The 288358-nt window shown below is 38.0% G+C and overlaps 4 protein-coding genes and 1 long non-coding RNA gene across 5 annotated transcripts; 2 read left to right on the forward strand and 3 right to left on the reverse strand.

Moving 5' to 3' along the window:
• Positions 1–530: 530 nt before the first annotated feature.
• LOC150086390 (uncharacterized) lies at positions 531–13167 on the reverse strand. Its single transcript, XM_090371348.1, has 6 exons — positions 13069–13167; positions 8113–8174; positions 5236–5346; positions 5056–5151; positions 4105–4133; positions 531–570 (listed from the first exon to the last, which is right to left on the reverse strand). The coding sequence occupies exons 1-6, from the start codon at positions 13160–13162 to the stop codon at positions 567–569; spliced, it is 396 nt and encodes a 131-aa protein (XP_090227474.1). The 5' UTR covers positions 13163–13167; the 3' UTR covers positions 531–566.
• A 9333-nt stretch (positions 13168–22500) lies between these two features.
• Positions 22501–68462, forward strand: LOC150086391 (uncharacterized). The gene is made up of 3 exons (XR_016546851.1): positions 22501–22589; positions 47632–47752; positions 68349–68462. It is a non-coding gene; the product is annotated as an uncharacterized LOC150086391 (long non-coding RNA).
• Positions 47325–84171, reverse strand: LOC150086392 (uncharacterized). Its single transcript, XM_090371349.1, has 7 exons — positions 83952–84171; positions 75561–75671; positions 72640–72800; positions 68308–68461; positions 61277–61430; positions 50861–50979; positions 47325–47737 (listed from the first exon to the last, which is right to left on the reverse strand). The coding sequence occupies exons 1-7, from the start codon at positions 84045–84047 to the stop codon at positions 47489–47491; spliced, it is 1044 nt and encodes a 347-aa protein (XP_090227475.1). The 5' UTR covers positions 84048–84171; the 3' UTR covers positions 47325–47488.
• Positions 84172–92767: 8596 nt separating this feature from the next.
• Positions 92768–150968, forward strand: Rab40 (RAS oncogene family member Rab40). The gene is made up of 7 exons (XM_090371350.1): positions 92768–92998; positions 112369–112704; positions 116335–116395; positions 125036–125096; positions 129832–129909; positions 136919–137141; positions 150511–150968. Exons 2-7 carry the CDS (start codon positions 112521–112523, stop codon positions 150750–150752), a joined length of 849 nt encoding a protein of 282 aa, XP_090227476.1. The 5' UTR covers positions 92768–92998; positions 112369–112520; the 3' UTR covers positions 150753–150968.
• A 7539-nt stretch (positions 150969–158507) lies between these two features.
• hdm (meiosis specific with OB domains hold'em) lies at positions 158508–221056 on the reverse strand. Its single transcript, XM_090371298.1, has 11 exons — positions 220897–221056; positions 217610–217741; positions 215922–215997; positions 209566–209755; positions 204426–204526; positions 204059–204111; positions 185886–185981; positions 178602–178694; positions 173994–174144; positions 172976–173168; positions 158508–158603 (listed from the first exon to the last, which is right to left on the reverse strand). Exons 1-11 carry the CDS (start codon positions 221054–221056, stop codon positions 158508–158510), a joined length of 1341 nt encoding a protein of 446 aa, XP_090227424.1.
• Between the last annotated feature and the right edge of the window lie 67302 nt (positions 221057–288358).

The raw sequence follows: 288358 nt of genomic DNA on the forward strand, positions 1-288358 counted from the left end.
ACACGCATTACCATATGCTTTATTCACCTCTTTAACTGTTTTCGACGTATTTAAGCCTTTCTGACACAATACTGAATCACATATAGCTGTTCACTCTGTATGTCCGACATGATGCTTGCTTCAAAACAGTGGTCAGTGACACGCAGCTAAAAACAACTCTATTCCCGCAATGATAGCTCGACAAGTACTGACATGCGCATGCACAGTCTACTCAGTAGTGATCAGGGAAAGCGCTCCAGTGGCAGTTATCGAAAGTTAGCACGATAAACATCTTTGGAAACTAAAATAATGCCCGTAAAAATTTCAGCAGATTATTTGCATAAAGAACTTTTTAAATTGATAGAAGTGTGAGTTGTTGGTGAAAGGACTTTGATTTTTCAGTGCATTTCATTGGCTTCGTGATCAAAATAAATTAATTAATATCGTGTACGTAGAAAATTTAACAAACAAATTTTATTCTCATGATAAGATTACAAAAATATTAGAATCACGTGCTTTAAGCAGAAACACGAGACAGCAAAATTTTTTATTGGATATCCACGTCATTTGACGACTTCTGAAGGCGGTTACCTGTAAAATGTAAAAAGAAAAACGTTCAAAAATATAATATATTAATCTTGGACAAAAGGCCTTAATTTTTTATTTAACAAAGTGCAATTATATTAGGAAATGAATGCAAAACAACGATCAGATCATAAGTTCATTGTCCACCAAACAAAACAGGAACACCTCGGCTGAGAGCCGAGGTGTTCTTGTTTGGGTTGAAGACTCTCCTCTTTGTTGTGACTTGTGAAGCTAAACTGGTCTCCCTTGCTCCAAAGATGGATGAGTCGAAGAAACGTAAGTGTGCAGTAGGATAAAGTCACTTGCGTTCAGGCCTTAGGCAAGAAGGGTCAATTCGAAAAGGTGGAGACAGTCTCCTCTCCCAAGAAAGACAGTGGAGCAAGAGGCACTGTCCTTGGTATGGTACCACAATGGAAATCAAGACCATTCAGCCCAACCAACTGGAAGTGCTTCCTGGCAACTGCACTAGTGATCAACAAGGAAGGAAGGAGGTAAAAAGCTAACGCACGTGAAGCATCGAAAAGAATATGAATACGTTCACCATGCGAACATACTACGAAATAACCAAGCTAGAGACCGGTTTGACAAGGCTGAGACTACATACCAAGTGGATGGAACGATTCCCGGATGTTCAGGTCACAGAACAGCGAATAGCAGTCTAGAGAAGGACCGCCATCACGAAGAACCCGATAATGCCTGCAATCTTGGAAAAAATGAAGTAGGGTTGGAGCGACCAACTACAAAGAACAAAGAATACGGAGAGCATGGAACGAAATGAGGAAGAGAAAGAAGGAATACAACCCAGAGCAGCTGAAGTGGAAACAGATGGAAGAAAGCCCTAACAGAATTCCAAGCAATCGATCCCACAAAGACCTACCCGATACCGAAGCAGTGATCTAATAGAATCCTCTGGACAGTCGCAGACCACCGTAATCGGCAACCACATTAGCTTGGCAACAAAACTGGAGGTCATCCACACAGCAGTATACTTCCAAGTTTACTTCCCATCTTGTCCGACAGTCTTCTAAACCAAGGACATGTAGGAGATGGGAGAGTGAGAGATTCGGGAGGAAGTACAACAGTCGATCAAGAAGTCCCACAACTTGAGTTCCCAGGAACAGATAACATCTACAACGAACGTTACAAGAAGCTCACTTGCACACACAGAAGCATCTAGCAGAGCAGTTCACCCAGATCATAAGTCACCCAAAGACATTACCCGTTCTCACTCAAGGAATCACATACCTGAAGGCTAAATAAAAAGATACAAGAGACCCCAAGAAATACAGGCCGATAACCTGTCTCCCAACGATGTACAAGATCCTAACCAGCAGCAAAACCAAGAAGATATCAGACCATTTGGAGATCCAGGATATAAGCTGATGAGATGAGGATGCAAAAAGCAATTAACCATTGATGCCACAGTTATAGAGCTAGCCTTCAAGAAGAGAAGCAACCTGTACAGGGGCAACATCGATTACCTCAAGGTCTTCGACTCAGTGCATCATAGCTGCTAACATAGATGCTGAAAATCTACAAACTCAATCCAACAGTAACAAACGTCTTAGAAACAACCATGGCGAAAAGCAGTAGCACTATCAATGTCGAGAACATCACAATCAGACCGACCCCATCGAGAGAGGAATCTTTCAGGGAGATGCCATGAGACCGCTGTGGTTCTGTCTAGCACTCAACCAGCTGTCTACCATGCCCAACATCAGCAAGTATGGATATAACCTCAAAGAAGGAAGAAAAACGTTTAACCTTCCCCCCACCTGATGAACATGGATAACAACAAACTGTACGCGGAAACCGAAAAACCACTCCAGCAGTTACTCCGGATCACAGAAGAATTAAGCAATGATATCAAAATGAAATTTGGTCTAGACGACTGCAAGATCCACCGAGTGCATCAAGGGAAATCAGTAGGCCAACACTACCAGTTGTAGGCTGGTAAACAGATCGAAGCCATGGCAGAGGGAGAGGCCTACAAATACTTGGGGATGATGCAGATTCAGCAGTTACAGCACAAGGAAATTAAGGCCTGCCTGACCGAAAAATACCATCAGAGACCTAGAAGCCTGCTGAAAGCAAAGCTGAACTGAGGGATCACAATTAAAGCCATAAACACCTATGCAGTCCCAATGCTAACATACTTCTTCGGGGTCATAGATTGGACTAACACCGAGCTGGAGGATATCACGAGAAAGACAAGGATAATGATGACCAAGAGCCGCCAACACCACTCAATGTCGGTCGTGGGGAGACTGAACATAGTGCGGAAAGAATAAGGAAGGGGCTTGATAGACCTCATCGGGCGACAGAAGAAATCAATAACTAGCTTGAACGATTACTTCCATTAAACCACAATGCCACTCCACAAGGCCATAAGAAAGATAGACAAGTGGCATTCCTCACTGAATTTAAGCGAGGAGTTCCCTTCCACCCAGAGAAGACACTCCATGGATAAACACAAGAACGGTATACACAATGACCTCCTTCAGGACCACATAGATAAAATGGCTTCCAATACTTGGCTTATAAGCGTAACGCTCTTCCTGCAGACAGAACGATTCATGCTCGAATCAAGGTAATCAACATCAGGAACTATAGAAATACATCTCCAAGGACCCAAAATTGTTAGATCTCAGATGTCAAAGACTCTGAAACGATCCAACACATCACTGCAGGATGCAAGGTGATCATCCAAGCGCAGTACACTAGTAAACACCACCAGGTAGCCAGGATAACCATCAGAAGCTAGCGAGGAAATACCAGTTGATCAAAGAAAGTGTACGAAAAGTACATTGCCAAGCCCATTAGAGGCCCCAGCGTCTAGTGTACTGGGACCGGGCTAAAATAACGGACAAGAGAATTCCGCACAACAGACCGAACGTAACACTACTGGATAAGAAGGCGATTGCCATAGTGATGCCCCTTCACAAAACCGCAAGGAAAAGATTAGGAAGTACACAGACCTATAACAGGAGATCAAAGAGATGCAGCAATAACGCCCATTTCGATCATCGTGTCAGCCACGGAATGGTGCCAAGCCTACTTAAGAACCTAGTAGCAATAGGCCTCACTGATCACATTTACGTGGAATTTCAGCACGTCGCAATCCTGGACACCTGTAGGATGGTCACAAAGTTCTTCGACCACCAATATGAATAATAAAGGCCAGACATAACCACCTAATGCGCCTAGTACCACTGCTAGTCGCTGGCATGTGGAGAAAACTCCATGAAGAGAAGAAAAGTTAATAATAATACGAAGGTTGAATTTTCTATTTAACAGGATGGTAATGTCGTTTTTGGAAAGCAGTTAGCTCCCCAAAAATAATATTACTTATTATTTTTGCACTTCTGAAACTTCAGTATGGTCCAAAAACTAAGTGGTCTTAAAAATAATTCAAATTATCACTGAATATGCAAATGGTTTAATTAATTTTACAAGGAATGGTTTAATAAATTAAACCGTTCCTCCAAAGCTCATTTTGGCTTCGAAATATTTAAGATCAAATAAATCTGAATTACTCACCCCTCTTCTCCTAAGCAGATGCCACAACTCTGAAAGAAAAAAATAAGAAACTTATTCAGCATTATATCTCTGATTTGATAATCGAATATTCACACAAATGACATAAATTGTTTTCTTCAATGTGAGGAATCCATTGGTTAATCTCATCAATTTTGTTTTTCGTTCTATCCAAAGTATTGATGTGTACAGCTTATACAAAATTGAGCTCATTGTAATCACTAGAATGGACATCGACATAACAGTTAAACTTAATCGTGGATGTGATTTGGAAAATACGTTTAGTAAATTTGATATCAAATGTCTTCTACCTTTTTTTTAAGAAAGGGTAGGACATATATGACTAAACGAAAGGATGCTAAACTTTTGTACCCTCTTTTCAATCATTGGCCGAGTTAGTCGGTTTCAGGCATTGGCAGCAGTTTTTTGTCTCTGAAAGTCCATTTTTTCGACTAGAAAACACAGAATCGACTTAATAAAACATGCAATTTATAGACAATATGCATAAAGCAACATGATTAGTTGCCGATGCTCCTAAAACCCAACAACAACACAGCAACCTCAATTAAATCACCTGGCAGGTGCCTAGTCTCCAAACACTGTAATTTGCACAACTTAAACCTTTCTTCGTAAGAAACACCCTTTGTCCCTAAAATGAAGCATCCAGACCTGCATGCAGCACTCAAGGTATGGCTGGACCATTGCCTTATAGAAGCGAATAATCACCTCCTTATCCCTGCTCGAGTTAGTCGGTGTCAGGCGTGGGTAGCAGTTTTTCCTCCAGATCTCTCGATAAAATTAAAAATAAACTGACGAGCGCAACTAGAACTATAAAGCAACTTATAAAGTACGATTTAATACTATAATTAGGTCAATAAAATGCTAATATTTAATTTCTCTTTGACTATGATGATTGACATGGTGAATGTCTATTAATTCAAAAAGTAAACTTACTTGATACGAAGGCATTATCATCGAATTGAAGAAATAGTCAAAATCATAAAGAGGAGAAGCCAAATTTGTTACACAATCCTTGGCAAATTGCAGCTCCTAATTAAAAAAAGTACTTATATAAGTATTTTATATAATACTTCGAACTTCATTTGAACCATGAGAGAAAGAAAAGTATTTTACCTTAGAGGTTTCACCTGGGTAATCTCTGCATCTGTAATCTTCAATGTTTTCAGAAGTTATTAAAATTATTTTGGAGATCAAAAGGGCGCATTTTTTCCAGCTCTCCTTGAACTATAAGAAGGAAATTGTTTGTTAATTCCCCACGTTTTAACTACAAATTATGTTTGAATTATTATTCACAAAGAGTAATTAAAGTGTACTTTGGTATTTCATCCCAACGCATGCAATAATTTTTTTAAAAGTAATATTCTGAATACACCACCTCTTAGTCCATTGGACTTTCCTAGAAAAACAAGTCACTCAAGGCTGGTAGAAGACCTATCACAAAAATTATTTGTCCTGTTTGCTGCCTACCACCACTGTCCAGCAACCGATAAGGAAGCCCACGGAAATTCACTCCACCTGACCAGAGGGTATTCGAAAGGGTAATATGACAATTTTGTCATTCATCCGTCCAAAACATCAACAGGGAATTAAGGCATCAACGGAAACCGGATATTGTACCAAGTGGATTTGAATCCCTACCATACCGTCAGTGCTGTTCAATAATAGTTCATGGACATACAAAATTTGGAAAGACCAGAACAGAGTGTTTATTTGAGTCCTATGAGATAAACTGGAATTTTTGGTTTATGGCTGGACTAACACGTGCCACATCTGTACCTTACCTACTCAATGTTCTGCAGAAGGAATGGTGGACTATACACACTGCACTATTGTTTGTTGGTGGAATGGTCAATGCGTGATCAATACGCCAGTGGAATGTAGTGACGGTCATGTGAAATCTAGGTCTACAACGGTGCTTTTTGATGGTTAGGCTATTAATAGCGAAATTGGTGACTACCATCCGAACGTCTGCAAGCGTTCAGGTGACATCAAATACAGCATCAGTCATCATAGCAACGGTGAATCTGTAATCAAGGATAGACTTCTCAGGAAATGGAAACCAATCCACATACAGTCCATGCAGTAATGGAATGAACAGGTGATATGCAGCTCAGTAGCAGACAAGTCCGAACCAGCATTTTCTAGAAGAAACGTAACGATTTGCTATTCAACCATTGCCATCACAAGCCACATGCTCGCCGTGGTGGTCTAATCCACCGCAGAAGCCCCAGTTTCTACGACACGAAGCCAGGAGAAGACAGGCGTACTTGAAGGGTGATGGATCACAGGTCCTAAATGCTGCTCCTACCTCAACACTGAAATCAATTTCATAGTGGGCTGATCAGTTCATATAGGTCACATATCACTCGACAAGATGTTATCCAGTCTCAAACTTCAGGTCTTCTATCTAAAGTGCCACAAGACAGCTTCCACTCACTTGTACATCTGACTACAAGTGTCCGCTCACTTGTATACTAACCATAGCAGGATTCATAGCCTGCTATGGTTAGTATACTTGGGTTACTTGATGGGTTACCAATGGGTTACTTGAATAATTGGGTTACCAATGGGTTACTTGAATATTCATTCAAGTAACCCATTGGGGTGGGAAACCAGGAGCCAGACCTTTTCACCATCAAACTAACCATTCAAATACTCATGCCCATTTCCAAAGAGCAATTTTTTTTTTCATCAGGTCAGCCCACAAACATCCTCACAAAGGCGTCATTCATCTCACAAAGTAACCGCCGTGGTTTCAACAGGTTAAGCGCCCACCATTATTCTAAAAGGTTATACCCTGTCTCAAGTTATTTCTGTTTTGAAGGCTGCCAACCAGCCGGTAGAATCGATTCAATGTCAACAGAGTAGTGATGCTTATCATATCTGTCTCTGAGCACAAAACACACCTTAATTACTGCACCCGAGAGACACATCCTAAAGAAGACATTCTTTTGGCTGCTGTGAATGGTGCGAAATCATTTACTTTCACCATCATTTTTAACTTTAGAAAAAGAAAAAAGTCAGCAGCAGCGAAATTTGGTTGATAGGGCAGTTATGCTCAATAATTCCTTTTTGGGATGAAAATTTTCGAAGAGTTAAATCAGGAATTCGCAGATGCATTGTTGTTCAGCCAAATCCAGTTCTTATCTTCTTGAAAGTATGGTCTGACCCTTCGTCGGATAATCAAGTTCTCTGATTACCCTTCAGATAATCAAGTTCTCTGAGAAATGCAGACAGGCAGCCAGGACAGCTCATGGGTTTTATCAATTACATACAGAAATTTTACTAGAAGTGATAAGGAGGTAATTATTCCATTGTATAAGGCTATGGTTAGGCCGCATCTTGAGTACAGGTCTGGAAGCCTCACTTTAGGAAGATGTAGATCTGTTGGAACGGATGGAGAGAAGGGCAGCGAGATTGATGAAGGGAATAAAATATGCTCTTATCAAGAAAGGGTTTCAGTTTAAGACTTTGAATGAATTGAGTAACCTCAATGTTGATGGTATTCTTCCTCTTGCTGAGACTACACGCATGAGGCGACAAGAATTCAAATTGAGGCAGGATGGTCGCAGGATACATGTGCGGAAGTTTATCTTCAACCAGCAGGTGGTTGATTGTTGGAACAAACTTCCATCGGTTTTTTCTGGAAGTTGCTTAAATAAATTCAAGAACTAAACAAACTATTGGAATGGATGCAAAGGTGATGTGGGAAGGATTTTTCAGTAAATTCAGGAAAAATTAAAGCAGATGATCAGAATTCATTTCTGAACAGTTGCTTTAATTTTTTCTGAATTTTTGTCTCTTTGCTTTCCAGACAAACTCTGAATAGTGGATTTGCAATTCTCACTTGTTTGGATAAGGCCAGATGCTTAAATACCATGATCATATTATTCACTTCCCCAAATGCCCTTCTTCCACCAAAAAACTTTAAATTGAATGTAATTGACTTACGTGTTTCTATTTATTATTTATAAAATAAATTCTACTTACTATTGCGCCCATATTTCCTGGTTTACAAAGACAGTCAAAGAAAGCTGAACGATTCTTCAAAGCTATTAAAAGAAAGAGATCCCATTTTGTAATTTCAGTCTGAGAACGCCACCAAGATATTACAGCTAAAACAAAGAACTCATTTTGCTAAGCCTCAAATATAGTCAGTGTAATTACAAGTATAGGGCAGTGATGAGAAAATGTCGCAATTTAAGGTCAAATTTACGTCTGTAATTCTGCTCAAATAAAATAGGAGGTATAACTAAGATATGACTAGCACAGTTGGTTGGATCGTGGTCCTCCCCAATTGGTTGGAAAAGACCTCCGTTTGAAACCCGTCGATGATGTGAGGAATGTTTTATGGGTATTTTTCACAACGTGGCTGAGTTAGTCGGTCTCAGGCGAGGGCAGCTTGTTTTTTTTTTTTTTTTTTCGCTCGGAAACTGTAGAGAGAAAGAGAGCGGGTGAGTAAATCAGAATGTCCTAAAATGGGGATTTTAACTTTGTAGATATCGACTAGAACTTGTGGATTGGTAACTCAAACGATAACAAGGATTCTGCATATTTATTGGACAACTGTTTTGTACAACAGCAGGTTAGATAAGAAAAAATGAAAGCAGTACTCTTGATGTGGTTATCAAAAGGAATAAATCATTTCATTCATCAAGAATTTGCAGATAAAAGAATGAATGGGTAGCAGTGATCATAGCGTATTGATCTGAGGTTTCCTCAAGGATGTACCAACCATCAAGGATAAAGGGACAGGGTTTTGTTTTTGTAAAGGTGACTGCAGTGGTCTCGGACAGTTTTTAAATTCTATACAGTGGGACTAAAGGATAGTGTTAGCATCAGCAAATTTAAAATGGGAAGTATTCAAGAAAATAATTATAGAACCACTGGAATTTCCATATCAACTACGAAATATTGATCAAGACTTGGAAATTAATGTACGTCAAAGAAACTAATGAGACTTGTGCCGGAAGAATAAAATGCAAGGAATGATACAAATTATCAAGTGTCACAGTTGTAGATATAAACTAGTCTGTAATCAAATCAGAATCAAGCCCCAAGTCACATGTTCATGGCACCACTGTCGAAGAGCTCCGACGTGGTTTGGATTTAATGGGACCAAACTACTGGTTTCTTTGCGTAGAATCCACTTGGATTGATCCTTCTTAATACAATCCAGTTGGACAAGTTTTCATTTGTGGCCGCAGCAACATCAAGAGACAGTTGATGACTGGATATCATAAAGTTCCGTCTTGCTGCTGGAGCCAGATAACGGTCTGTTCTAGTTGATGTAGCCCTCGGGCGACCTTGCAAGCTCTCCTTGTAATTGGTCCTGTCTCCTGAAGCTCTCATACACTTGGATTTCAGGAAAGCCTTTGATACTATTGCACATAAAAGACTGCTTGTACGAATTGGAGCAGTGTGGCATTAAGGGCAAGTTACAATATCCATACATTTTTAAATCTCTGGCCTTTCCTGTGAACTGGCACACCTACAATAAAAGCAACGCAGAGATGGTGGAAACCCCTAAACCACTGGTGTCGCTTGCCACTAAACACACTCTACACTGGTTCGCGAGACTGGTTCGCGGACCAAGAGGAAGACTTCTAGGTATTGCCCTGGCCTCCAAATTCCCCAAACATCAATCCCATCAAGCATCTGTGGTTTGTGTTGGAAGAGCAACTCCGATCCGCGGTATCTCAACCACAGACCTTACAGGAGTTAAAGGATCTGCTGGTTACGTGTTGTTACCAGATACCACAAGACACATTTAGAAATCTTGTAGTGTCCATGCCTCGCCGGGTACCAGCTGTTTTGGCTGCACGTGGAGAACCAATGTCTTATTAGGTAGATGGTCATAATGTTTTGGCTCATCGGTGTATATATAAAAAATAAAGCATATATTTTTAGAATATATACCGCTTTTTAAACATATAGTTAACATTTTGACCCTGTAACCTCCTTTAAAGTTACCAGAATCTATTTTAACTCGTCTTCGCGCATAACAGTCATTGCTGCTAATGCGCCAATAAAACCTTATACAAAACCAAACCTATGCCTCACATGCCTATGTGGAAATAGAAAAGAAAATACACTTATAAAAGAAGTCACAGCACCTTCGGTTGATCACCCTATTCCACCCTGAACCATTTTTCTTACCTTAGCATATACATTTCTCATTTTCTCTCGTATAGGAGCAAAAAGGCGAGTTTTCATCTACGATCATCCCCCCTGGTAGTTGACCTTATGGGCAAACTAAACAGGGCTCGTAAAGATCTTAACTGTGAAGTGTCTACCGACACTCAGCTTCCTTTTCAGCATTACCGTCTTAGTTTTCTCACGAGAGATCTGCATCTAATGTTTTTCAACCAATGGTGCTTTCTTCTAGCTACTACCCAGAGTTGCCCAGCACAAGCAGAACCAAATCATCTGCGAATGCTATGGGCACTTTTCCATCCCATGCTTTTACAGAAATACGTCCGGTCAAATGATCTAACGATCGGTATGTCCTCTTCTTCTGCCAGTACCACCTGCGTATTTTATTTTATTTGTATTTTATTACACCCCACGTTGGATTCAATGTGGTCTGATGCAAGGACGTAAATATTGCAAATATTTTATAGCTCTGTTTGTAATGAGGACTGTTTCCTGATGATGATTTTATGGTAATACGCACGTGTGCTTGGAGGTTCTCCATCTACGACAGGATGTACTTCCACTATGAACAAAGTAACAGTTTTGCATAAACGATATTTCGTAATCTGTATTATTCCCATCTCTGATATCTAACTTCTGATGAACATCATATCTCTGAAATTGAGCTCAGAGCTTATTATCAGGTGAAATGTCATTTGTTTGACATTTTATAATAAACCAGAAATATCAGATGAGATTAGTTGTGGTTGTAGTTGGGTTTTAGGAGCATCAGCGACTAAGCTCCATGAAATTGTCTGTAAATTGCTTGTGTTGAGGTCGATTTTCTGTTTTTCTGGACAAAAAACGCGAGTTATCGGGAGAAAAAACCATACTTCCCTCGTCTGAGACAGACTAACTCAACCACCTTGTGAAAAAGACCCCACGTAATCAATGAGACTCGAACTCAGATCTTTTCCACCCGATGAGGGGAGGACAGCGATCTTAACCCACGAAGGCTGAACTGGTGGCAGAGAAGAAAAATGAAAAGGTTGATTATAAATCATCAGGGTATACAGACACCTACAGTAAATACAACGTAGCCTACAATCAAATCATTATAAGGATTAAGCAAGCTAAAGCAAATTGCGAGAAATCTTTGGCTACAAATCTACATTCAGGCCTGAAAAATTTCTTAGGGATGAGAACGCAAGAAGGACTCACACTGGCCTTGGTTTAATATCCATCCACCCTACAACGGGTGTAAAAGACCTGAATCTAAAATCCGTCGATGACGTGAGGAATTTTTATGGATCTTTTTCAAAATGTGGCTGAATTAGTTAGTATCAGGCCTGGGTAGCTTGGTTTTTCCTCCCGGAAACTCGGGCTTTTTGTCTAGCAAACATAAAATCGACCACAAAGCACACGCAGTTTGCAGATATAATAGACATATGGCGCAATATGGTCTAAGTTACTGATGCCCTACAACAATTATCAATCACCAGAACTACTCGTATAAAAGAAAATCCCGTTTAAACAAAATCACTACATCGAAAATATTTCTATGAATATAATATGCGGGAGATCTGATTGAGGTGTTTAAAGCTTTGAATGGACTGAGTAAGCTGAATATTAATGGCATTCATCCACTTGCTGAGACTACACACGTCAGGCGACTTTCTGGAAAATTCGAGAATATTCCAGAAAGGTGTAGAAACTCCTGAATGTGGTAGATTTTGTATAAAAAACCTGAACGTGGTAGAACTTTATATAAGAATCTTCAATGTGGAAGAATATTGTAGAAGAATCCTGAATACGGTAGAACGTTGTATATGATTCTAGAATATTCTAGAAAGTGGAGTGTTGTTTCAGTATTACAGAAGATGTAGATGATTCTAGAGTGATAATAATATAAATTGAGAAGGGCAGTAACTTGTAAATTCGAGCACACGTCATTCAGAATGAAAGTTTGGTGTAAGTTTTGTGTATTTTGTGATAACCATGGCAAGAAATAAGGAATTGAGTGTTGAAAAAAAGAACTACCACTCGACTCGACATTTCAAGGAGACTGACAATTTAAAGGTTAACCCATGATCAGGACTACCGCGAGTAACAACTGAAGCACAACATAAGACCATAACACTGATTTTTAAACGCCATTTACAACTTACTGTACTGAAATCCGAGCTGAATTCAATAGGAACTGAGATACTAAGGTGCCTACACCTACTGTAAAACTTCGTCACAGGAGGACTTTGTGGTAATGTTCGAAACCCCTTATTAAAACTGGAAAATCGAAAGAAACGGTTGGCTTGGTCTAAGAGCCATCAACACGGACAGTTGAAGAGTTGTTTAGTGCCTACAGTTAAGCACACAGTAGTGATTGCACCATGAAGGTTGTTTCTTGTTTTCTGGAGTAGGAGAGTGTCAGAATTGAAGAAATGTTAAGAAACATTAAGAAATAAAAACATTCTTGAATATAATGAAATATCCTCTGGGCTTCGACTTTGTGATAGAGATTTTTTATTACAACAAGACCCGAAGCACAGCTCTAAACTGTGCAGGGACATTCTAGTAACCAAAGAACAGGAGAGAATATTTTTGTATATTGTGTGGCCACCCCAATCGCTTGAGCTAAACCCAATATAGGTTTCACCGAACCATCTAGTCCGTCAAGTTTGTGAAGTCTGCCCATCTTCAAAAATGGGAAACTTTGCAGATCGCTTGGAATGATCTTAAATTTTCCAAGCCATCTGCTATTATAAAATTAATCGCCATGTTTGTATTAAAGAGAAATAATAACATCAAACTCACCACATTCCTTCATCAAAGAGCTGTTGAATTCAACATCTTGTATACAGCAGAGAACAGTTGCAGGAAATATCGCAATTAGAACGGATAACTTCATTGTGAAGGAAGGAATCACGAACTGAATGCGTAATGGTTTCGGGCATAAATATATTTACCATAGCCACATGACAGATGATGTCTGCAGACGTCACAAGTGCATGCACCACACTCTTTTACATCATACAGCTACACTGCCCTTTGCTGGAGAGAAGTTTCTAGATGAAACTTCTCTAGTTGCTAGATGAAAAACCACAAACAACAGACTAAAACGTAACTCACACTCGTCACGCTCGTCCGCACTGACTATGCTGCCCTACCAAGGTTCATTGGACCCTTATATCTATGAATATAAAGTGTACTTAATTGAGTTTAGAGCAAAAGCCTTCAAGCAATAAAAAGACTTTATACTGTGGAAACTGTACATTGCGACAACAATTGAAAGATAATATTAAGTCTGTAAGTGTATTCTGTGGTCGATTTGCTGTTTATTGGAACAAAAACCCGAGTTTCCGGGAGAAAAAACATCCTACCCTCGCCTGAGACCTTTTAAATCAGCCGCATTGTGAAAAGTCCCAAAAAAAAGTACCTCGGGATTCAAACTGAGGTTTTTTCCACCAGGTGTCGGGAGGCAGTGGTTTTACCAACTGTGCTTCCCTCAAGGGCGTTAAGTGCTGATTATCCTTATGGGTTAAATTGGCTAAAAAATTACCATGTATGGTAGTCATACACAATTTTCAACAAACAGATTGCTGTTCCATTGACTTTGAGTATGTTTTTTGAATGATTAACACTTTCAGGTTTACCAAGGCCGTGAACTGGACGCTCTTTGTTGAAGACACTCCATTTATTTCAACAGATTTTCTAATTTATGCAATGTATTTGTAAACTCGAACTCAATAACCATTCTCCAGTTTCCCCTTTATTATTATTATTATTATTATTATTATTATTATTAAATCAGTTTATTGACCCAATAAATGTGGTCTGACCCCCTTACAGGGCCATTCAGCCACGAGGGCGATCCGTAATTCAATTAATTATTCACATTCTATATAAACAAATAAATATAAATCAGTTTATACAATCAGTGGATGTGACAAGGTCATCTTACATAAATAACAGCCACAAATATTTACAAATTTCAGTAGACGATTTAACAGTAAACAAATTTACAAATTTTGGTACACCATTTCCGGTGGGAGTAAATGTTATTGATCCATCCACTTGAAAGTTTCCTGTACTTTTTCTGATCTGTGTACTTTTGAGTCACAGAACTTGTCTACATCAATCGTTAGTCTGTTGATAAGCTGGACAGTGTTTCCGGTTGTCCAGCCCTGCTTGAAGATGAAGCCGAGGGTCCGCCTGGTAGCGTCTTGCTATTCTGGGACTCCTAACGATGTCGTCCATTCTGGGGGAATTTATGCGTCTGGTTATGAGTTTAGCGAGTGTTAGAATATTTTGGGAAGCAATCTGATGTTTCCAAGGTCACTTCTAAATTAGAGTAGAGCACCAATCTACAGTGGCGGGCAAAAAAACTGTATCAGCTTAAAAAAAGTGTAGCCGTTGCTTTGTCCCAAGAAGGGCTTTCTACGCGTGTTATTGCTGATAAAATAGGCTGCTACCAGTCAGCAGTATCCCGGGTGCTGAAATTAAAGCGTGAAACTGGTGATGTGAAGAGGAGACCTAGATCAGGCCATAAGAGAGTGGCTATGCTTTCCCAAGATCGATATCGTTTGTCTGGTAGGGAATTTCACTGTAGACACCATACAGTCTGGATGATATTCTTCACCACGTCTACGGCCAATCGTTTGTCTCCCATCAGAGCAATGCAGGTTGAATTTCTTCTCATCCAAGAAAATAACTGACTTCCACTGCTCGGGGGTCCATTTGACATGCTCCTTACACCAAATTAATCGGGCCTTTTACATGTTTTGTGTGAGGAGGGGCTTCTTCTTAGGACGACGGGCTACAAGTCCATTTTTGGACTTGTAGTCTGACTGTTACTTCCCTTGCTACCACTCCTGTATGTTCTTCTCATTCTCTTCTCATCTTAGACGAAGAAGATTTACAATTTTTAAGACATATGCGCTTCAAAACGCGGTACTCTTTTGGCGTAGAGACCCGTTTACGTCCGGTTCCTTTTTAACTATCAACAGAGCCAGTATTCTTGAGTTGGAAAGAAATCTACTCACAGTCGACTGATTACAAAACACTCTATAAGCAATATGACGGGAAGAACATCCTTCCTCACTTAAAGCAACTCTTTCTTCGTGGCGTCAACTGCACGTAACTCTCCATCCTGACACAAACAAGGAATGACTGCAACTCTTGCAGAGTGTGCGTATACAGCTGAAAGTAACGGCTGATGCAATATTACGTCATCACCTATGCGTGTCAATCTTATCTGATGCAATCTGCAAGAAATATTGCCATATACTTACGTTATTCGGACGACAATTACAATTCTAAAGGGTGATGCACTTTCTTTGAACACCAGTGTACACAAACATAACACTACTCCAAGGCTGGGCTAGTTTACAGAGTCTGTCAAAACCTACAGTAATACGAGGCGGATTTGAACTAACGTTCTAGGAGCCGTCCAAACAATAACACATGTCCACATGTTACCTTTTCAAAGCATCAGCATAGTCGAAGTCCAGAGGATATTACATTATGTTCAAGAATGTTTTTTTAGCCTTATTTTTTTAAAATTCTTCAGTTCTGGTGATGTCACCCACTCCAGAAAAACAGAAGCTACCCCAGATTATGATGGAACCACCACCACCATGCTTTACTGTTACCACTAATCAATGTGGTACCATTTTAAATTCAGTTGATCGCCTGACATAAACTGGGCGCGCGGATCCAAAATTTTAAATTTGGATTCAGATGTCCACAATACAGTTTTTCACTCTTCAATTGTCTAATGTTGATGGTTCGTAAACCATAACCCCAGCCAACCACTTATTTCGATTTTTCCAAGCCAAACACTCTTTCTGAATGGCAGGTGTTCGATTTTTTCTTTTTCTTCAATTCATATTATTGTAAAACACACTAGAATCATATATAATGTCCTATAATAAAACAATACTCCCACTTTCTAGAAATATCTTTAATCATATATAACTTTCCAGAATTTTCTACAACATTCCAAAGTCTTATACACCTTTCTGGAATATTCCAGAATATTTTAGAAATTTCTTAAATATTTCTAAAACATCATTTAAGTGTTTTGATTTTTATACATAATAGAAAACATTTTAATAAAAAATGGTAAACAAGTCGATCCTATTTTAATAGAAACTTTGAAAATTAAGAAAAATTAAACTTGATTCTAAACTTTTTGGGGGGGAATGTAGTTTGTTCCAGCGACCAATCACTCTCTGACTGAAAACAAATTTGTTGGTATCCAGTATGTCGTAAGTTCAAATTTGTATTCTTCGCATGTAATGGTTGGGTCATAGAATTGCAGTCGTTGGTCATATTGAGAAACGCTGTCAAATGACATTATAAACAGTACTGGTATTCCCAATAACAGGAAATTTCAGTACACATCCTGCCCTCTTTTGCCAATGCTGCTCTATTGTATCACAAACATATTTAACGATATATTTCGAAACCTTCCTGTACACCAGCAAATAGTCCAATTAACTTAAAATCGCGAGAGACCTTGGACATCCTTTCGTATAGTACGAAATAGAGGACTCCTCGCGGTTGTTTTTGTTGTAGTAGGTTTTAGGGGCATCAGCGACTAAGTCTTTTCCACCCGGTGTGGGGGAGGATGACGTTCTCCACAGCAGGTAGAAGACGCACGGATTCGAGTCCTATCAATGAAACGAAGAATTTGTATATGTTTTTTTACAATGTGGTTGAAGCAGTCAGTTTCTGGAGAGTGTTGCATGGTTTTAGCTCCAGGAAACCTGAGATTTTCATCCAGCAAACAGCATATCGATCACAGAACGCAATTTGGGTCTAAGTTGATGATGCCCCTAAAATCATACTACAGCAAATAAAGTGAAGAAGAGGGACTGAAAGAATGCATTTCCATTGGCAGCAAAACTATTTTTAAACTTTCAAATTTTGAGATCTCAATAAATTACACCATTCAATGAATGGGATTGGGTTCAATGCCCAGTTCGTTCATAAAACCACTAATATCTTTACAGAAACGCATTGTGTTCCATAAACAGTATGTGACCTTTTTGATATACCATAATTTTAGTTCTTGCTTCAAGTAACTTCCACTGTTGTAACCTGGAATCAAGGAGTTCTGCTTGCTTCTCAGCTAAGTTAAAATGACTATCTAGGTCACTCAACTCTTCTTGCTTAATTAAGGCAACACATTTTAATTTTCTGGTTGACAGTCCAAATCTGCTGAAGTGGATGATGGTCAAGTCTGAAAAACAAGAATCCTTGCGATATTCATATCTGCTTTCTTTATCCCTTGGTTTTCGGGATCTGGTATCTACAGTTCTTTATCATGTAGAACATACCTTATTTTAAACGATATGTTAGGATGTATGTAGACATGTATAGTATCTTCTGTACAGCGGCACCAGGAACATTAATTCAACTCTGCCATGGTACTCTGCAACGATACAAGAATCCGTAGAACGGCCAGAAAAATGTTTGTGTACATTATGTGTTGTTATATTGTTTCTGGCCTCTTTGCCACCGGTCAGGGATCTCCTGGAAAGCATGCCAGGTGCCCGTCTATACCTCGAGGAGGCGGGACACAACTGGATATGTTCTTAGCCAAGTGGAGATAGACCATTACAATCTTTGTCTGCCCAGAAGAGGGCGAAGTCCCTCATCCACCGGAGGTAGTGCTATACCAGTGGGTGCCAGGAAATCCTGTACCAACAGCTACCCAAACTTAGGGTACCAGCATAGATAAAAAATAAATAAATAAATAAAAGCATAATTTAAAAAAAAGAAAAAATTAATAATTTAATTTTTAAAAAATAAAATAAATAAGTTAATTAAAAAAAACAAAAAAGTAAAATAAAATAAAATAAAAAAAAACCCCACAGTTTCCCAGACTTTCTTCTAGTTTCTTTAGAAGAAAGTCTGGAAAATAGAAGAAAAAAATTACAAAAAAATAAATAGATAAAATAAAATAAATTTTAAAAAACAATAAAAAATTATTTGAAAAAAATATATATATAAATAAATAAATTGAAAAAAATAATAATAAATAAATAAATAAAAGTGAATTGTCTAAGATTGGACCAATCCCGCACCCACTGGAGGCAGTGCAATACCAGGGGGTGCCAGCAATCCACAGGTTGCCCAGTCCTGACGGGATAAAAGTAAAAAAAAAAAAAAAAAACTGGATCTTCAAAAAGATGATCTTCTATGAGCTATTCAAGATGACAATATTTTATCTTTTCAAGACACCACTCACTGTTGAGGCTGACGACATTGAAACTATTTTAGAATCATTTACAACGTTCTACCAATTCAGGATTCTTCTACAATGTTCTTCCACATTGAGGATTCTTATATAAAGTGCTACCACATTGAAGATTCTTCTTAGTTCTACCACGTTCAGGATTTTTATACAAAGTTCTACCACATTCAGGAGTTTCTACACCTTTCTGGAATATTCTTGAATATTTGAGAACGCCACTTCATGCGTGTAGTCTCAGCAAGTGGAAGAATGCCATTAATATTCAGCTTACTCAGTCCATTCAAGGCTTTAAACACCTCAATCAGATCTCCCGCGTATCATATTCATTAGAAATACCAGATATTCCGAAATACAGTATAGCAGATAAAAGTTGTTTTTAATACTCCAATGTTTTCTTTTAATTCTTATATTTTTTATCCCCTCATTAGTATGGAATTTCACTTTACAGCAATTGAAAATATGTCGGTTCAATTTGCACTAGGTTCAGTTCGATTACTAATTCTGATTCCGGGAGGGAGAACACAAAAGCCTTCGGCTTGTTTGTTCTCACTCCCGCAGTCCCCCAAATACCAGGTGGAAAAGACCTGAATTCCAAACCGTCACGGGTTTTGAATTCAGGTCTCTTCACCCGGTATTTGGGGGACTACGATTATACCAAGGAGAAGGTGAGTACTTCTATCGTTCTCATCCCTAAAAACTTCTCACGCCTGAATGTAGATGGAAAATATGTCAGTAATCTGAACAGGGTCATCAATAGTTATTGCATTCATATTCAGAGGACCTGTGTGGCTCCTTCCTCTCCTTTTACTGTTAACATGAGCAGAGAACTCTTTGCTACTTTCATTGGCATTAGTAACCAAAGATTTATCGTAATTTGCCTTAGCTTAAATCCTTTTTAGTGATTTGATTGGAGGTTACGTTGTATTTACTGTAGGTTTCGGTGTCTCCTGATGATTCAACCTCTACATTTTCCTTCTCTCCCACCAGTTTCATCAGCCCTCGTGGGTAGTTTATAAGATCGCCGATCTCCCCACACCGGGTGGAAAAGATCTGAGTTCGAGTCCCGTTGATGACGTCAGGACGTTTTATAGGCTTTTTTCACACGGTAGCTGAGTTAGTCTGTTTCGGGCGATAGTAGCATGGTTTTTCTCCTAAAAACTTGGGTTTTTCGTCCAGAAAAACAGAAAATCGACCTCAAGACAAGCAACTTACAGACAATTTCATGGAGCTCAGTCGCTCATGCTCCTAAAACCCAACCACAACCATTCTCATCTGATATTTCGGGTTTATTATAAAAATATCAAAATCCCTGTTGACATTTCACCTGATAATAAGCTATGGACCCAGTTTCAGAGATATGATGTTTATCCGAAGTTAGATATCAGAGATGAGAATAATACAGATTAAGAAATATGGTTTATGCAAATAGAATAATAATGGAAGTACATCCTGTCGTAGATGGAGAAACCCCAAGCACACGTGCGTATTACCATAAAATCATCATTAAGAAGCAGTCCTCTTTACAAACAGAACTGAAAAATATTTGCAATATTTACGTCCTTGCATCAGACCAAACTGAGGGATGTAACAAGATACATAAACCGTTGGCTACTGTAAAGGTAGATTATATTTATTTATTTTATATATTTTTTTATTAACATTATATTTATTTGAATGAATTACTTATATTCATAAATAAATATATTTAAAGCAATTGTGTGCTATTGTCCAAATCTCCACTGTGGTCAATTTGCTGCTCGAAAAACCGTACTTTTCGGGAGAAAAAATCCACGCTGCCCTCGCCTGAGACCGACTAACTCAGCCACGTTGTGAAAAAGATCAACAACAGTTCCACGCGCCATTAATGGGATTCGAACTCAGGTCTTTCCATTTGGTATATTTTTTATTTTTAATTTTTTATTTTATTAATAACAAGATACACAACAGGTAACCATTAACAGTGTATCTGAGATCAGATCAATAAACATAATAACAATAATATGAAATCCAACAGGACGATAAACATTGATATAGATTCAAACAATAAAAGCATATGTACAAAAGAGGATTGTATTAAGTTAAGTTACCGGTAAAACAAGTAATAATTAATCCGTTAGAGAATAGAAAAATAATATAACAAATAAAAAGCTACAATAATTAGATGTGAGCTAGTCACTTTGCAGTTTAAGAGAAGAGGCAAACTTGTGGATGGAGTTCATCAGTGATTGGGAGTTGTCAAAGAAGTCAATGCGAGAGTCATTTGCTGATTTGCTGATTCTGTTCAGTGGACTGAACTTCATTAAGTCCGTGTTGGCAGAGTCAAGGCGAAACGGTGTAAGGTTCCTGACTTGTCTACAAGGAGCATTGAAGTTTATTTTACTCAGGATATCAGATGCTTCGTAAATTCCAGTGATTACTTTGGCTAGAAGGGCGATGTCAGCAGTAACTCTTCTAGTGCACAGAGGCCTCAGATGAAAGTAATCACACAGCGATTCATAATACACTGAGTGATAGAATAGAGGATTGCGGTACGTAAGGTAACGGACAAAGTTTTTTTGGACTGCTTCAATTTTGTTAGTTAAAGTCTTTGTGTGAGGATTCCAGATGGGTGAACTGAATTTAAGGATTGGCAGAACAATAGTTTTATAGAGGATAACCGCATATCTGTAGCTTTTGAACTTGTATGTGTTCCGTTTGATGAATCCCAGTGTTTTGAATGCTTTGCTGGTGATTTTAAGGACATGGGCATCGAATTTAGCACTGCTGGAAAAGAGGATCCCTAAGTCGTTAACTTGGTCACACCTTTCGATGATCACAGAGTTAATACTATACTCCGTATTCATTAGTTGTGGAGATCTGCAAGATGAGAAAGAGATTACTTTGCACTTCGAGGGGTTAGCAGACAAGCCATTCAGAGATAGCCACAGAGAGAATTTATTGAGGGCACATTGAAGCTGTTGAGAATCGGTAGTCTCCTTCACTGCTGAGTAGATCTTAAGATCATCTGCATAGAGAGCAACTTGAACATTGGAGGTGTACATGAAAGAAGGAAGCTCATTTACGAAAACAATGAAGAGAAGAGGACCTAAGGGAGAGCCTTGTGGTACTCCGCTTAGTGGTATAAAAGAGTCTGAGTTCACTTGATCTATGATAACGCTCAAGGAACGATGCGTAATATAGCTGCGTAGCCATGAGAGCAAAGGGTCACGGATACCATATAGCTTAAGTTTTTCCAGAAGTTGTTCGTGCGGGACTTTATCAAATGCCTTGGATATGTCTGTGTAGACTGCATCAACTTGTAGGTGGTTATCAAGAGCTTCCGAGGTGTATTGCCAGAAAGGAAGTAAATTTGTGACTACTGACTTGCCACTGCAGAAACCATGTTGATTCTGATCAATAAAAGGCTTGAAGAATTCGAAGAGATGTTTGTGCACTGCTGTGTCGAAGAGTTTAGCCAGGCTGTTTTGAAAGGTTATGGGTCTGTAATCGCATACGTCATTTTTATCACCTTTTTTTTGAAAATAGGAACTATATTGACCTGCTTAAAGTGCTTAGGATACTTAGGATATTGAAGGCCTTGTACTAAAACATAAAAGAGTACACTTTTTAATCGTAGTTACAAAGGTCCAATGAATTTTGGTGGGACAGTATAGTTGGGAGATGTAAGAGAGTGTGTTATTGTTATTGTTATTTGGTTTTTTTAAGGAGCATTAGCAACTAAGGCCATATTGCTCCGGGATATGCGGTGGTCATTCCCTGACCTTTCCGCATCCTCCGTATTTGGTGGTGACGGGCTCGAACCCCGGTCTAATCAAGAAGCGTGTGCTACGCACTGCTGCTCCTTCCCACCTGGCTACGGAGGCGCCTAAGAGAGTGTGGTGCATGTACCTGTGACGTCACCAGAAATCATTTGTCACTCAGCTATAACAGATATATTTATACGTGAAGCCATTGCGTATTCATTTAGTGATTCCTTCCTTCATAATGACGTTGTCCGTTGTAATAGCAACATTCTCTGTTCTCTGCTGTATTCAAGATGTAGAATTTAACAACTCTTTGAGTAAGGAATGTGGTGAGTTTGATTTTATTATTTCTTTTTTAGTTACAGTGCAACCTCGATATAACGCTGGTGCCATGCTCTTATGGACTTACATTTCACGCATCAAATCATCCATATTATCTTCTGAGTCACCCGCTTAAGTTCCTGGCTTTCTGTTAGTCCATTGTCTTCACACTCTTCACAGAGGCTGCGATTTTCTCCTCGCTCAGGTAATGGGCAACTGGAGCTTCCGCATCCACCTCAAGCCAGCTCCTTTGATACAAGATTGCAACCGAGTACACTGCTCAACAAAATTAACAGAACAAAATGTTTTTCGTAAATATTTCACTATGAACAGTGTCGCCAAAGGCGAATATTTGATATCATACGCATCCTGGCATACAAATTCCTTGTATCCAAGGCAAATCGATCTAGCACCTTACAGAGACGCACATTGCAAATTATTCATGTCTATAAAAAACGGATTGCGACCATATCATTTCATTCCAGTGTTTTGGCTTGCTCAAGTGGGATAGATGCATCTCTAGTACTCAGGATGGCAAGTCATCGTCGTTTAGACGATTCCTTGAGATGGCGGGCCTTTGGACGACATGAAACCGGGCAGTCGCAGGCGGAGGTGGCATTGGCTTAATGTACCACGCAGTGTCGTCTCGGCACTATGGAATTAGTTTCAGGAGACAGGTACCATTAGAAGAAGAGCTGGGCTATGTGAACCAGAACAGAAAAGTCTGCGCGGTAGCATAGTGGTATCATCACCGTCCTCCCCACACCGGGTGGAAAAGGCCAGGGTTCGAATCCCGTAGATGACGCGAGGAACTTTAATGGGCTTTTTTTCACTACGTGGCTGAGTACGGTCTCAGGCGTAGACAGCAAGGTTCTTCCCCCCAGAAATTGGAGTTTTTTCGTCCAGCAAACAGGAAAATCGACCAGAAAACACACGCAATTTACAGACAAATAAATATATGGGTAGATGTAAGAAATTACGGGTGGCCCTAATATAATAATTTATGGAAACAGTTTCAAGAGACAGGAACCATTAGAAGAAGAGCTGGCCAAGGTCACCCGAAGGCTATGTCAACCAGAACAGACTGCTCTAACAGCAAGAGGAAACCCTACAATTCCTGTCATCAACTGTCTTTTGAGTTTGCTGGGCCATAGGTGGAAACATTTCTAACCAGACTGTGTTAGGAAGGCTCATTCAAGTGAACTCTGCGCAAGGAAGCCAGTGGTTTCTATTCCATTAACCCCAAAGCACTGCAGAGCTCTTCCAAAGTAGTGCCATGAACGAGTGACTTGGAGTCCTGACAAATTGGGTACAGTTCTGTTCTGTTCTTTGATGAGTATCAATTTAGCCCTTGGGAGTCGCTTTAGACGGGGACAGCCAACTTCTCGGTCACTTGGTCAGTTAAGATGTGCGCTGGTGGAAGAATGGGATTTATTGCCACAGAAGCTTATAGACACCCTAATATCGAGGATGGGTCACCGCCTCAAGCATTTTTAGTCTTTGGAAGGGATCACGCTGTACTGGTTTCATATAAGCACAGTTTCCAGCATCTTATATCGACTTCTGTAACCAGACCTTTTTGGTAATTCTTATAGAACCCCTATAGAACCCCGACAGCGAGAAACTTGTCTGAAGTTTCTCGCTGTCTCCTCGTTTCATCGTTATTATATGGTATTCCACCACACCAAGTTTGTCCCGTTTCATCGCAAGCTAGACGAATGACGCCGAGTTTTTTAAATGTTCTGTTAATTTTGTCTAGCAATTTAAACTGATAACAAAACTTTATCCAGTAGTGTAGTTAAAATTTAGCTTCTGAAGTTACCGGAAAGAATTTACTTAGTAGAAATTAATTTACAAAATATTTTAAAAATACATTTAGGCCTGAATCTTGAACAGTATTTTTTTGTTGGGACAAAAAGCCTAGTAGCTTCCAAGAGTAATTCTTTGAATTCCCATTTAGAATTTGGTGTTGGTAACATCATCAATCGATCCCACTGTATAGAATTTAAAATCACTCTCAGATCCCTGTATTCACCTTTACGTAAACAAAAACCCTTCCCTTTACCCCTGATGGTAGTTACATCTTTAAGTAAATCCCACATCAGCACACTGTGATCGATGCTACCTTGTGATTCCTTTATCTGCAGATTCTTAATTAATAAATTAGCTAAGAAGTACATTAAATCTAAAGCAGTGTCAACTGAATGTTGACTCATCACCAAGTCAACATCCAGTTGACTTAATGATGAGTGCAATGTTCAGTCAGTTTGGTGTGATATAAATATTGGAAAAACGAAATTGAGAGTAGGAGTGTATTATCGGCCGAATTACTGTGATCATTACATCAAACGTCTACTGAGAGAAATCACTTTTCTTATCGATACTACATTTCCGGTTACATCTCCAGTGAATCACTTTCACCTCTCCTTGCGACTCTAGTTAAACTATTAAGTCTGTCCATTCCCCCGAGCTAGTGGTGAGTTATACAAGGGGTGATCATTTAATTCGAGGACTGGTGCAAGATCCTATCTTAATTGTCATCATTTGAATCTTCTGTGATTTCTCCTCGAAATACTCTTCCTTGAACTTTACACCCTTTTGGGGCCTGGCATTGTCTTAATGTAGAAACCTCTTCACACCAGAATATGGCCATCTTACCAAGACATTCATTACCATACTCTTCATTCATCTCTTCAACTGTTTCCGATGCATTTACGGCCCATCTGACACGATAACGAATCACATATCCCTGTTCAATCTGAATGCCCTCCTCTCCTAATGTGAAAATTCATTTCGTTAATTGGAAAGCTTCTGCTTTAAATGTTCAATGAATTGTTTCAAGAAATTTATTGCTAGAAAAATGAGTTGAAAACAAATAAACAATAATATCTTTTTACGTTTTAAATTATTTACGTTAAAGACAATTTTTGTTGGAGATTTGAACGTTTACTTGCTGTCAGAATAATGATAAAATAATAATAATAGGGCACGATGACCCAGTGGTGTTCAACACTGGACTACCAGTCTGATAGACCCGGTTCGAGTCCGGCTTTGGCAGAAGCAAACGCATCTCCATCACGTTGGGAGACCGACATAATAATGATAATAAAAAAAATCGCGAAAGTCGCTTCAGCAGAACTACTTCCCAAATGCGTAAGTAACGGCTGAGGCAAAATAATGGCGCCATTTGCTGTCGATCCCAAGAACTACCACTGGACGTAAGCCGAAGCTAAACAGGTCCCCTCCCCTCTATAGATGGATGACGATGCCGAAGAAAAGTAAGTGGGCAGCAGGATAAAGTATCCAGTATCCCAGTATCCTGCTGGGATACTGGGACAACGCCATAAGAAGGTTATTAAACGATCCCGCACAAGACACTAGACGCAACCCTCATAAACAAGAAAGAAATGCCTACCTACTTGATCGACATGTCAGTGCCCAACACCAGCAACCTCCAGAAACCCTGCGAGGAAAAGATCAAAAAGTACAAGACCTTCGACAAGAAGTTAAAGAGATCTGACATATGGAACAATTAACGAATATCTCGATCACTGTGTCAACCATGTCATGGTGACATGGTTGACACGACACGGACAACCATGCCGCGATCCGGAACACCTGTAGGAAAGTCTCAAAGTTCTTTGACCATCAATAAAAGCCAGACATAACGATCACCTAATGTACCTAGTACCAGTACAAGTAACATTTGCTGGGATGGGCAAGAAACCCATAAAGAGAAGAAAAGTTAATAATAATAAGAGGTGGAATTTTACTATTTAAGGACAGTTAACTCTCCAAAATTATTATTACTTAAGCAAAAACCTAATTATATTCTTAAATTACACCATTTCTTATTTCATTTCTTAGTCCATTGGACTTTCCTAGAAAAGCAAGTCGTGCAATATCCGTGCATTACCTACTAGAGCCTGTTGAAACCTGTGGTAATTCGAGACGAATTTGAACTGACGTTCCAGGAGCCCCCTTAACAATAACACGTGTTCACATGTGCCTCACCTACTCACTGTTCTGCAGGAGGAATGGAGGATTATACAACAAACTGCACTCTATCCTTTGTTAGATGAATGGTCAATATGTATTGAATATGCTAGTGGAACGTAGTGACTTCAGGCTGAAGTCTAGGTCTGCTCCGATACTTTTCGGTGGTTAGTGTATTCACTAACCACAGAATGTAGAAACCAGTAAATGTAGAATCCTTGCATATAAACTCTAGTATATTCCAAAAGACTGGAAAACTATTGGTCAGGTGGGACTGATGAAAGTCTCAGTCTGCCGTTCTTTCCCACCTGTCCAAATTAACACAAAATTTTAGAATTTTGTCCTCTAGTTCTGGTCTTACTCACTGATAATTCGCCCTCGTTCATTTTCTAATCCCCTCTGAGAGGATTAGTAAAACGAACTTTGAATTTGACTGACATGTATACTAATCCTCTCTGAGGGGATTAGTATACATATACCAGTACGAGGAAATCAGGCGCCAACTCGGCATTGTTATGGGCTTATATGAGAGCTTGAAGGACAGGGTGGATGCCCTCGAGGGATTTAAATTGAGGGGCCCATCAGCTCTCAGCTGCCCACATCAATGCCAGAGCTTGCACTTGAACATCGAGGAACACAGCGGCAACCCCCAAGGCAGAATGCGCTGGTCCCACAGGAACTAGTAGTTGTTGGTGACTCTATTGTCAGGGAAACGGGAAACATGCTTTGTAAAAAGGATAGGTGGAACAGGACCAGAGTATGCCTGCCAGGGGCAAAGGTTGATGACGTTGTAGAGCGGATATCATCTTTTAAGGGCACAAAAGGTGATATAGTTGTACACGTTGGCACTAATGATATTAAAAGTAGGAGACCGGCGGAATTAGGTCACTCCTGAAAAAAAGCCGTGAATTAGGGTTGAATTTGAAAGTGTCTGCAATTCTGCCCAGACACAATAGGAGGGAGTATATGATGAGAGCCCTGTCGATCAATTCGGCCCTGGAGCGAATGTACAAACCTCGTGGGGTAGAATTTTTCACAGCGTAGTCTGTGCTTGTTAACAGGAGAGACTACTTCTACAGGGATGGGATGTTTAAATAGAAACGGTTCAAGAATATTTGCTGATGCTATCGAGGCAGTGTTAGGTAGGTCGGAAAACTGCTAGCTTGGGGGGATGCACAGATTAATAGATTAACAGTGGCCGCTGGCAGAGGTGAAAGTGATTCTTGCACTCCTTCTATTGAAATGCAATTGAGCAGCAGTTTGGAAAACAAGGCAATGGGGATTTCCAGAACTGCTGAGAGTCACAGTAGAACAAGTAAATACATGGGCTGAGTTAGGGTGACTAAGAGTAGGAACAGGTATATGTATACTTGCATGTACACCAATGCAAGGAGTATAGTTAATAAATTCGTTGAGTTTGAAGTGCTAGTAAAGACATCAAAGGCAGATATTGTAGGGATATCAGAGACGTGGTGTCACACAGACATAAGCAGTGCAGAACTGGAATTTGGGGAGTACAATGTGTGCAAAAGGATAGACAGGACAGAAAGGGTTATGCTGTTAGTTAAGAAACACATAAAATCTAAGGAAGTGCATCCAATTGATGTTGGTGGACAATACAATGTTGAGCCTGTTAGGTGTGACATAAGCACTGCGAAAGGAAAAATGAGAGTATCAGGTGTGTGTTATAGGCCTGATGAGTCTGATGATTATAATAAGCAATTGTGCAGAGAAATAGAGTGGGCCAGTAAATCAGAGTGTCTTGTAACGAGGGATTGTAATTTCCCAGATATTAACTGGAATTTGGGGGCTGGTCACTCACACACTAGCAAGGCTTTTGTGGATTTATTGGATGATTGTTTTCTAAATCAGCATGTTCGGGAGGCAACTAGAGGGAGCAATACTCTTGATTTGATTATCAGTAGTGATTTTTCGTGCATTAAGAATCTGCAGAAACAGGAACCACTAGGTGGCAGTGATCACAGTGTGCTGAAATGGGATTTACTCAAAGAGATAACTACCATTAGGGGTAAAGGGAAGGGTTATTGTTTTCGTAAAGGCGACTACGATGGACTGAGACAGTATTTAAATTCTATAGAGTGGGACCAACTGAAGGTGTTACCAACAGCAAATTCAAAATAGGAAGCATTCAAAGAATTTATCTTGGAAGCTACTAGGCTTTACATACCAAAAAGAAATATTGTTCAAGATTTAGGCCTAAATTTACGTCAGATGACCTAACTAGACATGTCACCGAGAAGAAAAATGCATGGGATACATATAAATTAACACGTGACACAGACGCCTATGAGAGATATAAGCTGGTCTGTAACCAAGTTACAATGGAGGGAAGGCAGGCGAAGGCAGATTGTGAGAAATCCTTAGCAAAGAATGCAAAGAAAAACAGAAAAGAGTTCTTTACTTATGTAAACTCTACAAGGAAGGGAATGAACCAGATTGGTCCACTTGATATCGATGGGTCAACTGTTGATGATCCTGCTCAGGTAGCTAACAAACTAAATGAATATTTTGCATCGACATTCACACATGAGGAGTTATTCATGGAGGGGGAATGCCAGAGGTGTATTCAACCCTGGCAGTAAGCTAGATAATCTTGTAATAAATGAGAGTAAAGTGGAGGAGAAACTGTTGAAGATAGACATAAGAAAGGCACCTTGGGTGGATGTAAACTATCCAGTTATATTAACGGAGGCAGCAAAGGAAGTAAGCAAACCCTTAGCCATAATTATGAGAACTTCCTTGGACTCAGAGGATTTACCCATGGACTGGAGATGTGCAAATGTGACCCCAATTCACAAAGGCAGATCGAAGGGAGACACAGGTAATTACAGACCTGTTATTTTAACTTCGGTTCCAGGGAAATTAATGGAGCCACTGGTTAAAGAAGCATTGCAGGATCATCTAGACAGGACTTCAGTTATAGCTCGGATACACAGCATGCGTTTGTTAAGGGAAAGTCTTGTTTGAATAATTTGATTGGATAATATGATGCAGTCACAAAAGAACTGGATGTAATGAATAACTTTGATATCATATATTTGGATCTTAGAAAAGCCTTTGATACTGTTGCACATGGAAGACTGCTGTACAAATTGTGGAATTGGAGGCAAATTGCTGCTATGGAGAAAGGGATGGTTGAGTGGGAAAAATACAGAGAGTAGTAATCAATGGACACAGCTGTACGCGGAATAATGTTATTAGTAGAGTGGAAAATGAAGTTTAACATTGACAAATGTAAGTACTACATATGGGAAGCAGTAATCCCAGAGTAACGTCTCAACTGTGTGGTACTACACTGACAGTGGTAGAGAATGAAAAGGACCTGTGGTAATTGTGCAAGCAGATATGAAGTTTTCTGAGCAGTGCAGACTGGCTACAAGAGTAGCTCATGGTGTCTTGTCAATGATATACAGGAATTTTTCTAGAGATCCCAACGTGTGCCAGTTGAACTCGCCCCAGTCCGTTACCGACCATCCACCTGCCTGAACAATTCCTTGTTGACATGACGGGTGCATAACATCGTGCGGTTTCTGCCAGATACGCACCGTCTTGTGCACTCGAAATAACTGGAAACGGGACTCATCGGACCAGGAGACCTGTCTCCAATCATCCAAGGTTCAGTGGCGATGTTCTTTCGCCCAATTGAAGCTTAGAGTCCCGTGTCGTGGTGTTAGAAATGGGACTCTGTGGTTCGGCGGCTCCCATAACCTATTCACTGTCCACGATGAGATGTTATTCCGGAAATGGCGTATTCCAGATACTCTCTTGATACTGCCGAACGCGTATAGTACAATTTCTATACCACCTTCGAGACAGAGTGTGAGACGCATCAGACGCCTTCCTGCCATCATTCACGAGGGAAGAATCGTTTTTACCGTCAAAATGATGGTTGCATTATTATTTGTGAACCACACTGCTGGGCTAACTTGCGGATGGAAGATCTCAGTCCCAAGCCTTAGGGCCAATCCACTCTTTCGGGCCATTTCTTCAGCCTGTTGAATTATAAATTCTTTTCCATCGAAATTTTTTATTAAATACGGTGGAGAATGACGAAGGAAATAGCATGATGCAATAAGTTGGGGTTTCGATTGGGTTATGTGTCGCTCGTGTGAAACTTCCTGTTTCTTGTTTATACTCCAGCACGACCAGCAGGTCAGTGGAAGTTACAATAAATCACTCAATACAAATGTTAATCGTGTTTAGCAGTCACGAGCTTGAACCCCGGTCCACTCAAAGAGCATGTGCTACTGCACTCGCTGTCATGAGCACTTGGCTACCTCAATCCTGGTAATCATTTCGTGTCGCATTTTTTTGTTGCGTTTTTTGTGAATCCACGAACGCAAGTTACTCCCATCTAAAAAAATGCATAGAGCGCGCCTAAAGAAGTTTCACTTCAAAATTGTGCCACATTGTTTAGTACCAACAGACAAGCACACGGTAGTGGTTCCTTCATGAAGGTTGCTTCTGTTTTTCTGGAGTGGAAAACATCGTCAGAATTGAAGGAATTTTAAGAAACATTAAGAAATAAAAACATTCTTGAACATAATGAAATATCCTCTGGACTTCGACTTTGTGGTAGAAATTTTCTATCACAACAAGACCCGAAGCACAGCTCTAAGCCGTGCAGAGTTGTATAAGAATGGTTCGAGTTGTATAAGAATGGTTCGAAGATCATGTCCATGCTTAAGACACATGGATATGATCCTCGAACCATTCTTATACAACGCGAGCCTTGTAACATGGGCGTTATCTTGTTGAAAAAGACCAGTGCCATCTGGATAGAAGACCACCACGTAGAGCAAAACCTGGTCCGAAACAATATCGAGGTAGGATCTTGCGGTGAGAGTGTGTTGAGTGGAAAAGGGAGTACCCAGCGATGGCCATGAAAATAACCAGAAAATTACCAGCTCATTACTCTAACTTCAGTAGTAGGGAAAATCGTGGAGACTATGATCAAGGGTGGAATTCAGGATCATTTAGAATACTCAGCATGGTTTTGTAAAGGAAATATTATGTTTAACTAATCTCGTTAGCTATTTTGACAGGGTCACTCAAGAGCTGGACTTACGGAATAATTTCGAAGTTGTTTATTTGGATTTCAGCAAAGCAATTGACTCAGTCCCACATGAGCGGTTACTTTGTAAGCTGAAACAGGTTGGAATCAGAGAAAAAATCCTTAGATGGAGAGCTGGATGGCTTCAGGGCAGGAGTTTGAGGGTTATGATAAAAGGCTATTCCTCAGATTGGGTTGATGTAAGAAGTGAAGTTCCCCAGGGATCAATATTAGGACCACTGTTGTGTTTAATTTTCATAAATGACATGGATGAAGCAATATAAGGCGGGATGTCTAAATTTGTAGATGATGTAAAGATTGGTAGAGTACTTAATGATTGCTGCTAATCATCACCTAGATAGACTTCAGGGCTGGTCAGAAAAATGGCAACTTTGCTTTAATCCAACAAAGTGTAAAGTACGGCACCCCAAAATGACTTATACACTTGGTGGAGTTGAACCAAAGCCGGTAGTGGTCAAAAGGGACTTGGGTATTTCGATACGGTCAGGAATGAACTTTTCCGAGCATTGTAGACCGGTGATTCCTGGATGTCAGAAGACACTCATATCTCTCAATTATTTCCAGGCCCTTCAAACCTTCTGCAATGTTGCTTTTAATTACAGGAAGTCTTTTAATGTTAATGCAAGCAATCAAACTGAAAACACTTCGAAAATACAACCTGTTGCCACATTTGTCGTCCTGATGATGTAATGTCCAAACTTTTTCTGGTTTTCAAGAACACACGAAGGTTTTAACAGATGCTGCATTTTCTGGTTCATTCTTTATCAAGACCCTCCACAACTAAATCCTTCCTCTTCTCATTGATACCTTCATCAACCAGTGACTTCTGATACCACTCCAGATTAACAAAATAGATTCATATCTATAATTTTGTTCCTGCTGATCTGTTTTTGGATGACATTGCTACTTTTGTTTGACAGTACACCTTTTCTCTTTGTGGTCTACATTGAGCAGCATGAAGACATGGGCAAAGACACGGAGAAAACTTTTTTTTCCTTTTTTTTTACTTTAGGATATTCTCTTCTTTATTTTTCCTTCTTCTGCTGTCCTGTCTCCTGGAAATGCATGTGTGTGTGTGTGTGTGTGTGTGTGTGTGTGTGTGTGTGTGTGTGTGTGTGTGTGTGTGTGTGTGTGTGTGTGTGTGTGTGTGTGTGCACGCGCGAAATTATCCATAATTTCAAGTTACAGGGAGAGTTGTTTAGACTGGATTGCAGGAAGTTTTATTTTAGCCAGTGCAGTTGCTGGCACGGTGTAGTAGTAGTAGTAGCATGTGATGCAAGAAATCAGCCATCAGCCAAATATTCATCAGCCAGATATGCAGCATCAGCCAAAAGAAATCACACCATTCCCTCCAAATGCCTGTCCAGTTCCTCCTTAAATTTATTTAACCTATCAACTTCCACAACGACAGGTGGAAGTTTGTTCCAGCAATTAACCACCCGCTGGCTAAAGGCAAATTTCCGCACATCTATTCTACATCTGTCTTTTCTTAATTGGAATTTATGCCCCCTTAGGTTCGTAATCTGAACAAGTGGAAGGATCCCATCAGAATTCAGCGAGCTGAACGCATTCAAGGCCTTATACACCTCAATCAGATCACCGCGCAGGTGCCTAGTCTCCAGCCACTGCAATTTGCAGGCGCCTCCGTAGTCAGGTGGGCAGGAGCAGCAGTGCGTAGCACACGCTTCTTGATTAGACCGGGGTTCGAGCCCGTGACCACCAAATACGGAGGATGCGGAAAGGTAAAGGAATGACCACCGCATATCCCCGGAGCAATATTTTTTTTTTTTTTTTATGAAAACCCCCAAACGTGAAAGGTATCAAAACCTATAGTACTTAGTACCATGCATGGGTTGAAGGAGAAGTATGGGGGGAGGGGGATGCCGGAAACTTTGCTGTAGAGACTAAACATGGGTTTCACCACTTCAAGCCTCCAATAAGCAAAGTGGTGGTATTTCACCGGTTGATGAAAGTCATCTACCACCTAACATATGGCCTTAGTTGCTAATGCTCCTAAAAACCAAATAATAACAATATAACTGCAATTTGCAGAACTTAAGCCTCTCTCTCGGTAAGAGGATCCCTTCATTCCCCTCACCAATCTTGTTGCCCTTCTCTGTACACGCTCAAGCAAATCTACATCCTTCCTAAAATGAGGCCTCCAGACCTGTACGCAGTACTCAAGGCGTGGCCTGACCATTGCCTTATACAGAGGGATAATCACCTCCTTTTCCCTGCTAGCAAAATGCCTATATAACATTGACAAAACCCCATGACCTGCCCTGGCAGCCTGTCTGCATTGCTCAGAAAACTTCATATCTGGCTGCACAATTACTCCCAGGTCTTTTTCATTTTCTACCACCTTAAGTGTAGTACCACACAGTTGGTACGTTTCTCTGGGGTTACTTCTACCCATATGCAGTACTTTGCATTTGTCAAGGTTAAACTTCAGTTGCCACTTCTTAGCCCATCTGCCCAAATTATCTAGATCCTGTTGCAGTAGCACACTGCCATTACTGTCATTAACAACCCTGCCAACCTTCGTATCATCTGCAAACTTCGACACTAAGCCTGATATACCTTCATCAATATCACTGATAAATATACAAAATAACAGAGGACCCAAAACCGAACCCTGTGGGACAACACTAATAACATTAGTCCACGAAGAGCAGCACCCATTGATTACTACCCTCTGTCTTCTCCCACTTAACCATCCTTTTATCCATTGTAGCAACTAACCCTAAATGGCATTCTGCTCTAATATGTACAATAGTCTTCCATGGCCAACAGTGTCAAAAGCTTTCCTGAAATCCAAATATATGATATCAAAATTATTTTTTGCATCCAGTTCCTTTGTAACCACATCATAATATCCTATCAAATTTGTCAGACAAGACTTTCCCTTAACAAACCCATGCTGTGTCTGAATTATTGCTGCAGTCTTGTCTAGATGATCCTGCAATGCATCTTTATCTAGTGACTCCATTATTTTACCCGGAATAGAAGTTAAACTAACTGGTCTGTAATTACTCGTGTCACCCTTCGATCCCCTTTTGTGAATTGGGGATACATTTGCACATCTCCAGTCCATGGGAACCTCCCCTGAGTCCAAGGAAGCTCTCATAATTATGGCTAAGGGTTTGCTTAGTTGCTTTGCCGACTCCTTCATTATAACTGGATAGATCCCATCCACCCCAGGTGCCTTTCTTATGTTTAACTTCAACAATTTCTCCTCCACTTTGCTCTCAATTATTACAAAATCATTGATAACCTTCTGCCATTTTCAAACCTTAATAATTCCTCATGTGTGAATGTAGATGCAAAATACTCATTCAGTTTGTTTCCTATCTGAGCAGGATCATCAACAGTCGAACCATCCATATCAAGTGGACCAATCAGATTCATCCCCTTCCTTTTAGAGTTTACATAAGTAAAGAAATCCTTTCTGTTTTTCTTAGCATCTCTTGCCAAAGATTTCATGTAATCTGCCTTTGCCTGCCATAACCTCCTTTGTGATCTGATTACAGACTAGCTTATATCTGTTATAGGCTTCTGAGTCGCTTGATAATTTATATGCATTTTTCTTCTCTGTCACGAGTCTCATTAGTTCATTTGATAACCATTTAGGCCTAAACCTTGAACAATATTTCTTAATAGGTGTGAAACTTTTAGTAGCATCCACGATTAATTCCTTGAATGCTTCCCTCTTAGAATTTACTGTTGGTGTTCTTTTGAATGGCTCCAAACTCGCTTTAGACATTCAGTGCGTGACTGTTGAGGTTGGGCTTGGTTCATGCGTAGCTGTGGTGACAAAACTGTCAGAAACAACTAAACAACCCAACAACATACACATGGCACAAACATAAAATTACACATATTTCTGGTCTTTTGAAGTGCTCTCTGTAATCATCACAGTGTACAAAGGCGGAGTTTAACTTTCGTTCAGGTGCCATCCTACATAAGATACTATACATGTCTTAATGGTTGCAAGGAGGTCTCATGGTGTCCTATCGATGATTTATCAAACAATTGCTAGTAGAGACAAGGACATCATAATCCCATTATATAAGGCTATTGTTAGCCTACACTTGGAATACTGTGTTCAAGTATGCAGACCGCACCTACAGAAAGACATTGAGCTTCTTGAAATGGTCCAAAGACTGGTAATTCGCCTGGTGAGATCGGCAAAAGGGCATCCATATGAGGCAAGACTTCGAATATTGGGTTGCGAAGCTTGGAAACTAGGCACCTTAGTGGAGACTTGATTGAGGTGTTTAAGGCTCTGAGAGGCATAAGCAAAATGAATAAGGACAAAATTTTTAGGGGGTTATAAATGATTCTAGAACTAGAGACCATAATTTCAAGTTACAGGGGAAGTTGTTTAGACTGGATTGCAGGAAGTTTTATTTAAGCCAGCGAGTTATAAATTATTGGAATAAGTTACCTATATGGGTGGTAGAGGCAGAAAGTTTGGGGAAATTCAAAGGTCAGCTGGATAATTACCTAAGGGAAGAGGGAAATGCATAGGTTGCCTATTTCCTTTTCCTTTATTGACTGGTCTACAGGAAGGTTTCGAAATATATCGTTTTGTATGTTTTTGATACAACAGAGCAGCAGTGGAGAAAAATAGGGCAGGATGTTTACCAGGAAGAAAGAATAAAAAATACTTTCCTCTGGTTAAGGGACGTGCATACCCAGTACTGTTTATAATGTCATTTGTCAGTGTTTCTCAATATGATCAACAACTGTATTTCTGTGACCCAACCATCATTACACGCGTAGAATACAAATTTCACTACGCTCCCCCAAAAAGTTGGAATCATGTTTCATTTTTTCTTAATTTTCAAAGTTTCTATTAAAATAGGACCGACTTGTTTACCAACTTTTATTAAAATATTTTCTTTTATAAAAATCAAAACAATTAAATAATGTTTCAGTAATATTCAGGAATATTCCAGAAATATATAGATGACTCACGAATATGGTTGAATATCGTATTATAATCCTGAACATTGTATATGATTCAAGAATATTCTAGGAAGTGGGAGTATTGTTTCAATATTATTAAAGATTGTAGATGATTCTAAAATCTTTTTCAATAATATAATTTGTACAGTAGGAGATGTAACATAAAATCGAACATCTGCCATTCAAAAAGAGTGTTTGGCTTGGAAAAATCGGTTGGTTTGGCCAAGAACCATCAACATTGGACAACTGAAGGGTGAAAAACCGTATTGTAGACGGATCAATCTAAATTTAAAATTTTGGATCCAAACTCAGAGTTTATGTGAGACGATCAACTGAAATTAAAATGGTACCAAATTGTTTATTGCCCACGGTGGTGGTTCCATCATAATCTGGGGTAGCTTCCGTTTTTCTGGAGGAGTGACATCGTTAGACCTGAAGGAACTTTAAGAAAAGAATGGTATAAAAGCATTCTTGAACATAATGCAATTTTCTCTCGACTTCGACTACACCGATGAGCCAAAACATTATGATCAGCGAGTCGTTATCCAAATCAAAGCACTGCAGATGAACTACGGCGCGTGCGCGGGTCGGGACACGGTATAAAAAACACCTGATACGGAGCTCCGTTAATCAGTGTTACTCTTGTTCTTCAGATGGGAAAGGCAACGGACTTAAGCGAGTTTGACAAAGGCAAAATTGTAATGGCCATACGACTGGGTCAGAGCATATCCAAAACGGCATGGCTGGTGGATGCTTTCGGTCAACCGAGGTTAGTATCTATCGAAAGTGGTCCGAGGAGGAGAAACCCACAAACCGCCAGCAAGGTGCTGGACGACCACGGCTCATTGATGCTCGAGGTGAGCGAGGCTCTCCCGGATGGTACGTGGCAACAAGAAGGGACTGTGTCGCAACTCGCCGATAATTGGAATGCTGGTGAGGGAAGTAATGTGTTACAACACATAGTACATCGAACCCTGCTGAAAATGGGGCTGCATAGCCACAGGCCACTCTGAGTGCCCATGCTTGTAGCGTCCATGCCTCGCCGGGTACGAGCTGTTTTGGCTGCACATGGAGGACCAACATCATATTAGGTAGGTGTCATAATGTTTTGGCTCATCGGTATACTCCTAGCATTATTCTACATGCACCTGTTTCTACTCTTAGTTACCCTAACACAGCCCATGTATTTCCTTGTTCCACTACGACTCCCAACAGTCCTGGAAATCTCAATTGCCTTGCTTTCCAGGCTGCTGCTCATTCTAATTGAAGTAGGGCAAGAATGGCTTTTGTCTCTGCCTGCGGCCATCGTAACCTTTTAGTCTGTGTATCCCCTCAAACTAGCAGTTTTCCAACCAACCTAACTGTCTCAATAGCATCAGAAAACACTCTTTTACCCTTTCTATTTAAGTATATCCCATCCCTGTAGAAGCAGTCTCTCCTGTCAATAAGCACAGACCAAACTGAAAAAAATTCTACCTCTTGAGTCTTGCACAATCTCTCCACTGCAAAATTGATCGACAAGGCTCTCATCATATACTCCTTCCTATCGTGTTTGGGTAGAATTGCAGACACTTTGACATTCAACCATAACTCGCGACTTTTTTCAACATTGACCTGTACTTGTTGAGTAAACTGCAGATCTCTTGCTCTTAATGTCCGGAATTTCGAAGACTTTCGCAAATTCTTTACTTCTTAAAGTAGAATAGGGAATTTCTGTGACATACAGCCTTATCTTTATTATTAACTTGTTTAGATGCTTTATCAAGAAATTGTAACTTTATAATGATCATCTATATACAATGAATATTGTGTACTGAGGGCCGGTGCGTTTGTCGGAAGTGAGTCGTGGCTGTGGCTTCTACACAGTTTATAAGTGACTTAAGAATATTAAGACCAGCGGATATTGGACACATCTCAGATAATATAAATTATCAGGTAATATAAAAACCTATGGCGGATATAAATTAGTCTTTAATCAAGATTCAAAGGTGGTTAAGCATGCTAAGGCAGATTACGAGAAGTCTCTGGCAAAGAATGCCAAAAACGACTTCTGTACTTATGTAAAAGATAGAAAGAACGGGATGTTTTTTATCACAATGGCCCACTTTATATCGATGGTTCAAGTGCTGATGATCCTGCAGAAGTTGCTGACAACCTGAATGAGTATTTTGCATCAATATTCACACATGAGCAGTTCTTTTGGGAAGTGCATGCCAGAAGTTTATCAATATTTACCCCGGAGCTAAATGCTTTTATAATGACTGAGAGGAAAGTGGAAGAGAAATTGCTGAAGTTAAATATAAGAACCTAGAGTGGACGAGATCTATCTAATATTAACAGAGGCAGCAAAGGAGGAAAACAAACCCTGAGCCATAATTATAACAGCATCCTTGAATTTAGGGGAAGTTCTGCGTATAGGCATATCGCCACACCACAAAGTGGAATAGCGTCACCGTAGCCAGGTGGGCAGGAGCAGAAGTGCGTAGCACACGCTTCTTGATTAGACAGGGGTTCGAGCCCGAGACCACCAAATATGGAGGATTAGGAAAGATCAGGGAATGACCACCGCATATCCGGAGCAAAATGGCTTAGTTGCTAATGCTCCTAAAAAACCAAATAACAAATAACAAACAAAGTGGAATCAAAGAATGACAAGAGTAAAAGACCTGTTATCTTAACTTCAGGGAAAATTTCACTGGTAAAGTAATGCAGGTCCATCTAGATAGGAATGCAATTATACGGCAGTCCCAGCATGGATCTGTTAAGGAGGTACTTGTCTGATCTATTTGATTGAATACTATAATGCAGTGATAAAGGAACTGCATGCAAAAAATAATTTTTATATACTTGGATTTCACGAAAGCTTTTGATACTATTGCATATAAAAGACTGTGGTACAAATTAGAATAGTGTGGCATTAAGGGAAAAGTTATTGCTATGGATAAAGGGATGGTTGAGTGGGGGAAAACAGTTGTTATTAATCGACACCGCTCATCAAGGACTAATGTAATCAGTGGAATCCCCGAAGGGTTCATTGTTGTTTTCTATATTTATTAATGAAGGGTATGTAAGACTTAATGTCCAAGATTGCAGATGATACGAAGATTGGTAGGGTGGTTAATGATAGTAATAACGGTTACTGTCATTAACCACCATTTATATATACAAATGCAAAGCACTACATATGGGCAGCAGGAATTCCAGATTAACGTACCAACTCTGTAGAACTATACTCAGTGTAGTGGAAAATTAAAAAGATCTGGGAGTAACTGTGCAGTCAGTTGTGAAGTTCTGGCTTAAAGGAGTGATGCCCACATAGCAAGAACAGGGGGTTACTGGAAAGGGGTTAGATAATTTATCGTAATTCAGTTTTGATTCCAACGTATCAGTAATGATTCACTTAGAATGCCATTTTTCCAGAGAAAGGTATTTATGCCTTTAGTGTGATTTCTCTCATTCCAACTAGGACAAATCACTGTAATGTAATAAACTGCAGTAAAACGAGTGAATCAGACACTTTTGAATTGATATTTTAGAAAAATAAATTTGGCATATTATTTTTAGTAACATTTTGTATTGTGTTTGTTTTTTCATAAGTTATGACATACACTGCCAAAAGCCTTAGCTGTGTGATCTGAAATCTCTTATCTACACTATTCGACAAAATTAACATAATATGTAAAATAAAAAATAAATAAATTTTCTGTTTACACTCCGGGACCACCAAACGGTCAGAGGAGTTTTACAAGATAGACAGAATACAAGAAACAGCACACTTCTAACTCGTGCAGTTTGCGGTGAAGCAGGACAAAATTTGGTATGATGGTTTCCAAATGAATAATGACGAAATTAGTAGACAGCGAGAAACTTCGGATAGGTATAAGAGACATTTATATAGGTTTCATAATTACCAAAAAAGGTCACATTACAGAAGATACAAGATGATCGAAAATAAGGTCACATTAAATCAGTATGTCATAGTCCCTTCCAACTGCTAAACAGGGCTGACAGCAGTGAACCATATTATTATTATTAGCCATATGGTGCAAGGAAGCCTGAGGCTTTTCCTGCACTAGCCAAAAAAAAAATTCTGAGTTACCCTGAGAGAGAGAGAAAACAAGAGTCAGAAGTAGAAGGGAATCACCAAGAGAGAGAGAGAGAGAGAGAGAGAAGAATGATAATATCTAGCTAATAACCCCCCTAGGCGTGTTAAGCCCATACACACCAGATGTGAACCCCTGACCATGCTCGATCCAATTCTGCCACCATCACAAAGTGGCCAAGGATTGGCTGTCGGTGTGTAATGCGACATCCAAGGGCATCCCACACGTGTGATCAGATTTTAAGCCTGGATTTGTTAGATATCTTCAGTTTCAAGATATTCCTCCACCACTTAAGTTCTACATGCAGTGGTGCTGTCATGCATGAAAAGAAAACATGGGCCAGCCGTACTCCTAAAAAGTCGCATATAGGTGTGGAGGACTATTCTCGGTATCTTTGCAGTTATGGTACTCCTATCAAAAGCAGGAAGAAGGGTGCTGCAGTTGATCATTATTCTGCCTCACAGACCAGCGCCTTCACCATATGTCCCTTTCTCTGGTATTGGAGAGATGGTACTGCATTCCTGGTTGTTTCCAGATGAAATAACGTCCAGAATCTATTTGTAGGTTAAAACGGGATTCATCAGAGAACAGAATTGTACCCCAGTTTCAGGGCTCCAAGGCGCATGTTCATGGAACCAGTTTCGATGAGCTCTGGTGGTTTGGAGTTAATGGGATACAAACCACTGGCTTCCTCTTGCATAGAATCCACATTCCAGTCGAAAATGTCTTCACCTGTGGCCACACGAACCTCAAGCAACAGTTGATAACAGGACGTTATACAGTTCTGTCTTGAGGCAGAGGCAGATTGTGGCCTGCTCTGGTTGATGTAGCCCTTGTGCAACTCTGGCTAGCTCTTTTTGTAATGGTTCATCTTCCAAAACTGCTTCCATAGTATTGAGACACAGTTAACATATTAAGCCAATGTGCCACTTTCATCTGCCTGGCTTTAAATCGTCCAATGGCCTGCCATCTCAAAGAATCATCAAAATGACAATGACTTGCCACCCTAAGTAATGGAGATGTCGCTATCTGACATAACAAGCCAAAAACGGAATGAAGTGATGTGGCCGCAACCTGCTTTTATAGGCATGAATAATTTACATAATCTGCAGCTCTGTAAGGTGGTAGCTCGATTTCTATTGGATACTCGTTATTTGCATGCCAGGATGCCTATTACATCAAATAGTCACCTTCGGTGAGACTTCATAAAATATTCATAAAAAACATTTTGTTCTGTTAACTTTGTCCAGCAGACGACAAAAGGAGATGTAGATGACAAAAAGGCTATGAGGAAAATCAGCTGTTGGATATCTGAGATTAATGACCTTTCATCCAATGAAAAACAGCTTTTGTTTGTTTTCTGGCTGTCACATAAAATGTCAAACGAAACAGAAAATACTGCTCCTCTTTGAAGTATTTTCTCAATCGGGGTAAGACAGAATTGTTCAGAATTTTGCAGCAGTCATCACCTTCGTGTTTTCAACGTTGACAACCAATAAACCACCTCACCAAAGTACATTTGGTACAATACAATTTTTGATGAAACAATCCTTTGGACATAAGCTGTAGCTAGGTGCTTTCACCTGATGTGAAAGTGACTGCATCTGCACCAGTCTTCAGCATATCAGTGGCTCTTCTTTTCTTAGTAAATATTCAATGTGTATGCCCAATACGTCTTGTAACGTTCAATACATATAATCTTGTAAGAATGACTTCTTCATATGCCTTTCCGGAAGCATAATTCCTAGGGTTGAGGTGCTTCCTTTTTTTTAAATAATTTATTCCCAACTTGACATTTCCAGACATGTTGACATTTTCATTAGACTTTTTGAAAGACAGAACTTTAATCGTAATATGGAACCTGATATTGTGATGCTGAAATTTTTGCCTCTCAATATGCTTTGTTTAAAATCCTTGCATGTCCGGGATATCCCAACATAGTTCCACTGTTAGTTTCGCTCTTCTGAGGTACACTAACCAGGCATGGATTTCATTATCTGTGGATCTTAACAGTATTGAAGCGCTGCCATGCATAGATTATGCACTCACGGAGTCGCAAAAGATAATGGTTTTCAGGAAGAAGCACTATACAATATATTCTAACAATATTTGCATTGCAGTCACCTCTGCAGTACACACTACAGCTCTTGGGAAATAAGTGTCCAAATGAGTTACTGCAACGTCTAGAAACAGGTCTGATTTTGATCAGTAAGTATAGATGTGCTGATAATCTGCAGAATTTTTCACATTAGTAGCACGTAGTCATTGGATGTTCCGATTTCAGATGGTATTTTTTTAAAAATTTGTAAAAATATTTCTAATTTTGGAGCAAGAGGTCCCATTGGAGAAATTTTGGTGCTTGGCTATCTATTGTAATAATATCCAAATTAATCTACCACTCAAGGAGCAGATTTCACAAATGTATACCTGCTGGTTTACAATTATACAATTTCCCATTTTGGTTTGTGAAAATATTCCCATTCTGGATGACTGAGACAATGAATTTTTATGGCATAATTCAATAAAAGCCACTGTCTACGTAAATGGTTCACAGGCCTTTATATACAAACTTTTTACCAGTGACGCGTGAAAGGCTCCTGTAGTTACTCTCAAGCGTTTTGTTTTATGGCACACTGGCATCTAAAGCCATAATACACCCAGCGGAACTCTCAAGGAACTCTGGTGTCCCTTGAGATCCAGTCACATTTTGGCACTATTATATGTAGAGCCATAAACTGGTCCTCCATAATCAAGTCTGGATTGTATCATAACCCAATTTAAATTTAGCACGTGCAACAGCCTTCTCCTCACATTAATGCAGATATTGCTCAGGGTTTTAAGTGAGTGGTACATAAGCTTTTAATATGTTCTATAAAGTTTCACTTTGTATTAGTAGACCAAGAAATCTAATACTAGGGGCAAATGATATATTTTGATCCTATTTTTAGTTTTGTGCATATTTTTCATTTCTGAAAAAAATAATTGCAACTGTTTTTTTTTTATTATTATTGCACACGGTATCTCTTTACACACTGGTGTTTCTCATGTTATAGTTTATTCCGATCACAAATAAGATGAGATTAAGTAACTTTTTAGTTAGTAGAGTAAACAGTAATACTTCACTAAGCTGCTGGATCATTTGATAGTAAATCTAGTCTCAACCTGCTGCACTTGGTTTTTCCTTTGTAGTGCTGTTATTGAGGGTGGTTATATAAAATTTTCTGAGTAGTGTAGTTTTTGTTTTGAGCATGCTGTTTATAAACCAAGGATAAGGAAGCATGAAACTGTAGCAGATCTTTTAAAAGTACACACAGAATATTTGCACTCTGTTCTGACTCTGTGATGTCTTGTCCGTTCCATTTTATTATCGGGATTGTTTTTTCCAGTGGTCTGGTTTTCTTCCGTATGATGCAAATGTCAATATCTATTAAAGAAGCAAATTGCATCCGACTCTACCCTTTTCACCTGATATTGCAAGCCTTGCTTGTTTACATTTGATGTTTCAGGTATAAGAAACTTTCAAAAGAAATTCCATGCCTTATTCATGCCTTGTATGAATTGTGTTGCACGAATTTTAACTTGGGAATAGCTTCTTTTGCCGCACTGGTAATTTTGTGTTATGTATGCAGCTGCTTCATCTATATCCAAGGATGTGAATTTAGTTTCTACTAAAATGACAGGCACAACCCTAATATTTTTCCCAGTTTTAGTTTGCTGCTTTAAATTTCCAATTTTCCTTTTGTATGGATATCAGGGCACTCCCTGTAATCAACTTACATGCAATTGGATAGTGACCACATGGCTGACCATTCTGTGGCAGGGTATAATGCTGGGGTGCAGATAGTGGGATCGATTACTGAACTTACTCCTGTGGGCAGGTAAACATACACGCCTGTATTCAAGGTTAGTTTTAAGCTTTTCAATCATTTGTCCTTTTATCCAGCTGTTCAGATCCCCATAAAGGATGATGTTCAGCCCATAATTCAAAATGGAGGAAGTTGAATTGAGATTTATATCTTGACATTAAGCAGTTTGGTGATAGACACAGCAGGACCTTAGTAAGGGTGATTCCCATCACAATTCTCACTTCAACAGCCTCCAAGTAGATTTATATTCCAATATTCCATTGGATGGAATATTGGATTGCACTAAAATTGCTTCCCCTACCATGAGCAGCTGCTGAAGTTGTCCAATCCTGTCGGTAGAAATATGTTTCAGTTTTACTTCAGAAGTGAGATAAGTATCTTGCAGACAGGTGCTTGCTGGGTTATACATGGCCAAAAGATCTTTAAAATCTTTGAGGTTACCTCAGCCTCTCCAGTTCACTGCAACTAGTTCAGATTATTTGGCTTTTTGTTTCTGCGGGTTTGCTTATGCTGATCAATTTTGTTTTTTTGGAAAATACGTCTGCCAGTGACATCATTTGAATGCAATTCAAGAATTGGAACATCTGTGTAGACGAACAGTCCAAGTCCATATACTTGTTGCTCTTTTGGAGACCAGTGTTATGGAAGCATACTTGAGCTTTCCAGGATATTGGTGTATTGTTTGCTTCTTTTGTCTGTTCTTTGCTGCTTTGGTTGTGAGAGATCTTGCCCAATCAGTCTGCCATAGTTGGCAATACTGAGACTTACATTTGTGATGTTGCAGCAACATATTTTTGAATCACAGCTGCACACGAACATTAAGTTTGTAAAACAGGAGTGTGCTTTTTGGTATCTTGACAGGATCTGCTTCTCCCTTTTTCATATTTCAGTCTTTGGAGAAGGCTGAATGATTCTGCCTCCAGTTTGGGCATTGTTAGGGTTGTTGACTGCACTCACTCTGTTAATGAACCTTTGATCCACAAAGTGCACATACAGCTATTCCTCTGCACTCTGTTTCTGAATGACTGAATTTCTGGTATTTGTAATGCCAAATCAGGTTCGGAATGTATGGTTTTAAACTAGAAATCAAATGACCTGCTTTCACTGTGCTTGGGAGAGTTGAACTGAATATAAGGATGTTCCTAGTTGGAACAAATGCACCATCTCTTTTAACCAAAATTATTTTGGTCTATTTTACTTTCTTGTCTTTTAATTCTTGCACTATTTCTTCCTCTGTGCTGTTTATTAAGTCCCATTGTTATTACCCCTTTTGAATAGTTGAAAGCTAAATGTGGAGTAACTTTGACTGGGATTCCAACAGATACTGTGGGCAACACTGAGAAACAGTTCTGAGTGCCTGTAATGGGAAGTTTCAACTAGATCTACTGATTTATGTTCATATATTCAATATATTCAGAATTTCTACTCATAGTCAGGGTGATGTCAACACAATTTTCACTGAAACAGAGAATGCAAGATAATGCAAGTAGGAGTTGGTGTGTATCAATCATTTGTCTTTTTGTGCAATCATTATCTTGTTTTCTGTCTGTCAAGTCCAAATCAGAAAGACCAGCTTGAGCTGGGTCTGGGCATTCTGTGATTACCTCTTTTTTGTCCTGGAAGTGTACTCTCTTCTTACATTACTGGACCTGCCACAGATAAGCAGGAGCAATGTTATGTAGTGACAAAGCAAAGGAAATTAATGGGTTAGTGATAAGTCTTGTTAATGAACAAAAAGAAATTAACAGGTGATTTTCCTTCTTTGATTACTTTCCCTTAGACTTTAGTCCTTATTAAAGAGATTTGGTTTTAATATCTCTGAAATTATAGTACTGTATTCTTTGTGGAGTTTGCTATAAATTGCAGCAGAAATTGCTTAATCACTAAATTGCTTGGCACTCATGGCAATAACACCAGTGTTGATGCTTGCTAACACACATGGGAGTGGGGGACTGTGCTGAAATGGCTAATTGTTGTTAAACATTCTTAGAAGCTTAATGTTCTCCTTCAATACGTTCAGAATTTCTACTCAAGAACTCAAGTTTAGTCAATGAAATTCAAGAATTTTAATCATATCTTTTGTCAGTTTCCTTAACATGACGTAAAGTTCATAACAATGTATAATATAAAAATTTCAATTTGAAGGAGATAAAAGAGGTATTTCATCCACTAACTAAAATAAAGTATACATATAAAAATATACAGGATACAGTTATACACAGCTCGTTAGTGTAAGCCATAATTAGTTTTCAATACATAAAGGAATGAAATTAGGTAACTATAGCTGATAGAGCTTGCTGATGCTAACCATCTTGTAATATACAAACCAGTTGAAAAGTAACAATCTCTAACATCTTACTATAAATTCCTCTAAAATTTAACAAATTTTTTTAATAAGTTCTTTTAACCTATCAGTAAGCATATCGGGGTCTAGCAGATCTCCGTTATTCTTAAAATTATGCACAGCCAAAAATATGGAAAATTATCAAGTAATGAGTGCTTAGGATGCTATCAGATTATAAGGCACTTGGATTATAAATTTATTTACATCCTGTCAGCAACCTGTTAGACGCTGCAACCCATTTTTAACATCACTGCAGCAGGACAGAGAACAAAACAATATGAGAAATGTTCATAAGCAGACAGGCTATAAGTATTTAAATGCACTGGAATATGCCAGATTCTCAAATACCTACTCGCATTTGCCTCCTGAAAGATTAAAAACAATTACACAAACTGGTGTGGCATCATTTCTTTAACTATTTCAGAAAAAGCAATTATAAAAATATAGCACTAGAAACCAGCAGGATGTGGAAAATTCATTGTGTAATTAGTTCTTTGTGCTTGGTATGACTCTAAATATCACTTTATAAAAGTTAAAAAGTAATTGGCGATTCCCTCAGTGTTTTTTCGTACTGCCTCAATAATTCATTCTTGAATTTAAAATGTTGAACTATGCTGGAAAATCGATTAGTAATATCAGTTTCTGTCTCATATATTGTTATATCTTGTTTTTCAGAAGAATCGGACTGAACACTGCAATCTTCTACATCTTCAATTTCAACACCAGAATCACTTTCTGCAATTTCCTGAGCATCTTTAGAAGAATTGGCATTCGATTCAAGCTTGGGAGAGAAAAAGTAAATAAGAATTTTTTAACCAATTATCTAAAGGTTATTTAATCTGCATATAACATGAAAACATTTTCAATAGAAATGTTTGAATTAGATTGTGTGTGTAGTATTTTTAAAGTTGATTTTGAATCTGCAAAACAATATCTTGTTTATAAGATATTCCATATGTTTTTGCATGATTAGATTGTGATCTCCTGTTCATGTTAGTTCGACTACTAATTGAGAAGTTCTGGAGTCACCAGTTTTTCTAGACCTTACTGCAAGGATTAGTTGTCAACAGGTTGCATACTGCACTACCTATGCCTGCATGCCTTTATACAAAACAAACCTCCCAGACAGATCAGTAAGTTATAAGTGTGAGTTAATGATACAGATTGGTAAACTGATGCTTTTTTTATAGTAAAAGCTATAAAATGAGCATGGTGACAATTGCAGTTGTATGTAGTTTTAAAATACTATGTTATTAAATGGTAATTTAATTAATCGACTGGACAGCTTTCATTTTGTGTGCAGCTAATTACAAAACTAAATCTCAGTCTATGATGCCCCTATTAAAGAAAGTATATGAACTTTATATCAGCCGTAAATTAGGTGATCATGACAAGAAGTTGTCTTGGACCTGTTGCAACTAAGTGTGTTCACATTTCCGAAGATGGTTAAAAAATAAAAGCATCACTGCCATTCACTTTTCCCATGGTGTGGACGGAAGCCAACAAACCATGTAATTAACTGATATATTTGCATAACTCAAACATGGAAGGAGAAAAGTGGGGGGGGGACTGAAGTATCCAAATATCCCATCTGCCATTAGACTAGTTGGTTGCAGTCTTTTTTACCAGGTTCTGTTTTGGAGGAATTCCTCCAAAAACGAACCTGGTCATTAGACGAAGAAATCAAATCGATGACCTAATGGAAACAGTTCATACAAGCTCTGAATAAGAATATAAATGCTTGAACCCAAACAAGCCTCATCTTAAAAGTCAAAGTGAATCAAGCAATCTTGTGCATGATTTAAATCACACAGCAAATCTTTTAGGATCTAGGCTGAAAGGAATGGAACTTTCTGCGAAAAAAAAAAAAGAAAAACACAACTACATCATAAATGACAAAAAGAGCTTTCTTATTATTTTGCTGTGAAAGATTCACTTTGCTACCTTAATGTTGTTGGACTGCTTGATGTCCTTGGAATGGAACATAAACCAAGAATGGAAGCTTTTCATCAATTCTTCCATAATGGAAACATACACCCATCTATGCCAGCTTGCCATGCTATCCACATGAAGAAATCCAATGAGAATGCAGAACTTCTCTTAAGAAAAGTACAGTACAATAAATACAACTGGCATATCTGCAAAGATTTCAACGTCCTTGGAATCCTTTTGGGTCTAATACAAAATATTGGGTTTTTTTTTTTTTTTTGTGTGTGCAAGTGGGAAATTTGATTTGGTCTATAAGCCACTACTTGGCCAAATACATTTTTGTTGTTGTTGGTATGTTGTGTAATGGCACAAGGGCTACTAAGGCCATAGTGTGCCTAATACATTTTTAACACTGCTTCGTGTTAAATTAGGTCTAATGAAGAATTTTGTAAAATCTACAGAGAGGAATGGAGACTGCTTCCAATATTAAAAAAAAAACGTTTCTGTGCATTTTCTTCACATAGGACCTTGCCACTGAAATCTTTGGAAACTAGGTGGCAGGGCCTGCCAGAGTACAAAAAATCTACTGGGTACTGACCTGCCTCCCCAGGGCCAAGTGCGGTAATGATGCGTCCCAACAGCTAAATGGTCAGAAGAACAACGGTACACAACACTACACAACCGTCCACTCCCCACACACTTTTTAAATCTCTGGCCTTCACAGAGTTCTGGGCTACACGAACAGAGTACACAACGCGGAGATGGGGGAAACCCCTGGTGCCATCAGACAACTAACACACTTTGCACTTTATTCTTTTCTGTATTTATCAATAATATTGATGAAGGTATATCAGGCTTAATGTCCAAGTCTGCAGACAATTATGTAGGTTGGCAGAGTTGTTAATGACAGTAATGAATGTATGCTACTGCAACAGGATCTATAAAAGTTGAGCAGATGGACTGAGAGGTGGCAAATGAAGTTTAACATTGTTAAATGCAAAGTACTGCATATGGGTAGCAGTAACTCCAGAGTAACATACCAACTCTGCAGTACTACACTCAGGGTAGTGGAGAATGAAAAAGACCTGAGGGTAATTGTGCAGTCAGATATGAAGTTATCTCAGCAGTACAGGAGGTGATTATCCCTTTGTAAAGGCAATGGTCAGGCTGGCCACACCTTGAGTACTTTATACAGGTCTGGAGGCCTCATTTTAGGAAGGATGTAGAGCTGCTAGAACGAGTACAGAGAAGGGCAATGAGATTGGTGAATGGAACAAAGGAATGGGAAGGCTCAATTCTAATGGGATTCTTCCTCTTGCTCAGATTACGCAACTGAGGGGGCATAAATTCAAACTGAGGAAAAACAGTTGTAGAAGAGATGTGCAGAAATTTTCCTTTAGTCAGTGGGTGGTTGATTGCTGGAACAAACTTCCATCTGTCGTAGAAATTGACAGCTTAAATAAATTCAAGGCAGAACTAGACAAACATTTGGAGGGAATGGATGGGTGAAATGGGAAGGGGTTTTTTTTTTTTTTTTTTTTTTTGGCTGATGCTGTATAAGCTTGCTTTCTTGCATCATATGTTCCTACTAATGCTAAGGTGAATGTGAAGAAAGCATTCCAGATGCCCAGAGAGAAAATATTTACAATTTTTAAACAAAAATTTATGTACTCAATACATAATTTTTAAATAAATTTGTTTGTGGCAAAAGTGTTTTCCTAGTCTCTATCTTCAAATTACTATGGAAAATGAAAAATTTTCATTCAGAAATGCACCCCTCTTGTTAAGCAAGGACTTATCATACAAGGTTACCCAACTGCATACTAACACAAGATTTCTGAAGTTTCAGTATGCTGACCAAAATAGTAGAAATTTTTAACTATTTAACATATGTTGATAACGAGTCGTGGTACATTTCTTAATTTACACTAACAAACATAGTAAACACAGCAAACTATTAACAGCACTTATTTACCTCTTTGCTAACTAGCCATGGAGCTGGAGCTTGATTTTCACACCTCTGAAGAGCAAATTTATATACTTGGAACCCTGAAGAACCAGTAGCTTTCCAGTATTTCTGAACATAGTATAAACCTAATAACAAAATTATCTTATTAACATGACAAAAACAAAAACCTTAAAAAATGAATAGCTAGACAAATAATCAATTTCAGTTTCAACAGATATCACCATGTTTTATTGTACAACAAAGTTTCATCCCTACCACCATTTCAACAGTTCTCATTTCAGTCTGATTTAATTGGGTGGTGCCTGTTTCATCAGTGATTTTCTGAATATTCCCTTAGTGACTCTGCAAAAATAAAACCATTATAAGACCGATTAAATTGAAAGCTACAAAGATGGCACAACAGAAGGGCATGTGTTAGTAGCCCAACTACTAACCATGGAGCTCAAGAAAAAAAACAGGTTTCAACTTCTAGATCAAATCCACCACCACCACCACGGAGGGAGGCAGAGTGGCTGTTGCCCATTCAGATCTCATTCTGTTCAAATGATCACAATTAATTTTAGCACTCTTTGAACCACTGATGCACCCTGAGAGGGACAGTTTTTTTTTTTTGTTTGTTTTTAATGGTGCATTGGCAGCTAAGGCCATAATGTGCCAAGTCAAATTTAATGGAATACTAAACATTTTGGTAGCCTATACCTAGGCTACCACAAGTGGAACAGTACTAGATGGAACTACAGACGGAATATTAGTAGGTACTGGACAGTGACTGCATGAAGCATGCAACAAATTTAGCTTTAGTTCTACATGTTGAATCTGTTTGTTGCAAGGTGAAGAGCAATATTAAAAATAAGGCAGATAATTATTCTCGTTACAATTTATCACATAGCTAACAATATACTTTATGATTCAGATATAAAATGTGCAATTCATGTATATAAAGAATGACTCTAGTTAATTACACCCAAAACTTTTTGTCTGAAAAGTTTTACCTATGTTTAACTGTCATGACTGAATCTGCTCTCCTCTGAAATGGATTGTCGTATTGGATCACTTCTAAACAGAGGGATCAAGTTTTCAACAATATTAATCTTACTGCAAATTTGCATTAAAATGAATCACTTTGAGAATAGAAGTATGGCATAAAAGTAAAAATGGCATAATTAATAATAGTAGTAGTAGTAGTAGTATGTGATGCAAGAAAGCAAATGTATGAGCTTATGCAGCATCAGCCAAAAAAAAAAAAAAATCACACCATTCCCTCCAAATGCCTGTCCAGTTCCTCCTTAAATTTATTCAACCTATCAACTTCCACAACGACAGATGGAAGTTTGTTCCAGCAATTAACCACCCGCTGGCTAAAGGAAAATTTCCGCACATCTATTCTACATCTGTCTTTTCTTAATTTGAATTTATGCCCCCTTAGATTCGTAATCTGAACAAGTGGGAAGATCCCATCAGAATTCAGCGTGCTCAACCCATTCAAGGCCTAATATACCTCAATCAGATCACCACGCAGGTGCCTAGTCTCCAGCCACTGCAATTTGCAGAACTTAAGCCTCTCTTGGTAAGAGGATCCCTTCATTCCCCTCACCAATCTTGTTGCCCTTCTCTGTATACGCTCAAGTAAATCTACATCCTTCTCTAAAATGAGGCGTCCAGACTTGTATGCAGTACTCAAGGCGTGGCCTGACCATTGCCTTATACAAAGGGACAATCACCTCCTTCTCCCTGCTAGCAAAATTCCTATATATAATTGACAAAACCCCATGACCTGCCCTGGCAGCCTGTCTGCATTGCTCAGAAAACTTCATATCTGCCTGCACAATTACTCCCAGGTCTTTTTCATTTTCTACCACCTTAAGTGTAGTACCACACAGTTGGTACATTTCTCTGGGGTTACTTCTACCCATATGTAGTACTTTGCATTTGTCAAGGTTAAACTTCAGTTGCCACTTCTTAGCCCATCTGCCCAAATTATCTAGATCCTGTTGCAGTAGCACACTGCCATTACTGTCATTAACAACCCTGCCAACCTTTGTATCATCTGCAAACTTCGACATTAAGCCTGATATACCTTCATCAATATCATTGATAAATATACAAAACAACAGTCGACCTAACACTGAACCCTGTGGGACTCCACTAATAACATTAGTTCAAGAAGAGCAGCACCCATTGATTACCACCCTCTGTCTTCTAGCACTTAACCATCCTTTTATCCATGGTAGCAACTTACCCTTAATACCATTCTGCTCCAATTTGTACAATAATCTTCCATGCGCAACAGTGTCAAACGCTTTCCTGAAATCCAAATATATGATATCAAAATTATTTTTCGCATCCAGTTCCTTTGTAACCACATCATAATATCCTATCAAATTTGTCAGACAAGACTTTCTCTTAACAAACCCATGCTGTGTCTGAATTATTGCTGCAGTCTTGTTTAGATGATCCTGCAATGCATCTTTAACCAGTGACTCCATTATTTTACCCGGAACAGAAGTTAAACTAACTGGTCTGTAATTACTCGTGTCACCCTTCGATCCCCCTTTGTGAATTGGGGATACATTTGCACATCTCCAGTCCGTGGGAACCTCCCAAGTCCAAGGATGCTCTCATAATTATGGCTAAGGGTTTTCTTAGTTGCTTTGCCGTCCCCTTTAATATAACTGGATAGATCCCATCCACTCCAGGTGCTTTTCTTACGTTTAACTTCAACAATTTCTCTTCTACTTTGCTCTCGGTTATTACAAAATCATTAAGTATCTTGCTACAATTTGATAACCTTCTACCATTTTCAAACCTTAATAATTCTTCACGTGTGAATGTAGATGCAAAATACTCATTCAGTTTGTTTGCTATCTGAGCAGGATCATCAACAGTCAAACCATCGATGTCAAGTGGACCGATCAGATTCATCCCCTTCCTTTTAGAGTTTATATAAGTAAAGAAATCCTTGCTGTTTTTCTTAGCATCTTTTGCCAAGGATTTCTCGTAATCTGCCTTCGCCTGCCGAACCTCCTTTGTGACCTGATTACAGATTAACTTATATCTGCCGTATGCTTCTGAGTCACTTGATAATTTATATGCATCCCATGCATTTTTCTTCTCTATTACGAGTCTCATTAGTTCATTTGACAACCATTTAGGCCTAAACCTTGAACAATATTTCTTAATAGGTATGAACCTTTTAGTAGCATCCACGATTAATTCCTTGAATGCTTCCCACTTAGAATTTACTGTTGGTAACATCGTCAGTTGATCCCACTGTACAGAATTTAAAAACTGTCGGAGACCACTGTACTCGCCTTTACGGAAGCAAAAACCCTTTCCTTTACCCCTGATAGTAGTTAAATCTTTAAGTAAATCCCACGTCAGTACACTGATCACTGCCACCTAGTGGTTCTTTTATCTGCAAATTCCTAATACATGAATGATCACTGCTGATAACCAGATCAAGAGTATTACTTTCTCTGGTTGCCTCTCAAACATGCTGCTGCAGAAAACAATCATCCAATAAATCCACAAAAGTCTGACTAGTGTGTGAGTGCCCAACCCACAAGTTCCAGTCAATATCTGGGAAGTTAAAATCCCCCATTATAAGTCATTCCGATTTACTAGCCCACTCTATTTCTCTGTACAATTGTTCACTGTACTCATTCAAGTCATTAGGCCTATAACACACTCCTACTCTTTATTTTTGCTTTCGCAGTGCTTATGTCACACCAAACTGACTCAACAGTGCACTGTTCATCTATATCAACTGGATGCACTTCTTTTGATTTTATGTTTTTCTTTATTAACAGCATAACACCTCCTCCCTTCCTATCCTGTCTATCCTTTCTGTACACATTGTACTCCCCAAATTCCAGTTCGGCATTCCTTATATCTGTGTGACACCACGTCTCATCCCAACAATATCCGCCTTTGATGTCCTGACCAACACTTCAAATTCATCAAATTTATTTACTATACTTCTAGCATTGGTATACATGCAAGTATACATGCACCTATTCTTATTCTTAATTACTCTAACACATCCCATATACCCACCTGTTTCACGATGACTGCCATCCGTCCCTGAAACCCCTAACACCCCTCGCTCCAGGTCGCTACTTATTCTAATAGAAGTTGTGCAAGAATCACCTTCACCTCTGCCTATGGCTACTGTTAAACTATTAGTCCTTGTATCCCCCCCCAAGCTATCAGTTTTCCGACCCAAATATTCTTGTACCCTTTCTATTTAAGTGTATCCCATCCCTGTAGAAGCAGTCTCTCCTGTTAACAAGTACAGTCCAGGCTGAAAAAAATTCTATCCCTTGAGCCTTGCACAATCTTTCCAGGGCCGAATTGATCGACAAGGCTCTCATCATATACTCCCTCCTATCGTGTCTGGGTAGAATTGCAGACACTTTCCAATTCAACCCTATTTCACGGCTTTTTTCAACAGTGACCTGTACTTGTTAAGTAATTCTGCCGGTCTCCTACTCTTAATATCATTAGTGTCAACGTGTACAACTATGTCACCTTTTGTGCCCCTAAAAGATGATATCTGCTCTACGTCATCAACCTTTGCCCCTGGCAGACATACCCTGGTCCTGTTCCACCTATCCTTTTTACAAAGGATGTTCCCCGTTTCCCTGACAATAGAGTCACCAACAACTACTAGTTCCTTTGGGACCAGCGCAATCTGCCTTGGGGGTTGCCGCTGTGTTGCATGATGACCAAGTGCAAGCTCTGGCGTTGATGTGGGCAGCTGAGAGCCTGATGGGCCCCTCAATTTAGATCATTCGAGGGCATCCACCCTGTCCTTCAAACTCTCATATAGGCCCATAACAACGCTGAGTTGTCGCCTGATTTCCTTACACTCCTTACATAGCGCACACACAAAGACATCCCCCATGGCATTATCATGTTCCATTCCAGATAGTTCAGCAAACATTTCACAAGCTGCACATTTTTTTAGGCTGTGATGCGTTGGAGAATCGCCCCCCTCAGTTCTCCCACGAGTCACAGCACTCCTGCCACTTTGTGCCCGTTGCTTTGCTGCTCTAGTTTGGGGCATGATATTTTAAATTAATAAGATCAATAAATTAAATTAAATTAAATGTCAATACTATCCACCTATCCTTTTTACTAATAGAAACAGTGAAGCGTATTACTGTTTCTATAATTATACGTTAGAGCTACCTAGCTACCTCAATTAAAAATTTGAATTCCCTGTCACTATAAAGAAAAAACAATGCCTGCAAGATTCGAACGGTTTTATAAAGTATTACGTATATCTACAAAAACTGTTTATATAAATTAAAATAAAAATAACCAGCGTAATTAGAACTATAAGACTACGTATTAAGTACAATATAAAATAACAATTATGTAAATAAAAAGCAAACAATTATCGTTTTTTTCAGAGCCTGTAACTTGCAGCTGTATTTTCTAATGGTGAAACAACAAACAAAACACGCAATATAACAATGTTATTGTTGTAGTAAAATGTTTGTTGTGTCATATTTCATTTACTTATACAGATATGCATTTAGTTTTAGGTGCATCTACTGGATGAAATTGTTTTTCTACAAGTTTTTATATCCTTACTGTATTACACCCACACACTAGACTGAAGAAAGAAACTGTTTCTAAATGCTCCCAGTAAGGCTGCTATCAATTTTATTTGTCTATATTTTCCTAACATAACTATTCTCATTGAATATTTTTATTAATTTTTAATATTTCTCCAGTATTCTTTTACTTTTTAACCTTGTGACTTACTAAGTTCCTTCAGCTACTATGGACTTGCTAGGACCCAACATAGGCTTGACGTAGCCAAGTGGTCAGGAGCGAGAGTGCATAGCACGGGTTCCTTGAGTGAACCGGCGTTCGAGTTCGTGACTACTAAATACGATAAATATTTGTATTGACGATTTATTGTAAACTCTACTGACTTGGTTGTTGTGCCGGAGTATAAACAGAAAATTATTATTGCTCTTTCAAGGGAATCCTCATTTCCCTGTCTCTCATGTTTACAGGTTGCTGCAATTGCTCAAGGACTGCTAGAGATGATATAGCTGTTCTGTAAACAAAGTCTGCTTTCACTTTACAAAGCAGTTCCTAGTTCTTCTGAGAAAACTAAAATACATTCGATTTTGAGAATTCTGCATACCCTTTTAATATGCAGCAATATATTAGGTAGTATCCAATAAATGAACATGAAATGGGTTCCTGTGCATCTGCAATCTAGTCGTTTTGATTTACTTAATGAATTGTGCAGTTTATAGTGCTGACTTAAAAATTATTTAGTGAGATTTTTGACTTCCTTTTCCAGACTTAGTGCTGCAGCAGTGAGAAAATATCTATCTTGAAATCTTATCACTGGCATTAGCAAACGTTAAAAGAAAGCAAGCTTATACAGTATCAGACAAAAAAAAAAACAAGAAAGAAAGACCTCCTATTTCACCTATTTATTCTGTCCAATAGTTTGTCTAGTTCTTCTATTTATTTAAGCTATCAACTATTTTGTCTTATAATGGGGGATTTTAATTTCCCAGAGATTGACTGGAATTTGTGGGTTGGTCACTCACACACTAGCAAGACTTTTGTGGATTTATTGGATGACTATTTTCTACAGCAGCATGTTCGGGAGGCAACTAGAGGGAGTAATACTCTTGATCTGATTATCAGCAGTGATTCTTCGTGCATCAAGAATCTGCAGATAAAGTAACCACTAGGTGGCGGTGATCACAGTGTGCTGAAGTGGGATTTACTCAAAGAGGTAACTACCATCAAGGGTAAAGGGAAGGGTTTTTGCTTTTGTAAAGGTAACTACGGTGGTCTGAGACAGTATTTAAATTCTATACGGTGGGACCAACTGATGATGTTACCAACAGCAAATACATAATGGTAAGCATTCAAAGAATTAATCTTGGAAGCTACTAGGCTTTTCATACCAACAAAGAAATATTGTTCAAGATTTAGGCCTAAATGGATATCAGATGAACTAAATAGACACGTGACAGAGAAGAAAAATGCATGGGATACATATAAATTAACATGTGACACATAAGCCTATGATATATATAAGCTGGTCTTTACCAAAGTTACATAGGAGGTTAGGCAGGCAAAGACAGATTACAAGAAATCTTTGGCAAAGAATGCAAAGAAAAACAGCAAAGAGTTCTTTACTTTTGTAAACTCTAGAAGGAAAATGGATGAATCAGATTGGTCCACTTGATATCAATGGTTCAACTGTTTATGATCCTATTCAGGTAGCTAACAAACTAAATCAATATTTTGCATCTACATACACACATGAGGAGTTATTCTGGGAGGGGAATGCCAGAGGTGTATTCAACTCTGGCAGTAAGCTAGATAATCTTGTAATAACTGAGAGTAAAGTGGAGGAGGAGAAATTGTTGAAGATAAACATAAGAAAGGCACCTGGGGTGGATGGAATCTATCCAGTTATATTAAAGGAGGCGGCAAAGGAAGTAAGCAAACCCTTAACCATAATTATGAGAGCTTCCCTGGACTCAGGGGAGGTACCCGTGGACTGGAGATGTGCAAATGTGACCCCAATCCACAAAGGATCAAAGGGAGACACAGGTAATTACAGACCTGTTAGTTTAACTTCTGTTCCAGGGAAATTAATGGAGGCACTGGTTAAAGAAGCATTGCAGGATCATCTAGACAAGACTTTGGTTATAGCTCGGACACAGCATGGGTTTGTTAAGGGGAAGTCTTGTCTGACTAATTTGATTGGATACTATGATGTAGTCACAAAGGAACTGGAAGCAAAAAATAACTTTGATATCATATATTTGGATCTTAGAAAGGCCTTTAATACTGTTGCACATGGAAGACTGTTGCACAAATTGGAGCAGTGTGGCTCTGGAGGAAAATTGCTGCTATGGATAAAGCAATGGTTGAGTGGGTGAAGACAGAGTGTGGTAATGAATGGACACTGCTCTTCGTGGACTAATGTCATTAGTGGAGTCCCTCGGGATTAAGTGTTGGGTCCATTGTTGTTTTCTGTATTTATAAATGATATTGATGATGGTATATCAGGCTTAATATCGAAGTTTGCAGACGATATGAAGGTTGGCAGGGTTGTTAATGACAGTACACTGCTGCAACAGGATCTAGAAATGACAGTACACTGCTGCAACAGGATCTAGAAATGACAGTACACTGCTGCAACAGGATCTAGAAAAGTTGAACAGATGGGCTGAGAGGTGGCAAATGAAGTTTAACATTGACAAATGTAAAGTACTACACATGGGAAGCAGTAATCCCAGAGTAACGTATCAACTCTGTGGTACCACACTGACAGTGGTAGAGAATGAAAAGGACCTGGGGGTAATTGTGCAGGCAGATATGAAGTTTTCTGAGCAGTGCAGACAGTCTGCAAGAGTAGGTCATGGTGTCTTGTCAATGATATACTGGAATTTTTCCAGCAGGGCATAAGGAGATGATTATCCCCTTGTATAAGGCAATGGTCAGACCACACCTTGAGTACTGTATACAGGTCTGGAGGCCTCATTTTAAGAAGGATGTAGAGCTGTTGGAACTAGTACGGAGAATGGCAACAAGATTAGTGAACAGAACAAAGTGTTGCTCTTACGAAGAAAGGCTGAATTTTGCAAATTACAGTGTCTGGAGACTAGGCACCTGCGAGGTGATTGAGGTGTATAAAGTCTTCAATGATGGTTTGAGCATGCTCAATGCTGATGGGATTTTTCCTCTTGCTCAGAATAATCGCCTGAGAGGGCATAAATTCAAATTGGGGAAAGATGGTTGTAGGATATATGTGCAGAAGTTTGCCTTTAGCCAACGAGTGGTTGATTGCTGAAACGAACTTCCATCTGTCATTGCAGAAGTTGATAGCTTAGACAGATTCAAGGCAGAACTTGACAAACATTTGGAGCGAGGAGATGGGTGAAATAAGGGTTTTTTTTATTTTTATTTTTTGTCTGATGCTATATAAGCTTGCTTTCTTGCATCATGTGCCCTTGTTAATTCTAATGCTAAAAACTTCACACGCATCTACTTTGCAACCATCCTTCCTCAATTTGAATTTGTTCCCCCTCATGCGTAGACTGAGCAAGAAGAATCCCAGTGTCTGGAGACTAGACAACTGCGAGGTGATCTGATTGAGGTGGATAAGGCCTTGAATGGTTTGAGCATGAATACTCAAACTATTCAAACTCAATGGTGATGGGATTCTTCCTCTTTCTCAGATTACACACCTGAGGGGGCTTAAATTCAAATTGAAGAAAGACAGTTGTAGAATAGATGTGCAGAAACTTGTCTTTAGCCAGCGGGTGGTTGATGACTGGAAAAAACTTCCATCTGTTGTTATGGAAATTTATAGTTTAAATAAATTCAAGGAAAAACTGTGAATCCTTAACTGTGAAAAAATTCAAGGAAAAACTTTGGAGCGAATGGATGGGTGAAATAGGAAGGTTTTTTTTTTTTTTTTTTTTGCTGATGCTGTATGGTGATGCTTACTTTCTTTCACGTGCCTCTACTAATGTACTGGCAATCCCTGTTAACAGGGTGCACATCCTCAGATTTAGATTTTGTGCACTTCTTAACTAAGCTCACATGCTGAACTATGTCTATTCTAGACACTAAGTCATATATAAACAAGATAACAATCCCTGTCTTAAAACAGCCATGCTCCAGTCATTTCAGGTCTGTCTCAACTGGAATTTAAAACTGAAAGGGAGAACTCCCATAACTTGGAGACTATAAGTGACTCACTGTACTCCACATGAAAGTGCTTTGTCTGTAAATTGCATGCATTTTCAGTGATTATTTCTGCTGAAAAAAATTCTGGGAGAAAAACTGCACGACTCTCATCCGACTAAGTCATGTTTTAAAAACAGCAAAAAAAAAGTTCCTCTTATCTTGACAGGTAAATTTGATCAGCACATGCTCAAGCACGCACGCACGCGCACACACACCATTCTCGCTTCTGTTTACTGCCATGTAGAAGCATGAATAATGTAACAAGAAAAATAGACTTCCATGGAAACCCAAGATTGTAAAATCATAACATTTTAAAGTTTCAAACATAGCTAACTGCATAAATATTAATTATCCAGTTAACTATGTATATAAGAACTGTGCCTTCATACACCATTTTACGAGAAAAATATTTTAACAGAATCGCTTCAAAATATGCAGCAAAAAAAATTAATAAATAAAAAACTAAAAATTACAATATGGTAATTCCTTATAGCCACACAATGGAAAGCAGATCTGAAAAGAAAACTATCTGCTGTAGGGCAGGTCCACCTAGAAATGAGGAATGGCTGAATTATCAGATAATGAAACACTACACAAAACTACTTGCAGTGTGTCCATAAAGGATTAGACAAAAAATTAAAATAATTTCAATATACTAATCAGACCTACCATCATACCTGTACCCGTCTTCTGGAGCATATGGACTTTTAAGTTTATAGCCCCGTATTACTCGTACAGGTCGCCTATTTCCTACATTTCGACTGAGTGCAAGGTTGCCCCGAGTCAAGGTTTGGTCACTAGTCTGAGGTGCTGTCCTTAGATTCTGCAATAAAACAGAATGAATTTATATTTTCTCTTTAACATCCATGAATAATTAGCACTGTTGAGAGAAAGGTATTACAAAGGGAATATTATTATATAAGCATAAGCATTGGGAGATCAAAATTGAGAGTAGGAGTGTAGGAGTAAGAAACTGTTCGGAGAAATAGAGTGGGCCAGTAAATCAGAGAGTCTTATAATGGGGGATTTTAATTTCCCAGATATTGACTGGAATTTGGGGGCTGGTCACTCACACAGTAGCAAGGCTTTTGTGGATTTATTGGATGATTGTTTTCTACATCAGCATGTTCGGGAGGCAACTAGAGGGAGTAATACTCTTGATTTGATTATCAGTAGTGATTCTTCATGCATTAAGAATCTGCAGATAAATGAACCACTTGGTGGCAGTGATCACAGTGTGCTGAAGTGGGAGTTACTCAAAGAGGTAACTACCATTAGGGGTAAAGGGAAGGGGTATTGCTTTCGTAAAGGCGACTACAATGGACTGAGACAGTATTTAAATTCTATACAGTGGGATCAACTGATGATATTGCCAACAGCAAATTCAAAATGGGAAGCATTCAAAGAACTTATCGTGGAAGCTACTAGGCTTTACATACCAACTAAGAAATATTGTTCAAGGTTTAGGCCTAAATGGTTGTCAGATGAACTAATGAGGCATATGGCAGAGAAGAAAAATGCATGGGATACATACAAATTAACACGTGACACGGACGCCTATGATAGATACAAGTTGAACTGTAACCAAGTTACAAAGGAGGTTAGGCAGGCGAAGGCAGATTACGAGAGATCCTTGGCAAGGGATGCGAAGAAAAACAGCAAAGAGTTCTTTACTTATGTAAACTCTAGAAGGAAGGGGATGAATCAGATTGGTCCACTTGAGATCGATGGGTCAACTGTTGATGACCCTGCTCGGGTAGCTAACAAACTAAATGAATATTTTGCATCGACATTCACACATGAGGAGTTATTCAGCGAGGGGAATGCCAGAGGTGTATTCAACTCTAGCAGTAAGCTAGAGAATCTTGTAATAACTGAGAGCAAAGTGGAGGAGAAATTGTTGAAGATAAACACAAGAAAGGCACCTGGGGTGGATGGGATCTATCCAGTTATATTAAAGGAGGCAGCAAAGGAGGTAAGCAAACCCTTAGCCATAATTATGAGAGCTTCCTTGGACTCAGGGGAGGTACCCATTGACTGGAGATGTGCAAATGTGACCCCAATTCACAAAGGGGGATCAAAGGCTGACACAAGTAATTATAGACCTGTGAGTTTAACTTCTGTTCCCGGAAAATTAATGGAGGCACTGGTGAAAGAAGCACTGCAGGATCATCTAGACAAGACTTCAGTTATAGCTAGGACACAGCATGGTTTTGTTAAGGGGAAGTCTTGCCTGACCAATTTGATTGGATACTATGATGCAGTCACAAAAGAACTGGATGCAGGGAATAACTTTGATATTATATACTTGGATCTTAGAAAGGCTTTTGATACTGTTGCACATGGAAGACTGCTGCACAAATTGGAGCAGTGTGGCATTGGAGGCAAGTTGCTGCTATGGATAAAGGGGTGGTTGAGGGGGAGAAGACAGAGAGTGGTAATCAATGGACACTGCTCATCGTGGACTAATGTTATTAGTGGAGTCCCTCAGGGTTCAGTATTGGGGCCTTTATTGTTTTCTGTATTTATAAATGATATTGATGATGGTATATCAGGCTTAATGTCCAAGTTTGCTGACGATACGAAGGTTGGCAGGGTTGTCAAGGACACTACTGACACTATGCTGCTGCAACAGGATTTGGAAAGGTTGAGCAGATGGGCTTCGAGGTGGCAAATGAAGTTTAACATTGACAAATGTAAAGTACTACATATGGGAAACAGCAACCCCAGAGCAACGTATCAACTCTGTGGTACTACACTGACAGTGGTAGAGAATGAAAGGGACCTGGGGGTGGTGGTGCAGGCAGATATGAAGTACTCTGAGCAGTGCAGACGAGCTGCAAGAGTAGCTCATGGTGTATTGTCAATGATATATAGGAATTTTTCTAGCAGGGATAAGGAGGTGATTATTCCCTTGTATAAGGCAATGGTCAGGCCACACCTAGAGTACTGTATACAGGCCTGGAGGCCTCATTTCAGGAAGGATGTAGAGCTGCTGGAACGAGTACAGAGAAGGGCAACTAGATTGGTGAATGGGACAAAGGGGTTCTCTTACGAAGAAAGGCTTAAGTTTTGCAAATTACAGTGTCTGGAAACTAGGCACCAGCGGGGTGATCTGATAGAGGTGTACAAAGCCTTGAATGGTTTGAGCATGCTCAATGCTGATGGGATTCTTCCTCTAGCTCAGAAAAATCACCTGAGAGGGCATAAATTCAAATTGAGGAAAGACAGATGTAGGATAGATGTGCGGAAGTTTGCCTTTAGCCAGCGGGTGGTTGGTGGGTGGAACAGACTTCCATCCCTTGTCGTGGAAGTTGATAGCCTAAATAAGTTTAAGGCTCAGCTGGACAGGTATTTCGAACGAACAGAGGGGTGAAGTGGAAGTGGTTATTTTTATTTATTTATGTTACTTTTTTTTTTTTTTTTTCGCTGATGCTGCATAAGCTTGCTTTCTTGCATCAAATGCCTCTACTAATGCTAATGCTAATGCTAATATACAATAAGTTAGTAAAGCACATTTTGTTTATTGAATTTCTAAATCTAGGGAAGGTTTGTGTTCTACAACCAAGTTCTTCTGGTTTATGTTATCCAAACCAGCTGAACAACACCAATAAATGGGAAAGAGTAGTACAATATGAACTGTTAAAAGATTGCATGACTAGGTTGCAAATGACAGATTTCATGCCAATCAATAACAGGTAATGGAACTGTTGACACAACAGCATGTGACTCTTAACAGGGGCTTAAATTAGAAACTATCAGCAATCAGATTGCTAATATTTAGCAAGCAAATATACGAGGGGGTATCAAAAAGTTTATACCCTGACCTAGAGAAAACATCAGTAGGAAGATGCTGTTTTTAATATAAGTTGTCTACATATTCAAATAACTAAAATGTGAAATTTCATTCCCGTAGGTGATCGTACACCAGAAGCGGAGCCCAGAATCTGAGGAAAGATACTATGGTTGACAAGTGGAGTATCGAGTGGTGATCAAGTTCCTGCATTTGCAGGGCAAGAAAGTTCAGGAAAATGATGAAGAAATGAAAGCTGTGTATGGGCAGAATTGTCCATTCTGTGACACTACAAAAAAGAGGAAACGGGAGGTCATATAAGTGTCTTTGACGAGCCAAGAGAGGAAGGCCACCAACATCCACAGACAGTGAGACAGTTACAAAGGTTGAGCAGCTGGTGCTGAGTGACAGATGCATGACAAATCATTTCATCACAAATGCAGTGGGAATTAGTTATGGATCTGCCTACGGCATTTTACATGACCATCTGCACATGTCTAAGGTCTCTGCATGATAGGTTCCAAGATTGCTGACACCTTTGCAGAAACAATGTCAAATGCAATGTTCTCACGAACTGCTGGATTTGTGTAATGCGGATGTTGAGACTTTTCTGATCGGTTAGTGACAAATAACGATCATACTGGTTCACCCAAATGCTGGGTGAACCAGTATAATCCACTGAGAAGAAATAATTGCATTGACGGCACTTTGATTCGTCTCAGGAAGTCATCAATGAAGTGGAATCGTGTTTTCAGGCATAAAGTGCGGATTCTATGATCAAGGCATTAAACAACTGATCATAGATGGGAGAAATGTGTTACTATACATGGAGAATACATAGAAAAAGATTAAAGTTCCTGTGAAGGAACTAACTTTACTAGGGCTATTATTTCTAGGTAAGGGTACGAACTTTTTGATACCCCCTCGTAAGATTAAATATTATCAAGATAAAATTTAACACGTGCAATTATCATACGCTGGTTCTGACATTGATTAATGATTAATTATGTACATGCTTGAACTTGTAATAATTAATGAACTTCTTTAACATTGTTGTAAAGCAAAACACAATGCTTCAAACTTTAATTTAAAATAAACTTAAACCAGATATCAACTAGTTCATTCAGAAGTTTAAGTTTTTAAACAGTTTATTAAATATTGCAAGAAAGGGTAAATTTACAAATACTTGTTTTCTGTTAACTAGAAATGGGGGATTGTCCACCTAAAATTTCTTCGGTGCTTACAACAACCTTAAAAATTAATAGGACAAACTATAGTTCTATTGCAATTTATCCTGTACTATGTACTACTTTTGTCCTATGGCAGAAAAAAATAGTATGCAAAATACAAAGATATAGGAAAATACAGAACAAAAAAAAATTATAAGAAATACAGGACATAATTCACACAAGCCAAATGAACATTAAAAAAAGTGTCACTCAACATACAAAACAATTCTAATTAAAATTAGAATCAAACGTTGTTGAAAATTATAAGAAATTTAAGAAAAAATAAGGCAACAGAAGCACTGCTTCTTAGCCAAGAAAGAATACTTAGTTTAGCACATGAATGCAACTTGTACCTCTGCCATTTGTTTTTCAGTGGTGTTATAAACCAACTCTTTCCAATTCAACATCATTACCCATAACAGGGCCAGCCTTCAGATATTTAGCACTACAACCACAAACCCACGAAATCATAGCCTACTATACACAACTTCACTATCCATCTCCTTTTTATGAAGAAAATTCATTTAGCTGTACCATACGATAGAAGGCAACAAAATATAGCCAAAATGTATGAGTGTGATACCCATTACAAAATAAATCTACTCAAAGCCTAAGTTTCACATAGTTATTGTTTTTGTAATTAACCAGTTTAACTTTTAAGCAATTTATTTTAACACATCCACAGCTTCTAATACAGTTCTGCAGGTTGCAGCATCTGGAGACTAGGCACCTGTGAGGTGATCTCATTGAGGTGTATAAGGCCTTGTATGGTTTGAGCAGGCTCAATGCTAACGGGATATTTCCACTTGCTCAGAAATTAAGAACCCGAGGGGGTATAGATTCAAATTGAGGAAAGACAGTTGTAGAATAGATGTGCAGAAATTTGCCTTTAGCTAGTGGGTAGTTGATTGCTGGAACAAGCTTCCATCTGTTGTTGTGGAAGTTGATAGCTTAAATAAATTTAAGGCTGAACTAGACAAACATTTGCAGTGGCCGGATGGGAAGGTTATTATTATTATTTTTTTTTTGGCTGATGCTGTATAAGCTTTCTTTTTTGCATCATATGCCTCATCATCATCACAAGCCATTTTCAATCTACTGCAGGATGAAGGCCTCTCCAGCAACTTTCCAGTTCCTTCTGTTTTGAGCACTGGCCATCCATTTACTACCCACAAACTCACGAATTTCATCTATCCATCTCCGCCTTTGTCTTCCAGGTTTTCTTCTAGCTCCTCTTGGGTACCATTCTATTATTTTCTTAGTCCATCTGTCATCATGTGTTTGAGCTATGTGTCCTGCCCAAGACCATTTTAGTTCTTTAGTTTTGATAAGAATGTCCTTTACTTGAGTTTGCTGCCTAATCCATGTGTTTCTCTTCTTATCTAACAGTCTGATTACCAATATAATTCGTTCCATTCTTCGCTGTGTAGTTCTCAGCTTCTCTTCCATTCTTTTGGTGAGTGCTCAAGTTTCACTTCCATAAGTTATGGTGGAGAGTATACATTGGTTCATTATTTTACGTTTCAGACAAATTGGGATATTGCTCCTCAGTATGTGACTATTTCCTGAATGCTATCCATCCAAAATTTATTCTTCTCTTGACTTCCAGCCATTTATCATTATTACAGCTAATGACTTGTCCCAGATAAGTATATGACTCCACCTTTTCAGTTACTGCTCCTTCAATCATTATATCCCTTTCTGTGGTATACTTATTCATCATTACTTTTGTTTTAGCCATATTCATCTTTAGTCCAAAATCCTTACTAACTCTGCATAACTGATAACTCATATGCCTCAACTAATGCTAATGCTAATATCATCAAACAGCACAACATGTGATGTGCCATTGTGTATATAAGCATTCAAAGAAAATCCAAGTACCATGCTGTAACGCACATGGGCAATCATTCTTCAGTGGTTATTAAACAAGTGCTGTAAAGATAAAGGCACATGAAATTAACAACTGCTTGATTCTGCTGGAACACTGATTGAACTCTTGGCTATTAGCAGCAATATGTGGTTTTTGTTTATAGCTTGGTACACGATTTTGTGTGTTTTTGCTTGTGTTGATGTTGGGTTATGTACACAGAAATAACTGTTGATCGAATTTTGAGGTATGTTCTGATTTATACCTGAGCAAGCACAAAAGTAAGTGTTTGCTTTTAACTATGAATTCCAGACTTACTTTTCAATCATTATTTAAGAATTTTTGGAATGTCGAGGATTTCAATATATTTTGTTTCATAACATTTCAAAAATTATGGCAAATTAAATGCACTCTCTCAGATATAGGCAGAAGTTATCATGTTAAGCAATTTTATTGCAAGGTACAGCAGAAAAGTACACAAGATGACAGTGATCAAAGAAGTTCAAATGACACAGGTAATTCAAATTGCAATGCCTAGTTCAATAAAATTATATTTAAGACAGCATTTTCTTAACACAAGAGAGTGCAAGTTATTGCCTTTGGCATATTATAACTGAGGCATATATATATATATATATATATGCCTCAGTTGCTTAATTCTTGATGGCATTCCTTTCAGGAAATAGTAGTCTTCAAAAATTCAAACTATGCAAAATCCATTTGAGTATCAAATATGCTTACATCTAACTGCAGCATAACATTTATTGACAGCAAGTATATTTATATATATAAATGTCATCAAGTGTACCTTAGGATTTGCTTTTGTTCCCTTTAAATCTCGCCCACCAGATCCAGTATAAGTGAAAGAATGGCCCAAGTCAACATCATCTTCATAGCCACCAGACAATGCTAGTGAGTAACATCCTTCCAAAATGTTACCATGTATTCCGGAGACAGTTGGCCTGCAATTCAATCATAATACCATAAGTGAGATATATTTTATATATATTAATTTAATGAAATTAGCTTAAAGTAACTAAACTTAATTAAATCACATAAAAATGATGTAATTTCTGTAAACTATATATTAATATTTAATATATTAAATATTAAATATTAATATATACATTATTAATATATTGATAAAAGAAAATAAGAATCCTTCATTCTTATTATTTTTTCAATCCTATTTTTGTGTATTTTGCTATTAGTTTAATATATCATCTCAGTTATAGTTTAATTTTACAGTTTAACATCACTGAAGACAATTCTAAGACTTGAACCAGAATGTGAAATCCTTTTGTAATTTAATTTAATAACACTTATTTGCTTATTAAAATTAGTTCCAAGAATGCATTGCAATGCCTTATTTCACATTTATTACCATAATCTGCATTATCAAGCCTTTAATGACACAATTTTGCTGAATTTTGTAATTTTTGTTTTAAAGCTGGCTCAAAGTTCAGAGCAAGTTTAATCATAAGGCAGGAGAAGTAGCTGTTTCAGTCCCCCCCCCTTTTTGGAGGTCTAAAACATTGTTTTAATCTGTTTTTATATTTTTTAAATTTCATTCCTTTTTATACTTAGACATTTTGCATTAATTTTTTTAAAGCAAAGCACAGCTCAAAGAGGAAAATTAAAATTGAAGATTTTAATCAAGTGAAAATCAGAGTTTGTCAACATTAGAGAAAAGGGAAAAAATAATGAAACTCTTTGTAGCATCTTCTAATGTAGTCTTAATGAAAGGTTGTTGCATGTATGGTAAAAGCCTACAGTCTTTCATCATATATTGAGCCATCAAGAATATCAGCAGGAAGAGGAGATAGCGAAAATTATCCCCCTGCCACAAAACAAATTTTTTTATAACTCCTTTTGCTGTTCCAAGGTCCACCTGGAGTTTCCCATCATTCCTTCTAACCAGATAGTTTTCTATTTGCTCCTTCTAACCATCAATATATCACAGGCTACTCCCGAAGTAGGAGACAATCAAATATCTGCATTTCTCAATACACACAATCTCCCACCAATAACAATTCTACATCTGACAAGGACTCCCAAAATATCACCAATGTCACCAGACCCAGGAGATCTGACAAGATCACTGAAAAATAGAAATCTTCCAACCAACCAGCAGTTTATAAGCACCCAACCAATAAGAGCAGTGCCCACAAAACAACTCTTGAGAAAACAGCTTGCTATATATTACACCTTCACTAAATGTCTTAAACAATCTCATTTCCTATTAGTTGCAACAAGGGTGTGAGAAAGTTAAGTTTTTTTAAATTTCTTTTGTTTCCTCTATTCATAATACTACAGAAGGGCAATGGAGCCTAACTGAATAAGTTTTAAAAACTTTAATCATTTCTTATTTTAATCTACAGTTAATCAACAAAGAAATCTTCTAAAATCAACTTTGTGGGATGTTATTTACTTAATGTCTGCTTGCAATAGTGAGTGAATGCTCTAATTCATCTGCAGACGGAGCCACACTCTTATAAGGTGGTAGCTCACTAGTCATGCATGAAAATTGAAATGCAATCTATAATTTACTCAGTGCAGAAGGGAATTTACTGAGGCTGATTGTTACAGTACAAAGAAGAGAAGAGCAAATGACCAAGTAAGTTTTGACAAATTAACACATTATCCAGGTGAATGGTTGCAGCATGATAAATAAATAAATTTTCTGTTTATACTCCGGGATGACCACATGGTCAGAGGAGTTAACAAGAAACAGCACCGTATTTAACACTTAGTTGGTTTAGTGGATATGATACAGAAGATTTGGTCCGAAGTGTTATATTACCATCAATATTACACCTAGAAAATGGTGATGGCATGAATGACTGAGACCATCCAAAGGGATTTCTCTCTCTTGAGGAATACATGGTATGCAGGCATATTACCCACAGTAGGTAAACATAAATTAATTTGGTTTGGTTTTGTCATTTTCGGCAAAATGCCATGTCAGGTGTATGTATGCTATGGGGGGGGGGGGGTGTTCAATAAATTATCTACCTACCTACAAAGGAAATAAGATAGGGCCAAAAATTTTTTTATTTTTTTTTATTTTTCAATGTAGAGCCCCTGCACTTCAATACATTTGTTTCATTTTGTGGGCAATGAGAAAATACCAGACAAATAAAATTTTTTGTCCTGTCCATCAAAGAATGCAGAAACAGCAGATTTAAATTCATTTTCATCAGCAAAGCAACGTTCACGTACATTTTTCTTGAGGTGTCAAAACAGGAAAACTATTTCCTGTTTTGACACCTTACGGGGTCAGATCCGAATTTTAAGGTGGATGGGTAAGTTCTGTAAAGTCACAGTCTCTCAAAGCGTTAGCAAAAGCATGTGACTTGTGAACAGGTGCATTGTCGTGAAGAAGCAGCGCACCTCTGGAAAGTTTTCCATGGCTTTTTTTCCTTTATGACATCCCTTAGGTTGTACAGTAGAGACGCATATGAATTCCCAGTGATTGCTTGTGTTCCAAATAGTGAACGTACAAAATTCCCTCAGCATCCTAAAAAATGGCAACCATAATCTTGCCAGCTAAAGGTTGTGTTCCTTGTGCTTCCATTGCACTGATTCTTGCTTGGTCTCAAGATCCCAGTGATGAACCCATATTTCATCACCTGTAACAATTCTGTAGATGAAAGTTTCAGGATCCCTTCCATAAAGCTCTAAATTCTCCTCATAACACCGTACTCTGAATTGCTTCTGCACAGGGATCAGAAATCTGGGGGATCTACCTTGCACTGGGCTTAGTTATCCCTAAATATTCACGAAGGATGGTTATAACTGTTTCCTCAGATATGTCACATTCCGTAGAGATTTAGGACACCTTTAAATGTCTGTCATTCAGCACAAGGATTTCCACAGCTTGGCACATTCAGGAAGCCCAGTGGTCACTGGGCTTCCTGAACGTGGATTATCTTCGATGGACTCTCTACCCCACTTTAACTGTTTTGACTAGAATTTCTCCTGGTACTGTGAAAGTGCACCGTTGCCATACACAGCCAACATCCTTTCATGAATGGCCTCTGGCCCATTTGCTTCTCTGGTGAGAAATTTGATGACTGAATGACACTCCAATTTCAGCAAATCTATACTTTGATACAGGACTCTTCCTTCTTTCTGTTACAGCAGCACAACCTAAAAACATAGTGGGATCAAAATTAGTATGAAATATAACTATGGGAAGTACCGTAGGTAGATAATTTATTGAATGTCCCTTGTATAAAAAAAAAAAAAAGGTTTTTAAAGATGTGGAAAAATAATTCGGTATTAAACCCTGTATGTTTTCACACATTTCTGAAGGGGGGGGGGGAATAATATGTAAAGACACTGTTAGATGAAAATTTCCTGTACCAGTAAATTTTTTTCATAAAAAAAAAATTATTCTTCAAATCAAAGAAAACAACAGTTTGGTAAAAAGCATTAGAAATTAATTATCTTATTCAACTTTAATGCAATCTGCATTCACACATTTTAGATAGCACTGAACTTGCATTTTTTTTTTATTAATCACAAAAAATAGAGTTAAACATTAAAAAACAAAAATTAATATATTGATATGCAAAAATTAATGATAAATTAAATATACAGTACCGTACTTTTCAATGTGAAGTTTATTACTATTTTATATAGTACTATATTTCCTGTAAATAATACATGCTTTCAAAATAATCATCTCTATAAAAATATATTTATTCTATATTACATATTATAACCATTTTATTGAGTTATTATTGATTTTTGAAGTTATCATTTAAGTTAAATAAAGCAGAAATTGACACTTCTATATATTAGACAAATGCAATAGAATTTATTTAAATAAGTAACGGTTTTAAAATAATTTTGATTGATATTCATAAGAACAAAATTTCCATACAACGAAATGATCACGCATATACTCCTGAGAAATTTGTTGTAATGGGATTTTAATGTATCTGTTTAGCTTATTTGCTGATTAAATGCTTTTACATAACTTTTGTAGTTTTTATTTAAATTAGCCTTATTACTTACTGTAATGTCTATCATGGCATTATTTCTTTAAACTTTGTGTTCTATATGGGCAGCTGTTATTTTTGTAAATGTGCATAATTTTGCTTCAAATAAAATCCAGTAAAGTTTATTGTACCTATGAACGCCAACATGGCAGCATTCCATACGGGTTTCATACACAGCACCTACTTCTACTCCTGGTATAGCTCCAAATACATTTTCTCTGTCTCTGGGAATAAAAAGACGCCTTTGTTCTTTCTCTACTTCCTCTATATCTCTGTATACGTATGAAACTGCCTGAATTAAAATAAACTGTTATTACTATGGTTAGTTATTACTCAATAATTATTTGCCTAATTAAAATTTTAATTGCCATTTAAATCAAAAAATGCCATAGTGATGGCAAAAAAGGCCACATTCAACAGTTATAACCTCATTTATTTCTTTTTAAAATATTAATCACAATTACACAGTAACTAGAATATACTGAGAAATAGTTCCAATATTTAAAATCTTTTATCAAGTAAGATTTACTCTTTACATTTTTATAAACTCTTCACACAGATAAGTTCAAGTCTCTAAGAACTGATTCAAAAAAACTGATTATCTGAAATTAATCCTTTATACTCAATTTTTATTCTGTACCTTGATAAATTTATGGGAGCTAAAAACTATACATATATTGGGATTTTATGGATAGTTTCTCACTGCAATTCATTTTGAGTATGGAATTTGTATTTATATTTAATCATTTTAAGATAGAGAAATTTCATTTCAAGAAGGATGTAGAGCTGCTGGAACGGGTACAGAGAAGGGTAACAAGATTAGTGAATGGAACAAAGGATTGCTCTTACGAAGAAAGGCTTAAGTTTTGCAAACTACAGAGTCTGGAGACTAGGCACCGGCGAGGTGATCTGATAGAGGTGTATAAGGCTTTGAATGGTTTGAGCATGCTCAATGCCAATGGGATTCTTCATCTTGCTCAGAATAATCACCTCAGAGGGCATAAATTCAAATCGAGGAAGGACGGATGTCGGATAGACGTGCAGAAATTTGCCTTTGGCCAGCGGGTGGTTGGTTGGTGGAACCGACTTCCATCACTTGTTGTTGAAGTTGATAGCCTAAACAAATTTAAGGCTCAACTGGACAGGTATTTCGAACGAACGGAGGGGTGAAATGGGAGTGGTGTGTTTTTTTTTTTTTTTTTTTTGGCTGATGCTGAATAAGCTTGCTTTCTTGCATCATATGCCTCTACTAATGCTAATGCTAATGCAATCACATGGACTGGAAAAACAAGATAGGTTTTTCATTCAACTCACTAGTAAAGGTAATGAACAGAATAGAATGCACAAAGTTTCTGTTATTTGGCATTTCGAAAAGAGTCATATCTATGAACAAAAAAATATAAAAACTTCCAAGTTATGGCCAACTTTCCTGGTGATTGAAAGCAATTGACTGCAGACCTTTCACTACTTACTACCAACCTTGGCTTTCCAGATTGATAGCAAGATTGTCCTATGTATGGTATGCAATGCTACAGACAGTTTTCAAAAACTACCAAAAAAGGTTTGTTATGTGTTACATAAGCTTTGTTGCATGTGAATTTTCCCAGTGTAAAATGATCATTTCCTTAGTGTAATGTTGCAGATTTTGACCAGTGGCCCAAGGGTTCCTTCTTTCCTTGCAGGAAGAGAAGATAATCATGTAAAGAAATTTTAAAACTGCAACCTTTTTACCAATATGCAGTGTATTCCCATGGACCAGTGATAAAAATGATTGGTATCAAGTGAGTGTTGTTCCCCACTGCAAAACAAATGCAGTTTATGATACTACTGGAATACCTGTGGCAAATATTTCACCAAAACTGTTTTAGAGAAGAAGTAAGGATTAATATCGTAGTAATTACAAAAACCTTTGCTTCGGTTCCCTTCACCAAAGGAAACCTAAGTTGCCAGTGGGACAGACTCAGGTAAAAATGCAATATGATAATTTTTTACATGTATGACTATATTGTCCTTTAAAAAAATTACAATTATTGCACAAAAATTATCTGGACATGGAAACTACTACGTAAAGTTGTCCATGAGCAAAAACGGCAACTTTGTTGAGTCTGACCCTGAGATTTGTTGATTATGATGACAAAAGCTGAGAAACTTCTCTTCAAAGTAAATTGCAAGTTAGTTGTTTCACTGGGAGTTAAATCAATTCTTGAAATTTGAAAATCAGTCAAAAATTTTTTTGTATTTTCTTTTTCTCCATTTCTTTATAACAGAGCAACTTGATTACATCTTCACTGGTCAGTTGCTCCAATTTTGTGGCTAGCAGCTCTTCTGCATCTTCCACCTGTAGATCTTTGAATCCTCATTCCCTGTACCTCTCCAATATTGGGAAATCCTTGAAACTCCATGGCATATTCTGGCCAGTTTCTTCCAGTAAAAATTCATCATCAATCACCAGTTTCATCCTAGGTTGCTTTAATACCTTGTTAAGGGTATCAAAATTCTAAACCCTTCAAACTGTTTACAGTGATAACAAACAGCTACAGAAGGCTCAATCAACTAATTTCAAGATATGGCTGGAGAACCAGTTTCAATGAAAATTTTAATTATAAAAACGAAATTTGAAATCACTGATGGATGATTATCATGGTAGCCAAAGAATTCAGTCTTTCTGAAAAAATAAAGCAAGAACATAAGCAAGTGAATTCATAAAACAATCTACTGTTCACACAGTAGCATATTTCATGACTTCAAGCAACTTTGTAGGACAGTTGCATATCATCTGCAGTTTACCAAAAGAGTACATTAATTATAGTATTTAAGAATAAAAACTTCGAAATAAAAGTCATATTTTAAGTTTTTAATTATATGCTTTATTTCAAAAAATTTCAAAGGCAGATTTCTCTTGCCACTTTCCTGCGCTTGAATTTTTGCAATCAATAATTGCAAAAATTCAATCTACAAAAAGAACAAGATTTCTGAAATTTTTTCCGAACTTTTATAACACATTTTGTAAACTATACAATTTAAGTTAATGTTTAAAGTGTATACAACTTACCTTTCCCTGTAGCCTATCTGAACGTCTTGCACTATCAACTTCTAATTGCTGCAATTTTTTACGTGGTTTGGTTGGTGTTCTTTCTTTAGTGTGCTTAACGACATTTTGCTTCTAGAAGAAAAGAAAAAATGTACACTAAAATTTTGCCTAAACTGGTCATTATTAAAATACATTACATAATTATTAAAAACTGTTGAAGCTCCTGGATGTTAACATAGGTTAACATAGCTTGATCAGGAGAAATTACACTTCAGCAAAAGTATGAACTTTAGTTCTGGAAAAATACCAATCATGACAAACTAGAAGCACTGATAACTTTAAAAACAAATAATGAAAAGTAGAAGAAATTTTGCTTGTGTTTTCATGAATTTTTTATTCCAGCCCTCAATTTTGTCACTACCTCAGTCATCAAATCCTTCATATACTACATCATTGGCACCAGTCAAGGTAAAGCATTCTGAAAGCAGTAAGAATTTTGGAGGTCAGCCATTTGAAGTGATACCAGCCTTGCTCCCTTTCTTGATTCCCAATTATCATACATCATAGATTTCTATAACCTAAGTTAAGATAGATAATGAAGCAACACTTGGTTATGTATGAAATGTAGCTCCAATCATAGAGCTTAGATCTCAGCTTATGGAGCTGAGATCTAGGCTGTAGATTTCCCACTATTGTAAAACCTCTGTTTGCAATTGAATGTTGGCAGTTGTGCCAGGCTATGTATAAATAACATAACAAATGCAACCTTCTTGTAGTTCACAGCACAACTGCTCTAGAAACTACTCTAAGCCTTTGCAGGCTTTCTTCTACAATTAGTGACATCAGGGCAATTGCAACCATCAGGATGTTATCTGGCATCATCCTTTCTCCTAATATATGGGAAAATTGCATCTAGAATCTCTGAACAAACACCGAGATCACCACCTTCACATTGCCCAGTTTGTTCAAGGCTACATATCATGGATAGATTTACTTCCTACTAACAACTTATACTGTGACAACAACTTCAACTGATGATATGTACTAGTAAACAGTCCTCAAAAAACTGAATGCAGAAATACAACAGTAAAGTGCCTTCTGATAAACATTTGTTTTATACACAAAGGGCTCAACAAAACACAAACTGGTTTGTTTTGTATATGTTGTAATCTGTAAATAATGTGATTTCTCAGTGTAATTTTAGTGCACAATGTCAATGATCTGTTAATATATTTCAATTTGTGCCTTTGCTAAATATTTAGACTGTAAATAGCCTGTGTGTGAATGCCCACACATTCACAGCACAACAATCAGTGTGTAAATCTGGGTCTTTTCTGGAAACAATGCATGACAAGAATTGGCAGCAAAGTCTTCTCGAACAGTTTTAATAAATTGCAGCTTATAGACGAGCTGAAAGACCGCCTTGTTTTTTGGACGTTTGACATTAGGCATGGGTTTTATTTTATTAGCATTAGTTGAGGCATATGATGCAAGAAAGCAAGCTTATACAGCATCAGCCAAAAAAAAATCTTCTCATTTCACCTATCTGGTCACTCCAAATGTTTGTCCAGTTCAGCCTTAAATTTATTTAAGCTATCAACCTCCACAACCAACAGATGGTCTGCTCCAGCAATCAACTACCTGCTGGCTAAAGGCAAACTTCCACATCTGTCTTTCTTCAATTTTAATCTATGCCCCCTCAGGGGTCATATATTCTAATTATTGAATTATGTTTCCATAGTTCAGGGATAACTCCAGTGTGAAGGATTTCTCTAAATATGTGTAGCGAAGACTTCAATAATAAATGGACTGCTTACTTTCATGATGAAGAGGAGGACCGTATCATGGCCAGTGAATTTATTTAGGAGACTATTTAATGCCCGAATTACATTTTCTTCAGTTATGGTGATTTCTGTTAGGAGAGATCTAATATCAAGACTGGATCCAGATGGAATCACGTTGTTTGTGTAATTTACCAGCCAACTGGTATTGTCTGCTGCGGGAGAATTAAACTTTAATTTAGGATCTGTATAGTTTCCAAAGGTACTGTTCGTCCATTCCCTAAATAAGGTTCCATGGTGAAGCTAATATTTTTGTTGCTATTGATTCTTTTAGACTGTTAAAGCTTTTTAGAAATAGCAAAATTGTACTCTTGGTGTTTGTGCTTTAAAAAACATGCCCTTTCTTTTTTTTTTTTGTAAGTGATGTAATTTTCGGGGGTTCTGATTTTCTGCCAATTTCTGAAAGCATTTGGTTTTCTTACAAACACTACTCTGATGTTTTTGTTAAACTACCAGTTACACTGATGTGTGATCTGAGTCTCCTTAGACAGACCAACACGGGTTATTTGATATAATTCTTCAGCCAGGACGGCAGCAGTTTCAGGTCCTGACTTTTCTAACAGACAATTCCATTTATATGTAGTGAGGTGTAGAGGATTATTTCCTGGTTTATAAACTTGATTGAAAAGACTTTTTTTATATGCAGAAGGCCATATCCTTCAACCAAGGGACTAGAGAAGGCATAAAATTCATAGTGCAATGGTTGATGATCTGATTTGAAGGAGAAGGTTGGCATGATAAGTTCTTCGTGACAGATGTTATGAAAAATGAGGTTGAGTTGCTGATTTCCCCAAGTTGGGTGGGGGGGGTTGAAGGGAATGCAGGCTGAGCTTGTATAGTACGTTTTCTAGAGAACACTGAGCCATTGAGTAACTTGGCAGGAGCATGTTGAAGCCCCCTACAAGAATAGCAGGAAGATTGGGTCGAGGGTTGGTAGTAATCCAGGCTCCCGGTTCTATTCTAACCTTTAGGGTGTGTTCTGGAGGGAGATAGTGCAGACCTGTATTCTAATTTCATCAAGGTCAAGGATTACAGAGATGGCTTCAACATTTTCAGAACTCCTTGAGTTGGTACTATGTTGAGAAAGGAATTTTTATAAATGATTGCCACTCCACCACTGTGACGAATGGCCCATCCATTAGTATAGTATTAATCACATGGTGCAAGGAAGTCTAAGGTTTATGCTGCACCAGCCAGAAAAAAAAAGAAGAGTAAAATAATAATAATAAAATAATTAATAAAAGAAAAGGAAATAGACAACCTATGCATTTCCTTCCTCCTATAGGTAACTATCCAGCTGACCTTTGAATTTCCCCAAGCCGTGAGCCTCAACACCCACTTAGGTAACTTATAACTTGCTGGCTAAATTAAAACTTCCTGCAATCCAATCTAAACATTCCTCCCCCGTAACTTGAATTTAGAAACAGGCCCTTAATTCTAGAAACATTAATATCTGTGAAAATTTCATCCTCATTCATTTTACTTTTGCCTCTCAGAGCCTTAAACACCTCAATCAAATCATCTTTAAGGTGCCTAGTTTCCAAGCTATGAAGCCCACATATTCGAAGTCTTTCCTCATATGAATGCCCTTTTGTCGATCTCACTGAGCAAGTTACCAGTCTTTGGCCCCTTTCAAGAAGCTTGATATCTTTTTTTTTAGGTTAGATTATTCATTGCTCCAAATTTCAAAGATCCATGGGTAAGAGTCTCTTACTGAAGTTTAACTATTAACATTTTATGTGTAATAATAATTAAATTAGCAGCAGATATTCACTATTTATAAATATAAAAATTGCCCCCTGAACATGATTCATTATACCTTTGGCCATTTTTCCCATTAAATGTTTTGTTGACTTAATTTAACGCCAGTGGACACATAATACTATTTTCTCTATTGAAATGTAATGAATTATTCTTTAAATTCATTAGATTTCAGTGTGATAGTAAGAACCAGAGCTATAATGCTCAATATGTTCTACGTTGATACCAATATTTGTAAAAGAATAAGAGAAGTTTACCTCAATATAAGTAGAACACTTCATATATTCTCCAGAAATTAAAACGAAAACAATTAAAAAATCGAAAATATTACATTACAGTAAGAATATGTATATAAAGTGCTTAGCATCATAATACACAGCCATTTCTGAATAAACAGAAAATTTTTAAGGTGGCATCGTTTTAGGTTATATCTCATATTGTGAATACCTTCACAACGAGTTGCCATGATATTGCACTACTTCGAATAAATAAATAAATAAATCTTTATTGTGAAGTAGATTTACAGCACAATATCCCATCACGGCGACGAGCGCCAGGGGTTCACATATAGATAACATAAGTACAAATTCAAATGGCTACAAAATATAGCGAACACATACAAAAGGCTACAAAATACAGATTACAAATGCAAAAAGAAATACAAATACATCATAAAAACAAGGAGCTGAACACAAATAAAGAAAAACAAATACAAGTTGGCAGTGATTCAGGTTTCAAGAGCTTTGATAAACTTGTGTCTGTCCTTTTTACTTATTATGGTGTCGATGTCGGCGTCCACACGGTTGAGGGCAGCGAGCATCTGATTGGGCAGAAATCTTTCGGTGAGTACAAGCCTGTTGTGGTGAGCCACAAGTGCTGGTACCGACCTTAACTCCACAAGTTATACTTCATAACTCCACAAGTTATACTTCATAACTGTTTTTGCCATCATTGCATCACTTGGGTACCTACCCACTCACTGACGAAGGGCCAAATAGCCCTGAAACAGTGCTGTCTGGGTGGTGGTACCTATCTGAGAATAAGTAACACTAGTCTTCTCCTTAGGTGAAGCGTTACTTATTCGAAGTAGTGCAATATCATGGCAACTCGTTGTGAAAGTATTCACAATATGAGATATAACCTAAAACGATGCCACCTTAAAAATTTTCTGTTTATTCAGAAATGGCTGTGTATTATGATGCTAAGCACTTTATATACATAGTCTAAATTTGTTCGCAGCTTGAGGCTCTAGCCCTAAATGCGCCTTAGTCTAATTACAGTAAGAAATAATTAACAATAATTAAAAATCAATTTAACGCCATTAAAAATTAAGTAAACAATTGCAAAACGATTTTCCTTCCTGAAGCTGACAGCTTCAGGAAGGAAATCTTACTGTAATGTAAGATTTTAGATTTTTTAATTGTTTGCATTTTAATTTCTGGAGAGTATCATATGGAAGTGTTCTATGTATCATATTGAAGTAAACTTCTCTTATTCTTTTATAAATATTAGATTTCAGTATATTTATTGCATCTTAATTTTGTTCAGTGTTATTATTTTCTGTTTGTTACTGTAAAGGTATAGAAGATTGTGGGTTGGAAAATAGTTATAGTAGTATTTACAAGTTGCTGATGCACCTAAACCCCTACAATAATAATAATACAGGCAAATCTTGTTAATACAAAGTTCAAGGGAGCTAAATCTTCACGTTTTGTAATAATGAGGTTTGTAGTAACGAGGCCTGCCAAAAGTGTCAAAATTTCACTGTTTTTTTTTTGGTATATACTAGATATCTATGGAATAATAATATCAAAAATAAATGAAAACATAAATTAATTTAAATTAATAAAATAAAACAATAAAAATAATAAAAACAAAAGCCTTGTCTAACAATACAGTAATAGGAATAACCCATTTTTTTAAAGATTTTATTTTATTTTATTTGTAAAATAAACTAAAAGAAAAGCATTAACGGAAATGAAAATATTGTACAGTATATATTTTGATATATACAATATTTTAGTATCACAGTAAAAAGAATTATAATCTTAATATAAAAGGAGACATACAAACCATTAACTTTTTAATAAATTAATCTAACTTAAAGAAAGAATCTAATGTGCATTTTTAACTACAGAATAGACATTAAAACGCAATAGTTGTTTCTTTATCAACATTAATGCAGGCCAACACATTATTATGCTGAATGCATTTTGACTTTTTTAGATGGCAGGGTATGTGCTTCTTCACTTTCACTGTTGCTGCTAACAAAAACATCAACATTTTGCTTGGTGCTCAGCAGCTCTTTTGGTGTTGCTGTTGCTGTGGTAGCAACTTCATCATCCATGTTCACAAACTCTTCAAATTTGCCAACAAAATCCATATGTTCCTTCAAATTCTCTCATTCCTCAATGTTGCTATTACAGAAAAATATGGACAATGGTTTTCGATGATATTCTCTCCAAAGCCACTCTTTCTGAAGCAGTTGATTACACTTGATGCAATACCATTGGAAGCAATAACAAGGTTACGGATAGCACAAAGACATTCCAATTTGGTTGCAAATTGTTCCCTCCTATGTTGTGGATCAAGTACCTTATCAGGTGTGTTCTATATGGTCTTTTTAAGTTATAAATAATGCTTAGATCCAGTGGCTGCAGAAAACTGGTGGTATTTGGAAGTAAAAAGAACAGCTGATATTTGTCAACTCAGCAGAATGTGCTGTACAATGATCTAGAATCATCAAAATGTTCCTTTTTTTCTGAAGCCATTCTTCTGTCCTCTTTTGATAAGAAAGACTGAAAAATTATGACCATAAGCCAAGAACTTCTATTGACACAATAATCACAGGGAAGTTATTTAAATTCTTTAAAACATCTTGGCTAAGAAAATATACCAATCACAAGTGGGTCTAGTTTTGTACTGCCATCTGAATTGCAGCATAACAGATGCTCCTTCAAATTATCCACTTCAATTACTTTTTTCTTAATTTAATTTTCTTACTTAGTTTACTTAATTTTCCACCATGAAAAGACTCAATATTAAAAATATCCTTGCCTCATATTTTTCAAGAATGGATCCATACTGAACACAACCAGTCTATAGACTTTTTATTTTTTTTGCTGCTCCATATATTCAAAATGAATCCAGACTCTCCGCAAACATTTCGCAAAACCAAGTTATTCCTGTCTCTAAATCTTTGGAGCTGCCAACTGCTGCATTTGAAGTTGCTAATTCCATGTTCCTGAGCTAGATAATTTGCCTTTTTTTGCAAAATCAAACATGATATTGACAAATCTGTTGACATATTGACAAATTTGTTGGTACCAGTTTTGTTTCAAGTTGTGTTTTGCACTACAAATTCATTTCCTGTTTTTTATTGCTGCTCCAGTTTTTTTCAGTATTGTAGATAAAGTAGGATTTAAAGGGATGTTGTATTCCTTTACAATATCCATTTTACTTCATTCCATCCTATCAGCTCTTGTATAATTTTTAGTTTAATTTCAGGGCTTAATTCCAGCCGTTTATGTTTTGTCGCCATAACACTGCTAGATGAGATTTTATATAAACAAACAAACTTTAAATAAATTTAAAGACAAGTTCCAAAAAAGACATCAAATCAGATAAAATGGCACAAAAAATAGATTACTGTATACAATAGCAAAAGACTTGGGTGAAATTTAGTTTACGGTACCCCTCCTGTTACGCTTTGTGACGAACAGAAGGTTGCTTGGAGGGCTTGAACTGAGAAAAATGGTTGTAATTAGAAGGGGGGGGGAACCGGTCGTTGGCCAAGGGGTACAATAAACTAGTTTACTAAAAGGCTCTTTGAACTGCCGTAACAATTGCAACTGACCTTAATCTCGTGGATTTTTTTTTTTTTTTTTTTTTTTGATTTGGTAGTTGTTGGCGCATCGGCTTCTGTGGCCATATTGCACCTCCCAAGGTTTTTGCAGTACTTTGATCCAAGCCCGAGGCGGGAATCGAACCCGCGACCTTTGGATTGCCGGGCAGGTACTTTACCCACTCGGCTAGCCCGGTCGGCAATCTCGTGGAGAGCGAGGGAGTGGTATGTAAACAACTTGGGTGAAAAAAAAAAACTGTTTTTATTCATTTGTTAAATTAACAGCTCGTCCTTCACAATGATGTTTTTCAGGGTGCATTTACATTGTAGCTACCATTCACTGATTTTGTTTATACACAAGAAAATTCTAACAAGTCAGTGCCATGCTTCGGGAAGCAGGGAACTGGGTTGACCAGAACCAGTAATCGGACAACTGTGCCAAGAATGTGGCATACCAAATAACAATATTTGGCTGAACTCCAGATTATGGGTACACCTTGTAATCGCGTTGCATGGCCAAATTCGGGACGGATTCAAGCAAGTGTTTTGTTTTTTTTTAAAAAAAACACTTTCGTTATCTGGCTGATGAAAAAAATAGGTTATGTTAGTTTACGCCAGTAATTCGAGGCGCACTCAAGAAAAATAAGCCACTTCCGGTGGTGGAAGTGGCTTCTTTTGCTTATCAGATTATGGGTAAAGTACCTTACCCGTATTACCCATAATCTAATAAGGAAAGCCTATATCCTTTTGCAGGGGAATGGTATATGCTTAACAAGATTTTATAATAATTATAATAGTATTCGCCATATGTGCATAGAAGCCACAGGCTTCTGCTGAACTGCCAAAAAAAAAAAAATCCGCAATTTGCCTAGGGTGCTCTATTAATTCAATTAGTAAACATTAGAATTCCATGGAAAAAAATTAATGTGTACGTTATTACTGCGAAAGTAAGAACAGCACACTTACAGCACTTAATACGCCAAGCTGGATGAGAATTCTGGTATTCTCTTCAATATTTTGCAACCTACGCTTCTCATATTGACTCACATTACTGAACTGCATTTTGGAAAACACAACAGCTAGGCTACTTCAAAGAAATCACTCTTAATTCCAGAGAGCGAGAAATCCAATAACACTACACTTCGAACAAGCCACGTTCAAAGGCAGAGATATCAGATACTTCGAAAAATCCGCCAGAACACAAACACAAACCGCGCCAACTTACGCTACGCAGCACTTTAACTACCTAGTGCTAAAAGTACGAATCATAAGGGGAAAAAATAAATCGAAAATAATAATTATTATTATTATACTAGCAATAAAAAAATATAAGTTGAATTAGTAGTAATAAGTAGAAATTAGTATTTAAGAAATAAGCAGTGCAAAGAGGAATTTAGAAGTTTATTATTATAGCAGATGGCAGCGATAAAGCAGAGCTCGATTAACTAAGAAAAATCGTATCAGGAAACTGATACGAAGAATCAGCAGCATAGCTACCCTTTTCGGGCCCGGAGGCAAAGAACATCTTCGGGCCCCTACTTAATTAATGAAAATTGCAAAAACAGGAGACAGCCAAAGACGCTCGGCCCCTAAATGGTCCGGGCCCGGTGGCAATTGCTTTGCCTGCCTACATGAACGGGTTGAGCACGCTGAATTCTGATGGGATCCTTCCACTTGTTCAGATTACGAACCTAAGGGGGCATAAATTCAAATTAAGAAAAGACAGATGTAGAATAGATGTGCGGAAATTTGCCTTTAGCCAGCGGGTGGTTAATTGCTGGAACAAACTTCCATCTGTCATTGTGGAAGTTGATAGGTTAAATAAATTTAAGGAGGAACTGGACAGGAGGGAATGGTGTGATTTTTTTTTTTTTTTTTTTTTTTTTGGCTACCACTACTACTACTACTAGTACTACTACTACTACTACTACTACTACTACATGGTAGCTACGCCACTGCGAAGAATCCAGATTTACATGGAATATGGAGAGCGACTGCATCAAGCACCACTTTTAGAAAATGGAACTTCTGATATTTTGGGGGTCATCTTCTCTATGGACCCCTTACAACCGGAGTCCGAATCATTTCTAAATTGCTTGAGCCCTACACCCAAAAACTTAATAACAACATCAAATCGCATAACCAATACTTACTCCTTTTGGCTGATCCCTATCTATAGCGGTTTTTTTTTTTTTTTTTTTAGGTCTTAGCCACTGAAATCTCAGGAAATTAGGTGGCAGGACTGCCAGAGTAAATAACTATAATACTGGTGTACCTAGTCTGCCTCCACGGGGTAGAATGTGATTATTCCATTGTATTACACCTCCAAGGAGGATTATTCCACCTCCAAGGAGGTGATTATTCCATTGTATAAGGCAATGGTCAGGCCACACCTAGAGTACTGTATACAGGTCTGAAGGCCTCATTTCAAGAAGGATGTAGAGCTGCTGGAACGAGTACAGAGAAGGGCAACAAGATTAGTGAATGGAACAAAGGGGTGCTCTTACGAAGAAAGGCTTAAGTTTTGCAAATTACAGTGTCTGGAGACTAGGCACCAGCGAGGTGATCTGATAGAGGTGTATAAAGCCTTGAATGGTTTAAGCATGCTCAATGCTGATGGGATTCTTCCTCTAGCTCAGAAAAATCACCTGAGAGGGCATAAATTCAAATTGAGGAAAGACAGATGTAGGATAGACGTGAGGAAATTTGCCTTTAGCCAGCGGGTGGTTGGTTGGTGGAACAGACTTCCATCCCCTGTGGTGGAGGTTGATAGCCTAAATAAGTTTAAGGCTCAGCTGGACAGGTATTTGGAACGAACAGAGGGGTGAAGTGGAAGTGGGTTTTTTTTTTTTTTTTTTTGCTGATGCTGCATAAGCTTGCTTTCTTGCATCAAATGCCTCTACTAATGCTAATGTAGGCAACGTTGGAACCCATTAGGGCCCAGGGGCTAAATGACCAGAGGAACAATGGTACATGACACCACACATATACAAAATCCATATACCTTTAAACCTCTGGCATTGACAGTGTTTTGTTTCACACCCACAATGTATACTAGGCGGAGATGGATGGGAGAAACCCCTGGTGCCGTTTCCCACTAAACACACTACTCCAAAAGCTACTTGTCCACTGGCCCTGCTGTATTCTCTTCTTCATCCGATTGATCTTTTGTGCTGGTGCAACTGATGGTAACACCAGGGACGTATTCGTAGGAGATGGGGAATATTCCCCCTAATCAAAAATTCGAAATTAAAGCAAAAGCTCCGCATGTTGTATTGCCAAATGTTTGGAAATTATATAGTATTGTTATTTTTTATGATTAATACGTATTATTGAAAGTAATTGTTTATGCATAGGTATGGCACTTCCATCATTTCTGCTACCCAGGTGTTATTATTATTATTAGCATGCTTTTATTCAAATAAACTAAAAAAATACACTCAAAAACCGAGTCACCATGTCCCCTCCCTTACAATGATACCTGATTACGATGCTGAGTAACACTGAGTATATCCTGAATGCTTAAAGTCTAAACATGCCATTCAGAGTATTCTGGGGATGCCTTGCTATATATGAACCAATTCAAGCAGGAGCTCAGGTATGGAACCCAAAATACAAGGAGAAACGGCTACCTCTCAGGTCCAAGCATTATTTAGATTATTTTTAGTCCTGAATATTTAGATTATTTTTATCATTTGGTGTAACTTTGCTTAATGGGGGTTTGAAGTGAGAATTGCCACATTGAACATAGACCAAAGTCCATACCACATCTCATTAATCATTCTGTACAAGGCATGTCTTTTACGGTTATAATGGTCATAGTGGTGAAATAGAATATTTCTTACACTTTGAGGATAAAGCTTTAAAATATTTTTCATAGGTTACCACTAGATGGGCCACTAGACTATTGATTCGATCAGCAATTGATCATAGCTGATCTGCAATATCTAATCTATATCATAGAAAAAAACAGCAACTAATAATAGCTCATCTACCCTATCTGATTTATATCATTGAAAGGAATCATAGTATCCTACGAATCGTACTAATCCTAGTGCTGTAATAGTAGTAGTGGCATGCGTGCAAGAAAGCAAGTGTAGGAGCTTATTCAGCATCAGCCAAAAAAAAAAAAAAAAAAATCACACCATTCCCTCCAAATGCCTGTCCAGTTCCTCCTTAAATTTATTTAACCTGTCAACTTCCACAACGACAGATGGAAGTTTGTTCCAGCAATTAACCATCCGCTGGCTAAAGGCAAATTTCCGCACATCTGTTCTACATCTGTCTTTTCTTAATTTCAATTTATGCCCCCTTAGGTTCGTAATCTGAACAAGTGGAAGGATCCCATCAGAATTCAGCGTGCTCAACCCATTCAAGGCCTTATACAAATTTGTACGCCTCAGTCAGATCACCGCGCAGGTGCCAAGTCTCCAGCCACTGCAATTTGCAGAACTTAAACCTCTCTTGGTAAGTGCATCCCTTCATTCCCCTCACCAATCTTGTTGCCCTTCTCTGTACTCGCTCAAGTAAATCTACATCCTTCTCTAAAATGAGGCGTCCAGACTTGTATGCAGTACTCAAGGCGTGGCCTGACCATTGCTTTATACAGAGGGACAATCACCTCCTTCTCCCTGCTAGCAAAATTCCTATATATCATTGACAAAACCCCATGACCTGCCCTGGCAGCCTGTCTGCATTGCTCAGAAAACTTCATATCTGACTGCACAATTACTCCCAGGTCTTTTTCATTTTCTACCACCTTAAGTGTAATACCACACAGTTGGTACGTTTCTCTGGGGTTACTTCTACCCATATGCAGTACTTTGCATTTGTCAAGGTTAAACTTCAGTTGCCACTTCTTAGCCCATCTGCCCAAATTATCTAGATCCTGTTGCAGTAGCACACTGCCATTACTGTCATTAACAACCCTGCCAACCTTTGTATCATCTGCAAACTTCGACATTAAGCCTGATATACCTTCATCAATATCATTGATAAATATAAAAAACAACAGTGGACCTAACACCGAACCCTTTGGGATTCCACTAATAACATTAGTCCACGAAGAGCAGCACCCGGTGTGTGAGTGTGTAGTGTCACATTACTACGGAAGGAATCCAAATACAATATAAATGAATATTAACGTATTTATCCAGTAAATCATATATTTATTTAACGATAAATACATAAGAGCTTTCGAGACCTTCATGTCTCTTTATCAACTAAATTTGAACATAACGTATACAGTTATGCGTGCAATGAGCCGAGTGAAGGCGCATTATTCATTAAACTGGTTTCTATTGTTGCCGCACGGACTTGCGCTGTTTTACTCTAGCGTTTGCCGAGCATAAAATGGTTGTCTCTAAGATGGGGTGCAATCTCATGCCTTTGCAGCAGTTTATGGCTTTCGAACTGTTCAATATATTGAGTGACTCTAACCATAGACGGTAGCGAAAGTGTCGTGAGTGGTCTAATATTTCGTAGTCACGATTTCGATTGAGTTCGTGGTGGGTACTCCAAAAGTGCTCCGCGACTGCAGACTGGTCGGTCTCAGCAAGGCGGATTGCTCTGTTATGTTCGGTAAGGCGGTCTTGAAGACATCTCGATGTCTCGCCTATGTAGCAGCTGTCACAGTCTCTGCAGGTTATGCGGTATATTACATTGCTGCGTAAGTGAGGTGTGACAGGAGTCTTTACACTGGATACAAGAGAACGTAGACTTCTGCACGGCAACTGCACACATGTTATGCGGTATTCTTTGAGGATTTTTGAGATCCGTCCTGACACACCTGGATAGTAGGGAACGTAGGCGGTCGGTGTATTGTCCTGGTTCGGGGGTCTTGGGTGGATGTCAGCTCCTGTGCTTGCAAAAGGCACCTCCAGCTCATGTGGCTATCACTGGCGATCCAACTCACGTGCTAGACAGGTGCCTTTTTCACGCACAGGAGCTCACATTCCACCCAAGAACCACGAACCAGGACAATACACCGACTGCCTACGTTCCCTACTATTCAGGTATGTCAGGACGGATCTCAAAAGTCCTCAAAGAATACCGCATAAAATGCGTGCAGTTGCCGTGCAGAAGTCTACGTGCTCTTGTCTCCAGTGTAAAGATTCCTGTCACACCTCTCTTACGCAGCAATGTAATATACCGCATAACCTGCAGAGACTGTGACAGCTGCTACATAGGCGAGACATCGCCTATGTAGCAGCTGTCACAGTCTCTGCATGTTATGTTCTGTAAGGCGGTCTCTTCAAGACCGCCTTACCGAATATAACCGAGCAATCTGCCTTGCTGAGACCGACCAGTCTGCAGTCGCGGAGCACTTTTGGACTACCCACCACGATCTCAAACCAAAACGTGACTACGAATTATTAGACCACTCACGACACTTTCGCCACCGTCTATGATTAGAGTCACTCAATATATTGAACAGTTCGAAAGCCATAAACCGCTGCAAAGGCATGAGATTGCACCCCATCTTAGAGACCACCATTTTATGCCTCAACAAACGCTGGAGTAAAACAGCGCAACTCCGTGCGGCCACAGTAGAAACCAGTTTAATGAATAACGTGCCTTCATGTTCAAATTTAGTTGATAAAGAGATACGAATGTCTCGAAAGCTCCTATGTATTTATAGTTAAATAAATATATGATTTACTGGATAAATACGTTAATATTGATTTAACCATGGACACCAGTACTCCAGGCCCATTTGTCATAACAAATACAATATGTTAAGAAACTGCGTAAATCTGGCTGTATGCTATATCAAACCATTTCATCAATTCATACGACATATATACCCTTCCCTCCCCAAAAGTGTAACACATCTGTATCAATGCATTTTAACGCACCCGATTCAATTTCCCTCCGTCATGATCTTTTTTTATACTCCGACACGACCATCAAGTCAGAGAAGTTTACAATATATCATGAATACAATGTTTAATCGTATACAGCAATTACCGGCTTGGATTATGGTCCACTCAAAGAGCGTGTCCTACTGCACTCGCACACACACACACTCTCTCTTTCTCTCTCTCTCTCTCTCTCTCTCTCTCTCTCTCTCTCTCTCTCTCTCTCTCTCTCTCTCTCTCTGACAACTTAGCTACATCAGGCCCGTCTTAAAGCCAGGTGTTACTTGTTTTGTTATATACTTCTACCCACAGATTAGTAAAGTATTAATCTGTGCTTCTACCCAACTTCTAGCACTGTTACTTATGCGGCTCTGTGTGTCATTGTACTTGTACTCAGAATTATGGAAAAAAATTGATTGATATTTGCATTATTCATAAAGACACAATTTTCTGCAATCAAAAAGAGGCGTCCATGACTTTTGGTAGGCTGGTGTAATTATACATGTTTATGATGTGTTTTTGAATGTGTACATGACATCTAAAACTCAGAAGACTTGGTTGAAAATTCTACTCCTTGGTGCAGTGTGGCATTGTGTTATGCTGCAACTGAACTGCAGCTGAACTGAAGCTATGTACTCAAGGGAAACCTAAAAAAAATACAGTAAAATAACATTGCTGGTCAACAAAGAAACGTTGCAGTGATGCCTAACTTACTGACTCGTTTAGCGAGGTTATGTGGCACCTGGGACAATGGGGTATATTTGCGTTCCCTCTTTATGTATATTATTTAAATACAGAAATAAACTAATAATTATTATTACTGCTGTTTTATTTATGAAGTTTATATATTTGCATTTGTTAATTGTTTTATAAAAGAACACTTTACAAATATAAATTGAGGAAAGACAGATGTAGGATAGACGTGAGGAAATTTGCCTTTAGCCAGCGGGTGGTTGGTTGCCGGAATAGACTTCCATCCCTTGTCGTGGAAGTTGATAGCCTAAATAAGTTTAAGGCTCAGCTGGACAGGGATTTTGAACGAACAGAGGGGTGAAGTGGAAGTGGTTATTTTTTATTTATTTATTTATTATTTTTTTTTTTTTTTTTGGCTGATGCTGCATAAGCTTGCTTTCTTGCATCAAATGCCTCTACTAATGCTAATACCTTCATCAATATCAGTGGCGCATTATACCTCCATGGGGGCCCAAGGTAAAATCGAATTTGGAGGCCCCATTTAAAAAAAATAATAATAAAGAACATTTTCAATTTCATTATATTGCAACAACAAAACAAACAAATTATGACCTAAGAACTAAATCTAACATTTCATCAAAATCGGTAAAACCATTTTTGAAAAAAAAAGCATTTTTCAAATTAATCTTCAAGTAAAGTTCAATTTCCGATAAAAATCGCTTAAAAATATTAGTAAAAAACAGTGGCATAGTGTTTTGTGGAAGGCGCCACCAATGGTTTCCCACATCTGTGCCTTAGTACTTTGTAAAGAAGTACAGAATCTCTATAAAAGCTAGAAAAAGTGTAATGTCTAGTTTGTGTCAGACTAGTGTTATGTACTGTTGCTTTTGTGTCTCTGGCTTCTTGGCCCAGGGCCCCCTAGTGGAAGCCTTCGTTGCCGCCGCCACCACCACTGGAAGGTGAGTCAGGGTGCCCATCATTCCCTGGCTGGCCTTCGCCAAGGTCAACTGAGTTTTCTGACAGAGATTAATTAGCAAAAAACAGCAATAAGTTTTAGTTTTTGAAACTGTGATTTTTGGGGCCCCCTCTGATCGGAGCTCTAGGCAGATGTCTTTTTTTTTACCTATAGGATAATGCGCCACTGATCAATATCATTAATAAATATGGAAAACAACAATGTTATACCACTTATAAAATGGAAGGTTAATTTTAGATAGAAAGAACTTTCAACGACTTTTTAGACAACGTGGCCGAGTGAGTCGGTCTGGAAAGATGTGTACATTTAATGTACTAAAAATTCGGGTTGATCATTCAACGAACTGGTAAACCTGCTGAAGAACAGACACTATTCAAAACACTGATACACTGATGTCTCATAGCCCTAATTGCATAATATACACACACACATCCGAGTATTGGCTCCTCAAGTGGGCGTGCCACAAATATAGCCTGCCTCCTCAGCTCCGGACCACCGCTATGGCCAATGCACTTAACATCCCAAGGCTCATGTCACTCATTAATGAAAGGAGGCTCATCACAACAGTCAAACTCATGACCGGTCTCATTTCCTCCTCCTCCTTCTGGGACAACTGCACATGGAGGATCCCAGTCGCACGTCTACGAGCAATTCCCCAGCTATGCCCTCTGCAAAGACGCTTCATCTGTCGGACCAGTTTCTTCCTCAGCAGATGTTATCTCGAGTCCAGGACTTAAATGTCGACTTCAACAAGTTCTGTCGAGATCGACAATGTAGGAAAAGAATACTCAGTGGGCGGCCAAGGCTACTACTATTATAATATGAGCCTTGAACAATGTATATTCTTAATCCAACCATGTAGATATTTATGCACTTAAATGTACTGTATCTCCTTATAGTATGTATTTTGTATTTTGAAACAGATGGTTGTACACTCACTTCATGTTCTATATAGGTAGTATACTGTACTCAAGTCATTTCTCCATTTTCTGTACTTTAGTTCACTTATTTATTATTCTATTATTTATTTATGTATTTTGGCTTTTTGAGGTAATAATGTCCCTGTAGTACATTGTTAACCCCTGGCCACTGTGCCGTGACGGGCTGTTGCAATTACTATTATGTAAATTATCATTCCAAGCGTTACAATAAAGATTCTTCTGCTACATATTACTACCATATTTCTCTAATTTCTTCTTATTCTTCTTCTTTTCTCTCCAGAAGAGGGCGATCGCGTCATAGACAAACAAGCTTCAACTAGGTCATGACATCAAAGGGGAATGTTATTCTTAAGAATTTGAGAATGTCATGATCTTTAGTAGTGCGTGATCTTTGTATTTTAAATGTTTGTCGTTTCTTAATCTGTGAGCTGTAGTGAATTTCAAACAAATGAATTCGCAACAAATTAAGCAGTTTCTGCTGAATGTCACATGCCGCACAGTTTAAGTTGAGTAACGTATTTGGAATATTTGATGCCTCTAAAGGTACGTCGTCATTATTAATTGGAATACCTTTCAAGTAGTAGGCTTAGTGTTATTCTTTTTAAGACGATGATATAATATTCTTATGTACCTAATGTTTTGTAATATATTTTATTTTGGATAACCAGGGATGCATTTGGTGTTCAAGTCTTGCTAATTGCTTGTGAAATTTGCGCGTTCCCAGATTTGGATTTGTTCTGATATTGTGTATTGAATTTTTTTTTTTTTTTTTTTTTTTTTTCATTCTGTTCTCAGATATCATGTGCCTCAAATGTCACTTAAAAATGTAATTTCAGAAATAGTTTTAAAAACAAATATAACCTTCCATAAGCCGGCACTATTGCTGCTATGCTGGTTGAATTATTGTGTCAAATTAGTTATGGTAAATTGGAGCTTGATTGTCATCGATTTCGATAAACTATATAGTACAGAGGATTGTAATTATACTGTTAGGAGAATAAGTGAAGCAATTATAACCATTTAAAAATAAATTTTAAAAAATACATTAAAAGACTAGATCAACTCTGGATGTTTGAAATGTAATACTAATTTTTTCATTTGATAAAAAAAAAACTTGACATGTCAAGTTTTTTTAATAAATAATTAATAAATAATAATTTATTATTATTAATTTATTTTGATATCATATACTTGGATTTCAGGAAACATTTTGACACTGTTGTGCATGGAAGAAATTTGGGCAGATGGGTTGAGGGGACATAAAATCAAATTGAGGAAAGACAGTTGTAGAATAGATGTGCGGAAATTTGACTTTGGCCAGTGGTGGTTAATTGCTGTAACAAACTTCCATCTGTCATTATGAAAGTTGATAGCAGTGTAGTTTAGGGCTAAAGCCTCAGGTTACGTAAATAGTTAATTAGTTAAACTATTTACGTAACCTGAGGCTTTAGCCCTTAACTATACCGTAATATAAATTACTCCACACCATCAGGTATCTCTCATATTGTGAATTTATACTTCAACTAGATTATCATCATTGCAACTCCAGGGTACCTGCCCACCCACTGATGAAGAGCCAATAAGCTCCGTATGGGTGAATAAGTAACAATAGTCTTCTCCTATGGTAAAGCGTTACTTATTCAAGGTAGTGCAATATCATGGCAACTCGTTGTGATTAAGTATATCTCACAATATGAGATATACTTAATGATGCCAATTTATAACTATTTATGTAGTTGGCTATGTACAGAAATGATGCAAATGCACTAACTTGTACATTAGAAAGTTGATAGTTTAAATAAGTTCAAGGAGGAACTGGACAAGCATTTAGAGGGAATGGTTGTGTGAATTTTTTTTTTTTTTTTTTGGCGAATGCTACATAAGCTCAAACGCTTTATTTCTTGCATCACATGCCTCTATTACTATGTATTGGAAAATTATGTTAATATTTAACATGAAAATTTCATTTTAAATGATGCAGCAGAATTTTTAATGTATTACAATTTATAGGGAATTTTTCTGAAAATGTCTTTAATGGAAAAGAAGGCTCTCAGTTGACATTACAAAATGTGCCTATTTTGTTTCCAACATTACAGAACCCTCTCTTATATCGTTCCATGTGAAATTCACAAGAAGAAAATATTTACAATTTGCAAAATAGAAACTGGTATTTGAATAGGGATTTTCAAGTTGTGTAAGAATTAGTCATTTCATCTCCATTTAAATTTAAATACTTCAGAAATTCTAATTAGTAAAGTGAAGATTTTCCTGATGTCTTATTTGAAGAAAACCATGAAATAATGCTGCCAAAATGATTCTTACTATCCTACATTTCAGAGGCCTATGCAGGTGCACAATAGTTTCAACTGTTGCCCATCCACACTGTGTAAAAGGTCTGGATTTAAATACCTTCAAGATGAAAGGAATTTTTATGGACCTTTCTTTTTTTACACCCTGGTTGTGTTAGTCAGTCTTGGCCAAGGGGTTGAATGTCTACCCCCCCCCCACCATACTCCGTGGTTGATCTGCTTTTCAGATGCAGATCAACCACGGAGTATGACTAGTTTACAAACATAGCACAGTGATGCTTCATGGTCTTTGTTGCTTTGATGAAAAATAAACAAGCATTTCACAAAGTGTATAAAAGGCACTTTTTATGAAATGTGTGGCATGAAAAATAATGCTTTTTATTGCATAACTTTTGAAGGAATACAGAAGTTTTTTTTAAAAAAAATGTACTTCAAAAAGTTATCTTCACTCTTATATATCATTATTTTCATATATACCCCACCAAACTCAGTACATTTTGTCCAGTTCCAAATAAGTCTTTGTATGCTGTTCAAGTAGTAGTAGTAGTAGTAGTAGTGGCATGTGATGCAAGAAAGCAAATGTATGAGCTTATGCAGCATCAGCCAAAAAAAAAAAAAATCACACCATTCCCTCCAAATGCCTGTCCAGTTCCTCCTTAAATTTATTCAACCTATCAACTTCCACAACGACAGATGGAAGTTTGTTCCAGCAATTAACCACCCGCTGGCTAAAGGAAAATTTCCGCACATCTATTCTACATCTGTCTTTTCTTAATTTGAATTTATGCCCCCTTAGATTCGTAATATGAACAAGTGGAAGGATCCCATCAGAATTCACCGTGCTCAACCCATTCAAGGCCTTATATACCTCAATCAGATCACCGCGCAGGTGCCTAGTCTCCAGCCACTGCAATTTGCAGAACTTAAGCCTCTCTTGGTAAGAGGATCCCTTCATTCCCCTCACCAATCTTGTTGCCCTTCTCTGTACACACTCAAGTAAATCTACATCCTTCCTAAAATGAGGCCTCCAGACCTGTACGCAGTACTCAAGCCATGGCCTGACCATTGCCTTATACAGAGGGATAATCACCTCCTTTTCCCTGCTAGCAAAATTCCTATATATCATTGACAAAACCCCATGACCTGCCCTGGCAGCCTGTCTGCATTGCTCAGAAAACTTCATATTTGCCTGCACAATTACTCCCAGGTCTTTTTCATTTTCTACCACCTTAAGTGTAGTACCACATAGTTGGTACGTTTCTCTGGGGTTACTTCTACCCATATGTAGTACTTTGCATTTGTCAAGGTTAAACTTCAGTTGCCACTTCTTAGCCCATCTGCCCAAATCTAGATCCTGTTGCAGTAGCACACTGCCATTACTATCATTAACAACCCTGCCAACCTTTGTATCATCTGCAAACTTCGACATTAAGCCTGATATACCTTCATCAATATCATTGATAAATATACAAAACAACAGTGGACCCAACACCGAACCCTGTGGGACTCCACTAATAACATTAGTCCAAGAAGAGCAGCACCCATTGATTACCACCCTCTGTCTTCTAGCACTTAACCATCCTTTTATCCATTGTAGCAACTTACCCTTAATACCATTCTGCTCCAATTTGTACAATAGTCTTCCATGCGCAACAGTGTCAAAAGCTTTCCTGAAATCCAAATATATGATATCAAAATTATTTTTCGCATCCAGTTCCTTTGTAACCACATCATAATATCCTATCAAATTTGTCAGACAAGACTTTCCCTTAACAAACCCATGCTGTGTCTGAATTATTGCTGCAGTCTTGTCTAGATGATCCTGCAATGCATCCTTAACCAGCGACTCCATTATTTTACCCGGAACAGAAGTTAAACTAACTGGTCTGTAGTTACTCGTGTCACCCTTCGATCCCCCTTTGTGAATTGGGGATAAGTAAAGTTTATTCAGCTCAGGGGTAAAACCCTCCCCTCCAGCTACTAAAAGTTTCTTCATCAAAGTCATCTGTTGCCTCTGAGGTGTTCTTTAAGTTTTGTTAACAACAAAAAAAAAAAAAAACTGCTTGGTACCAAATGTGAGTTATCAGGAAGATGCAGAAGAACTTTTTGGAATTATGAGCAAGATCCTGATTTGGATTTTAGGATGGTTGAATGTGAAAGATATGAGCCAAAGTTATAAATGATCATTCTTCAGAGTGGGCTTTTTTTTTTTTTTATGAAAATCCTAAACATGAAAGGTATTAGAACCTATAATACTTAGTGCCATGCATAGATTGAAGGTTGTGAAGGCAAAAGATGTTACTTGTTGACATTAGAATTGAATTTCTGTAGATTGTAATTTTCAGGAAATACATGTGAAGTGTGGTTGTTGAAGGAATAAATGAGAAAGAAGTAAAGTTGGTTCTGTGAGTGTGAAGTTAAACAATAAATGGATGTAATGGGCTTGATTTAGTATTTGTAGTGCCAAGTGATGCAAGAAAGCAGGCTAAAGAGCATGAGCAAAAAAAACCAAAATTCTTCAGTGTCAAACCATTATTAATTATTTTTTAATTGCAAGAGTTAAGTGTGGAAAATATGGTAAAGAATCTTTGTTAATGTGAAAAATGTGATGTATGCTCATGTCTCAAATTTTTTTTTTTTTTTTTTTTTTTAATTTAAGAGTTTTGGTCTTGTTCTATGATGTAATTTGGAGGTGAGGTAGTCAGGTATTTTATATATAGATAATAATAATAAGATTTACTGCATTACTAAAGATATTAATTCTTATTATCAAATATATTGGGTCAGAATAAATAATAGAAGTATAAAGTGCACCATTTTAAACTACTACTTGCCATTTTTTCCAAAATGGTTATTGCACATTGAGCAACAGTGTGCCTGCTTATGACTCTTTGATGCACCTGCTAGAGTGTTAAAATTTGTTAAGAATCTTGATATCCTCCTTTGTCTGAATAAACTCTGTCATTTCTCACTTTAATAATTTGTCATCATAATTTTATTGTTCATTGCTATATACAATAGTGCAGTCTTCTTTGCCATTCACTGACTGGCTTATTTGTGGTTAAGGTTTTGAAATCTGTTTTCTGGATTGTAGAAAGTGCTTTGACTTCACAGTTTGTACTTTGCTGCAATCAAGGTTGCTATGATGAGTCAAGGTCAGATTCACCAAGCAAGTTTGGATTCACCAAATCTAACCTTGCTTAGTAATTGTCAGTTATATAGATGCTTCTTTGGCTATGCATTCATCTTGGAACCATCTGTCAATCATTCTCATTAATTTTATTGCCTGGTACTTTCCACCATAGTGTATATGCCTCCTGCATATACACTACTCGCACTCCCTCCAGTCACTATCTGGTAGAGTAGAGGTAGCAAGATTATACACTAGCTGATCCGGAAGCCTCCTAAAGAGTTACCAATAGATTTGGTCCGGTGTGCTAACTAGCGGCCGGCCTGCGAACACTGTTTTAGAGCTGTACCCTCGAAATGTAAGGAAGATTGCATCTTGCCATGATGTTCATCATAACCTCAAAAGTCATCAGTCATACTGCATGGTGGAAGAGGTGGGGAAGGGTTAACCGGAACTTAGCTCTGGAGACTAAACATGGGTTCCACCACTTCAAATGGTGCCTCCGTAGCCAGGTGGGCAGGAGCAGCAGTGCGTAGCACACGCTTCTTGATTAGACCGGGGTTCGAGCCCGTGACCACCAAATACGGAGGATGCGGAAAGGTCAGGGAATGACCACCGCATATCTCCTGAGCAATATGGCCTTAGTTGCTAATGCTCCTAAAAACCAAACAAACCAACAACAACCACCACCACTTTAAGCCTCCAATAAGCAAAGTGGTAGTATTGCACCGGTTGATGAGTCATCTACCACCTAGTATTGCCTGGTAACATAGAGGGGCTGCATTCCTCCATTTGGTGTGGGTGGTCACCCACAGTGTGCTTGTGCACGGAGGTTATACCCTGGATTACTAACAGTCCCACCATCGTTAAGGTGGAAGTAAGAGGATTTGGCTGTCACAGACCGTCCGGACTCACCGAAATTGGGTCCACTTGACTTGAATGTCACCCGAATATCAGTTCCATCAGCGTTTGACTCCCAGGTGCAAGTACAGCTTGTCCGGCATATCTGAGAGTGTCTGTGACAACCTCAAGGACCAACCCAAGCTAAAAAGTGTTAGTATGAACAAAGATATTATTTTCTAACTGATCCTTATCCTAGAAATATGTTATTTAGCTTGTGCAGTTTGTGACATAAAATTTACTACCGACTTATCTTTAATTACTATGAATAGTTGCATTTCTCTTAAAGTTATCTGTATATCTGAAACTTGGTATAGCATTTTCTTTTTAATTTTAGTTATTCATCACTGAAATTGATTCATTGTTGATGTCAGAATATATTATATTTTTATTTTTTCTACTTTAGTTTTATAATTTATTACCACATTCTGCAATTATTGGCTGGAAAGCAATTTTTTTTTTTTTTCTTTTACTCCTTTCCACAGTTATCAGCTGCTTCACTCCCCATATTAGGTGACTACTCTTGATGTGGGCATCTTTTTTTTTTTTTTCCCCTGTACAGATGTGTGTTCATGGACTGATTTGTATGTTGTGCAGATGGAGAAATAAATACTTTACTCTCTCCACCTCGATTATCCAGCTGTAGCCCCAGTTGAAGATGCCTTAAAAGAATTTTTATTATTATTAGCTATATGGTGCAAGGAAGCCTGAAACTTATGCTGCACCAGCCAAAAAAAAAAAAAAATTCCGAGAGAGGGGGGGGGGAGTCAAAAGGGAATCACCAAGAAAGAAGAATAATGATATCCAGCTCAGGACCCTGGGTGTGCCAAGCCCATACTCACCAGATGTGATCCCCTAGGTCACTAATGGGATTTGAACCTAGACCTCTCCAAACTAGTGACTGAGAATGCTATGTTGGGGCACAATTTAATTTTTGTAAGACTTGCCTAGGGAACCGTCTGTTATGTTGCCATAAGCATACAGAGTTATCAAGAAATGATGCAACAGTTCTGAATTTTTTTTTTTTTTTTTTTTTTCAGTTAATTTTGCTATTGTGCTGTATTAAAATCTTGTAAAACCTGTTTCTATCCAACTAATAATGTAACTTCAGCAGTCTCATCTTTCTTTCTTCCTTTCCATTTTTCCTGCCCCCCCCCCACAATTTTTTGCTCCTTTAGTCTTTAAGGTGCCTTACACTGCTAAAGGGCTTCCGTAGCCGAGTGGTCAGGAGTGGGAGTGCAGTAGCACACGGTCTTTGAGTAGACCGGGGTTCAAGCCCCTGACTGCTAAATACGGTCGCTCTGCCAGCCCACACTGGACCAGCGTGGCAGATTATGGTCCATTTCCCTCAGCATGAATTGTTGAGGAGGCTTCCATCCTGCAGTGAGTTGATAATGGCTGCAGTTTACACTGCTAAAAATTGACATTTTATAAAAAAAAAAAAAAAAAGTGTTTACTTTTGAAAGCTACTCTTTTTTTTTTTTTTTTTCTCCATTTCAATTTATACACTTTAATTTTTGCATTTTGCTGTTTGATCAGTTGGAACAAAATTTTAGTATTAAATTTGTAAGTGGAACATAATCCTCTAAATTCATTCAAACTACTCAGTTCAAAAACACCCAATTGAAGTTTGTTTCACCAATCAATTATTCTAAGAATATATAGCATGGGGAAGATGCGAAGATGAATGAATAATAAGCTATATGTAACGTGACTTACAGAGCAATGAAAATCACTGAAGCCTAAAACAGATAAAGTTAAATTTATTTAACAAAAGTGTATTTGTTTGGCTGAAACAAGAAGAAATGAATCACTTATAAGTTTATCAAGTGGAAATCTGTTGTACACGAATGGAAACAGTGAAAGGAGTGAAGGTGGAGTTGGCTTTCTGGTCCATAAAGATATAAAAAAACATTTGGAATTCAAAAGCACATCAAGGGTGTCAAGACTACTACTCAGGATTTCTAAGAGGTATAAGCTAAAGGTTATAATGATTTATGCACCAACATTGAGCCATGATGAAGAGGTTGAAGAAATGTACACTGAAATTGAGTCTTCTAGATAACAGAAAACTCACTATACTATCATTATTGGGGACTTCAATGCTAAGGTTGGAAAGAGACAAAACAGTGCAGAAAGGAGAACTATAGGAAATTTTGGAATTGGTGAAAGAAATGAAAGAGGTGAAAGACTTGTGGAATTTGCAGAATCTCAAGGAATGTCAGTAATGAACACTTTTTTTCAAGAAAAGGGTGAACAGAAAGTGGACATGGAAGAGCCCAAATGGATTAACAACTAATGAAATAGAATTCATTCTCACCAACAGAAGATATATTGTGAATGATGTTACTGTCCTGAACAAGGTAAATGTTGGAAGTGATCACAGAATGGCAAGATGCACACTTGATATAGATGTAAGAAAAGAAAAGAAAAAACTGACTCGAGTAAATAATATGACGGTCTTTGAGATAACAGAAGAGGAGAAAAAGCAGTATGTACTGGAACTTTAGAACAAGTTTGAGCTTGTGCAGACTGTTCAGGACCAAGATATTGACGAGGAATATTACAACTTTCTGAAAGTGATAAATCCCAAGAAACCTATAGGTAAAAAGAAATCCAAAGGAAAAAAAAAATTAGTCAAGAAACACTTCATGATGAAATGAAGGCGACAAATGAAGAGCAAGAAAAACACTGAGAAGGAGAAAATTGCGTATACTGAGTTATGCAAAGCCATTAGAAAGAGATTCAGAGAGGATATAAGAAAATTTAACACAAGAAAAGTAGAACAAGCATTAAGGGAAAAACAAAGGATTTAAATCAGCAGCCATGAGCAGTAATACAGAAAGACAAATGATACTGAAACTGAAGAATAGCGATGGTGTACTTATAAATAGCAGAAGACTACTATAAAGAGTTATACAAGTAGCGAGGGAATGATGGATCAGTGGGAAAGATGGATCACAAATTAGTAACACATACAACATACCTGATATCCTTCCTAATGAGGTAGAATATGCGTTGAAGAATCAGAAAGCCCCGGGGAAAGATGAAGTTACTATAGAGTGTTAAAATTGGGAGGAAGAGATATGACAAAAACTGGCATGACTCTTCACAAAAATGCATTAGAAAAGGTATGACATCGAAGGAGTAGAATAATGCAATCATAGTTTTGCTGCATAAGAAAAGAGATAAATTGTAAATTATAGACCAATTAGCTTGTTATCCCACATCTACAAGTTGTTCACAAGGATCATTACTAACAGATTAGAAAGAATACTTGATGAGAATCATCCGAAAGAGCAAGCTGGCTTTAGGACAGGATTCTCAACTATCAATCACCGTCACATAATGTCACAGCTAATGGAGAAAGCAAATGAATGCAAAACACCATTATGCCTGGCATTTGTGGATTATGAAAAGGCATTTGACTCCTTATGCATACAGCATAAGGCAATGTTTCAGGCACTGGAAAGACAAGGCATAGATATCCCATATATTATGATTTTGAAGAAAATATATGAGAATGCTACCTCCTTTATTAGACTAGACCAAGACAGTAGTAAATTTAAAATTGAGAAAGGAGTTCAACAAGGAGACATATCTTCAAAGTTATTTACTGCTGTCGTTGAGGAAGCTTTCAGAAGATTAGACTGGTCCGCAGAAAAGGAGTCAGTGTGAATGGAGAGTACCTAAACCATTTATGATTTACAGATGACATTGTGGTCATAAGCCACGATCCCAAAGAATTAGAGGAAAATCTTAATCAGTTATGCAGGGTTAGTAAGCATTTTTGACTAAAGATGAATATGGCTAAAACAAAAGTAATGATGAACAAGTATGCCACAGAAAGGGATATAATGATTGAAGGAGCAGTAACTGAAAAGGTGGAGTCATGTACTTATCTGGGACAAGTCATTAGCTGTAATAATGATAAATGGCTGGAAGTCAAGAGAAGAATAGATTTTGGATGGATAACATTCAGGAAATAGAAGTTAAGGAAATTAAATACATTACTTAGTCACATTAAAACTTATATAGTCACATACTGAGGAGCAATATCCTAATTTGTCTGTAGTGTAAAATAATGAACCAATGTATACTCCCCACCATGACTTATGGATGTGAAACTTGGGCACGCACCAAAAAAATAGAAGAGAAGCTGAGAACTACACAGCGAAGAATGGAATGAATTATATTGGGAATCTGTTAGATAAGAAGAGAAACACCTGGATTAGGCACTAAACTCAAGTAAAGGACATTGTTATCAAAACTAAAGAACTAAAATGGTCTTGAGCAGGACATATAGCATTAGCATTAGTAGAGGCATTTGATGCAAGAAAGCAAGCTTATGCAGCATCAGACAAAAAAAAAAAAAAAAACCCACTTCCACTTCACCCCTCTGTTCGTTCAAAATACCTGTCCAGCTGAGCCTTAAACTTATTTAGGCTATCAACCTCCACCACAAGGGATGGAAGTCTGTTCCACCAACCAACCACCCGCTGGCTAAAGGCAAATTTCCGCACGTCTATCCTACATCTGTCTTTCCTCAATTTGAATTTATGCCCTCTCAGGTGATTTTTCTGAGCTAGAGGAAGAATCCCATCAGCATTGAGCATGCTTAAATCATTCAAGGCTTTATACACCTCTATCAGATCACCTCGCTGGTGCCTAGTCTCCAGACACTGTAATTTGCAAAACTTAAGCCTTTCTTCATAAGAGCACCCCTTTGTTCCATTCACTAATCTTGTTGCCCTTCTCTGTACGATATAGCTCGAAGACATGGTGACAGATGGACTAAGAAAGTAATAGAATGCTACCCAATAGGAGCTAGAAGAAAACCTGGAAGACAACAATGAAGATGGACAGATGAAATTCATGAGTTTGTGGGTAGTAAATGGGTGGCCATTGCACAAAACAGAAGGAACTGGAAAGTTGCTGGAGAGGCCTTCATCCTGCAGTGGATTGATATTGGCTAAATTTGCAGATAAGAGGTTGGCAGAGTGGCTATTGACAGGAATCAGGGTATACTACTCCAACAAGACATGGAATAAATTATGGAATGGAGTAAATAGGCTGAGAAGTGGCAATTTAGATTTAACATTGATAAATGCAAGGAACTGCATATGGGTAGCAGTAATTACAGAACTTATCACTTGGGTGGTACCACATTCAGGGGAGAACAAAAAAAAAAAAAAAAACCTCTGATAATTTGTACTGCCTGACATGAAGTTCTGAGTAGTGCAGGATGGCTGCAAGGACAGCTTGTGGGGTTCTGTCACATACTGAGGAGCAGTATGCGAGAACTTTGCCAGCAAGGACAAAGATGTAATTATGCTGATGTATAAGCAATAGTTAGGCCACACCTGGAATACGGAATCCAGGTTTGGAAAACATCATTTTTGGAAGGATGCAGATCTGCTGGAAAGGGAGAAGAGTAACAAGATTCATTAAGATGCATAAAATGATATTCTTACCAAGGAAGACTGGGTTTCTATAAATGCAACCTCTGAAAACTAGGCATCTGCATGATGACTTAATTGGACTGTATAAGACGTTGAAAGGGTTAAGTAAAATAAATTGGTGATGGAATGTTTACTCTTTTTTGAACATACATGGCAGCATTAAATAGAAAAAGGATGGTTGCAGAATAGATGCTTGGAAATCATTCAAAAAGTACTTGATTTGGAAGTAGGTAATTTGAATAAAGTTGAAGGAAGTTTGGACAGATTATTGGTGGGAATGGACAACTGAATTTTTTTTTTTTCAGTTGATTCTATATAAGCTTTGCTTTCTTGCATCATGTTGCTAAATACTAATAAATGTGGGTGGGGGTTGGCTACGCATCTCATGCTATGCTAGAATGGTTAGCTGAGATTGTGGTCTAGAATTGCCTAGAAATTGGTTCCCCTTATTCCTATTTCTTTTAACAAAACAATCCAAAACTTGTGCCACATATAGTCTTTATTTATTGTGTTACCTGGTGAAACAAATTCATTATGAATAATTATCTCATTGACAAAGAAATTGAACAAAATTTTTGAAACCATTTTTTTTTTCTTTTATTTTTGTATTGGAGAGCAAGCTGATTGCTGTTTCATGCTTTTTCTTTGTTCATTGATCATATCAGAAACACCATGATTTGTCACCTCTTGTGGTTGAATCAAACGCAGAGGGATCATCGCAAAATCCAACTGAAGGGATGGTCATTGTACAATGTAGAGGAAAAAGAAATGTGACAAAGGAATTCAGTTTAAATGCATTTAAAAAGTGTTTCCAACTCTGTGAGCAACCACACAAGTGTAGCTTCTCAAGGCATACATTTTAAATATATTAATTGTGTAAATATATTAACAGAATTGTTTCCAACTCTGTGAGCAACCTCACAAGTGTAGCTTCTCAAGGCATACATTTTAAATATATTAAAAGTTTTTATTCTGTTTGCAATTTGACTCAGTCCTGATCTTAATTATCAAACCTTGTATTTCTACTTGAATTTCATTGATTTTTTAATACTATGGTTATATATTCTAATGCTGCACTGACAATTTAGAAACATGTGATCATTTCCATCATGAATAAACAATGCTCAGCATTTTGTGAGATCATATTTCATTCATTATTCAGTCTTATTATTCAGAATCATTGAATTCATAAATAGATGATATAAAACCAGTATGCTGACACTGTACGTGACAAAACACTTTTCCAGTGGAAATATGCTGAATGATGGTTTCATTTGCAAACTGATTTTCATTTCTGTTTATATTTTAGTTTTTGTGCATATTGGGAGAAAAAGAAAGATAAAGCAAGAGAAAAATAAAAGCATTTAACCTGATCTGTAGAAACAGCACATTCAGCAATTATTTGTTGCTAAACTAAGCATTTCTATAATGGCATGTTGGCAAAGGAGTAAAAATGCATGTTGTTAGTTTAAGATTATTATAGTATATTGTAAGCCTTATTTGATTTGTGCAGAGTATCTGAACACTTCCCTCATTTCTTATGAGTAAGTCCAGTTAGATGCAAAAGTGAGCTTATTGCCATTAAGATAAAGCTCTTTCACTGAAAGTAATTACCTTTAACAAATTATAATAACTGTTGCTAGTTATGGTAATGAGTTTTCATAATAGTTTCTAAAGAGATAATGTATAAATACTAGTCACTCTGATGGAAAAAAAATGGTATAGATAGGTAAGTTGACAAGCCATTTTACAGTGTGGTATCTGGATAGTGTTTTCTACTTATAGTAGATCTGTAAACCCTTTTTGCAAGCATTAATTTTTAGCAGATCTCTCTCTCTCTCTCTCATATGATATCACCCTCTTGTAAGAGGCACAGTCAGGTGTTCAGAATGACAGTCAGATTTTTTTATATGGATATTCAGATTTCATATGAGAGATTTGTTAGTTTTGTGCTGTTTCTTGATATTTTTCTATCTATTTAGAAAATAAAATATCAAGGAATTAAAGCCAGTTGCAGCTTTTTTTATTACTATATCCTCTGTTGACTTTTCTCTAAGCATTGTGATGAATTTCTATTTAGTTTATCAGTATTATAGGGCATAGAGATGTAATCCTTATTGGATAGTTTCCATTTAGTTCCTATTAGTTCAGAATGTAAATCTACACAGGCTGATGTATTTTAATGTGACTAAGTAAAACTTAAAACGAAACAGTTTTAGATTTTACTTAATTTTTACATTTTATAACATTTACGGATTCCCAAATGTTTAATTTATATTAATATTGAAGGCTAAATCTTGATACAAGTTTGTAATTTTACATGGAGAACTTTGTTCTGGATAGTCTTAAATGAAAACTTTTATCATGATTACACAGAATATTCCAGGAGTTTAATACAAACTTAAATTTAACAAATTAGGTAACATACGCATTGTATTTACCTTTCAGGTGTGGTTCGTTTTTTATTTTATAATTAGTTTTATGATTATAACCTGAATTTTTTTAAAACTTCTAATTTTCACAAAATTGGAATGGCTCACAAGTATATCTAGCATTAGCATTAGTAGAGGCATTTGATGCAAGAAAGCAAGCTTATGCAGCATCAGCCAAAAAAAAAACCCATTTCCACTTCACCCCTCTGTTCGTTCAAAATACCTGTCCAGCTGAGCCTTAAACTTATTTAGGCTATCAACCTCCACTACAATCAACCTGCACTACTGTTGGTTGAGGAACTCTGACTATACTACAGATGTTCACAGTTGTGACTTTCTGGAATACCTTGTGGCAGAAGTATTGCTACTAGGCTATTATGTAGATTGTTTGGCACCATACCTGTGGTCTACACTATGATCGGGATGGTTGTTACTTGTGCATATGCCACATCTCTTTGATCTCTTGTCTTAGGTTCGTGTACTTCTGATCTTTTCCTCGTGTGTTTTCTGGAGATTGCCAGCGTTGGACACTGCTATGTCAACCCTTTACCTTCATGTCGACATGGGTTGTGTCTGATCTGTTGTGCGAGATTGTCTTGTCCATTATTATGGCACGGTTCCAGTACAGGTTGTGGGTTGGTTTCTCTAGTACTGCCTGGGGTTTGTACTTGTAATACGGTACACTATTATTATTATTATTATTGTATTGTATTGTATTATTATTATTATTATTATTATTATTATTATTATTTTCTTCTAATATTATTTCAACCTTTTCAAAATTATGAAAAGTAGGATTTTTCTTATCCTGTTTAGTATTTTGTGAATTAGCATTAGTAGAGGCATTTGATGCAAGAAAGCAAGCTTATGCAGCATCAGCCAAAAAAAAAAAAACCACTTCCACTTCACCCCTCTGTTCGTTCGAAATACCTGTCCAGCTGAGCCTTAAACTTACTTAGGCTATCAACTTCCACGACAAGGGACGGACGTCTGTTCCACCAACCAACCACCCGCTGGCTAAAGGCAAATTTCTGCACGTCTATCCTACATCTGTCTTTCCTCAATTTGAATTTATGCCCTCTCAGGTGATTATTCTGAGTGAGAGGAAGAATCCCATCAGCATTGAGCATGCTCAAACCATTCAAGGCTTTATACACCTCTATCAGATCACCTCGCTGGTGCCTAGTCTCCAGACACTGTAATTTGCAAAACTTAAGCCTTTCTTCGTAAGAGCACCCCTTTGTTCCATTCACTAATCTTGTTGCCCTTCTCTGTACTCGTTCCAGCAGCTCTACATCCTTCTTGAAATGAGGCCTCCAGACCTGTATACAGTACTCTAGGTGTGGCCTGACCATTGCCTTATACAAGGGAATAATCACCTCCTTATCCCTGCTAGAAAAATTCCTATATATCATTGACAATACACCATGAGCTACTCTTGCAGCCCGTCTGCACTGCTCAGAGAACTTCATATCTGCCTGCACAACCACCCCCAGGTCCCTTTCATTCTCTACCACTATCAGTGTAGTACCACAGAGTTGATACGTTGCTCTGGGGTTACTGTTTCCCATGTGTAGTACTTTACATTTGTCAATGTTAAACTTCATTTGCCACCTCTCAGCCCATCTGCTCAACCTTTCCAGATGCTGTTGCAGCAGCATAGTGTCAGTAGTGTCCTTGACAACCCTGCCTACCTTTGTATCATCTGCAAACTTCGACATTAAGCTTGACATACCATCATCAATATCATTTATAAATACAGAAAACAATAATGGACCCAACACTGAGCCCTGAGGGACTCCACTAATAACATTAGTCCACGACGAGCAGTGTCCATTGATTACCACTCTGTCTTCTCCCCCTCAGCCACCCCTTTATCCACAGCAGCAATTTGCCTCCAATGTCACACTGCTCCAATTTGTGCAGCAGTCTTCCATGTGCAACAGTATCAAAAGCCTTTCTAAGATCCAAGTATATAATATCCAAGTTATTCCCTGCATCCAGTTCCTTTGTGACTGCATCATAGTATCCAGTCAAATTGGTCAGGCAAGACTACCCCTTAACAAAACCATGCTGTGTCCGAGCTATAACTGAAGTCTTGTCTAAATGATCCTGCAGTGCTTCTTTAACTAGTGCCTCCATTAATTTTCCTGGAACAGAAGTTAAACTCGCAGGTCTATAATTACTTGTGTCAGCCTTTGATCCTCCTTTGTGAATTGGGGTCACATTTGCACATCTCCAGTCTGTCAGTACCTCCCCTGAGTCCAAGGAAGCTCTCATAATTATGGCTAATGGTTTGCTTACTTCCTCTGCTACCTCCTTTAATATAACTGGCTAGATCCCATCCACCCCGGGTGCCTTTCTTATGTTTATCTTCAATTTCTCCTCCACTTTACTCTCAGTTATTACAAGATTCTCTAGCTTACTGCTAGAGTTGAATACACCTCTGGCATTCCCCTCGCTAGATAACTCTTCATGTGTGAATGTCGATGCAGAATATTCATTTAGTTTGTTAGCTACCTGAGCAGGATCATCAACAGTTGACCCATTGATATCAAGTGGACCAATCTGATTCAGCCCCTTTCTTCTAGAGTGTTTACATAAGTAAAGAACTCTTTGCTGTTTTTCTTTGCATCCCTTGCCAATGATTTCTCGTAATCTGCCTTCGCCTGCCTAACTCCTAATCTGCCTTCGCCTGCCTGAATTGGTTATTTAGGCAGGATACTTGGACAGTTAAATCCTGCTGGTCACAAGAAAAGGTGAGAAAGCCCTCCTATTTTTCATAATTTCATCTTTTTGTTATGATGCTATTGATATCTACATAGCATTAAAATTTAAACACTTTGTTTAAATATATTTATTTCATAATTTTTATCTAAAAGATAAGGAGAGAGCAGAAGGGGTAGGAACAGGCCTGGATCAATAGGAGAATGATTTGGTAGAGGGGGGGGATTAGACTAGTCCTTGGTGAATAGGAAAAAAAAATGGAGAAAATGGAATGAACAGACCTAAATGACTAGGCCTTTTGGGGAGAGGCAAGACACCCTAGTTATTCAAATTCTGTTTGGTGTATTATGATTGGCTTAACTGTTTATTGAAAATCAAACAAAACATTTTATCACTCAGCTAACAAGATATTTATTACAGTACTACCTCTAAATAACATGGATAGAATGAACAATCTTTGAATCCCACATCCCCTGCATCAGATAAGTTAGTCAGTGTTGTTTACCTGGTATAAAATATCAAGCATATTTTATCATGTTTTCTGTTAAAATAAACAGGTTTTGTGAGATTTGTTATAAAGGAAATAGCTATTGTATATCTACCATAATACCCATGATGATTATCATCTAGAAGAGATGTTTACAACAATTGGTGAGATTATTACTTAATTTTTTTTTCTTTGCTTGAATCTTTAGACTTATTATTTTTTGATTTTTAAATTAAGAAAATGAAAAATTTGAACTTTTTTTTTAATGAAATTAGAAAAATTATAATACAAAAAAATAAAAATAATGAATGTAATGTATAAAAATGAAATTCTTACAACATTTTAGTCAGTGTCATAATGAATACCTCCTGAAATGAAAAAAGTCTGCAAAATAAGGAAATATTTGATTTCTAGAACAAGTAAGTTTTAGTTAACTTACTTGTTGGCAAGGGCATGCTTCCTAAAAATAGGTAACCTGCATAATTCATGACCTATTTTAGCTGCATTTTATATTTGTGTTAAACCTGCTTACATGTTATGCTCTGTTACATATCCTACATTGATCATTAATTTGTAAAGCTTTAGTTGATAAATAGGATATGTGTTGTAGGTTTTATTAAAATTAAATTCTTGAGGATGTACAGGTCTTTGTTTATTTCCAATTATGTAAAAGCAAAATAAACTGAAATACGCAGGGTATAAATTTGTAATTAAGACTTAAGAGATTGTACAGTAAAATTTATTTTGTAATTTTTCTTCCGCATGAAATTTTTTTCATGTAGAATTTTTTACACACTATTAATCTAATATATATACAGCAAGTCCCTGACTTATGTAAGTTACGTAAAAAAATTTTTCAATAATTTTTTTTTTAAGATTGTAAAATTTAAAACATTTAAAAATAATAATAAATAAACAATCAGTGATGAAGAACACGGCACGCACAAAATTGCACAATTCAGGTATGGAGTAACAAGTTTATGAAGCTTAAAAAATAGGAATGAAGAAAAGATTCTGAAAATTTGTTTCTTATATGACTGAAGATTTCAGTGAAGGGGACACACATTTCACCATAATAATGTAAAATTAGAAAAATTATAATGCAGAAAAATAAAAGTAATGAATGTAATATATAAAAATGAAATTCTTACAACATTTTAGTCAGTGTCATAATGAATACCTCCTGAAATTAAGTCTGCAAAATAAGGAAATATTTGAATTCCAGCTATCGGTATTATTGCAAATTCAATAAGGTAGTTTACTACCTGTCTATAATAGTTGCACTAATGGAAAAGCCTAATAAACTGGAAACTGAAGTTGTTTTTGTTTTATGGTGGTAACCTCAAGAAATGTGTTTTAGTAAAATGTGAGCTTGCGTGAGGTGATAGTGTTTCCGCCTTAACCCTGTGTAGTTCTTTACAGAAACTTTCATTATGACCGTTATTATGGTGCTGACTAAGAGAATAAGTGACAGAAGGTACTATAGAATAGAATAGAATCTTTAATTGCAGCAATGATAGACATACAATTAGTCCCATCACGGCATGGTGGTGCCAGGGATTAACAAAACATATTTACAAAAGAGATACACATGAGAAAAAAAGATAAATCAGATTATTAACAAAGCACAGTTTTACATTTTCAGTTCGACGAGGATAACCTTCCTGTATTTTTTATTATTGACCACTTCTTGGAGGTCCCCGTCGATGGCTTGCAGTGAGGGCAGCATTTGCTTTGGCAGGAATCTGTCGGTTAGTACTAGCCGGTTACGGTTTGCTAGCAGCTGTGCTGAAGACCAGAGATAAGGGGGAGGAATGCGCCAAGAGCAGTGATCCCTTATCTTACTAGTAAATCTACCAAGAAAAGGAAAGGAAAGCGATCAATTTGGATCAGAAAATTAAAATAATAAGGATGTATGAAAATGGTCAAACATTAACAAGTATTGCAAGGAATTTAGATTTGTCAGTATCAACGGTGAACACAATAATAAAGGACAAAGACAATAAGAGAAGCAGTGAAGGGATAGGCACTAGTGAAGTCAACTATAATAACCAAGGCTACAAAATACATATCAATTTTTACCGTACAATAACATTCCTTCGTTCTTCCTTTTATGTATTTTTATTCTTATGTGCCACTCTGGCTGCTTCAGTACTGTCCCCAGATAAAGTTTTTAATTGGACTAATTAAAAATATGTAATTAGTTTTCTTCATTCTTCTGAGGATATCATGTGGTTGTTTTTTTTTTTTTTAATTTTGTCAGATCAGGGATATAGTAGCAACATTTTATTAGTCATTCCCGAGTTACGTAAATCTCTACTTATGCAAGAAGTCCTCATCCCTTACGTGTGTCCGGGACTTACTGTACTTTCAAAATTTATTTGAGTGTACTTTATTACTAAAAATATTTCTCGTTGAAAAATTATACATTGATTAAATTTATAATCTGCTTTCTTTTGTTTGTAGGCAACTATCATTGGATTTCTGTAATGCTGCTTTTAAATTCTTTGGAATAGTGTATGTTCTTTATTACCAAATTTTAGGCGAATGGGTTAAACCATACAAAACAAGTGTCTATTCAGCATTTTTATATATGTGCATGTTCACATTAAATTTTTATGCCTGGAGTATCAGCACTCATGAGCAGAACAGCTGGTCCACCCAGACCCTCATCTAGTCAACAGAAATCATATGATTATCTTTTAAAGTTTCTGTTAGTTGGGGATAGTGATGTTGGAAAACAAGAAATTTTGAATTTGTTTGAAGATGGATCACAGGAGTCTCCATTCTGTGGATCATCAGGTAAAGAGTTTTATTTTATTATTATTTTTTTCTGTTATGCCTTGATTCATCAATTTTAATCAGTATGGACTTGGATTAAAATTTGCAAATTGTCTTTATAAAGTGTGCATGAACATCCTAAATATCTGCATTTGTTTAGAATAGTAATTTTTTATATTTTTAAAAAGGCATACAAATATTCTTAATGAATCCTGATAAGTGACAGTTGTCACATTTTAAGATTTATAATCGGTTATGAAAGGACATTTCACTCTAAACTGCATCTGATACTAATTTGAATATATTATATGGGTAAAGGGAAGGGTTTTTGCTTTCTTAAAGGTGACTACAGTGGTCTTCTGAGACAGTATTTAAATTCTTATGGTGGGACCAACTGATGATGTTACCAATAGCAAATTCAAAATGGGAAGCATTCAAATAATTTATCTTGGAAGCTACTAGGCTTTACATACCAACTAAGAAATATTGTTCAAAGTTTAGGCCTAAATGGATGTCAGATGAACTAATGAGACATATGGCAGAGAAGAAAAATGCATGGGATACATATAAATTAATGGGTGACATGGAAGCCTATGATAGATATAAGCTGGTCTGTAACCAAGTCACAAAGGAGATTAGGCAGGCAAAGACATTATGAGAAATATTTGGCAAAGGATGCAAAGAAAAACAGAAAAGAGTTCTTTACCTATGTCAACTCTAAAGGAAAGGGATGAATCAGATTGGGCCACTGGATATTGTTGGTTCAACTGTTGGTGATCCTGCTCAGGTGGCTAACAAACTGAGTATTTTGCATCTACATTCACACATGAGGAGTTATTCAGGGATGGGAATGCCAGAGGTGAATTAAACTCTGGTAGCGAGCTAGATGATTTTGTAATAACTGAGAGGAAAGTGGAGGAGAAATTGTTAAAGATAAACATAAAAAAGGGCGCCTGGGGTGGATGGGATCTATCAAGTTATATTAAAGGGGGGGCAGCAATATGCAAATGTGACTCCACTTCACAAAGGAGGATCAAAGGGAGACACAAATAATTATAGACCTGTTAGTTTAACTTCTGTTCCAGGAAAATTAATAGAGACACTGGTTAAAGAAGCACTGCACGATCATCTAGACAAGACTTCAGTTATAGCTCGGACACAGCATGATTTTACTAAGAGAAAGTCTTGCCTGACCAATTTGATTGGATACTATGATGCAGTCACAAAAGAACTGGATGCAGGAAATAACTTTGATATTATATACTTGGATCTTAGAAACACTTTTGATACTGTTGCATGTGGAAGACTGCTGCACAAATTGGAGCAGTGTGGCATTGGAGGCAAATTGCTGCTATGGATAAAGGGATGGTTTAGTGGGAGAAGACAGAGTGGTAATCAATGGATACTGCTCATCGTGGACTAATGTTATTAGTAGAGTTCAGTGTTGGGTCCATTGTTGTTTTCTGTATTTATAAATGATATTGATGATGGTATATCAAGCTTAATGTCGAAGTTTGCAGATGATACAAAGGTTGGCAGGTTGTTAAGGACACTAATGACAGTACACTGCTGCAACAGGATCTAGAAAAGTTGAGCAGATGGGCTGTGAGGTGGCAAATGAAGTTTAACATTGACAAATGTAAAGTACTACATATGGGAAGCAGTAACCCCAGAGTAACGTATCAACTCTGTGGTACTACACTGACAGTGGTAGAGAACGAAAAGAACCTGGGGATAATTGTGCAGGCAGATATGAAGTTTTCTGAACAGTGCAGACGGGCTGCAAGAGTAGCTCATGGTGTCTTGTCAATCATATACAGGAATTTTTCTAGCAGGGATAAGGAGATGATTATCCCTTTGTATAAGGCAATGGTCAGGTCACACCTAGAGTACTGTATACAGGTCTGGAGGCCTCATTTCAAGAAGGATATAGAGCTGCTGGAACGAGTACAGAGAAGGCAACAAGATTAGTGAATGGAACAAAGGGTTGCTCTTATGAAGAAAGGCTTAAGTTTTGCAAATTAGTGTCTCGAGACTAGGCACCTGCAAGGTGATCTGATTGAGGTGTATTGAATGGTTTGAACATGCTTAATACCGATGGGATTTTTCCTCTTGCTCAGAATAATCACCTGAGAGGGCATAAATTCAAATTGATTAAAGACAGAGTAGGATAGATGTTCGGAAGTTTGCCTTTAGCCAGTGGGTAGTTGGTTGGTAGAACAGACTTCCATCCTTTGTTGTGGAAGTTGATAGCCTAAATAAATTTAAGGCTGAGCATCCAGCTCAGCCTTAAAAGGTATTTGGAATGAATGGAGAGGTGAAATGGGAGCTGTTTTTTTTTTTTTTTTTTTGCTGGTGCTGCAATTGTTTTCTTGCATTATATGCTAATATAATAAAGCTGAATGTTTTACTGGGCAAGCAAAATATGGTGTGTGTGTGTTATACAGGATACAATCAGTTTCTTCAATTCAAAGAAGCTGTTCAGTTCAACTGAATGGAATCTGTAAGCCCGAGAAAGGTTTTAGGAGCACTGCCCCAGATGTGGGAATAATATTCCATGGTAGGGCAGATTTGTGATTTGTACAAAGTGAGCAGCTGTTTAGAAGAAAAGTAATGCCGAGAGTGAAAGAAAAAACCCAGTTTTTGAGATGTAGAGGAAGCAATATTTGTGCTGTGCTTAAAGACATTTAGAAGTCTGTAATACCTAATACCTAAATAGAGATGTGATCTTGTCTAGAAATCTGAATATCATCGAGCATAGGAGCAGAAGAAACCTTTTGTGAGATATAAGACAGGATTGGGTTTTAGAAGGAAACTTCTAAAACTCAGCCCTGTCTTATAGAAGAAAATTAAAATCAACTAAGTTATATTTGCTCCATTGAAATTACCTGGAGAGCAGATTTAAGGAAATGGTAGTGGGTACGAGGAGTTGAACCTGTTTGAGCATAGCAAGGTTTCTTAAAGTGAAAGGTGGAATACAATGTGCTGTCATCGGCAAAACTATGGATTGGATTTCCAGTCAATGGAAGAAGGTCATAAATATACAGGAGAAAAAGGTGGGAGAAAGAACTGAACATTGGGGAATCTTGTCATTGGTGGAGAGAGAAGTTAGAAGGCAGAGAGCTGTCTAACATCACTTGTAGTGAATGATCATAGAGAGAAGTGGATACCCAAATACAAAATCCAGTTGACAAACTTTTTTGTGTTTAGTTACCAAAACTATTATCATGGTGCTATTTATGTTGAAACTATATTAGCAGTTTAGATTAACTCGTTAATAATGCTGTAATCCCTACTGAGCATAAGCATCCAAGCCTTGGTGGCTGAATGTTGGTCTGTCACTGGAAGGATCAGAGTATCTGAAAGATACTCTGATTCCTCTAGTGATAGACCAAGTATCAGAGTATCAGTATATAATCATAGGAACTATGAGTTAAATATTTTATGTTCTGGATGCAAGAGACCTCATTCATTAATTAAAATTGACATTTTGCCCTGCATAATTAATATTACATTCACACTTGTTTGAGACTCTACTCAGCCCTGGCTGCCTGATAAATTAGAGCTGACTAGAACTATAGTTTATATACTAATAGAAAAAGAACAACTTGGGGTTTTTGTTTTTCTCATTTCGTGATTTATGTATTTCAGGTGTTGGCTACAAAACGACAACTATATTACTGGATGGGAAAAGAATCAAACTGCAGCTGTGGTAAGTTGATAAAATATTTATCTAATTTTTTTTTTTTTTTTTATGTGAACCCCAAACACAAGAGGTATTAGAACCTATAGTACTTAGTACCGTGCTTGGGTTGGAGGTTGAGAAGACGAAAGAAGATTTTGTTGACATTGGACTTGAACTTCTGTAGATTGTAATTTTCAGGAAATACGTATCAAGGAAGATTGTTCCAGAAAACGGCAGTTGAATGAATAAATGAGGAAGATGAAAAGTTGGTTCTGTGGGTTTGAAGTTGGACAGTAAATGGATGTTGGTTGGTGGTGGCACGTGTTCGGACTGTTTTGAAAGAGAACGGGAATTATAGAAGCCAATTCAGAAGAACAGTGCCCATGGAAGTATCTGTAGAAGAGGCATGCAGCAGAAATAGTACTTCTATGAGAAAGCGAGTGGAGAGACTGTTTGAGATGAATCATTAATTAACCTAACTGCCCTCTTCTGAATGGAATCAAGAAGCCTGAGAGAGGCTTTGGGGGCACCACCCCAGATGTGGGAACAATATTCCATGGCTGGGCAGATTTGAGATTTTTACAGAGTGAGCAGCTGTTTGGGAGAAAAGTAACGCCGAGAGCGAAAGAGAAAACCAAGTTTTTTAGAATCATAGGAAGCAATATTTGTAATGTGCTTATGCCAAGAGAGATTAGAAGTCAGGGTAATCCCCAAAAGAGATATATCATTTTGCCTAGAAATCGGAGTGTCACTAAAGATAAGCATAGGAGCAGAAGAATCCTTTTTGCGAGATATAAGACAAGACTGAGTTTTAGAAGGATTGAAATCAACTAAGTTGTCTTTGCCCCACTGGAGAATTACCTGAAGATCGGCATTTAAGGATTTTCGAGAAGTTGAAGCTGATTGAGCAGGACAAGGTTTCTCAAAATGGAAAGTGGAATGCAATGTGCTATCATCGGCAAAACTATGGATAGGATTTCCAGTCAATGGAAGAAGGTCATTAATATACAAGAGGAAAAGAGTGGGGGAAAGAACTGAACCTTGTGGGACACCGGCATTAGTGGAGAAGTTAGAAGACAGAGAGCCATCTGCCATCACCCTCAGTGAACGATGAGAGAGAAAACTGGATAACCAATTACTAAAAACAGTTGGCAAATCATAAGATGGAATCTTGTTTAGAAGACCTTTATGCCAAACACGATCAAAAGCCTTTGAGATGTCAAGAGCAACTACTTGTGTTTCACCGAACCTTTCCATTGAATTAGTCCATAAATGGGTAACATAAGCCAGAATATCACCAGTGGATCGACACTAATGGAATCCATACTGGCGATCGTTGATCAGATGGAAGGTTTATAGGTAGTTTAAGAGTTGGCGGGTTAATTGATTTCTCCATTACTTTAGAAAGAGTAGAAGTAATTGCAATGGGACGATAATTGGATGGGAGGGATTTGTCACCCTTTTTAGGAACTGGCTGAATATGAGCAAATTTCCAAGCAGAAGGAAAAACACCTTTGGAATAAGAAAGTGAAAAACGGCAGCAAAGAATAGGAGTAAGTTCAGGAGCACAGGTTTTGAGAACAATTGGAGAAATACCATGAGGACCTGGAGCTTTCTTAGCATCAAGATTCATCAAAATCCTTCTGATATCCTTTTGATGGAAGACCACAGGAGGCATTGAATGGAGCGTGTTGGGAATGGTGGAAGGTTTTTTACCAAGATCATTAATACATGAGCTGGAAGAAAAATGGGATGCTAGCAGGTCAGCTTTATCCTTGGCTGAAGTGACAACAGAACCATCTGGTTTGGACAGAAGTGGGAGCAGAGATAGGCAAAAGTTGCGGCCAATAGCTTTGGCAAGAGACCAGAATGCTCAGCTATCATTATGGCAAGAAGCAAGTTTTCTACTCTTAGCCTGTTCAAACTCTAGTTTGGACTGATTAGTAACTGCTTTACAATTGTTGCGAGCTTTGGTGTAGGCAGAAAATGAAACTGAAGAATTAGAAACAAGCCAATTACGATATGCAACATTCTTCTCTTGAACAGCCTTAGCACATTTATTGGAAAACCAAGGTTTAGATAAAGGATGAGATTTTAAAGTGGAGTGTGGGATAAAGGATTCCATTCCTGCAAGAATAATTTCAGTGGTTCTTAATGCATGTTTCATTGTAATGCACTTACACGTGCATGCACGAATTTAAAAAAATTGCACATTTAAAGTATTCCTTCTAAACTTATAAATTTGCATTGCTGGTTCGAGAACTGCTAACTTAATATACCATTCTGTATATCCATATTGTAATCTATATATACAGGGTGTATGATATGTGGGACCCACTTCAGGGATGGATTTAGGACCTAAAAAACAATTTAAAAACAAAAAGTTCGTATAAACCTATGTCTGATTTTGTCTTGTTTTTGAGTTAAAGCCATTTGATTGTTGTCCATATTAGAGTTTGCCTTCAAATTTTCATACATCTATCCTACAACCATCCTTCCTCAACTTAAATGTATGCCCCTCACATGTGTAGAGGTGCCCTCACATGTGCCCCTCACAGTAAGAGGAAGAATGCCATTCACGTTGAGCTTTCTCAATTTATTCAAGGCCTTAAACACCTCATTCCTGCAGGTGGCTATTCTCCAGAAGCTGCAGTTTTGCAGAACTGAAGCCTTTCTATTTAAGAGCACCCTTTGTTCCCTTCGCCAATCTAGTTTCCCTTCTCTGCACCCATTCCAGCAGATCTACATCACTTTCTAAAGTGAGATCTCCAGACCTATATACAATATTCGAGATGAAGCCTAACCATGGCCTTGTACAAAGGGTAATCACCTCCTCATTCCTGCTGGCAAAGTTTTGTGTATCATTGACAAAACTCCTTGTGTTTCAGCAATTCTGTAATTAGCATAGCTAGTTCCATTCAACTGTTTACAAACAATGCTCTATCTCGTAGAGGGTCTTGCTGTAGTTATGTAAACAAGAACCCATAATGTTCTTTGAGATTTGAGTTAGTTTTAGTGAGAAGGGCGATATATTTGGTGCTTGTTATCAACATTTTGATAATGCAAATTGTAAATTGCAGAGTCTCCAGCCTCTGCAATTTACAGAACTGAAGTCTTTCTTGGTGCGAGCACCCTTTTGTTTTCACTTATCTCATTGCTCTTCTCTGCACCTGTTCCAACAGATCCACATCCCTCCCAAAATGAGGTTTCCATGCATACATGCAGTACTCAATGTGTGGCATAACCATTGCCTTATGCAGCATAATAAGTACCTCTTTGTCCATGCAGGCAAAATTCCTGTGGGCTCACATTTAACCCGGGGGGCTCACATCTGGTGAGTATGGGCTTGGCACACCCAGGGTCCTGAGCTGGATATCATCATTCTTCCCTCTCTTGGTGATTCCTTTTTACTGCTGACTCTTGTTCCTTTCTCTCTCTCTCTCTCTCTCTCTCTCTCTCTCTCTCTCTCTCTCAGGGTAAGTCAGAAAATTTTTTTTTTTCCTGGTGCAGCATAAGCCTCAGGCTTCCTTACACCATATGGCTAGTAATAATAATATTATCGACATTTCATGAGTTATCACAGCAGTCCATCTGTGCTTCTCAGGCAACTTCATGTCTGACTGCGCAGTTATCCCAGTCTTTTTGTGCTCCGCTACCTTGAGTGTAGTGCACCCAATTGGTATGTTATTCTGGGATTGTAGCAAACCATATGAAGTACATTTCATTTGTATGTTAAGTTTCAGTTGCCACTTCTCAGCCGTCTGCCTAATTTTTCTAGACCTTGTTACAGCAGCATGCCTTGATTACTATAATTCACCACTCTGCTAACATTGACATCATCTGCAAACTTAGACGTTATGTTTGACATGTCTCTTCAATTTCAATAATAAATATTGAAAACAGCAATGGGCCCAGCAAAGAAATGTGGGGAACTCCACTAATAGTTCAAGAAGAGCACTGCCCATTTATAACCACTTTGCCTTGTCCTATTCATACCTTTTTCTATAGCAGTAACTTGTCCTTGATGCCAAACTGCTCCAATATGTATAGCAGTATTTTAGATAATTTTTCTTCCACTTCTTAGTTTTCATGAAATAACATAGCTCTGTGTAATTTCACATACTTCTGGCATTCCCATCCCAAAAAAATTCCTTGTGTAACGGTAGATGCAAAATAACTATTTAGTTCATCAGCACTAAAACCATTCATCCCCCTACTTTCTAGTGTTTAACATAAGTGAAGAATTTTTGCATTCCTTGCCAGAAACTTCTCATCTGCTTTAACCTGCTTTTGTGACTTGGTTACTTACTAGGTTGTCTACTGTAGATTTGGTATCACATAATAATTGATATGCATTCCATGCATTTTTTCTCTGACACAAGTCTCATCAGTTCATCTGACATACAATTAGGCATTCTTATTTAGTATAAAAAGCCTAGTAGCTTCTGTAATTACTTCCTTCCCTGGATCCTGTTTAGAATTTGCTGTTGGCAGCATCATCAGTTGCTCCCACAACATAAACTGTCAGAAACCTCTGTCATTTACCTTTACGAAAACCTTTTCCTTTGCTGTTCACAGTACAGGAACTCCCCAACTTACGTAATGGTTGTGTTCTGCGGAACGCTACATAAGTTGGATTTTATGAGTGGGGAATCTCCCACATGCTTGCGCAGCACTCGCAACTGTGCTCGCTGAATTGATTGAATCAAAAAAGAAATGTTCGACAAACATGTAAATAGAATTATTTATTGTACTTATTCAATTTTTTATCTCGTGCACAGGAAAAGTTACAAAGCATACAATTTAAAAAATTTCAAAATTATAAAATTACAAAAAAAAGAGAGGAGACTGGCAAAAACATCAGTAAGTTTTACCTCTTGAGCATTGTTGCCAGAATCGACGTCTTCGGCTGATAAGTACGCATCTGCAGAGGTTGAGGACTGTGGAGATTTAGAAGGGGTCGGCCACTCAACCTTATGAATGAATATGCTAATAGATGACTTGACGGTGGCTTTTTTCTTTTCATCATAGATTTCTTTGTAGCAAGCAAGCATATCATTCACCCCTCTGTTAACTTTTAAGAATCGTTTGCACTCAGGATCCATCTTCTCAAACCTTGCCAATGCAATTTCACGAAATACCATTGCCACCTCTGGCGATGAAGCGTCTTGGTTGATCATTTGGTTAATCTTGAGCTTCGGCAGCATTTTCTGCTTTCATTATTGCTGCCTGCAAGTCAATATGTTATTAGTTAGATAATTCCTTCTCTTCTTCCTCTAACTCCTCCACGTCTTTGGCTTACAGGCATATTTTAGCTGCAGTAGCTCTTGCGCCAAGAATTCTTAAATCAAATCGAATCAACCACGTCTTTTGCATCAACCTCCAACTGAAATAGCTCTGCAACCTTCACAATCTTATCTGTAACCTCTTCATATGATTTGTCCTTTTCAAATCCTCCGTAGCCTTTACATTCCATGGGCATATTTTCTTCTGTGCACCATTTAAACAACTTTTAATAATTTCCACCCAGGCCCTTGTTAATGTTTAAGATGGCATGGTAAATATTGTAAGATTTCCAAAAGTCTCTTAACGTAAAATTTTTCTCGTCTACTGCAGACAATGCCTGAGCAAATGTTATGTGTAAATAGTATGCTTTTAAATTCAAAATAATACCCTGATCCATAGGTTGGATGAGTGAAGTTGTTTTTGGGGGTAGAAATATTATCACGTTCAAATTGAAATCATCTAGATGCATAGGATGTCCAGGAACATTATCTAATAGAAACAAAATCGTGAAAGGAATGTCGTTGTCTTTACAATATTTTTCAACCACGGGAATGAAGCAGCATTAAAACCAATCCTCAAAGAGATATTGTTATCCATGCTCTCTGGTTCGATCCGAAATGCACGGGTAGGGTGGCTTTATTGATTCCCTTAAATGCCCGAGGATTTCGAGAATGGTACACAAGCAGTGGTTTTATGTGTAATCTCTCGCTGCATTAGCCAAGCAAGAGCGTGGTCCTATCTTTTGATGCCTGTAAACCTGGCATTGTATTTTCCTCTTTGGCACTGTATGTTCAATCCGGCATTTTTTTCCAATACAGAGCAGTCTCGTAAAAAAAAATTTGTTGCATTGAATAGCCACCTTCATCAATAATTTTTTCCAAAACATCACAAAATTTCTCTGCAGCTGCAGAATCGGCACTGGCGACTTCGCCGTATACTTTAATGTTGTGGAAACCAGCACGACGCTTGAACCTATTAAACCACTGCTTGCCACAAACTTGGATTGGGATTCGTCATACTTATCCTTAATGCCTTTATAAATATCTGTTGCATTTACTTGAATGGTCATTAGACTCAGGTGCACTCACTTCTGAATCTGATTTTCCATCCATATTATTAACAGCTGTTCTATCTTCGATGCCGCCTCCGTAGCCAGGTGGGAAGGAGCAGCAGTGCGTAGTACACGCTTCTTGATTATACCGGGGTTTGAGCCCGTCACCACCAAATACGGAGGATGCGGAAAGGTCAGGGAATGACCACCGCATATCCCGGAGCAATATGGCCTTAGTTGCTAATGCTCCTAAAAACCAAATAACAAACAACAAACTATCTTCGATATATAGCACACCTGAACACTTTTGTGATCACTGTTGATCTTAAGTGCATTGATCCTTTGACATGTTCTTTTATATGCGCACTGTCCTTTAAAATAGTACTCACTGTTGAAGCAGCAAGACCTAATTCCCTTGCAATAGATGACAAACTTTGTCCTGTTTTGTACTTCTTAATCATTTTCATTTCTAAATCAATTTTGTTTTGTTTCCTGGCACTACCACCACTTGCACTTTTTGTTGGCTGCTTTCCCTTCATCATTGTAATACTAAATAGGAATGAAGAGAAGTTTCTGAAAATTTGTTTTTTATATGATTGAAGATTTCAGTGAAGAGGAACACAGTTCACCATAACATCGTAATGTAAAAACCCACACGATTGCAGTTATCGGTATTATCTCAAATGCAATAAGATCGAGTTTACTACCAGTTTATAATTAGATGCACTAACAGAAAAGCCCAATAAATCGGAAAGTGCAAATGGTTTTTATTGTTTTTTTGGTTGTGACCTCCAGAAACGTGCTTTAGAAAAATATCACAAAGGCATTTAAAATTGATTCTTATAACCAGGTGCACTACCATGTGAAAGGGTAGTGAAATTTCCATTATAAATATGACCTTTTAGAGAGATAGTTTAGTAATATAGCGAAATTTTCAGCTTCCAAGTACTTGGAATGAATTACAAAAAAAAAAAAAAAAACAGTTATTGCATTCACATTATATTTTCACGATACCTCCATTTACTCCTATTTGATGCAGAATATGTTTTCACCGGCCAGCAAAAACTTATGTAAAGTTGAATTTCTGTAAGTCGAGTATTACGTAAGCCTGTAGTAACATTTTTAAGTAAATCCTACATCGATACACTGATCACGGCCACCTAATAGTTCTTTTATCTGCAGATTCTTAATGCGTAAAAAGCCCATGCTGATAATCAGTTCAAGGGCATTGCTTTTTCTTGTTGCCTCTAACATGCTGGTGTAGAAAACAGTCATCCAATAAATTCACAAAATTATTGCTACTGTGTGAGTGGCCAACCCATATCTCTTATGTCTGAATGACAGTCTCTCCAATATCCACACAATATCTGCATTTGATGACTTAACCAGTACTTCAAATTTATTTACTATGCTCTTAACATTATTGTATATGCAAGTGTACCTGAACCTGTTTTCCTTCTTAGCAATCCTAACGTGGCCCAGTGTATTTGCTTGTTCCTTGAGGACTTCTGGCTGGCCCTGAAATCACCAATTCTTTCCTTTACAGGCTGCTGCATGTTCCAATAGAAGCAGTGCAGGAATCATTTGCACTTCTGCCTGCGGCTGCTGTTAATCCACTAGTCTGTGTATCCTCCATGTAGTTAGTAGTTTTCTGGCCCACCTAACACTACCTCAATAGCATCAGAAATATTCTTTCACCCCTTCTATTTAAGTGTATCCTATACCCTGTAAAAACAGTCTCTCCTATTAATGACTTGGAGTGGTGCAGTGGTTTTCACTTTTGGACAACCACTAACAAATTTGAAAAAACCAAAGAACATTAACTATAGTGCTATTGATTGCTGTTGTAGCATTTCTGTAAGAGGCATAGTGTCATACACAAAACATCTGGTGGCTATTTGAATGCTGCTAGCAAGAGCAATAAGCTTTTTTAGAAGCATCTCACTGAGGTCTGACTGAAATTTGTGGTAGTGGAGTCTGAAGGACATCATGCATGAACTTTCATTTATTATTATTAGTAATTTGAGTGGAGAATATTCTTTAGGACAAAAGTATTCAGAGAATATTCTCTGAACGATTAACTCTGATTATTACTTATTAACTGGGCACTATTCAGTTTGTGCCATAACAACAAAGTTGTAAAGTAATGATGTAACGTGTTAGTTATTGCATATTGGAAATCCATTAAATTATGTGTACAACACAAAAATTCATCTTGCTATTAAATATTTATCTTTTCGTTTTAATAAGATAGTTGAAAATACTTTAATTCATCATATATCATATATCATCTCTTTAAAGTCAGTTTTAAAATATTCATTGTTTTATAGGGAAACATCGGGACAAGGTCGTTTCTCTACTATTATTAGATCATATTCTAGAGGAGCACAGGTAAGTAAACTCCGTCTTGTTATGTAACAGTTTGATCTTATTAGTAAAAGTTGCAATAAGTTATCCTAGTACAATATTAAAACATTATTTATGATTAAAAATGCTACGCATATTAGTATCTTCTTGAAACTGGCTATGATTCTAGCACCATTCTTGCTGTAATATGATTAGGATTGCTCCTACTTCCTGTATATGATGCATATTTGCCAATTCTTCTGATTTAATTAGGTTTTTTTTATGATTGAGTGTTTCAGTATGAAAAGTATTTGAAGTAAATAATTACTTCAGATGCAAACAATATCAGATAAGAAAAGGAAATATTATTTTTAAGAATTTAATGATGTATATATGCAAATTTATATAAGAGTATATCACCTGGTGGGAAAAGTGTCAGGAAAATTTTTTTTCTCCAGAAAACAATTATATGATATACAAAGTGGACTTTGTATATCATATAATTTGATTTTTAATAAAGATTTTACTTTTTTATATAATAAAAAAAGTATCATTAATTACTCTGAGTGTAGTATTCTGTTGTTATTGGTTATCAGCTAGTTCTGCGTTGTGTATTGTGTTGTTATTAAAATAAAATTAAGTTACTCTAATTATTTAGTTTTGTTTTATTAACCCATCACTGGTAAAATGTCACCTGACAGCTGATCCTTGAAAACATTCCCATGTTAATCACTGTTTAAAAATGTGAAATATTTTTTCTACTTTTCTGTATGTAGTTAAACTTTTGCTGCAGTAGTTTCTGAAGTAATTTTTTTAATGATTTTCCTAAATTGTTCCTGCAAACCTGTTGGGTGATCTGCTACCATATTTGCAACTGTTTGGCTTTTTGCTTGAAGAATGGCATGGTTCCAAATCTAGATTTGTTTCCAGATGAGTGCCAATGCTTTTTTGTTTATTATTTCTTGGTACTTGTTTTTATTCTCCCACTAGTAAATGTCTGCAGTCTTACCTCAGTTGCTTTTGAAAAATTTATTATTATTTTCACATTGTAAAGATAAGAACATGAAACTATATTCTCTCCAGTGGACTTCGGGAAATAACATTTGTAATTAAAAATTTTGTGCACTGTGATGCCAAATTTCACAGGTATTAATTTTGAAAGGACCTGAAAATAGAAGTAATTAACAGTATGAAATATATATATATATATGTATATATGTATGAAATATATATATATATTGGTTTTTAATATTTATATACATAAGCTGAAATATATGCACATGCCTGAAATTTCATGCTCTTAATAGTCTTTTAAACTTAGAAATGGATGAGACTGTTTTAATTTTTTATTAAAACTTACAAAGTTACATATAATAAGTATTGCAGTCCATTAAAAAAATATTAAATATTGGCATTCGTATTAATAGTGGCAAATAATGCTAAAGAACAACCTTATACAGCATTAGCCAAAAAACGGAAAACAAAAACACTACCCTTCTCGTTTGTCCATCCCTTCTAATAATATGTTAATTCTCCTTTTTTTTTTTCTTTTTTTTTTTTTTTTTTTTTTTTTTTTTTTGTCAAATATTTAATAAGTTATTTAAACCAACTCTAACATGAGTTGTTTGTTCCAACAACAATTACTCTGGTTGAAAATAAATTTTCACATATTTATTCTGCAGCCATCTTTTTTTCAATTTAAGTTTGTCACCTTGTGTGTATTGTCAAAAAAAAAAAAAGTATGATTACTTTCATTATTAAGTTTATTCGATGATGACAGTATTCTTACTCCTCATTTAATGTTTTCTTCTATTGCATTGTGTAAGCAGGATTAAAAAGAAAGTTGGGCAATTATCGGGTGATTGGCAATTGTTTTTTTTGGGGTGCCACCACTGCTAGCTTAAGCTAAGTTGTTTGTGAATTACTGTGAGCTCATTGAGTGATGTTACAGTCAATTTGAGCAAGTTGCCATGGTGTACTATAAGTTGAATTCAACCAGCTCATGAAACATATTTTGAATAGCCAGCACTGTATAATTGAACAGAACTAAGGAGAGAAAAAAATTAAAAAAATAATTAAAAGCGAACTTTAAAATGCAGTTATTGCATTTTGTTAGAACAAAAGCCTTGATTTTTGGAGTGATCATATTTAACTTTGCAACCGATACTAAGATAAAAACTTTTTCATGTTATTGTATTACATTAGTAAGTAACCTGTTTGTTTCTACATATAAAGTTATATTACTCTTTCATTCTGTGGTTAATCATTTGACTGTGGGCCATTGTTAGTATTCAGCAGAATGTGATGAATCAATTCAAATATTTGAATGAAAATAAAAAATGCAATTTAGCTGTTTTTGCAAATTATATTTGCCAGTTACATTGCACTTTTATTTCCACAATTCTAATATTGCACTGGTATTATTTTACTTCCTTGGCTATGTCCTTGATTGGCTAAAATCAACAAATATCAACTTAGTTGGTATTTCATGGCTTTTATTCAAACAAGTTTTTTTTTAGTTGTCTGCCTCTTCTGCATTAGATTGAATATAAAGTTCATTTTAAAAATTTGCATTCATTAACATTAGAGTGGCAAATGATCCAAGAAAGCAAGTTTATACAACAGCCAAAAAAAAAAAAAAAAAACCTTCCATTTCACCTATTCATTTCTTCCAATAGTTTGTCTAATTCTTCCTTGACTTTATTTAAACTATCAACTTCCACAACAACAGATGGAAGTTTGTTCCAGCAATCAACCACACAGCCAATACACTTGATTTTTTTTCTCAGAAACAACCCTTCTAAATACATGGTCGAGGTGAGTGGTCCTCTAGGCACCTCAGATCACAACTTGGTGATGGTCTCTTCCCCAATGCAGCCTTTCCCTCATGGCCATTCTCACCCTTGTGTTGTTTGGCATTACAAAAATAATAAAAAATGGGATGATCTGCAAGATTTCTTTTCCTCTTTCGTATTACTGTTTCATATCTTCTGATGTCACTGTTTGCTCAGATCATGTTATTCTCATAGGAATGAAATCCTATAATTCACCTGGCACCTTAAAATCTCATCCTTCATCTAAACCTTGGTTTTCCAATAAATATGCTAAGGCTTAAGCAAAGAATGATGCATATCATAATTGGCTTGTATCGAAATCTACAGGTCATTTTCTGCTTACACCAAAGCTTGCAGCAATTTCAAAGCAGTTATTAATCAGTCCAAACTGGATTTCGAACAGGCTAAGAGTAGAAGATTCTTTATAACTACAAGAGCAGGCCATGCTGATTTAAAAAAAAAAAAAAAAAAGCCTTGCAGAAGTACCCAAATCTTCAGTTAATATGCAAGACTTTGTGCCCGGGCAAAATTGCAGACACGTACACATTCTGACCTAATGCAACATTTTCATTAGCATGGTCCTATCCAGTGCACCTGAAGAAAATGGCAACTATATTAGGGCTTGAGGGAACAAATATAGATGATGTAGAGAGGTTGTTAACCTCCCACAGTGAGTCCCTTACCAGAATGACCTGCAGGAAATCTATACTTCCTTCAGAAAAAACACAGGAGTGAGTCTGAACTTACTCCTGTGAAGGTTTTGACTATTTTGACTATTGAGGGAAGGCTTTCACTACATTATCAACACGTGAATTTATTGTAGAAGCATGACAGTGACTTCTCATGAGTTAGTGCCATGAAGAAAGTTCGAGCTGGAATGCTGTAGTTTACGAATTTTGCATAAGGAGAGGGGAAGCTAAACAGTAGAAGCTGGATTCACTTTTTATACATTGGCCCGTGGAGTCCTGTAAGCATTTTGCTTACCTACATACTTTAACAGAATATGTATACAATGTATAAAGCTTTTTATTGTGGTGCTTTATCATTTTACTTTAAATTTTGCACAAAAATAGCATTTTGCTGAAAAAAATAGCTTCCCCCTCTGTACATGGAGATGATAGAGTGCATCCTCTGCGTTAATTGGGGGTGACCTATAATTTACAACTAGGTGGAACTTTAATATCATCCAGTTTGCTCACTGCTTGCAATCCAGTGGAAACTTCTTTGATGTGATGCTTAAAATACTTAATTTCATTTATCCTGTCATGTGACCCGGGTTACAGTCAGGACCTTTTTTTTTTATTATTAAATTATAGTTTCTCCATGCAGATTTGTTTATAAATATTCCTTTGTGATAAGTATACCATTTGTTTTATTTATAAGAGTGTGTTGAGCGTATATAATTCATAAGGAGCCTTGAAATCCATGGAAACTGTTCAAAAACGAGTATGTTGCAGTAATTTAATAGCACTTCTTCACAATTCTTATATAATTACATCCATATTTGGCCTTTTTAAGGCATTTTTCACTTCTGCTGTTTGTCCGTGAAAGCTATTATAAAACAAGCATGCTATGGTGATTTAATAGCACTCCTTGATAATTTTGCCATATTTCTTTGATCTGGTAAGAATAGCATTGTTCGCCCTGATTTTTCTTCTTGGATGGTCACTTTTGATTCTGCTTTAAACTCATTAGTGCTAAGCAAATGATTTTTTCATAGAATGCAATTACCAATACTGAAATCCAACTTATATGTTAGATAAATTAAAAGGAAACAAAAATAATAAAAACTATAGAAAATGACTTTATTTCAGACTTTATTTTTAGCTTTTCACTTGAAATTGTTCCTTTTTAGTATTATACCATTCTGTTGATGAAGCCTGAATAACTTTCTTGTAAGATTGCATGATATAACAATAACATATTTGCTGTTTTGACTGTTTTAGGGTATTATATTGGTATATGATATAACAAATAAATGGTCCTTTGATGGTATTGACAGGTGGCTACAAGAAGTTGAAGAGGTCAGTATTATATAAATACTTATTGCTTATTTGTTTTAGGAAGAAATTTTTTTTTTTAGTAGTATTTTGCTGAATGATCGTTTCAAAGAATTGCATGATATAGTTTAGAAAGAAATGAAAATGTTACACCCACATTCCTATGTGAGTTTAATAGTGAAAAGCATACAGTGCTGGTTTACCTTATTCTTTCAAGTTGTCACTCTTGGGTTAACCCTACAATTTATAGATTCTGGCCCTTCTGAATAGAACGAATCTGGCCGTATCTAAAGGATCTTTGTGTCATTTTGTCAGTATCGTTAATAATGGAGGACAATGAAAATAATATAGAACTGCATTGAAGCACAAATACAGTGCAACCTCAATGTATTGTGGTTTTGGATATAAAACCAAGTATGGTTGTGACTCCAAGGGGGACTAAAAATATGCAGTTTATGGAAAAACAAATTTTCCGATATACACTAGCAGAAACTGTATATCTCACTCTGCTGTTCTGTAGTGTATTCCCTCAGACAATTAAATTTTTATAAACGGTGGTTTCTCCTCTGTCTTGCTTCAGTTAGAGATGCAAAAAAATACATAAAGGAACCTTTATGTATTTTTTTGTGCATGGGACAATCACAACAATTTAATGGGACAATTTAATTGTGCATGGGACAATCACAAAAGTAAACATTTTCCTCTGTGATAAGGATTGGCTACCATATTTGTCAGTTTCAATATATTAGGTTATAAATTTTTGTAAACAACTGTATGTAACATTCTTTTCAAGCATGAAACATATTTAGAATGGCAAAAGCTGCTATAGGCATAATGTAAACCGTGCATGAATTGACAAACAGTTTGCATTATGCCTGTAGCAGCAAGTTACTGCTGCCGACTTCAGTCAGCATTTTTCATAATTATACTGAGTTGTGTGGCTTATTTCATATTTATGCACTATACTGTAAATTGGATTCCCTGGAAACATAGCTTATTTGGAAGTGTGAGAACAGCAAAATAGTAAAACTAGAAGGAAAAAAAAACATGCAAAATGAAAATCGCTTATATAAAAATTTTAATAAGTATCTTTTAGTCACTATGTCGAAAATTGGAAAAAAATTGGTTAAATTTTGCTTTCAACTGTAATGCACTTTGCTTATAAAGCAAATTTTAAAGTTATCCTCCCAATATCTGCCAGATAAAACAAGATCCAGAGTTGTGGCACTCCGGATTCAGATGAAACAGATGAGAAGTGTTTATTAGCAAGACTGAGAATTTACACATCTGTTTTTATTATTGGGAGAAAATCCACCCCATTGCACATCCTGTCATACCGAACTTACAGTCCGCCACTTGCTTGTAGACCGTCCTCTTTACTTATTCATCCATTCTAGTAGCTTTCAGTCATTTAGGAAATTGAACGAAGCCCAGATTTTATCCCATTTTCTTGTAAATTATGCAAACATAGAACTCAGCATACTAAAATTATACAGGCCAATATGCATGTATATAATTCAATTGTTAAAAGGTATACGAAATAAACTATGAACTGACACAATTTGGCCTTAGTAGCCCCTGTGTCATTGAACTTAATGCCAACAACAACCAATGTCTGCATTATATTGAGGTTACACTGCATGCAACCTTGACACTTCAACTGCAACCTCAATATAATGCAGACATTGGGAGGATAAGTTTGGAGCTTAAACTATAGTTTTTTGAATACTCAGTATCCTCGAATAAGCCACACATCCCATTTTTTAAGACATGGGGAGGGGGAAAAAATTTGTTTTCAAATCAAACTATCCAAACCAGTGTGAGAAAAATGTATGTTCATGTGTTTTTTTTTTTTTTTTTTTTTTTTTCCCCGTAAGCAAAGCTGCTGAGTCTCCAGCCACTTGATTATTTTCCTCATTGGGGTGAACTTATGCTCTCCAGTAGCCATCCATTGTGTGTGTGTGTGTGTGTGTATATATATATATATATATATATATATATATAATTATATTTAAATAATGTTGGAAAAGTATTACTTAATAAAAATAAAAAGGAGGGTACAGCACACATCAAAGGCAGCAAAAAGCACATTCCTCTATATAATGCTTGATACATAGTCATATGAATTAGAATAAGGTTTAAAATAAAATAATGCCAGCAGTACGGCAAGACAAGAGTGAAAAAACAAAATTAAACCTAAATTAAAATCTAACAGGAAGGGAAAAGAAAGGTAACAAGAATAAAAATATATTGCAACGGAAACTCTAAATTAATTTAGAAAATCTAATTATACGAATAATAATTCATTGAAATTTAAAGCCAATTAAATAGAAATTTAGCGGTGCCCCCTCTGATGCACTCCAGTGGCTTTGCACTGGAGTGCTCTTGTCTGTTCTATTTTTGATTTTTGCTGCACCAGGACCACCGCTGTTCAATTCCCTGCATTGGCGGTTCGATCTGGGGATCGGTGTGGCGGACTGATCTTGCGATCGTTTTGCCTTTGCGGTGATTTGTTTAGCGTTCGAAATGCAGCGATTCCCTGACCATTATTGGCCTTGTGGTCCTCTGTTGAGATGGGGCATAATGGTCAGTCTATTTTTTCTATTTTTGTTTTGTTTTATTGTGAATGGTTTAAATCTCTGTTTGGTGATATTTCACATAAATTTGGACCTGGTGCCCATCAGAGGGGGCACCGCTAAATTTCTATTTAATTGGCTTTAAATTTCAATGAATTATTATTCGTATAATTAGATTTTCTAAATTAATTTAGAGTTTCCATTGCAATATATTTTTATTCTTGTTACCTTTCTTTTCCCTTCCTGTTAGATTTGAATTTAGGTTTAATTTTGTTTTTTTGCTCTTGTCTTGCTGTACTGCTGGCATTATTTTATTTTAAACCTTATTCTAATTCATATATATATATATATATATATATATATATATAAATTCTTTTCAGTGTGGTTCTAAATGGCCGATTTTGACAAACATCAAGTGATTGCAGCATCAGTGTCAGTCCTGTGGGGATAATGACTGTATCCATGTTATGCCTTCAAAGGCATTTTTCATTTCTTTTGTTATGTGCCCATGGAAGCATGTTCAAAAATGAGCATGCTGCAGTGATTTAATAGCACTCCTTGACAGTTCCCTCATGACTAGATCCATATTTGTTCTCATATTTGGGCTTTTAAAGGCACTTTGCATTTCTGTTGTGTACCTATGGAAGCTGTCCTAAAACAATCATGCTGTGGTAATTTAATAGCACTTCTTGATAATTTTGCCATACTTGTTTGATCTGATAAGGATCATAGCATTGTCCACCCTGATTCTTCTACTTGGATGGTCACACTTTGCATTAACTTTTAATACTGCTTTAAACTCATATAGGAAAGTGCATACTTATTTTCTTGTATCTTGTTGACTTTTAATAAAATTATAGTAATTCTTAATCAGACCACTTTCACCATTCTTGTAATAAAATTTAAAAGTGCTTTATCTTTAGGTACCATTTTAAAACAAACTTGGCTGTTCTTGGTTATTTTAGACCTACAATTTCAAGCTTTTTGTTCTTCGTGATGAAGAATAAGGCCACGACGAGCCCACACTTGAATTCTCCATTTCCAGTGTTATTCCTTTTTATAATTAATGCAAAAGCTAATTTCTTTATTGGAGTGAATAAATTGCTTAGATCAGGGATCCAGAACCTTTTTGGAGCCAGCATCCAAATCAGGAAAAGAGAACAAAAGGGCAAATTTTTTTTGAGATGTAACATACTATACAAGATTATTCAAAAAGAAGTAAACAAACGACACAGCAGAAGATAATTGTACTGTATTATATCATTTTATTATATCTTGTTTATATTGATTATATCAATAATTGAGAGAAAATATTTCATTTTTATATTTTACTGTACTACTCCGTGAGAGCTCCAGGTTCCCAACTCCTGGTTTAAATAAAGATGAGAGTTTGGGATGGAATGGGGAATAAAGGATTTCATTCCTATAAGAATGATTTCACTAAGGCAATCTTAGCAAGTGTTGGGATCAGAAGATTGAGAACAGTGGTCCAACCAGGGCTAGAAATCACAGAGATGCCATTTTGCACTCTTGTAGTGCCAGATGACACCAGGAGGATGCATGTGCTTACTTGAAAATTACTGGTATGTCTCTAGCATTTTTGAATCAGAAGAAGTAGGTTTGTAGTTTACGCTGGTTTAACATCTCACTAATGAAGATAGAGATTGCTTAAGTACAAAGCTGTTATTGTTGACCATTTGTATAGATTTTGGAACCACCAATGGCCCGAGAGTTTTCGGATTTGCTCTTCTGAGCATAACACTATTAATAGATGGGAATCCATATTCATCCCTCTTCGAAACTGTGATTCTTGGATGGGATGAACAGTTCTGCCTGGCGTGCTCCCAAGCTATTTCCGGTTCCAGTGCACGTATGGAGGTGATCCTGCAGATATTTAAGGATGTACTATAGCACGTTAAGTGTTACTGTTGATAAAGGAGGCTGATGCCTTTGAAAGCTATGGTTGTTTTTATTGCTTTTATTCCGTGATTTCTATCACATTTTACTTCATTTTACATGCTTTATTTTTATGGTTTTATTGTGTAAATAGTGTATTTTATTTTATTACCAGTTTAATTTTAATCTAGTTTTCACTATACCATTTTTATTTGAATGAAATATCAGTTTTACGGTTGGTGTAGTATTGCAGTTCTGAAAGTGTTTTAAGTAAATTTTTAACAGTAATATTCTGACGGTTGCCCACCACAATCAAGAGCTAAAGAAATATCAGGATTAAATCAAGTTGAATCCTTCTTTAAACATTTACTTTTGGATTAATTTAAGAGATCGAAAAAATTCTTGATGTGGCAGTTGGAAGGTATATTATTTGTAGGATTAAGCTCAAATGAAGGTTAACACAACACTGCATTCCTGGCTGGATTGCTAATATAACTTAACATGGTAAGATTTTAAAATGATGTAATTTAACTAATATACAGGGTTCGTCACATTATTATGACCACCTACCTAGTATCCAGAATATGTGCCTCTCGCAGCATGCACCGCAGCCAGCCGCCATTGGAGGGACTCTAACTCTGCAGGAGGTTGCTGCGGGTATCTGTGACTATGCAGACTGCAGCGCACCTCGGAGTTCCTGTATGTCCCTTGGTGGAGGATCCATCTGTCTGATGTGTTGATCGAGGTGGTCCCATAGATTTTCAATTGGGTTAAGATCCAGGGAATTCGGTGGCCAAGGGAGTATCTTGAAGTCTTCGTCCTGCTCCTCAAACCACTCACGGACAATTCTGGCAACGTGGCATGGCGCATTGTCTTACTGATAGATACCACCGTCCCCAGGGAACGTGGTCAACATGTACGGGTGTACCTGATTGGTGACGATTGATAGGTAACCATTTGCATTCAGGGTGCTCTCCAGAGGTATCAGCGGACCCAAGCCATGCCATGAAAACATTCTCCAGACCATAACGCCACCAGCCTGCCTTCTGCCAACAATCGTGTCCTGGTGCCTGTTCTCGGAGGTTGCACGCCAAATACGCTACCGTCCTTCCACTCATTGGAGCAGAAACCGTGACTCATCGGAGAAGGCCACTTGGCCGGGGTCCAGTGTCGGTGTTGCTGTGCAAACGGATGGCGTTGTTTGCGATGAGTGGCCGTCAGCATGGGTGCTGTCACCAAGTGTCTGCTCCAGAGCCCACTGCGCAACAGGGTTTGCTGCACTGTCATGTTGGAGACCTTTCTGGTGGCCCCACGGTTCATTTGGATGGCCAGTTGAGCAACAGTAGCGTGCCGATCGGTCCTGACCAACCGTTTCAGCTGACATTCACCTCTGGGATCAGCGGTGCATGAAGCTCCACAGTTGGCACGTCGGGTCGTCAAAACTGCCCCATTCATCCAATCTTGATACTCTTTCACCACTGCAGCACGTGAGCATTTCACAAAGTCTGCTGTTTCGGAAATGCTGGCATCCCTGGCCCGATAGCCAATGATCATGCCTTTTTTCCAGGTCTGATAAGTCGCGTGCTTTGCCCATGACAGAGGCTCTTACTGTGTTCACGGATGCCGATCATCAAGTCTTATATGCTTGCGGTGTGTGAACTTGATCCGTGTGCTGTATGATTTGCTAGGAGTGTGTGATGTCTGCATTGGGGGTGATCATGATATTGTGACTGGTCTCTCTCTATATATATATATATATATATATAATTATTGCCTTCAGAATACCAAGGGCAAGTTATAAACTGAAATCCTCAGGATGGACTGAAAGAAGACTTGAAATATATGACAGTTTAGGCCAGATTATTTTAAAACATTTTTCTAAATATGCAGCCAAAAATACAGTGTTGTGTTAGCCTTCATTAAAGTTTAATCTTCTGCATAACATGTCTTTCGATCACCATATCAAACTTGACATACTATGAAAGACTGATTTGGTCGGTTCATTGTATTTAAAAAAACAAATGCCAGCTCCCCTTTCTACTGGAATAGGGGATAGATGGAGAAAATGAATGAATGAAATCATTCCTAAAGGTCTCCAGATTAAGGATCCGGTTAAAAACAGATGTCCAGGATATAATCAATAACATAACACTTTTCTTACAGATGGTAGTGTACATATATAAACCTCAGAAGGTTAAGGACACAAATACAGAGGACTTTCCAGGAAATTGCTTGAAAGAACAAAAATATGAAAAACCGGGATGTGTTTCAAGATCACTTCAAATTAAGACACAATATGGCCCTGGCAGCCTACGTGTCAAACTCCATCACAACAACATCACTTCAAATTGGAAACTTCACAAAAAGTTCTGGCAACTGAATAGACCATTGATGGCAAAAAATCAAATGAAATAATTATCATGGAAGTTTTCTGATCTTAAGCATTTCTGATTTCACATTTTGTACCATTTTCAATATACATATTTTTTTGTCCATAGTTCAAGACCTCCCCCTTTCTTTTTTTTTTTTTAAATATTAAGGATTTTATTTATTTATTTTAGCATGCCCCTGGGATTCCAAAAATATTGATTGGAAACAGGTTGCATCTGGCTTTTAAGAGACAAGTAAATGAATTGAATGCTGAAGTTTATTCAAGAAAGCACAATATGGTTTTCTTTGAAGTTAGTCCCCTTTGTAATTACAACATTACTGAGTCCTTTGTTGAGCTTTCTCGAATGGCGTTACTCAGGAACGGAATGGAAAGGTTGTGGAGAAGCAATAAGGGTAAGATTTTTTTTTAACACTCAGTTCATTATTAATGTTAAAAGAGAACTGTCATAACATATTGATCTTCAGTTTTTCACATTTTAAATTTTGTATGTATTTGACAGTGTCTAAGCTGACAGCTTTAAAATGATTAAAAGGAAATTCTTTAATTCTTGCAAGTTAATGTCTCTGCAAGTGGAATGCTATCTTCAACTTCAAAGGCATAACACAAAAAGTAAAATGTAAATACACTTATGCCAAGTAGTTAAAAGTATTTTATTAGTCCAGTAGCTACATGTAAGCTATTATATCCATTAATGTTTCAGGTATTTGTGCCAGCAAAAAGGAGAATTGTGGTAATGAAACACTATACTTTTAGCTGTTAGTAATGAAAGGCTTGAAATTAAGGATAAGTAGTGTGTGATGCCAAGATATCTGAAAAATGCTACTACCAGATGTTTTTGATAGTGATTGTCATCAGTGGGATAACAAAATTGGAGATTGAGAGGAGGAAATTCTGAACAGAGCTATGATGCACCAGAAAATGGCAGCCATTATGGTTATAGTGAGGAAAAATTTTGTAGGCAAACTGAACAGCATTCACTATATCAATGAGAAAAGGTATTGGCAGCTCAAGGTCACTCACAACAGAGGCTTCTTTTCCATGTCATTAATATAGGCTGGGGAGCCAAGTGAGTGATCTTGAGCTGCCTTTTGTTTTTCTCCATACTGTAGCTGCCTCCCCCCACATAATTTGTTTACTGACTGCTGAAAGTAAGCATTACATTTCTTAGACTAACAGTTTGTTGATGAGAAAAGGTGACATTATAGCTCCAGTGTGATGTAGAGAAGTTAGCGAATACGAATAACCTTGACCTGTCTGTACCATTTGTCTGACTTTAGTGTATCATAGCCCTGCTTAGCTTTTTCTGCCAGCTTAGAGTACTAATTAAAATCCTTTTATTACTATAACAGTATAAGTTTTTATTTAAATTTTTCTAATTTTTTTTTTTTTCCCTGTATTATGTAAAAAGTTAATATTAGTAAGAGTAGTGGTCATGTCTCATTAAATTTCATTAATAACAGTGAAGTTTATAATATAAAATTCATTCATACTTTCCTGCATTAAAAAAATGCCTTTAACTATCTACCCTACCATTTGTATTCAGGCAACCCCTGTTGATATTTGGTCACGTCCTACATGTGTATCATATGTCAAACACAACTGTGAATATACTTGTAGGCCTTTGAGGAGACAGTAGTATGGTTGTGAATGCAAAATACTGTGATCAATAGAGGTAATGGAGTTTCAGTGGCACTGAAGAGCCCTAGATTGATGATTAGCGATGTGATCTGCAAAATGGAATTGGACTGGTACTAAAACAGTCATGAAACAAACTGGGAAACCTCTGAAGGTAATAAATGTGATGGGAGGGCCCTGCGAAGGATCGTCCACTTGGAATGCAGCTCAAAGTTGTTGCAGCACAGGCCCAAGGTGAAACGATTGAGACTGGACAGTTCAAAGTCCCGACCTCACTCCTGTAGAGAACCTCTGGGATTAATTGGAATTGTTGATTGCATTTAAGGAGAGACAGCTCAAAAAACAGCACTGAACTGGTTACCACTTTGAAAGCCAAATGGTGAAAAATATCGGAAGGCATTTACAAAATACTGGTGGAGAGTTTTCATGGAGATTAGACTCATAGAGGCTAAGGGTTACGCCTGCTGTAGCAGAGGTGTGTGTTGTTTTGTTTTTGCATGCTTTTGGTTACCTGACCATACTTAAGGGTATAGTGAATAAAAAAGTGTATCTAATCATCATTACAGATCAGATACAGCTGAGAACATTGCACATTTATCCCTATGGACAGGGACACTTTCAAGATGACAATGCAACTATCCACCATGCTAAATGTGTAAATGAAAGTGTGGTTTGAGAAAGAAATTCAAGTATCTACCCTGACTAGTTCAATTTCAGGATCTCAATCCATTTTGCATGTGGGATGAACTGGAAAAGCATATCTTTCAGTACAATCCTTTGCCTAAGCCACTCCAGGAATTGGGAACAGTTTTGTTACATGAATGGTCCAGTATTCCTTTTGTCACTTTTCAACACCTTGACTCCTTGCCATATTGTCAGAGCAATTGTGTAAGCCAAGGTTGGTCTATGAATGCTGTTTTAAGGGTGGTCTCATAACATTCTATTACCTCATGGTCTTAATAAAGTGGCTAGGCGGACCACGTAGAAAATTATCATACTAATTAATATTTAAAAAGCATAATTTGTGTTGATTTATTTTAAAATGCCAATAAATTAATAACTAAGAAAATTGTCATGAAAAATTATTTCTAATGTTTTATTGGTCAGTTGGTAGAAATTTTAGAAAATCTGCTGATCTGCAATACATTTTGGATTGGGAAATTATCCAGGACTTTAAAAACCATTTATAAATGATAGTGTCAAGTTTCATATTTAACCTCATGTCTGTTATTGATGTACAATCTGAATAAAACTTCAATGTTTATCACCACTTTTTCATATTATAGGAATGCAATGTAGAAATTTGAAGTGTTGATGCCAAAATGCAGAAGTTATGCACTGACTTGCTAGCATAACTACCACCATTCAAAAAAAAAAAAAAAACTAATCTAGAAGTTAGTCCACAAATTCCATGTTTCATTGGGTGTGTTGCTCTGGCAATTTGAGAAGGGGAACTTTTCCAAGGCATCCTGATTTCACTCAGATTCTGTGCATCCTATTGGTTGTTTCTAATTTTACTTAATCTGATTTTCCTGCAGTACTGTAAACCCTTGATTTTACTGACTAATGGGAAGGGGGGTCCATTACTGCTACTACTGTATAGTAGTGTCTGAAAAACTTATTCAGAGTTGGAGCTAAGAAGCTAAAGTTGAGATACTAGCGAATCTTCATAAATACTCCTTAAGTTTAGCCTTGCTATTTATAGTATCTGACAGTTTGTACACCATATTCCTCATAGGTAGTAAGTAGACACACCACATAACTTTAGTTTCTGCACAACACTCAGGCTATGATAATATACTAAGTGAAGTTTTAATAAAGAAAGAAGACTAGAACTTAACGGTGTGATAGTGAGCATATCCAAACAGACTAGGATTCTTACTGGCAATTACGTGACTCAAGTTCCCAGCTTTTCCTGTCTCATGAGCTCAGAATACACATGGTCAAATTATTTTGTCTGTTAAATTTGAAGTTTGATAATCAAGGTTGGTAAAACTGAGGATTTGCTGAAATTGTGTGCCTTTTCTAGGTTTATTTAAAGTACTTTTCTCTAGATTTTAGTCAGGTTGTGTTATTTAATGTACAGGACACTGGCTTTTAGTATTACATTTAGTATATGTAATATTTGTTATTACATATAACATATGTAATACTAAAAGGTTATGTGTAACAAGAAGTTAACAAGAACTTTTAAAAGCCAGCTACATAATTAAAAATTTAAAACAAAAAAAAAATACAGTGTGTGTGTGTTATTAAATTAAAAACATGCAGACTTGCAAAGCTTGACAAATAAACATCATAGAGGATCTGATTGAGTTAAATCAGAACCCAAAGTGAGGGAGGTATATTTTCACTGGTTGGAGAGAAAAAAAAACCTAGGGGCATAAGTCAGGATCTTATGAAGTTTACCTTTGGACATTGTATTGGATTGGTAATGAGGGAAGTTCTTTGTTAGTTCAAAGTGCAATTGGATGGTCACTTTTTTGTGATGGCAATGGTATGAGTGATTGTCCCCCCCCACCTTATTTTTTTGGCAGATACAGAAAAGTTTGCTTGCTTACATCATTTAGCCATTATAATATTAAGAAACATATGGTGCACCAGCTGACCTCTTTAATAAATGAGTTTGTTTTTCAGATAACCGCTTATATTGCTCATAATGATTGCATGCTTATTGTAACCCATTACATTGGGTTTTGGTTTTTTTTTTTTTTTCATTTAGTTTATTAGACAGTAGCAGTTTCTCTGTTTTGTGATTCATTCTTGCCCTTGTTTACATATCTAGTATTTTTAAGATGTTTCAGGTTAATTCACCCCTTGGAAAAAAATACAGGAACTTGCAGCTCACCTTATTTTCTGAGTATTGCCCCTCCCAAACATGGTGAATGTCAGTCGTCTACTTTAGGATTAAAAATTCTTTCTTATTTGTGTGTGGTTTTGAAAATAAGTGAAATTACTGTTGAATTATTTCACATACAATATCAAGGGGCAAAAGCAAGTATTAATTTCAGAAATTAAAAGAATTGAGTCATAATAAAACAGGGCTTGGTTTCAAAATACAGAAAATGTTCTAGTGTCACGTAGGAAGTGAGGAAACATCTAGCATTTTGTGTTTTGATAAGTATGTCGTACGTTATTCATTTATATAAAATATATATGTGAAAGGTGATGTGCACAGAAATTACAAGTTTAATTATTTTAGCCTTCATTGCGTTTGAATTTCAAAAAATTTTATAAATCACTCATGCTTTCATAAGTATTTTATAAAATTTCTTTTAAATATTAATGCAGTATTGTACATGTGCAGGTCAGATTTCTTGTATTAAAAACATAAGATATACGAAGAGCATGCAGGTATAACAACATAGGAAAGACTCCCGATTTAATTTAGAAAAGTTAAAATTTAATTTAGATTTAATATATTAAAGTGTCATACGTTATTTCTCAAATTCTTCATCAGTGGTCTTAAATAACAAAAAGCTGGGTGGGGGAAATTCTTGTATACTCCTTAATTGTCCTGCAGTCCTAGAAAACTTGTGGAGTTGTGCACTTCTGCACTGGAGAAAGGATGATTTGTTCCCAAGAGTTAAAAAAAATAAAAATGTATGAATGAAGAAAATACTTTTAAAACAATTTGTTACATTTCATTGTTGAATATGTAATTTTTTCCTGTTACATCACATGACACATTAATTGCTTATTAATTTTTGAGAAATGTTCCAGGACAAGTTGTCAGTTGTGGCAGAAGCACCCACTGAGAGAGACATACACTTCAGAAAGTCAGAAAGCTATAACAAAAGTTTCCAGTGATTGTATATAACTTACAGTTTACTACTACAGCAGCTGTATATATATACACATGTATGTATAGGGATTTTGTTTAGCATAAGCCAGCTGTTAATTCGCTAATTCTTGATTTTGGGAGATTTTCTGCAGAAATCTTTTGTTATATATTTTTTTATGAATTTTATGATTTTTAAATTGAAAATTTGCCTAATCAACTGCTTTTAATGCAGTGAGAAGGTCTTCCCATCATGTGTTTAGTCTTAAACATCAAATGTTTTATTTTCAAATCCCTTCTGAACCTTGGTTCATCAGGTAAACCTCACCTCCCAACATTGAGTGTATATGACAAATAAGAAAAGCTACTTCTAAAAAGTATTGTGGCAAATTTCTTAGACAGTTCTATTACATTTTAATTATAATTAAAAAACTTTATGCACGTAAGTCAAAGGAGAACCAGACAGATATAAGAACTGTTTCTGTGCTTCTCCTCTGACTGTATGTAGCGATCACAGTACAGGTAGTTCCCGACTTTGAGTTAATTCGTTCCTAGCGCGCGCTTGTAAAGTGGGAATTTGTGGTTTATTGAATGTTTATTATTGTCCGAAGAAATGAAAACATGGCCTTTAAAATCAAGCAGACCCTTGAGAGTGAAAGAACGAACAGGAATTTCAGCTATTAAATCTTCTTTTTCCTGAGCTATGCATTTTGCCGCTTAAAGAAGGTTGGTGTCAGTTTTAGAAATCTCAAGCTGCAATTAGTTAGCAGTATTAATGGCTGCTTCTGTTTCGTTTTGTACGATCTTATCTTTGCTGTAGTAGTGTATTGTATACAGTAGAGTAGTACAGTATTGCATAGCTATGTGCATGGTTTGAAATGCCATATTTATGAATGTTTAGCATATATTTATTGCAATTAATGTTCATATTTTCAATTTTGTTGATACTTGAAAAAAAAAAAAAACTCAACCTGAGAACTCGTAAAGCAAGAACTGCTTTATTTATTTACTGAAATGTACATATTCTTTTGAATTTAATATTGACTATTAATGTGGTAGTATGACTACATGTATTATTTTTTATTCCAATAAAAATGTAATTGAACTTTCTAGCAGATATTTGTCACATTATCCTCTTATAGGAAGCTTTTCTGATTTACTATAAGCACTTGCCATTGACTGTGGTGGGTGGGGAGGGAGGTTATTTTTGTCTATAAACTGGGGATGGGACCAGAGAGCATTTCATTTATTTTTATTTTTTATTATTTATTTTATTATTTTTTTCTTCCAGACTGGAACAGATGATGGGCTACAAAAGCAGCCCATTTAGGCAATTGTAAAATTGTAACATAAAACCTTATATTAAATTTGACTCTTTTAGCATTAGCATTAGTAGAGGCATTTGATGCAAGAAAGCAAGCTTATGCAGCATCAGCCAAAAAAAAAAAATAATAAAATAAATAAATAAATAAAAAATAACCACTTCCACTTCACCCCTCTGTTCAAAATACCTGTCCAGCTGAGCCTAAATAAGTTTAAGGCTATCAACTTCCACGACAAGGGATGGAAGTCTATTCCAGCAACCAACCACCCGCTGGCTAAAGGCAAATTTCCTCACGTCTATCCTACATCTGTCTTTCCTCAATTTCAATTTATGCCCTCTCAGGTGATTATTCTGAGCAAGAGGAAGAATCCCATCAGCATTGAGCATGCTTAAACCATTCAAGGCTTTCTACACTTCTATCAGATCACCTCGCTGGTGCCTAGTCTCCAGACACTGTAATTTGCAAAACGTAAGCCTTTCTTCGTAAGAGCACCCCTTTGTTCCATTCACTAATCTTGTTGCCCTTCTCTGTACTCGTTCCAGTATCTCTACATCCTTCTTGAAATGAGGCCTCCACACCTGTTAGGTGCAGTCTGACCATTGCCTTATACAAGGGAATAATCACCTCCATATCCCTGCTAGAAAAATTCCTATATATCATCGACAATACACCATGAGCTACTCTTGCAGCCCGTCTGCACTGCTCAGAAAACTTCATATCTGCCTGCACAACCACCCCCAGGTCCCTTTCATTCTCTACCACTGTCAGTATAGTACCACAGAGTTGATACGTTGCTCTGGGGTTGCTGTTTCCCATGTGTAGTACTTTACATTTGTCAATGTTAAACTTCATTTGCCACCTCTCAGCCCATCTGCTCAACCTTTCCAGATCCTGTTGCAGTAGCATAGTGTCAGTAGTGTCCTTGACAACCCTGCCAACCTTCGTATCGTCTGCAAACTTGGACATTAAGCTTGATATACCATCATCAATATCATTTATAAATACAGAAAACAATAATGGACCCAATACTGAACCCTGAGGGACTCCACTAATAACATTAGTCCACGATGAGCAGTGTCCATTGATTACCACTCTGTCTTCTCCCCCTCAACCACCCCTTTATCCATAGCAGCAATTTGCCTCCAATGCCACACTGCCCCAATTTGTGCAGCAGTCTTTCATGTGCAACAGTATCAAAAGCCTTTCTAAGATCCAAGTATATAATATCAAAGTTATTCCCTGCATCCAGTTCTTTTGTGACTGCATCATAGTATCCAATCAAATTGGTCAGGCAAGACTTCCCCTTAACAAAACCATGCTGTGTCTGAGCTATAACTGAAGTCTTGTCTAGATGATCCTGCAGTGCCTCCATTAATTTTCCAGGAACAGAAGTTATCATGAATTTAAAAGAAATACAGGAACCACTTAACGCAGATTCGACTTTACGTAAGTTTTTGCCTGCTGGTACAAACTGAAAAAAATATGGAGATGTGTTTTGTATCTGTAGGGATAAATGGAGGTATTGTGAAAATAACGTAATGTGAACCCAATAACGTTTTTTTTTTTTTTTTTTTTTTTTTTTTTTTTTGTAATTCGTTCCAAGTCCTTGAAAGTTAAATTTCACTATATTACTAAGCTATTAATCTCTCTAAAAGGTCATATTTATAATGGAAATTGCACTACACTTTCATCGTTATCATATCATTAACCTGGTTTGATAAAGACCATTACGTTATCATTAACCTGGCTTGATAAAGACTAAGAATTTTTTATCTTGTACTCCAGCTAGGTATAAATCAGCATTTACTTCTAGAGGTGGCCAAAGAGGAGGCATTGCCATTTCCTTCAAGAGCTCACAGGCCTCACTTGTTCATCAAGTTTCTAGCCAAACGCCAGCATATGGAAGCTCTTGCTGTTACTCTCAGCTACCATGGCGTCCTCATAGATGTAATTCCTATATATATATACACCCCCAGCACCTTCATATGATGCCATCAATGAACTATCAAACTGGATCATTAACCAGCTTCATCCTTCAGCCTTGCACTTTGTCTGTGGAGACTTTAATCTTCCTCTCCAGCTAGCTAACCTCCTATCAAACCTATCTTGTACAGAGTTACAAATGATCAACGACCTCCCGACCAGAGGTAATAACCGACTAGATCTCATCCTTGCCTCCTTTCCTTGCACACCTGATTACCTGCCAGAGACTTATTTTAATTTGGAGCACGAGCCAATTATTGTTCTTTTACACATACCTGCTCCAAACTTCAATGTTGTGAATTCAACTAATACCAGAGTAATAGTTAGTCCCAGATTTTTGAGCATTGCTAAATGTGTTGAGACTGTCTCTGCCATCCCATGGTCAGTCCTAGAAAACTGATCTTGAAATTGCAGTGAATTTTCTTACTAATTGGCTTAAGACGATTGCGACATTTGCAGCATCAAAGAGAATTTCTATTATACCTCAGTCCAGAGCATGGTGGACTCCCCATCTTAATATGAGCTTCAGATTAAAACAGCAACTGTACAAAATGGGGAAGCAGTTGCAAAGTGTTCAAGACAGGATAGCTTACTCTAGAGCCCATGCAACCTTCAACAAGCTGAAATCTTAAGCAATTAAGAATTATATGGACACTACCCTTTTTGTAGAGGAAAAAACTCCCTACTTTGAGCAGCCTTCTGATTTCCCCCTAAATCGTGAACCTGACCAGTGGCTAGACTTTATATCTAGATTTGCCTCGAACTCGGAACAATGTGCTGATCTTCAGACAACAACTGGAATCTTGCCTGACACACTGTCTGCAGTATCAATCTCCAGGGAACAGCTTATTGCTGCCATAAATTCTACACTGGCTTCTGCCAAGGCAGGTGCAGATGGAATACCTCAATTCATTATTAAATGTCAGCCCATACATTTTGGGTCCCCTTCTAACTATTTTTAATGCTATTTTGTCATTATTTTCCCCAGCAATGGAACATCTACCTTGTGAAGCCTATACCCAAGATTCTCCTACTCTTAAGCATTACCGGTCAATCTCCAATGCCTCAAGTCTTCTAGAGAAGGTACTTTCCCCCATTCTAACTAAACTTCTTCCAAATCAGCTTCATTAAATCCACTACTCCCTTCCTCATAGATCCACTGTAACTAATCTCTTAGTTGCAGTCACCTATGTAGACCTCGAAGCAGCTTTTGACTCAATAAACATTCCTGCAATGTTGAAGCTACTTTAAGACCATTATCAAATCAAGGGAGACACTCTACAGTTCCTCACTTCACTCCTTCAAATAGGATAATCCGGCTTACTATCCACGGTCAAACGAGCGATGTGTCTCTTCAGATGTGCCACAGGGTAGTGTCTTATCTGGGCTCTTGTTTACTTTGCTTATCTCTCCGTTTGTTGAGTCCAGGCATGTTACTCTGTTATGCTGATGGTATGAAACTCCTCACACTGATCTCATGATAACAGCATCAATTAACAATATACTCCTGGAATTTGCAAACTACCTCAACCAATTCGGATTAAAAATAAATCCAGAAAAGTCTGAATTTGATGTTATCATTAAAGAAAACACCTTCCTATATCCATTGTCAATAAACATACTGATCTCGGGGTTGTTTTTGATCCTAAGCTCTGCTTTGGTAACCACACAGAAAAGCTGCTCACCCAGGCAGCTCGACTCCGATGGATGGCCAAACAGCATTTGCATTATATTAATGAAGTAACGACTACCAGAAGATATATAAAAACCACAGTATACTCTACGCTTCTATATGCTGCAGAGGTGTGGGCATCTTCTGCCCCTAGCACAATTCGACTACACTTTTCTACTGAGTTTTGGCTCTTAAAATGAGTCAAACAAACAAACTTCCTCCATAGTTAAGGACAACTGAAATGGACAGTTTGGTAAAACTTCACAAGCTTCCCACGCTGATTGAGGTGAAATGCCTTACCACAACAGTAAAAATTATCACTGGCAAGATTTTGGCACCATCATTCTGGGACCTGTGCTCTTGGAGAGTCTCTCAGCCTTCCCTCAGAGTGACTCCAACTCTGTGCCCACATCTCAGCCATCTCCACCTATCCTATAGGTTTCTGCCATTTCAGCTACTTTCATGTGCCCAGTCTTTGGATGCTGACCTTAATAAGTTTTCTTGTGAGAGGGAATACAGATGCTGCATCCTTAAATTGTACTTCCCTGCCTCTGATCCTTCCCCTCGAAGTGTGCTTTAATGCCGCAAGCCAGCAATATGACATGAAGATGGCCTACTAACCTTTCAGTTTCCTACCTATATATTCTCTGTACATTGTGATGTATATAATTGTATTACACTTAGTGTTGAGCTGTATTTACTTTTATTCGTCCACATATGTATTTTCTTGTTTAATTTATTAATTTTTTTCTTGCATATTCTACTATTACTGTGAACCCCTGGTCTTGTGGCCATGAAGAGCAATGTTGCAATGTATCCATTTGTATTATTATTATTGCAGTAGAGATTTCTAATATGTTTCATTATAAGAATCAGTTTTGAACACCTTTGTGATATTTTTCTAAAGCACATTTTTGTTTCTGGGGGTCACGGCCAAAAAACATTAAAAACAATTTGCACTTTCCGGTTTATTTGGCTTTTCTGTTAGTGTAATCTGTTATAAACAGGTAGTAAACTCGATCTTATTGCATTTGTGATAATCCCGATAACTGGAATTCTGTGGGTTTTTGCGTTACAGTATTATGGTGAAACGAGTTCCACTTCACTGAAATCTTCAATCATATAAAAAACTAATTTTCAGAAACTTCTTTTCATTCCTATTTATGTATTACCATGATGAAGGGAAAGGGGCCAACTGAAAGTGCAAGTGCTGGCAGTGATAGGAAATGAAACGAAACAAAATTGATTTAGAAATGAAGATGAAAATGATTAAGAAGTACGAAGCACAACAAAGTTTGTCATCTGTTGCAAGGGAATTAGGTCTCACTGCTTCAACAGTGAATACTATTTTAAAGGACAGTGTGCATATAAAAGAACATGTCTAAGGATCAACACATTTAAGATCAATAGTGTTCAGGTGTGCTATATATTGAAGATGGAACAGCTTTTAATAATATGGATGGAAAATCAGATTCAGAAGCGAGTGCCCCTGAATCTAATGACCATTCAAGCAAAAGCAACAAGTATTTAAAAAGATATTAATGATAAGTACAACGAACTCCAACCCAAGTTTGTGGCAAGCAAGGGTGGTTTAATAGGTTCAAGCATCGTGCTGGTTTCCACAACGTTAAAGTATGCGGTGAAGTTGCCAGTGCCGATTTTGCAGCTGCAGAGAAATTTTGTGATGTGTTGGAAAAAATTATCGATCGAGGTGGCTATTCAACACAGCAAATTTTTAATATTGCCAAGATAACAGTATCTCTCTTTGAGGATTGGTTTAAATGCTGCTTCGTACCAGAGGTTGAAAAATATTGTAAAGACAATGACGTTCCTTTCAAGATTTTGCATTCTATTAGATAAATTCCCCTGGACATCCTATGCATCTAGATGATTTCAATTTGAACGTGTCGTATTTCTACCACTAAACATGACTTCACTCATCCAACCTGTGGATCAGGGTGTTATTTTAAAGCATACTATTTACACACATTTTCTCAGGCATTGTCTGCAGTAGATGGTGAGGAAAATTTTACATTAAGAGACTTTTGGAAATCTTACAATATTTACCATGCCATCTTAAACCTTAATAAGGCCTGGGCAGAAATTACTAAAAGTTGTTTAAATGGCATATGGAAGAAAATATGCCCATTGCACTTAAAAGGCTTCAAAGATGAATCATATGAAGAGGTTACAGATAAGATTGTAAAGGTTGCAGAGCTACTTCATTTGGAGGTTGATGCCAAAGACGAGGAGTTAATAGAGGAAGAAGAAAAGGAATTATCTAACAAAGAACTTATTGACTTGCAGGCAGTGATAGTGAAAGGAAAAAAATGCTGACAAAGCTCAAGATGAACCAAATGAGGAGCCGAGATGCTTCATCACCAGAGAGAGATGGCACTGGCATTTCGTGAAATTGCATCGGCAATGGTGAGGTTTAAGAAGATGGATCCTGACAGCGAACGATTCTTAAAAGTTAAGAGGGGTGAATGATATGCTTGCTTTCTACAAAGAATCTACGACGAAAAGAAAAAAAGGCACTGTCCAGTCATCCATTAATGTTCTTTTGTAAGGTTGAGCAGCCAACCCCTTCTAAATCTCCGCAGCAGCGTACTTATCAGCTGAAGATGTCAGTTCCGGAAACTATGCTCGAGAGGTAAACCTTACTGATGTTATGCCCATCTCCTCTCTCTTTTTTTAATTTTATAATTTTTTAAATTGCATGCTTTTGTAATTTTTCCTGCGCAAGAGTTAAAAAAAAATTGGAACAAATACAATAAATAATTCTATTTATTGTATTTATCTAATTCTACATGTTTGTCGAACATTTCTTTTTTGATTCAATCAATTCAATGAGCACAGTTGCGAGTGCTGCACGAGCATTGGGGGAAAATCTGACTTATGTATAGTTCTGTGGAATGCAACCCTTACGTTAATCTGGGAGTGGCTGTATTTGGCACAAATGGTCTCGGCATAAAATCAAAACCAAGAGAATTAACAGATGGTGCACATAAGTGATGCACTGGAAATTTTCCAACAGCAGCTTTGTTGGAATAATGCATAATCTTTCTACATTTACATTAGTTAATAATATATGTTTTTTAAAACAGAGTTCATTATAGTATTTGCCTTCAGAAATCTAGCGAAGTATCAAAGGTTGTTAATACATACACAATTCACTGTCCAAGTATCATCTGGCTTGTGTTCTGTAGGTTCACAAACCATTCCAGAGTTCCAGATTGGAGACACTTGACTTACTACTGAATTTAGTGAAAAAATATGCAATATTAATTGATGATTTAGTGACATCTTGAAATAACACCTGGATATGTAATCAAATGATGCTAATTCTGTCTTATTTGTTTCAGTTCTGTCCTTGCAGGAACTGTGTTGCAGAGCAATTGTGGCCAGGACAACAGTGTACAGTATTGAGCAACTTCCTCTACCACCAGCACTGAAGTCCTGTCTGAAATCATATTCTATGACTACTTACAAATCCAGGCCTCATATTCGAACTTCACACGACAAATCATTAAAAAAGTCCAAACATTTACATCATCCTTGTGACTCTCTCACCTCACAGTGCCGCAGGAGTTGTTGTATATCCTAGCCTCATTTTGCTCAAAAAAATGAGAAGTGGAAATTGCCACTATACCGATGCCAATGTAGAAAGCTTTCATAATGCATATCTTATATATGAAGATGTGACTTGTAATTGTTTACGGTCCCATCCTTTTTTATATGCTGTGACATTGTGGGTGTTTGTAAGAAGTAAATGACTAGAAATGATCATCAGACTGTATCATGTGTATAATGCTGAATTTTAAATTGAATTATTGTTTTGTCTTAATGTATAGTCACATATTTTACAATAAAATATTAAAATTTTATTAGGTAAAATATGTTTTTAATTTCTGTCATAATATACAGCAAAAATCTAAAATCTTTGACTAAATGGCGGTGCCTCCGTAGCCAGGTGGGCAGGAGCAGCAGTTCGTAGCACACGCTTCTTGATTAGACCGGGGTTCGAGCCCGTGACCACCAAATACGGAGGACGCGGAAAGGTCAGGGAATGACCACCGCATAGCCCCAGATCAATATGGCCTTAGTTGCTAATGCTCCAAATAACAAACAAATAAAACAGACTAAATGGTATGGGCCAACTCCACCCTTCCTGTGAAAATGATCACAACCAATCTAATGTGTGTAGTACCATATCATGCTTATGTTTATCTACCAGCAACAGTAAATAGAAAGGATGGTGCAGTGAGTGATTTTCAGTTAAAATGGCAGAACATACCATCAATCTAGTTGTGATATTCCCTCCCCATAGAATTCCCTAAGAAAATCAGGTAACTGGAAATCAATATTTCTAAAAACTGCATATTACAAGAGAAACATTTATTTTTACATATAGTGAAAATCTGATCACTGTAACATACAAAGCTTGCCATTGATATTTTATAGCAATGTCTATATGAGCAGTATTTTTCTATTAGAAAATAGTTTTATATTAACTGCTGTGATGGTGTAGTTGTGTAGTTGCCTTAGTGTTTTCAGTTTCATATGTCACATGTTGTTTATTTGTTTGAGATCTGTAAGGTAGTATACATTTCTCGCTGTGCATTGTTTCATATAGATATTTCAAGTATGTAGCCTTGGAGAACACGAATGCGATTTTACTGAAATTAATAGATTAGGCTGCTTTATTTAAATACTTTTTACATTTCCTTTATTACAATCTATGGAAGAACTATAATAAGGAACAATCTCTTATGTAACAAGGCAAAAATTTATAAAAATATTTATACCCCCAAAGCATTCATGATGGTTCTCTGACAAAATGGTATGGCCCAACTCCACCTTTTCTGTGCAAATGTGTGTAGCACCATATCATACTTATATTTATCTCCCAGCTACAGTAAATAGAAAAGATGTTGCAGTAAATGATTTTCGGTTAGTGACAGAACATACTGTCGATCTGGCTGTGATATTCCTTCCTCATAGGATTATCGTAGACATTTCAAGGGGGTGGCCTAGAGAGGTCATTATCTCGCATTGTAATTATGCCATTTTACTTAAGTTATATATAATTACTGTGTATTACTCCATGCAACTTCACCACTTATCAAATGAAAAAATAAATTAAAACAATGTGTCTTGTGGCCATAAATGACATTTTTATTAGCATTAGCATTAGCATTAGTAGAGGCATATGATGCAAGAAAGCAAGCTTATTCAGCATCAGCCAAAAAAAAAAAAAAAAAAACCCTCTCCCATTTCACCCCTCCGTTCGTTCGAAATACCTGTCCAGTTGAGCTTTAAATTTGTTTAGGCTATCAACTTCAACAACAAGTGATGGAAGTCGGTTCCACCAACCAACCACCCGCTGGCCAAAGGCAAATTTCCGCACATCTATCCGACATCCGTCCTTCCTCAATTTGAATTTATGCCCTCTGAGGTGATTATTCTGAGAAAGATGAAGAATCCCATTGGCATTGAGCATGCTCAAACCATTCAAAGCCTTATACACCTCTATCAGATCACCTCGCCAGTGCCTAGTCTCCAGACTCTGTAATTTGCAAAACTTAAGCCTTTCTTCGTAAGAGCAACCCTTTGTTCCATTTACTAATCTTGTTGCCCTTCTCTGTACCCGTTCCAGCAGCTCTACATCCTTCTTGAAATGAGGCCTCCAGACCTGTATACAGTACTCAAGATGTGGCCTAACCATTGCCTTATACAAGGGAATAATCACCTCCTTATCCCTGCTAGAAAAATTCCTGTATATCATTGACAAAACACCATGAGCTACTCTTGCAGCTCGTCTGCACTGCTCAGAGAACTTCATATCTGCCTGCACAATTACCCCCAGGTCCTTTTCATTCTCCACCACTGTCAGTGTAGTACCGCAGAGTTGATACATTGCTCTGGGGTTACTGTTACCCATATGTAGTACTTTACATTTGTCAATGTTAAACTTCATTTGCCACCTCTCAGCCCATCTGTTCAACCTTTCCAGATCCTGTTGCAGCAGCATAGCGTCAGTAGTGTCCTTAACGACCCTGCCAACCTTTGTATCATCTGCAAACTTAGACATTAAACTTGATATCCCATCATCAATATCATTCATAAACACCGAAAACAACAATGGACCCAACACTGAACCTTGAGGAACTCCACTAATAACATTAGTCCACGTTGAGCAGTGTCCATTGATTACCACTCTCTGTCTTCTGCCACTCAACCATCCCCTTATCCATAGCAGCAATTTGCCTCCAATGCCACATTGCTCCAATTTGTGCAGCAGTCTTCCATGTGCAACAGTATCAAAAGCCTTTCTAAGATCCAAATATATAATATCAAAGTTATTCCCTGCATCCAGTTCTTTTGTGACTACATCATAGTATCCAATCAAATTGGTCAGGCAAGACCTGCCCTTAACAAAACCATGCTGCGTCTGAGCTATAACTGAATTCTTGTCTAGATGATCCTGCAGTGCTTCTTTAACCAGTGCCTCCATTAATTTACCTGGAACAGAAGTTAAACTAACAGGTCTATAATTACTTGTGTCAGCCTTTGATCCTCCTTTGTGAATTGGGGTTACATTTGCACATCTCCAGTCTATGGGTACCTCCCCTGAGTCCAAAGAAGCTCTCATAATTATGGCTAGGGGTTTGCATACTTCCTTTGCTGCCTCCTTTAATATAACTGGATAGATCCCATCCACCCCAGGTGCCCTTTTTATGTTTATCCTCAACAATCTCTCCTCCACTTTCCTCTCAGTTATTACAAAATCATCCAGCTCACTGCCAATGTTTACTTTACCTACATCATTCTCCTTCCTGAATAACTCCTCATGCGTGAATGTAGATGCAAAATACTCGTTTAGATTGTTAGCCACCTGAGCAGGATCCTCAACTGTTGAACCATCAATATCCAGTGGACCAATCTGATTCATCCCTTTCCTTCTCGAGTTCAAGTATGTAAAGAACTCCTTTCTGTTTTTCTTTGCATCCTTTGCCAAGGATTTTTCGTAGTCTGCCTTTGCCTGCCTAATCTCCTTTGTGACTTGGTTACAGACCAACTTATATCTATCATAGGCTTCCACGTCACCCATTAATTTGTATGTATCCCATGCATTTTTCTTCTCTGCCACATGTCTCATTAGTCCATCTGACAACCATTTAGGCCTAAACCTTGAACAATATTTCTTAGTTGGTATGTAAAGCCTGGTAGCCACCAAGATTAGTTCCTTGAATGCTTCCCATTTTGAGTTTGCTGTTGGTAACATCATCAGTTGGTCCCACTGTATAGAATTTAAATACTGTCTCAGACCATCATAGTCGCCTTTACGAAAACAAAAACCCTTCCCTTTACCGCTGATGGTAGTTACCTCCTTGAGTAAATCCCACTTCAACACACTGTGATCACTGCCACCTAGTGGTTCATTTATCTGCAGGTTCTTAATGCATGAAGAATCACTACTGATAATCAGATCAAGAGTATTGCTCCCTCTTGTTGCCTCACGAACATGCTGATGTAGAAAACAATCATCCAATAAATCCACAAAAGCCTTGCTAGTGTGCGAGTGACCAACCCACAAATTCCAGTCAATATCTGGGAAATTAAAATCCCCCATTATAAGACTCTCTGATTTACTGGCCCACTCTATTTCCCTGTACAATATATTATTATACTCATCAGAGTCATTAGGCCTATAGCACACTCCTACTCTCAATTTTGATTTCCCTATGCTTATGTCACACCAAACTGACTCGACACTGCCCTGTCCATCGATGTCAACTGGCTTCACTTCCTTTGACTTTATGTGTTTCTTAATTAATAGCATAACCCCTCCTCCCCTCCTGTCGTGTCTATCCTTTCTATATACATTGTATTCCCCAAATTCCAGTTCCGCATTACTTATATCTGTGTGACACCACGTCTCTGATATCCCAACAATATCTGCCTTTGATGTTTTGAGCAATACCTCAAATTCATCAAATTTATTTACCAAACTCCTAGCATTGGTGTACACGCAGGTATACATGCACTTGTTTCTATTCTTAGCTACCCTAACACAACCCATGTGTTTACTTGTAACGCAATGACTACCAGCAGTCTCTGAAATATCCTGCATCTTGTTTTTCAGACTTCTGCTCATTTCAATAGAAGCAGTGCAAGAATCACTTCCACCTCTGCCAGTGGCTACTGTTAATCTATTAGTCCTTGTATCCCCCCAACTAGCAGTGTTCCGACCCACCTAACACTGCCTCGACAGCATCAGCAAAAATTCTTGCACCCTTTCTATTTAAGTGTATCCCATCCCTGTAGAAGCAATCTCTCCTGTTAACAAGTACAGTCCAGGCTGAAAAAAATTCTACCCCTTGAGCCTTGCACAATCCCTCCAGGGCCGAATTGATCGACAAGGCTCTCATCATATACTCCCTCCTATCGTGTCTGGGCAGAATTGCAGACACTTTCAAGTTCAACCCTAATTCACGGCTTTTTTTCAACAGTGACCTGTACTTGCTAAGTAATTCCGCCGGTCTCCTACTCTTAATATCATTAGTGCCAACGTGTACAACTATATCACCTTTTGTGCCCTTAAAAGATGATATCCGCTCTACAACGTCATCAACCTTTGCCCCTGGCAGACATACCCTGGTCCTATTCCACCTATCCTTTTTACAAAGCATGTTCCCCGTTTCCCTGACAATAGAGTCACCAACAACTACTAGTTCCTGTGGGACCAGCGCATTCTGCCTAGGGGTCTGCCCCTGTGTTGCCTGATGACCAAGTGCAAGCTCTGGCGTTGATGTGGGCAGCTGAGAGCTTGATGGGCCCCTCAATTTATTTCCTTCGAGGGCATCCACCCTGTCCTTCAAGGTCTCATAAAGGCCCATAACAACGCTGAGTTGTCGCCTGATTTCCTTGCACTCCTTACATCGTGCACACACAAAGACATCCCCCTTGGCAGCATCATGTCCCGTACCCGACTGCTCCGCAAACATCAAGCAAACAGTGCATTTTAATAGACTGTGATTCAGAGGGCAACTGCCCCCCTCAGTTCTCCCCTGAACCACAGCACTCCCATTAGCTTGAGCCTTTTGCTTTGCTTATTTTATAATTTGACCTTGCAACAACTGGACATGGCTCACAAAAAAAAAAAAATTGTTGTTTGCATGGAAAAGAACAAAAGTTAACTGCTGTTTTATATATATATTAACATTACAGCAGTTAATATTAAATATTTTGCTGTCAGATCCTGGTAAGCTTTGCTAACAAATTTTTTGAGCTGGCTATTTCATTTCTGTAAAGCAGATGCTGTATTTTCTTCATTTTTGGGGAGGGGGATTACTTATTCAATCTTATTTTTTTTTATTATTTTTCTTAGTCAAAATTAGAGGGATGCCTAGAATTGTGACATCTTTATATAGAACTTTGGATAATTTGGACATTAAAACTGCCTGCCAGCTATAAAAATTATTTTCCTTTAGCTTCCTTTCCATAATTTATGTAATTGATACTTTTTTTCTCAGGCACAAAGGGTGGATAATAATTAATCTTTACTGTACATAAAGATACCATACAATATACCCATCAAGGCATGCTGCCGGGGGTCATTACATAATGTTAGTAATGTCTCATCTTTAAATTAAATCTGCACTCAAAGGTATAAGACCAACAATCACTAAAGTAGTAGTATGCATCCTGTCAAAGCAATTATCTGAAATGCATATATGCTTGATTATCTTTAACCATACTGAGAATTATCACTGCTATTACCGTAGAGATTACAAATGATTTGAAATGGAATGTTTCTATTATTTAAAACTGTGCTAGAAATGATTTGTAAAATTAAAACACTATTATATCATGTTGAAGGGATAGCTGTAGCCAGTGATGCTGAGGTGGTGGCAACTGCCATTTGAATGTGGGCAAAATTTGGAAATAAAACAAATTTTAAGATTTTCGTAAATAAATAAGCAGAAACCTGCATTCACCCAGGGAAGTGCAGTAGTGCAATCTCCTGCTTATAGTAGGGCACAACTCTGTTGGAAATTAACTAGGAAACTCCCCACACTTGACTCAGCTGTTTATTGCTGAAAATTTTCTATTTTTTATTTTACTTTGCAATTTATTTTATTTCTTTTTTTTTGTTCCTCCCCCTTACTATTGGTTACCCTTATTTTAATTGTTTGTTAATTTAAATGAATTTTTTTCTTCTGTCTTTTAAGTGTATACGTTTGGTTATCAAATTAATAATCTAATGTAGTCTTGCTGTGTAAATTTTAGATGTTACATTGCGTTTTGGTTTGGCTTGGCAATTGTCAGCCAAAAGTTAATCCATGGTTATTTAGCCATTAGCAAGCCATGACAGAAATAAGTGTTTGTCATGGCTTGCTGACAGCAAAAAATTCATTTCATTCTGAGGTAGGGGTATATTTTCTTCGGGCAAGAACTTCTACCAGGCCAATGTCTCTTTGAAGAAGTGGCCCTCTCTAAACTTTCTTTTAGGGGTTTTTTTTTTTTTTTTTTCAGTGGATACCTGCATTCCCCTGCTGGATTAAGTGGAACAGGGTGTCCTAGCTTGTTTCTAGCAACAGTTAACACCATACTTTAAGCAGAAGACCATGTCACTTTGCTTCCCTGGGTGAGTGTATGCTTCTGTTTATTTCTGTAGCACCTCTTCAGCATTGTGGATTTTAGTTTACAACTCTCCATGGAATGTGGTATAATGTTTTAATTTTAAAAATTGCTATTTTGACCACCCCTCTTTTTTTTTAAGTGACTATAAATGTATCGCCAGAATTTGTCCAGAATTCTGCATAGATTTTAGTTGGAACATACATCTAAAATTCATTCTGGTGATGGAGGAATATATTTTGTTCATGCAAGGATTATCAAAATTATTGAAGGAATAATATTTATTTGAAAACTTTCAAGAAAGAATGACAGATAAGGAAATTGGATGCGATATTGGTTGCACACAAAAAATGATTTTTTATCAAGAATCAAAAATCATTTCTTGTGTCTCTGCAACACTGTATAAAATTGTATACAACTTTTTGAAAAATATAAAGTGACTTTCAGTATATATAACTTGAGTTGTAGGTCCATGTTTACATGCATCATTAACCTCAAATACCATGCAACATACAAGTTGTAACTTTTGCATAGCACTGCTGTGTTCATATTATGTCATCGTACTGTTTTTCATTATTCTGATCTTGATGTGCCAAATTAAATTCATTTTCTGCTAAATATTATTAGATAATCACCAACTAATAGTTAGCATGAAAGTTTATTTAACTACAAAAGCACTGAGAAATCAACATAAAAACATGTTTTTATACATTTTTTAAACTGAAAGATGCTTTACTATTTCTTCATGGTTAGCAAATGCACAAGACAATATTTTCAAATAAGGTTTTCCCGAAGCTGATGGTTCAGCCATCTATGAAAGAAAAAATTTTTAAAAATTTATTGGCATGCTAGAGACTATTAAGATCAGTGCTGAAACAATTTATAATACAAATGTCTATTCAAGTGGCAATTACAATTTAATAGCGGTAGTTAAATACTGAGTATGCTTTTATAGATGCAGTAAAAAAATAAAGGTATATAACCTTTTATTACTGTGTGGGGGGAAATAATTTGCTTGGAGAGTTCCTGGTGGCACTGGGTATTACATGCCCGCCAGCAAAATATCTGTTGCTTTAATCACCAGTTCAAGATCAGTTACTCTTTCTTTGTGTGCCTTGCTAAATATACGTGCTTACTTGAGTAGTGATTATTATGTAATTAGCATTAGTTGAGGCATATGATGCAAGAAAGCAAGCTTATACAGCATCAGCCAAAAAAAAAAAAAAAAAAAACCTTCCCCATTTCATCCATCCCGTCACTCCAAATGTTTATCTAGTTCAGCCTTAAATTTATTTAAGCTATCGACTTCCACAACAACAAATGGAAATCTGTTCCAACAATCACCACCCGCTGGCTAAAGACAAACGTCCGCACATCTATTTTACAACTGTCTTTCCTCAACTTTGATCTATGCCCCCCCTCAGGTTCTTAGTCTAAGCAAGTGGAAGCGTCCTGTCAGCATTGAGCCTGCTCAAACCATTCAACGCCTTGATACCTCAATCAGATCACTTTGCAGGTGCCTAGTCTCCAGGTGCCAACTTGCAGAACTTCAAGCCTTTCTTTGTAAGGACACCCCTTTGTTCCTCTCACCAATCATGTTGCCCTTCTCTGTACTCATTCTAGCAACTCTACATCCTTCCTAAAATGAGGCTTCCAGACCTGTACGCAGTATTCAAGGTGTGGCCTGACCATTGCCCTATACAAAGGGATAATCACCTCCTTGATTGGCAGCCTGTCTGCACTGCTCAGAGAACCTCATATCTGACTGCACAATTACGTCCAGGTGCCTCCGTAGCCAGGTGGGCAGGAGTAGCACACGCTTCTTGATTAGACCGGGGTTTGAGCCAGTGACTACCAAATACAGATGATGCAGAAAGGTCAGGGAATGACCGCCACATATCCTCGGAGCAATATGGCCTTAGTTGCTAATGCTCCTAAAAATGAAATAACAAACAATTACGTCCGGATCTTTTTCATTCTCCACCTCCCTGAGTGTAGTACCACAGAGTTGGTACGTTTCTCTTGGGTTACTGCTACCCATATTCAGTACTTTGCATTTGTCAACGTTAAACTTCAGTTGCCACTTTTCAACCCATCTGCCTAAATTTTCTAGATCCTTTTGCAGTAACACTGTCAACACAATCCTGCCAACCTTTTTATCATCTGCAAACTTGGACATTAAGGCTGATATACCTTCATCAATATCATTGATAAATACACAAGCAACAATGGGCTCAGCACTGAACCTTGGGGTACTCCACTAATAACATTAGTCAACGTAGAGCAGTGTCCATTTATTACTACTCTCTGCTGTCTCCCACTCAACCATCAATTTATCCATTGCAGCAACTTGCCCTTAATACCATTCCGCTCCAATTTGTACAGCAGTCTTCCATGTGCAAACAGTATCAAAAGCTTTCCTGAAATCCAATTATATGATATCAAAATTATTTTTTGCATCTAGTTCCTTTGTGACCACATCACAGTATCCAATCCAATTGGTCAGACAAGACTTCCCCTTAACAAACCCATGCTGTGTCTGAACTATTACTGCAGTATTGTGTAGGTGATCCTCTCTCACCCTTTGTGAATTAGGGATACCTTTGCACATCTCCAGTCCATGGGGATCTCCCCTGAACCTAAGGATGCTTTCATAATTATGGCTAAGGGTTTGCTAACTTCCCTCGCTGCCTCCTTCAATATAACTGGATAGATTCCATCTGCCCCAGGTGCCTTTTTATATTTAACTTCAACAATTTCTCCTCCACTTTGCTCCCTGTTAGAGTTTGATAAACTTCTGGCATTCCCCTCCTTAAATAACTCCTCATGTGTTAATGTAGATGCAAATACTCCCTCGGTTTATTAGCTACTTAAGCAGGATCATCAATAGTCAAACCATCTACGTTAAGTGGACCAATCTGATTCATCCCCTTCCTTTTACAGTTTACATAAGTAAAGAACTCTTTGCTGTTTTTCTTTGCATCCTTTGTCAAATGATTAGACCGGGGTTTGAGCCCATCACCACCAAATACGGAGGATGCAGAAAGGTCAGGGAATGATCACTGCATATTCCCGGAGCAATATGGCCTTAGTTGCTAATGCTCCTAAAAACCAAATAACAACAACAATCCTTTGCCAAAGATTTCTTGTAATCTGCCTGGCCTCTTTTGTGACTTGATTACAGACTAGCTTATATCTGCTGTAAGGTTCTGTGTTTCCTGATAATTTATATGCATGCCATGCATTTTTCTTCTCTGCCATGAGCCTCATTAATTCATCTGACATCCATTTATGCCTGAACCTTGAACAGTATTTGTTAGTTTTTTGTTGTTTTTTTTTTTTTTTTGACGTATCAAAACCTATAGTACTTAGTACCGTGCATGGGTTGAAGGAGAAGTATGGGGGGGGGGGGATGCCGGAAACTTTGCTCTAGAGACTAAACATGGGTTTCACCACTTCAAACTGCCAATAAGCAAAGTGGTGGTATTTCACCGGCTAATGAAAGGAAAGTCATCTAGTTTTGGTATGAATAGTACCACTACTGCATGTTATTCACATAGAGTTAAGTGAAAGTTACTGATAGATGGGGTATCATTTATTGCTACAATAAGTTAGATGTTTGTTTTTTTGATTTAATGTTTTAATCTGTTCAAATAAGTGAAAAAAAATTAAATTTTTAATTAAATTAAATTTAAAAAAATTACATTAATAAGTATTGCAGTTCATTAGTAAAAGGCATCAGCAAGCAGAATTCAAATTGGAAACCTGTCTGGCTCCACACCCTGCTTATTATTGGAGGGACTGTTGCCACTGGCTGGTTAAGGACCTCCATCTACATTTGGGGCTGGAGTTGGCTAATCTCAGGCACTAGGTGTTGGGGTCCAGCCCAAGTTCCAGGTTTCTTAGCCTATAATTATTTGAGTACTCGGCTATAACAAAAATAAAATCAGTACATGTAGGTATTTACCAGGTGCGGTCAGATCATGTGCTATTACTACTCTGTAATCAACTTCAAGTCAAGTGGGCATGTACACATATATTGATTTAACCTCAGTTTGTAAATAATACCTCCTAGCCTAAGGCATTCCAAAGGTAGCTCTGGCAGTGCAATACACAGATAATAGTAAAGTATACCACATATAAGTAGGCAAGCTGTGTGAAATGAATAAATCATCTACTTGCGTGCTATTTTTCCTAGTTGAGAGTTCTCACACTCTTCGTTGCTGTCCACTACAAGTGAGGTAGGTTTTTTTTTTTTTTTTTTTCTACTCCATTATTTCCATATATATTTAGTGTTGCATGTAGTAGCATAATGCGACTAGTAGTGTGCTTGCAGGTTTAAACAATATTGCAATTTAAAAAGTATACAAAAATAAAGTTTATACAATAACGAAGTCAGAAGTTTTATATTATTCATCTGGCTTTGCAGAAATTTGTATATTAATCAAAATAAACAATTTTTAAGAAAAATGGAAAGTTATAAATTTTTGTCAAAAGCTTCTTAAACTACACTGAGCAGTTTATTTGGTATGATGTAATAGCAAGTAGCACTTCCCTTTAGCCATCATAACTGCTCCAAGTTGAGGGCATGGTGAAATCCACAAGATGCTGATGGTATCCATGCCACAGATGCCCAGTTGTGTTGAAAACCACCCTTGGAACCATTCCAAGAGTAGTATAATATGTGGAACTAATATGTACCTCGTGACATAGTGCATTACCAGACAGAAACTGAGCACAAAGGGATCCACTAGGTCAGCAGAAATGTTTAAGTGGGCCAGGTCAGATGAAACCAAAAACCCTGATACCAAATATTTATCTTAAATATTTGGTATCAGGGGATGCAACATTTGGCACAAAAAAATGGAGTTAACACATGACACAATCTGTTCAGTGACTTATGCTCCTGTCATACTCTGGTCTTGCCATCAGTATGGAATAACTGGAACTTAATCACACCAGGCAACCTTTTTCCACTCCTCAAATTCCCAGTGTCTGTGTTCCTGTTGCAGTTTGATTTTAGCTGACAAGAATGGAACCCATTGAGGTGGTTTGCTGCTATACCCATTCATGACAGGGTCCCACACATTAAAATATAACCCTCTGCACACTATGGGCCCATTTGCTCTCTGAATTACCACAATTCCTCATTATCTGTCTGCTTCATACAGCCTGGTATGGACACTTGGAACTATCTTTGAAGTAAAATTCTCTGTTTGATGGGGAGGAGGGGAGACACGCCACCCTGTATAAGTCTCCTTTTTAATGATACTTGTTATTTTTAATAATGACTAAGATTTCATTATGCTGCAAAACTAATGTTAAACTTTCAAAAGAAAAATGGATATAAAGATACCTTAAATACAACTTTAAATCTTTCAAGTAAATACTTCCATTTCAAAGAAGTCTTTTGGTCATCTGTCATTTGTGAAAACTCCTCCACCTATGATAAAATATGAGGAATGCTATAGAGAAATTAATAAAAACTAAAATAAAAAAAAAACACATTTTAAATAATTTAAATTTACTATCATAGCTGATTCTCTTTTAGTCTAGCTTGCCAAAGATAAATATTTAAAATTTTGTTTTGATTTGTTGTATGAATTTACTATTGTTCTTAAGACGGAGAGATCAATGCATATACAGTACACATCTGATTTTATTCTACTTGTTCTGAAATATGTACATTCAAAGGATGTCCACAAAGCATAGCTGTGGGGGTTTTAGGGGGGGGGGATTATTTTGGAGCTCATAATCCTTAGTCATAGTGTGCCCTTTCAAATGGGAAGATATGTTGGCCATGGATTGATTTGCATGTTGTGAGGGCAGAAAACTACATTGTCTTGTTTGCAGTATTCTCCCCACCTGATGTTAGCTGACCATTGCACTGATTAAACAGGCCTTTAAGGTATGGAAAAGTACTATGATTATTCTATTCAAGTTCTTTTAAAAGATGAGATTTAATTTTTTAACAGATCTGTACTAAGCAGTGGATATGCCAAATTGTGGTACTGCTTTGAACCATTGCTTGGGCTGCTTATGAGGCAGTCTTTTCACTGGATGAGATCACTGCATTTGACTGTTCTCTTTCAATAAATAGCCATTACATAATTTACATTCAAGGTGAATTTGTGAATTGTGTTTTGTCTTTAGCATGCAAAAACTAATAAGCTTCCATAGCTGCCAGCTGTTTGTAGTCGTAATGGCAAATGATGCAAAAAAAAAAAAAAAAACCCATGCAGTACAACCATCCGTATCCTCCAAGAATTTGTTCAACCCATCCACTTTCGCAACAGATGGAAGCCCACTAAACCTGGCTGAAGGCAAACTTCTGTACATGTATCCTGCAAACATCCTTCCTCAACTTAAATTTATGCCCCTTTATGTGTAGTCTCAGCAAGTGGAAGAATGCCATTAACATTTAGCTTATTCAATCCATTCAAGGAAATTGCAGCTTCTGGAGACTAGGCACCTGCGAGGTGATGTAATTGAAGTGTATAAGGCCTTGAATGGTTTGAACAGGCTCAATGCTGATGAGGTTCTTCCTCTTGCTCAGATTACTCACCTGAAGGGACATACACTGAGTGATCAGTGAATTATGATCAACCCTATGAAAACTGAATGCGACTGTACCACATGAGGTACAAGAGTGCGGTGTTAATCAACCTACATAGCATAAATAAGGTGTCAGTGTTCAGTAGGTAGTAAAATTCCGAGCATGATGGGTAAAAGGAAGGATTTATCGGACTTTGATAAAGGACAAATTGTGGGTGCTCGACGAGCTGGTGCCTCGGTTTCCCAAACAATTGAACTGGTAGGGTGTTCGAGAGCCGCCGTAGTTAAAGTGAACCAGGACTGGCATCAAAATGGTCAAACAACAACCAGACAGCAAAACTACAAAGGTCAGCGAAAGGTTGAAGTTAGAGGTGCACGCCGGGTCCGACGGCTCCTACAAGCGCAGCACTGTTGAAGAGTTGACTGCACAATACAACATGAACTAACCCGGAACAATATCTGGCATGACCATGTGTTGCACGTATGGGCTATACCAGCAGACGACCCCTACAGCATCCTCTCCTAACCAATGTCCATCGGCGTAAAAGACTAGCCTGGTCCAAAGAGCATGCAAGTTGGACGTTAGAAGACTGGAAGAAGGTGTGCTGGTCGGATGAGTCACGTTATTTACTCCACACCGTGGACGGTCGTGTACGGATTTGGCATCAACAACATGAGGCTCTTCATCCATCATGCATGGTATCAAAAGTGCAGGCTGGTGGAAGCAGTTGTATGGTGTGGGGCATTTTTCATTGGCAGGAATTTGGACCCCTGGTGCATGTGGAACAATGTATCAGTGGTCTCTGCTATCGTCAACTGCTTGCTGACTGTGTACACCCTGCTATGTTACACTTTTTCCCGAATGGCGATGGTGTCTTCCAAGATGACAATGCGCCGAGCCATCAGGCACTTGTGCAGGAATGGTTTGAGGAACACAGTTCTGACTTCCAGCATATCGATTGGTCTCTGAACTCCCCCAATATCAATCCCGTAGAGCACTTGTGGGACACAATATAGAAAGGCATATCAGGCATCTAGATACACCAATCACCTCTATACCTGCATTGCTGACTGCATTACACACAGCTTGGTTGGCCATACCTCCCGAATGCTTCCGACATCTTGTTGAATCAATGCCACATTGGATAGCTGCTGTATTGAGGGCAAAAGGACCTATGAAGTATTAGGTAGGTGGTCATAATTCAGTGATCACTCGATGTAAATTCAAATTGAGGAAAGACAATTGTAGAATAGATGTGCTGAAATTTGCTTTTAGCCAGCGGGTGGTTGATAGTAGAAACAAACTTTCATCTGTTGTAGTGGAGGAAGTTCAAGGCAGAACTAGACAAACATTTGGAGTGAATGGATGGGTAAAATGGGAAGGGGTGTTTTTTTTTTTTTTTTTTTGGCTGATACTATGTAAGCTAGCTTTCTTGCATCATATACCTCTATAATGCTAATGTTAAAGGTTTTAAACACCTGAATCAGATCTCCCTGCAGGTGCTTAGCTTGAAAACTGAAATTTGCAGAACTGAAGCCTTTCTAGATAATAGCACCCTTTCACCAGTCTGGTTGGTGCATTATAGCCTCAGTTGCTAATGCGCCAATAAAACACAACCAACCAGTCTGGTTTTCTCTGCACCCAATCCAGCAGATCTACATCCTTTTTAAAGTAAGGCCTCCACACTTGTCTACAATACCCAAGATGCAGCCTAACCATGGCCTTATACAAAGGGATAATCATCTCATCCCTGCTAGCAAAGTTTCCACATATTATTGACAAAACCCTGAGTGTAGTAGCACACAGTTAATAAGTTATTCTGGGGTTACTGCTACCCACATGCAGTACTTTGCATTTGTCAATGTTAAACTTCAACTGCCATTTCTCAGCCCAATCAACCCAATTTTCCTAGATATTGTTGCAGTAACTCACTCTGATGACCGTCGTTAAACACCCTGCCAACCTTTGTATCATCTGCAAACTTAGACATTAAGCCTGATATACCTCCATCAATATCACTGATAAATACTGAAAACAACAGTGAGCCCAGCCCTGAATCCTGCAAAACTCCATTAATAACATTAGTGACTATGAAGAGCAGTGCCCATTGATAACTACTCTTGTCTTCTTCCACTTGACCATCCCTGTTATCCATACTAGAAGTAATTTTCCCTTAATGCCACTTTGCTTCAGTTTGTGCAGCAGCCTTTTATTTGCTACAGTATCAAAAACCTTCCTGAAATCGAAGTATATGATGTCAGAATTATTTTTTGCATCCAGTTCCCTTGTCACTGCAGTTGGTTAAGGGGCAGTCTTGTGACTGCACCTTAACAAATCTATGCTGTGATTGCAGAATAATTGTTGCCTGTCCAGATGGTCCTGCATTACTTCTTTAACCGTTGATTCCATCATTATTCATGTTGCCTTTTGATCTCCCTTTATAAATTAGGGATATATTTGCACATCTCCAGTCTAGGGATCTTCCTTCTATCCAAGGATGCTCTCATAAATATGGATAAGGGTTTGCTTACCTCCTTTGCTGCCTCCCTTAATATAATTGAAGTTTCCATGCATCCTGGGTGCCTTTATGTTCATCTTCCACTTTCCTCTCCATTATTATAAAATCACTTAACTTCCTCTAGAGTTTGATAAACTTCTGGCCTCCAGTTCCGTACAGAATTCCTCATGTGTGAATATAGATGCAAAATACTCATTCAGTTCATGAGCTACCTGAGCAGGATCAAGTGGATGAATCTGATTCATCCCCCCTTCCTTCTAGAATTTACATAAAGAAGTCTTTGCTGTTTTTCTTTGCCAAAGATTTTTTGCAATTTGCCTTCGTTTGCCTATTGCCTAACCTCCTTTGTGACTTGATTACAGACTAATTTATATCTACCTTATGCTTCCATATCACCTGATAATTTATATGCACATTCTCTGCCATGTGTCTTAGTAGTTCAGCTGACATCCATTTAGTTCTAAGCCTTGAACAGTATTTCTTTGTTGGTATGATAAGCCTAGTAGCTTCTTCGATTACTTCCCATTTAGAATCTGTTGTTGGTAACATCATGTATACCACTGCACACAATTAAAAACTGTCTGAGACCTCTGCAGTCACCCTTATGAAAGCATAAGATTTTCTCTTTACCATTGACAGTAGGAAGATATGTCTTTAATTAGATTCCACATTAATACACTGTGATTTTTTGCCACCCAGTGGGTCTTTTACCTGCAGATTCTTAATGCATGAAGAATCACTGCCAATAACCAGATCAAGATTACTGCTTCCTCTTGTTGCCTCTCTAGCATGTGTTCATCACAGTCATTGTACCTATAACACACTCCTACTAGCAATTTTTTCCCAATGCTTATATCACACCAAACTGACTTAACATTGCACTTGTTGCCAACTCCCCCATATTTTGTAGGGAAGTGGATGCCAGATGTTTATCAAACTTAACAGGCAGCTAAATGATTTTGTAATTACTTAGCGCAAAGTGGAGGAGAAATTTAAACATAAGCAAGTCACCTGGGGTGGATGGGATCTATCCACTTATATTAATGAAGGCAGCAAAGGAAGTAAGCAAACCCTTAACCATAATTATGAGAGCATCCCTGGATTCTGGAGATTTGCAAATGTATCCCCAATTCACAAAGGGGAATCAAAGAGTGGCACAAGTAATTATAGACTTGTTAGTTTAAATTCTGTTCTGGGGAAAATAATGGAGTGACTGGTTAAAGAAGGGCATTGCAGGGTCATCTAGACAAGACTGCAGTTATAGTTCAGACACAGCATGGGTTTGTTAATTGGAAGTCTTTTCTGACCAATTTGATTGGAGACTGCAATGTGGAAAAAGGAACTGGATGCAAAAAATTATTTCAATATCATATACTTGGATTTCAGATAAGCTTTTGGTACTGTTGCACATGGAAGACTACTGTACAAATTGGAGTAGTACAGCATTAAGGGAAAATTGCTGCTATGGATAAAGGGATGGTTGAGTGGGAGAAGACAGTGGTAATCAATGGACATTGCTCTTCGGGGACATGTTATTAGTAGAGTCCCTCAGGGTTCGATGTTCATTGTCCAAGTGTGCAGACAATACAAAGGTTGGCAGGGTTGTTAATGACAATACACTACTGCAACAGGATCTAGAAAAGATGGGCTCAAAGATGGCAACTGAAGTTTAACATTAACAAATGCAAAATACTGTAAAATGCCTGCATTTTACCTATCATCCACCTACATCCCTATACGTTTGTCCCTCTACTGTACTTTTTCGGAGAAGTGTTTCATCATTTTATCACATTAGAAGCAGCTGTAACTATTGAAAGCAGGCTCTTAAGGTGAAACCCTAATCTGATAACTGCAGAGCAGACTGTACAATCAGTTCTTTTTGCGGAAATTGGATTCCCGAGTTCAAAGATCAAGAATTCCCACCCCACACAAATGAGTTTCGTTTTCACGTGGTTGTAACTTCCCTTCTATTGCTGATTTGACACTCCCCCCCCCCCCAAGATATCAGTTCCTTTCGAAGAAATTAGATTCACGAGTCCGGAGATTGTGAACTCTCACCCCGAACAAATATGAGTTTTGTTTTCATATGGCTTTAACTCCCTCTCTGTTTTGGTCCCCAGTTATCAGCCCTGAAGATTAGTCTCCCCCCCCCCCCCCGAAGAACAATCACCGGATCAATGGGAGCATGGGAAGTGTATATGAGAAGGGACCTATATATATATATATACAGAGGCGAACAAGAGAGAGAGGGAGAAAGTCTTAGAACCTTTGAAGGAGCTTTAGCAGTCTTCTGGAGGAAACAACGAAGGCTAAGGCCATTACTACAACCACACTTAGACCACCAGCCAAACTGATTTAAATGATACAGTCACCATTGGAGATACAGTGGATCGAGTCATTCTTTATACTGGTAAGTTTTATTTTACTCTTACCCTCTTTTAGTACATAAGCATCCCTCCTTGGTAATATAATTGTTAGTTAAACACACCATGACACATGGTCTGTAAATTAGAATTTAACTTGACTAGGTCATACAGCATTACTAATGTCTCCACACAAACAACCAATTGTTATACCGCTACACTCCTCCAGGATGTGGACTGCAAACCAGAGATAGCAAGATACCGTAGAAGGACCACACAAAGAACGTAAACATGACACTAACTCACATCACTAGCTAGGGACACATGGGGTAACTTCCTATTTCTTGTTTATGTTAAGAGTATAAAAAAAAAAAGATGTACTATACCCATATACAGCTTATGTGTGTTTCTGAAATAGTTTGCTAATAAATTATGTTTCAATTGAGTATCCCTACCTCAGACCTAATCTCTTACTGCACGTCAGCCATAACACAAGTTTTAGAATAAAGAACTATTATTGCGGAACTTCAAGATCTGACTATAACAGATAGGGTCTTGTAGTGAAAAACACAACGCTGATCAAAGCTGCAGGTTCTATTCCCCACGTGGCTGAATAGATCTTTAGGGCTCGAGATCATTGTCCTATTATAAAAATTACTAGGCAGTCACGTAAGTTCATTGGTGTTTTCTGGAACATGCTTCAATTAAGATTTTATAGCATCCAAACCATTCCCGGTACTTAGGCAAATTGCACGGTATTTCAGGTATACAGAATGATAAAGCCCAGCCTGGCATAGTAATGAATTTCCCCCCAAAACACCAATGTAACAGTACTGCTTATGAGTAGTGATAATCCCAGAGTAATATACCAACTGTGCAGTACTATACTCAGGATAGTGGAGAATGAAAAAGACCTGGAAGTTAATTATGCAGTCAGATATGAAGTTTTCTGAGCAGTGCAGACAGGCGGCCAGAGCAGGTCACTGGGATCATGTCAATGATATACAGGAATTTTGCTAGGCAGGATAAGGAGGTGATTATCCCTTTGTATAAGGCAATGGTCAGGCCACACTTTGAATACAGATCTGGAGGCCTCGTTTTAGGAAGGATGTAGAGCTGCTGGAACAAATATAGAGAAGGGCTACGAGATTGGTGGAGGGAACAAAGGATTTCTCTTACCAAGAAAGGCTCCAAATTCTGGAGATTAGACATCTATGAGGTGATCTGATTGAGTTTTAGCATTAATTGAGGCATATGATGCAAGAAAGCAAGCTTATACAGCATCAGCCAAGAGAAAAAAAAAAAAAAAAACCCTTCTAATTTCATTCATTCGGTCACTCCAAATGGTTGTTTAGTTCAGCCTTAAATTTATTTAAGCTATCAACTTCCACATCAACAGATGGAAGTCTGTTCCAGCAATCAACTACCTGTTGGCTAAAGGCAAATTTGTCTCTGATAGCAAAATTCCTATATATCACTGACAAAACTCCTGTACATGCAAAATATTCATTCAGTTTATCAACTACTTGAGCAGGATCATTGATGGTTGAACTATCTATGTTAAGTGGACCTGATTCATCCCCTTCCTTCCTTCTATAGTTTACATAAGTAAAGAACTCTTTGCTGGTTTTTTTTTTTTTTTTTTTTTTGAATCCTTTGCCAAGGTTTCTCATCTGCCATTGCCTGCCTAACCTCCTTTGTGACTTGATTATGTCTAGTTTATATCTGCCATAAGCTTCTGTGTCACCTGATACTTTATATGCATCCCATACATTTTTCTTCTCTGCCACAAGCCTCATTAGTTCATCTGACATCCGTTTAGGCCTAAACCTTGAACAGTATTTCTTAGTTGGAATGAAAAGCCTCATAGCTTCCAAAATTACGTCCCTGAAGGCTTCCCATTTAGAATTTACCATTGGTAACATCATCAGTTGATCCCACTCTATAGAATTTAAAAACTGTTTGAGACCTCTGTAGTCACCTTTACGAAAACAAAAACCCTTCTCTTTACCCTTGATTGGTAGTTACAACTTTAAGTAAATCCCACATCAGTACTCTGTGATCACTGTCACCTAGTGATTCCTTTATCTGCAAATTCCTAATGCATGTGTCATCACTGCTGATAATCAGATCAATGGTATTACTCCCTCTGGCTGCCCCTCGAACATGTTGCTGTAGAAAACAATCCTCCAATAAGTCCACAAAAGTCTCTCTAGTGTGAGAGTGACCAACCCACAAGTTCCGGTCAATATCTGGAAAGTTAAAATCCCCCATTACAAGACATTCTGATTTACTGGCCCATTCTATTTCTCTCAAGTCCTCCGTAGCCGAGTGGTCAGGAGTGGGAGTGCAGTAGCATATGCTCTTTGAGTAGACCGAGGTTCAAGCCCCTGACTGCTGAATACGGTCAATCTGCCAACCCGCACTGGACCAGCGTGGCAGATTATGGTCTGTTTCCCTCAGCATGAATTGTTAAGGAGGCTTCCATCCTGCAGTGGGTTGATAATGGCTGCACTTTACTTTCTTTTTTTTTTTCTATTTCTCTCTAAAATTTTTCCCCTTGCATGTGCTACCAAAGAAAGAATAAGGATATGTCATCAGCATTTAGTTTGCTTAACCCATTTAAAATCTTAAACATTCAGTCAGTTCTTTCTGTAGGTGTCCGGCTTCCAGACAAAGCAGCATTTTAAATGAAAGAATTTTTTTTTCAAATGGAGAAAGAACAGAATGACAAGATCAGGGTGGTGGGGCTCCAATTCCTAGGCCTGGATTTGGGATCTAGGACCCTTGGCAGAAGATAAGGCCAGCCCAGTGGGGATGTTTGCTCCTCTCGCTCTCAACACGTGTGGATATAATTTGCCAACATTCGTGTGATTTTGGAAGAACACAACTTTTTTTTTTTTTTTTTCTTTTTTTTTTTTTTTTTCTTTTTTTTTTTTGTGATAACTTTTATGATTATTACCAAGTGAATAACCCTAAGGTTAAAAACATTCTTTTTGTTCTGTATTTTGCAAATCATGAATAAATGCAAGTTCAATTGAAAAAATAATATATAAAAAAAAATGCAATGAGTCTGAGAGACAAGTCAGCAGCTGTGGCATATTTCATACACTACATGTCTGTGTTTCAGTTCAATGTATAGAAGAACAAATTCTAAAGAGCACCATGGAAACATTCTTTGTTATTGGTTTATCTAGTTGTTTTTTTTTTTTTTTTTTTTGACTCAATATTTTGTAAACTATTATTAATAAAATATAGTTAAAAAAAAAACCTAAAATATAATTTTGTAATTAAAAAAAGTGCTCAGTCTAATATATGTTATGAATAAGTTCCACTTAGAGGTGCAGCTTTTGTAGAGTTAATTTACTGTGTTAAATGAAATAGGAAGGTTAATAAAGCTGTTCATTCAACATGATCATGGCCAACATTGTTTGACTTGTCTTGGCTTTTAGTTCATACTGTATAATAAAATCTTACAATAACACAGTACTGACAAGTGCAAAATTAACAACCCCCTGTCTAATCGCTCCTCCTGAGGTTTCTATCAGTATTAATGCACTACTGGCACAGCATTTTTAGATCACTTGAATCCCATAAGTTTTCTAGCCACAGTGTAATTGATACCTGAGGAAGATGCTGACTAATTTAGATTTAAAATATTCTTCAGATAATATTTGTTTGCAATTGATTGATAGCAATAAAATATATATATATATACTTATCTCTTAGCTATGATATAAACTTACAGTGCAATTTAGAAGCTTCTGTGCTACATCTCCTGATAAAACAAATCTTTCAAATGTGCCCGTGTGATCACTCAAGCAAATAACCATGTGGAACTTCTTTTTGGGTTGCAAGCTTTCAATACCTACTGCAACTTCACAGTTGATATTTGTACATCGCTCATCAGTAGACAGAAGTAACTGCTTACAATAAGGGCTAAAAATAAGATAAAGTCTGATATATACACTCACCCTTAAGGTAACAGAATAATTGAATTGAAGAATCAAAAATGAAAATACAGAAAAACACTTAACTTATATCAGATTGTACTAAAACAATCATTTCTAAATTATTATTACATACTTTACTCTCAAACTCCAACAAATCAGCCTTCAAACTCTCTATAGGAATAATGCTTTAAAATTCATGTCAACTCAAGCTGCAGTTAATGCTCTCGTTGATAGCTTGACACTTTTGTGATTTGATCTTGTAAAACTAGGTTAACACAAAATGGTTCAGTGCAAACTACATCCAATTAGAAGCAGATAAGGGAATGTTCAAGCAGCAGACTCATTACATCAATTGTAATGAAATATATATATATATATTACCGAACTAAAAAAATAATGAGTTGTTTCTCCCCCGATCCCAATATTTTTCAAATTTTGTTTACACATTTTTAAAAAATTCTGATTTGATTTTTAGCAATAATTTCAGCCTAATTTGGGCAGTCTGATCAAAATAAAAACAAATCAATATTTAAAAGCACTTTGATAATAAGTTTTGGTGTTTAAAATTCTGCAAAAAAAAATCTAGTTCAAAGAGCTAACTGTAGTGAAAATCTCACTACTATGAATCCACACACATTTAGAAAATTCACAAATGAAAGGATTAAACAGGCTCACCAAAGGCTTATTCTTCTTTTTATCAGCTACTCACCTTTAAGCTTTTACAATATTAAAATGTATTTATTTAATACAGTATTTATATTAAACAAATACAGTTTTAGTATTTGTTTAACAAAAGTAAAGCAATACATACCAATTTTGTAAAGTTATCTGAATGTGTCCATCAAGATCAAGCTTTGTAAGAAAGCCATACAAAATTCCTTGTATTTCATCACCTGACAAAATATCTGCATTAACTAACTTTTGCAGTTGCTCTATAGTATACACAGATGCACTGTTAATGTCTAGAAGGGAAGTGGAGAGAAATAAAAAGAATCAAATATATTTTCCGCTTAATGCACATATATAATAAGCATTACAATAAAAGAATATCGTTAGTTCATTATTCTTAGTATTCGGCATATTATATTATGCAATGACTTTTATAAGCAAAAGCTTGAAATACTCATTTTCTCAGACACAGCTCCCCAATCCCTTGCTCTGTACCCCCCAGACAGAGCAAGCAAAAATTATATACTCATCTTATAGTATATAACAGAGCTATGATGCTCAATATGTTCTGTGTTTATCAATATTTGTAAAAGAATAAGAGAAATTTACCTCAATATGATATGTATGATACTCTCCACGAATTAAAACGAATAAAAGGTTAATGCAAAATTATTATAGAAAAATCAATTGAAAACAATTAAAAAAAAAAACAATTTTTTAATCATTTTGCGTTAATCTTTTATTCGTTTTAATTTCTGGAGAGTATCATACAGAAGTGTTCTATGTATCATATTGAGGAAAACTACACTTATTCTTCTACAAGTACTTATATAAGATGCTTAAGATAAAACATGCTGATGAAATTAATAATTGAAATTTAAAATTTTAAGATAAAAATTATGCCATTCACAATATTGAAATGAAATTACCTAAATGGATGTCAGATGAACTTATGAAAGTAGTTGCACAGAAGCAAAATGGGATGATTATAAATTATCAAGGGACACCAAGCACTACTGTAAATACAAATTAGTCTGCTATCAAGTCTAAAAGGTTAACAATGGCAGCAGGCAGAGCCAAAGTGATTCTTGCACTGCTTCTATTAGAATGGGCAGCAGACTGGAAAGCAAGGTAATGGAGATTTCCAGGACTGCTGGGAGTCATAGTGGAACAAGTAAATACATGGGCCGTGTTAGGGTGGCTAGGAGCGAGAAAAGGTGCATGTATACTTGCATGTACACCAATGCTAGGAGTATAGTTAATAAATTTTATGAGCTTCAAGTGCTAGTCAAGGCATCAAAGGTAGATATTGTTGGGATATTAGAGATGTCGTGTCACACAGATATAGGTAGTGCAGAGTTGGAATTTGGAGTACAATGTGTATAGGAAGGATAGACAGAATAGGAAGGGAGGAGGGGGTTATGCTGTTATTTAAGAAACACACAAAAATTTAAGGAAGTGCATCCAATTGATGCTGGTGGACAATGCAGTGTTGAGTCTGTTTGGTGTGAAATAAGCACTGGCAAAGTAAAAATGAGAGTAGGTGTGTGTTATAGACCTAATGAATCTGATGAGTATAATGAGCAATTGTGCAGAGAAATAGTGTGCCAGTAAATCCGAATGTCTTATAATGGGAGATTTTAACTTTCCATATATTGACTGGAACTTGTGGATTGGTCACTCGCACACTAACAAGACTTGTGGATTTATTGGATGACTGTTTTCTACAGCAACATGTTCGAGAGGCAACCAGAGGGAGTAATACTCTTGATCTGATTATCAGTAGTGATTCTTCATGCATTAAGAATCTGCAGATAAAGGAATCACTGGGTGACAGTGATCACATGTATTGATGTGGGAATTATTTAAAGATGTAACTACCATCAAGGCTAAAGGGAAGGGCTTTTGCAAAGGTGGCTACAGAGGTCTGACAGTTTTTAAATTCTGTACAGTGGGATCAACTGATGATGTTATCAGCAGTAAATTCTTCTGAGACCTTCAGAAGAATTCACTGTTCATTCACTTCAGAAGAATCCCTGGAAGCCTTCAGGGACTTAATTTTGGAGGCTACTAGGCTTTTCATTCCAACTAAGAAATACTGTTCAAGGTTTAAGCCTAAATGGATGTCAGATGAATTAATGAGGCTAGTGGCAGAGAAGAAGAATGTATGGGATGCATATAAAGTATCAGACAACACAGAAGCCTATGGCAAGTATAAACTAGTCTATAATCAAGTCACAAAGGAGGTTAGGCAGGCGAAGGCAGATTATGAGAAATCTTTGCCAAAGAATGCAAAATAAAACAGCAAGGAGTTTTTTACTTATGTAAACTCTAGAAGGAAAGGGATGAATCCGATTGGACCACTTAACATAGATGGTTTGACCATCAATGATCCTGCTCAAGTAGTTGATAAACTGAATGAGTATTTTGCATCTATATTCACACATGAGGAGTTATTCAATGAGGGGGTGCCAGAAGTTTATCAAATGCTAACAGGGAGCTAAGTGATTTTGTAATAACTGAGAGCAAAGTGGAGGAGAAATTGTTAAAGTTAAACGTAAGGAAGGCACCTGGGGTGGAAGGGATCTATCCAGTTATATTAAAGGAGGCAGCAAAGGAAGTAAGCAAACCCTTAGCTATAATTATGAGAGCTTCCTTGGACTCAAGGGAGGTCCCCACGGACTGGAAGTGTGCAAATGTATCACCAATTCACAAAGGAGGTTCAAAAGGTGACACAAGTAACTACAGACCTGTTAGTTTAATTTTGTGTTCCGGGGAAAATAATGGAATCACTGGTTAAAGAAGCATTGCAGGATCATCTAGACAAGACTGCAGTAATAGTTAAGACACAGCATGGGTTGGTCAAACGGAGGTCTTGTCTCACCAATTTGATTGGTTACTATGATGTGGTCACAAAGGAATTGAATGCCAGAAATAATTTTGATATCATATACTTGGATTTCAGGAAAGCTTTTGATACTGTTGCACATGGATGACTGCTGTAGAATTGGAGAGGTATGGCATTGAGGGTAAGCTGCTACAATGGATAAAGGGATGGTTGAGTTGGAGACAATAGAGAGTGGTAATCAATGGACACTGCTCTTCATGGAAAAATGTTATTAGTGGAGTTCCCCAGGGTTCAGTGTTTGGCCCATTGTTGTTTTGCATAATTATCAATGATATTGATGATGGTTTATCAGGTTTAATGTCCAAGTTTGCAGATGATACAAAGGTTGGCAGGGTTGTTAATGACAGTATGCTACTCCAACTGGATCTAGATAAGTTGGTAAAATGGGCTGAGAAGTGGCAACTGGAGTTTAACATTGACAAATGCAAAGTACTGCACATGGGTAGCAATAACCGAAAAGAAACGTACCAACTGGGCGGTACTACACTCGGGGAAGTGGAAAGTAAAAAGGAACTGGGGGTAATTGTGCAGCCAAATAAAGTTTGCCGAGCAGTGCAGACAAGCTGCCAGGGCAGGTCATGGAGCCTTGTCAATGATATATAGGAATTTTGCTAGCAGGGATGGGAGGTGATAATCCCGTTATACAAGGCAATGGTCAGGTCACACCTATAGTACTGTGTACAGGTCTGGAGACCTCATTTTAGGAAGGATGTAAAGTTGCTAGAGTGAGTACAGAGAAGGGCAACAAGATTGGTGAGGGGAACAAGGGGGGTGCTCTTACGAGGAAAGGCTTAAGGTTTGCAAATTGCAGCACCTGGAGAGTAGGCAACTGCGAGGTGATCTGATTGAGGTGTATAAGGCCTTGAATGGATTGAGCAAACTGAATGCTGATGGGATTCTTCGTCTTGCTCAGACTAAGAACTTGAAGGGGCACAGTTTCAAATTGAGTAACGATAGTTGTAGAACAGATGTGCGGAAATTTGCCTTGAGGCAGCAGGTAGTTGATTGGTGGAACAGGCTTGATTGTGGAAGCTAATAGCCTAAATAAATTTAAGGCTGAGCTGAACAGCCATTTGGAATGAATGGGGGATGAAATGGGAGGGGTTTTTTTTGGGTGATGCTGCATAAGCTTGCTTTATAACATCGTATGCCTCTACTAATGCTAAGTGGGAAGCAAAGGCAGATTACAATAATTCTTTGACAAACAAAAGTAACAAAGAATTCTTTGCTTATGTTACCACTAGAAGAAAAGAAATGAACCAGTTAGTTCACTGGGTATGAATGGCATAACTATTGCTGATCTTGTTAGGTTATTGACAAACTGAATATTTTGTGTCTATATTCATGTGTGAAGTTTTAAGGGATGGAGATACCCCAGAAGTAATAGGCTCTTAAACTGTCTGTAGGAGATTTAATTGTGCGGTCACCGCACATATAATAAAAAGTTATCTGGTGAATTAAAGCACTGACATGGCATTTTAAAAGCATGTTGAACAGCAAAAACTATAAAAAAGAGTACCAATATGTTAACAACATTAACTCATGCACTTATAACTGCAACTGACCTGTCTCAGAGGTTTGTTTTATATTTGACATGCATGTTCAGTAGGCAATAAACTGACAATTGCAGCAAGGTCTAGAAAATTCCTGAATCCAAAATATATCAGGTCCATTAATATAAAAAGAGAGAGCAAAATTTAAGTATGTAAAAACTGAAATAATTTGCAAGCTTTTGCTACGAAAAAAAAAAAAGCAGACTATATTCAAAATCAGCATTCAAAAATACACCATCCACCATATTACTATTTTAAAAAATTTTCATTGCTGTTCAGTGTAATTTACCTATAAAATCTCCAACTCCATCTTCGTCAAAGTTATCTGAGCCAATATTTGCAATCTGAGCATACTGACATAAAATACGACCCTCTGGTGTATCTGAAGAAAAAGAATTGGAATTTATTTTGGCTGTTCTTTTGCATGAATGTAATCAAAGACAATTTTTTTGTGAGTAACAAAATTATAGTTTATTAGATTGAAATAGCAAAATTTTCTAATCCTATACAGTTAGTGTAAATTCTGGTGAGAAATAAGTGCTAGCATTATTCATAGATTTCAAAGGAGCATTTGATACTGTTTGGTATCAAAGTGTTCTTTTTTCATTAAGAGAATTAAATTGTCCTGATTTGCTATATCAAATTATTAAAAGTTATTTAATGGACAGGTAGATTATTATAAGATCCTAACATTTAATAGAGTTATTGATCGCGGTTGTCCACAGGGATCTGTGTTGGGTCCTATTTTATGGAATCTGGTCTTAAACCAGTGTTTAAGTAGAACAATCCCTAATTGTTATAAAGTGGCTTATGCCGATGATTTGTAAGAAAGTAGAATGGAGGTTATTGTTCAGGATTTGACTGATTGGGCTACATTAAACAAACTAAAAATTTCATATACTAAAACTGTCATGATGTTACTAAAAGGAAAATTAGACTACAACAGACCACTTCGATTATTAATAAACAGTAAACAAATTCCTCTTGTTTCCCAGATAATATATTTAGGTGTTATCTTAGATGATAAGTTATTGTTTTCACCACATTTGAATTATTTAAGTAGGAAAATAAAAAAATTACACAGTTAGGGTTACCAGAAAAGATTGGGGATTAGGTAAACACATTTTGTATCTATAATTATAAAGCCATTTTTATTCCAATTGTGGCATATGCTGCATCAATCTGGTACGTTCGTACTGTCAATGTAAAATTTAAACAAAAGCTATTATCAATCCAAAGAATGTTAACTATTTTGCATGTTTGTAAGACCGTTTCGACTAATGCTCTACAGGTGATTGCAGGGGGTTATTGCCTTTGGATTTAGCAGTCGTGTATAGAGCTTTTTGTTATTTTATACATAAGGGAAAACAAATTACATTTATGGGGATTACTAATGAAGTTTCTTCTGCAATTAGCAAACAGAAGAAAGAAATTTTGGTGAAATCAATTAAATTATGGCAGAACCGTTGGGATTCCAGTAGTACTGGTAGGGTAACTTATTTATTTATACCTAGTGTCGAATTTAATTTTAATAACAAATTGCATTGCTGGTTTTATCCAAGTATGGAATGCTCATATTTGATTACGGGGCATGGTTCCTTAAAAAGTAAGTTGCATCAGTTTGGTTTAGTGGAAGATCCTTACTGGGTTTGTGGATGGTTGGAAACATGGGATCATATCTTATATGAATGCAATTTGTATGACGAATTTAGATTAGACTTATTTAGTTTGGTACCTAATTTTATTAGGGGTTCTGAATTAATTTGTCTGTCTAATGAAAGGAATTTTGTGGAATTTCAACGGTTTTGCAGGTTGACATTTAATAAATGGAGGCGTATACCTGTAGTTACTAATACTGAGTAAACACCTGTCCCCTTTTTTTTTTTTTACCTCTCCCCCCCCTCTGGATGGATAGGCATTCTGTCTTGGGAAGAGAAAAAAACTTTTTTTTTTTCTCTTCAACGGGATTGTTGCACTCACTAGTAAGGAGTATTCTCCTAGTTGGTGAGCATGTTTTTTTTTTTTTTTTCTGCTGGCTGTTGGGTGCGGGCAGCCCAGGAGTGGGATTACTGGCACCCACCAGTCTTGTACACTTACTGGTGGGTGCAGGATCTAGGTGCAATAAGTACCGCCAGGGTTAGTAGACCCAGGCTCAACTCCTCATGCCAGGGATGGGCACCAGGTGGTATTTGCCCAATGGACTATCACCTGGTGGCAGAGTAGCCTGTTTCACTTTACAACACATTACACACACTTACACTAACAGGCCATTTATGAAAACATGGTATTATACCTACATGCTAAATTGGTGGAGATGGATGTATGTCCGGGTGCCACCCTTCGACAGTTAAATACATACATAAATCCTATACAGTTTTTATGGATTTTTTTCACTCTGTGGCTGAGTTAGTCAGTTTCAGGCATAAATAGCAAGATTTCTCTCCCCGCCCCCAGAAAAAATGGGATTTTTCATCCAGCAAAGCAGGAAAATTGATCAGAGGACACACGCAATTTACAGACACAATACACATGGGTAGTTGAAAGTAACTTTCTAGGTGACCTTAATATAATAGTTTAGTTTTTTTTTTAATCCTGTACAGTACCCGAATGAACTAATATGGAAGCTTTTCTAGATTCTACAAAATTCTGTCTTTGGCCTAATCTATAATCAAAAGTAAGAGACCAATTTTGTGGATTGGCAGAATGAATTATCAGTATTAATACAGTGTATATTAATCCCTATCCACTTCTGAAGTCTTAATTTAAATTTAATTTTTAGTACTTTCTTCATATTAGCATAAAATGATGATCTCCAGGTAATTCTCCCGTGGGGCAAAGATAACTTAATTAATTTAAACTCAGTCCTGTCTTATACCTCACAAAAAGGATTCTGCTCCTATGCTACTCTTCAATGATACTCAGATTTCTAGACAAGATACATATCTATATTAGCAATTACTCTGACTTCTAATCTCTCTTGGCATAAGCACATCACAGATATTGCTTCCTCTACATCTAAAAAACTTTGTTCTCTCTTTTGCTCTAGGTATTACTTTTCTTTTAAAAAGCTACTCACTCTGTACAAATCTCAAATCTGCTCAATCATGGAATATCGTTCCTACATCTGGGGCAGTGCCCCATAACTTCTCTCAAGCTTCTAGATTCATTCAAAAGATGGCAATTAGGTTAATTAATGACCCATCTCTTATAAAGTCTCTCCACTCTCTGTCTCATAGACATTCTGTTTCTGCTTTTTTTTTTTTTTTATGTGAACCCCAAACACGAGAGGTATTAGAACCTATAGTACTTAGTACCGTGCTTGGGTTGGAGGTTGAGAAGACGAAAGAAGATATTTGTTGATATTGGACTTGAACTTCTGTAGATTGTAATTTTCAGGAAATACGTACGAAGGAAGGTTGTTCCAGAAAACGGCAGTTGAATGAATAAATGAGGAAGATGAAAAGTTGGTTCTGTGAGTTTGAAGTAGAACAGTAAATGGATGTTGGCTGGTGGCGGCACGTGTTCGGACTGTTTTGAAAGAGAGAGCGGGAATTATAGAAGCCAATTCAGAAGAACAGTGCCCATGGAAGTATCTGTAAAAGAGGCAAGCAGCAGAAACAGTGCGTCTATGAGAAAGCGAGTGGAGAGACTCTGTTAGAGATGAGTCATTAATTAACCTAACTGCCCTCTTCTGAATGGAATCAAGAAGCCTGAGAGAGGTTTTGGGGGCACCACCCCAAATGTGGGAACAATATTCCATGGCAGGGCGGATTTGCGATTTATACAGAGTGAGCAGCTGTTTGGAAGAAAAGTAACGCCGAGAGCGAAAGAGAAAACCAAGTTTTTTAGATGCAGAGGAAGCAATATTTGTAATGTGCTTGTGCCAAGAGAGATTAGAAGTCAGGGTAATCCCCAAAAGAGATATATCCTTTTGCCTAGAAATTGGAGTGTCACTAAAGATAAGCATAGGAGCAGAAGAATCCTTTTTGCGAGATATAAGACAAGACTGAGTTTTAGAAGGGTTGAAATCAACTAAGTTGACTTTGCCCCACTGGAGAATTACCTGAAGATCGGCATTTAAGGAATTGGTAGCAGATTTTCGAGAAGTTGAAGCTGATTGAGCAGGACAAGATTTCTCAAAACGGAAAGTTGAATGCAATGTGCTATCATCGGCAAAACTATGGATAGGATTTCCAGTCAATGGAAGAAGGTCATTGATATACAAGAGGAAAAGAGTGGGGGAAAGAACTGAACCTTGGGGGACACCGGCATTAGTGGAGAAGTTAGAAGACAGAGAGCCATCTACCATCACCCTCAGTGAGCGATCAGAGAGAAAACTGGATAACCAATTACTAAAAACAGTTGGCAAATCATAAGATGGAATCTTGTTTAGAAGACCTTTATGCCAAACACGATCAAAAGCCTTTGAGATGTCAAGAGCAACTACTTGTGTTTCACCGAACCTTTCCATTGAAGTAGTCCATAAATGGGTAACATACGCCAGGATATCACCAGTGGATCGACACTGGCGGAATCCATACTGGTGATCGTTGATCAGACGGAAGGTTTCTAGGTAGTTTAAGAGTTGGCGGTTAATTGATTTCTCCATTACTTTAGAAAGAGTAGAAGTAATTGCAATGGGACGATAATTGGATGGGAGGGATTTGTCACCCTTTTTAGGAACTGGCTGGATATGAGCAAATTTCCAAGCAGAAGGAAAAACACCTTTGGAATAAGAAAGTGAAAAAAGGCGGCAAAGAATAGGAGTAAGTTCAGGAGCACAGATTTTGAGAACAAGTGGAGAAATACCATCAGGACCAGGAGCTTTCTTAGCATCAAGATTCATCAAAATCCTTCTGATATCCTTTTGACGGAAGACCACAGGAGGCATTGAATGGACCGTGTTAGGAATGGTGGGAGGTGTTTTACCAAGATCATTAATACATGAGCTGGAAGAAAAATGGGATGCTAGCAGGTCAGCTTTATCCTTGGCTGAAGTGACAACAGAACCATCTGGTTTGGACAGAGGTGGAAGCAGAGATGGGCAAAAGTTGCGGCCAATAGCTTTGGCAAGAGACCAGAATGCTCGGCTACCATTAGGGCAAGAAGCAAGTTTTCTACTCTTAGCCTGTTCAAACTCTAGTTTGGACTGATTAATAACTGCTTTACAATTGTTGCGAGCTTTGGTGTAGGCAGAAAATGAAACTGAAGAATTAGAAACAAGCCAATTACGATATGCAACATTCTTCTCTTGAACAGCCTTAGCACATTTATTGGAAAACCAAGGTTTAGATAAAGGATGAGATTTTAAAGTGGAGTGTGGGATAAAGGATTCCATTCCTGCAAGAATAATTTCACTGACACGATCTGAGCAAACGTTGACATCAGAAGTTTTGAAACAGTAATCCGACCAAGGAAAAGAAGAAAAGAAGTCACGCAGGTCATCCCATTTTGCATTCTTGTAATGCCAAACAACACGAGGTTGGGAATAGCCATGAGATAAAGGTTCCATTGGAGAAGAGACAATCACCAAGTTGTGATCTGAAGTGCCTAAAGGACCTCTCACTTCGACCGTGTACTTAGAAGGGTTGTTTGTGAGAAAAAGATCAAGCGTATTGGCTGTATGATTCGGATTGTCCGGTATTCTTGTAGGTAAACGAACAATCTGTGCTAGGTCATTAGTAATTGCAAAAGCCTCAGCATCTCGACCTGCTGGGTCGGTGTGACTAGAAAACGGAAGCCAGCTGGAGTTGTGAACATTAAAATCACCAAGGAAAATTACCTCACTGTTAGGAAAGTTGGACTGGAGAAAGTCAAGTTGCAACGAGAGGAAGTCAAAGAGCTCCAAGTGATTAGTGGAGTTGGGAGAATGGTAGAGACAACAGATGAATTTGACACAATGAGGTAGAGAGATTTTAAGCCAGAGAAGATCGAAGAGAAGAGATTCCAAATTGCCAAGCCTCTGACAGGGAATATCAGAACGGACATATGCACAAGTACCACCTTTGAGGCGAAAGGAATCATACAGCGAATAATTTGGGCATCTGAGATGAGCAGTAGTTGAATCAGCCGATAACTGAGATTCTGTCAGAAAAAGTACATGTGGTTTGGCAGACTGCAAGTGGAAATGGACATCGTTGAGATTAGAATTGAGACCACGTATATTTGTGAAATGAATTAGGAAGTCCTTGGGAGGTTTAGATCTTTTCGCAGATAAGCTTGTTCTATTAGTTAGCCAATTCATGGTGTATTCAATAGTAAGAAAAAGTGGGTGGGACATGCTGTATGAAGTAATGAAATTTTTGGATATGGCGTACATGTGGTAAGAATATATCCAGATCCTTGACATAACGTGGCCTCGACAATGCTCCCCGCATACACACTACTCGGACTCCCTCCAGTCACTATCTGGCAGAGTAGAGGTAGCAAGATTATACACTAGCTGATCCGGAAGCCTCCTAGAGAGTTACCAATAGGTTCGGTCCGGTGTACTAACTAGCGGCCGGCCTGCGAAAACCGTTTTAGAGCTGTACCCTCGAAATGTAAGGAATATTGGATCTCGCCACGACATTCATCATAACCTCAAAAGTCATCAATCATACTGCATGATGGAAGAGATAGGGAAGGGTTGACCGGAACTTAGCTCTAGAGACTAAACATGGGTTCCACCACTTCAAGCCTCCAATAAGCAAAGTGGTGGTATTTCACCGGTTGATGAGAGTCATCTACCACCTAGTACTGCCTGGTAACATAGAGGGGCGGCGTTCCTCCATGTGGTGTGGGCGCCACACCTCGACCCCTGCTTACGTTGGTTCACACCTGGGTGGTCACCCACCATGTGCTTGTGCATGGAGGTTATACCCAGGATTACTAACAGTCCCACCATCGTGAAGGTGCAAGCAGAGGATTTGGCTGTCACAGACCGTCCGGACTTCGCCGAAATTGGGTCCACTTGACTTGAGTGTCACCCGAATATCAGTTCCATCAGCGTTTTAGACTCCCAGGTAGCAAGTACAGCTTGTCTGGCATATCTGAGAGAATGTCTGTGATAACCTCAAGGACCAAAGCTGCAGGCGTTTTCTGTAGATACTTTCATGGGAACTGTTCTTCTGAATTGGCATCTATAATTCTCCCCTCTCTCTTCAAAACCAGTTCAGACACGTGCCACAACCAGTCAGCATCTTTTTACTGTCCAACTTCAAATTCACAGAACCAACTTTTCTTCTTCCTCGTTCTCACTTCCATTTTCTGGAACAACCTTTCTTCATATATTTCCTGAAAATTACAATCTACAGAAATTCAAGTCAAATGTCGACAAGTATTTTCTTTCATCTTCTCAACCTTCAACCCATGCACAATACTAGGTACTATAGCTTCTAATACCTTTTGTGTTTGGGGTTTTCATAACAAAAAAAGCAATAAAACTTGTTGAATTTTGTGGAGATATAATGCGTTAAATAATACACTGAGTAATACATACTGCTTTGAAAATAAGCTTGACTATTTTTTCAATTTTTTTTTATGTTTCTAATTTGACTGGATACAATGCAATATTACTCAAAATATACATTACCTGGATCAGGGGTAAAAATTGTTGCATTAACTGATGTAGCTGCCATTCCTTTCAAAAATTTATTATATCCAACTCTGATATCACTGATATACATAACTAAAATTTAAAAAAGAAAATAAGAGAAACAAATAAAATAAAATAAATTTGTTAATTTAAGCAATCACTCAATCTGGAGACACATGTGTCAATACCAATGTGTTTTAAAGATTACACCTTTGCTCAAAAAAAAGTAACCCCATTTATAATCAAAAAAAAAATCAGCAATAAACAATTGAAAACTGTTTGCTTTTTAATTATTTTTTTAAAATAAATCCTCTGCAGTACTTCAGACAAGGTTGTTTTTTTTTTTATCACCTCCCCTATTCAGGATTTATCTTCACTATCAGCAAATGAAATGTACATCTAAAAATGTGCATACTTGAACAAGTGGATGCCAGCCAGACTTTTCAATAACACAAAGTGAGAGAAAGTAACAATTATATGCGAGAGATGCTGATTATTTTAAATTCTTGTTTTTCATCATGTGCATATAATTATCAAGACCAGTCTTAATTTGATTCTGCATTTTTCCTGTTTACATAGTAACTACCAGAGATTTCTAAAATTTTCAGTGAAGTAATCAAAGAAAACCACTTGTTGAAAGGTTTTGGAAATGTCATCTCTGTGGACTGAGTAAATGAAGAGCACGACATTGCTGAAATTGTGTAGTCTCAAAGACCCTGCACATATGCCTCCAGATTATTTATAATTTTATAGTAATATAATTTATATTAATTTATAAATCAATATAAATTGTATTGCTCTCACCATTCTACAATTCATTCTTTCAATATATTAAATGAGTTACAACAATGACAGTGCCACACAGAGAAATATCTAAAGCAGTTTGGAACAGCAGTATCCAAACTGGATAGTTTAGAGTAAATTCAATGAATAACTACAATGACCTTTTAGAGTAGGTGATATGGGTAGTGTTGGCCTCTTGTTTTTTTTTTGTTTTTTTTTTTGCCGATGCTGTATAAGCTTGTTTTTTTTATTTTTTTTGCATCATTTGCCACTACTAATACTAACCAGCCGATGTTATGTTACGTTATGTACACTGGTGTGTAAAACTTAAGGACCAATCAGGTTTTCACCTGTAGCTTCTCATAGGAGTGGCCTGGATATGGGAAAAGCATACAAAAGGAACCTCATGAGGTACAGAAATGATGAAGGAAACAATACTGACACAACATGTGGGGATAAGCACTGGACCATCAGTAGCAATGACTTGGGTTCGAGCCTGGGTAAAGTAAAAAGATAATCGACGGCCTCCGTAGCCGAGTGGGCAGGAGCGGGAGTGCAGTAGCACACGCTCTTTGAGTAGACCGGGGTTCAAGCCCCTGCCTGCTGAATACGGTCGATCTGCCAACCCGCACTGGACCAGCGTGGCAGATTATGGTCCATTTCCCTCAGCATGAATTGTTGAGGAGGCTTCCACCCTGCAGTGGGTTGATAATGGCTGCACTTTACTTTTTACTTGTTAACAGGAGAGATTGCTTCTACAGGGATGGGATACACTTAAATAGAAAGGGTGCAAGAATATTTGCTGATGCTATCGAGGCAGTGTTAGGTCGGAAAACTGCTAGCTTGGGGGGAGACAAAGACCAATAGATTGACAGTAGCCACTGGCAGAGGTGAAAGAGATTCTTGCACTGCTTCTATTAGAATGAGCAGAAGCCTGAAAAACAAGATGCATGGTATTTCAGAGACTGCTGGGAGCCATTGCGGCACAAGTAAACACATGGGTTGTATTAGGGTAGCTAAGAATAGAAACAGGTGCAGGTATACTTGCGTGTACACCAATGCTAGGAGTTTAGTAAATAAATTTGATGAATTTGAGGTATTGCTCAAAACATCGAAGGCAGATATTGTTGGGATATCAGAGACGTGGTGTCACACAGATATAAGGGATGCGGAACTGCAATTTGGGGAGTACAACGTCTACAGAAAGGATAGACAGGATAGGAAGGGGGGAGGTGTTATGCTATTAGTTAAGAAACACATAAAAACCAAGGAAGTGAAGCCAGTCGACATCGCTGGACAGTGCAGTGTGGAGTCAGTTTGGTGTGACATAAACATTGGGAGATCAAAATTGAGAGTAGGAGTGTGCTATAGGCCTAATGACTCTGATGAGTATAATAAGGAACTGTACAGGGAAATAGAGTGGGCCAGTAAATCAGAGTGTCTTATAATGGGAGATTTTAATTTCCCAGATATTGACTGGATTTTGGGGGCTGGTTACTCACACACTAGCAGGGCTTTTGTGGATTTGTTGGATGATTGTTTTCTACATCAGCATGTTCGGGAGGCAACTAGAGGGAGTAATACTCTTGATTTGATTATCAGCAGTGATTCTTCATGCATTAAGAATCTGCAGATAAATGAACCACTAGGTGGCAGTGATCACAGTGTGCTGAAGTTTGATTTACTCAAAGAGGTAACTACCATTAGGGGTAAAGGGAAGGGTTATTGCTTCCGTAAAGGCGACTACGATGGACTGAGACAGTATTTAAATTCTATACAGTGGGGCCAACTGATGATGTTACCAACAGCAAATTCAAAATGGGAAGCATTCAAAGAAGTTATCTTGGAAGCTACTAGGCTTTACATACCAACTAAGAAATATTGTTCAAGGTTTAGGCCAAAATGGATGTCAGATGAACTAATGAGGCATATGGCAGAGAAGAAAAATGCATGGGATACATACAAATTAACACATGACACAGAAGCCTATGATAGATACAAGTTGATATGCAACCAAGTTACAAAGGAGGTTAGGCAGGCGAAGGCAGATTACGAGAAATCCTTGGCAAGGGATGCAAAGAAAAACAGCAAAGAGTTCTTTACTTATGTAAACTCTAGAAGGAAGGGGATGAATCAGATTGGTCCACTTGATTGATTTGATTTGATTTTGGTAGTTGTTGGCGCATCGGCTTCTGTGGCCATATTGCACCTCCCAAGGTTTTTGCAGTACTTTGATCCAAGCCCGAGGCGGGAATCGAACCCGCGACCTTTGGGTTGCCGGGCAGGTACTTTACCCACTCGGCTAGCCCGGTCGGCTGGTCCACTTGAGATCGATGGGTCAACTGTTGATGACCCTGCTCGGGTAGCTAACAAACTAAATGAATATTTTGCATCGACATTCACACATGAGGAGTTATTCAGCGAGGGGAATGCCAGAGGTGTATTCAACTCTAGCAGTAAGCTACAGAATCTTGAAATAACTGGGAGTAAAGTGGAGGAGAAACTGTTGAAGATAAACACAAGAAAGGCACCCGGGGTGGATGGGATCTATCCAGTTATATTAAAGGAGGCAGCAAAGGAAGTAAGCAAACCCTTAGCCATAATTATGAGAGCTTCCTTGGACTCAGGGGAGGTACCCATAGACTGGAAATGTGCAAATGTGACCCCAATTCACAAAGGAGGATCAAAGGCTGACACAAGTAATTATAGACCTGTGAGCTTAACTTCTGTTCCAGGAAAATTAATGGAGGCACTGGTTAAAGAAGCACTGCAGGATCATTTAGACAAGACTTCAGTTATAGCTCAGACACAGCATGGTTTTGTTAAGGGGAAGTCTTGCCTGACCAACTTGATTGGATACTATGATGCAGTCACAAAAGAACTGGATGCAGGGAATAACTTTGATATTATATACTTGGATCTTAGAAAGGCTTTTGATACTGTTGCACATGGAAGACTGCTACACAAATTGGAACAGTGTGACATTGGAGGCAAATTGCTGCTATGGATAAAGGGGTGGTTGAGGGGGAGAAGACAGAGAGTGGTAATCAATGGACACTGCTCATCGTGGACTGATGTTATTAGTGGAGTCCCTCAGGGCTCAGTGTTGGGTCCATTATTGTTTTCTGTATTTATAAATGATATCGATGATGGTATATCGGGCTTAATGTCCAAGTTTGCAGACGATACAAAGGTTGGCAGGGTTGTCAAGGACACTACTGACACTATGCTGCTGCAACAGGATCTGGAAAGGTTGAGCAGATGGGCTGAGAGGTGGCAAATGAAGTTTAACATTGACAAATGTAAAGTACTACACATGGGAAACAGCAACCCCAGAGCAACGTATCAACTCTGTGGTACAACACTGACAGTGGTAGAGAATGAAAGGGACTTGGGGGTGGTTGTGCAGGCAGATATGAAGTTCTCTGAGCAGTGCAGATGGGCTGCAAGAGTAGCTCATGGAGTATTGTCAATGATATACAGGAATTTTTCCAGCAGGGATAAGGAGGTGATTATTCCATTGTATAAGGCGATGGTCAGGCCACACCTAGAGTACTGTATACAGGTCTGGAGGCCTCATTTCAAGAAGGATGTAGAGCTGCTGGAACGAGTACAGAGAAGGGCAACAAGATTAATGAATGGAACAAAGGGGTGCTCTTACGAAGAAAGGCTTAAGTTTTGCAAATTACAGTGTCTGGAGACTAGGCACCAGCGAGGTGATCTGATAGAGGTGTATAAAGCCTTGAATGGTTTAAGCATGCTCAATGCTGATGGGATTCTTCCTCTAGCTCAGAAAAATCACCTGAGAGGGCATAAATTCAAATTGAGGAAAGACAGATGTAGGATAGACGTGCGGAAATTTGCCTTTAGCCAGCGCGTGGTTGGTTGGTGGAACAGACTTCCATCCCTTGTGGTGGAGGTTGATAGCCTAAATAAGTTTAAGGCTCAGCTGGACAGGTATTTTGAACGAACAGAGGGGTGAAGTGGAAGTGGTTTTTTTTTTTTTTTTTTTTTTTTGGCTGATGCTGCATAAGCTTGCTTTCTTGCATCAAATGCCTCTACTAATGCTAATGCTAATGCTAATGCTAACAACAGAAACAAAACGGTACAGAGGGACTTTATTGGAAAATGGCAACATAGCATTGGCTGTCATGATACAGATGCATCACTGCTAAAGATGGAACAAAGAGAAGAGGTGGTCCTCAGTAGGAGATATGGCCACCTCTAATGTTGATGCAGGCTTTGCACCGCCTGTCCATACTTAGAACAATATTGTTGATAAGTTCTTGCGGTAACATCAAAGTTCTTGCGATGAATTTGAGGTATTGCTCAAAACATCAAAGGCAGATATTGTTGGGATATCAGAGACGTGGTGTCACACAGATATAAGGGATGCAGAACTGCAATTTGGGGAGTACAACGTCTACAGAAAGGATAGACAGGATAGGAAGGGGGGAGGGGTTATGCTATTAGTTAAGAAACACATAAAAACCAAGGAAGTGAAGCCAGTCGACATCGCTGGACAGTGCAGTGTTGAGTCAGTTTGGTGTGACATAAGCATTGGGAGATCAAAATTGAGAGTAGGAGTGTGCTATAGGCCTAATGACTCTGATGAGTATAATAAGGAACTGTACAGGGAAATAGAGTGGGCCAGTAAATCAGAGAGTCTTATAATGGGAGATTTTAATTTCCCAGATATTGACTGGAATTTGGGGGCTGGTTACTCACACACTAGCAGGGCTTTTGTGGATTTATTGGATGATTGTTTTCTACATCAGCATGTTCAGGAGGCAACTAGAGGGAGTAATACTCTTGATTTGATTATCAGCAGTGATTCTTCATGCATTAAGAATCTGCAGATAAATGAACCACTAGGTGGCAGTGATCACAGTGTGCTGAAGTGGGATTTACTGAAAGAGGTAACTACCATTAGGGGTAAAGGGAAGGGTTATTGCTTCCGTAAAGGCGACTACGATGGACTGAGACAGTATTTAAATTCTATACAGTGGGACCAACTGATGATGTTACCAACAGCAAATTCAAAATGGGAAGCATTCAAAGAACGTAACTTGGAAGCTACTAGGCTTTACATACCAACTAAGAAATATTGTTCAAGGTTTAGGCCAAAATGGATGTCAGATGAACTAATGAGGCATATGGCAGAGAAGAAAAATGCATGGGATACTTACAAATTAACACATGACACAGAAGCCTATGATAGATACAAGTTGATATGCAACCAAGTTACAAAGGAGGTTAGGCAGGCGAAGGCAGATTACGAGAAATCCTTGGCAAGGGATGCAAAGAAAAACAGCAAAGAGTTCTTTACTTATGTAAACTCTAGAAGGAAGGGGATGAATCAGATTGGTCCACTTGATATTGATGGGTCAACTGTTGATGATCCTGCTCAGGTAGCTAACAAACTAAATGAATATTTTGCATCGACATTCACACATGAGGAGTTATTCAGCAAGGGGAATGCCAGAGGTGTATTCAACTCTAGCAGTAAGCTACAGAATCTTGAAATAACTGGGAGTAAAGTGGAGGAGAAACTGTTGAAGATAAACACAAGAAAGGCACCCGGGGTGGATGGGATCTATCCAGTTATATTAAAGGAGGCAGCAAAGGAAGTAAACAAACCCTTAGCCATAATTATGAGAGCTTCCTTGGACTCAGGGGAGGTACCCATAGACTGGAAATGTGCAAATGTGACCCCAATTCACAAAGGAGGATCAAAGGCTGACACAAGTAACTATAGACCTGTGAGCTTAACTTCTGTTCCAGGAAAATTAATGGAGGCACTGGTTAAAGAAGCACTGCAGGATCATTTAGACAAGACTTCAGTTATAGCTCAGACACAGCATGGTTTTGTTAAGGGGAAGTCTTGCCTGACCAACTTGATTGGATACTATGATGCAGTCACAAAAGAACTGGATGCAGGGAATAACTTTGATATTATATACTTGGATCTTAGAAAGGCTTTTGATACTGTTGCACATGCAAGACTGCTACACAAATTGGAGCAGTGTGACATTGGAGGCAAATTGCTGCTATGGATAAAGGGGTGGTTGAGTGGGAGAAGACAGAGAGTGGTAATCAATGGACACTGCTCATCGTGGACTAATGTTATTAGTGGAGTCCCTCAGGGCTCAGTGTTGGGTCCATTATTGTTTTCTGTATTTATAAATGATATTGATGATGGTATATCAAGCTTAATGTCCAAGTTTGCAGATGATACAAAGGTTGGCAGGGTTGTCAAGGACACTACTGACACTACACTGCTGCAACAGGATCTGGAAAGGTTGAGCAGATGGGCTGAGAGGTGGCAAATGAAGTTTAACATTGACAAATGTAAAGTACTACACATGGGAAACAGCAACCCCAGAGCAACGTATCAACTCTGTGGTACTACACTGACAGTGGTAGAGAATGAAAGGGACTTGGGGGTGATTGTGCAGGCAGATATGAAGTTCTCTGACAGTGCAGACGGGCTGCAAGAGTAGCTCATGGAGTATTGTCAATGATATACAGGAATTTTTCCAGCAGGGATAAGGAGGTGATTATTCCATTGTACAAGGCAATGGTCAGGCCACACCTAGAGTACTGTATACAGGTCTGGAGGCCTCATTTCAAGAGGGATGTAGAGCTGCTGGAACGAGTACAGAGAAGGGCAACAAGATTAGTGAATGGAACAAAGGGGTGCTCTTACGAAGAAAGGCTTAAGTTTTGCAAATTACAGTGTCTGGAGACTAGGCACCAGCGAGGTGATCTGATAGAGGTGTATAAAGCCTTGAATGGTTTAAGCATGCTCAATGCTGATGGGATTCTTCCTCTAGCTCAGAAAAATCACCTGAGAGGGCATAAATTCAAATTGAGGAAAGACAGATGTAGGATAGACGTGCGGAAATTTGCCTTTAGCCAGCGGGTGGTTGGTTGGAGGAACAGACTGCCATCCCTTGTGGTGGAGGTTGATAGCCTAAATAAGTTTAAGGCTCAGCTGGACAGGTATTTTGAACGAACAGAGGGGTGAAGTGGAAGTGGGTTTGTTTTTTTTTTTTTTTTTGGCTGATGCTGCATAAGCTTGCTTTCTTGCATCAAATGCCTCTACTAATGCTAATATCTTCCATTCCTATGTCAGCACCATCTTCAGCTAGTGAACATTTTCTGTGGATGTGGAAGTGCCACTAGGCATCTCCCCAGAGCATCCCATATATGTTTGATGGGATTTATATCGGTGAAATGGGCAGGCCAATCCATACAAACAATGTCCTCACTTTCCAAAAGCATATCAACAGCTGCAGTGCGATGGGGTGTGGCGTTATCATCCATAAACACGAATTCGGGGCTAATGGCACCTCCGAACAGATGCACATGGGGAAGGATTACCTCAGTACAGTAGCGTGCACCAGTTACAGTACTGCCTTCCAGTATCTGGAGTTGCATACATCCATCCAAGATAATGCCTCCCCAGACAAGAACCTCGACCACCCCATTGTTCCCTTTCAATGATGTTTGCGGGGTAATACCGCGTGCCAACCTCTCGCCTGATTAGCTGACATCTAGAATCGCTGCTGAGACTGAATCTACTCTCATCAGTAAAGAGTACCTTATCCCATTGAACTGCTGTCCAGTCCTTGTGTTTGAAGCACCACTGTAAACGGTGTCTCCGGACAGGTGTTTAAAGGGACCCAGCATACTGGCTGTCGGGCAAACAGTCCACTTTTGTGGAGCTGCATGGCCACAGTAAACCGCAATATCCTGCATCTTGTGCAGCTGGTTTGCAATGGAGGTCCTAAGAGGTTAAAAGACGTAAATGAAAAAAAACCGGTCTTCTCTCTTTTTTTTCATTTACGTCTTTTAACCTCATTATGACAACCAAGGATTGGAGATCTGCATTTCTACTTCCTTGCACTCATTTTAAAATCTGTTTAAAATATTTTCACCCCATTCCCTGCCTTAGTTCTTTTTAATGCTTCTTCCAACCTAAATTTAACCACCTTCTACCAAAAAAATTTATTGCAGATTTATACAAGGTGAGTACCGTTTTCTAAGCATTTGCTATTCATTTTTTAGTGACTTTTGTGGATTTACTGGATGATTGTTTTCTGCAGCAACATGTTCAAGAGGCAACCAGAGAGAGTAATACTCTTGATCTGGTTATCAGCAGTGCTCATTCTTGTATTAAGAATTTGCAGATAAAGCAACCACTAGGTGGCAGTGATCACAGTGTACTGATGTGGGATTTACTTAAAGATATAATTACCATCAGGGGTAAAGGAAAGGGTTTTTGCTTCCATAAAGGTGAGTACAGTGGTCTCGGACATTTTTTAAATTCTAAGTGGGAACAATTCAAGGAATTAATCGTGGAAGCTACTAAAAGTTTCATACCTATTAAGAAATATTGTTCAAGGTTTAGGCCTAAATAGTTATCAAATGAACTAATGGGACTCGTAACAGAGAAGAAAAATGCATGGGATGCACATGAGGAGTCATTAAGGTTTGAAAATGGCAGAAGGTTATCAATGATTTTGTAATAACTGAGAGCACAGTGGAGGAGAAATTGTTGAAGTTAAACATAAAAAAGGCACCTGGGGTGATGAATGGGATCTATCCAATTATATTAAAGGAGGCGGCAAAGCAACTAAGCAAACCCTTAGCCATAATTCTGAGAGCATCCTTGGACTCGGGGGATGTCCCCATGGACTGGAGATGTGCAAATGTATCCCCAATTCACAAAGGGGGGGATCGAAGGGTGACACAAGTAATTACAGACCAGTTAGTTTAACTTCTGTTCCGGGTAAAATAATGGAGTCACTGGTTAAAGATGCATTGCAGGATCATCTAGACAAGACTGCAGCAATAATTCAGACACAGCATGGGTTTGTTAAGGGAAAGTTTTGTCTGACAAATTTGATAGGATATTATGATGTGGTTAGAAAGGAACTGGAAATGCAAAAAATAATTTTGATATCATATTTGGATTTCAGGAAAGCTTTTGACACTGTTGCGCATGGAAGATTATTGTACAAATTGAAGCAGAATGGTATTAAGGGTAAGTTGCTACATTGGATAAAAGGATGGTTGAGTGGGAGAAGACAGAGGGTGGCAATCAATGGGTGCTGCTCTTCGTGGACTAATGTTATTAGTGGAGTCCCACAGGGTTCGGTGTTGGGTCCACTGTTGTTTTGTATATTTATCAATGATATTGATGAAGGTATATCAGGCTTAGTGTCGAAGTTTGCAGATGATACAAAGGTTGGCAGGCAGTGTGCTACTGCAACAGGATCTAGAAAATTTGGGCAGATGGGATAAGAAGTGGCAACTGAAGTTTAACCTTGATAAATGCAAAGTACTGCATATGGGTAGAAGTAACCCCAGCGAAACGTACCAGCTGTGTGGTACTACATTTAAGGTGGTAGAAAATGAAAAAGACCTGGGAGTAATTGTGCAGTCAGATATGAAGTTTTCTGAGCAGTGCAGACAGGCTGCCAGGGCAGGTCATGGGGTTTTGTCAATGATGTATAGGCATTTTGCTAGCAGGGAAAAGGAGGTGATTGTCCCTCTGTATAAGATGGTCAGGCCATGCCTTGAGTACTGCTTACAGGTCTGGAGACCTCATTTTAGAAGGATTTAGATTTGCTTGAGCGTGTACAGGGAAGGGCAACAAGATTGGTGAGGGGAATGAAGGGATCCGCTTACCAAGAGAGGCTTAAGTTCTGCAAATTGCAGTGGCTGGAGACTAGGCACCTGCGGGGTGATCTGATTGAGGTGTATAAGAACTTGAATGGGTTGAGCATGCTGAATTCTGATGGGATCCTTCCACTTGTTCAGATTACGAACCTAAGGGGGCATAAATTCAGATTAAGAAAAGACAGATGTAGAATAGATGTGCGGAAATTTGCCTTTAGCCAGCGGGTGGTTAATTGCTGGAACAAACTTCCATCTGTTGTTGTGGAAGTTGATAGGTTAAATAAATTTAAGGAGGAACTGGACAGGCATTTGGAGGGAATGGTGTGATTTTTTTTTTTTTTTTGGCTGATGCTGCATAAGCTCATTACACTTGCTTTCTTGCATCACATGCCACTACTACTACTACTACCTATTGTTCTGAAGGCCGACTGCATGTGAGACGATGATATGGGCGATACCGAACTCTGCAGCCACACTCCTCGCACTTCGACCTTCCCAATTATTTGACCCCGGGTAAAGTCATCCAGATGTTGTCTACTAGCCATTTTGTTGTCTGTAGCATTGTATGAAACCAATTGAATGCCTGTAACAATCGTGCTCATCATTCAGTAATTTGCACATAACTGCTGAAATGCTGCTTTTATCTGTTTATGCGAGCCCTCTCATCATGATTCAAATTTTTGCATGTGCACCAGCTTTCTACTGAACGGCCACAGTTATGCAAATTGCCACAGGCTGTTTTGTTTGATTTTGTGGTTGTAACCTTAGAAATAGTTCTGGTCCTTAAGTTTTACACACCAGTGTATTTCTTACTGATGTAAGACCCTTCATGGTAAGAAGAGGCTGAGACACACAAAATTAGCAATTTCAAAGTTGGATTTGTAGCACTGTATTTATTTATTAGAAAAATGGCCAGGCCTAATGTCCACATTAGGCTTGGCCATTTTTCAGTAATTTTGATGGAGGTTACCAGAGAGAGAGTGCACTGAACCATTTATAATAATTATTAGGACTTCGTTGGACTCAAAAAAATAAATAAATAATAATAATTAATAAAAAAAAAAAAAAAGGAAATTAAACCTATTATCCTATGCGCTTCCCTTACCCGAAAGTACTATCCAGATGACCTTTGAATTTCCCCAAACTCTCGGCCTCTACCACCCATGAAGGCAACTTATTCCAGTAATTTATAACTCGCTGGCTAAAATAAAACTTCCTGCAGTCCCAAACATTTCCCCCATGACTTGAATTTATGTCCCCTAGTTCTAGCATCATTTATAATCTTGAAAATTTCGTCCTCATTCATTTTACTGATGCCTCTCAGAGCCTTAAACACCTCAATCAAATCTCCTCTAAGGTGTCTAGTTTCCAAACTCTGTAACCCACATATTCGAAGTCTTTCTTCATAAGGACGCCCTTTTGCCGATCTCACCAGGCGAGTTACCCGTCTTTGCAGCCTTTCAAGAAGCTCGATGTCTTTCTTTCTTTCTTTAGGTGCGGTCTCCATACTTGAACACAGTATTCCAAGTGTGGTCTAACATAAGCCTTATAAATGGGATTATCACGTCCCTATCTCTACTTGCAAAAGTTCGATAGATCATAGATAGGACACCATGGGCCTTCCTTGCAACCTGTTTACAATGCTCAGAGAATTTCATGTCTGACCGTATCGTAACACCCAAGTCCCTTTCCTCCAGTACTGGGTTTAGTTGAACTCCACCAAGTGAATAAGTTTTTTTGGGATTACTGTTTCCCAGGTGTAATACCTTACACTTTTTTGGATTAAAGCATAGCTGCCATTTTTCTGACCATTCCTGAAGTCTATCTAGGTCTCTCTGAAGAAGCTCAGCTTGACAGTGATCATTAATTACTCTACCAATTTTAACATCATCTGCAAATTTAGACATCACGCCCTCTATCCCTTCACAATGTCGTTTATGAAAATTAAAAACAACAGTGGTCCTAATACTGATCCTTGGGGAACCCCACTTCTTACATCAACCCAATCTGAGGAATAGCCATTTATCACAACCCTCTGCCTCCTGCCCTGAAGCCATCCTTCTATTCATCTAAGGATTTTCCCAGTGATTCCAACCTGTTCCAGCTTATAAAGCAACTGCTCATGTGGGACTGAGTCAAAAGCTTTGCTGAAATCTAAATAAACAATGTCGAAATTATTCCCTAAATCCAGCTCGTGAGTGACCCTTTTGAAATAGTGAACCAGATTTGTTAAACATGATTTTCCCTTTACAAAACCATGCTGAGTATCCTTGAGAATTTCAATTCGATCCAAATGATCCTGAATTCCACCCTTGATCATTGCCTCCATGATTTTCCCTACTACTGAAGTCAGACTGACAGGTCGATAATTTTTCTAACTTCACTTTTAGAGCCACCCTTATGTATGAGAGATACATTTGCACTTTTCCAATCCAAGGGAATCTCCCCAGAGTCTAGTGATGCTCGCATAATTAGCCTCAATGGTTCAATGCACTCGCTTGCCGCCTCCCTTAAGATTATAGGGTATATTCCATCAACTCCAGGAGCCTTACTGGTCTGTAGGCTCGAAAGTTTTTTCATTAAATAATCTTGCGAAATTTCAATATCATTAATTACATATTTTTTAAATTCGCTCCCACAATTTCCCATTGCCACAAAAGGCTTTTCATTTGTAAATATCGATGCAAAATAACTGTTGAGTTCATCTGCAACGGCAGCTGGTGTATTTATTACTATCCCCTTTCCCTTACGTAAAGGTCCGATCTGGTTTGTCCTGCTCTTCTTGGCATTTATATATTTGAAGAATTCTTTATCCCCCCTCTTTGCTCTGTTTGCTAGTGATCTCTCATAAACTGCCTTTGCCTGTCGAACCTTTTCTGTGGCTCTATTACACATCACCTTGTAGCTGTTATAGGCTTCAGTACTTTTTATTGCTCTGTAACCTTTCCATGCCACCTTTTTCTGCTCAATTAATGTGGCAACTTCACTATTCATCCAACTTGGAACCCTTCTCGTGGAGTATTTTTTTTAATGGTATATACGCATTCAAGGCATCTGTGATTAATGTTTTAAAAGCGTACCACAATTCAATTGTATTCATTCTCTGCGCGATATCTACCCAGTTAATAGAGGCCATGTAGTACCTTAAGGCATCGTAATTTCCTTTTCTGAAATTAAAACCCATTCCTTTGCCTTTTACCTCTGCTACCTCTCTCATCGTCATCCACCGTAGAACACCGTGATCACTTCCTGCTACTGGTTCCTCTACTGTCAGCCCTGTTATGTCATCTGATTCATGTGTGATGATGAGGTCTAGGATATTCTTTTCTCTAGTACTTTCCCTGACATGTTGATACAAATAACAGTCATCTAGTTGATTTAAAAATTTTGTTCCCCATGTCGAGTTTCCTTCCCATTTACTCCAATCAATTAGAGGCAAATTGAAATCACCCATAATAAGGCATTGACGCTTACTTGCCCATTCCATTTGCAAGTAGAGGCTTTTGTCATAATCTTCACAATCACCTGGTCTGTAGATTACTCCTACTCGCATTATACCTTTGTTTCCAACTATCTCACACCATACAGACTCTATACTAGCATGTGAAATGTCTGAATCCGGGAAAGCTATCGTCGCACTCAGGCTGCTTCTGATAAGAAGCATTACCCCACCACCCCTTCTATCTACCCTATCCTTCCTAAATATATTATACAAGCCGTACTGAAACTCATCATCCCCAATTTCCGGGTGGCACCACGTCTCTGTAAGCCCTATTATGTCCGCGTTACTTGTTTTAACCAGCAGTTCGAATTCGCTCATTTTATTGACGACACTTCTAACGTTACTGTATAAACAATTAAGATTTACTGTTCTTGTATATTTAACAACCCTAACACAACCCTTGAAGTTTTTTAGGCTCTCTTCCCTGATATTAGCTACCTGCTCACGTGAAATGTTTCTGCCCCCAGAACATCTAGATAATACGTCCAGTTGGGGTAACAGATAAGAACTCTTAAGGTATGTGCAAGAGTTACTTTCACCAATATTATCAGATAAATGTGTGTCAGTATTACCCACATCCCCCCTAACTAGCAGTTTCCCTGAACCTTTAAGGTATCCTCAATAATACTGGCAAAAACTTTTGAACCACCTTTGTTTAAGTGCCTTGCAGATTCCTTCAAGTCTTGAGTTAATCCACAAGGCTCTTAACATATAATCCCTCCTATCGTGTCTGGGCAGAATTGCAGACACATAGACATTATGGCCTAGCTTGCGACATTTCCTCAGTATGGTCCTGTATTTTTCCAACAAATCGTCAGATTATGAGTGCAATCCAGGGTATTTTGATAGAAACAACATTCTGAAGGACACATTAACATTGTTTTGTTATGGGAAATTCATGTTTAACTAACCTAATTAGCTATTTTGACGTTATCCATCATGAGCCAGATGTAGGAAATAATTTCAATATATTTTATTTGGATTTTAGAAAGGCATTTGAATTCAGTTCCTCATGAGAGGTTATTATATAAGCTGGAACAATTTGGGATTACTAATAAGAATCTATGATGGATCACAGGGTGACCAAGAGCAGAATGTAGATGATTAATGAATATTCTGCAGATTGGTATAACATCAGAAGTGAGTTTCTTCCAAGGACTGGTTCTTGGCCCACTGTTGTTTCTGATTTTCATAAATGACATGATGAAAGGATGGATGTCAAAATTTGCAGATAATCTAAAGATTGGAAGTGTCATTAACGATCACTGCCGAGCAGTGATCCTTCAACATGATTTCAATAAAATTCAAGGATGGTCAGAAAAGTAGCAGCTATGTTTTAATGCAGCAAAATACAAGGTCATACACTTGGGGAATAGCAATCCCAAAATGACTTATGTACTTGGTGGGACTGAATTAAAAACAGTAGAAGAAGAAAGTAATCTGGGAATTATGATATGGGCAGATATGAACTTCTCTGAGCAGTGTAAACAGGCAGTTAGAAAAGTCCATGGTGTCCTATCGATGATTTATCAAACAGCCTGTAGATGTAGGGAGGTCATAACTCCACTGTATAAAGCAATTGTAAGTCAGCACTTGGAATACTGTGTACTATCATGGAGACCTCACCTAAAAGACACTGACCTTCTTGAAAGGGTCCAAAGGTAGGGTAACCCACATGGTTATGTCTGAAAAAGGGCAATTGTATGAGGAAAGACTTTATGTGCTTTACAGAGATAAACAAATATTCACCTTAGAGGGGACCTGACTGAAGTCTATAAGACTGAGAGATGGTAGAAAATGATGAAGGTGAAATTTTCACTGTTATAAAGGATTCCAAAACTAGGAGCCATAAATTTAAATTACAGGGGAAGAAATTTACACTGGATTGTAGGAAGTTTTTTTTTAGCCAGTGAGTTGTTGATTACTAGAAGTTATCTCTGCAAGTAAGGTAGTTGAGGTTGACAGTGTGGAGAATTTCAAATGTCAACTGTATAGTTACCTACATGAGGAGGGAAGCTCATGTAGTTTAGTATATTTTCTTATCTGCATTTTTATATTTTCTCTTTTTTTATCTTTCTTTTATTTTTATTGTTAAGTTTTGATTTCTTTATTATTATTTTTATTTTTAATCTTTTATTATTATTGTTTTACTAATTTATTTTTATTTTACTGTATTTTATTTTTTGGTTGGTGCAATGAAAGCCTATGATTTCCTTGCACCACTATAATGGCATAATCAGTATTTTATTCATCTATTTTTAAATCAATTTTAAGCTTCAAAACGATTGGGAAAATCCTTTTTTTTTTTCTTAATTTGCAATTGCAATATATAATTGCAATTTATACTACTTTTGCAGTGCTCAGGACAAAAAAAAAGATAAGAAAAAAGTTCATAAATATTCCTCCTCCACCATCATCACTAACAGTTTGGAAACTGCTGACTTAAGAACTAAATAAACTATGAAAAATATATAATGAATAATCTGGCATAATTATAACTTTTTATAATTCATTATGACAGAATATATGGTATCTTTCAGAGGACACTGAGGAGAAACTCCTCAGTGTACTCTGAAAGAGACCATATTTCTGGCATACAAATCAATCAGTGAAGCACACAAAAAAATTGGCTAAAATATAAGGCCAACTTATACACTGAGTATAAAATCTTAAGCTTGAATTGAAGACGTGCTGCTTAGGGTTAGAAAGACATGAAATAATACTGATATATTTACAATTTACTACATATATATATTTTTACACAAATATACATTGTTGCTTACCTTTTAAAACTCAGGAATATACTCATTTTCTTCATCCAACAAGCACAATCCATGGAATTCATAATGATTTGTTTTTGGATTTACTTTGAGCTCTCAAAAAGTACTCTTGAGATTGTGAATTTCTTATAGTAAACACACATCCATATTGAGGCACTGTTTCTAAAGAAATTAATTTGCAGTGTAATAGTTTGATGTGTTTGACAGTAAACAGGCAAAAAGAAATGGCTCAGTTACATGATAAAAGTTTCCTATGTACACTTACAGCATCATCAGTAACAGTGATGATACATCACTACCCATGCCTGTAGATTTTAATTTTGTGACCGTCTACATAAGGAAGTGCTGAATACACTAGCCACTTTCTTCACAGTTTGCTGTGCAGTGTAATAAAATGTTACAATTTAAATTTAAAATAAAGAGCAGAAAAACTGAATTAAAAAGTCAACAGTGATTCTTAATATGTTTTACTATAATCACCACTGTGGGAGATGATTCCCCAAGGTGAATAATAAGGGATGTGATTCCAAGTGGACTTTAATATTCTTTTATCTTCTTCTTAAGACTCCATACTGCTTTCTATATTTTTCAGAAGTTGAATTTTTCAGATTCCTTTTTAATTATTTCAAGTTTTATATGTTTCACATATTGTACTTTACATTTTTGCCAATGTAATGTATTTGATTATAAACTTTTTCAATTATTGTTATTTTATGGTGTTTAATTTTTTTCAAGTTCTGTTCTCTCATTTAAGGCACCAGTTAATCATCCAAACATCATACATGAAGACCACCATAAGTTTAATCACATCACATCGTTTATTATTGGAATGACATATTAAACATAGATATGGGGCAGGTCCATTTTCCATCAAGGAGGGTACTCCTTCACCTTTACGATACTCACAGGTAATTCTATAAAATAATAATAATAATTATGGCATTTATTTGAATATATGGCCCTATATATAAAATAATATTTAATGGCGGCTATATTGTACTGTATACATCTAGTGTATATATTTTGAATTAAAAGAAATTTGGTAATCATTTACTTCTTTCATACATATTATGAAACATTATGTTAAAGAATTAGTTAAAGAATTATGTTTAACATAATTCTTTAGCTAGCTAATAGGAGCTTGTATAGGATTTTTCATTAAATGAAAAAGGAAATTTCATTAAATAGCTGATATAGTAGTTGAAGTTGTTTCCAAATGGCATAGTTAAGCCTGAACAACTGAGAATTTTACCCCAACAACCCTTACATTATGCATCAGTGCATACCATAATCCATCATTTTAATTTTATCTACCAGTATACTTTTAATTCACTACTCATGTAATTTACTCTAAAGTTATCAGTATTTATAAAGTTATTACATAAAATACTTAAAAGTATATAACGTAATCTTACCATGTTGTCTGGATAAAAACTTCTTCAAAAAAATAATAGTTGCTTCATCCCATCTGAAATTTTAAAATAATATTTAACAACATTTGTACTGTGTTATATAAATCTAGTGTATACATTTAAAATTAAAAGAAATTCAGTAATCATTTACCTCTTTCATACGTATTATTATAAGATTTAACAATGCGAAGTTTTAGAGAGATCTTCAAGTACCGTGTTAATAGACTAGGAAAGGATAGCAAATTCTTATAAAGCGGTACTCACCTTGAATTAATCTGCGATGGCAGATTAATTCAAGGTGAGTATTAATTTCCTTATGAGAAAACATTGTTTTATTAGTACGATGTCAGAATTAAAATTTGTTACTTACACCTGAACTGAGAAAAGAGGATGTGTTTGATCAAATACTTTTAATTCCAGTTTTTTAATATGTCTTCCATCTTTTGTATTAACTTCTAATGATCTTCCTATCTACAGAATAAAAAAAAAACATTATTTTGCTTAACTACAAATATGAAATATAAATATAATATTTTTTTAATTAATAAAAAATGTAATATAATTTAACAATGGTAAAATAACATACCTATCAGATGGTACCACACTCAAGGTGGTAAAGAACGAAAGAAACCTAGAAGTAATTTTACAGTCTGACATGAAATTCTTTGAGCAGTGCACACAGGTTGCTGGGGTTCTGTGAATAACATACAGGAACTTTGCCAACAGGGACAATGAGGTTATTATCCCCTTGTATAAAGCAATCATTAGACTGCATCTTGGGTACTGTATATTGGTCTGGAAGCCTAATTTTTAGAAAGATGTGGATCTTTTGGAACTGCACAGAGAAGAGAAACCAGATTAGTGAAGAAAACAAATGGGTACTATTACCACAAAAGACTTGTTTCTGCAAATTGCATTGCTTAAAAACTAGGTACTTGCAAGGAGCCCTGATTGAAGTGTTTAAGGCTTTAAATGATTAAGTAAATGGCCTAAATGGTTGTCAGATGAACTAATGAGGCATATGGCAGAGAAGAAAAATGCATGGGATACATACAAATTAACACGTGACACGGACGCCTATGATAGATACAAGTTGATCTGTAACCAAGTTACAAAGGAGGTTAGGCAGGCGAAGGCAGATTACGAGAGATCCTTGGCAAGGGATGCGAAGAAAAACAGCAAAGAGTTCTTTACTTATGTAAACTCTAGAAGGAAGGGGATGAATCAGATTGGTCCACTTGAGATCGATGGGTCAACTGTTGATGACCCTGCTCGGGTAGCTAACAAACTAAATGAATATTTTGCATCGACATTCACACATGAGGAGTTATTCAGCGAGGGGAATGCCAGAGGTGTATTCAACTCTAGCAGTAAGCTAGAGAATCTTGTAATAACTGAGAGCAAAGTGGAGGAGAAATTGTTGAAGATAAACACAAGAAAGGCACCTGGGGTGGATGGGATCTATCCAGTTATATTAAAGGAGGCAGCAAAGGAGGTAAGCAAACCCTTAGCCATAATTATGAGAGCTTCCTTGGACTCAGGGGAGGTACCCATTGACTGGAGATGTGCAAATGTGACCCCAATTCACAAAGGGGGATCAAAGGCTGACACAAGTAATTATAGACCTGTGAGTTTAACTTCTGTTCCCGGAAAATTAATGGAGGCACTGGTGAAAGAAGCACTGCAGGATCATCTAGACAAGACTTCAGTTATAGCTAGGACACAGCATGGTTTTGTTAAGGGGAAGTCTTGCCTGACCAATTTGATTGGATACTATGATGCAGTCACAAAAGAACTGGATGCAGGGAATAACTTTGATATTATATACTTGGATCTTAGAAAGGCTTTTGATACTGTTGCACATGGAAGACTGCTGCACAAATTGGAGCAGTGTGGCATTGGAGGCAAGTTGCTGCTATGGATAAAGGGGTGGTTGAGGGGGAGAAGACAGAGAGTGGTAATCAATGGACACTGCTCATCGTGGACTAATGTTATTAGTGGAGTCCCTCAGGGTTCAGTATTGGGGCCTTTATTGTTTTCTGTATTTATAAATGATATTGATGATGGTATATCAGGCTTAATGTCCAAGTTTGCAGACGATACGAAGGTTGGCAGGGTTGTCAAGGACACTACTGACACTATGCTGCTGCAACAGGATTTGGAAAGGTTGAGCAGATGGGCTTCGAGGTGGCAAATGAAGTTTAACATTGACAAATGTAAAGTACTACATATGGGAAACAGCAACCCCAGAGCAACGTATCAACTCTGTGGTACTACACTGACAGTGGTAGAGAATGAAAGGGACCTGGGGGTGGTGGTGCAGGCAGATATGAAGTTCTCTGAGCAGTGCAGACGAGCTGCAAGAGTAGCTCATGGTGTATTGTCAATGATATATAGGAATTTTTCTAGCAGGGATAAGGAGGTGATTATTCCCTTGTATAAGGCAATGGTCAGGCCACACCTAGAGTACTGTATACAGGCCTGGAGGCCTCATTTCAGGAAGGATGTAGAGCTGCTGGAACGAGTACAGAGAAGGGCAACTAGATTGGTGAATGGGACAAAGGGGTTCTCTTACGAAGAAAGGCTTAAGTTTTGCAAATTACAGTGTCTGGAAACTAGGCACCAGCGGGGTGATCTGATAGAGGTGTACAAAGCCTTGAATGGTTTGAGCATGCTCAATGCTGATGGGATTCTTCCTCTAGCTCAGAAAAATCACCTGAGAGGGCATAAATTCAAATTGAGGAAAGACAGATGTAGGATAGATGTGCGGAAATTTGCCTTTAGCCAGCGGGTGGTTGGTGGGTGGAACAGACTTCCATCCCTTGTCGTGGAAGTTGATAGCCTAAATAAGTTTAAGGCTCAGCTGGACAGGTATTTCGAACGAACAGAGGGGTGAAGTGGAAGTGGTTATTTTTATTTATTTATGTTACTTTTTTTTTTTTTTTTTTTTTTTTGGCTGATGCTGCATAAGCTTGCTTTCTTGCATCAAATGCCTCTACTAATGCTAATGCTAATGCTAATGCTAAATGCTAAAGTAAACATAGTGATGGTATTTTAATTCTTTTTCAGACAATGCACATAAGGGTACATAAACTTAAATTGAAAAGAATGGCTGCAGAATAGATGTGTGAAAATTTGCTTTCAGCCAGAGATTAATTGATCATTGGAACAAACCACTACCATCTGGTGTTGTGAAAGTGGGTAGTTTGAATAATTTAATAGTATTAGTATCAGCAGTGGCAGCAAACTTATACATCAGCCAAAAAAAATTTAAGGAAATCAGACATATTATTAGAGGGAGATGGATAGATGAAGTGGGTAGTGTTTGTTTTTGGCTGTAAAAGCCAAAAAAAAAAAAAAAAAAAAACATTACTCATCTCATGTTTTCTATAGATAATTCCATGGGCACATGAACAGTGTCCATGGAATTATATATAGAAAACAAACCAATGTGTACTGCAACCAGTCAGCATCCACTTACTGTCCGATTCCAAACTCAATGAACCATCTATATTTCCTATTTCCTCATTTATTCCTTCAACTTCTGTTTTCTAGAACAACTACCCCTTCCTTCACATGTATTTCCTGGAAACTGCAATTTACAGAAATTCAAGTCAACCCATGCAAGGTACCAAGTATTATAGGTTCTAATACCTTTTGTGTTTGGGGATTTCATAAAAAGAAAAAAATAAATAAATAAATAACCTGGAGTTCACCCTTTTCCCACAAGAATCACATGTGATTGAAAAATAATTTTTGCTAGACATCTGGAATTTTAGGTCTAGAAATACCATAAATTTCATTAATTTATGAAATTAATGAAATTTATGATATTTCTATTTTTTTTTTTAATAGTGCCTTTCATTAGGCAGTTTCAATAAAATTGAAATTATTTCAATAGAAAGGTACTATTTTTTTTAATAGTGCCTTTCATTAGGAAATAACAACGGTCACAAAGGAAATATATAAAATCATTATATTTCTCAAACTTGATAAATTCTACAGAGATCTTGTACTGTGGCTTATGCTTCTGTTTCAAAATACCATAGCCAATTTTATTTAGTTGTTGGAATTATTTGGGGTCTAAATGTACCAACTGTCCTCTTTGTGCAATAATAAACTAATCAAAATATTTCATATAGAAAATAGTGTTATTTAAAATCTATCCAAATGTGCCTTTAATTCAGAAACTCAGAGAAACATGACTGCATCCTTCAGGTGCTTAATAGGATCATTTGTATTTTTTTAATCTTATTATTAATAATTAAATTGACCAAATTATTATGACTAGTTAAGTTTTTCACAGAAAACTTAAGCTGGTGTAAATCACAACTTAATTTCAAAGATAAAACCAATTAAAATATACAGAGTTAAAAATAACAATATCCTTATATCAGAGAGAGAGATAGAAATGGGGGGGGCACACATACCTAGCTCATTTTTTGTTTGTTTGTTTTTGGCACCACTGCAAAATCATATTCACATGAGGGCAGCAGTAATGATAGTAAGTATGCACCAGGAGGCTGCATTATGGTTAATACAAAATCTAAAACACAATAAAATTATTGAATGCATTTTTACCAGAGTGACATGAATATAATATGCTTAGATCTTAATCAGTCTTAATCAAAATCTTGAGAATTATTTTAATATTGAAACTTTAATGTATATCTTATAAAAGAGAAAAAGTCCTGTGAAGTGCAGCCCTCTTGTCATTACTGCTGTGTGTTCAAGTAGGTACTTCTGCAGTGGTCAAGTGCGGCACTGGGGTTTTTGGCACCCTTGAGATACTGTTATTAAATATTATTATAATAAAAATTTTGAATTTTGGTGCCTCCCCAGACATTGATGCCCCTATGCCCTGCTTACCAGGCTTACCATGTTCTGCCATCCCTGGCAGTGGATTATAAATGCACCAGGCACACACAATCTATGAGTTCTCTGATGAAAAAAAAAAAAAAAAAAAAGTGGAATCTTCTGAAAGCTTAGATATTTTATTTTTAATCCTGTATATTTTTATCATTTTTATTTATGATATTTTATTTTTTGAATGAAATACAGCTTAATGTTATAAATGATATGTTCCACTGTGTTCGTCAGTTATTTCTAATGTGGAAAAATTTGCCATGAAATCGTTGTTGACATGTTGCAATTAAGTTTGAGATAAATAGTGAATTAAAAAAAGATTCCATTCTTCATAAATTTTTGTTCTATATGCATTAATTCAAATGAAATGAATTTTTACAAATGTTTTTGTAAAAATTCATTTCATTTGAATAAATTTTGTGGTATCCCGTATCATGAAAAAATAAGACAAAGAATAATAACACATGGAATAAATATGGCTAATATAAAAATACTGAGTCAATAATATGAAAAAATAACTGAACTCATGTAAAAATTATATGGCTACAATTTGGTCCAATCTTATTAAGCTTCTTGGAGATTATTTTTATATTAAAATTTTAATGTGCATCCAACAAAAGGAAAAAAATAGACAATTAACATACATCTCTAACAGCAACAAGAAGATTGACAAGTTGTCCATCGAGGGCCTGTCCATTAAATATGACATCGGCAAGGGTGCAGAAATCATTGGCCCCTTTCAAAGGATAATGAATCAAATGTGTATATTCAAATGATGATCCATCATAAAGAGTCAATTCACTGTACACTGCACTAGCATTAAGGTGATAGGCACTGAAAAATTAATAGCCTACTATTAGTAAAACTGTTATTTAAAATATATACAAATATTTATATAACCACTTCACATTTTGAGTCCAGATATTAAAAAAAAAACTTTTTAATAATATCTGGAACCTGTGAGTAAGAAGGTACGAATATTAATATAGTGGAAGTTATATATCAAAAAATAATTCTAAAGCCCTTAAAAATAACTATAGTAAACTGAGGATTATCTTGTCCTATATGCTTGGCAGCCAGCAAAACTTCAATATGTGAGTCATCTCAAAATGCACAATTTTTGAACAATTCACAAAGGGCTATATGGAAATTAGTGAAATAATGAGCACTTCAATCTGCATGCTGTGTAGTCTGCCTTTAATTTCTTAAAGAATTACAGAATATTCTCAGATGTTTCGTGGTACTTCCTGTACCACTTCTTCAACAGCTGTAAAGACAGCAGAACCGGTAAATTATGGTGGCTTCATTCATATAGAGTTGTTAATTATTAGAGTTGTTTGATTACACATGTTAATATTTAACCTTTATAGTAGACATCTGGTAAGGATTAATTATAGCAGTTTAAATAATGTTTTAAATCAGTTAATAATTTAGTTAATGAGATTAAAATTTAATAAAATTAAACTTAAGTAAACAATAGCCATGAATACTTATATTCCTGTAGTGCTGTCCTTTTGACACCAATCAGTCTCACATACCAAGACAGTGGTTTAGAATTAATTATACAAACTAAGACTTTTTTTAAAATCAAAACTGTGTTTGAGATCTCCCAGGGACAATTATAGTTTGTATCTAAAGGTGAGGATATTCAGATATCTGTTTGGCAGCTAATCTTAATTGTGTGGGTGGGTTCAAGATTACGTTAGAAGAGGGGATGGGGGTTCTTTGCTTGTCATCTGATGAGAGATCAGTAGAAAGAACCTGTCATAATTGCAGCTTGTAGTTTAAACAAATAACAGAATAGCCTTTCAGTGATATTACTTGTTTAAAATTAGTGCAGCTTAAAAGTGACTGGTGGATATCAAAGTTTATCCTGTCTTGTATAAGCCACAGTATTACTTAAGGCAGCTAAAATTCTGCAAAAAAAAATTCTGCTGAATACATAGAAGGACAAGATTGTCTTAAACTTACCAATTTATTTCAAGACAACATAGCTTTTACTATATTAAATATTTGAAGTGATAAAAATAGGAACCTTCTTAATGCAAATCCATATTGAAATAAAATATAAAATGTAATACGGATTAAAAGATGGAAATCTCATAATTTTTACTGATAAAAATCATTAAAAATAAAAATTTCTCCAGTCTATACCTACAGTAAATTAATATAGTACTAAATTATACTCCACAATAAATTAATACAGTACTAAATTATATTTTTTACAAAATTATCTTGTGAGCCAGAAATCTAAACCCCTCTTCCTCCATTTTCCTGGTCATTAACTTCACCGTTCATTAACATCACAAGATAATAATCTGCAACAAATGGCAAAGGCCCCACGGCATTGATCACAAATCCAGTAAAGGTGCCATAACATATTACTGAATAAGTTATTTTATCATTGTGTAAAAAGTGTAGGTAAATTTGAATCAATTTTTATGGTAACCTTCACAAAGAAAATAATTCACTCAAGGTCTTGATTAAAGAAAATTTATTTTCATATCTGTAGAAAATTTTCTACAATACAGCAAGTTAATATTTTCTAAGGAAAAAAAAACTAATATAGATATATACACACACACACAGTATGTATATATTCATATACCTATATATACTATTCATATACACTAGATATATGCCATTCATATCTAGCATATATGAATTTCTTAATTCTGGTTGCTGACAGACTGAACAAATATTTTGTATTTACATTCACATATAAAGAATTTTTAGGGATGGACAAAACAGAGTTTTACCAACTTTTTTGACTGAAAGCTAAATGATTTTGTGATAAATGAGAGGAAGGTGGAGAAAGCAGCAAAAGAGCAACCTTTAGCTATAATTATGAGACCATCCTCAGATTCAGGGAGGTCCCTATGAATTGGATATGTGCAAATATCACCCCAATTCATAATGGGGGGGGGGGGAGGTTACCTCCACAGCAGCAAACCACAGCGATGGCCATGGCTGTCAGGCTGGAACGACTGACAGTGAAGATGGAAGAGAGACACTGTAAAAATGCTCACAGGAAAGACCTCCACCCTCAACATCTGGGATGTGATTCAATTGAGAATTCCTTCTCCTGCACTGAAAGCAATGCCTCAGCTGTACTCGACCCATGGGAGACTGCACATGTCTGAGAGATTTCTGCTCACAGAAATGTTAACCAGGATACAGTCACTTGACGTGGATCTGAACAAGTTCGCCTGTGACAAGCAGTACAGGAGAAGGATCCTAATGCAAGCAAGTGATCAGTAGCGTACAGTAAAAAACTCTGTCTGTGCCACTCTATCTGTGAACCACGTATCCTCTTATCTAGATGTATGGAGAAATAGCTCACATGGTGGTATCTGATCATGGATTTTATTTTAGTGACTTATTATTGCTATTTTGTTATTAGCATTATATATTGTGTTATTCAATATCACTATTTTGTATATTTATATCCATGTGAGACCCTTGGCAGCATGCTGTGATGGGTATACTGTATAGTATCTTTATGTACAATAAAGATTAATATTAAAAGTGAGAAGTATGTAATTATAGATCTTTCTATGGATAAAGGGATGGTTGGGTGGTAGAAGGCAGAGAGTGGTTATTAATGAGCACTGTTCTTCTTGGACTAGTATTATTAGTGGAGTTCCTCCGAGTTCAATGCTGGTCTCTTTACTGTTTTCAATATTTATTAATAATACTGATGAAGACATATCAAGTTTAATGTCAAAGTTTGCAGATGATACAAAGGTTGGCAGGGTTAGTGACAAGACCAAGAAAAATTATCCAGATGGGTTGAGAAGTTGGAATTAAGGTTTAACATTGAAAAATGCAAAGTACTGCATGTGTAATCCCAGAATAACATACCAAGTTGGGGAACTGCATTCAAGGTAGCAGCAAAAGAAAAATACCTGTGTAACTGTATGAACTTTTCTGAGCAGTGTAGACAGGTTGCTAGGAAAGCTCATGGGGTTCTGTCAATGATACAGAGGAATTTGGCAGCAAGGACAAAGAAGTGATTGTCCTGTTGTATATGGCAATGGTTAGGACACATCTTTCTGACCATTCTTGAAGCCTCTTCAAGAATGGTCAGAAAAAGTGACAGCTATGTTTTAATGCAGCAAAATGCAAGGTCTTTTGGGGAATAGCAACCCATAAATAAATTATATACTTGGTGGAGTTGAATTAAAAAGAGTGGAAGAGGAAAAGGAATCTGGGAGTAACGATGTGGACAGATATGAAGAAAACTTCATATCTGCCCATATTATATTGATTGCTGGAACAAGTTGCTCTCGCAGTTAGTTGAGGCTGACAGTTTGAATAAATTCAAAAGTCAAGTGGATAATTTTCCTTGCACTATATGGTGAATACTATTACTATTACCTGCAAGGATCTCTGATAAAGTGTTCAGGGATTTAACTGAGCATATTAAATATTGATGGCATCCTTACTCTTTCCCAGACAATACACACATAAAGGGACATTAACTTAAATTGAAACAGATATTCAAAAATTTGCTTTCAACTGGAGAGTGAGTGGTTGTTAGAATAAACTTCTGTCTGGTGTTGTGAAGGTGAGTAGTTTAAATAAATAATGAAGAATTAGACAAATTATTAGAGGGGATGGACAGATGAGGTGGCTAGTTTGTTTTTTTTTTTTTTTTTTTTGCTGATGATATAAAGGTAAAAAGGTAAACTACAGTCATTATCAACCCACTGCAGGAAGGAAGCCTCCTCAACAATTCATGTTGAAGGAATTGGACCATAATCTGCCATGCTGGTCCAGTGTGGGTTTGGCAGATCGAACATATTTAGCAGCCAGGGGCTTGAACCCTGGCCTACTCAAAGAGCGTGTGCTACTGCACTCCCACTCCTGACCACACAGCTATGGAGGATGATATATAAGGTATCCCTTGCATCAATCGTCACTATTAATACTAATATATAGGATGTATATATTAAAAAATATTGTTGCTTATACTTCGGCATGATCACTATACATTAATTATTTTGATAGTGAATACAATCATTTAACCATAATTGGTAGTCATATGGGCTTGAACCACAGTCCACTCAAAGCATCTGTGCTTCTGCACCCTCATCTTGACCACCTGGCTACATTAGGCCTCTACTTACCATTTAAAAATGGTAATAAAAAGAAAAGTACACAAGATGAAGAGAAATTGTTTATTTTATTGCAAAGAACATCTCATTTTCATGCAGACATTAATAGGTTTCCACATGGACTCCAGTTGTGCTGAAAGGCTTCATGAACCCTACCAACTCAACCAGCCTCAACAGAAGGCCTGCTTGCCTGTAGCCTCCACTTTGGGTGTGGAGAACTACCTATTTCTTGAAACTGTTTCATTCATCAGTAGATAAACTGTCTTGCATGTGCTTTCTCTACATATTCCAAGTGGTAACATCTTTGCACTTTTACTGACATATTTAAACTCTCAAAAGCAAAACACATGCATATCACTTTCTGCTGAAAACCATTTTGAGCCTGAGCAGCTTGTTTAATTTACCATCTAGTGGTTATATTACTTGATGAAGTTCTGTGAAACTTTCTGAGTTGTTCTTTCAAATGAAATGAACTAATGCTCATAATCTGGTATACATTTCTTGTAACAGCAGTTTTGTAATGTGGTGAATAATACATGCCCACATTTTATCTGCATATATATATATATATATATATACATACAGGGTGATTCACTACCAGTGCGACAAACTTGCAGGAGGTGTAGGGGGCACAAAGACGAATCGGAATCACATAACATTGCAGGGTCCAAAATGCCTTCGTCATGCAGTACAGGACGTTGAACGGGAGGTCGCGTGAACAGCGATCCCGCTGGAAGTTAGCATTTGCGAACCGTTTCTGTTGAAGAAACCAAGAAGCAAAAGTCCTCCGGAGTGGATTGGACGCGTTGCAGATGGTATGAACTCATTTGGTTTGTTGACAGTATCCTCCATACAGTAGATTGGGAAATACCCAATCGTTGGCCTATCGCTCGAGTACTCGTACTCGGATTGCCTTCTGCAAGACGTAGGACATTCTCCTCATTGTCTGGAGTCCTCGTCGTTCGCTCTCGATTCATGGTACCTCTCATGAACCAACCAGTCTCACGTAACCTTCTGTGCACACGTGCGAAAATCGTATGATGAGGAGCACGCCTGTGCGGGAAACATTCCTGGTACAAACGCAGAGCGGCGCGCCCATTACAGTCCACAGCTCCATACGCGAGGTGCATGTCGGCCAGTTCAACGTTTGAATACTCATCCATCCTACTGCCTCGGGAACCAGTTTGCAAATGCTGACATCCAGCGGGATTGCTGTTCACACGACCTCCCGTTCAACGTCCTCTACTGCTTTATGAAGGCATTTCGGACCTGCAGTGCTATGTGATTCCGGTTCGTCTTTGTGCTCCCTACACCTCCTGCAAGTTTGTCGCACTAGTAGTGAATCACCCTGTATATACACACACACCACTTAGCATAGTCTGCTATTAAAAGGAGACATATGTAACTTTATGACCCTTCTAGCAAAATTCTTGTACATCATTCTGAGATCAGTTTGTTCCTCTCATCAACAATAACATTTGTTCAAACAGGTGACACATGACAAATTCATGCTATACAGGATTAAAAATACCTTTTAAAGTTTAAAAAATGTTTTATTACTAAAATTTTCCTTGTCTGAAATATTCATTTATTGATAAATATAATTTAAAATGTTGTATAACTATAAAAAAGGTATTACATATATTTCTTTTTATTTTATAATTTCTCTCTCCTCTTTTGCTCATCTATATTTTGGACATCTATAGCTCAACTAGCAAGAAAAAGAATATTTTTAATTTTATGTTCTTTCTTTTCATTTGACATTCTAGTATAATGTAATGTGTAAGTCAGTTTGTAATGCAATGTACCCTTGATTACTGTATTTGTAATTATTTAACTAGCTCTTCAATTTAGCAAATATAATTTACCAAAATACAAACCTGTTGGTTTGTGGCTTAAATCTTTCATCATAGCCTTCAACTTGTTTGATCTGCACTTGGGCATTCTTAATTTGAACTATAAAAAATAATATTACTTTATTTATAAAGTACAAAACAATAAAAAAAAACAGTAATTTCTTAAGGCCTCAAATGACAGATATAAATTTGAATTTGTCAGAATTTTTATTCTGGTAAATGGAAATCCAAACTGTTACAACACTTTATACACCATAATTTTTTTTTAAATGATGTGTTTTTAGTAAAGTAACCTGCTCTATGTTTTAATATCTTGATGAAGCTATCTTATTTTAAATTTTTTAAAGCCCTCTGTCGTTCCTCTGTTAAGTTAGGTTTATATGCTAAGTTATGGTTATATTTATTTGAAGTGCACACCCATATCCATTATAAGGTTAACTTTACCTTTTTTTTTACATATATATATTTATTATGGAATGTATAAAGTGTTGTAACGGTTCATTTCTTGATGGACATTACCTATGAAGAAAACATCTCATTTAAAGGCACAGTTAAAGCCAAAATCAAATATGCAGATTTAATAATGTAAAAACAAGTATGAAATATTTCTAAAGCATACAACATGAATAACTGATATTTTAAATTTCTTTCCATGAGATAAGTAACAAAATTAAGGTGATATATGGTCAGAACTCCCAAACTGAAATATTCCTGCTTTGCAGAAAGAAATATTTCGGCTTGAATATTAAATGAATATGCTTAATAAAATACGTTTAAACCTTGGCAACACAGAACAAGAGATTAAGCTTGGGCTGCATTGTGGAAACAACCAGCGAGGTACAGAAGAGGTCTACTGTTATTGCCCAGAAATTTTAGCACGATTCCTCCAGTATGTAGCCCAAACTCTACACAGATTTAAAACAACATTCATGGTTCTTTGCATTAGTAGGCATATTTGAGTATGGGCTTGGCCTGTCATGAGCTGGATATCATCATTCTTCTCTTTCTTAGTGATTCCCTTCTACTTCTTTCTCTTTTTGAATTACAGATATCAATCTGTAATTCAGAATTTTTTTTTTTTTTTGGCTGGTGCAGCATAAGCCTCAGGCTTCTTTGCACCTTATGACTAATAATAATATGATGCAAGAAAGCAAGCTTAAGCAGCATCAGCCAAAAAAAAAAAAAAACTCCCCATTTCACCCATCCATTTGCTCCAAACATTTGTCCAGTTCTTCCTTAGAATTTATTTAAGCTATCAACTTCCATGATGGCAAGTAAAGTGGTTCTTCTAGCCAAAATCAGAGTTGAATAACATACAGCAAATGCAGTTGTTAAAATAATGGCTAGTTACATAAGATCTATTCACTTCCAAGTGAATAGATCTTATTTAACTAGCATGAAGAGTAATATTACTAGAGAACAGGTTTCCCAAATACTCAAAAAAGAATGAAGAATTAATCATCACTGTTCAAGAATTTCAACAATGATGATTAATATGCAAATTATTATTTTCTGAATAATGTTAAATATGAATTCCACTAACAGAAAAACTGTGATCAATGAGGTCATTCTGCAAATAATCAAAGCACAAATATCAAACACAGGAATAGCAATGTCCTAGTATACTGAATTCATTTATACTGTGACTATATTTTCTATATATCACCATCCTTTCCTAATCTAACAAATTAAGTATGTATATTGTCACTTACCCACATCTCCAATTTGGAAGATATCAGACAGAGTTTTTATTGCAGGTCCTTCACCCCAACAACTGACATTAACTGTGTCTTCAGGAGAATCACGTAATGTAAAATTCAACACATAGCGATCTTTTTCTGGATCTTGGAAAAAAATAAATTTGGTCATTATAATTTGCCGTGCATGCAAAAAAAAAAAAAAAAAAAAAAAAATGTAGCCAAAATTTGGTGGGGAATGATTAGCTAAAAACAAATTATCTACGATGAATAAATAAAGCTACATAAGCATCTGCAGTACAAAAGTTGCAACCATGGACATAATTTTCAGTGTAGTGGTTTCTTTACTGCTTGAAATTTCTGAAGACAGGACTGCATCTAAACAACTAACACAGTTGGAATAATTAAAGAAAATTATTTATTTTTCACAATAATAATTAAAACAACTTATATAAAAACTGGAACTTTCTATAAACCAAGAGCAATCAAGGCTCAATATTAACTGGAAATAAAGTCACATTTCTGGGGAAAACATTAAATTCACAAATAATCCGATACATATGATAATTACGGAAAACAATTATGGAGGTAGAAATAAGCAGAAACCAGATGAACAGGCCCTTCCCCAAGGATTTAACCTCTCATGGAAATTTGAACCTGAATTTTGTTTTCATGTTATTAACAGTTTCATTACTAGCATAATTCTTAACAGACTTCTCCTTCCCATACTGCTCTGTATTCTAATTGCTACAGGAACCTGATTTACATGATATGAAAAAATTGTGTTTTAGAAGTTGTGTGTTTTGATGTGAAAACATCTATAGCAGCACCTAACAATGGAATGTAATGGAAGTGCAAATGTTATGGTCAAATATTTGTATCATTGCAATCATACTATGGAGGTATGATTGTGACGATGCAATCATACTTCCTTAGCTCTTCCGTACTTTCACAATCATGACATCAAGACTACATCGGTGTGCCGATATAGTTTCGATGTCACAATCATACTTCCTTTAGGAATTATGATTGCGATGTCATACTATTCTACAAATGGATTTTGCTAACCTCTTCCAAGCCAAGGATGTTTTCATATAAAACATCTTTTGTGCGCACAGGGTACATACGCTTTAATTTTTTTATGATCAGAAACAGATTTTATTTCAGGGGCTCACATCTGGTGAGTATGGGCTTGACAAACCCAGGGTCCTGAGCTGGATATCATCATTCTTATCTTTCTTGCTTTTTCCCTTCTACTTCTCTCTCTCTCTCTCTCTCTCTCTCTCTCTCTCTCTCTCTCTCTCTCTCTCTCTCAGGGTAATGCAGGAATTTTTTTTTTTTTTTTTTTGCTGGTGCAGCATAATCCTCAGGCTTCCTTGCACCATATGGCTAATAATAATAAACTAGAAAACAAATACTATCATAAAACTTATTAAAATTATTTCAAACTGATGCAATCTCTACTGATGAAGTTGCAGCTGAAAATTTTTCAGTGATGAGGAAGCAGGCCAATACTAGATGCACTGAACCTGTATGGTTACCCTCATGAAAAGATGACCTAAGTGGCAACCTGGCAAAGTGAATACTCCTAAATCTTGTTTTTCCACTAGTTTACTAGATAATCATCTAGTGTGCACACCCTTATGACCAGCCCTGACAAAGAGAAGTACAAAACATCACACTTACTAAGCTATTAAGAACTTAGTATCAATTGAGGAAACACACCAATTATATAAATTCATTTTCTAACCATTTTGTTCTTGATTTCAAAAATGATCTAATTAACATATTCAGAATTGTACAGCCTGTCTTAGTTCACTGCACACTATGAATCCAAAATATGAAAACTAACATGATTGTTTCACCTGCACTCCAAGCTGTGGATAAACTCCACATACAAATAAAACTATATTTTAAAATGTGTAGAAATACATATATAAAATCATATATTTTAGACCACTCACGATTCTCATCACTGCTCCTGGTTGGATGCACTCCATATAGTTGTGGTAGGTTACAACATTGATCACAATCTTGTAATACAAGATTGTGATTAATGTTGGAACTTGCATACACCCTATTATGGATGCATTTCTCTTACAGGCATAATGAGCAATGGCAAACTTGTAAAGTGCCAAATGTATGTCATCCTACTCCCACAGCATCTGATGGCTGATATGTTGTACCTCCCCACACCCCTCTCTCTCTTGTGTTTTTTTTTTTTTTTTTTCATTTTTCGCCATTCACAATTGACATTTGTCTGTTGTAGCACATGTGATATGTTGTTCTGCAAGACAATGATAATATGCTATACTACTTTTCTTCAAAGTTGATAAAGGCCCATATCACTTTGAAAGCTTCTTGATTGATATTTTGTTTTTATCACTTTTAGTATTTAACTATTTTCTGTATATTTCTATTTCTATCTGTTTTAGCTTCTATTCTTTGTAATACAGTAATTTATTTTTTCACTATGTTTTAATAAAGTTTTATTTTTTTACATTTCTTCAGTAGCTATGGGATTTATATAATTTTGCTTATTCCTAATGCATAAGACTTTTCTGTTAGTTACACAAGTGGTGCACTGGGTCTGACAGATCCAAGCAGCAGATCAAAGAACAATGCAAGAAAATAATTTGGTGACTGTAATCATACTGAATGGTATTTGATCAACAAGTTAAGAAGATGGCACAAAGAGAGAATAGCAGCTGCAGCATACGCTACTATTACTCTCTCCGATTAGATTACATATCAACTTTAGTAACTATACATGCAATCATTCTGAAAAATGCAGTAATTAATGCTAGAAAAATTGTATTAATGTTTTTTAATCTGATATGTCAGATTCAATTAGGTTATGTGAAATTAAAAGTAAACTTAAAATGAACTGTTGTAGTATTAAGTTGCTGATTTCATATGCTACTAACGAGAATATAGTACTTACTGTTCTATCAGTGGCACAGATAACCAAAGAATAACCTAACAGAGACTGCCACAGCAATCAATATGAATATTCTGTCCTGAAGAGCATTAAAGGTTGCATCGACTAATCAACATATTCTTTGAGAGTAGCAAAAGGAAATCAGTTGCTATTTAAAGAATATATTTAAAATTTCATATTTTCATATATATATAATGGCTCTCCACAATGGTATAGTGATTTAACCACTTATTGTCTGTTTGGAGAGGTTTGGGTTTATATCCCATCGACAACTGGATAAATTCCTGGTATGAATGGAATTTTAAGAATTTATGAATATATATCAATTTATTTTAAAAGTTTTTTTGTAACGTTAACTTACTTCTTTTGTTTGGAACAGATCTTGGATCACATTTGGCAATTACAGCTCCAACAACCAAACTATTTAACAAATTTGGCAGGAGCTGGCTTAAAGAAACTTGCTGAACAGTTGAGATACTTGGAACACTATCAAATCCAAGCCCACTTGAAGACCACGCCATAGCTATAAGGAAAATATATTATTTCAACTTTTTTTCTCCCTACATTTTACCTTCCATCACTTATGCCCTAAATGGAACAAATATACTCATGTGGCATCTGTGAGACAACTTTTTTGTTGTAATTATAAAAAATTTATTTTTAGCTTTTTTAATTCAATTGAAATTTACTAAACTAAATTACAAAATAGAGAATAAAAATAAAAAAGAATATTTTTATTGTATTTCTTATAATTTTCAAGGTCACTCATCCCCCAAACTGAAACACAGATGCTCAACTGGAATATAGCATGTGGCATATGAACAGCTGTGTTTTTGTCACCTGTTTATGTTTAGAAAGCAAAACCAAAGCTCTACAGCAAGGTCAGACAACTCTCGCTTGCATCTCATAGATGACATCTGAAAATGCAGTTGAGTACAAGAAACTGATTTCTCATAATTCATAGTATATATCAAAACAAAAACATAAAATACTGTATAGTCATTCAGGAAACACTGGCAGTGAAAGGCACATTGGAGGATTTGATATCCCATTTTCTGTAATTTTCTTAAATATTCAAAATTTAAAGGCTCAGTCTCGCCTACACAAAACACTATCACGAGCTTCTCTTTAAAACCATGGCTGAGTCAGTTAGTCCCAGGCAACAAATGGTTTTAGCTCTTAGAAACAGATTCTTTTTAAGAAAAACAGACAAACTGATCATAGAATACAGACATCGACATCATATGGTCTTAGTTGTTTTAGTGCAAAATTAATTAAAGTTGGATAATTTTCGATTTGATCAGACTTTAGTTCAAAATCAGATAAATAAAAATCTATAAAATTTTTATACATCTCAGGTTATTTTTTTAAACACACCTCTGATTACATTCAATAGATTTTCATTAAATTTCAGAATGCAACTGTTTGGCAAGCTGTATAAAAATAATTAAATAAATAAAAGCAATTGCAAAAAAATTAATTTAATAAAAAATATCTTGAAAGACCTGAAATATAATGTGTACATTACCTAACTTGCTATAAATCTAATATAAAAAATAAAATGAAAGTAATAGAATATTTTGTGACACTGCAGGAACAACAACATTAACTATATTTATAAAAATAAATGTCAGACTTTTCAAAACAAACACTTATACTATGTACAGGAACTTTTATTAATTTTGAAACTAGAAAATATGAGGTCTGTTCAAAAAAGTATCTGGAATGCTACAATATAGCAATAATAAGCATACTTAGGATGGGTGACTTAATCCCTCCCCCTTTGAAATAATGCTCTTCTGAGATGTACTTAGTCAACAATTTTCTCGTGGAAGCACTTCAGTAAAACAGATTTTGAAACTGCCGAAATCGTAGTAATTGCATTACTCTTTGTTTGTACACATCAAATCAACATCCCTTCAGAATGTTTTTAGTCTACGAAACAAAAAAAAGTCTCGTCGAACCATATCTGGTGAATAGAAATTGTTGAACTTGAGAATTTTTTTGAAATTGAGGGCCATCCAAGATTGCAAATCACTTTTGTTGGACTCCCTAACCTCTTTGAAGCATTTCCTGTTGAAAACTTGTGTATGGCCCATTGCAGAGTCTCCATATGCTATTTTAAGCAGAAAAAATCACTTACATTTTGTCTAGTTTTGTCATAGGAAACAAAAAAAAAAAAAATTTCATGGAACCATATGTGGTGAATAGGAATTGTTGAACTTGAGAAATGTTTCGAAGTTGAGGGCCATCCAAGATCAGACTCCCTACCCTCTTTTCAGCTTAAAATAGCATATGGGGACTAGAGTCCCCATATGCTATTTTAAGCTGAAAAAATCACTTAAATTTTGTCCGATTTTAAAGAAAAATTTAACAAAACACATTGTTCAATGCACTTAAAGATTTTGAAACAAGATGTGAATTTATTATTATTATTAGCCATATGGTGCAAGTAAACTTGAGGCTTATGCTGCACCAGCCAAAAAACAATTCCCACATTACCCTGAAAGGAGGGGGAAGAGTTATAAGCAGAAGGGAATCATCAAAAAAGCAAGAAAGAAAAGAATGATGTCCAGCTCAGGACCCTGGGTTTGCCAAGCCCATACTCGCCGGATGTGAGCCCCCAGGGGGTATGGCTTAAAATACAAGAACCATTGGCAGGTAATGTTCATACAGTTGTCAGTTGGAAGATAGAGAAGGATGCTGCAGTGGTTAAAGATAAAGGCACACACATTTTAATTTCAGAAGAGGAGACTTGGATGGTTTAAGGCATCTATTAATTTGGTGGATTTCAGAGGTGAGGGCAAATACACTTGAATTATGAGAATAGCTTTAAGCAAAAGTAACATAAGCCATGAATGCATACATACCATTAAGAAAATATTGCAGGGAGGAGGCTGGTCAAATATAGCAGAAAAAAATAGCATAACATAAAATGTTGTAACTAGAAAAAAAGTGGGCCCAATGCAAAGTTCAGTGTAGATCCCCATGAAAATATTTGTTTTGGTAAAAATAAAAAAATCATTAAAAATTGCCCTGAAAGCGCTAACAGTCATGAAAAAAAAAATTATTGTTCATAGACATAGTAAATTTTATTGAGTAAAAACTTACATTTTTACTCAATTAAATTTTTTTCTGTTTCGGACAGGAGGGCAGTGGGCCCCAATGCACTGCATTGGCATAGTTATGCCACCAATACGATAGTTATAGAGTGAGGAAGAGTATTGACCCCTACAACAGCTACAAGTTGATCTGTAAGAGTACCACAGATAAGATTAGAGAGGCCAAGGCTGCATACGAGAAAGCAGTGGCTAAGAGAGTAAACAATTGGGATAAGGAATTTTTCATGTATATGAATACAAGGAAAAAAAAGAGAAAATTCAGATCAGACCCTTGTGCATTGGGTGATGGGAAAGTCTTAGACAACCAGTCTGATGTTGCAGATGAATTGAACAGGTACTTTGCATCTGTCTTTATTGATGAAAGACCCTTCATGCTGAGAAGAGCCTGTTAAAGTGAGTCTGTGCCATATGAAATTAGTGATTTCAAAATTACAGATGACTCTTTATTAGAAAGGCCTCCGTAGCCGAGTGGGCAGGAGCGAGAGTGCAGTAGCACACGCTCTTTGAGTAGACCGGGGTTCAAGCCCCTGACTGCTGAATACGGTCGATCTGCCAACCCGCACTGGACCAGCGTGGCAGATTATGGTCCATTTCCCTCAGCATGAATTGTTGAGGAGGCTTCCATCCTGCAGTGGGTTGATAATGGCTGCACTTTACTTTTTTTTTTACTTTATTAGAAAAACCTTCCAGCATAGAGACAAGTAAGGCTCCTGGAGCTGATGGCATATATAGTATATTGAGCCATTTAAGTTAATTATGAGGGCATCTTTGGACTCAGGAGAGGATTCCTTTGGATTGAAAAAGTGCCAATGTATCACCAATACATAATGGCAGTTCTAAGAGCAAAGTTGGTAACTACAGACCAGTTAGTCTGACTTCCTTTGACAAAGGTCTAATTTTCAGAAAAACATGCTGAGCAGAAACAAACAAAATTTTAAAATGGTGATTTGGATATATTATCCATAATTTGTCCTCCTACCCAGTCATCGATTTAAATGGTCTGAGACCTCACACATATTTTTAAAGATCCTAAAAATGAGGTTAATGGAAATCCCTGGACTAACAGTAATTGCTTGTTACAGGTGCTTGTTACAAAAATATTATAAACATCATATTGTTCTTAACAAAGTGAATAATTAAATGCAGGTAACTGATAGTATAATATTTTGCTATGATATTATTATTATTATTAACTATATGGTGCAAGGAAGCCTGAAGCTTATGCTGCACCAGCCAAAAAAAATTCCCGAGTTATCCTGAGAGCAGTGGCGGATTAAAAGGATAGTTGGGGCCCCTAGGCAAATTATATTTGGGGGCCCAACAAAAAATAAGAATGAAAATATAAATAAAAGGTGGCAAATAAATGAAATTTTGTACTTTTGAACTTCTGGATTTTTCTGCCTGTTAAAAGATGATAAATAATAAACCTTTTTAGTTTAATGAATAATTTTTATGTCGTTTTTACAAATTTACTTTGCGAATTTTAGAATTCGCAAATTTATTGATTATGTCTTCAAAGTTTATTTTTTCGGCAAACTCGTGTTCAATGGAAATTAGGGATAATGCATTTAATCGTTCTTGGCTCATTACAGCCATTGGTATTGCGGCATTATTTAAAGCCTAGATAGTCTGCAAAAATTTTCGCTTAAAATAATCAAGATTTTTATAATGTTTACTGAAAACATTAATCTATTTTAGAACACTAGGAAAATGTCTTGGCTTGGGGCATCCCCAGGGGCTCACCAGATGTGAGCCCCTGGGGATGCTATATATTTATGAATAAATAAATTTGTTAGCAATTAATTGCTAATTTCTTAACTAATATATATATAAAATTGTTTTTGTTTCACTGCATATTACCTCACAACATAATATTCACTCAACAGTTTCTAGTACTTTACTTATTTACCCCTGTATTTTATTAAAATTTTAAATAAATAATTTCCCCTTTGATTTAATAAAATAAACAGATAGCACATGTCCCAGATTGTAATATGTGATCAACATTTCTATAATGTACTTCACTTATTTCTCCCGAATTTTAATAAAATTTGAAATTCAACACATTTTTCATGTTTCTGCTGCAATTAATATATTATACAAATAGTATAAATCATTATTTAAACATTTAGCAAATCGATGATGATAAAAAAGAAAAAAAGAAATTTCTTAATTAAAAGCAATAACTTTTATGTGTGCAATGCTTAAACCCCAACTTTTCCTTTCTTCACATGCATTCTATTCGATCGATTTTAATTAAATTTGGGACGGTTGACAATTTATTATGAGCCAAATATAAAATTTCATGAAGATTCGTTTGACGATTTATCATTTCCATCTTTTATTATAAAAAAAAGTCAGATACAAAACTATAAAAAATGGTTCCCCTAGTGATCGTTTAACAATCATCCAAGACCAAATTTTTGGCGACTCCTCCCCATCTCCTCAGTGGTAACAGACATGGCGCTATGGCAGTTTCGCCACTAAATTATTGATAAAATCACAACTTTCGCAAAGTGTCTTATTATGCGGCCCAGGCAGTTGTGCGTAAATGCAATCTGACTGATTCTGGATTGATTCCAACATACTGGGTCGTATTTATCTCTATATTGCTGCTGACATTTTTATGCAGGTAGGGGACAGAATTACTATATATACAATTAAAAATTTATCATTTTATACTGTAATACGTAAGTGTTTATATACGAGTGGGTTTGGTGTTTTAATCAAAATTAAAACTTACAGAAACAAGATTACATAGCTGTAAGACGTTGGGAAAACTAGTCAGAACGATATAAAAGGCAGACGATAAAACCTACTAAATTTGTTTCACTGGATTTCTATTTATTTATAATATATGCAAATAAAGAGCATTACTTTATTTATTTTTTTATATTTTAATATGTTTAAATGCATTCTTACTTTATTATTTACTTTAATATTTTAAAACAAATTAAAAGCTTCGTTACTTTGAAAATTATATATGAAGACAAAATTTAATCAAAACAAGCTATCAATATTTTCGTATATATAATCCTAATTAGTATGTATTAATATGGCAAATGATGTAAGAAAGAAAGCGTACGCAGCATCAGCAAAAAAAAAAAATCCAACATCACCAGTCCATCCCCTCCAACAGTTTGTCTAGTTCTTCTTTGAATTTATTCAAACTACAGACATTCACACCGCAGATAGAAGTTTGTTCCAACAATCAACCACCTGCTCTATGAAAGCAAACTTCGATATCTATCCTGCAACCATCCTTCCTCAATTTGAATTTATGCCTCCTCGTGTGAACAAGAGGAAGAACGCCATCAGCATTGAGCATACTTAACCCATTCAAAACTTTAACCCCCCTCAATCATCTCGTCGAAGGTGATCTGATTGACTGATCTTATTTTTCTGGACGTTGCAATTTGCAGCACTAGTCTTTCTTTGGTAAGAGCACCCTTTTTGTTCCTCTCACCAATCTTGCTACCCTTCTCTTAAGCTCTATCAGGAGATCTGCATCCTAAAATCAGGCCTCCAGACCTGTATGCATCCTCCCCACACCGGGTGAAAAAGGCCCGGTTCAAATCCTGTCGATGACGCTAGGAACTTTTATGGGCTGTTTTCACTCCGTTGTTGAGTTAGTTGGTCTCAGGTCGACAGCAAGATTTTTTACCCTGAAAAACGGGGTTTTCTTCCAGCAATACAGGCAAAACGATCAGAGAACACATGCAGTTTACAGACGCAATATACATTCAATATAGTTGAATGTTACTTTCCAGATGACCGTAATATAATTGTTCAATTTTTTAGTTTTAGACCAGTATGCAGTACTCTAGATAAGGCCTAACCATGGTCTTGTATAATGGGACAATCACCTCCTTATCCCAAAATTCCTGCATATGATAAACCTCATGGGGCATCCTGTATCCTTAGCATCCTGTCTGCAGTGCTCAGAGAACTTCATATCTGACCGCACAATTATTACCAGGTCGTTATCATTTTCTGCTACTTTCATTCCTGAGTGTAGTTCCAAATAGTTGGCACATTAATTTGGTAGTACTGCTACCCACATGCAGTACCTTACATTTGTCAATGTTAAACTTTAATTGCCATTTTTCTGCCAATCTCCTTAATTTTTCTAGATCTGGTTGCAACAGCATACTTTCATTACTGTCATTAACTACCCTCTCAACATTTGTTTGTTGAGAGGGTGGTTAATGACAGTAATGAAATGAAAAAGTAATGTTCTGCAAACTTAGATATTAGGCCTGATATACCTTCTTCAACATTAATAAATCAATATACATATACACACTAACCACTAACATGTACGTTTCCGGCTGTTTGTTTGTTATAGGGTTTTATGTGCATCGGTTTTTCGCCATATATACACTGGTGTTCAAAGAAAGTACATCACCTAGGAATTTCACATTTCTAACCCTTTTTCGCGATGGTATGTTACATTAATGACTAGCATCACAAATAGAAATATAAACAAAAGATATTTATTGATAGTCAAGGCTAAGTAATATATGACAGGTGCTCTCAAAATATTCCAAAATGAGCATTTGCAACCTTTATACAACAGTTTTGGTAAACTCGACAATTATGACTGAAATGTTATCAGAATTTGCTTCAGTTTATCATTTTAAATGGAAAACAAAATGAAAAGTTCACCAGGTGCAAGGTAATATTTGGATGAACCGCCTCTGGCCCTGATGGCAAGCAGCAGCACACCATCGAGGCATTGGCAAGATCAATTTCTGAAGATAATCAACTGATAGTTCGTGGTTCCAAACACGAATTATGGCTTCCTGAAGTTCACAAAGAGTCTTTGGTTTCTTTCTGGCAACTGCAGATTCCACACAATGCCAACAGTTCTCTATAGAATTCAGGTCCGAGCTGTTTCCTGGCCAGCTAACAGTTGTAATGGACCGTTCTTCCAACCATTTTTTCACCTGTAACAAATATAAATACATTACTGTAGAGCCTCTAATGCAGAAATGAAGTTAAGTAACTTCTGAAGTGCCTACACTTTTCTCCCGATGACAAGGAGCAAAGTCGTCCTGAAAGATGCAGTTACTTGGCAGTTTGAAATGGTCTCTAATGGTTGGCAGCAATTTGCCTTCCATTATAGCCAGCTATCCATTGGCATTTACGGAACCTTTTATAAACTGCAGGTGACCTACTCCGTGATACGAAATGCACCCCCCCCCCATATCATTTGGCTGATAGGGAATTTCCCTATAAAAACCATACATTCTGGATGGTATTCTTCACCACGTCTACGGCGAATCGTTTGTCTCCCATCAGAGCCATGCTGGTTGAATTTCTTCTCATCCGAGAAAATAACTGACTTCCACCTCTCGGGGGCCCATTTGACATGCCCTCCCTGGGAAGCTCAGGCTAATCCCAGGGTTGACCAGCCAGAGTTCTCTTCCAACTTACCTGGTCCGTCTTCCCAGTGCCAGTGACGGTAACTAGCGGTCTGTGGTGCTCCACAGACTCTAGGCTAAGCGGCCAGATGAACAACATAACCCGCACTAAGCAAACATGAACATACCCTAACATATGCTATCTGGCCTTGACAGTACTGTCTTACTTCACAAGAGATCCAAATGCGGAGTTGTGCGAAAGCACCGGTGCCGCTTGTCAAAAAATACTATATCACTATTTGACATGCTCCTTACACCAAATTAATGGGGCATTTTTCATTTTTTGTGTGAGGAGGGGCTTCTTAGGATGACGGGCTACAAGTCCATTTTTGAAGAGGCGTCTTCTGATTGTTACTGCCCTTGCTACCACTCCTATATATTCTTTCCATTTTCTTTTCAGCTCAGACGAAGAAGCTTTACGGTTTTTAAGGCATAAGCGCTTCAACGCGCGGTCTTGTTTTGGCACAGAGACTCATTTGCATCCGGTTCCTTTTTTTTCTATCAGCAGAACCAGTATTCTTGAGTTGGGAAAGAAATCTGCTCACTATCGACTGATTACAAGACACTTTATAAGTATTATAGCGGAAAGAACATCCTCGCGTAAAGCAACAATAGCACTCTTTCTTCGTGGCGTCAACTGCACGTAACTCTAAATCCCGACACAAGCAAGGAATGACTGCAAGGAGCTTGCTTATATAGCTGAAAGTAACAGCTGATGCAATATTACGTCATCACCTACGCGTGTCAATCTTATCTAATGCAATCTGTAAGAAATATTGCCATATGCTTACGTTATCCGGATGACAATCACGATTTTAAGGGGTGATGCACTTTTTTTGAACACCAGTGTATTGTCTGTAAATTGCTTTTTATTTTTATTCTTTTTTTTTTTTTTTTTTTTTTTGTGGTCTATTTGCTGTTTTTCAGGACGAAAAACGAGTTTCTGGGAGAAAAAACCGTGCTATCCTCACCTGAAACCTACGAACTCAAACTTGTTCTCAAAAAGGCCTATAAAAATTCTTCACGTCATCGAGGGATTCGAGCGAGTCAGGTCTTTTTCGCCCAGTGTGGGAAGGAAGTGATTCTACCAGCTCTGCTACCCGTGAGGACTACGTTCTAGCATTCAATATTCTAATGTGGAGTGATGAGTCATGCTCACAGTTAGGCATCATACAGGTGTACAGTGTGCCTAACAGTTAGGTTCATCTATAATCATATAGATGAACCTAACTGTTACAAATATCTAAAAAATAGTTTCACCAAATTAGTATTAGTAATGGCAACTGCTGCAAGGAAGCAAACTGATAAACATCACTCAACAAAAAAAAAAAAAAAAAAACTACCCACTTCGTCCATCCATCAACTCTAATAATTAATCTTATTCTTCCTTAAATTTATTCAAAATACCCACTTCCGCAGCACCAGAAGAAAGTTTGTTCGAACAACCACTGTTCTCCTAATATCAAATTATCGCCCGTCAGTCTTGCATCGTTTCTTTTTCAAATTAAGTTTATGTTCTCTAATATGTGTTAGACAAAAAAGAATAAGAATGCCATCTGCACTTAATTGATCCAATCCATTCAGATGTGTTAATGAGACTCGTGTAAGAGAAGGAAAATACATGGGATGCACATAAAGTATCAGGTGACACAGAAGCTTATGGTAGATAAAAGCTAGTCTGTATTCACGACACAAAGGACGTTAGACAAGCGAAGGCAGATTACGAGAAATCTTTGGCAAATAATGCAAAGAAAAACAGCGAAGACATCTTTACTTATGTAAACTCTAGAAGGAAGAGGACGAATCAGATTGGTCAACTTGATATCGATGGTTCGATTGTTGATGATCCTGCTCAGGCAGTTGACAAACCGAATGAGTGTTTCTCATCTACATTCACACCTGAGAAGTTTAGGGAAGAGAATGCCAAACTCTAACAGGGTTTGAGTTTGGCATTCTCCTCCTCTAAAACATTTTGAAATAACTCAGAGCATAGTGGAGAGGAAATTGTTGAAGGTAAACTTAAGAAAGGCACCTGGAGTGGATGGATATGTCCAGTTCTATTAAAGGAGGTAGCAAAAGAATTAATTAAACGCTTAGCCATTATTATGAGAGCATCCGTGGATTCAGGGGAGGTCCCTACAGACTGAAGATATGCAAATGTATACCCTATTCACAAAGCGGGGTTCACAGGGTGACACGAATAATTACAGCCTGTTAGTTTAACATCTGTTCTAGGGAACATTTTGGCGTTACTAGTTAAAGAAGCAATGCAGGATCATCTAGACAAGACTGCAGTTATAGTTCAGACACAGCATGGTTTTGTTAAGGGGAAGTCTTGTCTGACCAATTTGATTGGATACTACGATGCAGTCACAAAGGAACTAGATGCAAAAAAATATTTTTGATATCGTATACTTGGATTTCAAGAAAGCTTTTGATACTGTTTCACGTGGAAGATTACTGTACAAATTGGAGCAGTATGCCATGAAGGATAAGTTGCTACTAGGGATAAAGGGATGGTTGAGTGACAGAAGGAGAGAGCATAAATTCAAGTTGAGAAAAGACAGTTACAGAATAGATGAGCGGAAATTTGCCTTTAGCCAGAGGGTGGTGATTGCTGGAACAAATTTCCCTCGGTCGTTGTGGAAGTTGATAGCTTAAATAAATTCCAGGAAGAACTGGACAAACTTTTTTTAGAGCGAATGGATGGGTGAAATTTTTTTTTTTTTTTTTTTTTTTTGGCTGATGTATAAGCTTGCTTTCTTGCATCATATGCCTATACTAATGCTAATGCTAATGATAAAGCCTTAAGCACTTCAATCAGGTCTCCCCACAGGTGCTGGTTTTCATGCTGTAATTTTCAGAACTGAAGCCTTTCATGGTATGAATATTTTTTTGTGTCCTTAATTAATCTTGTTGCTCTTGTCTGATCTCGTTCCAACATATCCATATCTTTCCTAAAAAGTTTCCAGTATTACACGCCCTTCTCGGTTGCACAGTTGGTAGAATCTCCGTTCTCCCCACACCTGGTGGAAAAGACCTGAGTTCGAGTCTCGTCGATGATGTGAGGAATTTTTATACAACGTGGCTGAGTTAGTCGATCTCAGGTGAAGGTAGTATGATTTTTCTTGCGGAAACTTGGTTTTTCGTCCAGCAAACAATAAATCGACCTCAGAACACACGCAATTTACAAACATATACACGAAGCAATATAGCCTTAATCTCTGATTCTCTTATAACCCTACTACAACAACCACAACAACAGTATTACACGAATGACGTTCAGTAATGGTAATGTGATGGTATAGTCATAGGCCTGTTTCACATGGTTTGGTCATTATCCATTCAAAAACAGGTTTGATGACTAGCTGTCATCAAACAGCAATTCCATTCCCTTCACAGATCCTAATAGCCAACATTTTTGTTATTTTTGTTGTATGGGTTTTATGAGCAAAAATCGACCACTTGTTCTGTGGTCGATTTTTTGTTTGCTGGACGAAAACCCTAGTTTCTGGGAAAAAAAAAACACATGCTAGACTGGCTAACACAGCCACTTTGTGAAAAACGCCTTAAAAATTCCTCCCTTCATTTGCGGGACTCGATTGTCAACTCTTTTCCACCTGGTTCGAATCCCGTCGATGAAGCTAGGAACTTTTATGAGCTGTTTTCACTCTGTGGCTGAGTTAATCGGTCTCAGGCGTAGATAGCATGGTTTTATCTCCAAAAAATCAAAAAACCAGAGAATACACATACGGGTATATGTAAAAATTTCCGGGTGACCTTAATATAATAGTGGTTTTTTTTTTTTTTTTATTGTTATTATTATTGTGTTTAGTTAGGCGGTGTCAGTCGTGATGATTTTTCTTCCAGCAAAGCAGGCAAATCGATCTGAGAACGCATGCAATTTACAGACACAATCCAGATGTGTAGTTGAAGTGACTTTCTAGGTTACCCTAATATAATAGCTTAGTATAGGCTGAAGTTTAATAGCATCCTAGGCGGCCAGGTAATTGGCCCATATAAATGGGCCACCCCGCATCCATTAGTTGTCAATTCTTTGGAGAGCGGACGTATTCTCATGGGCCTAGAAATAAAGCTGTCTTATTATAGCTCATTACACATTGGATATCAGTTTGAACATCTTAAGTGAATTAATTACAAAGCAAAGATCAAAGCATTTTAGGTTAATTCTTTCTGTTAGCGTTAGTGAGGCATATAATGCAAGAAAGCAAACTTATATAACATCAGCCAAAAAAAAGTAATAATAATAACTTCCCATTTCAACCATCCGCTCCAAGAGTTTGCTTAATTCTTCCTTAAATTTATTTAAGTTATCAACTTCCACAATGACAGATGGAAATTTGTTCCAGCAGGGGTCACTTCTGGTGAGTATGGGCTGGGCACACGCAGGGTTCTGATCTGGATGTCATCTTTCTTCGTGATTCTCTCTCTCTCTCTCTCTCTCTGGGTAACTCTGAATTTTTTTTTTTTTTTTTGGCTGGTGCAGCATAAGCCTCAGGCTTCCTTGCACTATATGGCTAATAATAATAATAACCACCTACACTGTTATGCAACTATTTTACTTGTTTGGTGGATACTGGACTTATCGTGAATTTGTGGTTTCGTCAAGAGATGGCGCCATTGGTACATAGGGAAATGGTTCTTTTACAGATCCATTTCTGACAATATATCTGTTGTACACTGGTGGTTCAGTCATTTTTTCTAGAAAGGAGGAGGATTATTGGTGTGAGTGACAGTAATTGAAAATTTAGCTTGAAATTACCTCAAATGTTTAACCAGAGTCATTATAACAGTACGCGCAGCACGAATACGTATCACACTATAACTTAATACAGTATCATAAAATCTACACTTGCCTCCCAAATTACTAAGGCTCTTGGCGAATGGAGGGGAGGGAATTGCCTCAAACTCCCCAGATGAAAAATAAATTTCTACCACATGAAATGCTTCCGCTAATGTTGTATTCAGTCAAACAACTTGAAAGAGCTCCACTGGCATTATTCTTTTTTTGTTTTTAAAGATTTCTGCTGTCCACCAAACTGTTTTTATTAACTAATAATTAACCTTTTTTTTTTTCATTTTTCATTGTGAAATAAATTCAATTCAATTCAATCAAAACCAAATAGAAAACAGTACTTTATTTTATAAATAATGTACTGTTTAATAAATCTTCAGTAAATTCCTCAATAAACAAAATTAAAAGCAAGAAGAAATTATAAAAATCGTGCACGTATAATCAGCAGCTTGAATTGAAAATAACCCCCAGATCCCCAGTACTACCTTCGCGGACTACAGGTTAGGTATCACTGGACTAGCCAGTTAGACGATCATCCGAAAGGCGACTGCTTCGAGGGTTAATTGTAAATATTGTAAGTACGTATCCTGCCAAAAGAAAGGTGTACCACATTTCTTTTCTTTTCTTTTGAATGACCAATGTCCTGCCAAAAGAAAGGTGTATCACCTTTCTTTTGGCAGGACATTGTGAATGCGAAGAACTGGAAGACTGGCACCACATAACGCACTCATCTAACATCTACCTGGACCTAAGTAATTAACTCTTACTGGATATAAATATAATTGCATCAGTCCGGAAAGCAAACTGGAGTTCCCTCCATCTCCGCGTAGTTTTTATTGTGGGTGTACCAGTTCGCTGGAAATGCCAGAGATTTAAAAGTGTATGGATATTGTACATGTGTAGTGTCGTGTACTGTTGTTCATCTGGTCGATTAGCCGCTGCACCCCTGCTGAGGCCCAACGTTTTCCCACCGTGGAGGCAGACACCCAGTAGACTTAAGTTACTCTGACAGGTCCTGCCACCTAATTTCCTGAGATTTCAGTGGCTAGGACCTAAAAAAAATTAAAAAAAATAAATAAATAAAAATTAAATAAAAAAATAAATACAAATTTAATAAAACAAATATATATAAAAAAAAATAAATAATAATTAAAAAAATAAATATATATAAAAAATACAATAAAAATAATAATAAAAATAAAATAAATTAATAAAAATTCTTATATTGTATTTACATTGCATGTATATATGTGTGTATACAAATACATATACACACATACCCACACGTACATATACAGGGTGTCTCAAAAATATTGGTACAAACGTTTAGGGGAGGTAGGTAACATCTAAAGGAATGTGAATCGCATAGGAACCCATAACTGGAAACGTCACGGAAAAGTAGTAGCAGAGGCACAAGAAGCAGAAATGACACAAGTCAGTAATTAGTGGCAAACATTTATTTGACATAATATTAACAATGGAGTACGAGAGGGATGCATTTCATAATGTTACAACAGATGCTCGAAGGTTCCACCATGAGACTAATAGAACAAACTAATAGAACAAGCTTATCTGCGAAAAGATCTAAACCTCCCAAGGACTTCCTAATTCATTTCACAAATATACGTGGTCTCAATTCTAATCTCAACGATGTCCATTTCCACTTGCAGTCTGCCAAACCACATGTACTTTTTCTGACAGAATCTCAGTTATCGGTTGATTCAACTACTGCTCATCTCAGATGCCCAAATTATTCGCTGTATGATTCCTTTCGCCTCAAAGGTGGTACTTGTGCATATGTCCGTTCTGATATTCCCTGTCAGAGACTTGGCAATTTGGAATCTCCTCTCTTTGATCTTCTCTGGCTTAAAATCTCTCTACCTCATTGTGTCAAATTCATCTGTTGTCTCTACCGTTCTCCCAACTCCACTAATCACTTGGAGCTCTTTGACTTCCTCTCGTTGCAACTTGACTTTCTCCAGTCCAACTTTCCTAACAGTGAGGTAATTTTCCTTGGTGATTTTAATGTTCATAACTCCAGCTGGCTTCCGTTTTCTAGTCACACCGACCCAGCAGGTCGAGATGCTGAGGCTTTTGCAATTACTAATGACCTAGCACAGATTGTTCATTTACCTACAAGAATACCGGACAATCCGAATCATACAGCCAATACGCTTGATCTTTTTCTCACAAACAACCCTTCTAAGTACACGGTCGAAGTGAGAGGTCCTTTAGGCACTTCAGATCACAACTTGGTGATTGTCTCTTCTCCAATGGAACCTTTATCTCATGGCTATACCCAACCTCGTGTCGTTTGGCATTACAAGAATGCAAAATGGGATGACCTGCGAGACTTCTTTTCTTCTTTTCCTTGGTCGGATTACTGTTTCAAAACTTCTGATGTCAACGTTTGCTCAGATCGTGTCAGTGAAATTATTCTCGCAGGAATGGAATCCTTTATCCCACACTCCACTTTAAAATCTCGTCCTTTATCTAAACCTTGGTTTTCCAATAAATGTGCTAAGGCTGTTCAAGAGAAGAATGTTGCATATCGTAATTGGCTTGTTTCTAATTCTTCAGTTTCATTTTCTACCTACACCAAAGCTCGCAACAATTGTAAAGCAGTTATTAATCAGTCCAAACCAGAGTTTGAATGGGCTAAGAGTAGAAAACTTGCTTCGTGCCCTAATGGTAGCCGAGCATTCTGGTCTCTTGCCAAAGCTATTGGCCGCAACTTTTGCCCATCTCTGCTTCCACCTCTGTCCAAACCAGATGGTTCTGTTGTCACTTCAGCCAAGGATAAAGCTGACCTGCTAGCATCCCATTTTTCTTCCAGCTCATGTATTAATGAACTTGGTAAAACACCTCCCACCATTCCCAACATGGTCCATTTAATGCCTCCGGTGGTCTTTCGTCAAAAGGATATCAGAAGGATTTTGATGAATCTTGATGCTAAGAAAGCTCCAGGTCCTGGTGGTATTTCTTCACTTGTTCTCAGAATCTGTGCTCCTGAACTTACTCCTATTCTTTGCCGCCTTTTTTCACTTTCTTATTCCAAAGGTGTTTTTCCTTCTGCTTGGAAATTTGCTCATATCTAGCCAGTTCCTAAAAAGGGTGACAAATCCCTCCCATCCAGTTATCGTCCCATTGCAATTACTTCTACTCTTTCTAAAGTAATGGAGAAATCAATTAACCGCCAACTCTTAAACTACCTAGAAACCTTCCGTCTGATCAACAATCACCAGTATGGATTCCGTCAGTGTCGATCCACTGGTGATATCCTGGCTTATGTTACCCACTTATGGACTACTTCAATGGAAAGGTTCGGTGAAACACAAGTAGTTGCTCTTGACATCTCAAAGGCTTTTGATCGTGTTAGGCATAAAGGTCTTCTAAACAAGCTTCCATCTTATGGTTTGCCAACTGTTTTTAGTAATTGGTTATCCAGTTTTCTCTCTGATCGCTCACTGAGGGTGATGGTAGATGGCTCTCTGTCTTCTAACTTCTCCACTAATGCCGGTGTCCCCCAAGGTTCAGTTCTTTCCCCCACTCTTTTCCTCTTGTATATCAATGACCTTCTTGCATTGACTGGAAATCCTATCCATAGTTTTGCCGATGATAGCACATTGCATTCAACTTTCTGTTTTGAGAAATCTTGTCCTGCTCAATCAGCTTCAACTTCTCGAAAATCTGCTACCAATTCCTTAAATGCCGATCTTCATGTAATTCTCCAGTGGGGCAAAGACAACTTAGTTGATTTCAACCCTTCTAAAACTCAGTCTTGTCTTATATCTTGCAAAAAGGATTCTTCTGCTCCTATGCTTATCTTTAGTGACACTCCAATTTCTAGGCAAAAGGATATATCTCTTTTGGGGATTACCCTGACTTCTAATCTCTCTTGGCACAAGCACATTACAAATATTGCTTCCTCTGCATCAAAAAAACTTGGTTTTCTCTTTCGCTCTCGGCGTTATTACTTTTCTTCCAAACAGCTGCTCTCTCTGTATAAATCGCAAATCCGCCCTGCCATGGAATATTGTTCCCACATTTGGGGTGGTGCCCCCAAAACCTCTCTCAGGCTTCTTGATTCCATTCAGAAGAGGGCAGTTAGGTTAATTAATGACTCATCTCTAACAGAGTCTCTCCACTCGCTTTCTCATAGACGCACTGTTTCTGCTGCATGCCTCTTTTACAGATACTTCCATGGGCACTGTTCTTCTGAATTGGCTTCTATAATTCCCGCTCTCTCTTTCAAAACAGTCCGAACACGTGCCGCCACCAGCCAACATCCATTTACTGTCCAACTTCAAACCCACAGAACCAACTTTTCATCTTCCTCATTTATTCATTCAACTGCCGTTTTCTGGAACAACCTTCCTTCATGCGTATTTCCTGAAAACTACAATCTACAGAAGTTCAAGTCCAATGTCAACAAATATCTTCTTTCGTCTTCTCAACCTCCAACCCAAGCACGGTACTAAGTACTATAGGTTCTAATACCTCTCGTGTTTGGGGTTCACATAAAAAAAAAAAAAAAAAAAGACGCGATGCATGCGTGACACCGACTCAGCATGGATTGGCGGACACGGTCCAACACACCTGGAGTTTCTTTGACAGTAGTAGCAGCGCAGACGAGATCCATTTCCGTCTCCACAGACGATTCATACACGATAGATTTGAGGGCCCCACATAAAGAAATCAAGGCTCAATGAATCAGGTGAGCGTGGGGGCCAGGTAACGGGTCCACCACGGCCAATCCATCGACGCCCAGAACACCTGTTCAAATGGTCACGAACACATCTTCCATAATGGGCAGGCGCCCCGTCATGTTGAAACCAAATGTTGCGACTCACATTTGCTGGAACATCGTCAAGTAACCCTGGTAGAACTTGTTCAAGAAAGATCCGATATTTAGCGGAGTTCATGCGGGATGGTAACAGGTATGGGCCGACTAAGCAGTCACCGACCATACCTGCTCACACATTTATTGCGAAGCTATGTTGTGCCGCATGGGGGCGCACACCGTGTGGGTTGTCGTGAGCCCACACATGAGCATTGTGCTGATTGCATAAGCCTTCCCGAGTGAAATAAGTCTCATCCGTTAACAAAACATGGGCTGGAAAGTTCAAGTCTTGAACACTTTCTTGGAGAAACCACTGCGCAAAAGTCACACGTGCAGGATGATCTTGGGGGAGCAGTAACTGAACCTTTTGGAGATGAAAGGGGTGTAAGGAATCGTCGTGCCAGACACGCTGTACACTGCAACGAGACACTCCTAAGGCAGAGGCAACGGGACGTGTGCTGGTAGTAGGATTATTCTGGACGGGATTCAGCACACTTTCTTCCATGGCGGGAGTTCGCGTCGAATGTGGTCTGCCCGCACTACTCCTGTTACCTCTAAATAACCCATAATCGCACAAATTTTGATGCACACGCGCAAACAGACCAAACGGTGGTCCGGTTCATGTCTGTCTGGGAAGCGTTCTCCATAAATTCGTTGAGCGGCTTGTCCATTGCACTCTTTGCCCTCCATACATTAGGTGCATGTCTGCCAGCTCACAGTTCGTATATCGATGCATGCTCTTCGTGCGCGTGCCTGAAAGATAGTCTTCCATTGCCTTATATAAATTGATGAATACTGCAGCTTATCTCAGTCTGCTCAGGGCGCTCGGCCACCAAAGTGAGTCGAACGCCCCGGCGAAATCGACTGAATGGCTAATAGATATTTTTTCCTGCACTCTTGTTCTTTCCTAAGCAGATCCCCAAGGGCATCCACCCTTTCGTAGTGGTTCTGTATCCACATGTGGAGCAGCCTTTCGTATAATTTACTGACCACAGAGCAGCGCGATTGGTCTGTATGATGATGGACATTCTGGGTTTTTAGTACGGGTTTTTCAGAATTAGCTTGGTGTTTGCAGTTTTCCACGCCGCAGGGAATTTCCCTGTTTCCAAACATCTGCTGTAGAGGGTGAGTAGGATTTGCGGGACAATTTTTACTATTTTTTTCAATATCTCCGGTTCGATCATATCAAGTCCCGGGCATTTGAGGTTTCTGATCCTGGTAGCAGCCGCGCCGAGTTCCTCATGGGTGAAGGGGGGGGCCTCGAGCGCAAGGGTGATATATTTTTAATTTTATTCGCAGATTTTATGTTGTTCTTGCAGACTTGCAGAGTTAGGGTCGCGGGTTCCTTGAAAATTGTGTAGAATATATTACCCATCGATTGCTCCCAAGTGGTTGTATAGTCTCCTTGCGAGGTCCCCTCTCCCCTGGGCAGTTTGTTTGTAGTCACCTTGTAAACTACACCTCAGGGGTCAGTGCTTCCTGTCGTGGATACTAGACGCACCCAGGAACGCTTCTTGCTTTTCTGTATCGTGTCCGTATAGTGATTTCTGGCTTCTCGATAGCGCTGTCTTAAAGCCTCCACTTCATGTGCGGGCCAAGTCCTACGGGCTCTCTGGAAATCTTTCCTAGTTTTTTGCACCAGGTTTTGCGGGTTTTTTTGTTTTTTTTTTTATTGTTCGATCGCTAATGGTTTGTATTAGGTCTGTGGTTCCCCTCAGCAGGTCATCCGGGTCATTCTGTGGGTTTATATTGGCTGGGTTGCTTTCTATGGCTGTGATTAGCAGGTTTTTGAATGACATCCAGTCTGCTTTGGCAACTGCATATCTGTTTTTCTGTTAGTTTGTTAGTGTTACTGTTGTCAGTTGTCTGATTATTTTAAAGGTGATTGCACGGTGGTCTGAGGTAGTCCATGCTTCCTCCACCCTCCAGTCGGTCACAAATCCTGCCAAGTTCCTAGTGGCTAGGGATACATCAATCGTGGCCTCCCAGAGGGTGTTGCAAAAGGTTGGCAAGTGTGAGGTTGATTTAGCACTGTCAGCTGTGATCCTCGAGGAGTTGACCATTTTGGGTTCCACGCCTGCCAGGGGTAGTACTGTACCATATCGGGGATCGGCAGTTCACGTGAGCTCCTATGATGATTTTTTGGTTTGGTAGGGTGTCCTGCAGGCATCGAAGATAGTCGATTGCAAAATCTATCTGTTGTCCTGGTCTACAATAGTGCCACAACGTACAGGTTCCCTAAAGCTGTATTTAGCTGGGCACAGGCGGCCCACTCCGTGCAGAACTGCGTGATTTTGGTCACTGTGATATTGCTGTTCCTTACCAGGACAGCAGCCCATGGGGTGTCTTCAACTGTGTGTATCACTTTGTAGGTGAGTGGGTAGCCTACAACCTGTTTTCCATGCGAGTATGGCTCCTGTAATATGATGACATCCGCGTTTTCCTCTTCAGCTTTAACTCGGATCTGGTCCATTACTGCTCTAGCCCTCTGCGCATTTATTTGAATTATTTTTAGTATATTTGTGTTGTAAGCTTTAATTTTCGTCCTCATAGTTGATCCTACTTTGGTATAAACTCTTGGCTCGTTGGTATGTGGGACACATGGGGTCTCTCAGTGAATGCTTGTGCCATAGCTTTAAGTTTTTACAGTTTACGCAGGTGGTTCCATATCTTTGTGGGGGCAGGCATTATATTCATGGCCCTTTTCTGAGCAGTGGCCGCATGTTGGGATAGTTTATGCACACGTATGCGTGGTGTGGCCGAACTTGCAGCAGCGGAGCACTTCGGAACGACCACACGTTCGCGATATCGGTAGCATCCCCATTCTATAAACACCTTTGTCTGGTTCTTCAGGGCGTGCCAGGCTTCCGGGGTTAGTTCTACTACCCAGTTTTTGTTAATTCCATCCCACTAGGGTATTCTCTGGTTCATGGAGCATTGTCTGATGGAATATTCAGGGTGACACAGCAGACAGGTCCACATGAACTAGAGAATCAACTCTTTCATAGTCAAGTTCAACCGATACTTCAAACTCCCAGATGATTCCTCGAAGCAGACAGAAATTCTATTCACCCTTTTGCACTTTATATTTCTTTCCACACCCTACATCCTTCTCTAGGACAACCCACCTTGCACTAAGCATTTTCTCCTCCTCTGTTTTCGCATTTGAGGTGTCTTCCACTCTGCTACCTCCCTGTGTCTTCCCTGCCTTCATCTTTTCTGTAAAATGTACTTTTCAGCTGGTTCTCATCACTCTCTCTGTTGTAGGAGTGTAGGCAGCCTGAATAAGGCGTCATTCTACTGCCCCTGTTCAGCTCCCCAAGCCATGGACGGATCCTGGGAACTCCCTTCCTGGTGACCGTGCCTCTCGGTAACTGTGACCAGTTGAACAACACAAACAACACACTACTCACATAACCATTGTTGGAGAAACGTTGCTAGTTAGGATTGAATCTGAAAGTGTCTGCAACTTTTCCCAATCACGATAGGAGAGAGGATATGTTGAGAACCTTGTCAATCAATTCGACCTTAAAGAAAATGTGCAAGGCTCATGGGGTAGAATTTTTCACAGCATGGTTTGTGCTTGCTAACAGGAAAGGCTGCTGCTGCTAGGATGGGATACACTTAAATAGAAGGGTACAAGAATATTTGCTGAATCGAGGCAGTGATAAGTAGCTCGAAAAACTGCTATCTTGGGGGGGGGGGATACACAGACTAATAGATTAACTAAAGCTGCTGGAAGAGGTGAAGATGATTCTTGTACTACTTTTATTGGAAAATGCAGCAGCCTGGAAAGTTAGGGATCTCAGCTCCTGCTCTGGGTCATCATGGAACCAGTAAATATATAGGCTGTGTGGAATGGTGACTAAGAATATGAACATGTGCATGTGCACTTGCATGTACACTAATGCTCGGAGTATTGTAAATAAATTTGACGAATTTGAAGTACTGATTAAGTCATCAAATGCAGACATTGTAGGGACAATGGAAACATGGTCTTACTCAGAAATAAGCAATGCTGAATTCGAATATGGGGAATACAATGTATACAGGAAGGACAGGAGGGTGGAGGGGTTATGCTCTTAACTAAGAAGCATATTAAATCTAAGGCAGTGCATCCAGTAAACATGGGTGACCAATGCAATGTTGAGTCAGTCTGGTGTGATATAAGCACTGGGAAAGCATAACCTGACAGTAGATGAGTATACCAATCAACTATACAGAGAAATAGACTGGGCCAGTAAATCAAAATGTCTTATAATGCGGGATTTTAACTTTCCAGATGTTGACTGTAATTTTTGGGTTGGTCACTCACACTCTTGCAAGACATTTGTACATTTCTTGAATGACTGCTTTCTACAGCAGCATGTAAGAGAGGCAACAAGACGAAGCAATACTCCTGATTTGGTTATCAGCAGTGATTCTTCATGCATTAAGAATCTGCAGGTAAAAGACCGACTGAGTGGCAGCGATCACAGTGTAGTAATGTGGAATTTAATTAAAGACTATGGAAAGCCTACCATCTCCTATGATTATTCCTTGAACGCTTCACATTTAGAATTTTCTGATGGTAACATTATCAGTTTTCCCCACTGTATAGAATTTAAAAACTGCCTGGGACCATCGTCTCCCTTCACCCTTGATGGTAGTTACACCTTTAAGTAAAAGGTGTAACTACCATCAAGGGTGAAGGGAGAGGTTTTTGCATCACATCACATCAGTACACTGTGATCACTTTCACCTAGTGGTTCTTTTATCTGCAGATTCTTAATGCATGAATAATGACTGCTGATAATCAGATCAAGAGTATTACTCCCTCTTGTTGCTTTTCTAATATGTTGACGTACCAGTCAAAATTACCGTCCTCGCCACATAGTGTGGAAGAGACCTAAGTTCGAATCCCATCATTAACGTGAGGAATTTTTATGTGCCTTTTTCACAGCCTGGCTGAGTTAGTCGGTCTTATGCGAGGGTAGTATGGTCTTTTCTTCTTGAAACTTGGGTTTTTCGTCCAGCACACAGAAAACGACCACAAAACACAAGCGATTTACAGACAATATATACGGCTCAATATGGCCTAAGTTGCTGATACGTCTATAAACCCTTCAACAACCAACCATACCAATGATATTCTTTGTTTTCTCAATTGTGGTTCCTGCTACACCTGCTCCAACAATAACACCTTTCTTAAAATTGGAATGATCGCCTGCCTTCCCCATGAACGAATCGATTATGAAGTCCCAGGAAAGCCCACAGTATTTATACGATGCCAAGAAAGTTGTAATCATACCATCTGACAAACTAATATTTGTATACTGGACGTTTAATTATATGTTGACGCCACCTGCAAAAGGTTTCTAATTTTTTTGGTCAGTGGGTATAAACTATTCATATACTGTATATTGTCGCTAAAGCATTGGATATTAAGTTTGTTGCCGTGCGTTGATTGGAGGAATGAATGGGCAATATGAAAGAAGGAAATGAAATGCACAATATATGAATTGTGCACATAAGTTCGCTCTAAACAGTTTTTATTTATTTAGACCAGATTTTATTTATTCAGACAAGACAAGATACTGGGCTAGTTTTGCTGTGACTGAACTTTACGATTTTTGACCCTTAATTTAATCATTTATAATTGGATAATTTTGTTTATAAAAATAAAGAATAAATTCAAATCAGTCATAAACAAAATTAATATCAATCAGCAATAAATAAAACGAGGTACTACTTTTTCATTTTTAGTATTACTGTGGCAACGGCTGAATGACACTTGATAGCCATTCGCCACTGGTTGTTTAGAAAAAGAAATTGTAAAAGAATAGAAAATTGTAAAATATTTTATTATCAGTTAGATTAGAAGCTGGAACCAGTTTTCCATATAGGCTAAAGGAAATGGCAGCAATCCCATCCCCCTCCACCAAGTTTAAAGTTTAACACCAACAGCTGTAATGTTTTATATTCTTTTATCCTTGTAGAAGAACCAGCGACCCCAATAACCCACAAACCCGAAGGCTGTCAAAACTTGCTAGGTCGCTTAATCATCACCGAAGAAGCAAGCCATAAACTGCTAATTGCTGCGCTTCTGGGTGAATCCTGACGTTTGACACCATGGAGAAAAGCGTGGACTGGTTAGTGGCGTGAAAGAGCACTTTATTGTTCTTGGAAAATTCATCTGTAAACCGATCTATGATCTGAGAGTTTGTCTGAGAAGGAATGGCTTCCATGAAATCTCTACCTAAGACGGGTTTCTTTCAACAACAACCCGCAGCGTGGTTCTGTATCGGTCCTTTAAGATGCAAAAACGTAGTGACTACAAGCGTAATAAATCTTCAAATAAATATCATGCACTCATTTTATAATTAGTATGAAGTGATTATTATTATTACTTTCGGCTATTTGGTTTCTTTCGTTCTCTTTAAACCAGAATTAAATCGCTGGCATTTTTAAAAAGAACAGACCGGATTTATTAGAGTACTGTACGTGGTACTTGAATTTGTACACTTCAACAAATTTGTCTGCGAAGCTGTAGGTTGCATTTGTTGAACTCTGTTACTTGATACTTCGAAAAAGACCCACCTTTTTTGTCAAAATTATATTCATGTTCATAATTCATAATTCTATTTTTCAGATAATTCGGTTCACTAAAAGTACAGATAATCAACTTCCACAAAGTGTTTGCAGCGCCTCCCTTAACAATTAAGCGAAATACTCATTTCTTTTGCGTGTACATGTACTTGCAATTCAGGTGTATTAATTTTTATACTACCATGATCGTCTATGGAACTTGACTATCTGTATTAATCTGTGATTCGATTGGTTATAATGCAAAGTTGCTTCTTATTATTATTTGTTTATTTATTAAAAGTTTACTCTCTGTAATCGGTTGGCTGATTGGTTAGTTCATTGAGTGATCTTGGTTTGGTTGATCACTGCCGATTTTTGAGTTTTCTGGTTAATTGTTCGAGGATTTCCTTGATACATTGATTGGTCCACGCGGGCCGCACAGTGGTTATAATCAGTACGTTCGTCACGCCAAGTGAAAGGCCCGGTTCGAATCTCATCAATGACTTCAGGAACTTTTATGGGCTTTTTCCCCTTCATGGCTGAGTTAGTCGGTCTCAGGCGTGGACAGCAAGGACGGTGATGACAGTTTATTGATGATATCCAGAGCTCGTCTAGGAACACTTGGGTATTTCTGCCATAAATGACTTCAGTTTTGAAAATTGCAGTGCTTTGGAACAGGGATGTGCGAAGATACCCGATTCTGTATTCAGTGCTGATGGGCCGAAAATTCCCGAGGACAAGACGAAACAAAATTAATATTGAAGAGTAGCAATATTTCTTTAGAAGAAAAAACAGTACTCTCTAATGCAAGTTGTATGATTGAGGCTTACTTTTCAGAGCTGTAGTGATTTGTATTAAGTTGTCTAAAAAAAAAAAACTTCCCATCCGGTCACTCCAAATGTTTGTCTAATTCAGCCTTAAATTTATTTAAGCTATCAACTTCCACAACAACAGATGGAAGTCTGTTCCAGCAATAAACTACCCGCTGGCTAAAGATAAACTGCCGCACATCTATTCTACAACTATCTTTCCTCAATTTGAATCTATGCCCTCTCAGGTTCTTAATCTGAGCAAGCGGAAGTATCCGTCAGCATTGAGCCTGCTCAAAGATTCAAAGCCTTACATACTCAATCAGATCATCTCGCAGGTGCCTAGTCTCCAGATGATGCAACTTGCAGCACTTAAGCCTCTCTTGGTAAGATGATCCCTTTGTTCCTCACACCAATCTTGTTACCCTTCTCTGTACTCGTTCTAGCAACTCTACATCCTTCCTAAAATGAGGCCTCCAGACCTGTACGCAGTACACAAGGTGTGGCCTGACCGTTGCCTTATACAAAGGGATAATCACCTCCTTGTTTTATTATACTTACTGTGAAGTATTTAAGAGATATAATAAATGATAATCAAATGGGACAAGGTCCGTAAAGTATGGCCGATTAAGCAGAACCTATTGCAAGGTTGAAAAAATTATTTTCCTGAATCGTTCTCGCAGTGCGTGGTATCGGGTTATTAGGTGGGTATATTATACCTTCTTGACTCAATGGAAAACTTTAGTTTTGTTATTAAAGTTTATTTAAACGATGTATACTTGTTCATAATAGGTTGGCAGTTGTGGTTTTATTTGGTTGCAGTAATTCAAAATGAATTGTACTCTTCGTATTGCATCATGTTCAAGGTCCCTTTATAGAAAGGTAATTTAACCTTTTAACATTTGAAATCATGAACACGTATCATGTCCTTTAGTAAATTGTTGATCTGCAACAGGACTCAAAATTTATGAATTGGAAACCCGATTTTAAATATGCCATTACATATTATGTTTAATAGAATTAAGGAAATTTAGGACACTGTCTCATTGGTTTTATTTATTCATTTATTGTGTGTGGATGGCCCCAATCAGATTATAGAGACTCCGCCATATATTCTATGACTATCCGATTGTGTGGTGTGTTACCCAATTAACTGTGGTGCAATTTTTTATAGTTATGGGATGCACGAATAGGTTGCATACCTGGTTTAATATTTTAACGATTGAGAGCTAGTCCAACCCATTTTCTCGTATACAGGTTATCTCAAAAATATTGGTATAAACGTTTAGGGGAGGCAGGTAACATCTAAAGGAATGTGAATCGCATAGGAACCCATAACCGGAAACGTCACGGGAAAGTAGTAGCAGAGGCACAAGAAGCAGAAATGACACAAGACAGTAATTAGTGGCAAACATTTATTTGACATAATATTAACAATGGAGTACGAGATGGATGCATTTCATGATGTTACAACAGATGCTCGAAGGTTCCACCATGAGACGCGATGATACCGACGCAGCATGGATTGGCGGACACGGTCGAACACACCTGGAGTTTCTTTGACAGTAGCAGCAGCGCAGACGAGTCTCGCCACGAGATCCATTTCCGTCTCCACAGGCGATTCATACACGATAGATTTGAGGACCCCTACATAAAGAAATCAAGGCTCGATGAATCAGGTGAGCGTGGGGGGCCAGGCAACGGGTCCACCACGGCTAATCCATCGACGCCCAAAACGCCTATTCAAATGGTCACGAACACACCTTCCATAATGGGCAGGCGCCCCGCCACGTTGAAACCAAATGTTGCGTCTCACATTTGCTGGAACATCGTCAAATAACCCTGGTTGAACTTGTTCATGAAAGATCCGATATTTAGCGGAGTTCATGCGGGATGGTAACAGGTATGGGCCGACTAAGCAGTCACTGACCATACTTGCCCACACATTTATTGCGAAGCGATGTTGTGCTGCATGGGGCGCACACCGTGTGGGTTGTTGTGAGCCCACACATGAGCATTGTGCCGATTGAATAAGCCTTCCCGAGTGAAATAGGCTGGAAATAAGGCATCCGTGAACAAAACATAGGCTGGAAAATTGAAGTCTTGAATACTTTCTTGGAGACACCACTGCGCAAAAGTTACATGTGCAGGATGATCTTGGGGGAGCAGTAACTGAACCCTTTGGAGATGAAAGGGGTGTAAGGAATCGATAGACACGCTGTCGATTCCTTACACCCCTTAGGGGAGGCAGACACTCTGTACACTGCAACGAGACACTCCTAATGGTAGTAGGATTATTCTGGACGGCATTCAACACACTTTCTTCCATGGCGGGAGTTCGCGTCGAACGTGGTCTGCCCGCACTACTCCTGTTACCTCTAAATGACCCATAATCCCACAAATTTTGATGCACACGCGCAAACAGACCAAACGGTGGTCCGGTACATGTCTGTCTGTCTGGGAAGCGTTTTCCATAAATTCGTTGAGCAGCTCGTCCATTGCTCTCATTGCCCTCCAAACACTAGGTGCATGTCTGCCAGCTCACAGTTCGTATATCAATACATGCTCTTCGTTCGGCGACTACCGCGCCATCTACCGACTTATGGTGACGTTTCCGGTTATGGGTTCCTATGCGATTCACATTCCTTTAGATGTTACCTACCTCCCCTAAACCTTTGTACCAATATTTTTGAGACACCCTGTATATTCCGTTTCTGATCACAAAATTTGTAAATTCTCTATTGGCCCATAATTAGAAAAATCTAAGGGGAATTTTTGGATGTTATCTACAAAAAAACTCTCCACCTTTATTCGTAAAGAAGGGTTTGATCAGTTTTTCAAGAACCTGTCCCATTTTTTGGGACATTTGATACATTAAAAACCGGGACAGTCGCAGAATCTGTGAAATCTGACAACCGTAAGTTAGTGACACGAAAAATAATATTTACTTCTCAACTTGTATGTAGACAAGATGTTAAGGTTCTCCTCACCGAACTAATTCAAGAACAGCAACGAAAATAAATAATAGGTTGATGATGATTATGGTATTTAAAAAATGTATGAGACCAATTGAAACACTCTATTTCATGCTTTATTTATATTTATTTATTTTTGTGGCGATTTATTATTTGTGGAATGGAACTGGAGTCTTTCGCCTCCTGGTTCAGGAGGCGAAAGAGCAGCAACTTCATTTTTCACTTTGGTTTATTTTCTTTCCTATCCAAAACTTCCTTCAGGTCGACGTAGTATAGGGGTTATTTACGAAGCAACGTCGTGCGTTGATGGTGGAAGATATAAAGCTGCCCAGACACAAAGAAAAGTTATTAAACAAGTAGGGCATAAAACGAAGATCCAAATGGTGCTGACAAAGATGGCTTTTAACATGTCATAAATCCTTATGTAAGCCACATTTTATAACCAACTCATTGAATAACTGAATGACTGCTTTTAAGGGTAGCAAAGGGTGAAGAGTTTTCACATTACTTTTGAGCGACGTTTCCTTTATCCGAAACCTATCTTTCTTTCCGAGTACCTTGAACCTTTGTCATTCGAATTCGCTCTTTCTTTTTTTTTTATCTGCTGTAACAAATTCTGAATTAAAAAAAAAAAAAAAATCAAAGATGTGAGCGTAAAGTCCACCATTAGCAGCAGGGTGGCAGAATTAGGCCGTACAGCGGATGACCTCGTAAAGTTTAAAAGACTGGCATTAAAATATCAAGATTTGTGTTTGACCTAACTAGAACGTTGGAAATAGTAAAATTAACCTTGAAAAACAGAACATGTCGTTATAAATAAGGCATTCACCCAGCTGCTAATAGTTTACCACGAGGACTCATTGATGAAATGCTTTTGGCTTTCCAATTTATTTGTTTATTTATTGGAAGCGTAAAAACTGGAAAAGCTATTTGAGTGTTGTTTTTTAGGCAGCAGTAGTAAATTGCGCCGATGATCCTAAAACGAAAGGTATGAGAGCCCTTAATACATATACTAGGGAAAAAAAATGAACATTTGTATTAATACAGTCACGGATAGTCCCTGCTTGCCTTTTTAAGGCAACAGAAGTATCTGGAGGTGGTACCATGGTATGGAGAATATTTTGCTGACACGGGCTTCCACCGGTATCCTTCGATACCGGTGGAAGATCGAATGTCATCCAGGGAGAATCTGAATTTTGTATCAGATCTACTGCACCCTGCAATGTTGCACTTTTTATCCCAAAAATGACGTCCACTTTATGAATGATATTGCAACAGCTTATCGTGCCAGATCATGCAAGAATTGATCGGAAACATGAGAGATTTCCATCATCTTCTCTGTGGCCCCACATTCACCTGATCTCAGTCCTACTGAGAATGTGTGGGATATGCTGGAGAGAGATATTCGGCAACGAAATTCTCTTCCTTCAATTTTGTTGCAGCCGCGCGATTATTGCTGGAAGAATGGTTATGATTAGACCAAAATGCTTTAAAACACCTTATAGAATCCATGTCGCGCCGCACATTTGCTGTTATTCGAAACCTAGGGCCTGACTAACTAAATACTGAATTTTTATTTTTATGTTCGTATTTTTATGGCAGTGTGTGCACATAGTAATGTGTGTCGATTGAACTTTGAGAACATCGAAGATGTTTGTTGATGTTGGATTTGGATTTGAATTTCTGTATACTGTAAGTCAGGGTAGGAAGGTTGTTCCAAAAAAAAAAAAAAACAAAAAAAAAAAACAGAATTATAAAGATAAATAAGGAAAAAGGAAAAGGTAGTTAGCCAGTTTGAAGTTGGAAAGTAAATAAATGCGATGGACTGGTTCGGTGAAGAGTTCGGGAATTATAGAAACCAATTCAGAAGAGTGCCCATGAAACTATCTATAGAAAGGCATGAAGCAGAAGAACGTCTATGAGACAGAGAGTGGAGAAACTTTGTAAGAGATGGGTCATTAATTAACCTGGTTGCCTTTTTTTTTAGAATAGTGGTTAGGGGTTTGAGAGAGGATTTTTGGGAACCACCCCAGATGTGAGAACAGTGCTCCATAGTCTGGGTGGATGGATTTCAGATTTGTACAGAGTCAATAATTTATGTGTAAAAATCCGAAAATATCAATAGTATTTGTAAAGTTGATGAAGTTTTTTTTTTGAAGTGACACAAGGGCGCAAACCGAACATCACATATTACGGTCATCCGGTAATTTCTTACATATAAAACAAGGGCGCATTCAGTAATTTTATTTTAAGTAATCTGTTTTGAATAATTGTTTTGAACCAATATTACGTCATGGGGGAACCGTACTCCCACCGCCAAGATCGGCCAACTACAGTCTCCATTGAAGAAGACTTGAGCTGGATTGTGCACATGGGCATTCAAACCTTTTCTTTTTCTGTATTTAATTTCTGCTGTATGTCGACATACAGCCTCTCGATCTGTATGTTGGACATTTTTGGGCAGTGGTAAATTGTGTTGATGTCGTTAGTTTATCTCCTCCATCTCTGCACCACCATTAAAGTGGCATAAATTTGTACTCTTGAAAAGCTAATACGTTTTCCTCCTTTAAGAGTTATCTCTATTCCTCCTGCAAGAGTTATCTCTATTCCTCCTGCAAGCATTATCTCTATTCCTCCAGCAAGACTTATTTGTACACAATAGGCCTGCTATGCAATTTTGAATTCGCAGCCACTTAATTTCACTACAGTGATCTGGCAATATAGGTCCTCTCCTTACTGCTTTTTGATAAGGTCTGAAATTTTTGCTTTAAAATTGCCCTCTACTGGACATTGTATACAGAAATCCCTCTAATGCATGTTTAATTAATAGCTTCGATTTTCAAATTCTTTCAACTTTCAAATTGCTTCAATATAAAATATCACTTGTTGTGTTTAGACAACACAACAAGTGGGAATAACGTTATGCTAATGATTCCTAGTGGTAGCAGAGTGATTACTATCGCTGATCTTTTAACACCATCTGGAAAAGGCCTCTTATTGGAATCCTATCTAGAGAGAATAGGGATTTTTTATTGTAGGATTTTTAACGTCATGGCCGAGTTATTCCGTCCCAGTCAAAGGTCGAAAGTTTTCATCCCAGAATCCTAGCAAAATAATTAGAAAATGCATGCAATTCTTACAGACACGATATGCTGATGCCTCATGGCCTTATTTTCCTTTCCGAAAATTTCCAACAATCCAATCCAACCCATCATTTTCTTATGGATATCACCATGAGATTTAATATTACAGTATTAGATTATATTAGATTTAAATATGACACTTCGTAAGGATGTCATATATCCAAATTCCATCGAAAGCCTTTTGCAATTTTTATCCAGCAGAATAGTAAATCAAAATGAATAGGTAATTCTGTATAAAAATAAAAAGGTTTAACCTCAATATTTTGTGTCAGTAGGCTAAGTAACAGTCGATTAAGCTCCATGCAGTCGTGACAGTTCGACCAAGGTCTCACCTTTATGGGCTGGTAATAATGTGTAAGATTTATATATGTTGGGAGGACAAATACCTATAAAGCGCAATATTTTGCGAGTTGTTTAACAAAACCGCACATTCGTTCAATCTTTAACGACCTAGCAACAACTCTCTGCATTTCTTTGTATACTGCACCTAGAAACGTGTAAAATACAAACAGAATAATGGTACCTGAATGATGTTGTGTTAACCCTGTGTCATGTGAAGAAAGTTGAAGAGATAAATAAGCCACAAGCTGGTCAAAATATTAGACATTCTGTCTCTGGGTTCACTGTATGACAAAACACCAGTGTCCTACATGTCACTTCCAAGATGGAAAGGGGAAAAGTAATTTGTATTTATCCACTATAATACGGCAAAGAGGATCTCGATCTTTCAGGAATACAAGTCCCACCATAATATTGAAAGAACAATATTTCTAAGAAATATTAAAAGAATGTACGCTACCATTTAGTTACTACCTAACTAACATTTAGTTAGGCATAATAATCGTATTAATGGGGAATAAATGAAAGAAAACTTCACAAAAAAAATTCAATAACCCAATTTTATGGAGTTTTAACTGGATTCTATCCTGGTAGACTGGTGAGAGTTTCAATTGTCGTCAATCTATCGAGATACCACGTGGACAGCTTAATGTGCATCTGAAGGATTTTGAAACATCGTAAAAATTAGCATAAAAATTTTGGGTTACTGAATTTTTAAGTTTCCTATTCATTTATTTCAATAAACTCAATCATTTTGCCCAAAATTTAGGTATAGTTTATACATATATACATAAGATGCTTCAAAATTTCACAGAACAAATTGTACGAGCATATTCTATACCTAAAAATTAAAAATAATAATAATTAAAAATCCTATAGACATTCCTGAAAAGGCTTTATTTCCAAAATATTAAATTAATTATAAATTGTTACACCATGAAACATAACAAAACATTCTTATTTTAACATTTATATCCTAAAAATATGACTGTGTAAAACGGACTTTAAAATCTGCAAAACATACTTACTGACACTGACGTAAAAATGTGTTCTGCTACATGAATAGTACCAGTTATTCGCTTTTAAGTAACCATTGGTAAAGTACACACTAGCAGTGTGAATGTGTCCATTACTTGAGTTACAGGATCCACAATGTCTGTCTCATTTGTTACATACATCATTTGTTCAACTGATATTGTGGGAGACACTACAGATCTGTTTACTTTTGTCGAGTTAAGTGATATGATTTTAATTTATGGCTAGGTTCATAAAAATTTTGTAGCTGCTGTTCGTAGATACCCCGAAAATTGCCCAAATCGACGAGTACCAAATCATAAAATACAGTTAGAGAAAAAGCCACGCTGAAGTCATTACGAGTAGACTCTGGTAGAGGGAGACTTCGACGAACTACAAATGTTGAAGAGCGAATATTTATTACTATTATGACATTTTCTCCTCTTGGGATTTTTTCCACTCTATTAGCCGTATTCGTACCAAATGCGTCGGGTTATTGGTTCTGTCTATTACTATTATTATTATTATTATTACTGTTGGTCGAGGAACTCTGTCTGTCCTAGAGATGTTCAGGCTCGCTGCTTTCAGGAGTTCCATGTAAGTGTTCTGTGGGAAGCCTATTACTGGTAGGTTCTTATGGAGGCTCTTTGGCACCAAAGTCATTACTTGTTCTATATTACACATTTCTTTGACTTCTTGTCTTAGGTCTGTGTACTTCCTGATCTTTTCCTCAGTGGTTTTCTGGAGGTTAGTAGTGTTGGGCACCGCTATGCTGTCAGGTTGGTAGCCATTTCCCTCTTGTCGATGAGGGCTATGTCTGGTTTGTTGTGCACGATTCTCTTGTCCGTTATGGTCTAAGGTGGTTTGAGGCTCGTGCTTGCAACATGGTAAACTTTCTTTGATTAGCTAATATTTTTTCGCTAGCTTCTGATGTATTATCCTGGCCACCTGGCCGTGTCTGTGACTGTACTCCGTCAGGATGATCACCCTGCATTCCACAGTGATCTGTTAGATTGTTTCTGGGGCCAGGTGGCATCGTTTACATGTATCATCTGTCACTTCGGAGTCCTTGGAGATGTATTTCCTATAGTTCCGAGTGTTGATTACCTAGTCTTAGTGGCTGGCAAGAATCTTTCGGTTTCAGGGAAGAGTTTTCCCGCTCATACGCATTGAATTGGAGTCCATTTCATCTATGTGATCTTGATGGAGGTCGTTTTAATATCCGCCACGGAGTGCCTTCTTTTCCCATCTTTCTGTCTTTGTTTCTTCCGTCTGTGTGAGTGGAGTCTCTTTGTTGAAGTTGAGCGGTGTATACCGTTTGTCTATCTGCCTTTTGGCTTGATAAATTGGTGCAGTGTTTTCCTGGAAGTAATCCCATAGGTTCTTAATCGCCTTTATCTCTTGTTCAGTGAGGTTAATCAATTCTCTCCCTCCTTCTTTACCAGCTATGGCCAGTCTCGCGATGGCCGACTTCGGATGGCGTCGGCACCTCTTGGTCATCATTATTCTTGTCGATCTCATAATTTCCTCCGGCTTGGTGTTGGTCCAGTCTATGATCCCGAAGGAGTATGTTAGTACCAGGACTTAAATAGGTATTTATCGTTGTGACCATATTCTCGCCATTCAGCTTTGATTTTAGCAAGCTTCTCAGTCAGGCGAACCTTGATCGCATTGTGTTCTAACTGCTTCAATCTCAGATTTTGCAGGTCTCTTTCTGTGTCAAAAACTTCAATCTCTTTATTGGTACCTTCGGCCGGCTGGATTTCCTCAATGTAACCTACAAGTCTCGCTCTAATTACAGGGATTTACCCAGAGATACCAGGTAACTAATGTGAAACTCAAATAATCACTTAAACTAACGATATATGCAATCAAAGCCCAGAAATTGGTGCCCTCGTTGGTAGCACAGTTGCTACAATCGCCGTCCTCCCCACACCAGGTGGAAAATACTTGAATTCGAGTCCCGTCAATGACGTGAGGAATTTTTATGGGCCTTTTTTTACAACGTGGCTGAATAAGTCGGTCTTAGGCAAAAGCAGCATGGTTTTCCTTCCGGAAACTTGGATTTTTAGTTCAGCAAACAGAAAATGGACCACAGAACACACGCAATTTACAGAACAATATACACGGAGCAATATAGTCTTATTCGCTGATGCTCCTAAAACCTTATTGCAACAACAACAAGGAATTTGTCGGAATAGCCCTGTACAATGACTACCCCGATAACCGGATCACATATCTTTGGTATGCTCTGAGTGGGTTATATGAAATCCATGATTTATTTTAGGCGCATTACCACCCAAGAAAAACTGAGAAAACGCGTATTGGAACCTGCTGAAATCATTAAGAATATTCTGAAAAGATATGGCATGCCAGGAAGTCATGGATTCGTCGAGCTGAATGTTGCGTTTAGAAAATGAAGTCACTTTGAACACATGCTTTATATGCTTTCATTTAAGTGGTTTTTATCAGTTTCTTTTTATGATTTGCAATTTAGGATTAATTTTTAATATCTGGGATTTCAGAAAAAGTCTTTTCAGATATATGCTTATAGGAACATTTTCTTTCTTATTTTTAGCTGTAGAATATGCTGCTGCATCTGTACTGTACAATTTTGAAACATCCTTTTTATTTTATTTTATGTTCTCATTTATTTAAATTCTGGAAAAAATTCTTTAATTTTAAACACATAAATATTGCCAATCCTCAAAACAAATAAAAAATTATTTGAAATTACTGAATATAAAAGAAATTCATTAAAAGAACTCGGGACAGAGACAGACAACAGATTCATAACTGAACCAAGAACGACACCAGCGTCAAGCAGAGATCAAACTGCCGCACTTCAATTGGATCTTAACAATATCAAGAAGCTCTGGGCCGGTCCCAGCCAATTTCCTTCAATGACAAGCTCTGCTACTTGTTCATTATAGTGAATTTGTGGATAAGAGAGTAAATAATAATGTAAAAAATAATGTAAAAAATTTGAAAATCAAAATCAGCATGAATTTGATTTGTCTGCACTGTGTAAATGATTTGATTATGTGGTTAAGCAGCTAAAATCAGTAAAATAATTTGAATGTTTGCTGTTGTATGGTTTTTGGTGCATCAGCAACTTAGCCCAAATTTCGGTGTATATAATGTCTGCAAATTGCGTGTGTGCGGTGGACAGTTTGCTGCTTGCTGGATGAAAAACCTGCCTTTCCGTGAGAAAAAAACTATTTTACCCTGGCCTGAGGCCGACTAATTCTGTCATGTTCAAAAAAAGCTCATTAAATTCCTTCTGTCATTGATGGGATTCGAATTCAGATGAGTTTCATCCGATGTGCGGAGGTTGGTGATTATACCAACTATGCTAACTGCGAGAGCCAATTAATTTGGCCCAATCAAGAAACTGACAGCTAACATTATGTGCATACGTTGTATATATTTTTTTAATTAGTTAAATATCTTAATAATTAGCATGCTTTGATTATAGATACTGAAATGGCTGTAAACACTTTCATTTACCAAAAAGCTCAAATGTGAAGGTGTTTTTATTGTTTTAACATTCCCTGGTGTAACTAAACTGCTCGACAAAATTAACTGAACACGTAGATAACGTTGTGCAGCTTGCAATGAAGCGGGACAAAACTGGGTATAGTTCTGTTCTCTGATGAATCCCGTTTTAGCCTTCAAGCGTATTCTAGACATTATTTCATTTCGAGACAACGAGCGGTACATTAGCATTAGCATTAGTAGAGGCATATGATGCAAGAAAGCAAGCTTATGCAGCATCAGCTGAAAAAAAAAAAAAACTTCCACTTCACCCATACGTTCGTTCGAAATACCTGTCCAGCTGAGCCTTAAATTTATTTAGGCTATCAACTTCCACAACAAGGGATGGAAGTCTGTTCCACCAAGCAACTACACGCTGGCTAAAGGCAAATTTCCTCACGTCTATCCTACATCTGTCTTTCCGCAATTTGAATTTATGCCCTCTCAGATGATTATTCTGAGCAAGAGGCAGTATCCCATCAGCATTGAACATGCTCAAACCATTCAAGGCATTGTACACCTCTATCAGATACCTCGCCGGTGCCTAGTCTCCAGACACTGTAATTTGCAAAACTTAAACCTTTCTTCGTAAAAACACCCCTTTGTTCCATTCACTAATCTTGTTGCCCTTCTCTGTACTCGTTCCAGCAGCTCTACATCCTTCTTGAAATGAGGCCTCCAGATCTGTATACAGTACTCAAGGTGTGGCCTGGCCATTGCCTTATATAAGGGAATAATCAACTTATGCCTTGAATAATCACCTCCTTATCCCTGCTAGAAACATTCCTGTATATCATTGACAAGACACCATGAGCTACTCTTGCAGACCGCCTGCACTGCTCAGAGAACTTCATATCTGCCTGCACAATTATCCCCAGGTCCTTTTCATTCTCTACCACTGTCAGTGTATTACCACAGAGTTGATACGTTGCTCTGGGATTGCTGTTTCCCATATGTAGAACTTTACATTTGTCAATGTTAAACTTCATTTGCCTCCTCTCAGCCCATCTGCTCAACTTTTCCAGATCCTGTTGCAGCAGCATAGCGTCAGTAGTGTCCTTAACAACCCTGCCAACCTTTGTATCGTCTGCAAACTTGGACATTAAGCTTGATATATCATCATCAATATTATTTATAAATACAGAAAACAATAATGGACCCAACACTGAACTCTGAAGGACTCCACTAATAACATTAGTCCACGATGAACAGTGTCCATTGATTATCACTCTCTGTCTTCTCCCTCTCAACCACCCCTTTATCATAGCAGCAATTTGCCTCCAATGCCACACTGCTCCAATTTGGGCAGAAGTCTTCCATGTGCAACAATATCAAAAGCCTTTCTAAGATCCAAGTATATAATATCACAGTTATTCCCTGCATCCAGTTCTTTTGTTACTGCATCATAGTATCCAATCAAATTGGTCAGGCAAGACTTCGCCTTAACAAAACCGTGCTGTGTCCGAGCTATAACTGAAGTCTTGTCTAGATGATCCTGCAGTGCTTCTTTAACCAATGCCTCCATTAATTTTCCTGGAACAGAAGTTAAGCTCACAGGTCTATAATTACTTGTGTCAGCCTTTTATCCTCCTTTGTGAATTGGGGTGACATTTGCACATTTCCAGTCTATGGGTACCTCCCCTGAGTCCAAAGAAGCTCTCATAATTATGGCTAAGAGTTTGCTTACTTCCTTTGCTGCCTGCTTTAATATAACTGGATAGATCCCATCCACCCCAGGTGCCTTTCTTGTGTTTATCCTCAACAATTTCTCCTCCACTTTACTCTCAGTAGCTTCCAAGATAAATTACCTAATAGCTTCCAAGATAAGTTCTTTGAATGCTTCCCATTTTGAATTTGCTGTTGGTAACATCATGAGTTGGTCCCACTGTATAGAATTTAAATACTATCTCAGACCAGCTTACTGCCAGAGTTGAATACACCTCTGGCATTCCCCTCGCTGAATAACTCCTCATGTGTGAATGTCGATGCAAAATATTCATTTAGTTTGTTAGCTATCTGAGCAGGATCATCAACAGTTGAATCATCGATATCAAGTGGACCAATCTGATTCAACCCCTTCCTTCTAGAGTTTACATAAGTAAAGAACGCTTTGCTGTTTTTCTTTGCATCCCTTGCCAAAGATTTCTCGTAATCTGCCTGCACCTGCCTAACCTCCTTTGTAACTTGGTTACAGATCAACTTGTATCTATCATAGGCTTCTGTGTTATGTGTTAATTTATATGTATCCCATGCATTTTTCTTCTATGCCATATGTCTCATTAGTTCATCTGACATCCATTTATGATTAAACCTTTGCATACCAAATATTTCTTATTTGGTATGTAAAGCCTAGTAGCTTCCAAGGTAAGTTATTTGAATGCTTCCCATTTTGAATTTGCTGTTGGTAACATCATCAGTTGGTCCCACTGTATAGAATTTAAATACTGTCTCACCATCGTAGTCGCCTTTACGAAAGCAATAACCCTTTCCTTTACCCCTGATGGCCGTTACCTCTTTGAGTAAATCCCACTTCAGCACAATGATCACTGCCACCTAGTGGTTCATTTATCTGCAGATTCTTAATGCATGAAGAATCACGACTGATAATCAAATCAAGAGTATTACTCCCTGTAGTTGCCTCCCGAACATGCTGATGTAGAAAGCAATCATCCAATAAATCCACAAAAGTCCTGCTAGTGTGTGTGAGTGACCAACCCACAAATTCCAGTCAATATCTGGGAAATTAAAATCCCCCATTATAATACTCTCTGATTTACTGGCCCACTCTATTTCCCTGTACAGTTTCTTGTTATACTCATCAGAGTCATTAGGCCTATAGCACACTCCTACTCTCAATTTTGATCTCCCAATGCTTATGTCACACCAAACTGACTCGACACTGCACTGTCCAGCGATGTCGACTGGCTTCACTTCCTTGGTTTTTATGTGTTTCTTAACTAATAGCATAACCCCTCCTCCCTTCCTATCCTTTCTGTAGACCTTGTACTCCCCAAATTCCAGTTCTGCATTTCTTATATCTGTGTGACACCACGTCTCTGATATCCCAACAATATCTGCCTTTGATGTTTTGAGCAATAACTCAAATTCATCAAATTTATTTACTAAATAAATAAATAAAATAAATTTTCTGTTTATACTCCGGGACGACCAAACGGTCAGAGGAGGTCACAAGATAGACAGAATACAAGAAACAGCACCGTATTCAGCAGTCACGGGCTTGAACCCCGGTCACTCAAGACACGTGTACTTATGCACCCGCGCGCCTGACCACTAGGCTACGGCTGCCTTTTCCTAGCATTGGTGTACACGCAAGTATACATGCACCTGTTTCTATTCTTAGCTACCCTAACACAACCCATGTGTTGACTTGAACTGCAATGACTCCCAGCAGTCTCTGAAATATCCTGCATCTTGTTTTTCAGGCTTCTGCTCATTCCAATAGAAGCAGTGCAAGAATCACTTTCACCTCTGCCAGTGTCTACTGTTAATCTATTAGTCCTTGTATCCCCCCAAACTAGCAGTTTTCCGACCCACCTAACACTGCCTCGATAGCATCAGCAAATATTCTTGCACCCTTTCTATTTAAGTGTATCCCATCCCTGTAGAAGCAGTCTCTCCTGTTAACAAGTACAGACCAGGCTGAAAGGTACCATCTCTTTCAACATCAGAGAAAGAGACACTTACGGTGGAAGCGGTGATAAGGTGTGGGATGAAATAATGATCAATTGCCGCACCCTTTTCATGTTTTTGATATGGATATCGTAACTGTGCAGAGGTATCGATAGAGATCCTCGAACCCTATGTGCGACTTTTTAGGGGTACTGTTGGCCCATTTTCTTTTCATGCATGACAACGCCACTGCACACAGAGCCCATGTGGTGGAGGAATATCTTTAAACTGAAGGTATCCAACGACTTCCGTGGCAAGAACGATCCTCAGACTTAAATCCAATCGAACATGTATGGGACGCCCTTGGGCGTCGGATTTCACGCCTACAGCCAACTCCTCGGTCACCTGGTTAGCTGAGGTCTGCGCTGGTGGAAGATTGGGATTTGTTTCCACAGAATCTTATAGACACCCTTATATCGAGCATAGTTCACCGCTGTCAGGCCTGTTTAGCCGTTTGAAGGGGGATCATGCACTATACTGATGTCATTTGACCATATTTTGGTGCATCTTATATCGACTTCTGTAATGTGACTTTTCTGGTAATAATAATAATAATAATAATAATTTATTTATCCCTATTTTATGTTACACTTCGAAAAGCATCACTACTTATAATATCATTGTGAACATTTTTACAATTAAATGAGGAGAGAAAAGAAAAATGATGAGATACATGCACAGAAATTTACAAACTATTTGCCAACTGCTTCCTTTAACATTTGTACATTATTTCCATGTTGGTTTTTTTAAAATCCAGGAGTTGAGTGGAAGGTAATTTGAATCAGACATCCCTGGTGATGTGTTCGATTAGCAGTTTCTTGAATTGATTTAGTGAAGTGACATTTTTGATTTTTGCAGGAAGTTTGTTCCAGGTTTTAGCACCTATGTATTTTATACTTTTCTGACCTAAGGCTTTTCTGAAAAGCGGAATCTTCAGGTTGGCTTCATTTCTTAGATTGCGTATTTCTTCTTCATCTATGGTTATGAAAAAGGATCTAAAGAGAGGGGGAAACTCTGGTGTCTTCAATGCATTGTAAACAAAGACGGCCTCGGCTTTCTGTAGCAGTTGGTAGATGCTGAGGAGTCTCACTTCCTTGTATCTCGAACTAACCGATACATTCCAGGGAAGGCGCAAATTGAACGAACGCATCGATTGAGAATGGAGTTGATTTTCACAAAGTTTCCTTAGCAATGTAATCCTCATACAACCCCCATAAATGTCCTTTATGCTTGTCCGAAGTTTCTCGCTGTCTCCTCAATTCATCGTTATTCTGTGCTACGCCACCATACCAAATTTTGTCCCGCTTCATCTCAAGTTGCATGAACCACATTTTCTGTTAATTTTGAATGGAGAATGGAGTTGATTTTCACAAAGTTTCCTTAGCAATGTAATCCTCATACAACCCCCATAAATGTCCTTTATGCTTGTCCGAAGTTTCTCGCTGTCTCCTCAATTCATCATCGTTATTGTGTGCTACGCCACCATACCAAATTTTGTCCCGCTTCATCTCAAGTTGCATGAACCACATTTTCTGTTAATTTTGTCGATCAGTGTATTTTTTGAAATAATGTACAGTCTTGGCTGCAGTTTCTGTTATCAGTATGTTTACATTTTACTGCTTTCTCTAGAAAACACCTTCCTAATTGTGAATAGCTCTCGTCTTTATCTCTTAGAATCTGGATTTGTCGTGACATGGACTCAACCATGTGTCGAAAGAGTGCCACAGGGATGACAGCCCATAACAGTGCCATTGGATGAATTTGCAGATCTCTACTCCGAAGCGTTCCATCTCATTTGACAGGATTGAGATGTGATGACTGGGGAGGCCACCGCAGTATGCTAAATTCTCCCATCCTCCTAGAACTAGTTCTGTACTTTTCTAGCCTTGTAATATTACACATTAGCCTGTTAGAAGAACCGATTCGCAGATGGATACATTTGGAATGGGTTCTACCAACAAGCATGATCCCTCGTGCAGTTGGTAGGATCACCTGGTGTAGCGAGGGCAGCATGATTTTTCTTCCGGAAACCCGGGTTTTCCGTCCAGCAAACAGAAAATCGACCTCAGAACACCTACAATTTACAGACAATAAAAGCGGAGCAACATGGCCTTAGTTTCTGATGTTCCTAAAACCCAATAACAATAACAGGCATGATGCTATTACTGAAGTAGTCTTCCATTCCATGAAAAGGATAGGTATACTAATAAAGTGGCCACTCAGTGCATGTTTATTGTTCATGTTGACAGCCATTGTTTCCAAAGATTTTTGAGACCTTGAAAAATTTTAAAATACTCTCTAATGCACTTTGATAAAATGTATCTCAGGGGAGTCTTAACGTAATGGATGCGAAAATAAAACAAGTTTGTTAACCCGGCTCTCTAATATATTAATATATTTAGTTTTACAAAATTTGTCACAGAGTGTCGCTTCCAACAATGCGATGGCAATGAACTTTGCAATTTATCATTAACATATACTCATGCATATTAATAGTAATTCTCGGTATTTTGGACTTTCGTGCTTGCTAGCTAATATGTCCCAAGCATTTCCAACTAACTTGTCAGAATCGTGTATTGACCTACTGTAATAAAATAATAATAATAATAATCAAACAGCTTCTAGTAGTGTTAATTATTAAAATGAATGGATTAAAACCGAGTACATTGCTCCTATGACGATACCCAAGTTCTACCATTACTTATTGCTAACTATTCACGGACATTTATTGCTCTGGCAAGTTAAAAAAGATTACACTTCAAATGAATGCTAATTAGGGGTTCTATGATATTTTGAATAGAGTAATAATTCAAACCTATCAGGGTACAGGAAAAGATGCCGAGCAAATTAGGTCTACACAAAGTAGGGCCATGTATGTAACAGGACTCGAGAAACGGCTTCCTATAGAGACAAAGCCGTAAGGCGTGTTACTCATACTCTTTTGGATGACAAGTTGGACAGGTTTTATCCCATGAGATTGGGACAACGTCGTCCATCGCCGTGAATGGATAATCAGCAAGTCATTACCCAGCTGGCAGGGTCGACAAAGGAATAAAAACTGTTTTGAACTCCAAACAGGTAGTCATTGACCAAGTAGGCCTAACTTGACAGCGCACTCTGGTGTGTTGCGGTATTATTGTGGCAGTACTCTACATAAAAAAAAAAATTAATATAAAATTAGTGGCTCAAAAGTTTGATCAATGAATGAGGCGTTTATACTTTAATTTTGTTTTTAATGCGCAAAATACTCAGCCTCAGATGTAACGAGAGACCTTTTGGTATATCCAAAGTATTCTCGATAATATCTTTAATATCTTTAATGTCAGAGCATCTTCTTTCAACGAAATCCAAATATTTTGTTCTCCAAGTTTCAATGTATCTTTCATTAATACATTCTTTATAGAAAAGGGGACCGGGTTATGATCTGATTTGAAAGGATCAAATAGGATCTGTCTTCCTTGATTTAAGCAAAACTTCTGATAAGGCAGTACATTGGAGATTAGTGGAAATATTGGATCATTGCGCACTCAGAGGCTGGACTTGGAATGCAAATTACTTGGAAATGTCTATAATTTTTAAAGATAATGTTTAATGTTCTTTTAAAACAGAAGTTGGTGCATTACAAGATTCGTCTTTGAGCTGTTTGTTATATTTATTTATGTCACTGATTTATCAAGCTTATTAGGGGATTACCAAATCAAGATAAACATTTCTGCTGACGACATAAAATTAATAAATCAATAGAAAGTATCAACTAATATGTAATTTTAAATGAAGATCTATATTTAGTAATTCAGTGGATGAAGAAGAATGGAATGATATTGATAAGATGAGAGTGGGCTGATGAATTTTACCGATTCATATGAAGAATAAGATTAGTTTCTCTTGTTCTATTAACAATAACATGGTTTAAAAAAAGTTAGTATCTTGAAATACTTGGATATACCTTGAAATATTTGAGTGTTTAGAGAATCACTATCCTTTGATCTCCATTATCTCAAATTTTGTAAAGACTGCCAGCAAATAGTTAAGATGTCTTAAAACAGTTGCCTTTATGAATAGCATAGTTGGAAGAACGCTGTCTTTTCCACCTCGCGTTGAAGAGAACTGAGTTCGAATCCCGTCAATGACATAAGGAATTTTTTTGTTTTTTCACAATGTGGCTGAATTATTCAGTCTCAGGAGAGAGTAGCGTGACTTTGTTTTCCCTGAAACTCGAGTTTTTGGTGTAGCAAACAACAAATCGACCACAGAATACATGCAATTTAGAGATATAATATACAGCTCAATATGGCTTAAGTATTTGCTGATGCGCCTAAAAACCCTGCAACAACAGCAACTTAAAAGGGTTAGCAGATATTACAATCATTAGCATTATTTAATTTTCTTTATAAAATTTATGCAAGGCTAGTCTTGGGATATGACTCGAAGGCTTGACTTCCCATGCAGTCTAGTAAATATTAAAAATAGAAATTAAAAATGAGCAGTACGTCTGTTTTAAGAATTGTTTGCCATATTACGAGAAACCATAACGTCAGTGGTGTGAAATAATTGGACTAGAAACACTGGAGAAAAGAGGGGATAAAGCCGACTTATCATTTAATAAGCTGTTAAACGGAATTATTAATAGCGTCGATTTAGTCATAAAATTAAACTTTGATGAACCATTCTTATTCTAGAAGGGTGTTAGGTGAATCAGCAACTTAGGCCATTTTGCTCCATGTATAACATGTCTGTAAGTTGCGTGTGTTCTGTAGTCGGTTTACATGACGAAAACTGGAGTTTCCAGGATAAAAACCATGCTACCCACACCTGAGACTGACTAACTCAGCAACGTTGTGAAAAATGCCCATACAAATTCGTCGTCGTAGTAGTAGTAGTAGTAGTAGTAGTGGCACTTGATGCAAGAAAGCAAGTGTATGAGCTTATGCAGCATCAGCCAAAAAAAAAAAAAAAAAAAAATCACACCATTCCCTCCAAATGCCTGTCCAGTTCCTCCTTAAATTTATTTAACCTATCTTTGCCAACTTCCACCAACTTCCACAACGACAGATGGAAGTTTGTTCCAGCAATTAACCGCCCGCTGGCTAAAGGTAAATTTCCGCACATCTATTCTACATCTGTCTTTCCTCAATTTCAATTTATGCCACCTTAGGTTCGTAATCTGAACAAGTGGAAGGATCCCATCAGAATTCAGCGTGCTCACCATTCAAGGCCTTATACACCTCAACCAGATCACCGCGCAGGTGCCTAGTCTCCAGCCACTGCAATTTGCAGAATTTAAGCCTCTCTTGGTAAGAGGATCCCTTCATTCCCCTCACCAATCTTGTTGCCCTTCTCTGTACACGCTCAAGTAAATCTACATCCTTCCTAAAATGAGGCTTCCAGACCTGTACGCAGTACTCAAGGCGTTGCCTGACCATTGCTTTATACAGAGGGATAATCACCTCCTTTTCCCTGCTAGCAAAATTCCTATATATATCATTGACAAAACCCCATGACCTGCCCTGGCAGCCTGTCTGCATTGCTCAGAAAACTTCATATCTGACTGCACAATTACTCCCAGGTCTTTTTCATTTTCTACCACCTTAAGTGTAGTACCACACAGTTGGTACGTTTCTCTGGGGTTACTTCTACCCATATGCAGTACTTTGCATTTGTCAAGGTTAAACTTCAGTTGCCACTTCTTAGCCCATCTGCCCAAATTATCTAGATCCTGTTGCAGTAGCACACTGCCATTAACAACCCTGCCAACCTTTGTATCATCTGCAAACTTCGTTCATTGATAGGATTCTAACTCAGGTCCTTTCCTCCTGGTGTGTGGAGGACGGTAATAACACCAATTGTGCCACTCGCGAGAGTCTGATTCTCTGACATTAAAACCAACCTATGCAAAGACAAGTTCCTGCCTTAAAATAACTGAACATGGGCTTAATAATAGCTACGGCCATGAGGAGCTAGTACAAATTTTTGTACATGCATTTGTACATGCATTCTTCTGTATTATAATTATTATAATAGGAGTAATTATAATAATTACCGTAATTATAATTATTACTATAATTAAAGTAATTATAATTAAGATTAAAAGATATTTGATTCACCTTTCTCTTCAAGAAACAACTGAAATCAGAAAATAATTGATAAATTTTTAAGATGTCAATTTTATACAGCATTAATACACTCACTTGCCAAAAATATTAGAAACCTACCTTTATTCAATATATAATAGGGCCACATTTTGCGCAAATTAACACATACACGTCGTGGCATGGATTCCATTAGGTATCTGAGGTAGTCTAGCTCCAGATTTGACCATTCTTCTATCAGGTTATATGTCACTTGCTGTATTATGGTTAGTAAAGAACTAGAAAGCCGAACAGCCCTTTTAAAAATATTCTACACCTTCTCAAATGGATTCAGATCTGATTCAGGTGACCGCCACTGTTCCATTCGCTGTTAAGATGATCCAGAGTTTCTGGTCTTTTGCAGTGGAATTTGAGTAGAAGTCTGCTCTGCAACTTCCTCTGTAGGCTCCACTTGAGATGTTGCGCCGATGTGTCGATAGGAGGCACGTCGTCACTGCTTCTCGTGTTCTTCAAATAGAAGTTGTAAATGACGGTCTTGGTGGCAACGAATAAGAAGTTGCAAGTGGTGTGTGCTGTCTGCTCAGAGTGGAGCAGGTACCAGTAGTCCTCCGGAGTGTGGGCGTGGTTGCAGGTAAGCTTTGCTGCATTCAAAGTGTCTTTGACCAGTTCCTTGTTCACAGGGCTCGCCAGGTATGTGTGTGTTCCAGGGTACCTGGAATGGTGCAGAAGAGGCAGTAGTTTGAGGTGCGTAACCCGAAGATTTTTAGCTTGACTGGGGTAGGAAGGATGTTGCGCCACAGTCTCCACTGGATGTCTGCGTCCGATTTGGAACATTTTGTCCTGTATGGAAGGTTCCACTGAAAGTTAGATGGTGGCTTGCGGTGAGTGAAGAGGGGTACAGGGAGAGCTTGGCACGTGGATGACGGGAAAATCGTGGCTGTATGGCAAGACATGATTAGTTGATAGACTTTTTGGAGGATGCAGAAGACAGAGGTACCGTGTCTTCTGGTGATGTGATAACGAAGGTTGGTGTAGGTGAAGATCGAGTCTGCGCGGTAGCACAGTGGCATCGTCACCGTCCTCCCCACACCGGGTGGAAAAGGCCCGGGTTCGAATCCCGTCGATGACGCGAGGAACTTTAATGGGCTTTTTTCACCCCGTGGCTGAGTTAATGGGTCTCAGGCGTGGATAGCAAGATTTATTTCCCCAGAAACTGGGGTTTTTTCCAGCAAACAGACGAATTGACCACGCAATTAACAGACATAAGACACAGCACGACAGATGAATTTAATTATTCGGGTGGCCTAAACATAATAGTTTGGTTGTAGGTGAGGATCCGGTCACATTTCCATTCCCTTTAGCTGTAGTGATGTATGGAAGAGCTCGTGTGATCGCTGATTTTAGATGTCTCTGTTGCTGCTTTGCATTTATGGTTTTAATGGGCAAGTCTTCCCATCCTTTCCATTCAAGGCTTGGTGTCAGGAGGTCGCCTATGGTCGCCTTCTTACTCCTAGCCAGTTCCACCTAACAAATAAGAGAATATCATCATTTGCAGGGTCTATTATTCTTTTATTGTAGAAGAACGTTTCTGAAAGTATTCCGGGAAGGGATGTTCTCTCAAGAGCATGGTGAACGTTTGGCTTTTTCCAGCAGTGATGAACTTTTTCCAGCGGTGATGAGCGGTGAGTGCATCTTTCACAAGGACGGTAGGTGAGATAACCTATCGGATATCTGACTTACCGTCCTCGTGAGTCTGCGTGGGTAGCACAGTGGTATCGTCACCGTCCTCCCCACACCGGGTGAAAAAGGCCCGGGTTCGAGTCCCGTCGATGACGGGAGGAACTTTAGTGGGCTTTATTCACTCCGTGGCTGAGTTAGTCGGTCTCAGGCGTAGATAGCAAGGTTTTTTCGTCCAGCAAAAACAGGCAAATCGACCAGAGAACACACACAATTTACAGACACGAATACGGGTTAATGTCATCATTTACGGGTAACCCTAATATTGTAATTTTTTTTTTTACCGTCCTCGTGACTGGATCGATTAAAAAGTCCAGGAACTTGTTGATGGAACCAACTGAGATTTATTTTATTATTATTAGTATTGTTTATTTATTGTTATTATTATTATTATTTTTTTTTTTTGGCCAGTTTAAGTAATACCTTCTTTTAAAGGAAAAGAAGGAATAGGAATTAACTACAATTATATTCCTTTCTGTGTGTTTCATTTAGACTGATCCCTCTTTTTTCCGGGAGAAAAAACCATGCTACCCTCACCTGAGCCAGACTAACTCAGTCACGTTGTGAAAAAGGCCCATAAAAGTTCCTCACGTTATCGACGGGACTCGGACTCGGGTCTTTTCTGGGGAGGATGGGCCGTTTCTATATTTATTTACTCTATAATTGTTTGATGATTATCGGTAGTTACATCTTCAACATGCAAGTGCGTCTAACTTTGATGTTTATCAGTTTGTTTTTGAGCCAAAGCAACCAGCACTTTGTGGGATCAGCGAAATCGGAATTCGAACCCAGTCGTTTCCACACAGTATAAAAGAAAAGCATTGGTAGCGGTTGCATTAACCACGAAGTTGATACTTGTCATGTATTCTCATTCATGTGTGATATGACTACGCTTAAATGGAATAATTCTCTAGGCTACCTTGTCCCCTTTTTTTCTTGCTAATTTCCCACAAGTTAAACAATCTTTGATTTTAAAGATTGCGATTATTTCCATTGCTGAATTACCCATGCATTTCTCAATCCAGTTAGCAGAAAAGCATATCAAGGTTTCTAAAACGATTAATAACTTCTCTTCCAGTGAGTCAGCGGATGCCAGCGATTTGACACAAGGTCAAATGCTATTAGACATTCTATTTCGGATAGCTCATGTTGTCGTCGAGAGCTATTTCCACTGCAAGAGCAGGAAATGGTTCACATAACAGATATCTTCTGGGTTTTGTTTCAATTATTTAACGACAGGCGTTTGTGCCCTTTCTTTTGTTTGTTTTGTTTACTCAGTCGTAACGTCGTCATTGGGTGTTGACGACATAAGAGAATGATACCCTAATACTGGTTGAAGAGAGTTGAAGAAAGACATAGACAGAGGCTGAACCTTAGAAATGACACATCGTCTTAATCATACGATTTCTGAACAAAGGTCGTTCCGGGTTGTTAATTTTTGTTTGTTTTGTAATACTGTTTATTTTCAGGAATGCTGTAAAGTTAATCAGATTAGAAATACTTTTACTACTTTGTATCTGTTGTACGCTGGTATGTACAATACGCTGAGTGGTCACTTTATTAAGTAAACATACGTATTCTTAAATGAAGCACTCCTGTAATAGCATCACGTGTTTGTACCGTGCGATACAAGCTGTAGTCCAGCTGGCGTTTCGTGTACGGGGCCTCGCAGTAGTACAGTGGATATAATCACCATTTTCCACACCTGGTGGAAAACGTCAGTTGGAATCCCTTTATAACGGATGGAATTTTTAAGAGCTTTTTGAGAAACGCGAGGGCTGCATGGTATCTGAAAATTATTACACCAAGCGTATTCCTTCTTGGCTGCAAGTATCCATCTGTAGCCAAGAAGGGACACGTTGATAATACGCCATGTCACAAGGCCAAAATTGTACAGAAGTGGTTTCATGAACTTGGGAGTAAATTCACCCACAGTCACCAGACCTCAATCCGATTGAGAAAATGTGGAATGCTGTGGAGTGAACCCTGCAGAGTAGAGATCCACTACTATCCAGTTTGTAATAACGGGAAGAAATTAGGGTAGCATGGACCAGCATTCTTCATTCTTCTCTCGTTTTGCTGGACGAGAATCCAAATTTCCATGTTTTTTCGAAAACAAACAAAGCAGCCCTTGTCTGAGTTCGGTAAAACAAGCGGTGTAAAAAGTCCAAAAAAAATTGTGACAAAACTAACACTATGCACGCCTAAGGCTGGCTTGGTAGGATCACGTAGGGTTGTTCGGCAATCTGGTGTGGCAGCAGAATTTATAATTTCGCATCAAGTTAACGGGGAATAGACTTTGAAGTTAAAACCGAAACCAACTAAGTGGGCCACGATGTAGAAAAAAAAAAAAAAAAAAACTCATAAGTGTTATATTTTTGGTTTATGTTGTTGCCTACACTGTGCTACCACTTTATTAGGTACAACCCTGCTGTGCACAAATGGTTTGTCCCAGAACGTTGCAAGTCATATGTCCACAGTTGTAGATATAATGCAGCAGAACAACCTTTCTACTATTAGTTAAGCATACAAATCGTAGCAAGAATGGGGAAAAGGAGTGATCTAACGGACTTCGAACGTGGCATGGTAGTAGGTGCAAGACGTGCTGGAAAAAGCATCTCTTAAACGGCAGTTCTCCTGAACTTTTCACGCACCACAGTCTCAAGGGTGAAACGAACAGAAAACATCCTCTCAACGGCACTCCTGTGGAAGAAAATCGCTTGTTGATGAGAGAGGTCAGAGGAGGATGGTAAGAATTGTGCAAGCAAACAAACGGGCCACAATGTCGCACATCACGTCAAAATACAACCTTGTTGCGCAGAACAAAATATCGCAACGGACCACTAGGTGCACTTTGTCGCGAATGGGCTACAACAGCCGACGGCCACATCGCATACCTTTGTTATCAATGAAGAACAAGAGAGCACGCCTCCATGTGGGCACAGCAACACCCGCACTGGACTATCGAGGATTGGAAAACAGTTGCTTGGTCTTAAGAGTCGAAGTTCCTGGTGCATCATGTTGGTGGAAGGCTCAGAATTTGGCGAAAACAACATAAATCCATGGACCAGTCATGTCTTCTGACGACTACTATGCAAGGTGGTGGGGAATGTTTTCTTGGCACACGTTGGGTCCATTGATACCCATAGATTCACGTCTGAATGCGACAGCGTATCTAACATCGTTACTGACGAAGTGCATCCGTTCATGTTGACAGTTTATCCTCAGTCAGATGGTTACTTCCAGCAGGATAATGCACGGTTCACAAAGCCCGAATCCTTATGGAATGGTGCAGTGGCCCGCTCAATCCACGGATCTCAATCCTATTGAACATCTTTGGGATGAGCTGGAAAGGGCTGTTCACTGCAGGCCTACACCTCCGTCGAATCTCAAGGAACTGCATGACACACTCGTGTGTTCATGGTACTCCGTTCCTGCACAACGTTTCAGCATCTTGTTCAATCCATGCCTAGACGAATTCGAGCTGTTTTGAAGGCTAAAGGAGGCTCAACACACTACTAGGTAGGTGTACATAATAAAGTGGCAGTATTGTCATGGAGGTCGCGTTGTTATCATAAATATACACTGTGCTGCCACTTTATTAGTTACACCTACCTAATGTAATGGTTTCGCCACTTTCAAAGACGTCGGACTATAGTTAACCGATCTCAGGATGAGGAAGAGATAACCCCCCCCCCGTAAGTGGTTCCTGATTTTTTTCAGCCGCACGATATCATATCGGTCCTTGAACATGCACTCATATACATATAATACACAATAGCACAATATGGTCTAAGTTGCTGATGAGCTAAAAAATAAATAATAATAAAATAAATCAACACATATTTATGGTGTGGGGAAGTGTTTGTTGATATTAGGAATTCTAACAATTTATGTACACAAATGATTTGTTTGCTATAATTTATGTACAGAAATTTTATTTTTTGTGACTTTGTCTATATTCAGCATCGTGAACATGAATCACTATGTTCATTCGAATCGTTTAAAGTCTTTAAAAGTGTATTGTAAGTCTCCTTGAACTATCATCTTGTATTTATCATTATGGAGGTATATCAAAAAGTTTATTTAAGGTCTAAAACCCCTTGTCGAGGCCAACTTCGGATTTTCATCCCGCATCGTAAAAATGATCAAAGCCGCTGTGCTTTTATCCCCACTTCCCACACCTGTCAGACCGTGGGAACGACTTTCCTCCTTCACCATTTCTCAGTCGGCGTCTACGCGTTCACAGGCGTTGACTTAACAAAAATTAAAATCCAATTCGTTCCCATATCCACTTATTTTTGAAAAACATGGGAATGAGAATTTAATTAGTCCTTGGATCATTTCGAACAATGATCGTTCCATTAATAACAGCTTTCATAGCTGTTCTCTATCACTAGCTCCACCTCATCTGAAGGAGTGCTATTTAACCAACAGCTCTTATTTTTCTAATCTGTAATTATCGATAATTTTAAAGCTAAGACAATGACATGCATTTCTTAATTTCTGGTACGTCATTTACTGGATTATTTGAACGAAACGAGGTTAATAACCTCATGACCTTGAAGTTACAGCTTTTTGCTTAATCATTCAATCTTTTTGTAATGTCTATTTTTTTTCGCTTCGTTCGTGACATAAATATCCTAAAAAATAAAACAAGGAACCGTTTAAAAATATGGCTGCATTCAGTTGCATTCAATTGCAATGTCCGGCCTCAGTGGAAAATTCACAATTCTTAATGCACTTTAAATGCCGCATGGGGGCCATAAACATCTAAGTGTTTGCCATTAATGTAGACAATTTTGTTAAGTATGTTAGAACTGGTTTCTTCGCCTCTGTAAAATAAGAAGTTTAGATTTTTTTAATAGTTTCCTTCACATCTGGTCACTGCTTGTTTTCTTCTTCGTACAACTTAATGTTGACGTTATTAAATATGAAACATAAAAAGAGAAAATGCTGTGTACAATTTCACGAGACAGGAAACAGTCCGATAACTGTGTATTTTGATGAAGTTGCTCAAAACCTGTTTAGACCAGGTAAGTTACCAGTAATGGAAAATGAGATGTTGGAAAATATTGTGGGAAATTCTTTTCTTCTTCAAACGAGAAATAAACTTGAAGGACAATGGAATTCAAGGCGAAATCGTGATCGTTTTGGTTAGATAACCTCAGTATCAGTTTTAAAACAAGAAATTATCTCGAAAAATACAGTCTAACTTAATAAACATCTCTTGTGCGTTGAGAAAACGAGTTTCTTTCTTTTTTTTTCTGCTTTTTTTTTATATGAATATTCAGAAGGTTACCAAGTCACAATTTCTAACCCAAACCGATAATGCCTATCAACGAAATTTTGCGTACAGCGTGTACAATTTTAGGTTTATTTTTTTCTAAATTTCCACTAACTCTAATTTATTTATTTTCGTGCTTATTTATTTCTTTTAATTTACATATTTTTGATTACAGTTCCATGTCTCCAGTCTGTAATTTTGAAATTAGCAATTCGAGAATAGTTGGTGAAGTTGCCGCTTCAGTTTTTGTGGCGCTACGAGCATTTTGGATAAAACTTATAAAAACTTTGGGTCGCATCCAGGCAAAACAATGGATGGCACCGAAAACAAAATGCCATGAACCCAAGACCTTTTGGATTCTATGCCACTGCGTTCCGGGCAACTCTTAATTTCCTTGAAAAGCGTGCCCTTGCTTATGCCTTTCTATTCCAAGCTATGATTTCCGTTCTGCACTTTTGAAAGTGCTCGCGGTTAGCATGATGGTTATTGATCAACACCTTTCCTCCCTTTATGGAAAAGCCCTGGGTTCAAGTTTCATTTTTACAGGAGCAACTATTATAGATTTTTTTCACAACGCGGCCATGTTAATCAGTCCAGAGTACCATAGCTTTACTTCTTGGGACAGAGTGTAGAGTGTGTTTAGTGTCAAACGGCACCAGGGGTTTCCCCCACCCCTGCATAGTATACATTGTGGATGTGAAACAGAACACTGTCAATGCTACAGGTTTAAATGTGTATGGATTTTGTAAACGTGCAGTGTCGTGTACTGTTGTTCCTCTGGTCATTTAGCCGCTGGGCCCCTAATGGTACCCAAGGTTGTCCACACTCTGCCCCATGAAGGCAGACCAATTACACCAGTTTTATAATTATTTACTCTGGCAGGTCCTGCCATCTAATTTCCTGAGATTTCAGTGGCTAGAACCTAAAAAAAAACCGATATGCTATAGATAGAGGTCAGCCGAAAGGAGTACTGCACTGGTTTTCAAAACTTAAGGACCAACACTATTTCTAAAGGTTACAACCACAAAATCTTTCTTAAGGTACTCCTTACTGATGAGAATAGATCCAGTCTCAGCAGCGATTCTGAACGTCAGCTAATCTAGCGAGAGGTTGGCACACGGTATCACCCCGCAAACATCACTGAAAGGGATCGATGTGGTGGTCGAGGTGTTCTCGTCTGGGGAGGCGTTACTTAGATGGACGTACACAACTCCAGATACTGAAAGGCAATACTGTAATCGGTACTGTACTGAGGTAATCCTTCAGCGTGTGCATCTGTTCCGAGGCGCCATTGGCAATGAGTTCGTGTTTATGGATGATAACGCCACACTCCATCGCACTGCAGCTGTTAATATATGCTTTTGGAAAGTGAGGACATTGTTCGTATAGATTGGTCTACCCCGTTTCCGCCGATTTACATCCCATCGTACACATATGGGATGCTCTCTGGGGAGACGCTTAGTTGTACATCCACACCCACCAGAAAATGTTCACCAGCTGAAGATGGCGTTGACAGAGGAATGGACGATGCTACCTCACGAACTTATCAATAACATTGTTCTAAGTATGGACAGGCATGCAAAGCCGGCGATGCAGGCTTTGCACCGCCTGTGGGGGTGGCCATATCTCCTACTGAGGACCACCTCTTCCCTTTGTTCCATCTTTGGCAGTGATGCATCTAAATTATGGCAGCCAGTGCTATGTTGCGATTGTTGAATAAAATCCCTCTGTACCGTTTTATTTCCGTTGTTGTGTCGGTGTTGTTTCCTTCATCATTTCTGTATCTCACGAGGTTTCTTTAGTATACTTTTCCCATATCCAGGCCACTCCTATGAGAAGCTACAGGTGAAAACTTGACTGGGCCTTAAATTTTGCACACCACTGGTGTAGTTACATAACGCAGCATACCGTTAAAAAATAATGAAATTAAGTTGACAAATTTTAAACATGTTGAAATTATTACAAATAACACAGGTAAGAATTTTGTTCATGACTTCGGAAATGAAAGAAAATTGAGAATCGGATAAGGGAGCATCAGTGTGTGTTTGTGGAGTTCATTAATAACATGTAAGGTTGAATTAGGAGAAAAGGCATATATTCTCTTATACAGCTGTGAAACGACTAAATTTAGGTGAACTGCAAAAGCGATCTTCTGGGATGCAAAAAACATACACCGATGAGCCAAAACATTGTGATCAGCGAGTCATTGTGCAAATCGAAGCAACTGCAGGTGAACTACGGCGCGTGCGCGGATCGGGACACGGTATAAAAACACCTGATACTGAGCTCAGTTAATCAGTGTTACTCTTGTTCTTCAGATGGGAAAGGCTTAAGCGAGTTTGACAAAGGCCAAATTGTAGTGGCAAGACGACTGGGTCAGAGCCTATCCAAATTAAAAAACTAAACTATTATTTTTAGGCTACCCGAATAATTAAATCCATCTGCCATGCTGTGTGTCTTATGTCTGTTAATTGCGTGTGTTATATGGTCGATTTGTCTGTTTTTACTGGACGAAAAACCCCAGTTTCATAGGGGGAACCTTGCTATCTACGCCTGAGACCGACTAATTCAGCCACGGAGTGAAAAAATCCAATTAAAGTTGCTCGCGCCATCTACGGGATTGGAACCCTGGCATTTTCCACTCGGTGTGGGGACAACCGTGACGATACCACTGTGCTACCGTGCAGAAGGCCAGAGCATATCCGAAACGGCATAGCTGGTGGGGTGCTCACAGTTAGCCGTGGTTAGTACCTACCGAAAGTGGTCTGAGGAGGGAAAACCCACAAACCGCCTGCGAGGTGTTGGACGACCACGGCTCATCGATGCTCGAGGTGAATGAAAGCTCTCCCGGATGGTATGTGGTAACAAAAGGGCAACTCGGTAATTGGAATACTGGTGACGGGAGTAATGTGTCACAATGCACAGTACATCGAATCCTGGTGAAAATGGGGCTGTGTAGCCGCAAGCCACTCTGAGTGCCCATGCTAACCACGGGTCACCGGCGACAGTGCCTACAATGGACACGCGATCATTAAAACTGGACCTTTATTGATTAAAAGAAGGTCGTCTGGTCCTATGAATCACATTTCCTGTTGCACCATGTGGACAGCTGGGTACGTGTGCGTCGGTTACCTGGGGAAGTGATGGCACCTGGATGCACCGTGGGATAATATCAGGCCAGTGCCGGCGGTGTCATGCTTTGGGTGATGTTCTACTAGGTTACCCTGGGTCCAGTCATCCATGTGCCGGACACTCTGATATCTACTACATACCTAAACACAACGAAATGAGGCGGATTTGACCGAATGTTCTGGTAGCTGCCTTGCCTATACATATATTACTAAACATCATTGCCCAAGTATAAAACAAGGGTCAAAAGCAGCGGAAACTGTAACTGGGTAGTGGAGCTGGCCCTAGAGGCCTGGAAAGTCCTGCTGGAACAGCAAAAAATTTATATAGAGTGGAGAAGCCACGGTTACAGAGAACATGTGGCTATAATAAAGTGTTTTAAGTGCTGCAAATATGGGCACATGACACACACATGTAATCAAATGGAACCAACGTGCATCCACTGCTCCAAAAAGGGGCACAACTTCAGTAGCTGCCCAAACAAAGCAAAAGACCCCATATGCGTCAACGGCAAGCTACTAAGGCTAGATCATATGCATTCCATAAGAGATCCAAAATGTCTGACATATCAAAAGTTCAAGTGTACATATCAACTCAGAACCGATTATGGGTATGCAATGTAAAAAATATAATGATGGATTGCTAAAAATTCACCCAATAAATTCACAACGTGCGAAAGCAGTGGTTGCCCGAGTATGCCTAAAAGCAGAAGAAGAAGAAGAAGAACAACAATGTGGATCTAATTCTTATTCAAAAGCCCTACACTCACATGAAGCAGGTTAGGGAATACCCGCTCAGGTTTAAAATAGTACAGAGCAACAAGATATGCCGTGGGCAGCAATTATAGTCCGCCCCAGAAATTACAGTAACCAAGATCCCACAGTTATGCACGCCATGAGCAGCATGTGCTCATATAATCAGCTCTGTCGGCTGCTTATATGCAGTCTCTCTCTTTCTACTGCAGACCCAGCATTGAGATTGACTTTGCCATTACATATCTCCAAACTATTATATTTAGGCCACCCAAATAATTAAATTCATCTTCCATGCTGTGTCTTATGTCTGTTAATTGCGTGTGTTCTACAGGCGATTTGTTTCTCAGAAACTGGACGAAAAACCCCAGTTTCTGAGGGAAAAACCTTGCTATCTATGCCTCAGGCCGACTAACTCAGCCACGGAGTGAAAAAAGCCCACTAAAGTTCCTCGCGTCATCGACGGGATTCGAACCCGGGCCTTTTTTACCCGCTGTGGGGAGGATGGTGAAAATACCACTGTGCTACCCATGCAGACATTACATATCTTCAGGATGACCAAACTACCCTATCGGAACAGAGGGTCATAATAGGTGCCGACATCAACTGCCGATCCCCAGTATGGCACAGCGCCACGCCGGACCGGCAAGGCACCAGAAACGGCCAAAGGCTGGAACAGTTTCTGGCTAACTCAATACAGACGGTTAAAAATCAACCTTTTTGCCTCCCAACCTTCTGTAATACACTTTGGGAGGCGACCATCGACATCACTCTAACCACAAGAAATATCGATTCCCATGTGACCGACTGGACTGTGCAAAATGCTTGGACCATGTCGGATCACCATACCACCACCTACCAGATACAGAGACCCCAGCAAAGAAAGGAAAATGCTAAACAGATTTGTAATCTCCAAAGCCAATTGGGAACTCTTCCGAGAACAGCTAATCAGTAGAGCCCAATATGATAGAAGGGGGCAAACCAGACAGGACAGCCGAGAAATAAGAGAGGACCCAGACGAACTGCAACAGATAATAACAAACATTATACCCGAGGCAGCTGAAGTAGCCATAAAAAGAAAAACGCCTTCGAGCAAGGCCATGCCATGGTGGACCCCAATGCTGCAATGACAAAAGAGATTAGTCCAACAAAAAAGAAAGGAACACCAGAGAGCACGGAGATCGTGGCTGCCCGCTAAGGTCACTTACCTGTGCCGACAATATACAGTACTGAGAAATATTTATACTGAGAGTATAAAGTAAAGTAAAAAATACTCCTGGGAACGACTGGTCTGAACTAAAGGTAATGAGAACCCCTGGGGAGTGGTCTACAAGATCACTACAAATAAACTCCCCATGGAGGGAAATCGCTACAGCAACTATGACGCCACAACGCACCCTCACCACAACATGGGATGACTCGATGGCCAATCGGAAACTCCTAGAAAGCACAAACAATGTAACAAAAAGTACTTCCTGGTAGTTGCGGTCGACTTCACCGGGGATTTCGACACCCTCTGGAGGCCGAGCGTCCTTGGAAGACTCTGCAAGGCAAAAATCTCCATGAATTTATATAACTGCATTAGATCCTACCTCTCTGACAGAAAAATCAGGGTAATGGCACCGTTCCAGAGCCTGACAAGATCGGTCCACAGGTGCTGCCCACAGGGATCTGTCCTAGGGCCACTCCTGTGGAACATTGTTTTTAGTGAATTCCTGGCACTTGACTTGGGTGATGTCAACGGACAAGCTTTCATGAATGATCTCGTCCTTATGGTGGCAGCGAGCTTTAGATCACAGTTAGAAGCCTGTGTGAACCACGCACTGCAAGTACTCCAGGACTGGGAAAACCTGCATACACTGGAGATTTCCCCGACCAAAACGAACTCAATTCTGCTGAGAGGAGCACTCAACGTCAGAGTCTGTCTCAGATAAAAGTAAGGGGAAGCACAATCAAACTAGCAAAACAGATGAAATACCTAGGCATTATCCTAGATTCCAACCTGTCCTTTAAACAACAACTCATATCTGAAGGAGAAGCTGAGAAAATACGCAGCTCTAGTGGTCAGAGACTGGGGACTAAACAAAAGAACATTATCCCTCTACTATAAAGCGATTTTCGTCCCAGCAATTACTTATGGAGCCCCAATATAGTACGCAAAAGCAAGAACTGCCGTAAATAAAGAATCCTCGAAACGATACAGCGAAAAATACTCCTCACCATTACCAGGGCATGTAACATGGTGAGTATCTGCACGCGGCAGGTCCAGGCAGGAACTCTCCCTCTGGACCTGGAGGTGGCGAGATGTGGGTTGATCTACTACCTGGCAAAGGGAACACCGATCACGTTTGACAGTTTTATACTTGGCCCAACAAACAACCACCGAAGGGAAAAAACAAAATATCATGGAACACCTGAAAGAAACTTGGCAGAGGAGATGACAAGAGACGACCAAAGGTGAAGTCATACGGAAATTTATACCCTACGTAGACAAGACCTATCCAAAGGCCCCCAAATGGTTCCACCCAGGAATGAACACCACCTTTTGTGTTAAAGGACTATTGGCCCTTTAACACAAAACTGAATGCACTCGGACTGACCGAGGACCCAACTTGCACTGGTGGCAATATGGAGACCTGGCAACATATCTTGCACAAATGTGAATGCTATGAGGAACAAAGGTCAGTTCTCATCACCAGAATAAAGTTCGTACCAAAAGACAATCACCTCCTGGATTCGGGAGACGAGTACACCGCGTTCAGCCGCTACGCCCTTCGTTCTTTAACAGACGAAGAACGGAAATCGCTATCCCCAACTAATACGGAAACATCCGAATAGAAGAACTCCATGATACTAACCAAGAAGGAGACATTCAGGACTACAGCATGGACATTCAAAAATGGACAATACCGCATGACTATAACCGATCACAGGAAATTACCAACAAAGATACCTCTCCGTTCATGACCTGGCGAAAAAGGCCAGGACTAATGCTTTCAACGAATATGATTACCTGAATTAACATCAAAGCAAACTGACCAGAGTCATCACTCCTCTCCCTGTCTGCGCGGCTAGCACAGTGGTATCGTCACCATCCTCCCCACACCGGGTGGAAAAAGGCCTGGGTTCGAATCCCGTCGATGACCCAAGGAACTTTAATGGGCTTTTTTTTCACTCCGTGGCTGAGTTAGTCGGTCTCAGGCGTAGATAGCAAGGTTTTTCTCCCCAGTAACTGAGGTTTTTTTCGTCCAGCAAAACAAGCAAATCGACCATAGAACACATGCAATTTACAGACACGAATACGGGTTAATGGATTTAATTACGGGCAACCCTAAAATATATATTTTTTAACTCCTCTCCCTGATCCCATAAGACGAACACGAGACTAGTGAGACATTGAACCAAGACTGTGACCTACCTGAAGTGCACTGGACATCCAAAAACCATGACTGTGACCGCAGCTACACTGCCACCTCGCCTTTTGGCGATCTGGGATGAATACCTAGCCTGGCCCACTTTCTTTCCCTATCCTGGCAGGGGTACCTACCCCGTTTACTTTTCCTGGTGCGGCATGAGAATGCCACACTGACATCTGGGGTCGTCTTCCCTATTGACCTCATACTGCCGTCTTTCCCCTCCAGTCTTCAGTCTTTCCCCCCACTCTCTCTATACATCACAGTGTATAGAGCCCCACACGACAAAAATTTAAATAAACTTCCAAATTCTAACAGCCAAATCGTGCATCAATTCCGAAATTTAATCTCATTAGAACCACCCCTTAAAATCGCGGGTTTTTTTCTTTCTTTTAAGGCCCTAGCCACTGAACTCTCAGGAAATTAGGTGGCAGGGCCTGCCAGAGTAAATAACTATAATACTGATGTACCTGGTCTGCCTCCCTGGGTTGAGTATGGTCAACGTTAGGTCTAGCGGCTAAATGGCCAGTGGAACAACGATACACAACACAATACTTCCAAATCCCATACACTTTTAATTCTCTGGCCTTAACAGTGATCTTTACAGTTACGCCCACAAAGAAAACCATGCGGAGATGGGGGAAACCCCTGCTGCCGTTTGACACGAATACACTTTACACTTTGCACTTACCTAAACATCACTGCTGACCAGGTATACCCTTTCATGGCAACGGTCTTCGAGACTGGTTCGCGGAACACGAGGAAGACTTCCAGGTATTGCCCAGGTCTCAAAATTGACCAGATATCAATCCCATCGAGCATCTGTGGTTTATGTTGGAACTCCGATCTACGGCGTCTCAACCACGGACCTTACAGGAGTTAAAGGATCTGCTGGTCACGTGTTGGTACCAGATACCACAAGACACATTCGGAAATCTAGTAGCTTCCATGCCTGGTCGAGTATGAGCTATTTTGGTTGCACGTGGAGGACCAACATCATATTAGGTAGGTGGTCATAATGTTTTGGCTCATCGGTGTATAATTCCTGAATGCAGTAGGGATCAAACATTCTTCTTTTTTGTCGAAAAACGAATAGAACTTCGACAGTATGCAGAAATGGAGAATTAGATTTATCTTTAATTCTGAAAGTTTCTTATGAAAATTGCATCAAAAGTGTATCGGGAATACACCAGTCCTGGAATAACATGGAATGGTCTCCCCGTTAACCGGACATAAACTCTGTGGAGCATCTTTGGGATACTGTGGAACGGTCCGTTCGAGCTTTGGATCCTCTACCCAGGAATGCGACGGAATTTTGGACAGCAGTGCAGCAAGCATGGATGGAAATACCTGTGGAACGCTTTCGTGATCTAGTGGACTCAATGTCTCGCCGTGTGACTGACCTTATCCGGGCGAAAGGTGGGCCTACCCGTTACTAGGTAAGTATCCCATGATTTCTGTCTTCGATCCCAAAGAATTAGAGGAAAATCTTAATCAGTTATGCACAGCTAGTAAGGATTTTGGACTAAAGATGAATATGGCTAAAACAAAAGTAATGATGAACAAATATGCCACAGAAAGGGAAATAATGATTGGAGCAGTAATCGAAAATGTGGAGTCATATATTTATCTGGGACAAATTATTAGCTGTAATAATGATAAATGGCTGGAAGTCAAGAGAAGAATAAATTTTGGATGGATAGCATTCGGGAAATATAGTCACATACTGAAGAGCAATATCCCAGTTTGTCTGAAACGTAAAATAATGAATCAATGTATACTCCCCACCATGACTTATGGAAGTGAAACTTGGGCACTCACCAAAAGAATGGAAGAGAAGCTAAGAACTACACAGCGAAGAATGGAACGAATTATATTGGGAATCAGACTGTTAGATAAGAAGAGAAACACATGGATTAGGCAGCAAACTCAAGTAAAGGACATTCTTATCAAAACTAAAGAACTAAAATGGTCTTGGGCAGGACACATAGCTCGAAGACATGATGACAGATGGACTAAGAAAATAACAGAATGGTACCTAAGAGGAGCTAGAAGAAAACCTGGAAGACAAAGGCGGAGATGGATAGATGAAATTCATGAGTTTTTGAGTAGTAAATGGATGGCCAGTGCTCAAAACAGAAGGAACTGGAAAGTTGCTGGAGAGGCTTTCATCCTGCAGTGCATTGAAAATGGCTGATGATGATGATGATGATGATTTCTGTCTTATTTACACTTGGGAAATTCCACCCAGAAAAATCTCATACGTTTGATGGGATTGAATTACGAGCGGGCATCAAAGCGTTCTTACCATTACCAAGAAATAATAGCCCTAGAAAGGAGAAACTTCACAGGAACCTTAATCCTTTACTCTCCATGTATAGTAACACATTTCTCCCTTCTATGGATCAGTTGTTTAATCAGTTGTTTGATCATAGAAGTACGCACTTTTTGTCTGAAACTACGATTCCACTTCATTGATTACTTCCTGAGACGAATCAAACGGCGTCCACGCATATCTTTGACATGTCTTTAGTCTCCGGATCATACTGGTACACCCAGCATTCGTAATTTGTCACCAAGCGATCAAAAAAGTTCTCAACATCCGCGTCACAAAATTCCAACAGATAGCGAGAACACTGCATTCGACATTGCTTCTGCAAAGGCGTCAAAAATCTCGGAATACATCGTGTGGAGATCTTAGACATATGCAGATGATCATGTACAGTAAAATATTTTTTCATTCCGTGGCTCAGTTAGTCGGTCTCAGGCGTAGATAGCAAGGTTTTTCCCCCAGAAACTGGGATATTTTCGTTCAGCAAAACAGGCAAATCTACCAAAGAACACACTTAATTTACAGACATAATACATACACGGTGCTGCCACTTTATTAGGTACATCTACCGAGTAGCGTGATGAGCCTCCTTCAAAACAGCCTGAATTCATCTAGGCATGGATTGAACTAGAAGCTGAAAACGTTGTGCAGGAAGGGAGTCCCATGCAGACATGAGTGCACAGTAGTCGTCAGAAGACATGACAGGTCCATGGATTCATGTTGTTTTCGCCAAATTCTGAGCCTTCCATCAACATGATGCACCAAGAACTTCGACTCGTCAGACCAAGCAACTCTTTTCCAATCCTCGATAGTCCAGTGCTGATGTTGCTTTTGTTGTCCCCACAGGAGGCATGCTCTCTTGTTCTTTATTGATAACAAAGGTGCGCGACGTGACCGTCGGCTGTTGTAGCCCATTCGCGACAAAGTGCGACTAGTGGTCCGTTGCGATATTTGTTCTGCACACCAAGGTTGTATTCTGATGGGATGTGCGACATTGTGGCCCGTCTGTTTGCTTGCACAATTCTAGCCATCCTCTTCTGACCTCTCCATTCAACAAACGAATTTTTTCCACAGGAGTGCCTTTGAGAGGATGTTTTCTGTTCGTTGTACCCATCTCGATACACCCTTGAAAGTGTGGTGCGTGAAAAGTTCAGGAGAACTGCCGTTTCAGAGATGCTTTGTCCAGCACGTCTTGCACCTACTACCATGCCATGTTCGGAGTCCGTTAGATCACTCCTTTTCACGATTCTTTCTACGGTTTGTACACTTAACTGATACTAGAAAGGTTGTTCTGCTGCATTTATTTCCACAACTGTGGTCATGTGTCTTGCAACGTTGTGGGACAAACCATTTGTGTGCACAGCAAGGGTGTACTTAGTAAAGTGGCAACACAGTGTATATTGCCATATATAAGAAATTATGGGTGGCCCTAATATATAGTTAGGGTTAGTTAGGTCATGTAAAATGCTGTGGGCAGACGCATGACTAATTCTCACTGCATTTGCGATGAAATGAATTGTCACACGTCTGTCACTCAGCACCAGCTCCTCAACCTTTGCAACTCTCTCACTGTCTATGGATGTTGGTGGCCTTCCTTCTCTTGGCTCGTCAAAAACACTTGTACGACTACACTGTGGAGCTGTTTTAGGACAAGTTGTTTTACTGAGGAGTTGTTTTAGGACAAGTGCAGCATACGGGGTTTAATGAGGCCGAATTCATTGGGCAGCCGACAGCAATGGTTGATGGAGAAGACGGCGAGTATTGGCGACCAAGGAAAAGGGAACATTCAGAAAATTATGTTAAGACAAATGGAACACATTTAAGTGAGTGTTTTGATTGGGTTGGTTTGAGTGAATAAGGCAAGGATGAGAAATTACAAGAAAAATGTATAAGTAAATGAAATTGTGGAGTATGAATGAGGGGAAAGAAAGAGAGGATAGTAATGGAATAGAAGAGTAATGTACACTCTTGTAGAGATTGGGAGAGTGGGAGAACTGGAGGATAGAGCTAGATGTGATTAGGAGCCTGGAAGATGTATCTGATAAGCAATGTTAAAAGAATAGAGAAAGGCGTAGTTGAGAAGTATGACAATAACATGCTGTGAAGTCTTATCCATAAACCAACCATTTCTTCATGGATTGTTTTGGGTGTTTTTCCCTGCAGAAAGATGAACCGAATCACTGATCTGTATTCCACTTAATCCATTGGGAAAAAAATGTAAGAGCAAAACTCCCCCCTTCCCTTGAAATTTAATCATACCATTTAAATAGGTATGATTAAATGTGTATTAATCATAATTTTGCTTATTAATGCGTATAATTTTTCGTTTTAGATAATAATCCTTGTTCTAACTTGCAGGATTCCGATAACTCATTGATAAAAGATACAGAAATTAATCTATCGGGAACTTGAAGTAACCATGTGGTATTACTCAGATTATAACAGGAAATTTCACTTGTTTCATATCATGGCTGCTGATTAGGTTATATACCACAAATGACCCTGGATATTACACTTGATCGAAGGTCAAATGCTATCACTATTTTTAATATCCAGAGAATCAATTCGTACTTTGCTAATCTCATGCCACAATTCATTTATGATAATGAATATAACGACAGTTATTATGGTGGTCAGAGGGCTTTTTCCAACTGCGCATTAACATGTCTCCTATGAAGAGAAGTTGCGAACTTCACCTCCATTGTTCGATCCACTAGGGATCGATCGGAACGATAAAAAAAGATCCGTCCCTGTCCTTGAACTATGAGCATATTGTGTCTATAAATCACATGTATTCTATGATCGGTTTGCTGGATGAAAATCGCGCTTCTTCCGAGGAGGGAAACGGTTCAACTCTCGTCCAAGACCAAATAACTCTGCCACGATGAGGAAAAGAAATGTCCCTTGATGGGATTAAAGCCAAAGCCCTTTTAGACTAGTTCAGACAACAATTGTAACCGCCTGAAACTTGTGGTAGATATAACCTCGTAACGTTGTATAGTCCTAGCAGTATTGCAAAATGATAGGTATGCGCCAGTTATAGTAAGCATTTTACGTTTAAAAAGTTTCATCTACATATAAAAACGTTTCCATGTACGAATAGCGCGTTCCCTTATTCAGAGAGGGCAAAAGATATGATTCAAATTCAAGAGGACCTTTTCTGATCTTTTTTATTGATAGTAACGCCACCCAGCTACCGGTTATCTGGTGAGACGCTGGCATACACAGCTGTTCAAACAAAGCAATCAACCGTATACTGGATACAGGAGGATAGTTTTCGCTTCACTTTGGCCGAAGTATTTTTAGCATACAATACCAGTCACTTTGTACTTTCGGGTATTATTACCAGAGAAGTGGTCGTGCCTGGCGATGAGCCATCTTTCTGAGAAACATGTAATAGGAGTAGGACAGGGCAACGTCCACCGTCAAAATCTTGGCAGTGACTGGTTTCATATGGTCCATTGAATCTCCTTGTAACATGACAATTAGCAATGGTTATTTGACATGCAAGAACAGCTGATAGCAAGGGAGGGTGGGAGGCTCCAACTAAGAAGGTAAAGAGAAATCCGAAGCTACTTAGTGTCTGAATCGGCAGTTTATTTACTGGAAAATGTCTCAACTTTTGAGATATTTAAATTACCTTGGAGTATTTGATTTTTCACCCCTCCAGGTTTTCTGCAGGACATCACGTAATGTAATACTCTTTCCTTATTACACGAGTGCGTTTTATAGCGATTTAAATGATTAAAGTTTCATTTTTATTTTTTTACATTATAATCTCCTTTACTACCATACTGTTCGTTTTCTAGGAGGTGACACCATATTGCGTGTATTCTGTGGTCTATTCTGTTTATTTGTCTTATGGGATGGAAAACCCAAGTTTCCGGGAAGGAGAAGAAAAACTTGCAACCTTTGCCCAGACCAACTAACTCAGCTATAGCGTAAAATTAAAAAAAAGTATTAAATGTTCCCATGAACAGTACAATGTCTCATGTAATGTAAAAAATTAATGTTGCCTAAATTACAATATCAGATTTGAAACAGTACTTAGCATTCTTATAATTAAAAAAGTTTATCAAAAGTAAATCGAAGTGTATAGAAAATGTTTCCTCTTGGATAAATGTTTACCATTTTTCTCTTCAGCGCATGCTTACGTATATTATCTCGTTCGTTTTCTTTGATCTCCTGCGGTGGAGATGCTTAGCTTATTATTTGGGATTTTGTTATTTTCGTTGATGTTAGGGTATTTATCGATAGCTCTTATCTTTAAAGTGTACACATTAGGGGGAAAATAGGTCAGCCCGTTTGGGAAGTGCACGTTCACCGATGTTTACAAATACACCTTGTCAAACTGCACTTCACTATTTGAGTGCTAGGAAATGGGGTTACACGGTAGGATGGTGACCAAATACGGATATAGAACCTTAGGGTTTCGAAACGAAGCCTTGACATTGGGGAGTGGGTCAGGGAAATATACAGAATGTTTTCCTTTAGACAGAAACCTAAAAGAAAACATTAATACCCTGAAAGCTATCTTGAATTACAAAAACGTGATCATAATCGATGTCAAAGGAGACCACCACATTATATCCAATTTGGAGTTAATTATTTCCTGGAAAATCACTTCACTCCTTTTAAGCAGATGTTTGTTAATGTACGAGTATTAGCCAAAGGAAAAAGATAGAACGAAACAGGGACCACATTAAGTGGCAGAAAGCACTCTTTTGCATTTGCGCTTAATTGGCAGACAGCTCTACCAAAATTGTCCATTTTCGCATTATAAAATTAGATTTTAATAAAGGC

This window comes from Mastigoproctus giganteus, chromosome 4, assembly GCF_048544385.1.
Source record: "Mastigoproctus giganteus isolate SK-2022 chromosome 4, ASM4854438v1, whole genome shotgun sequence".
Lineage (NCBI taxonomy): Eukaryota > Metazoa > Arthropoda > Arachnida > Uropygi > Thelyphonidae > Mastigoproctus > Mastigoproctus giganteus.

What these genes read in the sequence shown, in the direction of transcription:
- LOC150086390 (XM_090371348.1), bottom strand. Translation starts at nt 13,162, where the DNA reads ATGAAGTTATCCGTTCTAATTGCGATATTTCCTGCAACTGTTCTCTGC. An exon ending in CTCTTTGATGAAGGAATGTG is followed by an intron (nt 8,175 to 13,068) that starts GTGAGTTTGATG and finishes TTCTTTTAATAG; the next exon opens with CTTTGAAGAATCGTTCAGCT. An exon ending in TGATAATGCCTTCGTATCAA is followed by an intron (nt 4,134 to 5,055) that starts GTAAGTTTACTT and finishes TTTTTCTTTCAG; the next exon opens with AGTTGTGGCATCTGCTTAGG.
- LOC150086392 (XM_090371349.1), bottom strand. Translation starts at nt 84,047, where the DNA reads ATGCAGTTCAGTAATGTGAGTCAATATGAGAAGCGTAGGTTGCAAAAT. An exon ending in AGCTTGGCGTATTAAGTGCT is followed by an intron (nt 75,672 to 83,951) that starts GTAAGTGTGCTG and finishes CTTTTCTTCTAG; the next exon opens with AAGCAAAATGTCGTTAAGCA. An exon ending in CAGATAGGCTACAGGGAAAG is followed by an intron (nt 72,801 to 75,560) that starts GTAAGTTGTATA and finishes ATTTTAATTCAG; the next exon opens with GCAGTTTCATACGTATACAG.
- Rab40 (XM_090371350.1), top strand. Translation starts at nt 112,521, where the DNA reads ATGCCTGGAGTATCAGCACTCATGAGCAGAACAGCTGGTCCACCCAGA. An exon ending in CATATTCTAGAGGAGCACAG is followed by an intron (nt 125,097 to 129,831) that starts GTAAGTAAACTC and finishes TGACTGTTTTAG; the next exon opens with GGTATTATATTGGTATATGA. An exon ending in GGCTACAAGAAGTTGAAGAG is followed by an intron (nt 129,910 to 136,918) that starts GTCAGTATTATA and finishes TATTTATTTTAG; the next exon opens with CATGCCCCTGGGATTCCAAA.
- hdm (XM_090371298.1), bottom strand. Translation starts at nt 221,056, where the DNA reads ATGGCGTGGTCTTCAAGTGGGCTTGGATTTGATAGTGTTCCAAGTATC. An exon ending in TTTAAGCCACAAACCAACAG is followed by an intron (nt 209,756 to 215,921) that starts GTTTGTATTTTG and finishes TTAATTTTTCAG; the next exon opens with TGCCTATCACCTTAATGCTA. An exon ending in CCTCTTTTCTCAGTTCAGGT is followed by an intron (nt 204,112 to 204,425) that starts GTAAGTAACAAA and finishes TTAAAATTTCAG; the next exon opens with ATGGGATGAAGCAACTATTA.